Source organism: Lepisma saccharinum, chromosome 2, assembly GCF_977018435.1.
Source record: "Lepisma saccharinum chromosome 2, izLepSacc3.1, whole genome shotgun sequence".
Classification (NCBI taxonomy): domain Eukaryota; kingdom Metazoa; phylum Arthropoda; class Insecta; order Zygentoma; family Lepismatidae; genus Lepisma; species Lepisma saccharinum.
This window is the reverse complement of record NC_139230.1, coordinates 5,527,670-5,816,027: the sequence shown is the minus strand read 5'-3', so window position 1 is coordinate 5,816,027 and position 288,358 is coordinate 5,527,670. Positions and strand designations below refer to the sequence as shown.

Genomic DNA, 288,358 nt, shown 5'->3' with positions numbered 1-288,358 from the left:
TTCTTCTCTGTGTTGCCTTTGCTGTGGTGTCAGGTTTTCATCAGGAACTTTAACACCTGAAATTATTAGCATAACCTATAAACATGAAAAACACACAGCCAGTGAATTATATTTAACACATAATTTCTACCAAAAATGAGAAGCCTATTATGAATAGGAATTGTAGCTTTCCTAACGATGTGATTCGAACAAGCGTTCTCGGGTTGGATGCTAACATCGAATTAACCTGGCTCACAACCTGAGAACTAGAGTGCTGCAATGAGCGTTCGAATGAGCAGAATACACTCGAAATCTTGAACCCTATTAGTATATGTATTTCTGTCATTTGTCTATGGTAGTGGGTCCTCAAATATGGATCGTGAAGTAAAAGACGAAGTGAAATTGAAAAATAAGTGACCATAGTCATCATCTCAACATTAAAATGCAGTGTTGTATATCTTAACAAGATATGTGAAAATGAAATAGATGATTGTGGACTGAAACTACCAAGGCTGACATTTTATTTTTCTACGATTATTGTGACAATAAAATGATGTTCGATTGAATGTTATAACTGCATTTTATTATTTCGCAGAATAAGATTATCCTTTTCGGTAAGTGAACAAAGATGTACACGTATTTGTTGCACCGTGATACAATATTTTAATTGCTTAGGCACGTCTGTCAGCATGTGTATCCATTTTATGTTTTGCTCTGTAGATATTGCATTCAAATTTTGCATTGTGCGAATTACTCACTTTTAGCAAATGTTAAAATATTTTTATATTAATAAAAATATAAAAAATATATAAAAATCTAAATTACTTACAACCAGTGAGCATCATCCGTCGAAAAATGCGTTGTTTTGGGTTTTTTCTGCCCCCTTCTTCAGGCTTTCCTTAGGCACAAATCACCACCATGAGAAGGATATGAAGGAGAGCTTATAAAATTTATAAAAGGGAAAAAAGGGGGATTTTCAAGAAGGGAGGAAGTGTTGAAAGGGAAGGTGGAGAAGATGAAGACCAAAGGAAATATAAATACACGGGGATCCCATATTTTAAAGATGTTTCAGAAAAAATCGAAAAAGTAGTACAAGAATATAATATTCAGTGTGGAATGAGGGCCCCACGCAACATTGAAAAAAATACATCACGAAATACAAAAGGGCAGGAATGGAAAGAGTTAAGGATGAAGAAGTGAAGGGAGTATATAGAATTAGGTGAGTCTGTGATAAGGAATACGTTGGACAAACGGGAAGAAGTATGAAGGTGAGGTGGAAAGAACATGATAAAGACATTAGTGAAGCAGTACCTAGAACTGGATTATCCGAGCATATCATAGAAAATCAACACGAAATTAAGAAAAGAGAGGTTATTAGAAGGGAAAATAAAACCATTAATAGAAATGTATATGCGGCCGCCAATATTTGCAAGGAAAGAAATAAGAAACTTAATAGGGAAGACGGGAATTTAGATTACATTTGGACTAGTGTGTTTAAAAGATGGGAAATTATGTAAAAATAAAAATAAAATAGGTTTTCAAGTCACACCGGAGGTTGTCTGCGCAGCCCAGGAAGTACGAGATTTTGATCCGGAAATGACGTAACGGAGAGGGGAGGGGAGCTAACCGAGAGGGAAAGAGTCTGTGGCAGGTTCCTGCATTCTATAAGGAAGTAACAGTTGTTGGCCACATGGCCGTGTTGGGGACTGGAATTTTATAGTTTTAACTGCTTTTATACGTTTTAGTGGGGATTTTTTAAAGTAAGATGGTAAGGGATAAGGTCAATATATTTGAGGGAAGACAAGTTTTATCAAAATTTGCTTTACTACTTCAACCTGCACCTTTTCCCTTGTTTGATACAACTTGATGCGGCATGGTGGTGTATGCATGTATGACAACTGGTACGTAACTTCTCTCCCAGCATTTTCTGCAAGATGTGCCAGTGGTTAGGAGTACTTAATGGATAACTGCTACTCACAAGCAGACAATGTAGCTGTTGAAGGAATTATAGGTTCCCTTGGAATGGAGGGCAAAGTTACTCACACTGGTGTGGAAGGTGAAAATCTTGCATCTCAACAAGTTGCATTTACAGGTGTAAGGGAGTGAGCATTTGTACCAATATATTTCTACTAGGGCTGAGCCGATATTGATGCCGATGTATCAGTATCAGTTGGAATTTATTTACCGATACCAGCCGATACTTTTCTGGCATTTTGATCTTTCACGGGGTGCACCAAAATGCTGCATGACACTTTTGCAGAGCCTAATTCTCCTGGAAGTTATGCAAAATTTGAACTTACTTTTTATTCTGCACCAATTTTGTGATTACATAACACGTATTAATATTCTGATGTAATTCTTGAATATTTTAAAGCAAAATTCTTGGTAAACTGCTGAATACAATGGAGTAGAATGCTTACACTCCAATATTGATTGATCAATATTTTAAACAGCTTTAAATTATTTCAATTTTCAAGTATCGGTATCGGTGGGTATCCGTAAGAGTATTGGTTCAAAGTGGTATTGGCTCAGCCCTAACTTCTATGGTTGGAATGGTAATGGAAAACAACCCTAACTTGCCCAGAATGACATTCCTAGTATTGGGATCATTATACCATTGTGAGCCAAATGGTATTGGGTAACCAGCATAAGAGGATTGGTGTTTGGTTTTTTTGTGGGAATGTAAGAAGCATGTCTTGTGTTTTGTTTGTTTACAAGAGTGGTGTAGCCTTAGGCTATAGTTTGCTAGGATGGAGTGGTGTTGAGGCTCTGTCCTCTAACAGTGAGGAATAATTGTGTCCAACAACCACCACTCCTCTACCAAAAATTCAGATATCACTACTGATACCTAGAGGCACATATTTTTGGTAAATAAAAAAGCATAATTTCGGTACAAAAACTGAGTCAATTTCGGGTTCAAAAGTGGTAAATAAAATGAAATATCGGTGTTATAGCGGTGAAAAATTGGATGAAAAGTGGTATATAAAAAGACATTTTGGTTTTAAAATTGTGAATATAATCCTAAATGTGATTTAAAAACTACACTTATTCCACAGAATTAACATTTCACTTCTAATAGCACATTTATCTAGTTATAAGAGTATTAAGCTTATTTCTGTGTAAAGGAGTCCATTTTTGCTTCTCCAATATTAACAGCAGAATTAATCAATTTTCCGGGAATTGCATAACTCACAGGATACTTCAGACTTCAGAAAGTGTCGCGTCGGTATATAAATGGTAAATTTCGTGTTTAAGAGTTAATTTCGCTTTTTGCAGTTCATTTCGCATTATTTCGTGACAAAACATGGTCACAAAATGCATCTCACACCTTTCAAAAACATGAAATTTTTTTTCGTGAAAAACTAAATATGCATGCCCCTACTGATACCTGAACCAACAACAAAACCATATTCAATAACTGCTTCCAGGTAGTGGCTAGCCTATCAACATGCACCTTCTGCAGGAAGTGCTGAGAGAGTACACACACACAAATGAGTCATGCACATAAAGTCCTATCCTAAACTTAACCTAGCTATCCAATAATCTTACCTACCCTATTACCTCTTTCCCTCTCCTGCTACCACCTACCATATACTTCACATTTCCAACCAGACTTCTCTCAAAGAAAAGAGCTGGTGTAAGACACTCTCAGCCAATGCCTCTCTCTACCAATACTCCAATATTTTAATGTATTTGTACAGACTGATAGCTTTTTTAATAGAGCTTCTGGTACTAGCCAACATTTTGCAAGAGTACAAATATGCTTCCACTTATAACAACAAATGCACAATTTTCATTAATTCAGGCAAACATTTTGTGACAAAAGCTGAAATCTTGATTCTAACACACTATCTTGTAAGTGAATACAATAATGTTATCAAGCAAAACTGGAATATGGATATATGGCATAGTGCTAAACTGGCATATGGATATATGGCATAGTGCTAAAAAGCAATATTTATATTGTAATAATTATGCTACTCTTAACATCTTTAAATTGCCCAAAATATTACCCTCATTACATATCTCCATTTTTTAGATTATTTTTGTCTTTGCTTGTCAAGCATACGTGGGGGGACACAAAAGAAACCAGAATTTTGTAATAAAAAATTGTGTATTTATTTTTAGGTGTTACAAATTTAATCTGCTTCAAAGTACTATTCATTTGATGCAATGCACTGGTCTAAACATGTTTTCCACTTTTTGAAGCAGTCCTGAAACTCTTGCAAAGTGATGCATTTTAATGCCTCAGTCATTTTTTCTTCACCTCTTCCACATTCGCAAAACGTTTTCCTTTGAGGACTTTTTTCATTCGGAGGAATAAAAAGAAGTTGCACAGAGCAAGATTGGGTGAATATGGTGGGTGGATAAGCTGGGGCATGCTACTTTTAGTTAAAAATTGTTTCACATTCAAGGCTTTGTGCACTGGCACGTTGTCATGGTGAAGCTGCCACTCCCAGAGCAGTTTCCTTGAAAGCTGTTTCAAGCATTAGAACTGTTTCCCCTGCCATTTTCCCCTAACACAAAACAGAATTTTACAGCTGCTCATTGTTCAAACTTTTCAGCCATCACAAAAATTGATGAACAAGCGAAACCGCTTAACAAAGAAAAATACTATGTGGCACAACAACTTCACTCTATGATGCCGGTCAGCAGACTGATGCAGAATGGTCCCCGCAAAAGGCATCTAGTGGCAGAAGCATGTACTACAATGAGCCTGTACACCAAACAATGATTCTGGTTTCTTTCAGGTCTCCCCATGTAAGTGTAAGTACCAAATTGAGCAGCAACTGGTAAGAATATCAGCATAATTTAAAAGTGGTACGTACTGGTTTGGCCCCAATATGCAAATAAAAATTCTAAAATTGACACATCAATACAATTCATATTTATAATCTAAATTTATTACACTATAAATAAACAATAAACTTATGTAATATTTTGACATCCTACCATGATGATGATCATCTGGGAGACAAAAGGATGCATGGGGAGAAAGAAAAACAGAATAAGTACTCATCCCTGAATGCTACAACAGACAACTGTAAACTGTCATACTATTCCTGCCTTAGCAAGTGAAATAAAGCCAGCATGTGGCAATAAAATATTATTTAAAGCTAAACTAAATAGCAAGAAAAAGCCTATAATTGGCTGGTTTTGAATACTGCTTAGTGTATACGTATTTCATACCTGTTAGGGATGGTTGTTGCACATTTACCATCTGACTGGATGAATTTACAGGGTTTATTCCAGGGCTTTCCACGTCTGATGCTCCTGGCATCATGGAATTAGTCACTGGAGGCAATGTTGGGCTTGGCCCTGGAAGTACAGTAGTATTGCTTGATCCTGATACCATATTTGGACCACCACTGTTGGGAGAGTCAACCATCATGCCTGGACCCTGCATCAATGGGCTTTCCATTCCACTTGATTTGATTGGACCTCCAGGCATAATTGAGTTTCCTTGCATTATGGGACTGCTAACGGGACAACCAGACATCACATTATTTGGACAAGATTGCATCACAGGATTTCCACCAGAACCTGATGGGCTCATATTTGCTACTGATGTCATGGTATTGTTGCTCTTCAAAAAGAAAGAAAAAAGAACATTATCAATATATTTATGTACAAAAATGTTCTAACAACAGCAAAGAACATAACAATTACAGTTGTACCATCATTCAACAAATTACAAAACCTCAAATATTATGTAAAGATTATTAAAAATAACTGAGGTCATATCTGTCTCGGTTATTGTAAATTATTGGCCTACAAATTATCCTTTCCATCAATTGTTTCTTGTAAGAACAAATGCCAAATTGACACACCAATAGATGTGTTAATCAGGTGACACCCAGTGTAATAAGGCAGCATATATTACATAGGGTGAATTTATGCTAGGTATGTACCAGGGGCATATACGAGGTATGGCAATAAAGTTTCTGGATTGATTTTCTTTTTCATTTCAGGTCACGTTGATAACAAAGAGCTGGGTAGGATACTGACCTGTGGACTACCCTCTGCCTGTGCACAAACTTTTACGTACATGCATGGAGCAGTCTGGATGTAGCATTTGAAGGTCTTGAACGTCTCTTAACCACACGTAATTTTTCTATGTTATTATTTTTTGTTGTTTTATGTTACTATTTTTGTCCTTACATTCTATAAATTTGCTCCAATGGAAAATGGCTAACACTGTATTTGGAATCTTCTATTAAATAAATAAATTTGTTAGAAGCAGACTGTGCATCTGAGCTCTGTCGGAATCATGTTAAGTTCGAAAGTGGAACAACAAGTTAATGTCACAATACTTGGGAAATCCGCCATGGAAACTTACAATTAGTTGAATGAAATTTGTGGGGATCAGTGATTATTTCGCACATAAGTTTTCAAGTAGTTTAAGAAGTTTAAAGAGGGTAGAGCAGCCATCGGGGACGATCCACGATCAGACCGCTCTTGCTCTTCGAAATCTCAAGTCAGTATCGAGAAGGTCGCTAAAATTGGTCGTTGATAGGGTGGCTGAAGGTCAGACTGTCAATCAGTTGTATTTTAAAAATATTTTGGGGACCCTTCGTGAACGGGTGAGAAGGAGATCAGACATGTGGAAGAATGGCTTATGGATTCTTCATCAGGGGACCATGGCAATTCACAACGCGCTTTCTGTGAAGAAGTTTTTGGTAAAACACAACATTCCAGTGTTGTAATATCCACCATACTCACCGGACCTAGCCCTGTGCAACTTTTTTTTTCTCTTCACAAAAGTCAAGTCCACACTAAAAGGAACCCGGTTAGAGTCTGTGGATGAGGTGAAAGCCAAAGCGACGCAACTCTTGAACAGCATATCAGAAAATGACCTGAAACACTGCTTCTAACAGTGGAATTCCACATGGAGGGGAGTAGGGATCGAGGAGGAAACTACATTGAAGGGTAAAACATTTTGATTGTCTGATTTTTTCAATAAAAGAATTATAACATGAGTCTGGAAACCTTATTGGCACACCTTGTATTCTAGGCTTTCTGCAAAGCACATTTGTGGATGTGATGTGATCAGCACCATACTCTGGCTGCCATTAACCCCTCCCCTCCCCAGAATTGGCCCCAGGTGTGCATTTATTAGAGGCTGAGTGAACCCCTAAGTTGCTTCATGCAGCATGAAAAATTCTCACCAAAAATCACCCACCTCAGGAATTGAACCTGGACCTCCAGCATAACAGTCAAGACACCCATGACTGGATTATCCTCATTCTACATAAAAGGTAAAGGTAAAGTGTTCCCCTGTGCATAGCACCACGCCATGAAGGCGTATAGGGGGTGTGGGGGTAACGCCCCACACTTTCTTGATCCGGTCGTGAGTGGGGGTGATGTGATCAGCATCACGCCCCTGACCGCCTTTACCCCCCAGGGTTTCCCCCAGGTACCCATGTTATTCGACGCTGGGTGGGCGCCGGGGCCGCTTTCACCGTTAGAAAAGTTCCCGGATTTGAACCGGCCGGGGATCGAACCCGGGACCTTGAGCATGGTAGTCAGACGCGTTACCGACTGAGCCACCGCGGCCATCCTCATTCTACATATTAATCAATATGCTGAACAACATTTATTACAGAAAATACATCCTTCAACATATGATATTTGCAAATCAAGTGGAACCCCAATATTACATTAGTGGATTTTACATTTTCCCGCATTATACATTCATGGTCCCAATAAAGCTACATGTAAAAATTTCCCTGATTTTACATTTATCTACATTTTAAAATTTCTTCCCCTTTATCCTCTGAAATGTGTACAACTGAGGTTTCAATGTACATTCATTACAAGTCCAAACAACATCTTTTAACATTGCCTGATACTTCCAGGTTTTTAGCCAGTTTTGGAAACATTCCACAGCTTCTCCAGGTTTTACCAGGTCAGTGGAAAACCCAAACTACCTTGTATATTAACAAAATTCTTGCAACCTCCCGCTAGACTTCTAAGTCCCCCCAACAACAACATACACAACATCAAGCTCTACCACAACTTTCCTCGGAAAGCTGCTTTTTTTAACCTTACTTATTTTAAGTTTTAAGCCATTGTTAATGCAGCGATATGTAAATTATTTTAATAAAATGACTAGGGCATGACTATACAAAGGACTAATAATTAAAACGTCAATTCGAAGATGCGCACAGCTAAGTATTGAGCTAATCAATTTGTACAAGGAAAATGTTCCTTCAAAGTACAATAACCAATTTCTCACTTATCTCTAGTTAAGAAACAGCATTAGCACTCAATAAAATGCCATTTACACTACAAGCATTTACTGTATTGAAGTGGTTTTAAAAAATCTGGTTAAATTTTATCTTCCTCAGCAGCATACTGTAACAAAGCAGCAAATTTACTAATAATTTTTTGGCCAGATTCCAATGCAGAAATTTAACAATTCCAATATCCACTATTATTTAACAGAAAAATACTGTAAAAATATTTTTGTATTGTACATATCCTCAGATATTTTACATGGCACAGAAACAATTTTCTCATATTTATGAGAAACACTGTACTGCATTAAACCTGACAGAATAATATCAAAATGTCTTCTATGATCACAATTTTAAATGCAATAAATTGTATATTGGAATCTGTTTAGATATCAGAATTTTACCAATCCAGGTAAGTGACCAAAATTCTGTTTTTGACTTATATTCAGAGAAAAATAGATTTATCACAACCTTACTTAACAGGAATTTTCAAGGTCCCTATGACAAAATTAGAGACAGTATTACAATAGCCCAGATTACTCCTGTTGTAGGACCCTACATCCTTTCTCCTCCTTACCTTACCAATACCAGAATGAGACAAATTATATTTTGGCAGTGTTTCTGTATTTACTAAACTTCTTTCTTTTTAAAATGCTGCAACACTACAACTACTATCAAGAAAAAAATGACTCAAAATACCATTCATGACTGCCTTTAAACAAGTATAATTAAAATACACACATTGAATAAGTATCCAAAAGCACACACACACCATGCACATTTCCAGATGTAAGCAAATTCAAAAACATTAATTAGCATAACCTCCTAACATTTCTCAAACAAGCAAAGTACACAGACATATAAAGAGCATGCAGAATGAACAAATTTACCACAGCAAAAAGACAGATTCCCATGGAATCTTTTCTCCAATACCAAATACAGCATAAAAACTTAAAATCTGATAGAATTTACAAGATTCACAGTTATTGCAGACAGGTTCATTTATCCCAGTTAGCAACATTCCAACTGCATACCAGGACAGAAAGAGGAAAGCAACATGAATTCTTGAACAAATAAAAACAATTTCCATCTCCATTTTTTAAATCAGAGAACCTGAAGATATAGATGCCTTTAAAATTGAGACAATGGAATCTCACATTAGCAGCAAGCCTTCCCATGATTATGTCCATGTACTGAAGCTTTGCACAGATATAAATATTTAATTCCCGATTATTTATGCGAGTGTTATTTTTTTTCAATAGCAAGGAGATATGGCACCATCTTGTGTGGCACTTTACTGCAAATGGGTTGGCCATTATCTATGAGAACTCTATTCCACACATATGATTATTATCAATATATTTATATAATAGTGACTGTAACATCAACTATTATATTAACTACCGACTTGTCAAATTTTCACCACGAAAAGCTACAATGATAAGGCATGACACTCAGCTGAATTGACAGTATGACAAAATTGAGTCAATATTGGAAGAGTTTAACTTTCCCAAACTTGTTTGTTTAGAAACACTGCTTCAATCAGCACAGACATATAAACAAGCAGACACAGAAACTATGAGAAAGCATCTCCCATTGTGCTCTTGCTTCTTGACCAAAGTCACTGTATTGGCACTAACAGCACAATCATTATATGGTTAACCGATGACAGAACTAGCACAGGTAATGGGTGGTTGACTGGTCAATTCAACAGAAAAGGGGTATAAATGAAAATAAAGTGATGCCTTTTTAAGATAATTACTGTTTTTTTATGTTAAAAAAAGTAGTAATGCCTTCTCCAGCACAATTACTGATACAGAATCATCTCTCCACAATACTGGACCAACTAAACTTCTTCCAACATTTCTGAACTCACCTGATTCCACGTTCCCATTGGGCCTGAACCTGAAACAGGACCCATTTCACCCAACATATTGTTGGAGCCCTGAAAACCACTAGGGGGGCCTAAAGAATTTAATCCTCTCATAGCACCAGGACCTCCTTTCTGTTTCATCTGAGCAAGGCTATTGAGCCACTGTGCTGGGTTCTGACGGTTGAACTGATTCATTTTCAGAGGATGTTTCTATGGGAATAAATAAAATTTGTAAGTTATGCTTGAAATTGTCACACACATTCCTTAATTCATTTCAGGATACTTCTACTATAGCTGCCAGAACTCTTAATATACAATTCCTATGTATGCATATTTGTGCACGAGAGTGATTCTTACATGGAATAAATCCAGTTCCTTATATCAACATCATTTCTACACTGTACTGTGCATTTCCCATTCACATATTCAAATATATTTAAACAAACGAAGTCAAGTGTTATTTGTTTCCCTGTTGGAAGACAATGAGGAATAGCATAAATCATGAATACTTACTGCTGGCATCTTTAAGGGTACTAAAGTAAATATGGTGGAAACTTAATTATACATTTTTCACGGGCGTGTATGCACTTTTACACAAAAAATAAAATTCAGCAAAATGTTATAGCATGGTGCCTTGCTGGGATCAGGAAACAATATAATGAATGAAGGAAAGAAAAATCACTGATTGGGGTTTCATTATACACATGTAAGTTATGGCTCCTGACATTTTGAGGAAAAGTGTGTAAATTCCATTATGTCCAAGTAATATCTAAACTTATTCAAACAAGAAATATGTCACATCAAATCCTAGGCCAACATGAAGGTTTTGTAGGGAAAGAGGGCAAGATGAATGATCTCAGGTTTCTCATCTCTAAACATGACAAGCCTTCATAGCAACAGCTCTGATTCTGCCATCTGCTGAAGCATAGAGATCACAACACAGAGTGTAGCATTGCAAAACTCATCATTCTACAAATCTTTATATATTAACGTTCTGAGAGTGAAAGTGCATTTCTGAAATGTTTCACTTGTGCTGTGATTGAGGTGGTGTGCGTCAGGCACATATCCAAGGGGGGCTTAGGGGCAAGCACCCCCCCTCCTCGAACATTTTTGGTTTACACTAGATAAAATTAGATTTTGGGTTTCTTGTGGTGTGAAATAAAATAATGTGACAATAATTTAAGGAGAGAAATAATTATCGAGGCAAGATGGAGAATGTTCTGTAACCCTGTTATTAATAATAGCACATATCCAAAGTGGGGTACAGGGGGGCTCAACTTCACCCTCCAGGAAATTTTTCAGTTTACACTAGATAAAATTAGGTTTTGGCTTCTTGAAAAGTGTGACAATAACAAAAATTTAAGGAGAGAATAATTATTGAGACAAGATGGAGAATGTTCTATAACCCTATTATTGTTAATAGCTAGGGGCATGCATATTTCGTTTTTGATGAAAAAACAAAATATCAAAACACACATTGTAGTGTTAATTTTTCATGTTTTTGAAAGGTGCGAGATGCATTTTGCTACCATGTTTTGTCACGAAATAATGTGAAATGAACTGCAAAATGCGAAATAAACTCTTAGACATGAAATTTAGGGTTTATTTACCGATGCGACACCTTCTGAGGTCTGAATTATCCTGTGAGTTATGCAATTCACGGAAAATTGATTAATTCCGCTGTTAATATTGGAGAAGCAAAAATGGGCTCCTTTACACAGAAATAAACTTAATACAGTCAACTCTCAATTCTATGACCCTGGGTATAACGACCCTCTCGAAGTAACGACCATGAAAAGTTTAGGAAAAAGTTGAAAAATTTGGAAAAAAAAGTTGAAAAATTGAAGGAAATCGGCCAAAAAATAAGTTTTTTTTCTCATTCCCTTCACGAGCACTCTACCGCTCACAATTGGGTCTGAACTAAAAATAGACACCACCACACCATGCTTGAGTGATATCCAATAGCACTTGACCTCTGCCCTCCCCTCCCTCAAGTGCACCAATGTTACACTGCACCCGATGGCAGCTACCCAACATGCCAGGGTTGTTATTCGATATGCAAGAAGAGAAGATCGAATGTGCTTGGATGTTATTTTAAATCTACCTCGATTTGTTTCCATCCTAAGAGCTGCTGAAAACTCACGGGGGAGGGGGGGATGGAGCAGCCCGAAATAACTGCTGAACTTGCAGTTTTTGCCAATGTGTATGGCAGGTCAAGCTTTTTCATCGATTAATACACCACCTTGAGAGATAAGATCGCAGGAATGTTCCAAAATACAGACGCGTGGCGCCTGGAAGTCTTGCCCATCTGTCCAGCTCTGACCTAGATTTCAACAGGTTCCCGTGAGTGAGCAACTCTTCTTCTGGTAACCGCTTTCATTCAAAACATGTTCTTTGTTCCCTGTAACACTTTAGAGATAATCAAAACCACGTAGGCCAACTAAAGATCGTCAACGTGCTTAATGCGTTGTCATCCAGGTTTCCACAAAAGTTTACTTCGATCTTACGTGCATCATAACTCCAGTTTCCCATTTCATATGATTTCCTAATTGTGTTGGTCATAATATTTGCCAAAAAAGTGTTCCATTGGCTGATTGACTTCTCCCTCTTTTCCTGTCAGCAAACGTGGGGGGAGGGGCGATGCTGATTGTTTCAGCCATGATTTTCTTGTGTGTGCACACGGGCTGATTACAGCGAGGGTGAAGTGGACCCACCCCTCTTCCTTTCCTTTGACGTTTAAAATGGGGCAACCAGTTCTGGATATATTGAAAAACAAACAAAAAACATAGAACAAGTAAAAAAAAAAAGTGACCCTCCCCCTACCCTTTCCCCAGCACATTCTCCGCCACTGGTGTGCACGGCAATGTTGATAATTGCAGAATTCAGGTCCTATTTTTTTTTTATGCTGTCGTCTGCACAGGAAATATTGCCCGTATTATTGTCTGTTGCATGGTAAAACGTAAAGCAAGGGTCATTTGTTTCTTCTTTACACTGCTGTTGAAAGTTCCGGTGTTATCTTTAAAATGCCGGGATTTTTCTCTTCCGCCACCTGTTGCTCGAACTTCCAGCCGGTCTCCTTGTTTTTATGCTGCAACTGGTGCCAGTGTTTTGTCTAGCATCTGCAAAGCTGTTGCTTGCCAATAACAGCAATGACTCATCCAGCGTAAAAGTTATTGTTTTGAATCTGGCAAAGCTGTTTTGATTTGACGATAACCAAATTCGATCTCCAGAAAGGAAAACAAGAGCTAAAACAACTTCATGTTCTGGGCCTTCTGATATCAAAACTGTAAATTTAATTAACATTAAATGGTCGATTAATGTGAGAGTAAATAACGATCTACCATGAGCAGGTTTCATAAAGCTTGTTTTGAATTTATTTTATGCTGATGGGCTAATCGGGACTAAATATACAGTTTAAAGTGAAATCTAATTCTAAACCTGCTGTTTAATGTGTCCTAGAATATGCATTGGGTGCAAAACGATCGCTCGTGTGTTTCCTTTTTTAGGCTGGATTACAAAGCAAGTAGGGAAAGAGTTTAGACTGCTCCCTGGAATGGGGGAGGGGGATGAATATGAAGTTGGTTGAAAGAAAGAAAACGTGACTTTTTTTATGATGTATTTTACACAGCCGAACCAGAACGTAATTTACAGCCCCGTGGTTTTTTTTCTGGTGCCTAGAAAGGTTGTGTTGTGTGTCCCGACAGATCTTATCTTACAAGTTAATCTTGTAACAGACAATGCTCTAGTAGACCCGTTAAAATCGAATATTCATTCTGCCCGATTATCTCCAGACTTTTGCTGGTGCCAGTGTGTGGTGTCAAGATTCTTGCAATAAACGAGAGATTGTTTTCCTTTCTGTATGTCTCAGTGCAAACGGGGTTTCTCATGAACTAGAATTGTAAGAATTTCGTGGAAGAGCAACAGCTGTGCACAATTAAAAGAAAATAACATTATTTTAAATCCTTTTTTGTGAAAACGTTTTCATGTTCTATTTTCCTTCTCACAACATGCATTCTGTGCATAACTGGTTGTACAACTACCAGGATAAATGATGTCCGTTTCAGCTCCGTTTAAGCTGATAATTGGTGCAAATTCCAATTACGACTCCTTCGAAATAACGACCCTTTTCTCGGGAATTGTGAAAGGTCGTTGTATCGAGAGTTGATTCTACCCTGATAACTACATAAATGTACTATTAGAAGTGAAATGTTAATTTTGTGTAATAAGTGTAGTTTTTAAATCAAATTTAAGATTATATTCACAATTTTAACCCTTAGTATGCCGCGCGGTCTGAAGAAAGAAAGCCCAGTGTCGCCGAGGCTTTGAGCGCGAAATTTGAATTTGTATACATAATGGAGAAAAATCGTAACAACTATGGCACTATGGGACCAATCTACTTCGGATAACTTTTGTTTTGCAGGTAGAACATCAGTGCATGCAACCATGTAAAATTTGGGCAGGGGCTGCATCCCCCAAATTTCAATGAAAAAACATAAAAATATGGAGTTTGCCCCCTCTTCTCCAGCTACTTTGGGGAGAAAACCGGAACTTTTGCTTCCCCCCCCCCCCCAAAGAATGGACCTTCCGCAACAGAATGAAACTTGATTCATGTTTGTGGGTGCAATACAATTTAAATAATAAGGCAAAATGTAAAACACTGTTTTTTTACTCAAAACAGCGAATGAGCACAAAATTTGAATTCGTATACAAAATGGAGAAAAATCGTAATAACTCTGACAGTATGGGACTAATCTATTTCTGATAACTTTTGTTTTGCACGTAGAACATCAGTGCATGCCACCATGTAAAATTTGGATGCCCCAACCATGGAGGGGGGTACGGGCAGGGGCTGCATCCCCCCGAATTTCAATGAAAAAAACATAAAAATGTGGAGTTTGCCCCCTCTTCTCCAGCTACTTTGGGGAGAAAACCGGAACTTTTGCTTTTTTTTTCTTCTTCAAAGAGTGGACCTTCCGCAACAGAATGAAACTTGATTCATGTTTGTGGGTGCAATACAATTTAAATAATAAGGCAAAACGTAAAACTGTTTTTTTACTCAAAACATTAAATTTTAGCCAATTTGTAACGGGTGTCCCCCTAGCTTTCGAACCCGAAAAAAACGTTATAAGTTATAATTTCCGAACAAGCATACATAGGAAAATGAAATTCACAATACACGTACCTTGTTTCATGCTGAACACGAGACAGGGTTGAACATAAACGCACGCGTGAAAACAAAGATGGTAGGTGGTGCCAGGGGAAGTGGTGCGTGTGGGTTAGTGTGATGCGTGCGTCCCTGCATCGTGAGAATGGATCGGTACACCATACCAGAACGAGTGTTCATTGTAAAGAAATGTTGGATATCGGGATCGTATAGACCGTTCAATGTGAATTTGGATGCCGTAAAGGACCATTGAAGGTGGGGGTTTGGTGTGCAATTGCCCGACAGCGTATCATTGGACCCATCTTCTTTGAAGATACAGTAAACACACAAGTTTACTTACACATCTTCAATGCATTTGTGAATCAGCTGGATGATGAATAACTGCGTCCCGGTTATTTCCAACAAGACAGAACGACATTCCATACTTCCAACGTGTCCATGGCAGAAATTGAGTCCTTTTTTGGTGACAGAATCATCTCCAAAGGATTTTGGCCGCCAAGATCCCCAGATTTGCCACCTCCGGATTTCTTTTATGGGGTTTCCTTAAAGGTTGTGTCTACAGAAACAAACCACGATCACTGCAAGAGTTGCAAAACAACATTGAAAATGCGATTCAGGAGATCACACCGGAGACTCTACATCGGACTTTTCACACTATGGAATGCCGTGTATAAACATGTCTGGACGTCCAGGGAAGACACTTGCAGCACCTGCTGTAACGATCATGTATTCAGCATGAAACTAGATACGTGTATTGTGAATTTAATTTTCCAATGTATTTTTATTCGGAACTTATAATGTTTTTTTCGGGTTCGAAAGCTAGTGGGACACCCTGTATATTATTCATAAAATTGTTATAACTCTGACAGTATGGGACTAATCTATTTCTGATAACTTTTGTTTTGCAGGTAGAACATCAGTGCATGCCACCATGTAAAATTTGGATGCCCCAACCATGGAGGGGGGTACGGGCGGGGCTGCATCCCCCGAATTTCAATGAAAAAACATAAAAATGTGGAGCTTGCCCCCTCTTCTCCAGCTACTTTGAGGAGAAAACCGGAACTTTTGCTTTTTTTCTTCTTCTTCAAAGAATGGACCTTCCGCAACAGAATGAAACTTGATTCATGTTTGTGGGTGCAATACAATTTGAATAATAAGGCAAAACGTAAAACTCTGTTTTTTTTTTACTCAAAACAGCGAATTTTAGCCAATTTGCATATTATTCATAAAATTGTTATAACTCTTGACACTATGGGACCAATCTACTTCGGATAACTTTTGTTTTGCAGGTAGAACATCAGTGCTTGCAACCATGTAAAATTTGGATGCCCCAACTGTGGGGGGTTACGGGAGGGGTCTGCATCCCCCGAATTTCAATGAAAAAAAAACAAACAAGTGGAGTCTGCCCCCTCTTCTCCAGCTACCTTGGGGAGAAAACCCGAACTTTTGCTTTTTTTTCGTTCGAACTTGCATCTTGTGTAGCTACTGTGAATCTATTTCTTCCCTGTTGACTTGGCTCTTTGTGGAAATATGTCCGGAAGGAAACGATTGTGCGTTAGGGAGATCAATGAGCTGTTTTATGATATGGTCTTTCACAGCCATTCCTCAGAACCGATTATGGCGAGACCTTTCCTAACAGAGGAGGGGAGGGAGCCTTTGCAATAGTTTGTTTTGTCTATACTTCTGGCCTCTGGCTATCATCAACCTTCATTGCATTTCTAACATAGAGGCGACAGAAAGCTGACACCGCCAAACCTCATCCAATCCCCCCTCTCCTTGACCCCCCCACCTCCACTTCAGCTCGATCACCAGGTCCAAACACAAAGAAGAATGTGTGCCTTATCAGTGCTAAATCACAGCGTTGGAAGCTTGGAGGAAAACAGCATCATAAATACCAAGCATTTATTGTGTCTTGTCAACTGAGGAGCCGAAACACGTGACATATTCCGAGAAATGGTGGGGGGGGGGGGGGTTGGAATTTTTGTAATCACGATTGCAAAACATGTTCCCCAATGAACTGTCAGTGTTTCTACCTCAATATACAAATATAAGTGTGGCAAACCCTCGATAATTGTATCTAAAGCTGTTTGTTGCACATCTGCAACGGCGGCAACAATGGACATATTTTTTTTGTTGCATATCTGCAACAGCGGCAGACCAAGGGTTAAAACCAAAATGTCTTTTTATATGCCACTATTTTTCAACGCTATAACACCGAAATTTTATTTTATTCCCGGCTTTTGAACCCGAAATTGACTGTTTTTGTACCGAAATTTTCTTTTTTATTTACCAAAATTATGTGCCTCTATTAATAGTGCATATCCAAGGTAGGGCTCAGGGGGCTCGAGCAATTTTGAGTGCTTAGGTCTGAATATGAAAAATTTGGTGGGTTTCGGCTTTTATAAGAGCTGCAAACATGGGAGGACAAGACACGTTAGTGGTGTTCAGGCTCGAATCAGAGCAAAATATTTGAGAACTGTCTGCATCCAGTTCGCAGCCCACAGTTTGTATCTCGTGTTGACCAGTGGATTGTCCATCCCGTGCATGTGTAACAGCTTTGTAAAAGCACTCAAGGACACAATAGATGTTTTGATGCCTGATGAGAAGAAATGTAGAAAAACACATACTCAGATGGTTCCGGCACACAATGTTAATGCATGGAAACAGAGGCTAGTGTGGTAAAAAATGTTGAGATTTCTCATTCTGATTAAAATGACAGCATTAAACAGTTGCGACGATTTAGAGGATAGTTGCTTCCCATTATTTTGCCTCCACACTATCACCTCGTAATGCTAAGCCTTGTTTACCAAGAGAAAATAAATTTTCCTTGTAACACCTCCCCCCCCCTATTTTGGAACCCAATTGCCACCACTGGCCTTTAACATACAATTGCAAAGTTCTATCTACACCCCTTAAAAAGATGGTGTTCAGCCCCCTTGAAAGGAATTCCTGGATACGTGCATGGTGTATGTTTTCCTTAATTTGTATCATTCTTGTTACATTTCTGTTGTTCTTATATTTGTTAATTTATTCCTTACTGTCATGAGTATGCACTGCAGCAAGTGAGGATGGAAAACAACATGTTGTATTTCTTCAGAATATTGTTAAGTCCCAACATAAAAGAGGTCAACCTTTGTCCTCGAGCAAACAGAGATTGTATTAATTTTTATAGGTTGGGATTTGAACACAGGACCCTTGGCATCATAGCACTAAGCCACGAGGAATGAGATTTGTCCAATCTGGGCTGAACAAGCCTGTAAGAAGTGACTACATTTTCTTACATTTCTTCCAAACAAGAAACCCAAAAGCATGAAAGATATCTTCATCCTGTACTACTGTGAACTTGATCCAATTTCTACAATTCACAGATGCCACAGTGACATATGATACAAGGATATTTATTTCAGTTAGTATCACCTTTTGCCTGCGACTTGAGCTGAGAGTATACGTATCTCATAGCCAAAACACATTAACCACATCTTCTATAACAAGATAGTAGTTAGGGATGGGATCGATTAATCGGTACTCTTATCGGTATCGGCTGATATAGGCATATCGATTTATCAATAAAATTACCGATTATTTTACCAATCCGATATATTGATAAATATCTGATAATTTAGTGCAAAATACTGCCATTTTGTTGTAATTTTTATGATTCGTCTTCATGCCCTACTTAATAAAAAAGTAAATGTCTAAATATGCAATTTCTATTGCACTGCAGTCACCTTGAAACACACATTTATTAAGGAGGTCAGTGAACCTTTTGTTCTTCGAGGACCATTTCTAAAGAATATCAGTTATCTGTACATTTTATATTAGAACTTTATTGGTATTGGCCAAAATTTCATATCGGCCCATTCCTAATAGTAGTCAGTCACTCGAGTGATGGGATGTTAGTGTTTGACCTGCACCTTCCCTTCCCTTTGGGCTCAATTTAGCTTATAAAAAAGTCATATGCAAGAAGATTGTAAAACATGTACCTCCCTCGCACTACAGATTTACTTTTCTTTACTAGTCAAACAGCACACACTAACCAATAAAACATAATAGATCTGTCCCATTATAAAATTCCTGGACAAATGCCTCTTCACCTTCTGATAAATAAGAAGGTGGATTATAGTGGGTATTGTGTACTGAGTACAAACTATGATGGTAGACTCCACACAATTTCTGTAATCATTAAAGCACATATTTGCTCCGTTTTTGTTCTATTCTGTTTTTTCTTATTAGGGACAAATAGTTACTGTCATGGTTGCATACATTAATAATGGAGGCGAAACAACATTTATTCATGAAATATTTTTCATCTTATATGAGATTGGTACACTATTGGTTTCCAGTGTTTGTAAATTTAATGTCAGTTCTCTTGTCAGAATCACTACAAATTTTAAATTGGCACAGTCCTATGCAAGTACACAGTTCTCCTCTGAAAGTGTGTTGAAGATGCAATGTCATCATATTTGCTTTGTATGATGCCACTATAATCCCATTACGCACTTAGTAAACAAACATCCACTGAACACTGCAACACGTGCACAATCATGCACAAAGAACAACAAACAATACAAATATGCTTAACAAATTACATGCATTATATGTATACACAGAAAATGCTTGTTCTTTAACAGTCATATAAACTGGCTGTAAGAGAAAAATCACTACCACTTTTAAAATGAAGTTTCTGGGGTCAAGTGTATGCAGTAGAAAACACTGTGCATAAATAAAGCAATCGACTTACCTCTAAAAATTTCTTCGTTCCTGGATCAGCACAGTGATATGCAATTATGGATGTAAATTGTCCCTGCAATACAGCTTCAGCAGCCTTGTTTGCACGAGTTGTAGAAAAAACAAAAATCTGGCTTTGCTGCTGCATATATTGAGCTTCCATTGTTCCTGGCTGTTTATTGATGACGTTGCTCGGCAATGGCTGCACTCCATCTGAAGCAGCGCAGGCAGAGCTCTGCAGGCCCATGCCAATACTTGTCACATTTTGGCATGGATCTGAAATAATTAGAAAATTAATATATTTCAAAGGGAAGAAAATGGAACTTGTTACATTTCATCAAGCAAAGCAGAAACACTATTCTATGCACAGTCTGGAACAGAATATAACAAAGAATTAGAAAATACCCGGTAGTTGGTAGGGCATCCATCACCTCCAAAATGGGCGAGATCAAGAATGTGTGGGCTCTACCTCCACATCCCCTAAATGTGCCTTCATGGCATGGTGCTGTATGCACGAGGAACTTTACCTTTACCTATTAGGGCCTCCCCCATGGTGCAGTGGTAGCATCATTGCCTTGTAATCAAGGGGTCCCGGGTTTGATACCCGGTGGAGGCACAAGTGGTTCGGATCCCACTTTAAACTGTAGGTCCAGTCCCGATTAGCCTTACTGTGCATAAAGTTGACTTAAAACAGCAAACCAAACCTTTACCTATTAGAAAATACCTGCCATTCCTCCTGGCCTCTTCCGACTAAGGAACATGGAATGTACTTTGGTGCTACCTCTGTGCCTCAGCAATAGAATAAAGTATGGAATAAAACAAAAACAGTTGGAATACTTTGTGCTGAATCAATGTATAGTACATACCCTTCAACAATACGTAGTCAACTTTCAATGAAAGTAAACCCACCTGCACTAAATTCCTGGCTACTGTTGCTTGTTGATGTCTCTTCCGTTTTCACTGCACTGCATGCTGGTAAATTTTCTGCTAAACTACTTTCTGTGGTTCCAGGTTTGGCTAGATAAAAAGAAAAGTTTAAATATTTCTATTCATATATTTAGACATTACAACTTACAATATAAAGAAATAAAACTGGATTGTATACACCACTCTCTCTCTCACACCAATGCTACTCCCTGCTTGCCGTGCTACGATGTTAGTTCATATTTGCCGATTGTGAGCAGAAATACAGAAAATGCAGTCAAATAAATGCATCTGCATTTACATTGTAAAACAGTGATGATGTTCGCCATTCTTGTTTATGTAAGCATGTACACTGTGTTATAATTCCTGGTATTGAAGATGACTTGCGTATTAAGTAAAATGGAACATGCAAATCTGTAGCAGGTGAAACATGAAATATTCTGTTGTAAGTAAAAGCTTTGCTCAAATTATACTTACAACATGTCCCCGAGTTCACACTGTACTCTTTACTGGGTACTGCCAATAAAACAAAAAACAGAAAAGGTTAAGTTCCAGCATGGATGGTGGCAGAAGCCACTAAAATTAATATCTCTCTTGAACATGTAGACATGTGAAAAATGTCAGCAATGTTACACTTTTATAAATTACTAAAGTAGTTTTGTGTTGGACAGTAAATTGAAAAAGCTTTCCGGAAATGTATTTATCTTGAGGAAACATAAAACATACAGGGTGTCCACAAAGTCCTGCTACCGTTACAATGAAACTTATCTTCTAAACTATATGAGATAAATACATGCAGTTATTTGCAACGTGTTCTACAGCTCTCAAAGTTTCATTTACAATTACAACACTTCCAGATGCGCCCCGTTAGTTGCCTTCAGGATGTCGAGACAATATTCGACCTCCATCCATACACCCTGCAGCATAGCAGCATCAACCTGTTTGGATAGACATTTCCCTGGGAGATGGATTGGCTGCGATGGACCAATCTCCTGGCCACTGAGCTACCCTGATATCACTCCTTTGGATTTTTTTTCCTTTGGGGGTATGTCAAGGATCATGTCTACGAAACCCCTGTTCCAGATCTTGTCACACTTCATACATGGATTGCAGTAGTTCTCAAACAGGTTGAAGTATTTTAATTGTAAATAAAACTTTGAGAGCTGTAGAACACGTTGCAAAAAACTGCATGTATTTATCTCATATAGTTTAGAAGTTAAGTTTCATTGTAACGGTAGCAGGACTTTGTGGACACACTGTATATTATGGCCAGTAATTTTAAATTAATGAAATGAACAGGTATCAAAATTGCCTGCAATAAGTAACTGGAATTGGTATGAAACATACAAGACAAGAATGCTTTCCTGACTGCAATGGTAAAAAGTTATATCCGAATGAATAAGAAGTGTAGTACTATGCTTATGTGGTAGTCATAAAGTAAAATTTGGAAATGGGCCTGGATATTATCTCACTTTCTAATTACATTTGAAGTTAGCTTCAGTTACTCTCTCTGTGAGCACTGTAATAACTAAAGGAAGAAATAATCTCTTCTGCACTTGTACCCCCATCCCTGCCTCATTAAAAATAGGACAAAAACAATTCAAGTATACAAAAACTTCTATCATAACTCAGTACAATATTAGTTCAACATTACCTTCTTGGGAGTTTTGTAACATGCAATTTTCACTGCCTGAAACACCACCACTGCAAGCACTAACTGAAGTACTTGTTTTTGTTCCACTGTTTATAGCACCACCATTTGAAACATTAGTCCCACCCATATTTTGTTGCACTTCACCACTGCCACTTGTGCTATTAGTACTACATGGTGGATGACCACCACTATTTATTGTACTTCCACCTTGGGATGAGGCCGAACAATTGTTTCCACTACTCATACCATTATTCACTCCACTTCCATTTCCACTACCGTTGCTTCCTAAGCCACTATTTCCACTTCCAATGTTAGTGTTCATAGGTACATCACACCCTGTTCCCCCATCTTCACCATTAAGTACATTTTCCTCTTTCAGTGTCGTGTCAGGCAGAGCCTGGGGCTCTACCTTCACGTTCACTGTGTTGCCATTCTTCTTTTCTCTCTTCTCCTTATTCTCCTTAATCATGGCTGCCAGATCCTCCTGCTCTCTCTGCAGCAGGTCTTTATTGTTTGGCAGGTTCTCTTTCACACTTTGCTCAGTAATATCCTATAACGAAAAAGATAACAAGAAATCAGTTTTATAGATATGAAGACTTTTTCCTTGTAAATTATAAAAATAAAAGGTTGGGATGGACAAAGATGAAAATTTTGTCAATACTGACATAAAATTGCAAAATGTTCTATGAAGAACCTGGACCGCTCATTTTGCTTTGAAAAAAAAACTGTGTATTTAAATATTTTCTGCACAAAAAGCAGACTATATAATTTATACAAGGTTCGCCCATAAAAAAAAGGAAAGAAAACAAGTAATTACCTTCAAATAACTATTACCTTCAAAATAATCACCAGAGGAGGCAATACACTTTCACCAGCATTTGTACAGGTCTTGGAAACACTGTTCATAGTCATTGACAGTAAGTTTTCGCAAAATACGCATAACATTTAATTTAATGTCCACAACGTCGTCAAATCTTCATCCTGTCATAGTCATCTTAAGTTTGGGAAAAATGAAAAAATCAGCACGTGATAAATCTGGAGAATATGGAGGGTGATTGACCACTGTCACTGAATGCTTAGCAAGGTATTGTTGTACAGACAATGCGGTATGAGGCTGAGCATTATCGTGCAACAGAAACCATTGGCCAGAATCACAAAGGTCCTTCCTAACACGCTTCATCCAGTTTCTGAGTCGACCAAGCAATTCCTTGTAATACCACTGATTGATTGTTGCTGCGTGGTTAAACGTCTATCACCTCTCAACAGTGCATGAACTTTCTCCACATTGTCGTCATTCCTTGACCTTGAAGGGCGTCGTGATCATGGTTCATCCTCGACACTTTCACGTCCACATTTGAAATGATTGTACCAGTCATACACTGGAGTTCTTGATAATTCTGCATCTCCATACACTGCACATGTTATCTGTAATGTTTCGGTAAACGATTTACCAAATTTGTAACAAAACTTTATGCTGTAACATTGTTCCATCTTGGTGCATGTATTTTGTACGCTGGCTGCACACGACCTGCATCTGACGCACAGTTGCCTTGATACCGACTGCCTGCAACAGGTTGAAACAATCACTGACGGGATGTTTAGATATAGCTCTTTGCAGTGTTACCAGAATACAGTACCTTTCTATTTGGTTCTCTTCTTTTTTGACAGTTTGGTTTCTTTATGGGTGGACCTTGTACATTTATGTTTACAAACAAAACAGAATTTGGCACTCATTTATAATTTTTTTTACAGAAATATCACATTGGCAAAACTGATGAAAATGTGACTATTTTGGTTAATACTGAAAGAGTACAGATTAGTCTGTCCCATTTCTAATTCAAGAACAAAATTATACTACATTAGAACGTATTTTTTTTAGCCCATCATAAAATAACACATATTGAAGGGTGCAAGTTAATACCTACCACACCTGCAAATATTGATTGATTGATTTGCTTTATTTTACTTTGCTTTTTTGCCACTTTTGGCTAATTGCAGAGATGGGGATGAGTGATGAAATTGATGAATGGACACTCGCAAACATCCATGCCCAGGCTGGGATTCGAACCTGGGACCCCTGGCATCATAATGCAATGTGCTACCCACTCCGCCACAGGGGGCGGCTCTGCCAAGATTGAAAACGACAGCAAGGTAGTGTTGACTTGTACGAAAAAATTAGAAGGTGTACTTGAAAACGAAATATTACGGAGACAGGATGTTCTCATCGGTTTGGAATGCAGACCTTACAAATTCCATTACTTGCCTCATCCCTGGAAAGGTGCCAGCCTGCCAGCCGGATCTGAATCAACAGGTATTGAAATTTGTATAGCAAAGCAACCAAACTGATCTCAGAAAATCGGAAGGCAATTTCGAGATCAGTTTTGGATTTGGTTTGAGTGAGTCAACATTGTGGAAGAAAGAGCGCAGGTATGTACCTGGAGGACGGAGGCGTTACTCCGAACTTATAAAGGTCTGAGCCTATTTACACAACCTCTAGCTAGCCCCCTTTTCTTCACCCTATACTTAGATCCGGTAATTAAAATAACAAATAAAGGAAGGAGGAAACAGCAGAGTACAAAGCCTGTGGTGACATACATATAAATGATGTGCAATCTGTTACCTCATGATGTTCAATCTGTTTATTACATGTTAAATAGTTAGTAAATTTGCTGTCACATTAACCACACTGACAGGCATGAAAGGATCAGGATAGCCAATGGTCTCTTTATGCATGTGATCACATACTGGCATCTGCACCACAATGATATGGTAAAGTCATTCAGCGATAAACTACAAAGTACATAAGTTAGCATATATACGTGATAATACCATTCCAACAAAATAGAAATAGTTATAGAGATCTGCAAAATTTAAACAACTGCAAAACAACTCCAAGTTCTGATTCTTGATAGATTGCATCACTTATATGAGGGAAAGTCATTAAATAACAGAAACTCTAAGATGTATGGAAAAGTATGCACAATGAAAAATCTTATTTTGGGTCACAAAACGGAACCTTAGCATAAACCCTATATGGGAGGTTGTGATAATTGAACGGTATGAACTAGCACCTATCAACAACATGGCCGCTATATTGTAGACTTGCACTGTGGAAGTGCAACAAAGAGCTATTATTTTTTTTGATCAGTGTGTGTGTAACCTTCTGAAATGTACAGAAGAATGAAAGTCCAGTATGGAGACAGTTGTTTGAGCCATTTGCACAAATGGATGGAAAGATTTAAAAACTGATGACAAAATGCTAGTGAAGAACATCAAAGTGGGAGAGCAGTTAGTGTGCCAACTGAGACAGTGAACTGCAGATCGAGCAGTGAATCTATGACTGCAGGAGTCGCTATTGCACAAGAGATGAGCTGTCAGAAGCACGGACCATTATGCTCATGAAGGAGATGTTTTTCTCAATCGAATTGTGACTGGAAACAAGTCCTAGGTGCAATATTATAAACAAGAGAATACGAGACAATTGATGCAGTAGAAGCATCGGTTTTCAGCCACAAAAAAATTCAAGATGCAGACCTCCACTGGGAAAGTCTTGCTGACCATCTCTTGAGTTGTCAATGGCCCTACATTGGTGAACTTCCATGAAAAGGGTGGAACTGTGACCAGTGCTCGATACGGTGACATGCTAGTGAACAAGTTCAAGCCTGCCAATATGATTGAAATGCCGAGAACTGCCCACAAAAGGAGTACTGTTGCTTCAGCAGCCCCCACCCCTTTCATACAGCTGTCCACGCAGTGGATATGATAACCTATGCACTATGAAATTTGAGGTGCTGAAACATCCACCATACAGTCGGGACTTGGTGCCATTGGATTTTCACTTGTTTGGACCTTTGAAAGAACATTTGTGGGGTCGGAAATTTGCAGAAGACAACAAAGTAATGAAAGCGGTTTACAGTTGGTTAACCTTGGGTTAGGCAGGTGGGTGACCAGTGTCACCCATTGATATTCATTGCGAGATTGCAAAACTGTGAACTATACTGCACATGTGTGCTTTTGTGTAGCACAACATTCTTTCCTTGTCTTTCTTCTAAGCTTAGCTGCATTGTTCTGTTGCACTTCTAAGTGATGCAATATTACAAAGTTGACACATATTGCATGCTTGGGTGACAGTTGTCAAACATGTTCCTCCTAAATACTTAAAGCATCAATAGACTGAGCACACAGGTGGATTAATGAAGAGGAGGAGAACACGGAGGTGTGTGAAAGAGATAAAAGTGAACATGAAGTGACCACATGACCAAAAGTGAACATGACACTGCTTCAGTTGATGTATTTAGGTACGTGGTAGATGTCATTGATGTTTACTTTATATTATTAAGTTGCTTAGAAGTGTAGTAGAACTACACAGCTGAGCTTAGAACAAGGGCAAAGAAAGAATCTCCAACACACATGTGCAGTATAGTTCAGTGTATTCCATACTTTAAAGACAGTTAAAGGACTGCATGACAGGTGTCGCCCACATGACCAAGTATGTTTGAAAAAAAAAATACATTCCTAATGCAGGGTTGAAGGCAATACTAAAAAGCTCTTATCTAGAAGGCATCCACAACTTTGTGGACAGATGGACCAAGTGTGTTGCGAAGCAGGGCAACTATGTCAAAATAATAAGACAAAAATTCCTGTTATTTAATGACTTTCCCTACTATATGCTATGATCAATTTGTACTACAGTATATCATTGACTTACACGTAACTGGCTTTCAATTATTGGAAACAGCTCAACGTTGAGGTAATGGTAAAGTTCTCGTTCCTGTGGATTGGTAGTTTTCCGGAACTGTTTAAGAAAACACACCCAATCTTGGAGAGTCACACAAACACATTCCCAGTCCTTTCTGTTTGCTTTCTTCACGTTGTTCTCACGATACAAACGCAAGTCTGTGGGTTGAAAATTACAGATCTTATTAGTTAAATATGTTATTACTAAGAAATATTTGCATATGATAGAAGCTAAGTACCACAGCTTAAATAACAGCCATACAATAAAAAGTATATTCACTTTAAAATGTATATTTTTGGCATGCCCAAAATTCTGACTTTACATAAAAGATTGGTTAAAACTTACAGAATAATATAGAATTAATCACAATTTATTTTAAAAAGTTTAACAAAAACAATATTGCACTTTTCATTATTTTCCAATTTCATGTCTCAACCTCAGTTTGCCACAAGTGTCTTTATCAATAGTGTTAAGCTCATTATGATATTACAAGAAATTGTCATAAGATGGAAATATTATATTTTGAATCTAAACTGTTATGGTAAAAAAGTAACAGACAAGTAGAAAAAAATATTTATAAAATCATTGTCTTTGCATTATAATTACATGACAATGTTTGTTATGAAGGATGACTGTGAAACAATTTAATCAGTTTAAGATCAAGACATACAAATATGTAACTAAAAGAAAAAAAATGTAACTTTTTATTGGAAGATTGTGTCCTTCACAAGTATTTTTCCTTCACCCAGACACAAATGAAATAATTTCAATTTTGTAGTTCTGTAATCAAATTTCTCTGCCAAGTCTACATGTTTTCTGGGTTATGATGTTAGGCTAGGAAGAGTCCTGATGCTGTCCAAGATCAAACCTAGTATTTACTGTTTCCTTGTGGCTATAAGAAGCTTCTGTAGCAAACTTCATTATTGGAGCTTCAAGGACAAATATCTTTGCTGATGGAAATGTTCTGTGCATGTACTGGCAAACTGTAGAAATTTAAGTGCCAATAACATCAAACGTTATGGGTAAAACTGAAGTAATAAGCAAAAAAAGTAAATTTTCAGCTCTGGGGCAAGTTGTAGATTTGACCATGATGGGACAATTAAATAAACAAACAAGTACACTTGCCTCACTTAGCACTGAAGCATTTTCTTTCCTTGTATAGCATATTTGCAATAGATTCACTTCATTCTACAAAATAGCATTTTAAAGTTCTATTTCCTATCATAAAATCCATATTCCTTTAATGAACATGAAAACTTTTCTAATCATGTTTACAAAGGACACTGTACACAGTGGGTATGTAAGTAACAACATTATTAAATTTGAGGAGCCATAGTGGTCCAGTTCATAGCCATCCGATTGCCATGTAGGAGCCCCAGGTTGAAATCCTGGAGTGGAAGATCTAATGAGGGAATTTTTCTAACAGGGTGAATGATCTCAGGTGAGAATTTTTCTAACAATGTCACTGCATAGAGTGTCTCTGGGAGTTATCCAGTTTTTAATCAATGGAGGAAACCCTAGAGCATGATACTGATCACATCACCTCCAGTATGGTCATGATCAAGAACGTGACAGGCCCTCCTCCACACTGCTATATGCCTCCCATCAGTAACACACAAAGTGAATGAATATATGCACCCCATTCCAGTTTTGATGTGTTTCTATTCAATCCTTTCTTTCTTCAATTATGTCAACCAGAAAACTGTTACTGTGGCTACAGCAAGCATGTGAAGCTTCTTTCATTCTGTCCATATATATGTAACACAAGTGTGTGTGCTCTCAGAATGCACTCAACTCAAAGAGATAAATAACTCAATAAATAAGAGAAACCAATAAATGTTCCCACATTACGGTGTAATAAACAATATGTTTGCTAAAAATACAGAAAACATTGCTTAGATCTAGCCAAGGCAGAGTATTTTCTGAAGATTTTGAATTCTTAAATTGTAACATTTTATTTATTGGTGACAAACAAACTCAAACCATCCTTTAGTAGTATTTTTTATATATAAATTATATTTGTTAAGAAGCACAGGAAGCATGTAGTCATACTGCACATGCCTGAAGCAACAACTGACTGAAGTCACAATACACAAAGTATTGTGTCAGTGAAAAGCACAGAAAGCAAATATTACATCAGAGCTAATTGTTATACTTATTTAGGTTAGAATAATCACATATAAATGTGAACATATTTAAACAGCAATTTTATACTCTTTATTTTCTCAATTTTTGTGAACATGAAATAATAAGGTAGCACAACAAAGCAAAAAGTTGCTCTCTTGGATATATGCCAAGTACACATGCATGAAGCGAACAACAGCAAACTTAAATTTAAATGAATGCAAGAAAAAGCAATATGAATTTAAAATACAAGCTGTAATAGAACATAGCAAAATTTTACAATAACTAATTGCAACTCTATAAGTGTGCTATGCAGAATCATTTATGGGAACTAAATGACTATGAATATGTGAATTTGGTTGCAGTAGTAGAGAAGGAAATATGGTATTTCATTTCAAAATTCTGTTACCTATGCTTTTTTTTTTTTAAAAAAAAAAAAGTTCCTTGCATAAATGTTCCTACCTTCAATATAATTTCCTTATTTATTATGTGTAGGAAAACTGACCTTTGTTATATATGCAATTCCCCCTTGTGCTGATAGCACTTGATGCTTAACTATGAATGTTACCTGTCCATGTACACCTTAAAAGTTCTCTTCATTTCTTCTCCACCATTTTACCCTCTTTTGTCACTTTGATCTCTCTCTCTATCTATCTATCATACAGCGATAAAACAACTCGAAAGTTACAATTATACATTTTTATTGTGCACTAGAGAGCCGCGGTTCGATTCCCAGGGTGGGTGATCTAAGGTCCAAATTTGTCTGGCTTTGTACCCAGCACAAAGTGACTCTGGGGCTCACCCAGCCTCAAATCAATTGGTACCGGGGGAGGGGGTAAAATGGCCAAGATCAAGAATGTGTGAAATTTACCATTTATATACCGACGTGATACTTTCTGAAGTCTGAAGTATCCTGTGAGTAATGCAATTCACGGAAAATTGATTAATTCTGCTGTAAATATTTGAGAAGCAAAAATGGACCGCTTTACACAGGAATGAACTCAATACTCTTGTAACTACATAAATGTGCTATTGTAAGGGGTAAGTTTATTTTGTGTAATAAGTGCAGTTTTTAAATCAAATTTAGGATTATATTCACAATTTTAAAACCAAAATGTAATTTTATATAGCACATTTGATGTGATTATTCACCGCTAAAACATCGAAATTTTATTTTATTTGCCACTTTTGAACCTGCTATCGACTCTGTTTTTGTACCGAAATTTTGCTTTTTTATTTACCAAAAATATGTGCTTCTAGGCATGTACCATGGCGATAAATGTTTGCAAAATGCAACATTGTCTGAATTTCTGGCTTGAAACTACATATAAATTTCAGCCTTGCAAATAACTTGGTGAAAGTAAGTACTATTTTCTTTTCCAATAGAATATTAAACAATGCTTTTGAAGTTTCTATGGTGAATGAATAGCTCTACACACAAATGGCTCAAAATCATGTGTCTCCCCATGCTGGAAAGAGTGGAGAAAATTGTGAGTGATCCTGCTTCTGCTACGTGAAGACTAAGCAAGAGACTCATATTCACTCCAAACTAAATATCAGAAGAGAAATATGAGACTATCAAACAAAACTTTAATAATTTGCTCCAAAGAGAATAACAACAATAATGAAACATGTATTAATACAAATGAAACAATATCCCAAACATATTAAATAAACTGAGTGAGATGGAATTCAATAGCAGCCATATCCAAATCATGGGCTTTGCAACTAGTCGGTATGTGCTTCTATCATGGTTGTGATCCTATTCATCAAACTGCCACTTCATCCCATACATATAGTACATTTGTGCAAGAGAAGCACATACCAGCCACTATAGGAAGCATGCTTTAAGAAAATTCAGTTCTCGTGAAACCTCCCACTGTGGCAAAGAACATTCTTGCCTAATGTTAGGAAGGAAGGATTTATGAGATTTTTCTGTAAAATTATAACTCAAGTGTTCAAGGCCACCCAATATTTTTCAAAAGTTGGTGCCCCTGTCTGTACAGGAGGTACCCCAGATTGCAAGCCTGCCATGAACATGCAGAATAAAACTCTGTCACATACTATTGCAAATACTTCCATTATAAACAAATGCAATGTGCAAATCAGCTAACACAGAATGTAATGCTATCTCCTGTCTGAATGCACTCATCTGAAATAATAAACCTAGAGTTGACAAGAAACTGAGTTGCACAAATCCTGACCAATTTTAATTCTCAAACAATATGCTTGTAGAAATCCTGTATTATCTTCCCAAGACACAATCAAATGCTGCATATGACCAGTGGTGGCTGATGAGGGGGGTTTATATATAAGCCTAAATATAAATTATATTTTGTTGCAATTAGTGCAAAAATTAAATATTTATACTTCCACTATTTAATTTTTGCACTAATGGCAACAAAATATAATTTGTTTGGAGGGGGGCGGGCTGCCACAGCATATGACACACAATTTTAGGTGTGTGCAATACTAGAAACACCAAATGCACTATTTTGTGAAAATACGCACCTTTCTAAATTTATACTTTTCCCCTAAGGTAAATTTGAATTATTTTGAAAGCATAATCAGGCAAACATTACACTTTAAAATTCATATTAGGTAAATAAAAATATAACACCTAACCAATTCACCGTGCATCAAACTTGAAACTACAGTCAGGAGTCCAGTCCAAAAGAAGGCCATTCAAGTTTTTATACCCACAAAGTTTCCTCACATTAAGCTTGGGAATTATATTCGAATGTGAAGTAACATGTAAAAGCTATTTTATCCAAAAATAAGGCATTTACAAATGTCTTTATAACGTATTTGTTTCTTCTTTCAAGTATTGTTTCATTTCCCTCAAACATTGACATTCATCTAACACCTTAATGAATGTAAATGAAAAGATTGTTGCATTTTAGATTTCTTTTTGCTTTTTGAAGTAGAGGAACTTCAACCATATGTAACTACATACATTCTTCATTCTCAATGAAGGTCATGGTATACGATATCTTAATTCCAAACAAAACAATGAGTTAAAATAATAAAAATGAATAGTGGCTCATGAGCATTAATCCAACTGTAGCCAAGCATGTACTCAAGGGTGTGTGTTTCATTTGCACACAAATAAAGTTGTACCTCGCATAGTTTACAATCTAGTGGCTTCTCATAGATATATCAACTTTTGAATGATCTGGTGACATACCAGCATGCTCATGCCCTGGTGTGCGCTCAGTTTCTGAGAATGTACTGTCTTTCATTCATCAAAATGTGAGTACATGTTCCAAAATCTTGAAGTACTTATTAGTAGGTGCTCAGTTTTATTTGCATGACCCAATATCTTTACTGATGAGATAAGTGTAACATAAGTAACAAAGCCACAATACTTAAGTACAGAAGGTACCTAATGTACATTTATAGTAAATGTACATTTTTTAAAGCACTTTTTCAACTATAAATAAAAGTCAGCAAGTGTAATTTCTTTAAGTTCCATTTCTAGAGAACTCAAAGTGGAATATTTAAATGTATACATGAGTATGTATTTTGCAAATACTAAGTACATCCACATGCACACTTTAACTCCTTATCATGCCTAGAATTCTTAACGCTTGTGAACAATATAGCATACTTACACTCTGGCACATGGATATCCTTTGAAATAGCTTCATCTTGCATCACTATGCAAGTTGACATGTTCAGACTTGCACTACTAATTGTTCCGATATCTCCTGTGTGATGATTCTGCAGGTAGTTTAGGTGTGGCAATGGACAAGCAAAGAGTGAACATCAAGTTTGTGTAAAGCTTAGGAAAAGTGCCATTGTGTCATAATAAAGTATAGTGTGTGACCCAGCATTATCACATGTGTTTCAATAGCATACCGATTTTTGTGAAGAACAAAGACAGTGGACAACCATCATGCATGCTCATGAGAAGATTGTATCTAAGACTTTTTTTCTGACTGTGAAAGTGAAGTGCACAAGAATTCTCTATTTATAAAACACTTCGAGTATATGGCAATATTTATACCAGAGCATTTATCATTGCCACACTGAATTATCTTCACCATCCATTCTAAGTCAGAATAATCTATCAAATCAATATCGTCACATGCCATTTTCTCCATGTTTGTCAACTTTTGACTTCCCTTTAACTCCCATCACAATAATGAGCATTAAAGACCATTCAGTCAGCCATAAGAACAGCTCAGGAGCATTCTGCAAAATACTTTCCAATGCGGTTTCGTAAACTTTCAGAAATGTTGAAAGTAGTGAATTGATGAAGGAAACTATTTCAAAGGGCATCTTTAGCACCAACGTGTGAATACAACACAATACCATCAGTGTGAATTTTCCCCCATCATATTTTTTTGAAATTTTTAGTATTTACACATAAATAAGGCTGAGAGATTAGTAGTAAGCAACATTATTTAACCTGCACATATTTGAAAGAAATTAAAATGGAGAATATTTTTTACACTTCCAAGTACAGAAAATTTACAGTAGTTCCAGTGTTAATGTTACATACAACAACTAGGTTAACTGTGATGGATAATACAACAGAATGGAAATCAGAAGAATAAATTTTGTGCAATAAAATGAAAGTTGTTCTCTTGGCCTATGTTGAAGGTATCCTAGCATTCACTGAACCTAAATAGAAAAAAACATGGAAAAGCCTGTTACAAAGAATGACCAGAGTCTGGGCCCAAATGCTTTATCATACTTTGTGGATAAAAACGTTATTCCAAAAATGTATAAAACACACAGTTTTACAGCACATTATTCTTTTTTCTGGTACTATTAATTCCAGTAGCAATTACTTGAATCTATGTAAAATGCTCACATAAAAGTAGGTACATTTTAAGAATGCTTCACAGCATTTGGTGGTGTCAAATTATAATTATAAAAACACAAGTAATATTTCAAGTATAATACTGTATTCAATACATTATTTATCAAAATTGCAACATGTTCTTCTCACACATATGCAAACTCTTAACTGAAAGAAGTTTCTATTACAGTTAATTCCAACTTGCAGACAAGTTGGTTGCTTAATTAATTTTAAGTTACCTAAATATACTGTAAAGAAATACTCACTGATCCACAAAACTGTTTTTTCAGTATTCTATTAATTTTGGTGGCCACTGCCACCATCCGCCCTCTTGGGAACTTGAGTGCAACCAGTTTTGCAGATAAGCGAGTGCTTCTTTATGGTATATTTATTTGATACCCCATTTTTCAGTTCCTGAAACATGAATTAATGTTACCTATCTGTATCAGTGGGTAACCTGTAAGCGAAGAGAGAGAACTGTATTAAGACAGAAACAAGGTAACCTTCATTAAAGGTACCGATGTATATTTGACTGGAATAATTGAGGTAACCCATGTAAAAAGAGCCTTACGCATGATGGCCAGCTACATGATACATACACAAATTACTGAATGAACCCTTCTCTAGAAGTGAGTAAATTCCCATGAAAACTTAGTTCACTCCAACTGCATATTACTTCATTTCTACTCCATCAGCCTTGCTGGGACTAAAAGATTTAAAAAAAAAGGGGAAGACAAAGAGGGACTCAAGCGTTGACGAATATGACACCACACTGAATAAAGAAAGAAAAATACTTCCAACAACTCAACAGCAAAGCAATGCATCATCAAAAAATGATGAAACAAGGGGAAAAGAGTGTGTTTTACTACCCGAGTTGTACTAATTGTAGTTGTATTCTAGATATATTACACTGCTATATTTCCTTCAGTTTCATTGCTGTGGTGTGATTCAATGATGAACTAAAAAATATACAATAATGGCGCAAGCAATATTCAATTTTAAGGCATTTCTATTTTCTTCTCAATTGTGTGTGTGTGCACTAATGAAGAAGAATATCTGAATGTGTTACAAACAGTTATGCCTGTAGACGGACAAGAGGTAGAACAGAATGAATGAAAAAAGAACCATTTATTCTGTATGTTATAGCACATTGTTAAAAGAAGGGTTTTCTTCTAGGGAATCTATTCAACTTTTCTTCTTGTAAACTGTTGCATACATGGTTACAGTGTTACCAAACCAAATTCTCAGACTTTTCCAGGTCTTTTCAAATTAACTTCAAAACCATTTCGACTAACTTTAACCTTGTTAACAGCACACATTTTGAGTAAAAAGAAGGAAATGACTCTAGTTGCAAGAAACACCATATGGGTTACAACTATGTGAAAATCATGTTTACTGTAACCATATTGAGTATTCTCACACTTTTCAAGCCACACAATTTCCTCAATTTTTTAAAGTTTTCCAGGTCAGTGGGAATTTTGCATTAATAAATAAGCATGTATTTACCCCACCTCTACCTCTAAACATGTTCTTCAGATTCATTCAGCAGACAATATAAAGATATGGAAGAGGATGGTGTATATGTGCAATTTCAAGCCACAATGGAAGTATGAAATCTACACAACTTATGTAATATTTTTAATCTACAATAGATTTTCTGAAAATATTTTCAAACTGGAATATTTCCTTTCTATAATTAAGATCTGAGCAATAAACTTCTTATAGAAGTCTTGTAGAAGTTGCTATTCTTCTAGTTCATTCAATCAAGTTGTAATCCATATTGTTGCTTTTTAAAGTACTGGATCTCTCTCTCTCTCTATAGTTTCAAAGAATGTACAGGCAGTACAATTTTCCCCAGTATAAACTTAAAATGGTACAAATATAATCACATTCATATTATGGAATTTGAGCTTAACTGGAATAATAAAATAAAAGTCTGTATGTCGACATTTGCCTCCCCCCCTTTCTTTGTTTTAACATACAGGAAATATATTTTTAAAGTATAATCAATTCACTATGGCACAGTAACTGTGCAATTAGGAAAAAAAAAAAGTTTGCTGATAGCATAGTTATTTAGCTGAATCTAGAAAAAAAAGCAAAAATTTTTCACACTTATTCAGCAGTAAGTATGGTTCATTTCTCCAGCATATGTTGGGAGTATTCAACAAGTCTGACTACAACCAGAAGGCACTGAAAAAAATTTGCATTTCAATTTTGCTCTTACTGAAAAACATTTAACATTATTTTTAGATTCAAATAGATTTGTTTTGTTAAAATTTCCTTTATTTCCTCAAGTTTCAAAAACTTCTGTGTATTTACCACCACCAATTTATGCACTGCATCTTCAGATGTACAAAAAAATAATCTTCACAAATGATGTTATGCATAATAAAGTCGACAAATATGTTATTCATGGACAGTATTTTGAAAGCCCACACTCTAACACCACCTATAAAAATGTAGGATGCCACAAGATCCAGCAAAAAAGCCATTATTAAAAGGTAAAACCAAAAAGAAAAATGTGCATTAATTTTAATCAGCATTAGATGATACCCAATCATCAAATCTGCAAATAATAATCATGCACAGTATGAGCATACCATTCCTTACTCATGCACCATCATCAACTAGGAAATCACTACCCATTATAACTACAATCATGCTTCAAACTAGTTGAAATTGGACCATTTCAACTGTTCTATTCATCATAACAAAACAAAAAAAGAGCGCATTAAACAAAACCCATGCACTAACACTACCTAGGAAATTTACTACACCGAAGCAGGACTTTGAACGGTAAAGGCTGCTGGGACTCACCATCCAAATACCAGTACACGTTATTGAAGGCATCCTGCCCAGCACATAGTCCACGCTGAAATAGAACACCACAGACAATTGTATACAACCAAGCCAGAAACTCCACGATTGATGAAAACAAAGAACTCTCCTTTAATAAATAAACAAGTGCTGCTGATAATACAGATAGGTCTACATGGTTGGCTGCAAACTGTAGTTACAGAAGGCAAAAGAGAAAAGATAATGACAGCACCAAGTGCAATATCATAAGAAATAAAGTATAAAAATGCAGTGACAGACAGCTTGCAGAAGAACTTAAAACTTGCTTGTCTCTAATGTACTATTTTCATATTCTACCTATAAAAGCAGTCAAACTTGACTGCTTGCGGTGCCAATGCACTACAGTGCTGCTACATTCTATGTATAGAATACAACTTCCGAACTAAATTACAACAATTTGCATTCAATAACTGTTTTAATGAGCACACACTAGTGTGGCAAGACAATAAATGATAATCATAATGACAATAGAAAAATTAAAAATAAGACATGCTGAAGAAATAATGCTTTATCCAATTTATTCAATGTAACTAAATACATAATGCTTTATCCAATTTATTCAATGTAACTAAATACACCAGTACATTTTTAAAAAAATATACCAGTTTCTAAAAATAATTGTTTGTGTTACCAATTTTATGGCAACCTATAACATTCAAAAACACTTCTCTCCCTTTTCATCCACTTAAAGAAGACAAATGGACATGGATGTCCTACAAGACACCTCATGATACATAATTGTATAAAATTTTTACTCTCGACAAAGAAGGTAAATGTTTCATCTTAAAGCTAACATTTTATACCTACATATAAAAATGGAAGAACATTCAGTTAACTTCAGTCTTTAGAAAAATCGCTATAGTTTGTTATTTAGTTATTCAACTTCAGTCACACTAAGTGCACACATGCAGCACTTCAATCATGCAAAATAAGCAATTCTTCCTGACCTTACCATGTCATCAGGACGCCACGTTCCGTCCAGATGTTCTTTTAACTCCTCACCCCTTTCTTCCAATACATAGTCGGCCAACCACTTCAATATCACAACCTAAGAAATAAAAATCAACATATTTCCTTGGTAAAACATGTAGTACACTAAATAGTTGAATATGTGTACATGGTATGGCACTACGGAAATGCTAATACAATTTCTATAACTTGAAGCTTGGAACTCCACATTTAAAGAGAAAAATACTGTGGATGGTGAGAAATACTAACAATGAAGAAGAAGAAATTCAAATTCATGTGCAGTTAGAATGGGGGGATAAAAAGGATATAAATATTTATCACATGACAGTTCCTGCTTGACATGAACAGTATAATCTTACTTAAATCTAATATAATCAAAATTTCACATTCAAATTCATAACATTACTTCATTAACCCTTCAAGCCAGGAGTTAAATACCCATCAGCAGCTGCGAGAGGCGGCAATTTTAAATCACCAAAACAGCAATTTTCGCATAATGTCACAAAATTGAACATATCTTAAAATCCATTTGCTCAATTACAATGAAATTTTCAGGACTTGTAAACGAAACTTCACACTACACAAAAATGTATAAATAATGACAAACAAATCCACTTAAAATAAATTACTAAACTATTCAATGCTAGGAATTGTAGCTTTCCTGGCAACGGGATTCAAACAGGTGTTCTCGGGTTACCAGCCAGGTTAAATCAGCGTTAGCTTCCAATGTTTTGAGTGCATACATTGCTCCCATCTTCAGGAAATGTAAAAATGATGTTGGAAAATGTGTGTCTGTATCAGAGATTGATTGAACAACAATTTTCAAAGATATCACTAAAATTTTCAAACATACCTTATCCTCTGGAACAAGGGCGTTCCACGCTTGATTTCCCAGGAGGACACCAACCTGTGGGGCTTTCCCTGCTTCTTCTACAGCTGTTTTCAGATGTTGTTCAAAGTTATTTATTCTGAAATATTATAAAAAATTACTCTATCTAAAAATAGAAATGGAAAAATGGAAACAGTTTTACCAATTGTATAAAAATCCATATTCTATTCTAAGGATAAAAATGGAAAAAATGACAACAGCACTACCAATTGTTGTACCTGTTCAACATACTCCAGGTTAGTAAAAAAAATCACATTATGAGAAATATATTTTACATATAAAGCACATTGCACTAATGTCAGATTACCAGTATTAAGACTCAACTTTGTCCATTGTCATGAAAGTGTGTAAGGGTTACCAAGGTAAGCTGTATTGGCAAAGTAAGTTCTATGTTATGTACATGTTTTGCAGAAATAACTGGCAATTCAGTTATGTAAAAATACATACAAATAAATTATATTTGTTTAAAATCTATGAAAAAAATAACAATTGCCATTCAATCAAATCTTGAATATATACTGCTTTTTGGTTATTTAATAATTCTAATACAGGGTGGTCACTCTAGGGCCATGATAAAAGTCAAGTATAATTCCTGGTTTTCAAGGCGATCTTTCCAAAAATTCAAGGATACAAGATGTTTTCTGTATTTCAACCTCACGTATTACCGCCATATTTAATTTAAGGTGTGGAGTTTACATTTGTCATTTCACATACTCAGACTAGAAATGCATCTACAAACACAAGCCACAAATTGAAGAGGTTTTCTCAGGCAATCAACCAGGTGATTTCTGCAAAGGCTTCCGAGCTTTCGAGAGCTAGCGTCACTCTCATCTTCAGGGAATTCCTTCATTCCCTGAAGATGAAAGTGGCGTTAGCTTTTGAAAGCTCTGAAGTCTTTCCGGAAATAACCTGGGTGATTGCCCAAGAAAACCTCTTCAATATTCGCTGCCAGCAAAGATTCAAGAATTATTACAAGCCACAAATGTTATGAGATATAGTAATTTACGAAAAATTGTTAATTTTATAACAATTTCAAATTTACCTAATCAACTTCAAGATATCTTGCAATAATCTTCCGTATGTCAGACAGATTTTTCTCTCCAAAGGACACTAACAAAGCAAACAGATTGAGAGCATTTTATTTTATTTTTGATGCAGCCTTCTATTTCTTCTCCTTTCTCAATAAAAATAAAAGCTAAACTGTGATAAACTTGCCTCAGGGTATTAATAAATATGTAAAAATTGAATGGGATTTGGATTAAAATTTGCAATTTTTCAAGTCTACGGATAAAAATTCAAGCAGAATCCACACATAATTCCCAGAATTCAAGGAATTCCCGGTGAGTAGCCAGCCAGTATTAACATATATTTTACCTTGCATTTCATTGCATTTTACAAACCAGAAGTGAAAAACTAAATATGCTGACCAAGGCAGTAATTTATTTTATTAAAAACATAAACTAAACGTAACGTTTCAACCTTCTAGCAAGGTCTTCTTCAGACTCTGTATCAAGTACAAAAGTAACAGGATACAAAAACAGGGCATTATATATACACAAACATTACTCCCTCCAGACTATTTAGAAAGTTGTTTGGAACTTTTTAGCAGGTGACTTTCACTTGCCAACTTTACTTTCACCTAAAAGGCTAAACACAATTACTTCCATATAGAATGTGGTTGGACTTTTAATCTCACGCTCTTTTCCCTTAATTTTTCTTCCTTCTCCTCTCCTCTTTCTCTCTTGCCCTTTCCATTCTTTCTAACATCTTCTTCCATTCTTTGTTTAACTTCAGTCCCCCCATTCCAGTTCATTGTGTCTTCTTCACCTTTCTTCTCTATTTCCTTGGCTTCCTTCCATTTTCTCACTAGCATTCTCTTCTCCCTTCCTATCTGCTTAGTCTCATCCCACTCTATGTCATGTCCTGTTTCTCTCGTGTGTTTACATATTGCATTTCTCTCTCTCTTAAGTCGTACATCATCCCTATGTTGTTTCAACCTGTCTTTCAGCCTTTTTTTTCCTTTATTACTGCCTTGGTCAGCATATTTAGTTTTTCATAATCATGGAAACAAGGCTTAATGGTGTTATAAAACCAGAAGTATGAAAAATCAGACCATTTAACATCCTTAGAACTAGAACTACTAGATCGATGGAGTAGTTATTTTGACTACAAGATTGTACATAAATTATAATTGAATAAACATGTTTAGTCCTCCTTGGTGCCACAAAATTCTTGGTCCTAGAGTTATACAAACCTTAAAATCTTAATAGCATTATTACATATAACTAGGAATATGTTGCTCAAACTGTCAAGTCAAGTTGATTACAAAAAGTTTATGATTGATTGATTTGCTTTATTTTACTTTGCTTTTTGTGCCACTTTTGGCTAATTTATGAAGATGGGAAGGAGTGATGATGTGATGAAATGGGCACTTTCAAACTTCCATTCCCAGGTTGGGATTCGACCCCGGGACCCCTGGCATTGCAGCACGATGTGCTAACCACTACACCACGAGGGCCGGCACAAAAAGTTTATAATTCTTTCATTTTGTTTAGGATGGGAATAGTTGGCAATACTACCTTTTAGGTATTGCATAATACTTTTTCATTATTTTTAAGATAAAACTACATAATGCACATATTGTTATGTACCTACAACTATGCTTAGTTCAAAATTCAGACAAAGACTAGTAATATGTGTCCCATTGATAGAAACAATGCTTTTGTGTGTGGGGGAGTGGGGCAAAGGGCCAAAGTTCAACATTTTCTGTAATTTTGCAAAATTTCCGAATCCCGTAATTTCAGGGTTTTTTTTCTTCAAAGAAGTGGCATATGCATTACATATCCTCATAAAGTGGTCTTTTGCTGTGCTTCCCTCCAAATTTGGTCCATCTAGCATCGATAGGACTAATACTAGAAGCAAAATTCCGGACATTGTCCTGAAACTGGCAACACTGCCACTTTATATAATGTTATTATTTTTTACTCAAGAAGTATCAGTCTGATTTCATCGAAATTTTGCATGGTTGTAGGAATGTACCACCACTACATACTACATTTTCTTCTTGTTGCAGTACTTTGCTGTAAAACAAGCACAAGAAATTGTTAAAAGTAGATGCAGTGGTAATATGTTCCATTTTGATAAAGCAGTTGCTAATATAAAAACTCCAGTATACAGGGTGTTTCAAAAAGAATCACCCAATTTCAAAAGGCTATATATTTCTTTTATTTATCAAACCAGGAACTCTGAATTGCTTTTAAAATACACAGCTATACATACATTTTTACATAAAAAATGTTCATAAGTGCTCAATGTGACCCCCTTTGGACACTCAGCATATGTCCATACAGTAGAAGAATTCATCCATACAGATGCGAGCATGTGTGGAGTAACTGCTGCCACTGCTGTTGTGATCCGATTTCGCAGTTCATCCACAGTAGTCAGAAGTGGAGGCACTTAAACAGTGTCTTTAATGTACCCTCCCTCCTCCAAAAAAAAAATTGCCGAAATTCACGCTGCACTGTTGTAACAGATTCACACACTTCAAAGTGCAGTGCACAGAAAGCTTTTTCTTGCGACATCGCCATCTTGCTTGAATCTGATGCGAGCACATGGGGGGGGGGGGGGGGCATGCTACTGCTACCTGCCAGCAACCATGAGAAACTTACAAATATCCTCTTCCTAACAGTATGTTATTCAATGTGTTTTAGCGAATGGTTACTGAATTGAATGACTTTGAAATCGGATGATTCTTTTTGAAACACTGTGTACATGAAACATGGCAATGACTCTCACTTTGTACTTGTTCATTGAATGCCAGTCAACTGTACTTGGAGCCATAGCAAAATGGATAAAAGAGTGGGCAATGAGAAAAAGAAAACTGCTTTAACAGAAAATAGTTCCAACTATTGACAACTGTGGCACCAGATCTGAAAGGGTAAACAAGAGTTGAATAGCCTTTCTTTCCATCCAAGAAACCATATCCACGATTACTACACACATTGAAGAAATTACTCCTAATTTTCATTCATGGGAATTCCAAGATGATTATATTTCCAAAAATACATAATATGGTAGTTCTAAACCAAGTAATACAGTGTGTCCCAAAATAGTGTTTACACTCTTTGAACGTGAATAACAGGAACACTAATAACAGCAAGCACAAACTTTTTTTGGTGCCACATACCTTCAAAATTACAATGTTCAAAATGGAAGAAGTTTATGTCAGGAATACATTATGTGTTATCTAAACAGATTGATAAACAGCAGATACGTTTTGGTGGGAATCGAAGAGTAGGTTGTCTCAATTGCATGTCCCAAGTCAGTCACTGTCTGACTTTGTGGTGTGTGGTGTACACAGCATTCATCACAGTTCACCACAGGTAGTAATTTAACTGTTAAATCAGGAGATCTGGATGGATATTTGACTCTTCTTAAGTTTCTCAAAAGAAAAATTTCTCACCTCTCCCATTTTGTGTACATGAAAGAGTACCGCTTAGTAGGCTGTGACGGGACTAAAAACAAAAGAAGGTCAATATGCTCTCACACATGCTCAACATAGACATTGCAGCTTCAAATGCAAAAGTCCAGTCATCTTTAATAGTTTCTCTGTTATTAAAGTTTGAAGAGTGTAAACATAATTTTGGGACACACTGTACGTATATTCATTCTTGGTTTTTGGACTTTTAACCACTGTGTTATGGTTATTTTTTTAAAAAAATTACAAATGTTTTGGAAGCAGAATCTGCCTCAGTCTTCAGGGTAGCGTGTAGTCTGTTAAATCATATGGTGTCTAGAAATGGTTGCCCTGGAGGATTATCAGTGGCCAGGCTCCACTTCGTCAGGTGGCCACGGCAAGACCTATTTTTGTATGTAGGTTGCCAGGGAGGATTATGTTGCGGTGCCCCAGGCTCCACCTTGTCAAAGGATTGATGCTGTAGGATATCAACCCTAAAAAAATGAAAAAAACTCCTTCAGTGTCGCTTATGTGCTACTATCAGACCCTGAATGGTTGTGGACATACAGTTCTTCCAGTGTGTGTGCTACACTGATCATCGTTTGTATGCTGACTGGCCAAAGCAGGGTTGGAGATGTATCTGTAAAGGATGTAAAGGGGGTTGGTGTGCAATGTATATGAATAATCTATAGAGACTGTGTGCAAGATCTCACGTGAGATCACGTGGTCCATACTTTGCCATCTACCTGTTGAACTATCATCCAAAATTCACATTTAATTAATTTCTGGTCAGTAATTACTACGCAACTGTCATGTGAATAAATTTTTATCTGTGAGATACACTACACGATAAAAACTGAAGACAAAATATAAAACTGTCAAAAACAAAATGTTCATTTTTAAACACTAATCTACTTCAACAGGTAGGAAATCAAATCTTGCAAAATTAAATTAAATACTTACATAATGTCTGTACTTCCAGTAAGAAACCTTAAGAGTCTAGCACACGTGTCAGCCAAAAGCACACTCCTACCATCAATCAAAGCTGCTTCTAGTTCCTGTAAATAAAGAAAGAAATAAGTACATTCTTTATTCTGGAATTCTTACATAAGCATTCATCAAGTGTAAACAAAAAAAATATATATTTGGCCCCTTCCAACTGCTCTATATTCATAACTAGAGCCCGGAAGTTTGGCAAAATGCCTCTTTTTATCTACTGCATATATTGATAAAATTTTTCCGGATATACGTTTTTTATGTTGTTTCAAATGTTTTAGAAGCCTTTTCATTTTGCCTATTTTGCCTATTTGGGATCCCACTGCCTATTTTTAATTATAATGCCTTTTTTTTTTGCCTTTTTTCAATGAAATTTGAACATTTTTTTAAAAAAATGTGTATATAAATTATTTTTTCTCCCAAAAAACGTTGTTGGCATTTATTTTTCTTCCGTTTATTATGTGAATAATTTTCGCCTTATTTAAGTAATATTGAACTCACGTATGTTTCAACATTGATGAAGGAGAAAAGTGTGTTTAAAAAAAAATAGTATTTCATGCTGAGTTAAGATATTGCCTTTCCGTTAACATGTCCTTGTGAATGATTGACTGCTGAAAACCTGTTGCAGAACACCTGCACAATTACGTCATCACGTCCAGCGTCCTTGTCAGGAGGTTATTGACAAGAAACAGCACTAATGCCCAAGGGCCTTTGCATGGATTCCAAAATCAAGTTCTCTATCTTTAGTTTAGTTCTGCACTTTGGAAGGAAAGGATCATGTAGTTGTCATCATGCCAAAATTTAGTGTGCTATTAAGTGGTAAGTTACATGGTTACGTGCATGAATTTGGTGAAAGCACATTTTTGACAGATGGTACTATTCTTCTCTGCAAGATATGTGAAAAAACATTCAACCATGAGAAAAAATACTTTATATCTCAGCATGTGTCAACAGCAAAACATAAATCTGCAGTTGCCAAAAAGGTTGGACAGAAGAAGATATCCCTAATTTCAACAGTGGGCACTTCATCCAACAGGCAATCTCAGTTTTCTCTTGAACTGTGCAAAGCTTTCATGGAAGCAGGGATACCTTTCTGGAAAGTGGAAAACAAGTCACTGAGGAAATTCCTGGAGAAATACACTAAAGAAACGGTGCCGTCGGAATCTACGCTGCGGAAAACATATTTAAGCATCTGCTACGAAGAAACTCTGCAAAGAATTCGTGCTGAAGTTGGTGGAAAGAAGGTTTGGATTTAAACAGATGAAAGTACTGATGCTATGGGACGCTGAATAGCCAACGTCATCATATGAACTATGGAACCAACATGCGGAGAATCCTAGTCATTTCTTTTCGCATCAGAACAACTAGAGAGAGCCAATGGTTCGTCAATAGCTCAGTTATTCTCAAGTTCCCTACTTCTGCTCTCGCCAGATGGTGTACATCATGATGACATGTTACTTTTTATCAGTGATGCAGCTCCCTATATAAAGAAGGCTGCCATAGCATTGAAAATTCTCTTCCCGAACATGCTTCATATCACATGTGTAGCCCACGCAATGCACAGAATCGCCGAAAAAGTTAGAGTGTTGCACCCAGAAGTGGACAGGTTGATTTCGAACACAAAGAAGATATTTCTGAAATCTCCCTCTCGAACCCGAACATTTCAGGAAGTTGCACCTGAGCTTAGTTTACCTCCGCAACCAGTCTTGACGAGATGGGGAACCTGGATATCAGCAGCTATATATTATGCTAACCACCTTGAGGTGATCGATGCTCTTCCAGAAAATGAAGCGGCTTCAATTCGTGAAGTGAAAAAAACTGCTGTGCTATTCAGAACTGAAGAATGAACTGTCGTTTATTTTTGCACATTATGGTGCATTGCCAGAGACAATTACAAAGCTAGAAAAAAGAGGTGAGACTCTTGTAGCATCCATGAAAATCTTCGAGGAATCTATGCAGCAGATGATGGAAGTGTCAGGAGAAAAGGGGTCAGCTGTTGTGGAAAAGTGCAAATGGGTAGTGAGTGCAAATGATGACTTGAAACAATTGAAAACAATTTGTGATATTCTAAAAGGTGAAAATGCTGTTATCGAAACGAGTCCAGCTACATTTGCTTGTTTTATGTATGCTTCATTAACATTTTGCCAGAAATTATAGATAAAAGTAAGTGACTTTCAAATGTGCCTTTTTCAGTTTATTTTGCCTTTTTTCCCATTTTTAGTGCCTATTTTCCACATTATAAATGCCTTTTTCCCTGCCTATTTTAACGAAAATAAATGCCTGAACTTCCGGGCTCTATTCATAACTCATCTCATTTGTTAACAGAAATACTAGGCCTTCTACAAATATTTTACCCTCATCAAACACATTTTTTTCTGTCACAGGGGCTAAAAAATTAATTATCATATCACCAGAACATGCCAATAAATAAATGAGAAATAGTAAAAATATATTTTTAAATTTTCTTCTCTCTTAATTGATTGATTGATTAATTTAGTTTATTTTACTTCGCATTTTGTGCATCTTGGCTAATTTGCGAAGATGGGGATGAGTGATGAAATGGATGAATGGACATTCACAAACAACCAAGCCCGAGCGGGATTCGAACCCAGGACCCTTGGCATCGCAGCATGATGTGCTAACCACTCGGCCACAGGGTCTGGCTTTCTTCTCTCTTAAGTTTTCCTATTAATATCCCTTAATTCTCCCCTTGTGGAGATTAATTTTATGTATGTATGAAAAAAATAATTTTGAAATCAAATTAAATATGCATCTGTTCATAGTGTATAAGCACAAGTTCATCCTGCCAAGCATGTTGTGTGGTTGAGTCCTACCTAGCCTGAACATGGCTGTTCCTTAGTGAGTGTCCATCAATTTCATATCATCATTCATTATCATCATCACTATTTTAAAAGAATAAAAGTAACATTTAATACGAAAAATACACATAAGTTTATCCTTCTGCTCAATTAGAAGTAAAACATTTCATATAAAAAAGTTTAAGTTTGTCAAAAATGACAAGACCCATCCACACAGGACTACTAGAGGGATGTCAATCTCAACCCTTTTGAAAGGTACTTAAGTATCAATGCCTCTTCCACATACAGTGAGGCAATTTGAAATCGACACTGATTTTTTTCTCGGTAGGTGGCACCACTCTGCAAGCAAGCAAGTGGTGAGAACAAGTGATGGTGTTGAACGTGGGCATGTGTCATGAAAGTGCATCGTGGTTCCAACGTGGAAGAAAAACAAAATAATCACGTCTTGTGTACACCTGGGTAAAATTACTATGGATACACTTCACCTGTTGTAGAAATTTTATGGGGACAATTGTTTATCCCGTATGCATGTAATTGAATGGCACAAATGTTTCAGTGAAAGACGGGAACCAATTGAAGACTATGAGCATCCGGGTGCAACAAGGACAGTCAGAACACTGGAATTGGTTGAGAAAGTGAGGAAAATCATCACTGAAGACAGAAATTACAGACAGACTGTTACCGCTGCATTTTATCTTGGGGTTCTGAAACGTTTGATGCAAAGAATAAAAAGTGTGAGGCCCAAGTATCGGGATGATGGCAGCTTATGTCTGCTTCATGACAATGCCCCAAGTCACAAGGCTGTGCTTGTGAATGACTTTTGGATAGAAAGGGAATCTGTATGTTGTCATACTCTGCCTATTCATCGGACTTGGCTCCATGTGATTGTTTTTTATTTCCTAAACTGAAAGCTGCACTTAAAGGTTCCTACTTTGATGATGTATCAACAATCAAGAAGGCTTTAAGAAGAAGATTTTAAACAGCATTACATAAAACAAATTCCAGCAATCACTCCATACATTCGTAGGCAGGGCAAAATGATGAGTGGATGCAGAAGGGTCTTACTTTGAATGATCCCAAGTAAGTAACTTTCTTTGAACACTTGTTTCCTTTTTACAGCACCAGTCCCGATTTCAAATTGCAGCACTGTGTAGTGCACCGTGGTCTGCATTTTGCAGACTGACTAGGCTCTAGCATCTGAACTTCTCTGAGGTTCATGTTGTGTTCTGTTCAGCTGTGATTGTTCTTCATCCATTCCATCTTGTCAGTTTTCATCCTCATCTTTGCAATTAGCCAAAAGTGGCAGAAATGCAAAGTAAAATAAAACAAATCAAGGACTGCTAGAGTTAGTGTGGTACTGGGCATTGAACACATGCTTTTGGAAGACAAATTGAGCAGAAGAAACCATCATCCTTGATTCTATGGGACATTAGAACTACCTTAAGGGCAGGAGGAACAGTTTGTGTCCAGCCAGAAATAAAGACCCTAAACTGCTTGTAAACATTGTTGTGTGTATAATTCCTTATCTATACTTACACAAGACATACAAAACAAATTATAATAACATAACTTTAGCCTGGAAGCCATTCACGTACATTTAACACATGGTTACCATGACAACTAATAAATAACATGATATAAATACAAATTCTTCTTCTTCTTCCTGTCATGTGTCTATCATCTCCTCCTGGAGTCTTCTTTTTTTGTTTTAAGTGCTGGTCTGCACTTGGATGGTTTTCGCTTTCCCTTCCTTCTGCATCCACAGGCTGCTTGCTGGTGTTGATTAAGGTTTGGATCAGGTAGATCTGTTGATGCGAGGTTTGGTCCACATTCACATTTTCTTAGCCACCTGACGTGTACCGTTCATGTTGATCCATCCAACAATTGCACTTTATATATATTAAGCTATTGCCAACTCTAGACAATACCATTCCCGGTACATGCTTCGGTGAATTTACCTTTGGAGTCTGCACCCAGACTGGATCATTCGGAACATATGTAGTTTTGTCAAGTCTCTTACTCTCTACTCAGCCCCATCGTGATCCAAGAAATGGTGGGCGATCCACTCACCTTTCCCGCTCAGTCGTATCTGTTACCATCCACCAGTGTCTCGGTTGAAATATCTTTCGGCCATTCAGTTACTCAGGCTATGGTACGGAGGTATGGTTAAATGCCTTATTCCGTATTGTGAACAGAAATTCTGGAAAGTTGGGCTGCTGAACACAGGACCATTATTTGACTCAATATTGTCTGAAAGAGCTAAGTAAGAACAAGACTGTAATATGCAACGTATGGTTTCGGCTGAATCCAGTGATTGAACAGGCTATACATTTACCAATTACTGAATGCATCGACTACAATTAGAAATTTCTTTCCTCTGAAGAAAAAGTAATCTATGTTTACTCTCTCCACCACGCATGAAGCATCTGGCCACTCATTCACAGGATCTTTTCTTACTTTCCTCCTTTCCGATTGACAAATATTACAATTATCACCTTTAAACGGTGTGATGGGTTTTGATAGATCACCATCAAAAACTTTAGCATATTTGCTCGATAATAAATTAGCTGCTCTCAAACCTTCACTTTCCGGTATTTTAGTATTAGTATCTGCGTTATTATTCCCTCCAGACCCCAAGTTTGTCAACACAGTGTTACATTGTGTTAACAATTTTCTCCAACCTGGATGAATACTGTCGAGCCATGAACGTCCAATCAACAGATGACGCACTTCTTCTTCACACAGTATAACTGGTAATTTATACAATACATCATTCAATGATAAATCCACTAAGGCTTGACCATCCAACTTTAACGTATCATTATTCACACCTCGTAACGTTAGTGAAGTGAATCGTGTTCACCAATGAGGAAACAATTGTTTCAAACACTTATCATTGAACAGAGTAACTGTGGATCCAGTATCTAATTCACATTGTACAATTTGTTTATCAATACACACATCAACTATGCATGGTTCTGCTGACACAAGAACATTAGTGCCATTTACAGCTTGTGATTTTGGCTTGAAACTAACTCTCCTTGCTTTTGAATGAGTGAGTGTTGCATCTTGAACTTGTGTATTTTCTCTGTTCGATGAAATAGTGCAAGGGCTATCTTGTGGCAGATGAGAACCACTAACTTGAACTTGTAATAAAGACAAACCATAAAATTCGTTATGTATGATTTGTTCACCAACAATAGCGTATAAAGGTTTAATATTCGACGTATATATTTGATCAGTTGTAATTGTCTTACACGCAACTCCACCCTTCTTTTCCCTTCAACTTGCATTTTACATGCCAATGAACTTTCATTTTGCAAAATAAACATATTGAGTATCTTGCTGGACACTGTCCACGATCATGTCTTCTGGGACATCTATCGCATTCATTGGCACTTCTACAACTTCTATCATGAGAATTAATGAAGTTCATTTTCTGTGCTTGCGAGGACTGGAAACCTGGTTTAAGTTTCTTGGTCGCAGCAAATGCAACTATGTTAGGACTACATTTTTTTTTCACAATGTGAGAACATTTGTGTTTCCCATTCAATTAATTCCATCTGAAGCACAATATCTTGGCATTTTGATGGAGTCAATGTATGTTCAGAGGGTAATTTCTTCTTTTTGGCATCAGACCGAACACCAATAGTACTTGCTCTACAATGGCTTCCTGCAAGTACTGTCCAAAACTACATTTAAGTGCTTGTTGCGAGTAGATTATTCTCGAGTGTCAAATATGTATGCCGTTCAACTGGTTCAGGTGTAAGGATATTTTTCAGTACTTTGAAAGTTTCAGCTCCCATAACTGAAAAAGTATGGATATTTTTCTGGCTTCATTAACATTATAAGCCAAACAAGATTGTTCAAACCTCGTTAAGTAGTCTTCAATTTCTTCAGAGTCTGGCCAGAACTTTGAGAATAAATTCAAACCGAACATATTCATAATTGTGGACAACTTAATATCACAAAATCGTAGACACAATCCGTATCATACTGATTTAAACTTTGCCCTTGTACAATTATTGTAAATGATACACAAACAGTGTAATCTTGGTTTCTTACCCTAGAAATTGATCAAGCCGACACAATTTCTGCATGCATAAACCTATGCTTGAATGATGATCATTGCATACTCTTCGTGCCCTCTTTATCCATACTTCTTCTCACGAAGGATCAAGAAGAATAAATAACATACTATAAATACAAATTATTATTCTTTTTCCTGTCATGTGTCTATTACTGCTCCTCCTTCATCAACCTTTCGAGCTGAGGATGGTCATAGGAGGAGAAAACTTAGTATTATGCTTACTTTACTTGTTCTCTTCAGAATGCCAAACATCCGAGAGTAGAAAAGCATATAGACAGAAACAGAACAGGTTCATGATTTCATTTGCAGTTGAAAAGTCGAAATGTTCATTTGATTAGACATAACTTCAAGTTGAAGTATCCTCTCCACATAGAATCCCGTAAATACTTATCACACTTTTATCAGATTGTATCTGGTTTAATAATAAACTTTAAAAAAAAAATGCTTTCTCTTCCAAAATGGAGAGAGATTCATGCTGTCTTTTGCCTGTGGTTCCTTTCAGTAGCAGTTCACATTTCAATGTTGTTGAAATGAATGTCCACCTGTTGCAAAACTGACCCTCATAGCCTTAAAGGAAGAATGGGAGAACATTCCACTAGAACTACTAGAACTCCTGAACAACCTCATGGAGCGCATGAGGTTGGATCTCCTGATTCCTTATTCTATCCCTCCTAGTCTTCCCCAATATGCTCCTTAGAAATTTCATCTCCATTGCCTGCATCTTTTCTTTTGTCTCTGTCTGTCATTGTCCAAGTCTCTGGTCCATACATAATTAATGTTACATAGTGTGTGTTATATATTACTTTCTTGCATTTTATAGGGACATCCCTGTTCCATATTAATATTTGAATGCTTTGATAAGAGTCCACCACCCATTTATCCTCTTCTCTTTACCTCCTCATCTATTCTTTCACTTCACTGGATTATGCTTCCTAGATATTTGAAACTCTCCAATACCCTCAACTCTTCCATGTCCACCTTTATTCTTGGTACATGTCTGGCTCTGTTTCTTGTCATTAGCACCTCACTCAAGTATTCATTTAAAATAATTTTTGTACTGGAAGTGTATCAGTTTCACATTATTAGCTCATTTTTTCTTAGCAATATACCAGATGTTTCAAAAATAATTGAGGGGTTACAAAAATTCATCACAAGTAAACTATTGAACTTACATTAACAGGGTGGCTACAAACAAACAGAAATGAAATTCCCTGACTTTTCCAGGTTTTCCAGGACAAAATTTACATTTTTCCCTGACAATTACAAACTAAACTAAATCGAAGTTTTTGCTAATGGAAATAATAAACTCATACAGATCCAGGTATGGATTTGTTAAGTACCAATATTATCTTCTATGAAATTGATTTCATTTATCTATTCTCTATGATTTGAATTCAAACTGCAAAATAGTGAATTTGGAAAATTATTACAATTCACAAGCTAGGGAAGGATTACAGAATTTTATCATATGCAGTAAGTTTAAAATAGAATACTTGATTATTTTTAAAGTTACGACTAAATGAGATTAGAGTGAAGAGTGATTGATTAAGAAATACATTTTGTAATTTATCAGTCTTCTTTTCCATTCTCGGTATTATATGTTGATATTTCCACTGAGGTTTGGAATCCTCTGCTTGCAAGAACCTTGAGTGCAGTCTCATTTTTCGATGCATAAAGCTACTTCTCTCTTCTATGTAAAGCAAACAACTTAACACGTGAATATAAGTGAAACAATTGAATTGTACAAAATAAAGTGTGATATTTCCTTACATTATCAATAGGATTTCTGCTTCAGTACAGTATATCCAAGTGAAATACTGTGAAACTGACAACATGCAGTTATACCATTATTGCTGACAAAAAGGGTATGTAGGTATTAGAAATTTAACGCAAGAATTGCATTGTATAGGTACCTGATTTAGCTAACCAAACATTAAAACAGGAACACACTGTTAATAACAGCTTCTGAAAGTTCATATACGAGGGGCATCCTGAAAAAAGTTCCAATGGTGCCTGCACGCATCACTAGTGGCCAGAGAGCGACGCACACATGCGGGCAGGAAGAAGTGGCATGTAGCTGTAATCTGGTACAGTCGTAATGCAGCCATTTTAGGAAAGTTCTAGGTTAAAGATTGCAGCTCTCATACAGTATCCCACAGACTGCAATGTAGCCTACATGTAGTAATCAGATTTTTGCATGCTCAGAATTTGGCACAGAGCCACCAGCAATCGTGTGAGGTGTGCAGGCTGGATGTCGTGAGTGATAGTATGGTCAGACGATGGTGCAGACAATTCACAGAAGGCCAATCGAATGTGCACAACCCCCTATGGCTGAGTACACGCGGGCCCTTTGCATCAATTCAGGTGAGATCTTGGACCACTCCCTATACAGCCCTAGCCTTGATGTACAGACTTTCATCTCTTTGTTTAACTGAAGATGTTTCTGGCAGAACAAGGATTTGACAGCTACCCTGCAGTAGAGATAGTTCCAGCCTTTGCTGTCAGACACATATGCCATGGGCATATAAAATTTAGTGACATGCTACGACAAATGTCAGAACAACGGTGGTGATTATGTCGAAAATTAGGTTAGGACTCACTGTTACTAATGCAATAAATTACTACTGATATTCTTGTTTTATTTATGCCTAATCGGTAAGAACCTTGATGTTTTTTTTTCAAATTGGTGTATTTTTTAATTTTTTTACTATTCGGTGTTATTTTTCACACAATTCACATTTTCATTAGCGCATTTTCTGGCAAATATCTGAAATTATACCTTCACGGTGTTTTTAAACTACTGTTTCAAATTGTAAGTCACATGGTCTACGCCTCTTCCCAAGAGTTTGATATCTTGGAAGTTATTTTGGGAAAGTTATTTTACATACCCCCTTTTTAATTTTAAGGTAAGAGTTTTAGATAATGGAATTTTCCCCTTATATACTGAAGGATGCATAATGACCATAAGTATCGACACACCCAAAAATTTTAAATCAATCAATCTCACGTGACAGATACCGATATATTATGGGACCAAAAATTGGCATTATCTTTCTTGACTTGTTAGTGTTACGTTTCTCAAAATTCGCGTTTTCATTTTAGAACATTTTTCTGCAAAATATACCAAAACTTAATACTTCCATTGTGCTTTTAAACTATTATTTTAAATTGTAGGTCACAATATGCTCTACATATTTTCGTGACAGTTTGATATGTTGGAACAGATTTTTCAGAAAGTAAAAGTAAAGTGCTCCCCTGTGTTTAGCACCAAGCCATGAAGACAACTCGGGGGTGTGGAGTTAGGGTCCCACACTTTCTTGATCACGGTGGTGGGATGGGACCATGCACTTGCCAAATTTTTACAACGTTCACCAATGCAGATTTAGTTTCACTTTTTCATGATACTATTCAATATATGTATATCCCATTTTGTTGGTTTGTCTTGATATCTACGAATAGTGTAATGTCATTGTAAACATGTTAACTTGTGTGAAACCAAAAATATTACGTCAGGATGATGAAAGAAAACCTTCGTAAGCACTGATACATTAAATGAGGTGAAGTGAGCCAGAAGAGTAATAAATTCCAGCAGCATAATTGCAGTCTAATACATGCAATTTTTGTTGGATGTTGCAGTCCAAAGACACCAAAATCAATTCCATAAGAGTGCCATGTATGCAATTTCTGTCGAATGTTGTAGTGAGATACTTTGTCATGTGGCGATATTTGACAAAAATCGTATGTATCAATGGAGCCTATTTGTTTCCATGTTCCTTCAGTTTGTCCAAAAAAATGCCTTACTACGATGTCCAACAACTATTGGACGGCACCACCCGCTCCCATCCCCTCCATCTGTTGACAGTTCTGTCCCCTTACAACTCCCATACAGACAAGAAAAAATTAAATTCAATGCATTTTCCACGTAATATTTAAAGGCTTAACACATTTTTCTGCCTCTCCGGAAAAATATCTCTCTCTCTCTCTCTGCTCCTGTCATCACTGGTTTCTGGCGCCATGGTTGTGTTGTGCATAAAAGGGGCCTAAAAGTTGAGGCCGAAACTTAGCAACAAGATTTCCTGTTCCCGTCCAGAGTTCCATAACAATATCTTAATAATAATAATAATAAAAAAAAGTCAATCAAGACAAAATTCCCTGACATTTCCCTGACTTCTTTTGACACCTCAAATTCCCCAACTTTTCCTGGTTTTCCAGGTCTGTCACCACCCTGATTAATGAAACCAGTCCAGAATGAATAAGGAATGCAAATAGTTTGTGCGTGTATGTTTTGTTAAGCTGAGAGTTCACATTTCTTCTGCTAGGCAACACTCACACATCACTCACAGTGTTTTGGAACCCAAGATCACTGAAATTTACACCATGTGACTTCCTTTCGTGGGGTTTCATCAAAGACAGGGTATTTGCCCACCGATGCCATGTGATATCACAGATCTAAGGGAGTGTATCATCGCAGTGATAGACCCTATAGACAGGCCCACTTTGATGCGAGTGTGGCAACAAGTAGATTATCGTGTCAATGTGTGCTATGTTATCCATGGTGCACACATTTGTAGGTGTCAAAAAAAGTTTGCATTTTTTCATACATTCTGAACTGGTTTCATTAATGTAAGTTCAATACTTTACTTGCAATACATTATTTTAACCCATCAATTATTTCTGAAATGTCTGGCATTTATGTATACACTGGAAATGTGATCATGTCCCACATTTTGGGACAGTGTGCCCTACTTTTTGTTTGTAATATATGGTAGCCCTAAGGATATAAGGAAATTTTCACAGCATCAAGTTAAAAATTGCAAGACAATGCATAGTGAGTTGTTTGAGTACAATTTCTGAAAATAATGCTTAGGAGAGCCAAGTAATAGTAAAACATTAAATGACAGAGTCAGAACAAGATAATTAAAGATAATTTTGTAGACATGCAATGCTGTTGTACCCATTTTTGGGATTCAAAGCATTCTTTAGAACAAAAATAACATGAAGAAATAATCAAGCACCTTACAGAAATAGGAAGTAACCATATTAAAAATGAAAATATGCACAAGTCCTTTCATGAACAATTTCTAAAAACTGACAAATCCTCAATGGTATTATTATTAATTTACATTTTTTCTTTCTTTGATTGGTTTACCCATGCACTTTTCCTTCTTGTAACACCACCCTGATCGTAGTTGTCAACAGATATATTCTTTGCAATATTAAGCAACATTAGCCAGTAATGAATTGAGAAACAGCTCAATGACAGGCACTAGGAAGGTGAGAACAGGTATGGAATATGTTCAGTTTTGAAATATGATTATAATTTAATATTAAGTTGCTCACTAGATTACAGTGAGCTGCTGTGTGAAGGATTGCTCGTATGTATGTACGTATGTATGAGGACTGGATTCATTGTCTGTGTGAGTGACAAGAGAGTGCAGCTCAGCCACAAGTCAGGATGTTTTGTCTTAAAAATTGTTCTCTTTGGCGTAATACCAGTGTTATTTAAATAAGTTTTTGAAACCATAATCTGTGTGAGATTTCATTTGTTCACCCAAACACAGGATCAACACTCTCCTGGACTTGCGGAAGTTATGCCAAGTGTTTAAATGGTGTAACGCCTTTGTTCACAATAGAATAAAGGATATTCTTCCTAATGATTATAAACAGGGTCTGGAAGATTTTCAACACCACATTTACCAGACCATCACATTTGTCTAATGGTCACCACAAACTCCTGCATCAGTGTTACTACCTTTGGATGAAAATGGTGTCAGTAGCAGCTGAACAAGGAGTGCACCTTTTGGAGTTAATTCTTAAGTGCTTTGGAACACCTTAGTCCATGGAAAAAAATGTGGCTTCACAGACATCCAAAAAGTTCAATATTGGAATGCCTTCAAAAAGAAATCAAGGAGCTTAAAGACCAAAGATGGGAGCTACGATCAGACATGGACAGTTTCTCCAATAGGAATCTCTCAGGAGGAAGCAATAGACAGCAACAAGCACTGCAGCAGAATAAGAAACTGCCTACTTCTCCATGGCATCCCAGAAACACCAATCAAGGATGCAATGAAGATTGTTGCATCAAGAGAGTCTGAATGCCTCTGATGTGGATTGCCTGCATACATTAGGTCCGAAACATACTTGGAACATCTGTGAACATTGTGCATTGGTCACCAATCTACTTGGGAACTTGAATGGAGAACCAAGAAGTTAAAGGGAAGCAGCCTCTTGATAATGGATTCCTGATGGCTATGAGACTGCAACTTCTATGCCACTCCAAGGAAATGTTCAAAGTACAGTACAGAACCTCTGATAGTGGGATCATCATTCAGGGCAACAGCAGCAGGAAGACAACCATAAACACAACTTCAAAGTTCGAATCTCACCTAGAACACAATATTAATTGATTGAGTTGGTGTTTAAGTCCACTTTGTGCACAGTAAGGCTAACTGGGACTGGACTTACAGTTTAAAGTGAGATCCAAATCACTATGTGGCTTCACCGGGTATCAAACCTGGGACTCCTTGATTACTAGGTGACAATGCTACCACTGTGCCATCAGGGAGGCCCAGAACACCAATATATCAATACATATATGTATTAATAAATCAATCTGTTTGCAATCCAGTAATGATATGTGCGTGCATGTCAATTTTTTCCATATGTTTCCCCACACTTGTGCCTTACGATGAGCCAGTTTCTAGTAGTAAGTCCTATAACGTATGTAGTTAAATATTTTTATTCTATGAATTAAATACAGTGCACTCTCTTTAATTTGAACTTGGATAATTCGAGCAAAAGCACATTCTCCTTGAAACCCTTATCTAAAACAATGTTAAAAATGACTACTTAATTTGAATTTTGAAGGTTAAATTTGGATAATTTTAAGTCAGGTTTCCAATAATTTAACATAAATCTTTCCAAGACCAAAGTGGTTGCTACATAAGAAATTCCAACAGATGATTCATCCCCTTTTCTTCTTGAAAACGTTGTTTTTATGGTTTACATATGTGCTGACGGCAGATAAGAGAGGGCAGCGGGAATCCCCAGAGCTTTTGTTTGTAGGAATGCGACCTTCACCTTCTCAGAAACAAGTTGAGAGGGGAGGGGATAACCGGACAGAAGGGGTCATTTGTCTGTGTGTTTTAGAGGAGTCACAATGTCGAAACATGGTGCGTACAGTAGCTTAACATTCCATAAGAAAGTTGGTGCTTAGAGAGGTAGAAAGAGGAATGAAAAACAATCACGTGATGCGAATATTCCAATAAGTGTACTGTTCCTGGATGGAGATATGGATAAAACATAGCAGTTGTAAGAGAAGGTGTACTGTTTGCAAATTAATGCAGTTTTATGTTTAATACAGTGTGTTATTTCATTGGTGTGTTTTCTTTTTTTATATTCTGGTTAATTCGATTTTTTTTCGTAGCCCCTTGGAGTTCCAATTAAAAGGAGTCCACTGTATTTTCATTCTATGAAGTAAGATTTGAAGCTTTCCTGGCGATAAAAAGATTCTCTCGGGCTATCCACCAGGTGAGTTGTGGAAAAGATTCCAAGCTTTCGAGAGCTAACATCCCTAAAGATGAGAGTGACGTTAGCTCTCGAAAGCTTGGAATCTTTTCCACAACTCACCTGGTTGATAGCCCAAAAGAATATTTTCATTTTCATTCTATATTGTGTTCTCATTGATCTTTACATACCCATATTTATGTGTATAATGTGTGTGCCAATGTGTACATTGGTTTCTAATGGGGAAAAGAGAGAAACAATTATACAATGATATAAAACATGATAGGGTTCCGTAAACATGAAAAATCAACGCAAGTGTCCCAAAATCATGAAATGACCCTGTACGGTTTCATGTTGGCTGTCGGAATTATTTCATGCATAATACGCACCACAGTTTTTGGGAGCAAAAATTTTGGAAAAAAGTGCACATTATACATGGCTAGCTTGCAATATGCTTCTGGAACTAAATGTTAATCACCCTAATCACCAGAGAATTCTCCCCCCCCCCCCCCCGGTAGAAAACTTATTTTCAATAAAAAAAACGCTGAAACTTTTCTAGTCTGGCTTTAATAAAAAAAATGTTCATGGTTACCCATAACCTGTGGGGACATTATCACACATTGTTGCTCTCCACATATATAAATGGCACGTGTACAACCTGTATGAAGATGATGTCCACTGTTTCCCCAAAGCAAGAATCATTGCCACCATCTAACTCACTCACTCTCTAGCCTTCTTAAACCTGAAGGTTTATGGCTGCAGCAACACAGGCCTTCCATCTGTCCCTATCCTGAGCAAGATATATCCACTATTTTTCATCCCTATCAATTTCCTTTAGATCCATCTCAATGTTTTCTCTCCATCTTAGTCTTGGCCATCACAGCATTAACTCTGAAACTGCGAACATCTACCATTGGTCCGAGGAAAAATCGAATATGCATAAATGCAGAGAAAACTAAATGTATTATTCTCAGTGCATAACAGCTTATCTCCACAATAGACATAGCTTCCATTCCTAACATTCTAGCCAACAGAAAACTTATCCTTTTGTATCACATCAGTCTCTCAAATAACTGTGAGTTGCTAAAGATCAAAACACAAATTTTAAACATCACATGAATGCCATACGAAAAAAAAAATTAAAAAAATATTGCTGCTTTATACTCCTTGTATCATTTAAGAAATATACAACCACACATGATTAATTATGCATTGTCACATCACTGTTTCTGTAACTTAGTGTACATATCAAACTTGGCAAAACTTCCACAGTGGGTACAAAATGCATGTGTATGATTTACCTACAGTATCAAATATTTCAACCAGCTAACTCCTATTTCCAAGGATCTCAACTGGTTTAACCTCCCTTCGCTTCATTGCTTCCACATTCTCGTGGCACTACATAAAGTAGTCAAGTTGCCAGAACCTCCTGCTTCTGCTGTTTTGCTGCCCCTTCCTCAGAGAATTGATTGATTGAATGAATCACAGAAAGGCTAATTGGGACAGGGTCTACAGTTTAAAGTGGGATCCGAACTAGTATGTGCCCCACCAGGTATCGAACCCAGGACCTTAAGGTGATGATGCTACCACTGCACCATCGGGGAGGCACTTTCCTGAGAGAATAACTCTACCAAATATTCCTTCCCACAAAATACAATTTTACAGAAATTAATTTACACTTTCTACATCCAGAGTGCAGAATGACCTCCCCAAGAAGCCAGGAACTCTTCATTTGTCAACAGCTTCAAACTCCAAAGGAAGAAAACCTCTTAGAATTAACTTAAAAGTACACACAAAAAAAGTATAGAAGAGACATGAATTTACGCTAATTTTATCTGACGAGAAAGAAAAGGCACATGCCTTAACTGTGTCATTAAAATTAATAAATAAATAAATTTTGTGTTTGTTCCTTCATCAATTTAAAGATGGCCTAAAATAAATTATCCTTTCTGTAATCTAGAAATATGAAGTGAAATCCTACGTTTCTTTCCCCTCATAAGAAACCATCTGAAAAGAGAGTCAAGGCTGTATTTGACACAACTGACTATTTGAAAGTTAGGTTGTCCTTCACCCAGCATATGTGGTAATGGTGAATAGAAGATATAAAGATTTATCATGATTTTTCAACATAAAAAAAGTAACTACCCTAAAGGAATGAAATTAATTTCAAACTACATACCTGAGTTGTCACACATGAAAAGTTAAATTTGTACTGAAAAAGCTTAAGGAACTGGGCCAAACTGGCTGCCTCCCACCGACCCCGAATCCCGTCATATGGACTGCAGTCTGTAAAGGGGAAAAGGACATTAGTGCATTTCTACATGCACTTAGTACACACATGTTCAGAAAAAAAACTGCAAAGTATTTTCTATATGCAATTACTACATGCAGGTAAGCACTAATTAATACATACACATATAGTACACAAGAATTGTAAAACTGTCATTACACTTTGGTACTGATAGGCTGATAACATCTATACAGACTATCAACTTCTTATTACAAACATAATAAAACACAAAATACTAACTTATCTGAAAAAATATAGACCACATTACACTAGAATCTACAACATAATTTGTTATAAAAAGTAGCTAGAGAAACCACAAGCAAAGGTACCAAATGGACATATGAGAAAAAAATGTTGCCTCTTTTTATTGTTGTTTTTTGTTATTTTCACCCATATCGGTCCACTGTCAACACAAAAGTTGGTATTTTCTTTTTGCTTATGTGCCTGGAGGGATCTATACACTGTGATAATTTAGGCATGTGACTTGATAAAATATTACAATGATTGCAGCAATGTTACCTTAAGTGCTTTCTTGTATTATCCATATTTTCTTCCATGTAATCCTTCAAAATTGTGTCGGGAGCATGAAGAGCTAAAATGTTTTATTCTGGTCTGTTACAATAGTTTTTGCACAACTTTCTCTTAGTGATTCTAGAACAGATTGCAGCCATATTAGTGGACACTGGTGAATTCTTAAATGTAATCGTCTTTACTGAGCTGCCCAAGAATGCTGTTCTGAGTGATGACAACAGTGATGATTCCAGTGGAGATACAAACAAACTTTCTTCATAGAGATGCAATGTTAATAAAGTTAAAACTTTGGGCCAAAGAAAAGAGCTTCAAGTTCATTGGTGGGGCAAAAATTGACACAGAAAATAAATCTTCGCAATTGAGTTCACACATCCTGGTTTTCTTCAGAATGATATTACACCAGTTGAATGATTCAAAATTATTTTTTGATTATGAAGTCCTTGAATTTTGTTCAATCCACAATTAAGCATGCTGTACAGATAGAAAAAAACTGCATTTACACTATTCACAGAGGAACTCAAACCTTAAAATATTACTCTTTTCTGGATAGACCCAGAATGTACTGGGAACTACCAGAAGATGTGCATCACTCAGGTCTCTAAAAAACAATGTCAAGGAATCACTTCGAAGAAATTCTCCAAAACAAACATTTCTGTGATAATTCAAAGTTTAAGAGAATTGTTCATTTTGGAAAAATACCATTTTGGTTGATGGGTAATTCCATGTCAAATCAACCAAGAAAAAATAAATTTTGGAATTTGATGTCATGGATAAAAAAAAAGGTAAAGTCCTCCCCTGTGCTTAGCACCATGCTATGAAGGCGTATAGGGGGTGTGGGGGGTAACGCCCCACACTTTCTTGATCCGGTTGTGAGTGAGGGTGATGTGATCAGCATCACGCCCCTGACTGCCTTTACCCCCCAGGTACCCATGTCATTCGACGTTGGGTAGGCAACCGGGGGCCGCTTCCAATGTTAGAAAAGTTCCCGGATTTGAACAGGCCAGGGGATCGAACCCGGGAATTTAAGCATGGTAGTCAGACGCGTTACCGACTGTAATTTTTGGTATACACGTTTCTTATCATCTGAAATATAGAAAATATATTTTTTTTTATTTCTCATGTTGCGGGTTTTTGAGTTATTCAATTTTGAAAATTGCTCAAAAACCTTTCACCACTGAAACTTTAAATACAATTTGCAACAGACCTGTTTCAACTACTGGGCTGGGCATGGTCTCATTTTAAAGCTTATGAAGAGGGCTTTCATTTGATATACAACATGCTTGGTTTTTGCGAAAAACAAATTTTGGAAGCTTTTTTTCAAAATTTTATTTTACAATTTCCAGAAAACTAAATTTTCAAAAATTTTACACATATTGGTACACATCTACTGAAGGTTCAGTCAAAATTTGAAGGTGGTATCTGTTTGGTATCATATGAAATGTGACTTCCTTTCAAGACCATGTGATGATTTAACATATTTTACCTAACCACATTATAAAAACAGAAGCATACATAAAAACTCAGGGCGCCGACTTGTCAAAATTATTGGTGGGGGGGGGGCTCTGATCACTAAAATAAATGAATGAATGACTCACTCCCTCCCTTTTTTAAAAATAAAAATTACGTCTTCGTATAGGAGTTTCTAAGCAGCTATTATGTATATTCCTCATGCAAATGAAATGTAACATGAAAAACGTTTAGAAAATGATTCAAAGTCTCTCTGTCTTTTGTGTCTGCTCATTTGTTTTTTTTTTTTTTAGATAATTAACATTTTTATTGAAAAGTATGTATTTACATTACTAGGCCAACCTAACAGTTTTATGCCAGCCTCGGTAGCAGAGCGTGTTGGGTGGTCGACTCAACTCGCTTTGATCCAGAGGTCTCGGGTTTGAGTCCCGGCAAGGGCATGGATGTGTTTTAATGTCCACAACAGACATGTGACAAGTTGAAATTAACCTTAGTGTTGACGTACCCATAAAAAACGAATATTTACAATATTTAACAGTTTTATTTAACTATTTACATAAATGCTAACACAAATCGCGGGAAAATAGATTTACTTTTTTGTTCTTGCTACAATATTTTACTTTTTTAAATTGAATTTTGCAATAATAAAAACAAATAGCATGTACACTAAGATATAAAGTGACATACACAACAAAAACATATGAACATGATTGAAAAATAAAGCAAAATTTGCTCTACGCACAGAGTTATTTTATATGAACTCATTAACGAGCGGTCTCAGGTCTAAATTATCAACCACAATTTGATGTATGTCGACTACCGCTAAGCTGCTTAGTCTCTTCAGCCCCATTGTAGATCTCAAATATGTCTTTAGTCGGCGAATAGCACTGAATGACTCATCACTGACACAGTGTGGAGGACCATCATGAATTTTGGCAACTTCAGGCAGAAGGTCCTGGAGGGTGCTGTCTTCCAAATGAAACTTCCTTATGTCACGCTTGGTAGTTAGAACCACTTTTTTCTTTTTAGCGATATCACCAAGCATGGACTTGTGTAAGGAGAACATATCAGCATCCAAATCTTGGCGAAAGAATTCTCGCATTTGCTGAAAGTTTGTTGTGCAACTGTTCACAGCTAAGATGCATCCTCTCTCTACGGCTGTTACTTTTTGTAGTCCTGTAGATTCATGTCCTTGTTTAACACATGATTTTGCTGTGTCACAGTGTATATTGATTTATAATGCTATTTTGGAGTGTAGAATTTGTGAGTTTTGGTAGCATCAGGATTTTCAAGTCTCTTCTTCAATTCCGTAATTTAAAGAAATCCTCCAAGCTGCCTCATTTCTCAGATCTTTTCTACACCAGTGTCCCTTTTTCTTCAAAGGATTACAACAGTAAATGGACCACTTCTTGCAATCCATATCAAGATTTTGTTAGGGGATGACTCAAACTTGAGCTTTAACTGTCTCTCACTCATGATACCAAAGAGATACCACCTTGAAATTTTGACAACCTTCAGTAGATGTGTACCAATATGTGTAAATTTTTTATTTACTTTTTTTTAAAATTGTAAAACAAAATTTTGAAAAAACCTTTCCTTTTCGCAAAAAAACCAAGCATGTTGTATATCAAATGAAAGCCCTCTTCATAAACTTTAAAATGAGACCATGCCCAACCCTGTAGTTGAAACTGGTCTCTTGCAAATTGTATTTAAAGTTTCAGCGGTGAGAGGTTTTTGGGAAATTTTGTCAATTTTCAAATTTCAATAACTCTCAAACCTGCAACATGAAAAATAAAAATATTTTCTATATTTCAGATCATAAGAAACGTGTATACCAAAAGTGTCCATGACATCAAAGATTTATGCACTGGTTGATTTGACATGGAATTACCCATATGCTACACGAGTGCCAGCTCCAGTTTTCTCCAAGTGATACATATTTTTCGACTGAAGAGTCAATGGTGACATATTTGGGGAGACATGGTCCAAGCAGCATATCCATGGAAAACCTATTTCTTTTGGGTACAAAGTATGGGCATTCTCGATGAGTTTGGGATATCATGTTAAAGGAGGGCCATGTCAGGGTGCATTGAGTGGAAATACAATAGCAGAACCGGGAGTAGCTGGCTCTGTAGTTATGGAATTGATTGAACTTTTGGCTCAGTTTATTTTTTGATGACTATTTTTCTTCGCTTCATCTCTTGGTAAATTTATAAGCACATGGTCATGATGGAATGGGTATGGTTCATCCAAATCATGTAGTAATGCTCCATTTTCAGAGAAACGAGCAAGAGCAAGCAACCAACTAAGCGACAAAAAGTACTGGCATAACACTTGTAGGCTACAATGATATTATCACAGTAGCTTCAACTGTATCATGTGTGTTGCCTCTGGGATGGCAAGGTGATGGAGTAATGTGGATCACACACACATAGCAGTCGCACAACCACCATGGGTTGTTCTATGTACATATATGAGTGGTATTGACGGCATGGATCAAAATATTGCTTCATACAGAATTAATATCAGAAGAATTGGTGTTCACTCATGATCGATCTACTAAATGTCTCCATGAGAAATGTATTGCAGCTTTACTGCCAATCTATAAAATATAGATTGGATTTACTTTCCTTTACAAGATTCATTGTTTGAAACTATATGCCAGTGCTCAGAGGCAATTCACACAGAAAAATTGAGTGGTTGTTCCTAGACAAAATTTGAATTTTTATTCTTTTGTTGGTATTTGTGGCTTTGTTGTTTATATTGCTAAAAATAAACAATAATATAGAATGCAAATCCTAAGAAGTTATCCAATAGTGTGTTAGATTGTGCTACAATAAATTAAATATATTATTGTAAATTCTTGAAGTATGCTTATAATACAATCTCAATGTAAAACTGATTAAAAATCGAAAATATATTGCATTTACATTGCAACTCCTGCCAAATATCTAGGTACTTAGAAATATTTTATAATAAATAATGTAATAAAATATTAATGGTGTCTTTCCTGCCCACTGTCAAACATGAAAGACTACTGGTTGGAAAAATAATTTGATAAATTACATATAAATTACAAAAATATTCAAAGCATATAAGAAATTTCAAGTGAAAAGAAATGTGTTAAGATACTTTTCTACCACTTTAGGACAATTTTGGTTAAGGGAGCAAAGGGTGAATTGTTGAAAATATGACAAAACATGCCTACATTTGAAATTAGGACCCATGGTTTCTGAACACACTATGTGGACTACTCTGTCACATTTGCAATGTATAATGTATTTAATCAATATTCCACATATAGATAAGTTTATAAATGTTATTTGTATATGTTTGAGTTGGTGTTTTAAGTCCACTATGGTTTAAAGTGGGATCCGAACCTCTGTGCCATGTGCCTCCACCGTGTATCGAACCCGGGACCCCTTGATTACAAGGTGACGGCATTATTTGTATATGTGTGTGTTTCCTTCAACAAAATTCATATGCTTTCAAACAATTTAATAATTAAACTTAATTTGAAATACTGGTGAAATTTTGTAGTACATAAACTGTATATTTCATATGTTGGTGCATATTTTAGTGTAGCAAGCATACAGTTGCACTTGTGTTAAAGTAACATTGCCTAACCATGGACATTAGTTGAGTCCATACATTCCAGAAACTCAAATCTCAAAAGTGATGCATGTGTTCTTGTGCAGACACTGAGCAAACCACACACTCACCAATTGGCAACATCTACAAAAAAAAACAAAAAAAAACCTCACATTTCCAGGTGGCATGAAATGGAGAGGATCACAGAGAACAAAAGAATTAACTGTGATATTTTGCCACACTGGAAATATTTCAAATACTATACTGGTCTGTGTGTCACAGAAGTAACAAGAAGCCAGAAATTTGTAATACTGAAGGAGGGAAGAGTGCACTCCTTCAACAGTAAATGTAATGTAGTGATGTGATGCCTAAGTCTGTGAAATTTTGGAGGGGTCTGTCAAACTGTTTCTTCTGGTATTTCTGAAGAATGATGCACACTCTTGCCACCATGCAATACCCTCTCTGACCATTATCTTCCCTCCCTGCCCTAGGCCTGGTGGTTGAGGAGAGGTCAGTCCCTTAGAAGAGCCATTTAATGAGTCTTCAAAAACAAGTTACTATTGTACTTAAGAGAAGTCTGGTAAAAAAAGGGGGAGGGGGATTCTGTAATTTCTCCAGACTTCCTGCAATGATCTCCCCATTAATTCTTGCAATGGCTGAGCATAGTCAAATTTCAGTTATATTAGTGAACCCAGATGAAGGAAACCACTTAACCCAGATGAAGGAAACCACTTTGAAGATCACACTTCTTTGTCAAGTTCATTACATCTCACTTCGCTGAGAAAGTCCAAAAGAACTAATAACCAAACCATTGTCACTAACATGTAAGAGATTCAATGTTTAAAATCATCATGAAACAACGAAGGAGTCACCACTGCACGTACATTAAGAACCAAAAGAAATGTCCAACATGCACACAACACATGTAAAGAAAAAAAAGAAGAAAAAAAACCTGACACCTGAGGCACAACTAGTTACAGGAAAAAATCCCATCAAGTCAGTTGATAAATCATCAAGAGTTGAAGGCTAACTAACCCAAGTGAGGGGCAAGAGAACTTATATGAGAAAACTGATAACTCTAAACAAGAAATACTCCAATATAGTAATGGTAAATGTTCACTTTGATTTGATTGATTGAATTGGATATTTGAAGTCGCTCTTCTGCTACTTTTGGCTAATTGTTATATAGTAATCTTGATTTTGGTGACCTTTGTCACTACGCATGTTCCTGTCTGGATGGTGGCAGTGACCACCAATAAAAATAAAATTAATGCTTGTCTTTTAGTAAATTAATGCATTTAACTGTATGCTACACATAAATGCACAAAATTTCAATCGTTTCATTGCCACAATTATGTGGAAACACATGATTGTTTATTACACAGAAAAAAAAATTCTGCACAGATGTCAGCAGCATCTTATACTGGCTGCTAACTACACCCAATTGACTGATGAGAAAATCCACTTGCAAGAGACTGAGAAATACAATGCTAATGGGAGCATTTCTTCAAAACAAATTCTACAAAATTTGTAATATTTCAACAAACTGTAAATAATTAAATCAAAAAATCCTACATCATCCTACGTACCTACACCAATGAAAAAGTAATACAATATGCACTCACACAGCAAGACAATATGTTATGCATCTTGCATACAAGTGGAAAAAAAATATGAACACCTAATAAAGTAGAAATAAGTTACAACTCTCTTTAAAATTAAGTTAGTAAAAATAAAATATACCCATAGAAAATGTGGCAGCTAAAATGTATTCCAAATCAGAGAGACAAGATATTAATATCACTTCTATTACCATATGGTACTGATTATATTAATAAAAATAACATATTGCAATCCGAATTACTCAGCTAAACCTTTGCTAATTCCCAATGTAGTAACTTGTAATCTAACTTAATGATCAACAGTGAACAAATTTTAGTGTGTGTAGATATTTCACCATGCTTCCTTTCCATTTTATGTGACAAAATCTATGTATATAATTGCAGATGCTTCTAAAAAATAATAATAGTACACCCACTTCAATGGCTTGAATCAAAATCACACCACCTGAAGGTTCCATGCTCAAGTCCCAACCTGGAACTCTGCATTCCATTATCATCATTCTTGCATTAACTTACACCAATCATCAATCATTTGCATCAACACAATTAACCAAAAGAGATAGTAAAAGTGAAGTTAAATAACAAAATACAAAGAAAATCAGTAAACAGAGAAAAGAAGACTAGTGTAACACCAAGGTGTAAACATCCCTTTTTCCAACATTGCAATCAAGTACGTAGATAAGAATTGAGTTAGGTATGTCAGCACTGCTACTTTAGTTATCTCAAAAGTCCTAACTAAAACATAGGAAATAATGAACTAGGAAATGTGGCTGATGCTTCACTCCCACATAATGACCGTGTAAAAATCATATAAGTCTATAGGCATCTTTACTTTAAACTTCACGATTTCCTTGAAAGTAGCATTGCATGTAGAAGTAACAATAATATAATTCAATGTATTATATATGTATATAAAGGGTGTCATTTTAATGTCGCCCACAGACTAAAGGGTGTCATTTTAATGTCGCCCACAGACCAGAGATTCGTATAGAGGACATCAAAACAAACAACTTTTCTCAGTAACATATTTCTCGTTAGTGCGTCAATTCGACAATTCAGCCGTTCAAAAGAGACTGTTTTGCTGCCTGGATGATGGCAACCCAACACAACATTTGATCGTATCTGTGATGTCATTTCCTGTGGCGAAACAGTGCATGGAACACACAAATTTTGTGAAAAATGATAAACTACCAACCACATTATTAGCTGTAAAACGAAGCGAAAAACGTGTCCAGTAAACCGAACATCATAGTTTACCAGACAGAAGATCAGCAGTCATCTCAGGGAAAGGGTGAAGTGAACCAACGATATGAGAAATGGTAAAAAACATATTCAAATGAAGGGTCAATATCAGATTTTGTCTCAGCCTACATGTCAAATATCAACAACAATACATTTTATTGGACTTACAACTTACATGTGGCTGTTTACATCCAGCTACATGTCAATTATATTTGTAAATCTCATTGCAAGGTTGATCTACAGGTTTGTGTCCAGATGCCTTGTGGTACTTTTGTGCTAATAACGGAAGCATCTGAGGTTCACGTTGTTACATGACGGCTAAAACACACACAACCACAGTAACAATCTAATGATGAATCAGTGGCGAATATATTGCCCTGTTCGTAGTTGCAAACTATTACATGTGTATCCCGTGCATAGATAAACACAGTCGTCTGAGAGTTTATTTTATTACTATTTATATCCCTTTATTTTCAACCACTTTTGTCACTTGCCTCATAATGCCCTGCATATACATTATATTATGTGTTGCTTACCTTTGGAATTTTGAGTTCTTTCATTTCTATTTTGTCATTTATTCAGTGTATCACAGACAACTAGTATCAGAAGGATGAAGTGGATAGACCAAATTGTAGATACCAACTTGGTGGTAACTAGACTTGAAAATATTTGACATGTAAGCTATAGATCGACCACAAGGAAAAAAACTTGGGACGGAAAGTCCCCGCACAGCTTTCCCTTCTTCCCTCCACCTCGGGCCATAAGGAAGCATGGTCCACTCTCCCCCTCCCTTACTCGCGGGGGTAAGGTGCACAGGAGTCGCGGGTCTGCGCAGGTTGTTTTGCTCGTGGTTCCACTATAAGACAAAATTCGATATGACCACTTCCACTTGAATTCTATTTTCTTTCTACCATTTTCGTATAGTTTGTTTACTTCCTGTTAGGTTACAAAACGTGTTTTCTAGTTTTGTTTTACGGTACATAATGTGGCTGATTTCATGTCATTTTTCACAGAATATGTGTGTTCCTGGCAACCCTGGAATGCATCGCTTCACGATGGGATATGATGTCACAAATGCAATCAAATGTTGTGTGTGGTTGCCAGCATTCAGGCGGCAAAACTGGCTTTTCTGAATGACTGTAGCACCGAAATGATGCACCAACGAGAAAAATGTTACTGAGAAAAGTTGTTTGTTTTGGTGTCCTCTATAAGTTTCTGTGGTCCGTGGGCGCCATTAAAATGAAACCCTGCATATTTAAAAGTGTTGCTAAGACATTGTTGTGTAAACAATTCAAGCAATAATCTTGTTAATGTATGTAATTTCTTTGATCTTTAGTCACCAAGATTAAGATGGTTGATTGAATTAGTCCTGTATGCAAATAATATATTCCAAACAGTAACACAAATTTATGTAACTTACAAATTTAAGGTCTGGGAATTAATATATTACTCTTCTTTACCAATGTATCTGGAAAAACATAGTTAAGTTGTAGTTACAATTTGAAAAAGTAGAGTTGTTATACTAGTTCCTCATACCACTCAAAATTCATAGTAAATTAAGTTATGGATATTGCTTTTCAACCCACATACAATGGTGTGAAGTACAAATGATACTCCAGAAAAGAGTGATAAATGTGTGTTGAATGATTTTTCACAACAAAAGATGTACACACACAAAAGAAGAGAGAACATGTGGAACACTAATACAACTAGACCTAAATTGCATACCTGCATTCAAGAAATATGTGCTGAAGCATGTTTAACTTCATAACGCATATCACATATGCACATACATTCCCCATGAAAAACAAAAGGAAAAGAGGTAAAGACCAATGCATATCCCACAGGCAACTAAAACAGCATAGTCCCGTTCTGTGCAACATGCATGCAAAAATATATGGAATGTCAAATCGCTCTGTACCAAGATGCAGTGATCATTTCCCAATACACACCACAATTAACATATGGGCACAAGGATCTCCCAGAATGCTTGTAACCCTGAGATCATTATAAAAAAAAATTTCGTGAAGAAAATTTCGTTGGCCATTGTTCCTATGTACCCTTTCATAAAAAAAATTATAGCACCCGATATAAATGATAAGGCAAAATACTTGTAAGGCATTAATAACTGAAGCTGTTTTATGTAGTTAGAAAATCAGAACTTAACTATAACCCTACTGCACATACGTATTACAAAATTAATCAGGGTGGCTACAAACAAGCAGAAATGAAATTCCCTGACTTTTCCAGGTTTTCCAGGACAAAATTTACATTTTTCCCTGACAATTACAAACTAAACTAAATCGATGTTTTTGCAAATGGAAATAATAAACTCATACAGATCCACGTATGGTTTTGCTAAATACCAATATTATCTTCTATTAAATTGACTTAATTTCTCTATTCTCTATGATTTGAATTCAAACTGCAAAATAGTGAATTTGGAAAATTAGTACAATTCAGAGCTAGGGAAGGATTACAGAATTTTATCATACGCAGCAAGTTTAAAATAAAATACTTGATTGTTTTTAAAGTTACAACTAAATGAGATACGAGTGAAGAGTGATTGATTAAGAAATACAATGTGTAATTTATCAGTCTCCTTATACATTTTCGGTATTATATGTTGATATTTCCACAGGTTTGGAACCCTCTGCTTGCAAAAACTATGAGTGCGGACTCATTTTTCGATGCATAAAGCTACTTCTCTCTTCTCTGTAACGCAAACAACTCTTGCATATAAGTGAAACAACTGAATCGAACAAAAGAAAGTGTCATATTTCCTTACATTATCGATGGGATTTCTGCTTCAGTATAGTATATCCAAGTGAAGTACTGTGAAACTGACAACATGCAGTTATACTATTAATGCTATCGAAAAGGGTATGTAAGTATTTGAAATTTAACGCAAGGGATTTATAGAATTGCATTGTATAGATACCTGATTTAGCTAACCACACATTAAAACAGGAACTCTCTAATAATAAAAACTTCTGAAAGTTCATATACGAGGGGCATCCTGAAAAAAGCTCCAATTGTGCCTGTATGCAACACTAGTGGTCGGAGAGCGACACACACACAGGCAGGAAGAAGTGGCATGTAGCTGTAATTTGGTACAGTTGCAATACAGCCGGTTTAGGACAGTTCTAGGTTAAAGATTGCGGCTCTCATAAAGTCTCCCACCGACTGCGATGTAGCCTACATTGCACGCTCAGAATTTGGCACAGAGCCACCAGCAATCATGTGAGTTGTGCAGACCGGACGTCGTGAGTGATAGTATTAGACGATGGTGCAAACAATTCATGATTGCAAATTGCAAACAATTCAATGTACACAACCCCATACAGCTGAGTACATGCGGGCCCTTTGCATCACTTCAGGTGAGAGATCTTGGACCACTCCCCGTACAGCCCTGGCCTTGAATGTACCGACTTTCATCTCTTTGTTTAACTGAAGAGGTTTCTGGCAGGACAAGGATTTGACAGCTACCCTGCGGTAGAGATAGTTCCAGTCTTTGCTGTCAGACACATATGCCATGGGCATACAAAATTTAGTGCCATGCTACGACACATGCCAGAACAACGGTGGTTATTATGCCGAAAATTAGGTTAGGACTCACTGTTACTAATGCAATAAATTACAACTGATATTCTTGTTTTATTTATGCCTAATCGGTAGGGACCTTGATATATTTTTTTTAAAAATTGGTGTATTTTCTTATTTTTTATTTTTTACTATACGGTGTTATTTTTCCCAAAATTCACATTTTCATTTTGGTGCATTTTCTGGCAAATATATGAAATTATACCTTCATGGTGTATTTAAACTACTGTTTCAAATTGTAAGTCACATGGCTTACGCGTCTTCGCGAGAGTTCGATATCTTGAAAGTTATTTTGGGAAAGTTATTTTCCATACCCCTTTATTAATTTTAATGTAAGGATTTTAGATAATGGAATTTTGGCGTGGAGTTAGGGCCCCACACATTCTTGTTAACGGCTGAAGGTGGGGGTGATGTGATCAGCACCACACTCCTGGCTACCTTTATCCCTCAAAGTTTTCTCAAGGTACCAGCTTCATATGATGCTGGGTGGGCGCCGGAGCAGTTTGAATAGGTGGAAAACATCCCAGTTCTCCCCCGCAGGGGATCGACCCCGGGTCTCTCGCATAGTAGTCAGATGCCCTAACGACTGAGCTCCATTATTACTAGCCAATAGTGCGCACTTAGATTGGTAATTCAAAACATATCTCAAATACTGAAGATGTGACTCCCGTGTGACGGTAGATATGCACTCGATGTCCTGCTAGAACCCTGCCACTTTTCTCTGTGATGCAAATGGTTTTGATAGAAGTTGAAAAAATTAGGGGAAATAAATAATTTAATGTGGTTGTCGGATTTTCCACGTACGTATAACTCTATAGTTTACTCTTGAGTAAAATGTTGGAAAACTTGCATGTTCTATGTACACAAACAAGGCCTAGAAAAGACAAGGATGTTGGATTTCATGGAATTTTTCGTTGTTTTAGGACATTTCTTAAAAAAAAACCACTAAAAACGCCAACAATTCGCATTTTTTGCCAAATTCGTATTATTTCGATATTTAGAACCGGCGAAAAATTTGTCCAGAGATCACTGCACATTCCTAAACATAATTTCGCAGGAATTATAATTTTTCATGGTTTTGGCGCTTGCGAAAAATTGGAAATTACTTTCTGGCCACCCTCGTATAAATCAGTAGATGGAAAGTGAAAATTTAGCAGGGCTGGCAAAGAAAAGTCAATTCCTGAAGGAACTGATTTGCTGTTATAAATGAATGATTCGAGTAAATATGATATTAAAATATTTACGTATTTATTATTAGTATTTTATTTCATAATATTGGACATTAACTTCACTCAGTGAGAGATTTAAGACTTACGTATTTATTATTAGTATTTTATTTCATAATATTGGACATTAACTTCACTCAGTGAGAGATTTAAGACTATCTCTCACGAGATGAAACAGACAGGACAGAGAGTGGCGTTAATTTCATTGCAATACTAGTGTTGCAGTAAATTTGAGGTTGGGAGCATGCACTTGCCAATTTTTATAACGTTCACCAATGCAGTTTTTTTTGTACTTTATCGTGATAGTATTCAATATATATCCCGTATGGTTGGATTCTTCTTGATATCTAAGAATATTGCAATGTCATTGTAAACGTATGTTAACTTGTGCGAAACCAGTAATACGTCAGGATGATGAAAGAAAACCTTCGTAAGCACTGCTACATTCAATAAGGTGAAGTGAGCCAGAAGAGTAATAAAATTCCAGCAGCATATTTGCAGTCTAAAGCTCTTCTTGTTTATGCATGCGATTTTTGTTGGATGTTGCAGTCCATGCAATTTCTGTCGCATGTTGTAGTGAGATACTTTGTCGTGGTAATATTCGACAAAAATCATATGTATCAATGGAACCTATTTGTTTCCATGTTCCTTCAGTTTGCCCAACAAAATGCCTTACTACGACGTCCGACAACTATCGGATGGCGCCACCTGCTCTTATCCCCTCCATCTGTTGACAAGTCCCCTTACTACTCCCATACGGACAAGAGAAAAATGATAATTCAATGCATTTTCCACGTAATATTTAGAGGCTTAACCTTTACTCCTCCGATGATACCAACCATATGGTATCATCAGAGTAAGGTCCATATGGTATCATGGTGCTGATTACGAAATGAATGTGCTTTTTGGACCTTCATACTCTTATGTTTGGGTGGAAACTCTGACACAGGTCTGGAGCAAGCCTGGGAAATTCATATTGATGACCAACCTTCCCCCTCTACCCCCTCTCCGCAATATATCCATGACACATTTCCGAACAGAGTTTCACATTTTGGCTCATTATTCAACTTGTATGACACCCAGGAACATGAAACATGTTTCAATCTCTTTGGAAACGTCCATTCTTTGAAGAGAATACTAAGGTTTGCGCCTTCTCCCCAAAACAGCGGGAGAAGAGAAGGTAAACTCCAGATTTTTATGTTGTTTTTTTTTCATTGAAATTCGGTAGTCGCTCACCCAAACCCCCTTTCCTCGGTTCGGCGTTCTGAATTGTACACGGTTGCATGCTCTGATGTTTTAGCTGCAAAACAAAACTTATCCGAAGTAGATTGCTCCCATAGTGCCCAAGTTATAACAATTTTCCTCCAAAAATGCAAATTACCTATTTTTCGTAAAAAACAGTTTCACATTTTGGCTTATTATTCAACTTGTATTGCACCCAAGAACATGAAACATGTTTCATTCTCTTGAGAAGTGTCCATTCTTTGAAAACAATGTAGCAAACTCCAGATTTTTGTTATTTCCACTGAAATTCGGGGGTCGCACCCCCCCCCCCCAAAAAAAACCCTTCCTCGGTTCGGCGTTCTGAATTGTACACGGTTGCATGCTATGATGTTTTATCTACAAAACATATCCGAAGTAGATTGCTTCCTTAGTGCCCGAGTTATAACAATTTTCCTCCAAAAATGCAAATTACCTATTTTTCCTATTTTTCGTAAAAAAAAATCACATTTTGTCTTATTATTCAACTTGTATGGCACCCAAGAACATAAAACATGTTTCATTCTCTTGAGAAATGTCCATTCTTGGAAAAGAATACTAAAGTTCGCACCTTCTCCACAAAATAGTGGGAGAAGAGGGGGCAAACTCCAGATTTTTGTTTTTTCCATTGAAATTCGGGGGACGTGCCCCCAAGCCCTCCTTTTTCGATCCGGTGTTCTAAATTGTACACCGTTGCATGCGCTGATGTTCTAGCTGCAAAACAAAAGTTATCCGAAGTAGATTGCTCCCATAGTGCCAGAGTTATAACAATTTTCGTCAAAAGAGTGTTCGAAGTCAATGAAGACAAAATTCCCTGACATTTCCCTGACATTTTTTGACACCTCAAATTCCCTGACTTTTCCCGGTTTTCCAGGTCTGTCGCCACCCTGTTAATGTTTAGTAAACACCATTCATACAAATTACAGTCACGGACATTGCCACATCGTAACGATTCAATTGAAAGTCTATGTATTCATTACAACCCGGCAGTGTACATGACTGTACAATAAATAGCATCCAAAATACTGGGAATAGCAGCACTAAGTTTCTAGTGTTGTTGTGTAATTCAAAGCTAATATAGCTTTTAGAAAAATTAAAGGAGGGGGGGGGGGGTTCAACAACACCCTTTGTCTAACTTTTAGTCTGCTTGGGTTGGCACGCAAGTTAGTCATCTCAATCTTCTACCAACTTACTTCCATTTGAAATATTATTTTATCACAAAAAAAAATACGAACATACTTTAAAAATAGTAAAAACATGTAATCTATGAGCTCATCAAAATAATCAATCACTACACATACACTATGAATGGCAGAGCATGTGTGGTAGATGCCAAAAAATGCAAATTTTATTTCCATAATAAACACTAAATAAAAAAAAAATCTTGTCAACACAGTTCCTTACCATCTACCAGGGGTAGAAAAATAAGAGGGCACCCAGTCACCAAAGTGTCTAAAAATTTTCAAATTCAGCTCAATTCTTTTTAATATTCTTAGTTTGCTTCTGGATTTCTTTTTAAAATAGTGATTACAGTAGTGTTTCTTAATTTTTGTGTGTTTTCTGCATCACACATATCATTAAATCAGAAGAATAAACATGACGTTATAATTTATTATAAATTATTGCACTGTTGCTAGTAGAATTTTAAAATCTGCAGTGTTATGGTAGAGTTGGCCATGCATTAAAATGTATTGCATAGTTATTCATGTGATTATCAGTAAAGTCATCTACATAAGAGTTCTGTAGGAAGACACAAGAATGAATTATTTTTAATCCAACATTGTATTAATTAATAAATCAGATGCTTTACTCTCACATATCAAAATGTGTAAGTCTATCTTAATTGGATTCATGGCTTTCTAAAACTGTATTTGAAAAATAAAATGGTAAATTTCTCGTATCGGACAACGGATTTCTTCAAATTTACAGGAGAAATTACTTACCGAATGCAGTTTCTTTAGACTTGTGGAAGTTCGGGGAAGTGTTTTCTCGCATCGTTCATTGAATTTTGCCGGTAAATCATCTATTTTTCGATATAAATGTGTGACCGATGCACGAAAGCTCTTGCATCCATTTACTTCCAGGTGGATGTAGCCTGTGTGTGATGACCTAATCCCGGTCAGTGTTTCCAAACAAGTGTTTTTGTAACTGAAGAAGGTACGTTTCCGCATATGGTTTGTGGGGTTGTGTGTCAATGGTTCGTGGGGCTGTGTCAATGGTTCATGGGGTTATGTGTCAATGGTTAGTGGGGCTATGCATCAATGGTTCGTGGGGCTATGCGAGAATGGTGTGTGGGGCTACGCATATTTTTTTTCTAAACCAATTTTTAACTATTGTAACCTATAGTGACCCTACCTAACCTTACCGGAAATGGTTCGTGGGGCTATGCGTCAATGGTTTGTGAGGCTACGTAGGTATTTTTGGGTGCAGTGGGGTGGAAACACTGCATGCCGAGTACGATAGTGAAACTGTGACTGCCATTTTGCATGTTACCGAAGGCAAAAAGAAACGAAGAAAACTTACTCGATATTTTGCAAATAGAGCTTATTTCCATGAAATAAGCGAAATGCCACCTTCAGCAATGTTTCTCAATGTAGAATACGTAAGTACGAATATTCAAATTAAATGAACTAGCAAATTTCAGTCGTTTGTCTGATACACAAGAAATTTACCAAATAAAATATATATATTTTTTAAAAATGCTGGGTCCTGAAAAAAGAGGCTGGCATCTGATATCTTTTTAGTTTGTCTACCGCTGTCATATATTACTTTCATTTTTCAATTGAAGAATAAATATGTTAGGGCAAAGTGAAATTTTATGTCAACCGATTTTCTGCTACAGTCTTAGCATGGATGTATGTTTTGTTCTTTCATCACAATTACTCAATCTCATGAACACAGTCACTTTGCACTTATCTACATGGCTCAGGCTCTGATGGTAAAATTCTGACTTCATCATGAATCAATGTTTACACATGCCTTTTAGGATACACTGAACATGTTTTCTGATTACTTACTGTACAAAAGCAGCAGAAAGATTCCTCTGTTGCACTGTCTACTGAAGACTGATTTTAAAATTATTTTAAGGTTTGATAGTTCAAATTCTGTTCACTGTGCTTGATGAAATTTAACTGAAAGAATGCTTCTAAAGTGCTCCAAGTGCAATAAAGGTGTGTGTGTGGAGAAAACAAGCACCAAAATCAGACACATATGACACAGAGTAAGACAAGTGCTTTTCTCTTAGAACTTTCAAGCATCAAAATGGACTTGTAACTTTATGTTTAAAGGACTACATAGATTGCATCTAAAGTAGTCCGGAGCAAGTGTGGACAGAAAAACACATATTTGTGTTTTAAAGATATTAACTTTATAGAGTATTTTTACATTGAACGTAAAAGTTACCACCCTGTAAAATGTCATACTACATACAGGAAAGTATATTAACCTTCAACTACAGTTGTGACATCTCACGGACCAGAGTGTTCCTTTTGCTTGTTACCCTGCCAGTAGTTTTGACCTTGAGGCTACCTCTCTTTCAGTACCTTCCTCAACTTCAGTGTGCTGTGAAAGGTTGCATTATCTGCTTCTGTGGTGTTCTATTTATATACTGCGGTCCCGCGGACTGTGTTTGAGGGGTTAAAATCATCGATGATTTATTACGATCAATAGACAAAAGAATTGCAGATTTTTTATTTGTGGCATATACTGAATAGAGAGAATGAATGTTAAACAATAACTAAGGACTAAATTCACGTTGATTAGCTGTGTGTAAATACTCAGTTAAGAGATTTTTGGATTGGTGTATTTGTTTTGCTTAACACTAGAAGCGCCAAGCCGGTCATTTTGGCCGTTTTTCAAATTGCAGTTTCTGCTTTGTACAAAAACCTTTTTCTTCGTGCGTTGAAATTTTTTGAATTTTCCTAAAATTTGCAGTACATTATTACTGCTACGCGTTATTTACAAACAAAATAATACCAATGGAAATATTTGTGTTTCTACCTAGAAGCGCCGTTGCCGGTCATTTTGACCGCTAATGTATTTCAATGGAAAACCACATCTCGATTGGAACGTTGCACTTACAGTTTCCATCCCTATTCTTCCTTCATCTTTTGGACTCGCCCATATATGTTGGCGTATTGTCGAAGTTGATAAGAAGGAGAATGTGAAGACTCAGTTTCGTTTGAACACTGCAGTTTGTAAGCATGTTATCTGGACAATGTGTCCAGCTGAAAATCTGACAAGTTGACGAACAATTGCTTCCTTCGAAAGTGAGGTGTAGATTTACAGAGTACATGCCAAACAAACCAGAAACATTTTGTATAAAATTTTGGATGCCACATACATGTGCAATGCCTTTCCATAAACTTGGGAAAGATGAATCAAGGAATGATAATGTTACTGTACCTGAAAATGTTGTATTGAGAATTACTTCACCTTATCTAAATGCGGGTAGAAATGTAAATACTGACAATTATTTCACATCGCTAAAACTCGCTGAGAAGCTAAAGGAGAAGAAGACAAGCCTAATTGCACTATGAAGAAAAATAGAAAGGGGATTCCTAATTAAATTGTGAACATTAGAACACAAGTGTATGAAACATGTTTGCTAAAAAAGGGGGACATTACATTGTGTGCATACCAAGCTAAACCAAACAAAAATGTTCTACTCCTAAGCTCCGTGCATTCAGATGTAGAAGTAGATTTGCAAAGCCAGAAGAAACTACCAGAACCAATCAAGTATTACAACAAAACTAAATGTGGTGTTGATGTTGTTGATCAAATGGCACGCAAATATTCAGTCCGTGCTCCATCACGTAGATGGCCGGTACATGTGTTTTACAATATCTTAGATCTGGCAGCAATAAATGCATGGGTAGTTTACAAGGAGTCACGGGGAGAAACTTTACGAGACATAACTTTTTGATAGAATTAGCTGAGGAACTGAGAGAAGGACATTTGAATGCAAAGCCCAATAAAATATTGTCAACATCAATATCACATGCATGGAATGTAAGTGGGTCTGTTTCCAAAAAGAGGTACCAATGCCAGGTGGCATTGTGCAATGAAAACAAAACAAGTGACATTTGTTCAATGTGCAACAAATACGTTTATGGAAAATGTTTCTGGTGTAGAAAAGGTACTGAAATGCAAAAAATGTAATATGTGAAATTTCATGACTAACTTATTTCCTTTAAGAGAATATATATATATATCTATTGTTGTAATTAGTGCATGGACAATAAAAATCGCCGGGTTTCATGATATTTTTGTATTTTTTCCAAAATATTTTGTTTTATTAGTAATAAGATGATTATTGGCAATATCCATTTTGAGAAATGGTCAATTTTTAAATACCGGTCATTTTGACCGGAGGTGGCACTTCTAGGTAGTAAAAAATCCTGGCGCTTCTAGTGTTAAACTCACAATATAAACAAAATATTTTTTTGAGGGAAGTTAAAAAATAATGTTTCGCTCTCAAAACTACGTAATTGTTTTCAGTGAATAACAAAGCATGACATCATTTAAAATATGTCTTGATATATTTATATTCCTTTTTTCCATAGAGGTCCTGTGGACTGCACGACTGTGTTAGTGCCCAAAATGTTCACGACTGTGGTTAAAGGTTAATATCTATTCTCAGCATCTTTCAAGTAATAGAATTAACTCTATGACTGATCCAGCACTACCCTGGTATTTGACATAATTGTGGCATCACATGTAGGCAGGAATGAGAGAATCTGTTCAGCACTGCCAACTGGAATTACATCAAGGTTGAGGAAATTTTAGTAGAATGGAATTTCGTATCCAAAATTATTCATGTAAATACTAGTTTTAAAATGTTATTACAAATTACATTCAATATACAAATTGTTCTGTGTGTGATATACGGACTTCCAGTAGGCTAACACCAATAGCATCCCATATAAAATTTCATTGTTTTTTGCACCTCAAAAAATCAACTTTTCTTTCTTTCCATCATGTATGAAGTACAAATACAAAATAACATGCTTCTTATCATCATACTGAAATACATGTTCTTGTTTAGGTTTAGTTTTTAGAACTTTTGTAATGTATTTTGCTTAGGTTTTGTTTTTAGAACTTTTGTAATGTATTTTGCTAAGTACTTTGGGGTTGAACGATACATTCACCCCATGGCAGTTATGGGGTTAAGGACAGTGGCCTAGTTCTATTCAATCACACTATGAATGCAAGCATGATTCTAACAAAATAATCCTTCTATAGACTGAACTTGATTAAATTAGTGCATGCATCAAGCTGTCTAATGCTATTTAATCTTAAGTTTTGTTTACTTTGATTGCAAACTTCACCCCTAAAATTTTGATATAAACATGTTTATTTGAACTACCACAAGATTTTATAGTTAGTATCCCTGTAAATGAACACCTGGGACACTATACGGTGGCATCAATGTGGAAAAACAAAGACACCAACACACACACTGTGCATACAACAGAGAAATGTCTCTGAAGCATGCTGCAGCTGATAATGCAAAGTTTCTTATCCATCCTGTCATATATTAAAATACCACAGATATATATGCGTGCGACCACATAAACGCCAGTAATACGTGGTACGAGTAAAAGAGATGCTGTCACAAAATATGGACAGATAAACAATTTTATAGTGTACCAAAACAACTCTTCATAATACAATGTTAACACATGACCATTATTTACAAAAGACCAAAGTCGCAGCAGTACTATTATTCTGTCCCTTGTGAATTATGTACAGAATGGGCTGTTTTGCTTTGGATTAATTTATTTCATATCGAAAATCTTGACTAATGAATATAGACGTTTAGCTCGTATTAGCTGTTGGGAGACTCCGAAGAGGGGAATGTCCGTAAAGATCTTGCAAACATTTTCTTACCTTGTCTGCCGCTTCTTTTATTTATATAGCACTTAATGAAAACCTGTAATTGTATAGGGCACTGTGCGCCAGCATTAATTAACACAACTTCATCTTTAAAATATATATTTGGTGTGATTGAATGTATCTTGTTGACTTTTTTGTGTACTGCACATGGCGTGCCTACCAACAAGACATCACAAAATTCACTATTCTGAACTCTGTATTATCACGTCCAGTAAGTTGAAGAACGTAGTAAAGATACAGGGCTTTGAACCAAGGACACATACCTTGGGGTTTACCCTTTCTTGGCATCTTCTTGAAAATATCATCAGGATATTTTCAGCTTTCTTCGCGGGGCACTGTCAGCAGCCTCCATCTTGAAATTACTTATTATTAGCCCATGTGACAACCATCTAAAATCTGATTGGTCCGTACAGCCATGGTGGTTTATAGCGGACTATTGAGGTAAAAAGATCACACGTAATTTTGGATCATACTCAGTTTTAAATATTAATCAAGGTTATCATTAAGACCTTGAATGTATAAACCTATAACTGAATACGTTCGTTATGGTGGCTCTTCTTAAACTGCAAGCAACATTTGCGAAGAGCAGACTGGTGTCTGGAACTACTAATAACAAATCACAGTGATTGTAATCCGTGAAATGATTGGTGGCAAATCGTAAGATATTAAAAGGACCGGAAAACACGACCAATAAAATCCAATCTTTTAATCCATGATAGATACTTTTTGCATTCAACAACTACTGCCTTGAAGATATCCAAACAAATTGCTTGTAAACAAATAAAGAGAGGCGCGAGCAATGGTCGTGTGTTGTGACGCATGAGTTCAACGTATCAGCTGAGTATCACTGAAACGTCTGTACAATCCGTGTACGAGAACAAGTGGAATTCTTATGCTTTCGAACTATGTCAGAAAAATCGTTCAAAGAAAAAAGGACTTTTGGTAAGAACTCTAAGCGATAGGATGTAAGAATAAGTTAATAAAATAGAAGAACTAGTTCAATGTGTGTGTCATAGTAAACTTTGAAAGTTTCATTGGTGACTTCGCAATTGCGCATGAAAGTGTAATGGTTTGTAATAAAGAAATAAAAGAACAGCAAAAAGAGAGTCCAATAATACGTATGTTTTTCTTTACAAAATGATGTTAGTGGTCATTTAAAAGTCTCTAACGTATTATAAAAATACATATCTCTTAAGGATTCTTCTTTGAATAGGAAAAATGAAATTAAAGAATCATCACAGAGTTGAAATTGCAATATGTATACCTAAAAGTTTGAATGGAAAAATAAGCATAATCTTTTAGATATGTGATAATCAAGGTGTATTGTTGTGTATAGCGAATGTGTTGTGGAATGCAATGTAAAAAAATATATAAAAATCTTAAATAACCACAACGCCATAATTGGGCGCATATTTTCCATATATTGAAAATTCATGAAGTTAGTCAGCAATTGTGGAAATATCTTTCGGTTTGTAGGTACCGTGATTAAATTGTGTTAATTATAGAAAAGAACCAATGGCTATTGTTTCGTATGTTATATGCATTCTGTAACTAGACAATGTAATGTGCCATTATGTTTCATGTATCTTCCTATGTTGAGTAACTTTTTCCCATCATGAAAAAGAAAAAAGGCCCAACTTTGACATTATGCATACCCCTCTTCTACATCACATGAATTTGCTACATGCACATGCTTTAGAGATATAATGAATACTTACTGCATGTTTCTTCCAGAATGATGTTTCTCTCCCCTATATTTTTGTATACCTGTTTTACAATGAGCTGTCATTCATCAACTGTTGCCTAGGTAATGAGCTGGTGCTGCCATCTTCAAAACATTTAGTGTTTTGCATTTTCTGTGTGTGTGTCAATAGTATAAATTTGTTTGCTTAATGTATTCCTCCTATTTTGTGTACTTGTCCCATGTGAAAATGCTTTATGTATGCATAATGACAATTAATCTTAGGTGGGTAGGTTAGGCAAGTTCAGTTTGATTACCTCTTACTTCTTATTTACATATATCAAGCATGTTTTAATTTGAAAGTGCAACTAGAGGAGATGGAATATGAGAATGATAACTTTCACAATTTTCTTTTCAGTATGAGAATTGTGCACAATTACAATAAGATAAGCAGAAAATTGCAGTAAGAATGTACAAATTAGCAAGAAAACACATCTGCTCATGTTTTGTAGGCATCCACAGTTGTCTACATACATTATGAGACCCTGTGTTTCCAGTGAATGGAGCAGGTTACAAGGCACCCGATAGAGGACAATGTCCCCTATATATTGTGTAATTGTTAGCATTTTTGTTTGATATGTGTATGGTTGGGATTTGTATTCACAGGATTTTTGTGTAAAGTACTATTTCTATGCTTATGTGATTTATTCCTCCCTTCATAGCTCAAAGAGTTCAGGATGTTGAACAGATACGTGCCAAGCATCCGAATAAGATACCAGTGATCATTGAAAGATTCCGTGGAGAGAAACAGTTACCATTGATAGACAGATGTAAGTTTTTAGTTCCCGACCATCTCACAGTAATGGAGTTGGTAAAAATCATCAGGTAAGTTTTAATTATTATTAGCTTCATATTTTATTATTATTATTACTGTTGATATTATTACTATTCACTTAAAATTATTTTCCTATGCAACATGCTGGGTAGAGCTGTTACTTGTTGTTGTCCAGAGTAAAAAAGAAAATACAGAGCAAAATAAAGCTCTATGTTTTGCAAGCTTCTCATATGAATTTTCAATGAAGAAAATGAGGAGGCTGGTGGATTTTCTTTTCTTATCATGTATTACTGATAGTTAGGGATGTGAAGTTTTTATTTTAACGATAACACCGAAGAGTTGAGGAAAGCATAATAAAGTGTTTAAAAGTATTTGGGTAGTTGAAGGATGCAAGTTTTCAGTGTATCAGAATCATGAAATAATGTGAATTGTGACATTTTTCAGAATAACCCCGAATTTTGCACTTTAACTCGAAAAAAACTGTGAATTATGCAATATAAACTAGCAATAACACTTCTTCTGTTCAAATTAGAGGTACCTGAAGTGCTATGAGTTCTGTCATTTCTAGTCTAGTTGATAAAAGTTCAATTGAAAACAGATTGTCACGCTTCATTTATTGCAGTTTGGCATAGACATGACTAACAGTGTTTTGACCTCGTCCTGAAATAAAATCTACTGCGGGGATCTTCCCAGAAAAGAGGCTTAGGAACGGAAAATTGTTCATTGAGAAATACCTCTTGTGTTGCGGGGGAGGTGATTAGAGGTGTGGATGTCTCCAGAAAGCGGTATTTTGAGGTCAGAGGGGGATTTGGGTTTGGCATTGTAGGAAAATTTCAGTCTGAATCTCTGAGGCTGCGTGGTTTGTGCATTGTCATGCATTTATTTTGGTACCAGTTGTATAAGCTGGAGACACATTAAACTCGTTTATTTTCAAATAAAAATCATTTCTACTTACCTCATATGCATTCCGGAACATTTTTCAAGCTGGGGATCACTTTTTTTCCATGACAAAAGCGTTATTTTTAACATTATAATCATTTATTGGTCGTTGCTAATTCGGCGGGCAAATCTTGACTCACGTTGTCTATCGTTAGCTGATATGCAGTATCGTCACGATAGCCCCACTATCCATTCACGGGGTCGAGGTATGCCTACGAGGTTGGGTTAGGCCTGTTAGGTTAGGTTCCATTAGCACTCATTACACCCCTAAATATGTGCTTCATCATCTAAAAAATTCCTCAGTACGTTCAATTATGCATATCCGGACAACATCGGTTTTTCTCAATTTACTCCTTCAGGAAATTTTTCCTCGCCTTGGGATCTATCGTACAACGTAGATGCATGAATGACGAAAAATACCTTACTTACAGGCCAAATAAGTTGCACGATTCGAAGAAAAAAAATCCCCAGCTTCAGAAGGTCCTCAAGAATGCAATTCCGTAAGTACTTTCTTGTCTTTTCTCCTGTAAATTTGAAGAATTCCGTCTCCGACTTATACAATCGTTACCTTTATTTTGCCTTCTGTTGCTGTATTTAGCAGCATGCCAAAGTCAGCAGTAAATGCATTGGTTTCTTCAGAAGAACTTTATGCTTCAGATAGAAGTACATTATTTTGTAAATACTGCAATTGCAAAATAGCATAGCAGTGAAAGGTTCCGTGGTTAATCCTAATGGAAATGAGAGGCAGAAAGAGAAGAAAAGTAAAGCGAGTGAAACAAAGTGGCAACTTTCTGTCATGAAGGCTCCGAGAAGTCTAAATGAAGGAAAGAAGACAAGGAGTAAATGGCACTTCAAAATGTGGAAGCCTTTGTTAAAGCAATCATTCCATTATTTGGGGTGAGTAAAAAAAAACTGCTTTCTGTTTAGATGTGTGTCTTGTACAGAAAGTGTTGTGAGTAAGTACTATGAATATTTACTACATGTGGAAAACTATCAATGTTATTGTAGACTGAAAAGTTGGATTGTTGTTTTAAGTCCAGCTTATGCACAGATAGGCTAATTGGGACTGGATCTACAGTTTAAAGTGGGATCCAAAACACTGCAATGTGCCTCCAGCTCCACCTGGTATCGAACACAGGACCCCTTGATTAAAAGGCGATGGCGTAAACTAAATAATGATTTTAAGAAAACAATTTCTGAAACTTTTATTCTGTGAGAGTGAAAATTCGAAATATGATTGTGTTCAAAAATTTGGGTGGTATCCATCAATAAATATTCCATATTTAGTGCCCAATGAGATGAAATAGTTTTCCAAAGCCAAGATGAAATAGTTTTCCAAAGCCAAGAAATTTGGTTATTTCTCACAAAGCTAAGTCTTAAATTTATCTATTTTGTCATTAAAATTAAAATTTGTCTCAATTTTCCAGAACTAAAGCAATGTGAATGTCTTAAGCATAGAAGTAACAGTAAAATCGCATGTAAAAATAACACTAATTATAAATTAATAACACCGAATTTTGCACTAAACCGCAAAAAAACAACAACACCAAATTGCAGTAAAATATAACATCGAAATTTAGGGGAAAATAAAACTTAAACATTACATACCTATGCTTACATAGGGCTCTGTAATATTTCAGTATGTTGCTATCAAGTTGATATTCAAAAATTGTGAAGGATCAGTGATGTTGATAATATCATTGGTATGCCCATGAAAGGGGGGGGGGGCATAACTACCCGGTCCTCTTTTGGCCCAGCATTTCTTTAAGGTCGTACTAAAGGCAATTTTGTGGTAATTTTCGATAACAGATGGCAGCACCGTTTGCAATGGCAACCGAGGGCCATGTTGCCAGATCTCCGCGTAATCAAAGCAGATATATACAGGTTGGTCGATAAGGGTACTCAATGTGAGATGAAGCCATATTGGTTAGAGGTGAGTTAGTGGATTAAAAAGAAATAGTAGTAAATCAGGGAAATTGATATAATCATGAGATTTTAGTTATACCGTGCGTTCATTTCGATCTGCAGACGAGAGATCGGGAGAAGCGTGGCGGGCGGCGCTGACGGAGATGCCGACATTTGCGGCCTGTAATCCCCGCTTATTTTTATAGACATATGCAGATATTTATATAAATATTGCAAAACGATCACTAACCTGTGTTATAACATGCAAAAGTTCTTCTGTAATTCATCCAAGTTCTGCTCTTATATACACAAATAAATACGCTATAGAAACGATGTTAAGAGCCACAGATAATAAAACATTTTAATCATAGTTTTGACCAGTAACGTCCTGTTTAAGTTTATATCCTTGAAAGAGTTTTGTGGCCATGGGAATCGTTTGGAGGTTTCGAATGTGCAACACTGTATCAGGATTACACTGAAGACGAAACTGATAAAAGTGAATGGTTTTCGTGAGCTTCCTTGCAATCCGAAATATCCGAGCTCGAGTTTTTTGTTCCTTCGCGACTAGATGAAGACAGAGTTGTAAATATAGTGGCGAGCAATGTAAACCAAGAGCGTGTTAATTTCGTACTGTGCGCAAGAGTGTTATTCTTGGTTACTTGCAGTTACTTGTTTGTGTTATTGTAGTGTGTATGTGTGACGTGTCAGTGAGACGATTGGAATGCCAGCCGCAAGATTCACGTTAGAACAAAGATTTTTTTATGTATGACACGTACCTACGTGAAAACAAACTCGTGTCGAGACGTGTGTAGGTAATTTGTACAGAAATTCCCATGCGTTTCAACTCCACACAGAGATACGGTTAGACATCTTGTCCTTAAATTACGAGAAACTGTATCGTTAAATTTTAAAACACCTAAGCAAAAACGACGGATTCTAACCGAAGCAAAACTCGATGATATTGGTGCAGCATTAGAACGTTCTCCAAACAAACCTCTACGCCGTGTTTCACAAGAGGTGGGCGTGTCAAAATCATCGGCACATACATTCACTAAGCTACTAAAATTAAAACCATACTCTTATAACACAGGTTAGTGCTCGTTTTGCAATATTTATATAAATGTCTGCATATGTCCATAAAAATAAGCGGGCATTTCAGGCCGCAAATGTCGGCATCTCCGTCAGTGCCGCCCGCCACGCTTCTCCCGATCTCTCGGCTGCAGATCGAAATGGACGCACGGTATGTTCTTATTAGAGAAATAAGCAATATATCATCAGTGGAAGGTAGTAATAGTCGAAATATTAATATAAAATCCGTTGTTTTATATTAAGTATTTTTTAATATTTAGAACGCAGAGAAGAAAATGCAATAATAAGTGTAGTTAAATATTAATATAAAATCCGTTGTATTATATTCAGTATTTATCTTAATATATAGAAGGCAGAGAAGAAAATACAATTATAAGTGTAGCTAATTCAAACATGAAACTGGCCAAGTGAGGACAGTAATTGAAATAATTGAAAACATTTTGTGAATTCGTTTGAAACAAATGCTGCGTTGACTCAGGCACATATCCAAGGGGGGCCTCGAGCCCCCCCGAAAGTTTTCGGTTTACACTAGATAAAATGGGTCTTTTTGGTTTCTTGTGTGTGTGAAATAAAATAATGTGACGAAAATTTAAGAAGAGAAATAATTATCGAGCAAGGTAAATTTTCTATAACCCTGTAATTGATAATAACTGGACTGATGTGCTCACGGAGGAAAATTTAAATACAAAACTAAATCTATTCACAAAGACAATAAAATATCATTTTGAAGTAGCATTTCCATACAAAACATACAAACAACCCCTTAATCAAACCAATTCAACTTCCTGGATAACTGAAGGCATAAAAAAATCATGTGAAACAAAAAGAAAATTATATAAAGAAATCCAGGAAAACAAGAATCCCATACTTAAAGACCACTACAAAAGATATGTAAATATCCTCAGGAAGGTAATAAACAATGCGAAGAAATTAGCCATTGCAGATAAATTAAACAAATCTGCAAATAAATCAAAGAAAGTATGGGAAATTGTTAATGATGAAACTGGCAAGAAAAAAAAAGAACGTGAGTGAAAAAATAGAAATAATGTCCGATGGAGAGAAAATATGCAATCCCCATGATGTAACACAAATTTTTAATACATATTTTGTGAACGTTCCCAATACCGTAAATAAAAATGCAGTAATCTCTACACCTACATTACGAACATATTTAAGCAGTCCCCGAAACATAAGCACTATGTTTCTCACGCCAGTAACTCAGGGAGAAGTCGAGAAAGTAATTATAAATTTAAAAAGTAAGTATTCATCAGGGCCAGATGAATTTCCAAGTTCTCTACTCAGAAAATGTACGAATAGTATTTTATAATCACTAGTAAGTATTTGCAACACATCTTTAGAAACAGGTATTTTTCCTAGTGAGTACAAAATGGCAAAAGTGAGACCATTATTCAAGAAAGGCAACAAAGAGCAATACTCAAACTATAGGCCAATCTCTCTTTTGTTGGTTTTCTCTAAAGTAATAGAGAAAATTATGCTAAATAGATTAGTAACTTTCTTAGAAAAATACAAAATTTTATCCAAACATCAATTTGGATACCAAAAAAGTAAATCAATATCAGAAGCTATTTTCGAATTTACAAATAACATACTAAAATCGACAGACAAAAAATGCATGTGTATGGATTATTTTTAGATTTTACTAGATAAAGTGGACCATTATGGAATCGGGGGTTTAGCAAAAAAAGGTTTACTTTTTATTTAAAAGACAGATGTCAGTATGTAGATATTAACAAAATCAAATCAGACAAATTGTTCCTCAAGACGGGTGTACCGCAAGGATCAATTCTAGGACCAGTTTTATTTTTACTTTACATAAATAATCTTCCAGAAACTTTATCAGAGTCTCAAACAATACTTTTTGCAGATGATACAAATATCATAGTAAAAAGCCTGGAACATGAGCAACTTCAAAAGAATTCCGTTTTAACAACGACACAACTAAACACATGACTAAACAACAACAAGCTTTCCCTGAATGTTAATAAAACAGTTCTAATAAATTTTAATCCAGTAAAACAAACAAAAAACTTAAATGTAATTATTAACAATGAAGTCATCAAAGAAAGTAATGCAATAAAATTCTTAGGAGTATGGATAGACACAAACCTGCCTTGGGACATGCAAATTACTATTTTAACTCAAAAGTTAAGGAGGCTCTGCTACATGATGAGAATTCTAAGAAATGTCTTATCTGTAAATGATTTAAGGACACATGGGGAGACTGGGGCATAGCAATCCCCTAGGGCAAAGTAATCCCTCGAAGAAAATGCACGCACTTTATGGTGCTGCTTCCAAGCGGGAAACACGTCAACTGCAGAGCAGCCATCGTGAGTGTGTTGTAGCAGATGAGTGTTGTGGAACGTGGGCTGTGAACAAAAAGTGGTGAAAAAAAAAAATGTTTTTTGGCATGTCTGAACTAAGGTAAGCAGTTTACAATATCGTGTATTGTTAACTGCGTTATTGACTGAGTCTGCTGGTTGAAGCTTGTTGTGAGAGGGCAAAATATGAACGCTATACACATATGAATTCTTCTGTTCTCGGAGTGCTCTTTGATGGTGAGAATGACCGCTGGTATCAACCCTGGTGTGGGGCAAAGCGATCCTTGAAAACGAAGGATGGATCAAGTGCATTGGATGCAAACAATGGACACACGAAAAATGTGCTGCTGTGGAGTGATAGTGCTTATACTTGTGACTTTTGCCTTGAAAATTAGGCTAAGTACACTTATAAATTACCAACTTGTATTTCGTTAAAACAAATATTTCTTTGTTTTTATTTTTTTTCATATAAACCTGCTTCATATTTTCTTCTCTGAATGACACTTGTTTTCTTCAACATGTTTGTAAGTTACTTACTTTTAATACATTTACTTTTTATTAATAAAATTAATTAATTCTATACTTAAAATCGTATTTGATAACAACATTTTGAAAAGGGATCACTTTGCCCCGAACCCAGGGCAAAGTGATCCTTTTGCATCACCTTACTTTTGGCCAAATCACTTCTTAAATACACAATGAAATCACTTCAAACATATATTAATGTAAAAACAAATGTTGTGGTATCAACTGTGTTAAGTTTCAATGTATTCATCGCCATACAGTGTTCTGTAGGAAGGGTCAAAGCTTAGGGGGATCACGCTGCCCCGGTCTCCCCTATATTTTGGACAGATTCAACCTGTACTTATATATGGTATCTCTTTCTGGGACAATTCACCCAAAATGCAGAAAATTTTTATTTAGCAAAAACGGATATTAAAAATTATGAAAAATGTATCCCTCTAAAGCCCAACGAAACAAATTTTCAATGAATTTCAAATATTACCTCTTCCATGTTTGTACATATTAGAAACCTTGTACTTTATTCATACAAATTCTGAAATCTTCTCAAGAAATCTGGACATACACAAATACAGCACTCATAAGCATAACTCCCTCGACCTTTCTACTGTACGCACATCCAAAACACATAATGGTCTAGGATTTCAAGGTGTAAAACTTATAACAAATTGCCAGAGGAATTCAAGAATCATAATCCAACTAAATGTAAAATGACAGTAAAGAGCTTGCTAATGAAGTATTTGTTTTGTAGCCCAAGATCATATTTTTCATTAATAAACATAACCTTGATTTTTCTTCTCATCAATAGACATAACCTTGATTTTTCTTCTATTTTTTATGTTATTTTATACTCTTTTTATACTTTTTAATATGCATAAATATGTACTTTGTACTCAAAATTATACATGTAATTGACCTATCCCATATCATAGTGCTATTTGTACTTATATTATCAAGTGAATGGAAATAAATAAATCTAAATTAAATAAAAGATGTTGCAAAATTTCTGTGAGCGACCATGTGTCTTCTATTTCCTCATTTTGTGGGATTTGAACTTAACAATTTTATTGTTAATCAACAGAATCGCAAAGTATGGTATGAATGTCAAATATTGCCCTTTTATTATATTTAAAGGTGTGGATGATGGGGCTCCCACATAGCTAAATGGTGTAAGCGATCCTGGGTTTGGTTCCTGGTAGGAGCCCCAAAAATGATGGCGTTGACCCAGCATCATAACAATTGGGGAGCTACTTGAAAAGAAGAGGTGGTGGGCTCTGGTTTTGAAAGCCTGAAAACAGCAGTGATGGGACTTGATGCACTGACCATGCATCACCCAATGAGAAAGCTGCTTGGCAGTCAGAGTATTGTCGTGCGATGACATCTTTCAAGGTGTGAATGATAATGTACATCAGTGGCGTATGCTGGGTTCAAAACCTGGGCTATATCTTCATACCATAAATGTTCAAATGCGAGGCTCATTTTTGTTCAATTTCTTGGATTTTGAAGTGATGCAAGTGCGGATCCACAGGGGGAGGTGATAGGGTCGATCGCCCCTCCCAACTACCAGGCTTTTGGATATATTATGCCTAATATTTTTGAAGACTCAAATATTCTGTCTTTTATCACCAAGTTTAACAGGCTAGATAATATTTTTTAAAATTTGATTTAAATCAGCTTTGTGTTCAAGCCACGCTAATCGGAACTGCACTTAGAGTTTAAAGTCATATTTCATTAGAATATTATTACACATGCATAGTACAGAGCATTCCCTGACATTCGCTACGAGATTTGGCGGCAAGCGGTCCAGCATGAGCGCTTGTCTTTCCCGGCGAACGGGGTCCGCGACATTCACACTCTACAGTCTCCTTCTTTTCGCTCTCTTTCCCTTTCTGTTGACGTTGAAGACTGACACTGGTATAATCCTCCCTTGGAATTTGTGTTGTGTCATGTCCGTGTGTTGAAGATTGTGGCTTAATATGGCACCACAAAAGTTTACATTACAACATAGGATTTATCTTGTTGAATATTATTTCGGAAAGAGGAATTGTGGAGAAGTGTGACGACGTTTTGCAATGAAATTTCCTGGTGTTCCCGTTCCACATAGGACACTATATTAAACCTCGTAAAAAGGTTTAGAGTAACAGGGTCAGTTCTGAATAAAAGTGGAAAGAAAAACCCATGTGTACTTACTAAGGAAAAACTCGATGAGATAGGACAAAGGTTAGAACAGTCTCCTCGGAAATCTATCCGCCGCCTCTCACAAGAAACGGGTGTTTCAAAAACCCTCTAGGTCCCCTGATTCGTCAGCCTGTGATTTTTATTTATGGGGAAATCTAAAAAATAAAGTATACAAAGACAATCTGCACACCATCCGTGAGTTAAAAGAGAGTATTGTACGAGAAATCGGGAGAATTACAGTAGACGAACTTGCACGTGTAAATGCCAATTTCCTTTGGAGATGCCAGGAATGTGTTGCAGCAGAGCGACATAATTTTCAACACCTTCTGTAGTCAAGGTTATGAATATGAAAACTGTAATTTTAATAGCTGACTACCGACTGTTGCGGACCCCGTTCACCGGGAAAGACGAGCGCTGACGCCGGGCTGCTTGCCGCCAAGTCTCGTAGCGAATGTCAGGGAATGCTCTGTACAGTGCTGTTATTTTGAAAATCCTGTGAAAATATTCAAGTCTGTTTAAATGTTGATTGCAATTTTGCTAATCGATGCATTTTGTTTATTTTTCAATTTCCCATGTCAGTTTATTTTAGCCACATACTCTTTACTCATATTTTAGGAGAAGATTACAGCTACATCCCAATCAAGCATTTTTTCTTCTTGTGAACCAGCGCAGCATGGCAAGTGTGTCCATGACTATGTTAGATGTATATCAGCGAGAAAATGATGAAGATGGTTTCCTATACATGGTTTATGCATCACAAGAAGTCTTTGGCAAATGATGTTCTGCATAATGGCACTTTTTTTTTATGAGAAATATTTTGATGTATGGAGGTAATTATTTTTGTGTCCAGCATAATGGATGGTAAGCCAACTAGAGAAAATTATACTGTAAGATGAAAGCTAATTTTATATTAAATTGCTCAGCTAGTGTAGTACATTGAACTGAAGATATTTGCAAACGAATTTTTGCACAAAATAGTGAGTAAACAACAAATCTAATAGTGTTGTTGTTGTTAATATATTGTGAATACAGTTTTTTAAGCTTCAGTGTTTTGCAAACATGTTGTGTAATCTATTAGAGTATGTTGTTGAAATGATTCCAATTACCTTGGATATACTGTTGTAAAGTACCGTGATTTTACATGGTGATCTATGTGAACAAATTAGTTATGTGTAACTTGTGCTCTAGAAGTTTCTAACAACTTATATGTACCATAACCAATATCTGTATGGTGTGTGTTTTTGTTATATTTTTCAGTAGTGTTGTTTAGCTTCTACAGCAAATCCAGCACAGTGAAATTGTTGTGTTTAAATGCTTGAATATGAAGTGAAGTAAATTAAGGTGTGATTAAATAAATGCCTGCTGAAGCAGCACATTTACAAAAAGTGACCTTAATTCATACTCCATAAAGAAAAAAGACTGGTAAGGCATAAGCCTTTATTGCTCCCTGCTCTATAATATGTAAGTACACATTTTTTTGTACTGGAACAAAATGTTTTGTTTTTTATGTTTCAAGAACTAAATTTTCTTGTTTACGGAAAGGGAGTTTTATTAGCACATTAATAAAAGTTTCTCAATCAACACAATTTCTTTTACTGCAGTATCCCCCTCCCCAAAAGAAAAGATACACTTAAGTGAATTACTAGCTTTAATTCCGGTGGCAAAAAGTTTGGAAAAAGTTAGTAATTTGCTTGTGTGCATTTATTATACTACCTCATCTTTTATTCTGCAAGCAAGGAAGTTAGTCTAGTTTTGCAAAATTGCATTTGGCACTAAAATGGCACTATGGGTACAAATATTGTACTGCTGGTGGCAAATATAATGCAGCAGGTAAATTATCTATCGCCATTTTCATTATCTTTTCTTTCATGTCCAGTGTTCTTCTTACAAGATGAAATTTTATTGTAGCAGGAACCAAAGTTCCTGCTTCAGTGACACTTTTTCACTTCTTGAAACTAAAATTCTGTGAAGCAAAAAGAATGAAAATGTCTATGGAAATGTGCCTACTATTGTCTTTGCAAGCTTATTTATGGTGTCACACTTGAGAGTACCTGATGTACTTAATGAATTGAAGTCTGGAATGTTTGGTCACTAATTTAGACAATGGAGCAACAGTCATTTAATTATGCTTGCTTTATTTAGAGTTGAAAACTAATATAACAAATACACTACTTGTACGTACATAGTGGTGGCCTCCCCGATGGCGCAGTGGTAGCGTCGTCGCCTTGTAATTAAGGGGTCCCGGGTTCGATACCCGGTGGAGGCACAAGTGGTTCGGATCCCACTTTAAACTGTAGGTCCAGCCCCGATTAGCCTTACTGTGCATAAAGTGGACTTAAAACAACAAATCAATCAATCAATCAACGTACATAGTGTTTTCATGAATGATGCTGGGAGATACTGAACATTTGTGAGTGATTTCAGTAATATGTATCATGTATTTAATCTGTAAAAAATACACCTGGTGAGGAATGGACAACAATTATATTGGCAATGCTTTCCACTTACGCAACAGTAAGAGGTAAGAACTGTCCCCCACCATGGTCATGCGGTCTAAGGTGTCATGCTTTGGTCTCCAGCTGTGGGATTCACGCAATCTCCTGGATAGAAGTGTAACAACTTTTTTCCTGAAATTTCTTTATGTGCATGAGATCAGTAATCAGCCACCATCACAAGGAAATTGGGGAGCTACAAATCAGTAGCGTAACCCGGTCATGGAAACCTACGAGTGGGGATTCGTCGTGTTGACCACCCGTTCCCCTGTAACTGATTGGATAATCTCCCACCTCGGCAGGTGGGAGTGAGACCGGCAGTTGGTAGGTAGTCCTTGGCCCTCACAGGGTGTTGCACCGTGGGTAAAGAGATAAGTGCTAAATAATTTGTAATTATTTTACGAGCAGGTGAGATGTGTTCAGAAAATAATAGTTGATAATATATCAAGGGACAGAAAAAATGGGGTTAGAGGCAATGAATTTATAAAAAAATCCAAAAGCAGATAAATTTGGAAAGAAATCACTTGAGTATTTTTTGGGTTACGAAGGTTGGAAACACTGCATCAACAAAACACAAGCATGACACGTGATGATCTGCGAAGGTGTACACGCCATACTGTTTCTTATGGAAATGAAACAATGCAAATAAAGAAGTACTTGTAATGTGAAAAATTGACATTACTTTCATCAAAAAAACGTGAATACACCTTCAAGAATGTTCTGCGAAGCAGATAGGTAAGTACGAATGTGAAAAGTGACTAGACAAAGAAGTTACATGTGTTTGTGGAATAGTAAATTATTGTTACAAGAACGATAAGACACACACTTTCTGGAATTACAATTATTTTCGTTATAATATTTTTTTCACAAATTTTAAAATTACAATACTTTTAGAACACTCGGGTTTACGCATCAGTTTCTTCAATATACTTTATGATATTGTAAAAAGTACGTAGGAGTTATTGACTTTCCTGCAGAAATGACAATTTTCTTTAGTTAATATACAGTTACCAAATTTATGTATTTTTCCTACTTTGACGTTGCTTTTCTGTAACTTTTTCTAATCATGAAAATGAGGATGAATGGTTTATTTAGTAAATATCTTATCTATAGTCACTTTCTACCACTTTTGGTTAATTGAGAGAATGAGGAAGAATGATGATGAGCAGTGTGGGGAATGGAGGAACAGGAGGATCCCATCCTCCCAACTTAACATCTTTCCTAGTTTTTGTTTTGAGTCCACTTTATGCAGATAAGTTAATTGAGAGTGGATTTGAACCACCGGGTATCGAAACTGGGGACCCTTGATTACAAGGTGACAAATTTCTACTGTGTCTTCAGGGAAGCATTCCCAACAAGAAAGCTTATGTAAAGCATCGCTCCACCTGTTTCTTATTTATATCATAGAAGCATGCCCCAGCTATCCACAAGGTTCAAGCAAACAACCCCCCTCCCCCTCAAGTAACATTCCATTTTAGGGCTAAGAAGATAAAATTGATAATTATCACATTTTTTGGTGTTATTCCCTCTTTGCACAACAAGTTATAGTTAATTTCGATACATATGATAAATTCCAATTAATTTTTAAAAAGTAGTCAGTGAGAGAAATATTTTTGATGTGACTTATTAAGAACATGCACACGTGTAAGACTTCATTTAATTAATCTTTCACGTCGGCAGCAGGAATATTTAATAACAAAAATGATCATTTCAAATCATAGGTTACCCTCCAATTATTGGTCCTTCTTCCATTGTTTCATTATTTAAATCTGCACAGATGGTAAAGCTGTCCCACATGATGTTTCTCCATTGCCATAATAAAATTGACTCTCGAAGAGCCGAATGGACAGAAATGCGAGAACACATAGAGGTCGTATTTCTATCATGTAGTTTTAAAATTGTGCATAAACTTTTAGTGGAAATATTAGTTATGGAAGATTATTTTATCTTAATGATAAATATCAGTCAAAATTATCTAGATATTCAGAAAATCTGGTTATCCATCAGGTTCACGACAATTATCATCCACGAAAGAGTCCGCGAGATATATTTTTCATTCAAGATCAAGATACTGCCTTCATATCAGTCGATTAAAAAATAAATATTTATTTTCAAGAAAAATATGTTGAAATACAAAACATAAATAATCCTACCAAATTTTATTTGTGTACAGTTGTAATCATTAATTTGTGTAACACCGTAATTGCAACTCATATATCAAATTTGAATTGATATGCCACTTACAAATGTACGTTATTCTCAAGCACTATAGCAAAATAAGTAACTGAAGTAACACTGCTTTCAAAATTATCGAATGACGAGAATCATGATAATAAATTAACGATCTATTTTCCAGTAAAGGTAAAAAGGTAAAGTGTTCCCCTGTGCTTAGCACCACGCCATGAAGGCGTATAGGGGGTGTGGGGGTAACGCCCCACACTTTCTTGATCCGGTCGTGAGTAGGGGTGATGTGATCAGCATCACGCCCCTGACCGCCTTTACCCCCCAGGGTTTCCCCCAGGTACCCATGTTATTCGACGCTGGGTAGGCGCCGGGGCCGCTTCCACCGTTAGAAAAGTTCCCGGACTTGAACCGGCCGGGGATCGAACCCGGGACCTTTAGCATGGTAGTCAGACGCGTTACCGACTGAGCCACCGCGGCCACTTATTTTCCAGTAAACACAACTATTTACTTCTTTTGAATATCTATAGGGTTATTTCAATTATTTTATGCAGAACTAGTGGAGAAGTAGTGAAAAAGCAAGTAGCGCACAGGAGTAGCATAGTGAGCTACTTTTTGGTAAATGTAACTGTAGCAAAGCTACATTTTGAAAGAGTAGCTGTAGCTGTAGCGAAGCTACTTTTGAAATATAGCATTCTGATCACTGGTATTCAGCATTGGTGTAGTAGCATTTTTCAACAGATCATTTAAGTAACTGTCATTTATTGTTTTGAAGATAACTAAAAATGTTGAGACTCTCTTGAAAGTGAATGAAGTCTCTTTTGCTATCGACCAGGCCAGTTCTGGAACAGTTGTTTGAGTTTTAAGTCCACTTTTATGTAACAGTTGGGCTGAAAAGTTCGTAGGCTAACATAATAAAAAATATTTTTTTGACAAAATTCGATTTTATTATTCAATATAGTTTCCTTCGAGGGCGATACAACGATTATAGCGGTCATACAATTTTTCGATGCCATTTTTATAGTATGATTTCTCTTTAGCCTCAAAATAGGCCTCAGTTTTGGCGATTACCTCTTCATCAGTGCTAAATTTCTTTCCAGCGAGCATTCTTTTAAGGTCTGCAAACAGGAAAAAGTCACTGGGGGCCAGATCTGGAGAATATGGTGGATGGGGAAGCAATTCGTAGTCTAATTCATATAATTTTGCCATCGTTTTCATTGATTTGTGACACGGTGCATTGTCTTGATGAAACAGCACTTTTTTCTTCTTCAAATGGGGCCGTTTTTTCGTGATTTCATCCTTTAAACGCTCCAACAACGCTATGTAATAATCGCTGTTGATGGTCTGGCCCTTTTTGAGGTAATCGATGAATATAATTCCATGCGCATCCCAGAATACTGATGCCATAACCTTTCCAGCCACGCTTTGGATTCGGTTCATCACGTGCAGTCCACTCGGCTGACTGTCGATTGGACTCTGGAGTGTAGTTATGGAGCCATGTTTCATCCATTGTAATATATCGACGGAAAAATTCGTGTTTATTACGGTTGAATATCGCTAAACATTGCTCCGAATCATCAAAACGTTGTTGCTTTTGATCAATTGTGAGCACGCGCGGCACCCATTTTGCACACAGCTTTCCCATGTTCAAATATTCATGCACAATATGTCCAACACGTTCCTTTGATATTTTTAAAGTCTCAGCTATCTCGATCAACTACACTTTACGATTATTTAAAATTATTTTGTGGACTTTTTTGATGTTTTCGTCGGTAACAGCCTCTTTGGGGCATCCACTGCGTGCATCGTCTTCGATGCTCATTTCGCCTTGTTTAAATTTAGCAAACCACTTCTCAACGGTTGATTTTCCTGGTGCAGAGTCCGAATAATGTTTATCAAGCCAAGCCTTGGCTTCAACAGTATTTTTTTCGCCAAAAAGCAATGCTTTATTAACACACGAAATTCTTTTTTATCCATTTTTTCACAATAACTAAAGCTGCTTCACTCACAATGCTATATCTCACGAACTAATTATCCGGCAGCTGTGAAATTTATACACGTATCTTTTGAAGGTTAGTACTAAGTAAAAATCACATGGATTTAATTCTAGTAATGCCATCTATGAGTCAGCCTACGAACTTTTCAGCCCAACTGTTACATGAAGGCTAATCGGGACTGGATCTACAGTTTAAAGTGGGTTCCGAACCACTTGTGCCTCCACCGGGTATCGAACCTGGGACCCCTTGATTACAAGACGGTGACATTACCATTATGCCATCGGAGAGGCCCAATTCTGGAATAGTATCTGAGATTTTAAGAGCTAATGTCACTCTCATCTTCATGGTAGAAGTGAAGTGCTGAACTGTGTCTGCTGGTTCCCCACTGCTGGCTGTCTATCGCAAGACTGGCTGGATCCAGTTCAAGCCCTGTGTCATGATTCAGATTCTCCTTTTCCCCATGGATGGCTATTGCTTGTTTGAATATTTAGTGATGATTTCTGTGTTGCTGAAATCTATTATATGACCCTCGTTGATTGAATTTTGGCTAGTCCTGACTTCTCCAGATGGAAATTCTTGATGTAACTCTGATGTTCTCTGCAGCATTGTTCAATTGTCCTGCCCATTGTCCAATGTCTGCTTTACTGCAATTGCAAGCTATCATTAAACTCCAGGTGTTTTGAGTCCTAAATTGTCCTTGGGGTTGTGTTGTAGGCAGGCACGTATCCAGAGGGGGGGCTTGAGCCCCCTCTGAAATTTTTCGATTTATACTAGATAAAATGAGGTTTTTGGCTTGTGTGTGTGAAATAAAATATTGTGATTATAATTTAAAGAGAGATATAATTATCGAGGAAAAGCGGAGAATGTTGTAGAACCTGAGGGATAACCCTGTTATATTAATATTGTATGTAAACTTTTCTTGCTCTTTCAGTGTTGTCGCAACGAACTTCAGCATTATTTAAAGATTTGTCAGCATTTGGAAGTTGCACAACAAAGCACTGTTGAAGGCAGCGCCATGAGTCGGGCGATTCTTTGGATTACTAATTCTCTGAAAAGCTCGAGAGGGAACGTTCTTGAATAGGAGGTGGAGTCGAACTACAAAACATTTTATGTGCGGAACATTCCAGAATATAATATGGATATAAATACGCGGATTCAATTTCACGGTTGGTCTGTACAACAGAATCATTCAATAAGACTTCAGGAGTAAGTATGACAGTCGATTAGTGATCCGTTAGTGTCCATTGACAGTTTTATAAGATGTAGAGATTGGGGGGGGGGGGGAGAACTAGTGACACATTTTGATGGAAAGTGCTGAAGTCGACCACTATTACAGGTTCGGGTCCAAAGCTGAAGACATTGCCGACAGTGTAGTGCTAGTTTCGGGTCATGAGCCGAAGAGATCGAAGGTCTCTAAAGTAAATATTTCAGCAGTAACGGGCATTGGAGCATCATGTAAAAAAAAAGGAAATAAGCTGCACAGATCGACTGAAAATCTAAGTTTTGAGTGACGATTTATTAGTGGCCGGACCAAGTTTCCTGTATGCAGTCCAAGAGTTTCGTGGGTTAAAAAAGGACTTTTAAGTCAACTGTTTTGGAAAAACACTCAAACACTAACTACCACAAAGGGGCAGCCATGAAGGCTGAAAATTTTATGAATGTCGAGAAGAGAGAGCAAGAAGATGTTGCATATGTAGAAATTTTAGCGGAAAAAGCAAGCTGGACCATGACTTCAAAACCAGGGTCTCTGGCATATACCGTGCCATCCTTTGTTCTACCAAGTGAGCTACCGAATCACCCTTGGCTTCGCTTGATCTTTTGCTGGCGCTGTAGAGCAATGGCACGGTATGCCTGGTGGAGTCTGCATTTTCCGCTAAAATTTCTGCATGGCACATCTCTTGTGTATGCCCAACCGTAAGATGTTGCCAGTTTAATTAACAAGCACAGAAAAAGGAGATAGAATAAAACTAAGGGACATTCCCACCGGTTGACAAGATATTTTTCTTCTGTGGTCAACACGAGCTGTCGTTTGAAGGTGACCATGAGATTGACCCACCACGTTTCACACCGAAGCTACAAGCTATACGTGTCGCTTGAGGATTTCATGAATCGAACACAGGCTTTTGCAGCCTGTCGTGCCACTACGGTATGAAAAGTTTCTGTTGATTGGGTCACTCATTGCAAATGATGTGTGTGTGCCTTCAGACTGAATTCTTCCTAAATCTTGAAGATCCAAGTCACAAGGATGAAAAATTAGGATTTTTGTCAAGGTTACGTTTCGAAGGCAGGCGACAACACCATAAAGGATCATATTCAAACCTGGAAGACACATTCGAATGGGCCCCTGTGGCTGAGTGGTTAGCACATCGCGCTGCGACGCCAAGGGTCCCGGGTTCGAATCCCGCTCGGGCATGGTTGTTTGTGAATGTCCATTCATCAATTTCATCACTCATCCCCATCTTCGCAAATTAACCAAGAGGCACAAAACGCGAAGTAAAATAAAATAAATCAAATCAAAACAAAACATTCGAATGGATTGTCCATTGTATAACAGCTTCGTGAAACGAACACATACATTTACTGAGATCTTTTCGGCACAAACACAACGTTCGTACATTGCAACAGAGGAGTCGAGTGATAAAAAATGTCCCGATATCACGTTCTGAAAGAAAAAAAACAGCAGCTTAAACAGTGGCATATTTAGGAGACAGTTGCTCTCCATTTTTGGCCCCGCACTATGGCTTTTTAATGCTAACCTTTGTCTACCAAGAGAAAGTAAACTTTTCTTGCCCCCCCCCCCCCCGTTTTAGAACTGAATCGCCCCCATCGACCTTAAACCTTACGATGTTCTATCTATACCCCTGTAAAAAATATATGTTTAGCCCCCCCCCCCCCGAAAAGAATTTCTGGATACGTGCCTGGTGGTAGGCTCCTGATTTTCAGTGGTGGTTTGTGGATGTTTTTTTATATTAAGTTTTCTAAGAATACGGTTTATAATTCCAGAGAGGTTTCCAATGTATGTCAGGATAGCTAGCTATCTTCTGGTCCTCTGTTTTGCTAGGATTTCCTAATGTGTCCAAATTTCCCCACTGTGTCTAGATTTACCTGATGTGGTGGTCTTCTTGGACAGTACTTGGTTTAATGTTCTGAGTATCCATTCAGTCTGAAAGCCATGCGAAGATGCTGTATTTCTTCTGGTAGATGCTCTGCTTCACTGATGGAGATGGCCCAGTGGAACAAGATTGGAAAGTACTGTGGTTCATTTAGGCAGGTGGTAAGAACTATTGGCATTGAGATATAGATTAGTGAGAGTCGGTTTTCAGTACACACTGTGTCCCAAAGTTCCATCTGGCTCTCATTTGATGATGATATCCAAGAACGAAAGGTCGTTATTCTTCTCTGTCTCCATGGTAAGCTTGATATTTGGGTGCTGGTTGTTTAGGTGATCAAGGAATGACTGAAGAGTTTCTCTACTGTGTGGCCAGGTGATGAAGGTGTTGTCGATGTAGAAGATAGCAGGCTTCAATAGAGCTGTGCATAGCGCTTCATGCTCAAAGTTTTCCATGAAAAAATTTAGCTATGGCAGGCGAGAATTGGGAGCCCATAGCCACTCCATAAGTTTGTTAATAGTACTGGTCCCCGTAGCTCAAATAGGTCAACATTAGTGCATGCTTGAATAGTATGATGATTTTCAGTGTGAAGTGATGCTTCATTAACTCCAGTGAAACTTGAAGTGTTACTTTGGTAAAGAGCAGGGACCTATAACGTAACACAACTTGTAATGCTGTCAAGTTATGAACGGAACTATTGATATGCGTTACAATAGCATTGGCGTTCCAGACAGTACTGGACAGATTGGACCTACCAACAACCTGGGTAAATTAGGTAAATTACTCAATGACCCATTCGCTTCAGGTACTGATTGGAATGGGTACGATCGTACCCGTACATACTGTACCGGAACGGTGGCTTCTGGGTATGAAATGGAACCACAGGTTGGTAACCGGTACTAAAGCACTATGACCAGCGCTTGTTATTAAAATACCAGCACGTGGATAGAAATGGATGAAGCTGGTAACATTTGTAACAGGAAGTTACAGTACGTAACACACACTGAGAATATCCAAATTAAGTTTACTGTCAATCAAAATTCCATAGCAGCAAATGGAATACCGATAAAATTACACTTCTTTGTTTAAAAACTAATTATAATAACTTTAGAAAAAAGTAATTCGCGATCTTTCTGGATAATTATTTATCAGAAAAATATGTATAAATACTATCTAGTTTAACTTCTATTAATTTGCTAATAATGGTCAGCTATGCAAAAATAGAAACAACTAGTTTTAACAATCTCATGTATAATATACTAATTACAATGACCTGTGTAGAAGGTCGATATTCGTCCTTCAGGTAACCTGCATGCGCAATAGGCACCATTAGGTTTAAAATAGAGAAGTGAAATTCAGTTCGACGGTAGATCAGAGGCGTGGCGTGCATGTAGCAGGTGTTACCGCAGGCAACAGCAAAATGTAAAGAATCAAAAAGTTGTTTCAATAAAATGACAACATTGTTAAATTCGTTAATGAACACCGTTGCCGTCGAGTAGATATTGCCTAGGACATTTTTTCTGCAGCCGACAGAAGCGAAGAGGGAGGCCGTTCCGCTACCCTGAAGAGGCAACAAGGGAGAAGAGGGCGCCAATGCAAGGAAAGAGCGGGGAAGGACTTTGGGGCATAGTGTGCTATGGGGTTACTCATATGCCTGTTAAGGGGCCCTGTTGCCGTTCATACCTACCGGATCAGCCAGTGTTGTCACATCGGATTGGCAGAAAAGAGCTAAATCCCACCTAAAATAGCAATACCATTTCTGTGAAGCAACTAGAGGCAGACTGCAGAGCAAAGGCTGGATTCAACTACAACTGAGACCAGTTAGGTAATAGACGAAAATATAGTTCCTTGGTGTGATTCGTGATTTGGACAAACCTTGCTCCAAAATACTAAGTTGGCAACAGTAGTACGTACAGCTGGGCTTCCCTTCCACAAAGTAGCGGAGTTCTGTCGTTTGCTCTGTGCTCACCACACAAACGTCAAACTGACCCGAGAAATTTTCTTCTTCCCCTTCGCACCTCATTGCAAAGAAACAGACACAGATGAAGAATTGACAATGGCCTACCACTATTCATTGGATTTTCGTGGTAATTGTCTCATGAGTGGCAGTTCTTTCTAGGAGTGTTTGTGGCTAAATCACTGTGCTGATTGCAAAACAAGAACGAAAGGATCAAATATCTAGCTCAAAGACATGTTTTCTTAACCGGGGGAGGGGGAGTGATAACGTCTAGCAGGCGTACTGATAGCCGGTAACACTTTTGAAAAAGTCACGCCACGCCACTGCGGTAGATTATGCTAATTAGAGCATGGCAAATCAACATGAGTGTGGAAAACCGGAAGCTGATGGACGCCATATTGAAAAATACTACTTAAAGATAGAGAAGTGGAATTTGATTTAATGGTAGCCAATGCTAATTAGAGCATGGCAAATCAACATGATTGTGGAAAACCTGAAGTTGTGGGACGCCATATTGAAAAATGTTACTTCTTAAGATAGAGAAGTGAAATCTGGGCCGTGTCCGGATTGGCAAGCGCTCCGTCCAGTTCTCTCCCGTTGCTCTCGCGTGCCGTCGAAGTCACGTCCAAGTCGTCCGAATCTGCATGTCCCCTTGTAGTACGGTTATCACTTTTCCCGCCAGGTGTCAGCTCGAACTTCACCCACCGCGCTCTGGGGCGCAGGCGCATCGCACGGAAGCAGAAGGCAGACGCCAAACAAACATGACAATGATTTCCAGCTATTTACTACTCATATTAAAAATGTAACACGCTATTTCATCATCTACAATTTTTCTGCATTCAGTATTATCGATAAAATGTTAAAGTATAACTGAGTTTTACATCCTCTAATCAGTAAATGTTGTCTGTACAAAGTGAAAGTTAGAATATGGCTGCCAAGCGCAGCGTCACAGCGAGTTCAAGCGTGCATCTGTCGCTCCTCTCTGCTCTCCCCTCCGACTCCACGTCTGCCGCGAATTCGGACAACGGAGGTTGGCTGAGTCCCCGGATGGAACGGTGCTCTAGGTGACATCTGCTGCCGATTCGGACGCGGCCTTGGTTTCAAGATAGCAGTAGCGAAGCGTGGTCTTAAGAGGAAGGAAAGCAATGCAGTACTCCGAAAAATGGGGGGGGGGTATATAAATTATACAGTCCATTGCCCCAGTTTTTCTAGGAAAGAAAGGACATTTTAAATAATAATAATATATCCATGAACTCCTCTCTCAACGGCCATACTGCTAAGTTCAAAATTCTTGTCACGTTATTGATAATAAAATACTTGCTATTACTTACAGCTTCCCGTACGAAATTTGAAATATTCATGTTTGTTTCACAAAAGAGAACACTCACTTCAACAACTCGTTCTTCCCACATAAATGGAAAATATTCCGAAAAGCTCAGAAGCTAACAGAAAAGTGATGTCAACCTCGTTGTAAAAATTAATGTTCACGGGGGAATAATAGAACTGACTTGAAGCTTAAAATTAATTAAGCTTTCGAATAATAGGCCATTACAATAGGAAGAACATGCGCTGTTTCTTCTTTTTAATAATGTATTATATTAATAAAAATAATATTTCGAGTTGGATAGCATTTATGACTTAACGTTTTTGCTATTTGCAGGTCTCAGAAGAGAGTTTCATTGCTTTTTTTTTACATACTGTATGATAATCATGTGTTATTTTCATTGGAAATGTCACATCAAGAACACAGCGCTTAGCGCGCATAGCAACATGCATTTGTTTTCTTTATACGCATGCCAGTAAGAACGTTGCGCCAGTCAGGCGAGAGCGCGCGAACAGTGTGCCTGTTCGGACGTTTTATGCAAAAGCAGCTCCGGTGTGCATTGCGATATATACCATAATATATTTGTTATTTGTAGTACTCGTGGTAGTGAATAAAACATCAAAAACACAAACATATGGTCCTCCGTCGAGCCGCATAGTGATACGAATCAGTGCGCAAACATTATCACGCGTACTACAAGTTGATTGTGCAACGATCATTCAGCAGACTTCAGTGGCTTCAGCGATTACGCAGTTTCATCCAGCAGCGTTGCCGCATCGACCACAAGCGACACCCGGAAAGCATCGCTTCACACAGCATCGCAGAGCGCCGCAGAAAACACTTCAGCGACTTGGCAACAAGCAGGTCAGTTGGATGCTCATTTTTATGTCTGGCTTTTTTTACGTCAATTTCAATTCCTTGTTTTCCTTGTATCCCGTAATAAACACGCACAACAATGGAAGAATTACAAACGTTAGTAAAGCAAAGGGGAACTCAAAAGGGACAGATGACAAGAATGCAAACATTTATACGTGCCTTTGACATTGAACATGGTAACATAGAGGAAATATGCACCCGTTTACAGCACTTAGAAACAATATGGAATAAGATTCAAGACGTGCAGCAAGAGATAGACATCTTGTCTACTGATTCTTGTCAGGAAGAGGTATGGGCGGAAATAGAACAGCTGTATTTTTCGCTTAAGTCAACAATGAGAACAATCATTAAAGATCACGAACTCGATAACACAGCAAAGCTTCAAAACAATGTAACGTCGGTTTCGAGTTCACACTTGAAACTTCCAACCGTGCATTTACCTACATTTGAGGGGGATTATAAGCATTGGCTGGCGTATGAAGACACGTTTCGTTCGCTCATTCATGACAACAAAGACATTCCGCAAATACAGAAATTTCAGTATCTGCGCACTTCGCTCAAGGGGGAAGCGTTGCGTCTCATTGAAAATCTACAGATCAGCGAAGCAAATTACAAGGTTGCATGGGAGCTGTTATTAGAAAGATATTCGAACAAAAAGTTGATTGCAGCTTCGTATATTGATGAAATCCTTCACATTAAACCCGTACATAAAGAAAATGCAACAGAACTCAGGGAATTCGTCAACACAGCAACGAGTAATCTAAATGCACTTCGAGCGATACAAACAGACGCGTCGTTAGAAGACATGATTCTTACGCAACATTTCGTTTCGCAAGTAGACGTTGCAACAAGAAAGGCATGGGAATTACAATGCACAGAATCTTCGTTTCCCACTTTGAAGGACTTTTTGTCATTTTTAGAAAAAAGATGCCAAGCGTTAGAATCCATCAAAAATACGGTCAATTGAACTTCTGATAACAAACAAGCGTAGCCTCCCCGATGGCGCAGTGGTAGCGTCGTCGCCTTGTAATCAAGGGGTCCCGGGTTCGATACCCGGTGGAGGCACAAGTGGTTCGGATCCCACTTTAAACTGTAGGTCCAGTCCCGATTAGCCTTACTGTGCATAAAGTGGACTTAAAACAACATATCCATATCCGATAACAAACAAGCAGGCAAAAAATCGTACGTTAATGCAAAGCAAGACAAATTCACAAGAGCATACGTCACTACGTCGTCTCCAACGTGTCCATTTTGTAAACTGTCACATGCTATTTACAAATGTAAAGACTTCATTAATGCAGATCAAGTGCAGAAATATCAATGTTTGCGAGACAACAATATCTGCACTAATTGTTTAAAGAAAGGACATTTTTCAAGCGTATGTAAATCAAGCTCATGTAGAAAATGCCGAAAGAACCACAACACCTTATTGCACGTAGATCGCGCAACAGAAGCGTCAAGAAGATCGCAACAATCAGATTCTCGTTCTGATAACTCAGAGCCTTCTAACACAACTCAGTACAGTCAGAATGAATTTTCTTCACCGCAAGCTTCGTATTGCACAATAAATGGAAAACCTCAGTCACAAGTTTTGCTAGCAACTGTGTTAGTTAAACTAAAAGATCGAACAGGAAGATGGATAAAATGTAGAGGGTTATTAGACAGTGCCTCTCAATCGAATTTCGTAACTTCAGATATGGTTCAACAACTAGGGCTCGCGAAACAAAGAAGGGTCGTTCCAATAAGAGGAATAAATGGTGTCACATCAGAAACCAGATCAAGTGTTGAAGTATGTTTGCAATCCACAATAAACGATTTTTCTACAACCATAGAATGTGCAGTGTTGCCAACCATCACGGGCAATTTACCTACAGAAAAGGTTCCGTATGAAGAATGGAACATTCCAAAAAATATCGCATTAGCAGATCCTACATTTGCTATTCCAGGCAAAATACAGTTATTGTTAGGTGCAGATGTTTTCTTTCAAATATTGAAGCCAGAACGCATGACTCACCCAAAGAACTTCCCAGTACTTCAAGACACGCAATTGGGCTTCATTCTATCAGGACGCATCCCACAACAATGTAACGCCAACACATCGATTACTTCATGTTTCACAATGACAGATGACAATCTAAATAGACAGATACGAGCTTTTTGGGAGCTTGAAGAATTAGGAACATCGGTGACAACAAGAGAAGAAATTGCATGCGAACAGCACTTTGTAAACCACACCACTCGTGACCATACAGGGCGTTTCACGGTACATTTGCCATTCAAGGAAGCTAAAGAAACATTAGGACAATCATACAATCTAGCTTCAATCAGGTTTCATCAACTTGAAACGAAATTGCAACGTGAAACAGAATTACGTCAAGGTTACGTAAAATTTATGCATGAATATGAAGAACTTGGACACATGAAACAAGTTGAAGAGGAACGTAACACCTCAGAAGGAGTCACGTATTACATGCCTCATCACGCTGTAGTAAAACCTAGCAATTCTACATCAAGGGTACGTGTCGTATTCAACGCGTCCGCCAAGACAGACAACGGAAAATCATTGAATGTTATTCTCATGATTGGACCCACCATTCAACCCGATTTGATGTCTATAATCTTAAGATTCAGAACATATCCAATCGCTTTCACGGCAGACATCGAAAAAATGTATCGAATGATACAAGTACATGAAGATGATACTCCGTTACAGAGAATCTTATGGAGGGACACGCCAAATGAAGAAATAAAAATATTTGAATTACAGACTCTCACGTATGGGACAGCACCAGCATCATTTTTAGCAACACGCTGTAGGCAGCAGCTAGCACAAGAAGAAAGTTTTAATTATCCTCAAGCAACGAACATTTTAGCAGAGAGATTTTATGTTGACAATTTAGCTAGTGGATCTCAAAACGTACAACAAGCGGCACAATTGCAAGCCGAACTCATCGAGTTACTAGCTAAAGGAGGATTTGTATTACGCAAATGGTGTTGTAATAACGCTGAGTTATTAAGATCAATTCCACCAGAATACAGAGAAAATAACTTTCCAGTCCAATTACATTCGCAAAAAGGAGTAAATACACTAGGAATTTCTTGGAATCCTGTAGAAGACAAATTCATCGTTAGCAGTAAATTTACCTCTAGTTCTACAACTGTTAGCATTTCCACTAAGCATCAAATAACAGGCGTTATTTCATCCATTTTCGATCCATTAGGGCTTGTTAGTCCAATAGTCATCAAATACAAAATGTTTCTTCAACGTCTTTGGCAGAAAGAAGTTGATTGGGATCAACAGCTGTCACCAGAATTAATTACTGAATGGCAGAAACTACAAGTGCAACTTCCACTTATCAATGAAATAAACGTCGAAAGATTTGTACTTCAAGAAGGTAACGTGACACAAATACAATTGCATGGCTTTTCAGATGCAAGTGAAAAAGCATATGGTGCATGCTTATATATTCGTTCCATCAATCAGCAAGGTCAAGTTTCAGTAAAACTTCAATGTTCAAAGTCACGCGTAGCTCCAATAAAGAAAGTAACATTACCCAGACTAGAACTTGTGCAGCATTACTTTTAGCAGAACTCATGCATAAGGCAATGCCAGCATTGCATTTGCAAATTGAAAGCACACATTTATGGACAGATTCTCAAATTGTTCTGTCCTGGATATCAGCATCACCTGCAAAATGGAAAACATTTGTAGGAAACAGAGTTTCTAGAATTCAGGATTTAACAGAAATCAGTAACTGGAGACATGTACCTTCAAACGATAATCCAGCTGATTTAATATCAAGAGGTATTGATGCAAGCATCATGAAACAGTGTCCATTATGGTGCCAAGGACCCGAATGGTTGAAAGAGAATTCAAATTGGTGGCCTCATTCATCAATAAAGCTTGAAAATGAAGCGCCAGAAATGAGACGAATATCAACATTATCATTGTTCATACAGAGCAAAGAGACTCACATCATTGACAAATTTTCAAAATTGTCTAAATTATTAAGAGTTGTGGCATATTGCCAACGGTTTATTTACAATCTCAAGAACTCTCATGAGAGAATGATTGGGCATCTCAAACCCAATGAAGTGCAACGTGCATTACACACATGTATAAAAATAGCACAACAAGCGTTTTATTCAAAGGAAATCGAAGAACTCAACTCGAACCACGAACTTTCAAATAAAAGTTCTTTGAAAACATTGTATCCATTCTTAGACAAAGATCAGATGCTAAGAGTTGGAGGACGTCTGGATAACAGTCAATTATCATCATTTGACAGCAAGCATCAGATGATATTACCACCAAAAGGTAACCTTACAAAATTGATTGTCGATGCAGAGCACAAAAGACTTCTACATGCAGGACCACAGCTATTATTAAGCTCTTTAAGAGACAAATATTGGATTACACGTGGGAAGCAAGTAGTTAAGAAAATACTACATAAATGCATAATCTGTTTTGAGCTAAAAAGCACAACTTCGTCGCAATTGATGGGACAATTACCTGCAGCTCGCGTTCAACAATCAAGACCATTTACCAATGTGGCTGTAGATTACGCTGGTCCAATACATGTCAAAACAGGAACCGTAAGAAGCAAAACAGTTACCAAATGCTACGTCGCTGTATTCATTTGTTTATCAACAAGAGCGATACATTTAGAAGCAGTCAGCAATCTTACCTCCGAGGCTTTTATTGCTACACTTAGACGTTTCACATCACGAAGAGGGAAGAGTAGTAATATATACAGTGACAATGGAACGAACTTTGTTGGCGCGAACAAAGAGTTACAAGAACTTTTACGATTATTTCAATCAGAAGCATTTAATGAGAAATTACAGGACTACTTATCACTAGAAGGTCTACAATGGCACTTTATGCCACCTGGATCACCGCATTTTTCAGGACTCACTGAGGCAGCAGTCAAATCAATGAAACATCATTTGGTAAGAATAGTAGGCAAGTCATCGATAACATTCGAAGAATTGACAACATTATTGTGCCAGATAGAAGCGTGTTTAAATTCAAGACCCATTTCTGTAATCTCACAAGATCCAACAGATCCAACCCCACTTACACCTGGTCATTTCCTCATAGGTCATCCTTTATCCTCGTTACCCGAGCCAGACATCTCCGAATTACCAGTCAACAGACTGACAAGATGGCAGAGAATTCAGCAGTTTCACCAACAATTGTGGCATCGTTGGTCGACAGAATATTTACATGGATTACAACAGAGATCCAAGTGGACTCGTCAGCAGAAGATTCAAGCAGGTACCGTTGTGATACTGAAGGATGAAAGACTTCCTCCCCTTGTTTGGAATCTCGGCATCATTGAAGCAGTATATCCTGGTAAGGATGGACTTGTTCGAGTCGTCGACGTCAAGACTAAAGGAGGTGTATACAGAAGACCAGTCGTCAAGATTGTACCACTTCCCATCGAAGATGATTTTGAACAATAGTTTAGTGTTTAGTGCAGTGTAGTGTCATTATAACAATTTGCAGTTATAAAGTGATCAAGTTCAATCACGTCACAGAGAAGTACAGTATAATATTATTTTGGTCTATTGTACGACCAAGAGGGGGGAGAATGTATGATAATCATGTGTTATTTTCATTGGAAATGTCACATCAAGAACACAGCGCTTAGCGCGCATAGCAACATGCATTTGTTTTCTTTATACGCACGCCAGTAAGAACGTTGCGCCAGTCAGGCGAGAGCGCGCGAACAGTGTGGCTGTTCGGACGTTTTATGCAAAAGCAGCTCCGGTGTGCATTGCGATATATACCATAATATATTTGTTATTTGTAGTACTCGTGGTAGTGAATAAAACATCAAAAACACAAACACATACGTTTTATCGAAAAAAAACATCAGTTCATTGTTTGTATGAAAACTTACGATAAATATAGTGTAAATTATTTGGTAGTTGTCAACACTGGCGTGCGTTGTAATTTGAGACAAGAGAAGTGTGAAGCGGACAACAGCCAGCTGTTCTGCAGATTCCAGCGCTCCCCAGTGCCGGAACACCATGTTTGTCTTAATCCCTGAACGTCGACATTATTGACACGTTTTACAAATCTTGAAACTCAAAGTAATGCTTTAAAGTTTATCTACATGGAATTTGGAACAGTTATATTAATTTATTTCAATAATTCTGTGTTTATAATAAAGCAAATATACATCTTCGAGATCATGTTAACACTTATATGTTTTCTGATAGTAGTGTCTGCTTTCTGCTTGGCTCGGGTGTTTTCGAGAAGCCGAAAAGCTCCGAAAAGCAGAGCTTTTATTAGTGGTTTGGGGACCGTACCTTCACCAGCATCTACCCTTCGCCATATGATACTTGAGAAGCGTTGGTTTCCCGCACAGTGGCTGCAAGCAGAGAGGTTGCTGCTTGCCAACGGGCTGCGGAGAGAATTTGCGGCCGTAAAATTTCGCGAAATCGAGTGCGATAGAAAATAAATAATGCACTCAACGTTAAGTACATTAAATAATATTTTAATTGTGCAAGCAGTGCTTGCATTGCTTGTACTATATCTTCGCCACTGCAAGATAGCTTATGCTAATTAGAGCATGGCAAATCAACATGATTGTGGAAAACCGGAAGTTGATGGACGCCATATTGAAAAATGTTACTTCTTAAGATAGAGAAGTGAAATTTGGTTTCAAGATAGCTTATGCTAATTAGAGCATGGCAAATCAACATGATTGTGGAAAACCGGAAGCTGATGGATGCCATATTGAAGAATGTTACTTTTTAAGATAGAGAAGTGAAATTCGGTTTTAAGGTAACTTATGCTAATTAGAGCATGGCAAAACAACATGATTGTGGAAAACCGGAAGCTGATGGACGCCATATTTAAAAATGTTACTTCTTAAGATAGAGAAGTGAAATTTGGTTTGAAGGTAGCTTATGCTAATTAGAGCATGGCGAATCAACATGTTTGTGGAAAATCGGAAGTTGGTGGACGCCATATTGAAAAATGTTACTTCTTAAGATAGAGAAGTGAAATTTGGTTTCAATGTAGCTTATGCTAATTAGAGCATGGCGAATCAACATATTTGTGGAAAATCGGAAGTTGGTAGACGCCATATTGAAAAATTTTACTTCTTAAGATAGAGAAGTGGAATTTGGTTTAATGGTAGCCAATGCTAATTAGAGCATGGCAAATCAACATGATCGTGAAAAATCGGAAGTTTATGGAAGCCATATTGAAAAATGTTACTTCTTAAGATAGAGAAGTGAAATTCGGTTTGATGGTAGCTAATGCTAATTAGAGCATGGCAAATTAACATGATTGTGGAAAATCGGAAGTTGATGGACGCCATATTGAAGAATGTTACTTTTTAAGATAGAGAAGTGAAATTCGGTTACATGATAAATTATGCTAATTAGATGATGGCAAATCAACGTGATTGTGGAAAACCGGAAGTTAATGGACGCCATATTGGAAAAAAAGATTTGAATTTGAATTTAAAAATTTGGGTGCGTCAGCACTTAGGCTATTTTGCACTCCTCACTTTATACGGGGTCCAGCCCCTTACCATAACTTAAATAACAACTGTAATGTCGTGTCGTAACTAAAATACTAAAATTTTCTGACCGGTTACTTCTTAAGATAGAGAAGTGAAATTCGGTTTCGTGGTAACTTATGCTAATTAGAACATGACAAATCAACTAAGCTGTGGAAAACAGGACGTAGATGGACGCCATATTAAAGAATGTTGCATCTTAAGATAGAGAAGTGAAATTCGGTTTGGTGGTAGCTTCTGATAATTACGTAGAGATCTACAAACTAGATTCATTGCCCGCCCGGCCTAATGGTAAACCGTACCCGCCCACTCCCGCCCTGCGCAGCTGTTGTCTTGAGTCAGTCCGACCGAACTGCAACGAAGAGATAGTTTACGCGCCCGTCAGTACCCAGCCTTGTTCAAGAACGGGCGGGCTTCCGATGACTCAATACAATTCTTTACGAGAGCTGCGATTAGAGGAAAGAAAGTGTTTATGATGACGCTATTGATTAGTTTCTTTAGTCTTATCGCCTGTGAATGATCCGAGAGATAGCTGCCGCGAAAGGGAATGCGAGGGTGTTGGGGAGGGTCCGTAAGATTGACAATGGGTTTGAAATATAGAACCTACAAAATTCAACAGGTAGTGTTGAATATAAGAACATTTTGAATTGAGATGTGTTATTATTTATAGTAAGGTTACACGTAAGGAGTACGTTTAAAAATAATTATTAGTGTAGAAGTCCGTTACTACGTTTAATTCGTCTGTGTTCTGGGGAGAAGAAGCTGACTAGGATGTGTGTACCCCCTTCCTCATATAGTGACGTTGCAGCTTATTTACATTACTGTAATCCAGTGTTTGGAAAGTTAGTTTTATTTTTAAATTATTGACTTACACATATTGCGCTAAACAGTAATTAAATTATATTTACAGTTACTCATATGAGAAAGTAACTCACCGCTGCCATTACTTCAAAAATTACCAAAATACTTTGCAGTTAATTTATTTCTACAAATTCATATACAGGGTGTTTCGTAAGTTCGTTTACAAAGCTTGGGAGGTGATTGTACGAGTGAAAATAAGGTGGAAAATTCATGTAACTAAATTCCGGAAACTGCTTTGTTGCCGAGTTATTGACGTTTGAAAACGTGGGAAAATGATTTTCCGAAGTGAATAATGGCAAAACGGGTGGAGAGAAGTCGTCGGTGTTGGGCGGTCCACTAAGAAATTGGGTACGCTCTTGTGAAAAAATCACGCGGCAATGTTGTGTAATGTCGGCGCAAGGGATTCTCCAAAGGACGCGAACGAAGATGTTGACGGGAGTGGGGTGCGTGTGCGTTCTGCGTGAGCTGGTATTGACGAAAATTGGCATGTGTTGAATGGCACCAAAAAACAAAGAAAATTTCCTGAGCGAAGGGCACTATGACGTAAAAACGAAAAAAATGAACTGTCATAGGTTGCATACCCTGAAGGGCACACAGTATGCTTAATGGAGATGTGAAGGGAACCTCATCACAAACTGTTTTCAAAGTGTCCACCATGTACTTCTAAGCAGAGGCGACAACGGCGAATCAAGGATTGTCTAGTTAGACCCAACATCCCCCGTTTCTGCTATCGATGCTGCAGCTACATTGATACAGGCAACGAGGTCCTCGATTGACACGACAGGTGTTTCGTAAACGAGGCGTTTCATCTCTCCCCAGAGGAAGAAATCCAGGGGCGTAACATCAGGCGATCGAGGTAGCCATGGCACAGGCCCTCCCCTGCCAATGCACTTGTCGTGGAATACGGTATTGAGGAAATGGCGCACATTCCGATCGAAATGTGGGGGTGCACCATTATGTTGAAACCACAGTCTTTGTCTGTCTCAATGTCAAGGGCAAGTTCTCTAGTAGTTCAGGCAAAACCTCACTGAGAAATGCTTGATAAGTGGGTCCACATAGGCGAACAGGGAGAATATACGGGCCAATCAAATGGTCATGCAGTATCCCGCACCACACATTCACTCCAAATCTGTGCTGATGATGTGCCACTAGCAGGGCATGTGGATTTTCATGTTCCCACACAGGACTGTTTTTACTATTGAACACACCAGTTTTCGTGAAGATAGTCTCATCAGTCCATAGTACCGTATTCTGAAAATTGGGGATAGTTTCAATTTGATGAACAAACCATTGGCAAAAGTCCTCACGTGGGCCAAAGTCCCGAGGTAAAAGATCTTGCACTTTCTTCAATTTGTACGGGTGCATCCCCTCTTCTGCCAGGACTCGCCACACATTCAAATGAGAGGTGTTTCGTTCGTGGGCTAGTGCGCGCGTACTGGTGCCTGGATGATCCATCACTGCAGTTATCACATCTTCCACAAACCGTCGTGTTCGCACACTTCACGGTCGTCCAACTTCTCGATGAGGTGGTAACACCCTATTTGGAAAACGTGCCCCATACAGACGCCTTGCAGCACGGCTATTACCTCCAACCTCCCCATAAATCAGATGCATGTCCGCCAGCTCTTGGGACTTGTATGCAGCCATCCCTTACACCGGGCTACAAGTGTTTATGGCCGTTAACACTAGTACACTTCACAGAACACGATGGGCTGTGGCTAAGAATTAACACGTAACACTGCTAGGTCAAATGTTTGCCCAACACTACTGTCCAAGAACCTCACGTCTTTCCGTTCAACCGTGAATGTTTAACAACCTGCTGCTGGCACAGCACCTGAAGCACGAATGGCACAGACACGTGCGCTCCTTCATGAGGAAACCTACCCATCTGCCCTTCAGGGTATGCAACCTATGACAGTTCATTTTTTTCATTTTTACGTCATAGTGCCCTTCGCTCAGGAAATTTTCTTTGTTTTTTGGTGCCATTCAACACATGCCAATTTTCGTCGATACCAGCTCACGCAGAACGCACACCCACCCCACTCCCGTCAACATCTTCGTTCGCGTCCTTTGGAGAATCCCTTGCGCCGACATTACACAACATTGCCGCGTGATTTTTTGACAAGAGCGTACCCAATTTCTTAGTGGACCGCCCTACACCGACGACTTCTCTCCACCCGTTTTGCCATTATTCACTTCGGAAAATCATTTTCCCACGTTTTCAAACAGTGGCCGCGGTGGCTCAGTCGGTAACGCGTCTGACTACCATGCTAAAGGTCCCGGGTTCGATCCCCGGCCGGTTCAAATCCGGGAACTTTTCTAAGGATGGAAGCGGCCCCGGCGCCCACCCAGCGTCGAATAACATGGGTACCTGCAGGAAACCCTGGGGGGTAAAGGCGGTCAGGGGCGTGATGCTGATCACATAACCCCCACTCACGACCGGATCAAGAAAGTGTGGGGCGTTACCCCCACACCCCTTATACGCCTTCATGGCGTGGTACTATGCACAGGGGAGCACTTTACCTTTTCTTTACCTATCACGTTTTCAAACGTCAATAACTCGGCAACAAAGCCGTTTCCGGAATTTCGTTACATGAACTTTCCACGTTATTTTCACTCGTTCAATCACCTCCCAAGCGTTGTAAACGAACTTACGAAATACCTTGTATATCACGTTTTATTCATTAATTGCACTAAGAAGGACTATTAATATTTGAATAATTTTTATTAAATTACAATTAAATTGTTATTTTTTAAACATAATATATAGAGGTAATAAAATTCAAATTATCCTCCAAATATTAAAAATTAAGGTTAACATTTTAAAATTATATTTTCTCTCTCTGCGCACGAAGATTGCCGGAGTTTATATGATGTTCTGTCGTGTTCTAAAATGAGCACATCCGCTGATTTTTGGGCAATAAAAATATAACATATAATTGTTTTATATGTTAATAATATAACATAATTGTCACATATAAGTAAATAAATATATGTGTGGGGGAGGTGTAAAATATAATTGTCACAGTTTTAATAATCACGAAGTTATCCATTCATTCAGGCGAACATTTACTGAAAGATATTACAAAAATATGAGTGACAATATCGTAAAGAAAATCAACATCAATTTCGTTTTTCTTTGCTTGAAAAGGGTTATTCAGTTACCGTTAGAAATTTCAAATCGTAACTAGTTGTTGTTAACATTACCTGAAAAGATAGAAACTGCATGCTATTGTTTTCCCAAAGGGCCATGAATGATGTAAATCATTGGAAGTAATTAGGTTAATGCCGATTGGTTTAATAGAATGAAGAAGTGGAACTGAGTAAGATACTAATAAAAAATTTCACTCTCACGTATCATATATACCGTTTATTCAAAATGTTAGGGGAATATGTTGATCCAGGCCGCGCATAGAAGGGGAGAAAGAAAGTGGGCGGAGCAAAGCAGTGTGTTCTGCTTCAAATAGCTGATAACTGCAGCCGCGTTTTGCCCTTGCACTCGCGCCTCCTTAGTATCGTATCAATCCCTAAGATTGTATATTTATTTTTATTAAAGTCTCTCTGAACGCTTCACGTTGACCAGGGCATTCACTTGTTTTTCTCAGCTTGTCTCACCTCTATATTACTAGGCCATCGAGCTCCTCCTCTATACCGAAACGTGTTATTTAATTGCTACCATGCAAACTGCTGACTCTATAACCAGAAGTATTACCTGTTTCCTGAATGCTCAGGAGGTTTGCATGGCACAACACAATGCATTGTAAACATGCCTCAGAGGTTGAGACAACTGAGAAAAACAAGTGAATGCCCTGGTCAACGTGAAGCGTTCAGAGAGACTTTAATAAAAATAAATATACAATCTTAGGGATTGATACGGTATTGTACATTTAGACCTAAATTTGGCTCGAAACGGAAATAATTATTAGAAAGCTAATTCCTTCTGAAATGCGTTCTTCAGGCCCCCCTGTACTTCCCCAGAAAAATCCCAAGAAATCCTGCATGGGAAACACCCTTAAATTTTGAATAAAAGGCCGCCATCTTGGACTTTTTTTAAAAAAATTCGATAACTCAATAATGGACAATCATAGGGGGTTGAGTTGCCGTGGTCCACCGCCTACATGGCAATGGTGACGTTTGAGAGGGCGTGGAAGATGCTCGCGTTGCTTACAAACTAACTACATAAGAAACAAAAATGCATGTTACTTATGTTTGGAGAAAGGCTCAGCAGCTGGATAGTTTGGAGAATTTCCGAGATGATTTTGCTGTCTTCGAGGCACTTAATTCCTTTCTTATCTCCTTGGTGCGGAAGAAAAATCGACATTTCAGATAGTGAAATACGAATTTAGGTAGCGTACGCAGCACATGATCTTCACAGCATCCTAATTGCGAAGTTTTTACAGCAATTATATTTAAATTGTCCAAACACTCAAAAAATATATCACCCCATAAACTATTAGCACATGATATTTTTTCTGCAACAAATTTTTCCACTCGTAAACACTTTTCGATGCATAGGTAAGGTATTTACAGCCGTCGCCCGACCCATAGTCTTGGATTAACGTAAGTGAGGCAGGTACATTAGTTGGTTCCCCGTGAAGAAAAGTTGTACACAGTTTACAATCCGTCACTTTGGAAATATACCACACTATGTATCCTTCCAAATGATATACACCAAGCATTCTTTACCAACACTTTTTCCATTTAAGTTCGGTATGTTGTTTTCCCAGTCCGGTATTTGAATTTCATCTTCAACAATGGAAATTTTTTCCCTTATTTTATTTTCAGCTTGCATCTTCACCGCATTTGATTAACAAAAGACGTCAGAGGAGATTCAGTCCTGTATTCACAGTTTCCACCCGAAAATAAAGCAAGTTTTGCTGGTACGTAAATTGAGTGCAGCATATGTAAGTGCAGAAAATCCACAGTGGAGGGATGATCATCACAAGTGAACGACCGCAATATACCAAAATGGCGTTTTAGGGGATCTTGATTAAATTTTCCTGTCAAAATGTACTTGTAATTGTTCTTCCACAAATATTCAGACACTTCTAAAGTACTTTCTAAAGTCACTCTTAAGGACTCTAGAGTTTTTTCTGAAGCGACGGAATTTCGATTATCTCTAAGGACAGCATTCCATTTTATTAAAGTTGTATGTGCTTCTGATCCTTTATATAGTGCCTGTGCAGGAGTGAATGAATTTAATGCATCAACCAGGCAGTTTAGGTCCCTTATGAAATATTCCGTTGTTTCACTGCCTTCTAACCCCTCTGCATTAATACTCCGATAAAATTTTATTCCATTAGCCACAGATCTGCTGAACAGCTGCATTGCGAGACTTACATTCATTCGTTGGAATGAATTAGGATCCAAATGAGCGGAGGTCACTTTGTAGCAAGCTTTCATACCGGAAAGTTCAGTAGATGAATTATGTTCATACACTTTTCTGTAAAATGAATAATCAACACCATTATAGTACACCTGCACTTTATCATGGAAGTTATTCCTTATGCATTTAAATATATGTGGTGCGTCTGAAAATGCCCAAAGCTTTCTACTAGAGTCAGCTGGATTGGATATAGAGCACTTAAGATTGTTTCTGTTTCCGGAAATTCCTAAGCATTTCCATAACTTTTTGTTAGATTGGCTACCGTCAGATGTAAAACCAATAACTCTGACCCCTGCTTTTTCCAAATGTATGATTATCTGGATAAGTATTTTTGTGTTTCAATGTCACCAGGGGTGGCATTCCTGCTAGCATATACTGCTCTGGGTTGAATCCAATTATACAGAAAGGGAACAAACATAAAAACTAGAGCATAATTTGCTAATTGATTCTTGCTTTCGTCTGGAGTAAGATTTCCCAAATCAACAAAGCCGTCTATTTTTAAGGAATTCGAGCTAAACTGAATTGCTTCCCTAAGTTTAACTTCATCAAAAATCAGCATTCCGCTACGCTCATTCTCATTCTTTTCACTAAAAAAAAAAGTGTTATAGCGTCGATGGCATGGGAATTTACGCCGTAAGGACATTTAAGACCCTTCACCAATTTTCTCAAGTGAGCTTCAGAAGGCAAAGGTAGCAAATCGTGATGTAAACAGTGTCTATACCCCTTGGGGGACTTAATTTTTAATAGAAGAGAATCCATTATAAACTCAGAACTGTATCTCATGCCTGTCTTACTTTTCAGTTGGCATTTCTTTAAGATTGTCAATTACAATTTTTTGATTTTTGCTAAGAGACGCGAACTGTTTTGACTGTGTGACCGTTGTCTTTAATTTAGCATCTTTAATGCCTTTTTCAAGCAAATTTATTTTAGCCTGTGCGACCTATAGTTTATTCTGCGTTTTAATTAAATTGCGTTTCTGATTCTTAAGTTTTTTCTTTAGCAATGCTATTGTTTTGCTAGCATCCGCAGTGTGAAGCAAATCGTCCTCTACTGATAAGCTTAATGATACATTGCGACGAGTACTTACTTATTATCATCTGTCCGCAAGGATTGCCTTTTCATGGGAGATTTTCGCTTCTTAACTGTCTTAGAGAGAGGTATTTTGGCAGATTACGAAATATATGAGGAACTGCTTCTGGTTTTAATTTCCACCTTTGTCGTGGAATTTCTACTGTATCGCCATCCACTATGAACGAATCCACTTTCACTAAAAGGTCAGTGGAAAAATGAATATCACACACATAGCAATTATGACTTAGTTTTTTATCTTTTCTAGGGATGGCACTCTCCCATTTTGAGAGACCATTATTGTCTTTAGGTGGCCTAAAAAAAATTCTACTGCCTGAAGAACAGCGGTCATATCCAGATTTACAGCCGGGCACGAAACACGTAGGCATCTTGTAGTTTTCGCTCGCTGCTGTCTCAAACACAATAATAATGTGTTGAACACAACACAAACTAGTCACAACGGATCAATCACAAATCTAACGACACTAAACTCAATAACGTAACAACGTTGTCATTAATAAAAGTACACAATGTTATTCTAGCACAACAAAACACAACGCTCTACGTAAAGCGTGGCCGCACTGCAAGCAGAAGACGCTCACAAGCGAAGGTGCTGCCAGTACCTGCTGTCTGACCTTATGGAGATGCTCTTAAAGTTCAGTACCGACAGTGACAAGTTAAACAGTGAAAAGCGTCTGCGGGAGCTTTTATCAGCACGCTACGGAAATACTGTTCTTATGTCATCTAGCAAGAAATGTTTCGGGACTGTTGTTTCTTTTAGGCACGTTGCATCGAGGATTTTAATGAACAAGTGGTACAGCGACAGAAAAAAAAGACGCTGTGGAAGAAAAGAAGAGTATTATAGACGCGGCTATTACCATCCTCCAAGAAGAGATAAGATATAAAGTTTATGATTACTCGACATATCCAACCTACGAAGAAATATCGATAGGTTGCTCTGTTTCCTACAGTGAAATCTGTAAGTATGAAACTTCCGTGACAATGAACACTTCAAGTGAAGTTCAGAAACATGGATTTGTGCAGTTTGTCTTCGATAATGCTGATCATAACACTCGAACTGTGGATGGACATGGAACCTTTCATGCGATGGGAGGAGTGCAGTGCGTGATGCCTTCTGCAGCTGTTCAGACTAGTTCTCGTGTTCCACGACCGAAGATTATACCAACGGCAACTGTTGTTGGAAAGTTTGGCTTCATCCCAATCGACACTCACGATCGGTCCAAGAACCATGGATTGAATCGCCTGGTTATGGAAGACGTCCTCTCCCTGGAATTGCGGTCGATGGATACAGAAATCGGAATACCAATGGATTTGGATGGCGGATCCCAAGTGAGCTGAAGAACCTCATACGGGATGGAGTGGTTTCATGGAGATTAAAAAAGGTAAAGTGCTCCCCTGTGCTTAGCACCACGCCATAAAGGCGTATAGGGGGTGTGGGGGTAACGCCACAGGAAAAAGATCCTACGAAAAGTCAGCAGTGATACCCTTGCCCTTCGTCAATCTTCAACCTTCTAACCCCGCCTCAATTAACACCTGTCTTCGTTGCGCGGTAGAAAAATGCAGGAAGAGGCAACAAAGGTGTATTGTGACATTTGATCAGCCACTTTTCATTAAAGCCATGGATATAGTCTATCAGGCAGACGAAACTGATGAGCTGCCCAAGGCAATCGTGAGATTAGGTGGATTTCATCTGCTTATGAGTTACATGGGTGCGGTGGGCAAAATCATGGGTGGCAGTGGCATGGAAGAAATGTGGGGTGAGGTATTTGCCAAGAACGCTGTTGTACACATGGCTAATGGGCATGCTTATGTAAGAGCATTACGAGCTCATTCGCGGTCTCAGGCAGATATCGCTCATTTGATTTTGGAGTGTTGTGAGGAAGGCGGACTTTGATCAGCTCTGACGTCCAAACTCTCTCAGGAGAATTCACATTGAGGTGTTAAACTTGTCCTCCTCCGCAGAATCTTTCCTATCCAAAGTCAAACCTTTACTGAGTGCTGTATCCAGTGCGATGAAGACACTTGAAGAAAGAAGTCACACTGCTAAATTATGGCTGCAGTATTTCAAGCAAGTTTCTATAATGCATGACTTCGTGAGAGCGGAAAGAACAGGCGACTGGAACCTACAGCTCTTCTCCGTTCAACGCATGTTAGTTCACCTCCATGCAGCTGGCCATATTCATTACGCTAAATCAGCCCACCTCTACCTCCAGAATATGTCTAAACTTAATACTACTTTGTCGGATCAAGAGTTTGAACGTTGTGTCAATCAGGGTTATTTTACAGTTCGGCGTTCGGATAAGTTTTGGTGCGGCGCTTGGACGGACATGACCATAGAGCGATCTATGAAGGTTAGCGGTGGCTTGACACAAGGCCGAAATATGTCTGATAGCGTTATAGGGCATTGGATTTGCACCATGCCAGGAAGTATCCAGGTGATGGAAGCAGTGGAAGCTTTCGCAGGAGTGACAGGTGAATCGTCCGAGCAGCACTTTTCTTTATCAAGATCGTGGCAGACTCGAGATACCAGTGATTTAAGGACATTTTTAGTTTGGCTGAATCAACATTCGCCTTTCAACAAATCCGAAGAGCTCATTTCTCTGTCTTCAGGAATTATTGCCAATGATAGAGTTAATTGTGACTCAGCCGAGGAGCTAGGCGAAAATGCTGTGAAAGGAATTGTGGGGAAAATATTTGCAAATGTGACTTTGAAGAGGAAGGGGCGAGTGTTCACACTGGCTGCTATGGGAAAGACTATAACAATTGATAAGGATCCTGTAGTTGTCAACCCTAACTAACTGTTCCACCGCATCGCGTGCGTTGTAAGAAGTGCGGACGACCTTGAAGACTGTCTACAGTATGAATTGTCACCTTACCCCCAGTCTTTGTTCGACGACGTTGGTCTTCGCGCGGGAACAAAATCGAGCATTATTTAAGTCCTCGACAAGATGTGCACGATTAGCAATGAATTGCCGGAAAACCCAAGCTATGTTCTCGACGGTGGGGATCTTTTGCACAGAGAACATTGGCCCCGTCCAGCAACGTATGGTAATGTGTGCAATGCCTACTTAGATTACGTCAACCGAAATTACGGAACAAATGGCATCGTAGTATTTGACGGATATGAACCAAGTACGAAGGATGCAGTGCATATGCGACGAGCTGTAGGGAAATCAGCTGCAAGGGTTGATGTAACTCCATCCAACCCCGTGACAATTGCACAAGAGAATTTCTTGTCAAACGTTGAGAATAAAAGAAGTTTTTTTATGAATCTCCTTAACACAGAATTCCAGAAAGCAAAGTTCCCAGTTTTCCAGGCCCCTAGTGACGCGGATGTTTTGGTTGTTAAAACGACGAAAAAAGAAGCGGTGTTAGGCCGATCAGCTGTTGTAGTTGGCGCGGACTCAGATCTACTTGTACTTATTGCTGCCTTGACTCAACCCCAAGGTGCCATGTACATGTTAGTTCCGGGAAATTCTACAACCGCTAGAAAAGTTTACTGCAGCAGAGAATTACACGAAGGCCTTGGTAACATGACGAAACACCTACTTTTCCTACACGCTTTTATAGGATGCGACACCACCTCTGCTTTGTACAGAAGAGGTCGAATTTCAAGCTTCAACAAGCTTAAAAATAACCCTGAACTACAGAAAGTTGTGGAAATATTTAACAACCCAAACGCGTCGCAGGATTGTGTTGAAGCTGCAGGAGAGCAATTCTTCGTCCATTTGTACGGAGGTAAACGTTCAGAGGGACTTGACAAAACCAGATACAAGAAATATGTCCAGACCATTGGTAAAAAACCTCCAAACTACGTTATGGATCTTGCGAGCCTTCCTCCTACTTCATCTGCCGCCCGCCAGCATAGTCTGAGAGTATATAACCAAGTCCAGGCGTGGAAAGGTAACGTCTTTTCAGCTAAAGATTGGGACTGGACCATCGAACAGGGACACCATAAGTCTGTCACATCCACTTTACCCCCGGCGCCAGACAACCTGCTGCATCTCGTGCGTTGTGGGTGCAAAGGAGACTGCTCCCGAAATTGTGAGTGCAAGCGAAGTGGGCTGTCATGCACCACTATGTGCAGCGAATGAGTCCTGCTTCAAGCGGAATATTCTGGATTCCGAGGATGAAGACGATATCGAAGGCAACTTCGATACCAAGGTTCATGTCGAAGCCAAACGTACCAGCGCCTAGAGAGCTGGGTCCCGAGACGAGCCACGGCGATTGAACGGATGCCCGCCCACGGAGATCTCTAATAATTAGAGCATGGCAAATCAACTTGATTCTAAAAAAAGAAAACGGAATTTGATATTTATTACATATATTTTGCACAGGAAAAGAACAAGCATGGATTAGATTTATGCATTTAAAAATCAAGTACACAATTATGTCTATATCATGTACGTACACCACCTCTCTTTACCACACGCAAACCGCACAAGTACGGACGGAAGGACGTACACACACACACACACACGCACACATCTACACATCCGAAGAGTGTTATACATTCGCATGTATATCCCTGATAAGCCTAGTATGTACGAGTTGCGGCTCTTGGTAGTGAATGAATCTTTCCAAGGATATCAAAACATGTGTCACTTTTCGAATAATATACTGGAGACCTCTGGATATGGACGCAGGATATTCAGTGAATGCCTTGCGAATATCTAGAACCGGATAAATATGTCCCAATATACCATGTTGTAAGTGCGAATACAAATTCGTAAATATAATCTCGTTAATCCATATTAAAGTGGTCCAGGTAGTCCTCGAAGTGGTCGGTTCTAGTCCAAAGCCTGGGTTTGGCTGTTCCTTGTGAGTATCACTTAAATCATACCATAACTCCGAATCTAAAAATGACAACAACAAAAAAAAGATTTAAGCCCGAATCACACGGAACCGGGTATCCAGTAGGAATGCTCTAGTTGACGCTGGACTGGCTACCCATTTGCTAGTTTTCGCCTCACACGGTACTTGTTACACCGTACTTGTCGATAGTCTTTCGTTCCTATAATGGCAGCAGCGCGAGATGTAAACAACGTATCACTTCAGACTTTTAGTCATTCGGGGTGAAGTCGGTAGTGGGGCGAAGTCGGTAACGCGAAGCGTATGAAGAACTGGCAACATCGCAGTGAATTGAGGAACTGAACGAACTCTTGTTTTGGCACCAGTTAGTCATACTCTGTCAGCCAGGGAGGAAACTAGGAAAGAAGAACGCACAGCAAGCAAACCACGAGGCATTGTTGTTTTGAAGGTGAGTCATTCGAGCTCTTTGTCATCTCGCTTATAAATTTCCAACTCGATAACCTAAGGCGTAGAATGTGTTTCGTTAACTATTTTGGTTTGCGTATTATTACAAATGGTAAGGTAAGGTTTGTGTGTATAGTGTAGAAAGTAAGTACCTTGTTGCTTGCTAAACTGATAGTAAGTTAGTACAAAACGAAGAACTACACTATATGGGGTGAAGCCGGCACTATTGTTTGGAGTGAAGTCGATACTTTCTTGTCGCACATGGAAAATATAGAGTTGCAATGAAACTTTAATTTAATGTTTATTGGAGCTGTATTTGGAACTAACTTATCCTGAAGACGAAACTGCATAATGAAGCATAGTGGCGTGGCCAGTAGAGAGACCAGGGAGCACCAGACCTCTTCTATCTGAATTGTTAAAATAATAAAATTAATCATGGTTTAATAAATTAGTATTCATGTTGGGTCCGTAACATTTGGCCCTGAATTTCTATATTTATTTCTATATTTTAAAAACACAAAACTGTAGTAACAATAGTCACTGAAACATTCAATTAGCTTAGGTTGAGAATATTAGCGTAGACCTATTCGTCTCTGTGACGACTTTCTATTCTTTCTTTCAGATGCCACGAACTTACAAGAAGAAGACCAACTCTAAGAGACCTATCATGAAATGGAAGGTGGAAACCATGCAAGCAGCAGTGGAGGCAGTGAAATCTGGATACTCAGTTTTGAGGGCCAGTGAGACTTTTGGAGTTCCCCGCGAAACACTGCGGAACACGTAATCCGAATTAAGGCAGGGTCTACAGCTAACATTGATATTGGTGGACAGCCCGTGTTCAGTGTTGATCAAGAGAACGCTATCACCTACCGGTTACAAACATTGGCACAGAGGGGATTCCCGCTAACACCACGTGACGTTCGTAGGACAGCATTTCGTTATGCAGAATGGCTGGAAATAGAGCACCCGTTTAACAAAGAGCGCCTTGAAGCAGGATATGATTGGTTCCAAAGTTTTATGCGTCGACACCCAGAGCTTTCCGTAAGGACACCTGTTGGAATATCGCGAGCTCGTGTTTCTGGTTTAACACGGGAGACTCTGGAAGTATTTTACAATATGGTGGAAAGTGTAATAGTTGATCTTAATCTGCAAGATGAGGGTGAAAGAATCTTCAATGTTGATGAAACTGGATTGCCTCTAAACAACGAGCCTCCAGGCGCAGTCGTCGCTAGAAAGGGACAATGTGATGTAGTGTCAATTACCTGCAAAGAAAGGGGGGAAACGTGACAGCCATTGCCTGCTGTAGTGCCACGGGTATGTTTATTCCACCGTTTGTGCTTTTTAAAGGGAAACGATTAAAGAATGAATTTCGTGATGGCTTACCACCAGGCTCACAGGTTCTAATGACTGATTCTGGTTACGTCAACGACGTTGCATTTGTAGAGTGGTTGAAACACTTCGCCAAGCACAAGCCACAGGGATCTTGCTTACTTTTAATGGATGGCCATGCAGTGCACACGAAGTCACTTGAAGTACTTGAATATTGCATTCAACACGAAATCACAGCCATGTGCCTTCCGAGTCACACGACTCATGCTTTGCAGCCATTAGACAAAGCTTTCTTCCGTCCTCTTAGTTTATTCTTCAAACAAGCTTGCAACCAGTGGATATTCTCACATCCAGGAAGACCACTAACAAAGGTACAGTTCGGTCACTTACTGAATCAGGCATGGGGAAAAGCTGCCACGGTTGAAAATGGTGTTGCCGGCTTTGCAGCTACTGGTATATTTCCACTGAACAGGCTGGCCATAAGCGATAACAAAATTATTGACGTCTCTTTAACTGACGCGCGTAAATGAAGAAACAAGGAGAACGGACTGTGAACAGCCAAGACAGGATTCGGATGTCACGACTGGAGTGAGGGAGATTCTACCTTCACCCGCAAAGAGAGCGTCCCAGCAGAAAGTAACAAGAACCAGACAGGGAACTGAAATACTGACCTCTCCCGATCACATTTCCAAGCTGTCAGGGCGAAGAGGCAGGTCTAAGCCTACACCTACAGCTACGTCTCTTCAGTGTGCATCGGCAAGTACTGACGACAGGTCGGCAAACACTGTAGATTCAGCTGATAAAGGAAATATTTGCGGTTTTTGTGGACGGTCATACAGCAACGAGACGTGCAGCAAATTCTTGGAGTGGATACAATGTCAACGTTGTGCAACATGGTATCATGAATACTGTGTCGGTGCTTTTCATAAATTGCAGTTTGTGTGCCGAAAATGTTGAACAGAAAATGTGTTGTGAAAATATTGTGCAGTTATGACGTAGCTGATGCATATGATGATGTGATGATAGAGATGCATAATGATAATGTAGGCCTAGTGATAGGGTCAATAGTAGTTTTTAAATATGTGGTGATAGGATCTATACAGGGTAGAATATAGTATGACTATTAATAAAAGTGCACTTGGTTCACCCATGTACTTTGTGTGTGGAAAATGTTGAGAAGTTATGATGGAATGACTTGTGATGATGTGGTGATGATCGTGTGATGATGTGGTGGTGATGATATATTAGATGCCTGATGATGTTGTGATGGTGTTGCCTGAAGAATATGTGATGGTACACATATGATTATTGATAAACATGTACTAGGTTCAACCCATGTACCTACCGACTTCACCCCGTCTACCTACCGGCTTCACCCCGTTTGCTGGGGTGAAACCGGTAATGCATCTACTTTTTTATATATTTTTAGTCCCATTTTATTATTTTACACATACACATAAATTTATATTGAGTTTGCTGCAGAAGGTTCAAATTTTGTACCATGCATTTTCATTTTCAAATAATTATCTATATAAGCAAATACTACTGCATTTTGTCCTTAATATGCCGACTTCACCCCCAATAACTCTAAAAGTGGTCCAGATAGTCCTCGAAGTTGTCGGTTCTAGTCCAAAGCCTGGGTTTGGCTGTTCCTTGTGAGTATCACTTAAATCATACCATAACTCCACATCTAAAAATGACAAAAAAAACCAAAAAAACAAGATTTAAGCCTGAATCACACGGAACTGGATATCCAGTAGGAATGCTCTAGTTGACACTGGACTGGCTACCCATTTGCTAGTTTTCGCCTCACACGGTACTTGTTACACCGTACTTGTCGATAGTCTTTCGTTCCTATAATGGCAGCAGCGCGAGATGTAAACAACGTATCACTTCAGACTTTTAAAATACGATAACTATTCAACCGAGAGGAATATCGTTTCGTATTAAATGGTTTTAGGTAGAGAAGAACGGCGCTGATAAAATACATACTTTACAACGTTTACTATACACGTATGGAAGAATATTTTAGCTTTTTCAATTGTAAACATGCCTTTCGTGCTGTATGCACTCGGAAACCACAGACAAAAAACGCTACTTTGTAAACTCACAGATTTTCTTCACATGCCCAAACTTTGCTGTGATTGGCTGTTCCAGAGAATCTAGTCGAAAAAAGTTAGTAGCATTAGAACATATCCTATTCCTTCAAACCAGTCAAGCAGTCAGCCAGGCGGCCATCATAGGCGCCGACTCCATGGGGCTTAGGGGGGCTCGAGCCCCCCAATGTTAATGATGTGGGAGCAGAGCCCCCCAAATAATTTTGCTTAAGAGGATCTAATGTATTATTTTTCTTCTCTTGTAAAGTTTACTCTGAATTGTTCCACATGAACGTAACTTTAAATACACATTTGAAATGTTCTAGACCATCAACTTTGGGGGGCTGAGACCGCTAAACCATCAACTTTGGGGGGGGGGGGGCTATGACCGGAGACAGCAAAACCCATTACTTATTACTATATACTAAGTATATAATTATTATTTACTATTATACATATATTAATCAGAGACATAATGAATTTAGCCGATGACTTGTTAAAGACTGTTTGGTAATCCCTTAAAAGAATGCAAATATTTAGGAATATTATTGATGTGAATGAAAAGGCTGGCCATACTGGACTGCGACCACTTTGCCCTCGTCGGTGGACGTTGAGAGCCTCCAGTATGCAACAGATCTTAACGAACTATGAAAACCTTCTCAATTTTCTTGAGAAATTTTCTGAAGAAGATGCTACTGACGCAGCATCAAAATGTGCTGGATACCTGGAGACAATGATTCACTTCAAGACATTTTTCTCTCCCTCTATTGCCATGTGATGGGTAAACTAGAAGAGGTAAACTGTAAGATTCAGTCTCCACGCATTGGTGCTGCAGAAGTGGAATCAAAACTAAAATACTTGACTGATATCTTTCAAGAAAAGCGAATGTGTTTTGAGCAGTTCTGGCTGAAATGCACAGAGGGCAAACCGAGCCTCGTTGATGAGCCAGAATTGTCCCGGCAACATCACGTCCCTAAGAGACTTGAAAATCAGATGCTGCCAAACATCACAAGTTATATACTCCAAAATAGTATTATAAATCAATATGCACTGACGTGTGTGACACAGCAAAATCATGTGTTAAACAAGGACATCAATCTACAGGACTACAAAAAGTAACAGCCGGAGAGAAAGAGTGCATCTCAGCTGTGAACAGTTGCACAACAAACTTTGATCAAACGCGAGAATTCTTTCGCCAAGATTTGGATGCCGATAGGCTCTCCTTACACATGTCCATGCTTGGTGATATCACCAAACAGAAGAAAGTGGTTCTAACTACCATGCGTGACATAAGGAAGTTTCTTTTGGAAGACAGCACCCTCCAGGAGCCAAATTCATGATGGTCCTCCGCACTGTGCCACTGACGACAGCCACAGTCGAAAGGTCATTCAGTGCTATTAGTCAACTAAAGACATATTTGAGATCTACAATGAGGCAGAAGAGACTAAGCAGCTTAGCGGTACTCCACATACATCAAACTGGGCTTGATAATTTGGACCTGAGACCCATCGTTAATGAGTTCATAAGAAAATAACTCTGTGCGTAGAGCAACTTTTGCTTTATTTTTAAATCATGTTCATATGTTTTTGTTGTGTATGTCACTTTATATCTTAGTGTACATGCTATTTTTTTATTATTGCAAAATTAAATTTAAAAAGTAAATTATTGTAGCAAGAACAAAAAGTAAAATTATTTTTCTGCGATTTGTGTTAGCATTTATGTAAATAATTAAATAAAACTGTTAAATATTCGTTATTTTATGGGTTATTTGCAACCCATCACATGTCTGTTGCGGACATTAAAACACACCCATGCCCTCGCCGGGACTCGAACCCGATACCTCTGGATCAAAGCAAGTTGAGTCGACCACCCAACACGCTCGGCTACCGAGGCCGGCATAAAACTGTTAGATTGATTGGTCTCTTAATGTAAATGCATAATTTTCAATAAAAATGTTAATTGTTATCTAGAAAACAAATGAGCTGACACAAAAGACATAAAGAGACTTTGAAACATTTTCTAAACGTTTTTCATGTTACATTTCATTTGCATGAGGAATATAATAGCTGCTTAAAAACTGCTATACGAAGACGTAATTTTTATTCTTAAAAAGGGAGGGAGTGAATCATTCATTCACATATTTCAGTGATCAGAGCCCCCCACAATAATTTTAATAAGTCTGCGCCCCTAGCGGCCATGATTGCTACCTAGAAAGTTAGTTCAGCGCCAACTAGGGCATTCCTACTAGAAATCCAGTTCCGTGTGATAGGGGCTTAATATATAAAAAAGTACCCTTCAAAACGAACATTTTTCACTTTGGCGCCCCAACTTCCGGTTTTCCAAAATCATATTCACATATCATGCTCTAATTATCATATGCTATAAACAAGACGAATTTTACATTTGTATTTTATGGAGTATCATTTTGTCAATATGGAGTCCATCCATTCGCAACATGTTAATTTGTCATGCTTAAACTAGCACAAGCTACCATCAAACCGAATGTCATTTCTCTATCTTAAAAAGAAACATTTTTCACTATGGCGCCCATTAAATTCCGGTTCTCCACAATCAAGGTGATTTGTCATGCTCTAATTGCCATAAGTTACCATCAAACCGAATTTCACTTCTCTATCTCAAAAAGTAGTATTTTTCAAAATGCGTCCATCAGCTTCCGGTTTTCTACAATCATGTTGATTTGCCATGCTTTAATTAGCATAATATACCGTCAAAATAAATTTCACTTCTCTATCTCAAAAAGAGAAACCGGCATTCAGAAAAGGAATAAGTTCCTTTCTGGAACGGGTATAATAACGTTCCACTCTGTGTACCCAAAGCTGTCGTCCCCGAAGCTCTCTCGGGTAGGATCGGAACGGTACAGCAGAAGCGTTACTGTTCGCCTTACCAAGTGGTTATGGTATTTTCCTTGGAACGGTACACGGCACTTGGGTCGGTACGCGGTACCCGGTACGGAAATTACGTGGAACGGTGACAAATACCAATGAATTCCGTTACGTTACAGGTCCCTGGTAAAGAGTGACACTATGACGAAGCTGATTAAAATGTCACTTGGCTATGTTCTAATGTGCTGCAGTGTCTTGATGAGGTCTCTGGAGTTTTTAACGTGGTGTTCACATCCCCTGTCAGTGGTAGTTCTTGGGCCATTAGAAACTTGGCGAGTCTGTATATGGGGCATCCAATGGCACTGACGATCGGTCGTAATGGCACTGCAGTCTTGCAGTGGCGTGCGGTGACATTTAAACTAGGGTACGCAACATGGGCCATCCGAAATGGATTATGGGGGCCAGAACCCCCCCCCCCCCTGGCCATCATGTTATTCAGAAAATAACTTCTTTCTACAATTTTATAATGGAAAATTTCTCGTCCTTGTATCAATATCCAAATGTAACGAGGTAAAATATATGTATGATATTTTATATTCGCAAATATATTCTGATAGTAGCTACGTAGAGTCCAACAATTCAACTTCGATTATTTCCTGCATGCAGTGCGATGAACATTGAACGGAAAGAAATGGCACAATCATTTTCCGTCCTTTCAAATTTCATGTAATAAATTTGATAAATCTCAGTATCCTCTACAATTTCACAATACCTTTCGCAGAGGAAACCAGCGAATAAGGCCAACAATAAAGTTTCACTGTTTTTCTACTGTCAATCACTCTGTAGAGATATTTTTTTCTTCTTCTCAAAAATCAAAATGCCTAATATACTACTTACCATCCTTCACAACTCCTGCCTGAAACAATTCTTCCAACTCAGGAACAGACCTTCCATTTCGGATTGTTTACACTTTTTTCGTAAATTCCGAAAATCCCTTCTCCAGAACGTCATCAATAACTCCCGGTCCCCCTATTTTATCACTTCACAGCACCGACAAACAATAGAGATCCTGTAATGTAAATAATATGAACGAAACACTCGCTGCAAATTTCACACGACAGAAGAAAGCAAAAGTCAACCTCCCACGGTATGTTGTGTCCGGTCCCGCTATGCCCGAAAACCACGCGTTCTTGTGGACGAATGAATCGGAGTTGCCAGTCGACAAAGTATTTTGTAGAAGGGAGATAATTAAGGACAAGTAGAAAATACGTCAGCATAGATCCCAGAACACTTCAAAAGCTAAACTACCGTACATCACTTTGCAATGTCTGGCGGGAGGGGGGGGGGGCTCATTCAAATCCCATTGTAAGTGTTGTGTTTTATTATGTTTTTCTTTTATCATTCATTCATATCGTCGGGTCACCAATCAACACCCATGCTATGGAACTCAAAGGAAATGTTGATCCCGAAAGGAGATAAACAGATACTTTCATACACTGAGAATTGTGCGAAACTTGAAAATTGTTCACATATTTTCCCCTCGACACAGTTACAGTCCAGTCTGGTCCTCACCTCCCTATACGAAAAAAAAACTTGCTAGTGTAACTTTACCCTCACATAAATATTTTATATGTGATAGTTTACGCGTATATTAAATATGATCTTCCACCACTACATATTCTTGCCCTCCTCTCTGATTCCTGTATCACTTTTTATAATGTATTTTTATTGCAACCCAACACAGTGATCTATCTACGCGTGGCTGCTAAATGTTAGTAAGCTAAGCATTCCAGAAAAAAAATATATGTTGACTACTGTCAACACTGCATACGCTGTCAAAATCTTGGGTACCCTCGCCGCTTAGAACCGGGAAAAAAGTGGGAGAGAGGGTAAGCGCGGGCAGACCCAAACACGTGGTCGGGGCTGATATGAGCCAATGTGGCTACCTTCCGAATTTCTAGGGTACCAAGCAAAAGAAACAGCGTCTTTCTGCGGAAATCGGCAACGCGGATCGGGTGGGTGCCGAAGTCACAATCGGGATCATTCGGGACTGCCTTCAGGAAGGCAGCAGCGTGTTCTTGCGGAAATCGGAATTTCTTGCAGTGGAACTGCTTTCGGAGCGATAACTGTTGAATGTTCATGTTCGGGGAAGACGAAAAAATGTTCATTTTTTCTTACTTCGTTGTGGGTACGCAGAGCGTACCTTGCGTATCCCGAATGCACGCCGCTGCAGTCTTGTGTATTTGGGAAGTCCGTACAGTCGTGGTAGTATTGTTCCGTCCGGTGTCAGTTTGTCCTGAATTTGTTCAGGAGTGCTCTGGTCATTATTTCAACTGCTGCTGTGGGATCTCAGGGGAGTTTCCAGTATGTGATGCACATATAATGCTGCAGTCTTCAACATGTAAGTACTTGAGTTTCAAAAATTATTCCTGAAGAAACTAAGTGAACTTGGAGAAATATAGCATAACAACTTTATAGCATGCCAAGGAGTGCATTTTATATGATGATGGCATATGGTATGAGCCAAGTTTTAATTTTAATGTTTTGTTATAGTTAGTTTAAACAATAACACACTGAATTTATCACTCTAAAATGTGAATATGCATTTACCATTTACACCTGAATATAGGCTCTGTCCAAAAGGTACGAAGTACGTACTTGAAGCATGGTTTTGGCGGAAGTGACGTCACCTAGTACAGTTCGAAAGCCCCAAGTACAGGAGTACGCAAGTGCATATCTCGCAGTGCAGATGGAAGCTGACTCGGTCACGTGATTTCCACACTCGTTGTTCGTTTGTTTAAAATCGCGGAGGTAGAAAGCCAGCAACACAGGTTAAATATACGTTATGGGTCAGCAAGTTGTTGGTTAAAGTGCTTCTAATGTGTGGAAGTGTATGTGTACGAACATTTGAAAATGCAACGTGATTTCTATGGTGAAAAACAAGTGTTTATAGACTGGGGAAAACAACGAGTACTCAGCTTTATCTACTGATCGTATTTGGCGCTGCAGTAGAAGTGCAATTCGAAAGACTTTCACTTCCAGTCCACGACTTCAAGACCGCACTCCAAGACCATACTCGGAGGATGCTCGCTTCAAGTACGGTCTTGCACCTTTGGGACACGGCCATAGAGTCTCCACAGAATAGAGACACATTCCCAGTATTATTGAACTGTGGGAAGGAATCGAGGGCTTCTCTGTAGCCAAATGGTTAGCCCCCTCGCCTTTGGTGCCAGTGGTCCTGGGTTCGATTTGGAGCTCCCAATTTTTCGGCTTTGACCTAGCATCACGAGGTTAATTGGGGAGCTCCCGATCCCGACTTCGGGAAATTACTTTTCGGGATCCCGAGCAGTCGGGAAATACCGAATGGTCATTTTTAAAAGTCGTTAATGGACATTTCCACTACTTTTTTGAAAGATCATTTTTAAAATCTACACCATCGACAAATAACACCTGCAATTTCCCTCGTTCGTGTGCGTTCATTTTTAGGTAAAAAATCGAGTTTCTAATTTGCGAGCCGAGCGTTGCGCGCAAATAACATCTTCGCCATGTTGTGACGTCGTCGTTCGGCTATTCTGTCGTCTGCACTTCGCGTTGGCTGCATTTGGTTACAGCGCTTAGAATAACGTAGTGTGGAAAACGGCATGGTTCTGCCCTCTCTCGCTGGTTCCACTCGAAAATGATCCGCTAGAGGCGCTGGTGTTGACCCCGGTGCTTGGTGTTCGACTGCTTATAATGGAAGTAAATGGGGTTTTTGCTGCAACGTCTGATTCTTTTCCTTGTAACATTTCTTTGTATCAGAAAATTGTTATGATATTTGGTACAGCAGTCGCGAAAATATTAAAGAATATTATGAACCGTCGATCATGACCTGTCCTTGAGTTTTTTTATTAACAATACGGAAGAAAACATAGGTATGGATTGTAACACGTAACATGACAATTGCTGCGAGAATTAGTATTGTGTATGCATTATCCTGAAAGGTTTATTAATATTGTCATTGTCACAAATATTATTTTTATGGAAATTCACACAGACAATTCTCGTTTATTTTTCAAAGATTGTTTTACATCCACTCGCGTGTTGTCCAACTTACCGCCCAAAAACTCGCAAGCGTGAAATATGACACTTTTCGTTTCCCGCTTACTGGAAAAATGTAAACAACGCGTTCGTTGAGTTATATTTTCACCATGTCTGGAAACTGTCGCCACTGTTTTGTGCCTGGTTGTTCTAGTGGATATCGTTCAAATAAAGAAAAGGGTATTTCTGTATATAGTGTTCCCAAACAAAAAGATAAATTAGCCGAGTGGAATCTTGCAATTCCCAGAGCTGACAAGGAACTCTATGACACAGCTGGTGTTTGTGAATTGCATTTCGATGAACAATACATTATCAGAGATTATGTTCACGTAATAAATGGTAAGGAGGTAAGGTTGCCAAGGGGGAGGATCAACAAAGGATGCAGTGCCTACGAAGTTTCCAAATCTGCCAAATTATTTCACAAAAACTGTTCCTGGAAAGAGAAAATGCAGAGAAATGTGTGGATCAAGTGCAAAAAAGCCAAAGAACAGTTTGACATGTAATGAAAGTTTGTCCATTCCCTCGGTTAAAGAAAACCTCGCGGTACCCACGGAATTTTGGGGAAGGCATGTATGTAATCGGCTATTTGAACTCCATGGAATATGAAATTAAATTCTTTCGAATATCTGCATTTCGGGAAAATGACTTCATAATATGTACGCCACGAAACATTTTTTCTCCTTCATGACACTATTTCAATTTTATTAGTATACAAAAATAAACTTGTGTACACAATCCAACGTTTGACGTCCAGCCTCACATGCGATATGTTGATGCTCGCGTTGCGTTGCACATAAAACGTATTTATGTTACTTTTCTGTGTAAATTAATGCCATTTCGTGACTGCAAATCACTCCACAAATATAACTGTTTCCATCAATTCACTTACCGCCTTTCTAGAGAAACAAATCTACACAATATATTCCAAAAACTAACTAAGCCGCATTACTTTCATAACAAAATTTGCAATTGGGTCGATCGCACTGCCATCTACTTGTCATCGTCTCGGGGAACCAGTTTCTTGGGTCGTTTTCCACACTACGTTATTCAAGGCGCTGTAATTTGGTGTTAGGACGTGTCTGTGATTGCTATGAGATAATGAATTGGAAAAGATACTTAACTACTAGAACAGGAAATGGTCGTTACCACTAAGCAAGCACTAAGTCAGTGCTTTACCACAGTTTTCTCTGCTGAGTTTATATAACAAATAAGATTGTTTGTTGCCTTGTGCCGAAAGAAGTTTGCATCTTGTGAGTTACAAGAGCAGAGCAGTCCGAATTGTATAGCTGGTCAGTGGCCAGTGTTGTGGATATCGCAGTGGAAAATAAAGATTTCACCATTATGCACAAATACGAGTACCATGCTTTAATATGATATTTCTCAATGTACCCACGAATGAAAGAAAAAAGAACAGACGACTTGTTTGTATGCGATTTACATGGCGAGGCCACATGAATGATAAGCTACAAGAACAATCAAATTGGTCTGTGAAAGTTATGTAAAAGTGCAAGTTACTAAAAATACTGTTCTATTTGATTACATTGTAGTGCATTACCATGGGCGTAGCCAGAAATTTTTGTACGGAGGAGTGGGTTCAGTCTATGATAAAAGTTAAAACATTAAAAATAATAATAATGGTTATGATTGTTATTGCACAACAATAACTATTATAAACTAATACAATAAAAGTTTTTATTTCTATAATAATTTTATTACATCCTTCCTTGGGCAGGCTGTTCTATTCGGTCCACCAGATGAGCGAATATACAGCGCAACTATTTTTTTTTCCTTTTACATTTCAAATACAGTTAGAGTACTGAAGTGCAAAGTACTATATTTTGTTATTTACATTCACACGCCTTGTTCAAGAAAAAAAATTAAGTTAGGAGTAAATTTTAGTTATATAGTGCCACTTCCCATCTAAGAAATCTGATTTTTGGAATTTTGAAAACTTGAACCACCTATTCCTTGGATTAAATAACAAAAATATGGATCCTGTATTTGGTAAAAATGTCATAGCCGGGAAATGGATTTCTTCAAATTTACAGGAGAAAGTACTTACGGAATTGAGTTTCTGTGTAATTTCGGAAGGTCGTAGAAGTGTTTTCTCGTATTTTTCAATGTATTTGGCCGCTAAATCATTTATTTTTCTATAATAATGTCCGTCCGATGCATGAAAGCTGTTGCTTGCATTTCCATCCATGTACTTGAACCGGATGTTGCGAGCATCTGATGACGTAATCCCCGGTAAGTGTTTCCAAACACACAGTTTTTTGATTATATTGCCCAACCTAAAGCAACCTAACTTAATCTTACCGTGATGGTGCGTGGGGCTATCGTGAATGGGTTTTGAGGCTATTCGTGGATGGTTATACGATCCAGAATGGTTTTTGCGGCTATTTGTGGATGGTCATTGGTCATACTATTCCGAATGTTTTTTGGGGTTATGCGTGAATTGTTTTTGGGGCTATGCGGGAATGGTTTTCGGGGCTATGCGGGAATGTTTCTGTTAAGAAGGTTGAAACACTGCTTTGCCGTTTGAAACACAACGCTAGTCAAGATTTGTCCGCTATTTTGCGTGTTCAGGAAGCTAGAAAAGAACGAACAATAATTACAATAGATACTAATTTCGTTAAAAAGAAAAAAAGCGAAATCCCTTGTTAAACAATCTTTCGTAATGCAGAATAGGTAAGTACGAATGTCAACAATTACAGAATAAACGAGTTACACACATTTCCCGGCTTTGATAGTTTTACCCTGTATTTTACACTCAACTTTTCGATCTCGCGCATTTTGTTACTTTGATTATTCTGTTGGAATAATGGGCGTCGAAAGGAGGGGAGTCGGACGCCTTTGGAAATTGGCATCGTTCATTTAAAGTAAAAAAAAAATAAGAAAGCTTGATATTTTTATTGTTAATAGGAGAAATAAAGATCATTCAGTTAGTATTTGAACAGAATATATAAAATAAAGGAAAATATAGGAACCAAGTTGTATCTCCATGTTCTACCATTTAATCCAAGAAATAAATGGTTCCACAGTTTTCAATATTCCAAAAAATATAGTTTTATGAGAGAGGTCAGAACATAAACCTTATGAGTAAAATTTTCCCCTACCTTTTACAGCCTTTTCGCGAATGATGTATGCAAAAGTTAATAACAAATACAATAACTATGAATTTTAGTACACTGAGTGAAATGTGAACAAAAAATGTATGAAATAACTTCGTACTAGATATTCACTCATCTGTTTATTTTTATTAGTATATAATATTTATCATAGTAAAATAACAATCTTATTATTATCAATTTATATTTATTGTTATTATTTCTACTATTCAAGTTTTATAATTTCCTCCAGCCCCAGCAAAAAATTCTGGCAACGCCTATGGTTGGAATAATATCTAACTGAAATTTATATCTGTTATTATTATTATATACAATAAAAATAATATACTTTCTGTTTTTTGTAACTTGAAATGAACGATGCCAACTTCTAGGAGCTGGTCAACGGACCGGTTCGAACCCCCGCCCTTCCCGACGCTCATTTGCATTACATATATTTATTTTCAGCTACGCAAGAAAAAAACGCTGGTTTATACCGTCGTGCAAAAAGACACTGACATTTTTCTCCAGGTAAACTTATTGCACTGCAGTAGGCCAATACCAGCACTACTAATAATAACTGAAAAATAGGAATGATTGCTACTGCGAAAGATCTTTCAACAGAATAATATTAAATGGTCTTGAATAAGCTGTCGATGAAAGTAAACACCATGTCAAATTTCCCTTGCAAAACTTAACTCGCTGCTTTCGCTCCTTTTATCTCTGCTCCAATATCAGTTGTGCAAAATATAGAGCTACCGTGAATGCATCTGCACATGTTAGATTGCCGGAATTGGCTTTCGTACATCTCTCACATGTCATAATCGAAACGTTAATTTTGAAAATCCTCTTCAATATTCAGCGTTACACAGGGCCGTAGCCAGGAATTCTTAGAAGGGGGGGGGGGCAAAGTCAATCCTAGAGGGGGCAAATTTTTAATATATTGTGTTGCATTGACAGATATAGCAAGGTAGAGAGAGGCACTTGCCCCCCCCCCCTCCTCCAAAAGTAATAAGTAACAGGAAAGGGATGTTATCTTGAAACTCCAACAAACAATAAAAGTTCGAGCAACATCAAATAACAATATTTCGATAATAACCTTTCGGACTACCAAAGAATACAAAGATAAAGTGTAACATAAATAGGCTAATCGGGACTGTATCTACTTTATATTTACAGGTCAATAATGTTAATAGACGATTAATATGTACCAACAGCTTCGGGCTTCTCCGCAGAACTGATTAAGGAAGTCATTTATAAATCGTGCTTCATGTGTTTCCCTCTATAGTTTCCAGTATGCAAGATTTTTACGCAAAAAGGAATCTAACGAGAATCCAACAACACCATTGTGTTTTGTTATGCAAGAAAAATCGAATTAATTAAATAATAATGGTTACATATTATCTAGACTTTGATGAATTGTGTAAAAATGTGTAATACATTTGTTGTAGGCCTACTTGCTAAAACATTGAAACATGGGTCTCTTACTCCACCACGGATTCTACTTGCTTCAAATGAAAGACTCTTGCATCACTACAGACAATGTTTGCCTACTGGTTACGTTAACCATTTTGCAAAATACTTATTGTGTTGTTGAAATACATGTGTTTGACACCCGACAATCAAATAGGAATCCCTTGATTGATCAATGACTTCTTGGATTACAGTGTCATCATTAATATTTCATATCAAGTTTTATAGAGGGAAATGTTGTATCCTCTTTACATTATGAAAAATACCTTCCTTAATGACTATGGTACGAAACCGAACGATATAAGGGGCCTCCTTCGCCTTACCCCATTTCCGCGGCACGAGGTCTCTGAGCCTCTTATTGCCACCACTTTTTGAGCAGAAGCGTGCAAACCCCAAACATCAGTTTTTTTTAAATGCTGATACTGATTTCTGCCAGTCACAGAATGGCTTAAGATAGAATGAGTAAAATTAGGAGAATCCACTCCTTAGCAGAAGAGTTGACGTAATAATTTGTCAAAAAATTAGGTTGTGCCTGAGGTACTTTAACAGATAACGTCTACAACAGACACAATGTAAATACGAGGGTCACTATTTATATTTTGAGCCTTGGCAACACTGATTGAAGTTAGGCGCGATTTGACTTTTTCACAGAATCGTCTGGCATTATTGACCATAACGTACTTCAAATGTTTTGTCAATAGCTTCATTTGTGTTGTTTATGTTGCCTTGGAGATTGCGCGACAACAATAAAATGGAATTAACTCGTGAACATTTTCGTGCGATGATTTTTTTACGATTTTCGACGTGGATTATCAAGACAAGAGTGCATCGATCAACTTACTTCCACATTTGGCGATGAAGCCCCATCTTTTGCCACTGTGAAACGCTGGTATAACGAATTTAATCGTGGCCGCCATTCGCTCACCGACGAGATTCGCTAAGGTCGTCCAAAATCAGTTGTTGTTCAAGAAAACATTGATGCTGTGCAAAACCTAATACTGCAAGATCAGTGGCGCAGGAACGGGGGGTACAGGGGTACATTGTACCCCCCTAAATCCGTAAATCGAGTTGTACCCCCTGTACCCCCCTTGGTAATTTGACAGCAGACGCAAGATGCTACTGTTAAAAGAACCTATTTTCAGTTCGCCCAATAGAAAAGTGTATATTGTTTATAACTTATAAACATCATCTTCCTTTTCCTTACCACAGAAACTCAAACCATTCTAAACTTTTTCTACTACATTGTGGTTGGTACTATTGTCGGGACGCGCTAGCAAGCGGCGTGGGACCACCCACTCTGGTAGCGACGCGCTGTTGCCGGATTTACCTACTTCAGGATTCTCGCGAGCCCACAGAAACATGAGGAAGGCTGAACTACTGCAGCTCCTTATGTTACACAAACCCCAGTTCCCTATATATCGAATAGACAAGCTTGCAGAAGAAGCGGGACATACGGTGGTCCGTCTCCGCCTTATCGTTGTATGTACAATGCAATCGAACGTATTTGGGCACAGGTCTAAGGGCTGGTAGCACAGAGGAACACTTTACCACCTTTTACACCGTCTAAAATTTTGCAATTGACAGAACAGGCTATCGGGGATGTGACCGCAGATAGGTGGCGTTCGGCTATAGAACACACAAGGAAGATTATTTCCGAAGAATGGGAAAAGGAGGGAGTTGAAGAGCAGCAAATGGAGGATTTTGTAATTTCACTTGGGCGGGAAGACAACAGTGACAGTAGTAGCTCAGATGAAGATGTTCCTTTACCAACCAACAATGAAGATAATCTTGGGATAGCGCCACTACAACGGTAGCCGGTAAGCAAAAATAACTGATTCTTTAACCACTACTTCTGTTCTTTCATTAATTTTTTTATGTTTTTACATACAGGTAGCTCAAAGCATTAATAACACATGTACCAAATGTATCATTAATGTTAAGGAAATCGAGCAATTGCCAAGCGTTTCGTTGTAATTTATTGAACTCTGTATTGCCAGAGCCTGTATTCTCATATAGCTCCCAAATTATCTCACTTCACACACCCACATGTGCCTCCCGATGGCACAGTGGTAGGGTAAGTGTTGTCGCCTTGTAATCAAGTACCCTGTCGAGGCACATAGTGGTTCGGATCCCACTTCCAACTGTAGGTCCATTCCAGATTAGCCGTAGTGTGCATAAAGTGGACTTTAAATCACCAACTCAATCAATCAATTCACACACAATTGATTTGTTCTTGATAAATTCTTCTCCGTAATACAGTAACTCAGTTCTGTAAAATTCTGTTTTGGAGGTGAATTTTTGTAGGTTCCTCAAAATATAATTTAAAAACGTGTTAACGAAACGAAGTTGTACGTAATTTGCCCTGATTTTCAAGAAATACATTTCATTTGTACATTCTGAAGTTTCAACAATTGCGGCGTGATAAAGAAGGCAAAGAGAGGCGGCATGAAATCAAAGGAGAACGATTTGCCACAGTGTTGTTCATAACACAAGACGCATTTTCTTTTGTTGGTAATTGTGATACGATACAACATAAGTAAAAAGATGCCGGTAGCTGATGCTTGCAATGCACCATAATAAAAACACAACAAAGGTTCTTTCAGTGAAGGTTTTCGGTTGCTGTGTAGAGCAGGAAGATAAAATGTTTCATGCTTGCCAGAATGCCCGAGCTTGCGAACAGCTGACTAGCCTGTCCGTGTGTTTGTGCGAACGTGGCAACGTAGAAATCCCCCAGCCACATGGCAGCCAACGAGGAGACAGAATTTGGTCACGTTCTGCCTTTCTGCGTTCTGATTGCACGCCGCTTCTTATCGCGTCCGTACAGTAGTTAGTTAGTTCATTGACCTAAGTTCTTGGAAACCTCTTTAAGGAGATGAAAATTGTTTGAAATGTGTGTGGAACGATGGAATCAGATTTGCTGTCAGAAAATCACGTTGCAGACGAATGCTCCTTTGCATAAGGGGTGTGTGGGTGGGGGGCTGGGGGTACACTTTTCTAAAGAAATGGTCGCGTCGATTCGAAGATAAGATACAAATCTTCATCAGAAGAGTATATGACTGATCCCATTTCCTTTTGAATATTTAAAATGGAATTTTCCAAAACGAAATACTTACACGAACGAGACGAGACACTACAGACCAACTTGGTTGGGGGTACAATGTACTGCTGTACCTCACCCATATTTTTCATAACTTTGTTCGGAAAACCATACTTAAACCTATATATTAAGAGATGTTGAAAATAGAGTCCCGATTAGCCTATCTGAGCATGAAGTGAATCTAGAATAAGTTTTAATAACTTCTGAGTAGAAACCGAAACAAAAATAAACACAAACAAGAACGAGACTGACCTCGCCACACTGGAGACGAGATGAGGCTGTGACAATTTTCGACTCATCGCATCGCATCGCGATATCATTCCTAGGTGAAATGAAATTTTTTCTAGACATTTAAACACGGTGCAATTTGCGATATTATCAGAGGAGGGGGGAATTATTTTCACCTATGTATTAGGTATACTTATAATTGGACATTAATGGCTTAAAATCTAATTTTGGTATCGAATGCAACACAAACAACGCCATTTTAAGTTAAACCCTAAAGTCAATCTGTAAGAAAATTACATTAGTCAGATGAATGCACCAGTTAAATGAAACTCACTGCAGGTTCTATTGGTAGATTTTGGATTGGATTCACAAGGTCTTTGAGTGAGATGGGAATGTTTGATTGATTTATTTGGTTTATTTTACTTCGCATTTCTGCCACTTTTGGCTAATCGCAAAGATGAGGATGGGTGATGATATCATGAAATTGATGATCACTCACATGCCCAACCTGGGACCTCTGGCGTCAAAGCCAGTGCCGGATCTACAAATCTTAGGCTCCCCGCAAAATATTGCCAGAGGGGTCCCCTCTACCTACCTACCTTTACACATACACACATACGCTGTGTGTGTGTGTGTGTGTGTGGGGGGGTGCGTGTGTGTGTGTGTGTGTGTGTGTGTGTGTGTGTATATATATATATATATATATATATATATATATATATATATATATATGCGATTGCCGAGAGGTGTCACCTGTAGTCATTTCACATCGCTATCGTGCTATCGAGATTGCTTAGATTACAAAGCTAACCGCCTATGAACAAATGGATTGCGGCGGTTTTAAGAATTCACTGGAATTTTTTCACGGTTAGTCTTTTAAATTACATACTTACTTTTCTAGAATGTAGTATATGTAATTTGTATAAGCAAGCGTAACAGAGGACTTCTTAAAGTACTCGATGTTAGAAAACAATGTGATTATATACTCGGTACACAACCCTTCAAGTAATTCTGCCGGAGGCCATGCTTATGGGCCCCATGAAGTGTAATAGCCTTAAAGGTGGGTCCCAGACAGAAAAAGGTTGAGAACCACTGGCTTGGGGTAAACCACATTGGTGTGTTCCAAGTAGACGCTCACCATTTGAATTTAACTCATTTTTTAAAAAAATGGAAAGGGAGGTGAGGTGATGTGGTATATACGAGTATTTGACACAGTTTTCTCAGACCTGGGAAATGATACATTTGTTACAATCATGCAGTCGTAAGTTGTTCCTGATTCAAGATAGTTTGAAGAAACCTTCACCTCTGCATTGCTAGTGAAATTCTATCCTCATTTGATTTTGTCTGACTGCCACACGGGAAACCCGGGTCGGTGTCTTAAGATCGAAATTTTTCCGGCCTTGTCCCAGCATAAAGCGACTCTAGGGCTCACCCAGCCTTAAATCAAATGGTACCCGGGGGATAAACGCAGCCGCAGCGTAGTGCTGATCACATCACCTCCAAGATGGCCGACAACGAAAATATGTGGAACCCTACCCCGTGCCTTCATGTCACGGTGCTACGGAGATGCACAGCACAGGGAACTTCACCTTTACTTGTATATACTTGTATATATTGTATTCATTTCTGTACCCCTGAGTAACTGAGTTTATTTTTTACATACTTTTTACATACGCATATACGAACCCTATACTATGTCAATGGCTTAGGGCCCCCTAAATACTTACTTGTATCCGCCCCCCCCCCCCCGCACTGCGGGGTTTTGCGGCTTGTAGATCGAGCACTGGTCAAAGCGCTATGCTAACCTCTCCGCCACGGAGGCCGGCGAGGTGGGAATGTGTTTTGGATTTTCTTTGTAGATGCGAAAATCTTTAACTGTGACGCACACATGCTTTTGCTTACATTAAAGTTTACGAAAAATTGACATATCACCCTAAAACACACGCATGTATCTGCATTTAATACTACTACATACGAAAAGAAACCTTGGGCGGTTCTTCATATTGTCCACCACAGATTGAAACGAAAAAAAAAAACTTTTCGAGCGTATGTCTTTCCTTGCTTCCTCTGACATCTGAATGATTTCGGTTTTGTATATGTAATGACTAATGAGAGTACTTTCAGTGCTTGAAGAGTGTCATTAGGTACAGCTTTGTCAAATGTTTCACAAATATTTCAAAGTTAGACTTCTTACGAGTTGATCGAGAACCATCTCAACTCAGTTTTTTTTTTTTTTTTTTTTTTTTAATACAACGCCCTACAGATGTCCGAGTAAATACCAAATACATGGCTTCTAAAAGACACTGGATGTGGTAGTCTACACATCTGCCATAAATTGTTTAAAGATATTTTTATGCGTAGCTATGGGAATTTAAAATTAGAATGAAGTGAACTGAAGTGGAACTCTATAAGTATGGTATATTCAATAATGTGGTTTATATATCCAGTGGGTGGGAGATGATTATTCCTGGTTGGGGTGGCTCAAGATCCTCCTCACCCCCTTTAATCTCAACCTGCATTAAAATGAATAGATGTATCTTTCTTCGCAATTTTCACATTTCGAACTCCTGATTTTCCGTTCCGTTAAATTCAAATAAGCCCAGAACGAATTCCAGAGCGTTATATGTTTCAGAATTGTTATCTGGTTTTAAAGACTGTTTTAAAAAACATAAATTCTAAGAAAAACATAGAAAAAAATAGTTATGCAAATTTTGCATTAAATAACAGGACATTCGTGTGTGCTGTTCTAAAATAGAACATTTCCCATGCCTTCACATTATACTTAGTATCAAGGACGTATTTAGGAGGGTGTCCGGACACTCCCCCGAAAGACTTACCAAGAAGTAAAAGTAAATAATCAAAATGTAATTGTTTAGCATTTGTTATATAATCGATGGTAATTTCCGCTGAACTTATTGGAAGGCAAGGAATTTGGCTCATACGGCTTTGAAGGGCTCCAAAAGATTTACGCACGCAACTAATCATAATATCCATAAAATATTAATCAGAAACTTTACTCTTCGTTAATTGGATCTAACTCCTTGTTTGGTAATCAATAAATATTGAATTATTTTCTATTTGACATTAAATTCCTTGCCAGGGCAGTTGTTTTTATGCAAATCTTGGCGATCATAACTAGACGTAAGCTAGATAACTTACATATTTAATTAATATTTTAATTTAATTAAATATAATTATTATAATTATAATTATTTATTATTATTGTTATTATTATTGTAACACTTGGTTGGACCCCCGAAATTTATTTCTAGGTGCAGTAGTATGTGTGTTTATATATATGGGAGGCTGAATTTTGTACCGCCCCAAATGAAAAACGTTCCTGCGCCACTGTGCAAGATCGTCATGTGACATACTGTGAGATTGAGGCAACCATAGGCATTAGTTCCACCAGCATATATAAAATATTACATGATCATTTAGCTGTGAGAAAGGTATGTTCTCGTTGGATCCCACACAATTTGACAAAAAACTCAAAAAGACGCTCGCGTCAATTGGTGCAAACATATGCTCAATAAATACAATCGTGGTGCTTCAAAAGACGTATATAAGATTGTAACAGGTGACGAATCATGGATATATGCATATGAGCCGGAACGTAAACAGCAGTCGACTGTATGGGTGTTTCAAGATGAACCCAATCCAACAAAAGTTGTTCGCGCTCGAAGCACATCGAAACAAATGGTCGCCTGTTTTTTTACACAACAATTTGTTTGCCAGAGGTCTTCGGTCAAATACGGAAAACAAACAAACGCCGTCGGATCATTCTTCATCAAGACAATGCCAGCTGTTACACATCTCGTCTAACAACCGACTTTATGAACAGTCAAAAAATCGAATTGATGGGTCATCCACCGTACAGTCCTGATTTGGCACCCAATGACTTCTTCTTGTTCCCGAATGTCAAGAATAAATTGCGTGGACAACGATTTTCGTCGGCGGAAGACGCCGTTGATGCGTTCAAAAACCATATTATGGAGGTGTCTCAAGAAGATTGGAAAAACTGCTTTGACAAATGGTTCGAACGAATGCAGAAGTGTATTGACCATAAAGAAGAATACTTCGATAAACAATAAAGCAGTTTTCAATGCCAAATTCCTGTTTTTTCATTGTTAGGCTCAAAATATAAATACTGACCCTCGTAGATTATAATTTGAGAGATTTTCAATCGCATTTAGGGTCTCTCCGATGGCGCAGTGGTAGCGTCGTTGCCTTGTAATCAAGGGGTCCCGGGTTCGATACCCGGTGGAGGAACATAGTGGTTCAGATCTCACTTTAAAACTGTAGGTCCAGCCCCGATTAGCCTTACTGTGCATAAAGTGACTTAAAACACCAATTCAATCGTATTTATTTCACTGCAGCTTTTTCTTGAACCTATATTCATAGGGTGCCGCCTAATAACACAGTGTGTACAGGACATAAAGGCAAGCAACTCTTCTCAGTCACTATTTACTTGTCTAATTCTACTTTCGATGTTAGAAGCAATCGAAATATGGCATCTTCTGTCCTTAATGTATGCAATCCCATTGATAGCATCGCAGTTGCAAATGGTATTAATTTTTACTGTCGTTTAAAATTCTGAGAGCAATATATAACATGCTATGGAAACGATATCATGCTAACAGTAAGGGTTAAAACTTAACTTTTTCTTTATAAAATGGATATCATAACACAACTTTTCTAACGTTGGAAGCGGCCCCGGCGCCCACCCAGCGTCGAATAACATGGGTACCTGGGGGAAACCCTGGGGAGTAAAGGCGGTCAGGGGCGTGATGCTGATCACATCACCCTCACTCACGACCGGATCAAGAAAGTGTGGGGCGTTACCCCCACACCCCCTATACGCCTTCATGGCGTGGTGCTATGCACAGGGGAGCACTCGACATTTTTTTATGTTGCTTATCACATTTGATGCGTTTGCATACAGAAATGATTCATGAGATTTGAAATTGATATTTACACTCCATAAGATGCTTAGAGTAACCCGTATCAAACTACAAATTTTATCGCTTTCTAACCGAAATAATAAATGTGAAACACTATCACATTTTCATCGTGTTTGATAATAATTTGAGACAGTAAGCTGCGTCCTACATCTTTCACTAGCCGAACTGCATATTGGGATGGTTACAAAACACACTTCGAAGCCAGGGGTTTCAGGTTCAAGCCTGGGCATGAGTGTTCTTTGTGGGCAGAGGCGAAACCACAAATTTTTATCTGGAGTCAAGTACCAGGACAAACGTGCGAATAATAATAATAGTACTATAGTGGTGATAGTGGTAGTGGTAGTAATAATAGTAGCATTTAAATACGTTATTATCGTCGTAAATCATGCAAAAAGGGGTAGAAGTCGGTGCTAAAGCATTTGTGTTTGAACAATGGTTTGAAATATTTTTCCAACACGTTCAATTTCGTATTAGCTACTAGTAATGGAAAACAAGCATATAAACTGTATTTTTGAAAGACAGAATATGCATGACGAACATTATTCTTTTTGTACATATGACACATCTAACTTCCATGTACAACATATATTTTACGCATATGCAACATAGAGCAACATAAGTAGTGACATCAACCCGCTTCTGCGCCTTCAAGTGGGTCTCAGTGTTGCCAACTCACCCCAAGAAAATTTCACCATGTGATATTTTACAGGCGAAGCGAACCTACAAATAGGAGTTGGCAACACTGACTAGTCGCTTCACAAACCTTTTGTTTTTTAAACATTTTTGCTATATGATATTTCACAGGCGAAGCTAACCTACAAATAGGAGTTGACAGCGTAGCCTTCTAAGATGATAAGTATGCAGTAAAATGAAGAAGAGTTGGTGACGCTAACTGGTGGTGCAGTGTTAATGCTCCCCCCTCTTCCCCCCTCTCCCTCTTCTTCTTCTCCCTTCCCCCCTCTTCTTCTTCTTCTCTGTATTTTCTAGCATACTGATCTATTGCATGCTAACCAAACCTCTTAAGCAATATTGGGAGGCAGGGGCTGTTGTAACGCCACGGGTCCTCCACATGTATGTATATATGTAATGCGATTTGGGGGGAAGGGGGGGCAAATTTTGAACTTACGGCTGGAAATGTTTCTATAACATGTTTTCGTTCGAAACAAATTAATATATAGATATTGTTAATAAATATTAATATTTTGCTATTAATTGTAAATATATACTTATTGTATTGTAGCAATTAGTTTTTTGGTATCGAAAAGCGACTGTTATCGTATTTGAAAATTATTTTTCCGTGGACATCTAGAAACTACAATTTCGTGCTAACAATGTTGACCGAATACAGAATGGACAATAGGTAGGCCTTGGGACGGCGGAAGTTATACTTCCTGGGGTTTTTCAGTAGCTGAACAATAAATATTGAATTCCTCACTGGCCAATTTAACCTTACAGCTAGAAAATGTTTCTATAAAAATCACAATGCCTATGAATCTTTTTGGCTTCAGGAAGCAAGCTATGGAAGTGCCCGTCCAGCCTACGTCGTCGTCGAGCTTCAACGAACTCCTGCCTTCCATGCTATCTAGACTTAACGGTCTGTTAATTATACACTTGAATAGCATTTTGACCCAGTACGACGAGGATGTGGGCAAAACTTTCTATGTATTCAACAACAACTTGAATTATTACCGGTTCCCCATCTCCGGCAAACTTAAGTTCAACATGAATCCCGAGAACAAAGGGGAGGTCAAGGTTTCCTCTGGCAAGAACATCTATCGCATCAAGCATGATAGGATGGATGCGACTACAACGTACGATGTGTCTGCTGGCGATCGCCTGTACGTGGAGCTCTTGGACGACTACGACAAACTCATCCCTCTTTTTGTGGAGATGCGAATCACCTACCCTATAATAAATAACCATAGCAACAATGCCTAACGATATTTTTGGTCACACGAAACCGCGACGACCACAGCGACGAGCTTCTCATGCTCGACGTCAGGGTCAAAAAGTTGCGAAGCGACCTGCAGGCCCTGCAGTCCACGCTCAACTCCAGCCTCCAGTCAGAGATAGCCAGCCTGCAGTCTCAGTGCCTGGACCCCGTAATCAAAATTGACGCCGAGCTTAAATCGCTGCTACAAAAGTACACCGACCTCGCGTCAATAGACAACTTCCACAACTTGGCGCTGAGCATAGGCAAGCTGCAGAACGAATTTTTGAAGCTGCAGCAAGCGCAGACATCCGATGTGGAACAGCTGAAGCGACACTTGCAGGACCAAACGAGCACCATCCAGACTGAACTGCAAAACATTATCCAGAGTATAAAAACTCAAGATGACTACGATCGCGTGAATGCCAGTATTGCCAAATTGCACGAACAGTTTCAATCGTTCGAAATTCCTACGTTGGAAAGCATCAAGGCTGAGCTTCAAACAGACTCTTTGCATGCAGCCATCAACGAAATCAAAACTAAACTCCAAACGCTAGAGGACATCATCGACAATCTACCTTCGTCCAGCGAGCTGAATGCTATTGCCCGTAGCGTGGCCAACATCAAACTCCAACTTGAGACCTACGAGGATTTCGGGAAGCTGCAAGGTACCATAGCCCATATTGAGGATGCTCTTGCTGTCATCAAAAATGATCTGGTAAACGTATACGAAGCACTGGAATCCAAACTGCCTGGCATCAGGGATACTCTGGCCAGCGTCCAACAGCAGATCACCAAGTTGGAAAATCTAAACACCGAATCAGAGTTGTCGCACTTTCATCACTTGATCGACGACATACAGGCTAAGTTGGAAACTTTGCAACAATCCACCCCCACCCAGGACGACATAACACAATTACAAGAAGGCATACGCGCTGCTGCAGCTGCCTCAGAGTTGGACGCGATGAAAAAAGCTTTGGAGTCGCTCCAAAACACGGTGGCCACCCTGCCTACCTCGCAGGAACTGAAAAGCGTGAAGAGGGCTCTCAACCGAATACTCAAATCCGACGACATCAAAAACATCCAAACCGAAATTGAATTGCTTCGGGAGTCTGTTGCAACCTTACCCACCAACCAGAACATCAGCGAGCTACATGGCTTGTTTGCGGGCATGGCTTGTTTGCGGAAATTAGAACCCAGGTCCACGACCTCACAACCCAGAGCTCCAAGTTGACACTCGTGGAAAGTCTACAGCAGATTATCGCCAATGTGAAAGAGCAAATTGGCAGCATCGAGGCGAGCCAGGAATCGGCCATAACCAATGTCAGTACCCAACTACATGAGTTAAACGAAAAATTCAAGAGGCTAATTGTCGATGTGAAGATCAAGCCCGATTACGACACTGTTGTCCGTGCTATCGAGGAACCTGTGTAGTGGAAGCATTCAAAACTATTTTCGATGAAAGTGGCAGGCGACCTCGATTTCTTCAAACGGATAACGGAAAAGAATTCTACAACTCTGTGTTTCGGCAATTTATTCAAAAACAAAATATTCAACATTACTCCACCTTTAGTCACATCAAAGCCAGCATAGTGGAACGTTTCAACCGAACTCTCAAAACACGCATGTGGAAACAATTCACGCTTCAGGGGAATTACAAGTGGCTCGACATGCTTCCGGAACGTGTTAACAGCTATAATCACAGTTTGCATCGCACGATAAACATGAAACCAGCTGACGTCAACAAATCTTACGAGCGACGTTTAATTTCTACGGTTTATTGCCCAAAGTACAAATTTACAAGCAAGAAACCGAAATACAAAATTGGAGATCAGGTGAGAATCAGTAAATTTAAGCGTGCGTTTGAAAAAGGCTTCACTAAAAATTGGAGTACGGAACTTTTCACCGTAGTTCGAGTCTTACCCGGAAACCGTCACACGTATATAATAAAAGATAATAGCGACGAAATTCTGAAAGGAAGATTTTGCGAAGAGGAACTTTCTAAAACAAAATACCCCGACACGTATCTTATTGAAAAAATATTACGTAGAAAAGGTGACAAACTGTTGGTGAAATGGCTGGGACTCGAGGAAAAAAGTTGGATAGACGCAAACGAGGTGATTGTGTAACGAGTGCTTGGGATGTGGTACGGCGACTGCCAGATTTTCCATCGGAACGTCAGGATAGGAAAAATGGTGAGCTTCTACCCGACAACATTCGCTGCCTCATTGTTGGACCTTCTGGATGTGGAAAAACAACATTACTTATTGATAATTTTCTTCTTGCACCCAACTGGTTAAACTGGAATATCAGGCACCTGTATGTTTTCTCCAAAAGTTTGGAGCAACCGAAGTATCGCCAGCTGCCGAAACTGTACGAGGGACTAGGCATAGCTATATTTGCTTCTGAAGTGATACCACTAGACTGCTGTCTCGAGAATTTGGTTTGTGGTTTTTGACGATGTGATCCTGGAGAACCAGAACGAAATTCGTAATTTTTTTACTCAGGGTCGACACAGAGGCATAGACTGCTTCTATCTTGCTCAGACTTTTTCCAAAATCCCCAAGCAGCTACTCCGAGACAATGCTAATTTTATTTGTTTGTTTCGTCAAGACTACACCAATTTAAAACACGCTTACGATGATTATGTAGGTGGAAACATAAACTACAATCAGTTTTCCAAATTTTGCTCTTCATGCTGGAACCAAGATGATTTCGGATTTGTCACAATAGACATGACGAGGAAACCCAATAACGGAAAATACAGAAACAAAATTAATAATTTTCTAAACGTTGCAACGTTACAAGAAACGTGTTGCCAACTCCTATTTGTAGGTTAGCTTCGCCTGTAAAATATCACATGGTGAATTTTCTTGGGGTGAGTTGGCAACACTGAGACCCACTTGAAGGCGCAGAAGCGGGTTGATATCACTACTAACGTAAAATAAGAACATACATATGCAACATGTTAATGCTAAATTGTGTACGTATTGATTGATTGATTGATTGATTTAATTTATTTTACTTCGCGTTTTGTGCCTCTTGGCTAATTTGAGACGATGGGGATGAGTGATGAAATGATGAAATTGATGAATGGACATTCACAAACAACCAAGCTTGACCGGGATTCGAACCCGGGACCCTTGGCGTCGCAGCGCGATGTGTAACCACTTGGGATTTTTGGGACAATCATAAGGGAATCTTCAGTCTATATTCCTTGTGACGCAGGAGCAACACTGGAAAGATGACAACAGAAGTGATAATGGTGGGGTCGCGGGTGGGCTACGATTCTGAGAATAAATCCTGTTTCACTCAAGTTTCAGAATTTCAAATGTATGAAAATTCTAGCTCGATCGTTTCAACATTGTCTCCTGCCTGTGTGTTCACGTGTATTAGTGCCAAACCACCTGTCTTCTCTGATAACGTGACCTCATTTATTGCCACCCGGAAAATTGTATCGTGCCACAAAAAGCAGCCAACAGCTTTGTTGACCTTGGCTAAGTGCTGTGTTTTGAAGGGCAGGATTTTTGCTACATACCAAAGTTTAGAGAGAGCAAAAACGTTGATAAATCTTACTCGTGTTTTTAAACTCAGAGAGCGCATCTTGTTCACTCTGAGGACGTAGATTGCCCTCTCGCACGTGAGATTACTATTGGCTTCGATCGTTTCATCGATATTTGCATAGAAGTTTATACCTAAAACTTTTATTTTCTTGTCTACAGGGATCTCCGTATTGTTTGTGAAAGGATTCTCCTTGCCAAGGGGCATTAGGAATGACTTTCGATTGTTTAGTTTTGCTCCTGATGTGAGCTCAAAAGTATGTATTTGGCTTTTAACACTGTACAGATCTCTTTCATCCTTGAGAAAAATCGTGACGTCGTCCATGAAACTGCCAACTTGTATTGTGGTGGAAGCCATAGAAATGCCCTGTAAATGATGCTGGATACTAAACAAAAAGGGGGCTATTGTGAGGACGTACAATGTGCTACTCAAGGGACTACCTTGTAGTACACATCGTCGCATTTTAAAACTTGTTGTCAAGAAACCATTTATTTTGAGTTTTAGCAGCATATGATTATATAATGTTTTTATCCAATTAAGAAAAGTGTCTCCGAAGCCATATGCTTCTAAGACTTTGTACAGATATTCGTGGCTCACTCTGTCATATGCTTGAGAAAAATCTAAAGATAGAATTGCCTCTGATGCATTCTTATTTTGTTTGGTAATAATTACGTCTCTTATCGTTTGTAGCAAGTGATGTATACTTTGGGACGTATTACAAGCGAACTGTAAATTGCCAATAAGTTTAACCATATATTTTTTTTAAACGCTGATTTATGCACCTACTTATAAGTTTGATGTCACTGCTGAATATGGAAATTGGCCTAAAATCTGTGACGAACTTTGGATTTGCCTTTTTGGGAACTAACACTATAACTCCCGTGCTACTGGTCTTCCCTATGGTCCCTGTTGTCAACACTTCGTTGACCCATTCCGTTAATTCGTCTCCTATTAGATCCCAGAAACATTGATAGAATTCTGATGGTAATCCATCTTCGGCTGTAGTTTTATTCCTCGGAGCTTTGAATACTGCATCATGAACCTCCTTTTTACTAAACGGTTGTGTGAGCTCAGTTCTTTCATTTTCTGTCAGTGACGCAGGGAGGTAGTTCAAAAAATTGCATTGCGTTTCTGTTGGATTAAAGGCTTGACCAAGAAGATTTTTATAGTATTGCAAAAACCTGTCGTGTATACTATGAGGACTGGTGACAACTTCACCGGAATCTAAAGTTAATTTATGAATAACGTGACTCCTGGCGTGTTTATGTTCTTGAAGAATGTGACTTAGTGTGGCTTGCTCGTCTGGGTCTATAGGAAGAATCTTGCTCTTTATTATTGCTGCAGATTTTCGTTTCCTATGTATAGCAAGTAATTGCGCTTTTATTTCATTTGCATAAGGACGATCGAAATTACCTTGCAATGCTAAACGATGGAGATCATTCAAGACTGCATACAAAAAATTATATTTGTTTCTTTGATCTCTACTAACCTCTGCACTGAAGAATTTACTGACCTGACGAAATTTAGGCTTAACTCGAGTTTCCCACCACTCGATTAGGGTCTTGTGCACTGGCCGAGAGGCCTTGAGTTCGTTCCACGTTTCCCTGATTAGCTGGACATAACTACCATTGCGTAATAATGTGCTATTTAAAAGCCAGTATCCGCTACCTTGTCGGGGTTTGATCAAATCTAAATTTATTTTGAGAATTGGGACACTATGATCACTAAAGCATACTGGAAAATTTTGAACACTAATGATATATTCCTGAAATCTTGGTGCGACATAAAACCTATCGATCCTTGACGCACTATTGGAGGTGATATGTGTGTAACCTTGACTTTCGCCATTGGTGCGTATCCAAGCGTCACGCAGTTGTAACCCCTGCGTTAATTCATAGAGCGCACGTGAGAAGTTGTATCCTGGATTTTGATCTTGTGAACGAATTACGCAGTTAAAATCTCCCACTAGTATAGTGTCTAGTGTGTGGGATGTCAACTCGGGCCCTACAACTGTTGAAAAAAAATCTTCTCTTTCCCGTCTGTTTTGGCTTCCTGACGGAGCATACACATTACAGAGAAACACTGAGCCTAATTTGGCACTTATTTGTCTGCCCGTGGGATGGGGCACTACATTACGTAAATCCAAGTGTCGCCTACATGCTATGGCAGTCCCTTGTGCAAAGGGAGTAAAATTGTTGTAAACTTTAAACATGTTCAGTACAGAAAAATCGTCTATGGCTACCTCATGTAAGAGGGCCACATCAATAGACGATTTAATGAGAAAGTCATTGAGAGCAATTATTTTGGTCTTACTTTGCATTTGATTCAAATTTATAGATGCCAAGTTAAATGTTTGCATGATTAGAACTGTCCACAAAAGAAAACTAAACTTACTTACATTCTTCAACATTACTAAACTCTAATTTCTGCCTAGAATGCATTAACTATGCTTTCCACTAAATAAATCTAGGGTAAGTTTGTTACTCGTCGAAGGTTTCTCTTTAATTACATTTCCTGAATGACTTGTTAAACTACCCTTTGAAACATCTTGTTTTGGGGTACCAGGTTCTACTCTAAATTCGTTATGAACTATTGTGGAACTTACGCATTCATTATTTTTCTTCTTCTTTCTACGTAGCACCATGGACTCTTCCGCCACTGACCGTAACCTTGATACAGATCTTGACCGTGATTTCCTAGGAGAGGTAACTACGGGGAATTCTGCCTCCGCGAACAAAGCACTTGGGGGTGGGGGCGGGGGTATATGATGCATCTCCTCTGAAGTGGTCAATGTTGGCTGCTCCATCTCTTCCCTTCCTGTTGGTGCATTCTTCTCACTAACTTCCTGTCTGGTACCTGTCTCCTCGTCGGTGATTCTGGGGCTATCCGTGTTCCCTCCATTGCTATCTCCTGACGCTGGGACTTCTGCAACTAACGGAGCTGAATCTCTTGGTTTAGTCCGTACGGGTAGCACAGTTGGTTCATATACCATCGGTACATTGTCAGCGGGTATATTAACCGGACCCCTGCGGGGCTGGTTCCCTGAGGATCGACGCTTAGGGCACTGAGCAACTACATGATCCTCCCCCGAACACGCGAGGCACGTACGAACCTGCCCAGGGTATGTTACCCAATAAGAGTCTCCATTCATTGTTACATATGAGGGTATGGGTTTACGTAGTATCATTTTAATCAAGACACGTCCAGTTCGAGTAGGGTAAATGTGATCTGCAGAGTATGTCTCGTCTTCAATTTTTAACACTTCCCCATAAGACCTCATGACACGACTTATCACTTCTGCACTTAATTCAATTGGGACTACATGGATTCTGACGATTACATGCCGCTGGTGGGCCCATTCTACTTCAACTTTATGATCACCATCTACGTCACTGTAGATTACCTCAGCACCAAAATCATTTAGTAACCTTTCTCCTACCACTTTTGTCGCAAATTTCACGTACAAACACTTACGAAAGTAATCTATTTCAAAACTGAGCACTTGGTTCGTAGGCACTTGGTAGACATCATGAAACCATCGATGAAAATCCAATGACGTAGGTCGCGTTTTGACCTCACGGAAAACAAATTTCAAGGTGTTTTCTCTTTGTGTATTCATCGTGAACTATTTCATCGTATCTTCACTGGCTCACGGTAATTGTAGTCAAAACCTCGCTTGCACTCCAAAGGAAAAAAGAACTAACACAACACTAGCAAACCGTATACGGCCCTAGCTAACTCGGACAGTTCGATCACTAAGCCTTCTCACGCGAAGAGCGGAGCTCGGTACGAACTGATACCTGCATGAGCTGCAGGCAGACTGAACCACTCGGCCACAGAGTCGGGCTTGTGTACGTATTCAAAGTTTCTTTAATATATATATATATTCCTCCGCCAAATTGTCTCTCAAATGTGGGCGCTCCTTTTTCTCAAAACAATTGTTCATGAATTTAAGCAGCAACAATCTGAAGTATATACCTAGGTACTATCTGGCCTTCCTTCTCTCTCAGGTAATTTAGAATGCATTACAGAAAAGAATCATCTCAGGATCGAATCGAGCAGGAAAATCGTTAGATCCAAATATTTGCAAACTTAAAACAATATTTATTTAATAGGGTGCAAATAATATCACGAACGCTATGGCATTCTCTTTAACATTTTTTTTTTTTCATTTAGATCGTTTTGGCTCCCAAGGCTGACTTCCGCCGCCCCCTATCTATGGGTCTGAACTTGGACTATACGAATAGCAGATATTTTGCTTGCGAGCAAAAATTTTTACGAAATGCACTTTTATTTGTATAAAATTTGAAATCGAAGATGCAATTGCCCCTCCGTGCCCCCTGCAAGTGCCCTTAGCCGTCTGGAAGAAAAGTGCAAGAAACACTTGAAACTAATGCCATCTTGAGTATCCATTTGTCCTGCTATTCTTAGATTCTGCTACTCATGTTTCTTTACTTCAATGTTTGCCCCCTCCCCCCTACATTGGACCTCCGTCCAAGATTGGGGGACAATGTCCCTGCCCCCTGTGGTTGCAACACTGTTTGTGAGTGTCTCTTCATCAATTTCACGTCATCACTCATTGTCACGATTAGCTTGATGTGGAAAAAAAGCAACGCTAAGTAACAAAAATCAAATATCCACTCTCTTTCTCTATCACATGAATCGCTTTTACCAAAAGGTAGACTTTGGAAATAAAGAAGTTATGCAGTTCAAACTTCATCTCAACACATCCAAAAAAACAAACAAAAAAAAAACAACATCCGAACACATTAGGCACGCTTAATACAAGGCTACTCAAAATGTCACAACTGTTCTAGATAATGAAAATTGCGAAATCATTTCCCGAAGACTGAAACTGGAAGGGAATTCTTTCCCCCCAATTCTGATACGACATTATACCATAGAATTCTATGATTATACGGAATCCACCTTCATAAATCACAAAATCAATAAATGTCTTTGTTATGTTGCTAGAGTAATACAGAATATAATTGTAAAGATTAGTGAGAATTACAGGTAGGAATATGTTCTGTATTTTTCACAAGGGGCAAGGCAGGCTCTCAGGGGCAGTTGGCCCCCTGCCCCCCTCTAGCTACGGGCCTGGAGTTACAAACACGAGGAGCGACGAACCATGGATTTCTAGCAAGGAATATAGAAGGATTTCTAGAACGCTAAGCAGATGACCGAGTTCGCTGCTGAAGGTGAACATCATAACTGGAATATCCAATCAGAGGCCGTTCGGTGTTCGTGACGTGGAAATGTCCATCCTCAAGGTTTTCTGCATTTGTAAATGTCTGTATCAGAAATGCACAAAACAATCACTTAAGGAGAAAATGACGTGTAGAACTCGAGATTTCAAGAGCTTCGGGAAATTAACAATTTTTCCCGTCCGGAATGTCGGGATTAAAAAATTTCCCGTCCCGACCCAAAAAATTATGTCTCGCACACCCCTAATGTTCACACGTGATTTGATTTGATTGATCGATTGCCTAAGGCCGTCCGTTTGGAAATTACAAATTTCATCAAATCTACCAGTCAGCATATGTAGTATATAATCTATTAATATGAACCTGCGAAAAAAAAAATAGGAAGTGTTTCGAGTTTCGTCTGGTGTGGGATGAATTTGCCTTGAACTCTTTCTTGTAAAGCCGACAGGTCATTCATTTCCAGTACAGAATTTGCATATCTGTAAAGATTGATGAAACACGAATAAATTTGAAATATGCAAATTAATATTAGTTTGAGGATTGAGTCCATTCGATATTTTTCATGTCTATTCTGCTTTAATCGTAACACTCCCTTCATTTGTTGTCTTACGTCATTGACATTCTTAGAAATTCTCGTAACCCCCTCTGTATCCCTGTAGTAGGGAATTGAGGTGTGGTCGATTGGGTGTAAGGATATTAGAATTATTTTGGGTGTAACACAAATAAAGTGCCAGGTAATATATATCCTTGAATATTTGTCTTCCTATTGGACAATATTACAGACATATTAGTTTTTGTATGTGTCTCATTGCACATGGTAAATTTATTTTGACAGGAAAAGAAGCCGCGCCGGGCTTTTTACGACTTCCGGTTACCTCCGATTAGTGTGAAAACTCCAGTTTCCGATTATGCTGACGAGTTTCGTATCGTAAGGAAATAACGTGGTACACTTAAAAAATACTAGTATTTCACGGCAAAACATCTTTAACCACTAAACCACAGTGAACCATAGGTAAGGTTGACATAACAACCTGTATGATAATGTTAATGTGTGTGTGTACATTGAAGTAGTGGCACGCTCAACTTAAACTTTCAGGATCTTTTCGTTAATGATGCTTTGATGAAACCATTGAAATTTAATTGCCAATAACTGTAATAATGCATAAATATATATTGGTAGTGTCCTAGTTGTTTAAGTTAACATTTAATGTGTCATGAACTAGGATACCACCGTGTGGCAACATGCTTCGAAGGATTACCGTGTGCAAACGAAATTAATTCCGAATTAATCATGGTATACACACATTTCTTACATGAAACTATATCTGTTTGTCTACTGACACACACATTTGATTGGTTTCTTCGTTACTAACTGCGTATTCTGGAGAATTATTTTTCATTTCCATATCCTCCCGTGTGCATATTTGATTCGGCCCAAGTTCCTTTTGTTTTAGGGGACTCCCTTATCGCACAACACTAGAGCAACGTTGCGTTCTAATGTCAGATGACGATTGCATACGTTGTTAGGTTTGGTTACTATTAGCATAATAAATACATTGAAAATTTATTATTTATGCTAAGAGAACTAAAGCTACCTAGCCTAACCTAACAAATTACGCACTTAGCCTAACAATACAATTATTTACGGTGACATCAGAGTGCAAAAATGCTTAGTGTTGTGCGATAAGGGAGGCCCTTGTGGTATGCTAGATATCCAATTTTTACATGGTTCAATTTTGATTTACGTCTTAAAACATACTGCGGAGTTTTAGCAATTACTTATTGTGTGTTTCCTTGATGCTGTTTTTCAAGGCTGGTTTACATTGGTCGAGGAAATGGGAGACAGTAGCCTGTCTGCTCAACTCGACCCTTCTATGGCAAGTTTGCTGTTTACACACTTTCTACTCTACTCTATCAAAGTGGGATAGTGGGTACAGCTGTGCAACATTCTCTTTTGACAGAATGAACCCATTGACGTCATTGGCAATTTTAAGAAAAGCTCTCAAATGGTTTAAACACTTTTTTTTATGAGAAATGAAAACAATAATAAACGAGGACATGTCTAGAAAGAGAACTGACTTCCTTGATTTTTCTATTTTCAAGTCCCATATCCTGCACTTATGGCATCATACACCCATAGTTTCTTTTGTTCGTTCCTATAATCAACACAAATATGGACAATGGTACAGTTGTACAAACTTTGTTGTCAGACTTGTTTGATAAAAAAAAAATACAAGCCAACGCTCAACCACAACAGACTGTACTCTCCTCAGAAAGCATTTAGATTGACCAAGTGGCCTTTGGAGTTTATGCGCAAGTGAAATAAATTTATGGTTGAGGAAGCAACTCGGTCCAGTCACTGTCCTGGACAGCCACTCGACTGCCCTGACTACTGGAGTGAGTTCTGGCTCCAGTACTCTCCCCACTTGTTTACACGAGGAGAGTAGTCCGCTTTACCTTACTCGCTTCAGCTGCTCAACCATAGTAAACCAAGCTTCACTTCCATTTAATTCTATACTTGCCAGCAGCCATTCATTTACTATCGCCTTGGTTACCAACGAATGCTTTCATGGTTAGGTTAGGTGTGTCAGTTTAAGTTCGTAGCATTAAGATAATATCCCTAAATGCTTTCCAAAAAAGGGTTCTAGGTACCAATTTGGTATGGGGAAAACACCTTTCACTCGTTCATTTCATCTTGTTTGACTTTGGTACTTACCTATTATGCATTGCCAAACATTCTTTAAGGTGGGGATTTTGCTTTTCTCATGAAAATAATTTCAATTTGTCACATTACAAGTATTTATTGTTCCTCCTTTTTTCGCTTTCATAAGGCACAATATGGCGGGCACAGCTTGACGCATCGTGGATCATCAGTGGGTATGCAGTGTTTCCAACCTTTCTAACCGGAAAAAAACAACTGAATAGCCCCACGAACCATTTCTGGCAAGGTTATGTTCGGTAAGGTTAGACAAGCATAGTTAAAATTTTGTTCATAAAACAATGCGATACAGCTTTAAAAAAAATCACCTTCTTGCAAAACAACGGAGTGGTTGGAAACACTGACAGGTGGTTACGTCATCAAACGTACTGATCATCTGGTCCACGTAGAGGAAGAACGGCAATTGTGCGTCGGAGATATATTTCTCTTCAAAAATACATGAATTCCTGGTACTATAGATTCAACAATGAAAGAAAATACCTCCATGAATTTTCAAAGTGCCTCAGAAACTCATTTCCGTAAATAGTTTCTCCTGTAGAATTGAAGAAATGTGTTTTCCCTATATCAAACTGTTACCAGTTTCTAAATTACTTCTACATTCATTCCCACAAGTTTACGATAGTTACTGTTGCTTCTATCAATGGAGAATACTTTGTCCATGGGGAGTGCTCGTAAAAAAAAAAAAAAAAAGTGTTCCCCTGTGCATAACACCACACCATGAAGGCGTATAGGGGGTGTGGGGGTAATGCCCCACACTTTCTTGATCCGGTCGTGAGTGGGGGTGATGTGATCAGCATCACGCCCCTGACCGCCTTTACCCCCCAGGGTTTCCCCCAGGTACCCATGTTATTCGACGCTGGGTGGGCGCCAGGGCCGCTTCCAACGTTAGAAAAGTTCCCGGATTTGAACCAGCCGGGGATCGAACCCGGGACCTTTAGTATGGTAGTCAGACGCGTTACGGACTGAGCCACGAGTCCTCGTGTTTTTTAGTTGTTTTTTTCAACAAAAACTTTTTTCGAAATTCAAATAGTGCTCATTACTTTAAGGAAGGGTCAAGTTTCGTGTGACTATGATTGCTACAATTCTATGATAATTAGTCTTTCTGCTAGGAGAATTTGAAAAAATCATAAAACAATCTTTGTTTGCTAGCAGCCATTGGTTTCCTGTCATCTTGGATACAGACTGCTGATCCTGCTAATGTCATATGGTGTGAGGTCGGAAGTGGTAGTACATCCCTAAATGCTTTCGTTGTTATGTTAGGTGGATCAAGTTTATGGCTCTTATCATTAATAAACTTTCTTAAATGCTTTTGTTCTTAGGTTAGGCAGGTCAGCTTTAGGGCTGTTAGCTTTAGAATAACATCCCTAAATGCTTCCAACAGCTCATCATGTAATATCTGGTCTCGAGCCTTGTGAAAAATTTGCCAGTCCTCAGTGTCTGAGACTGCAGAAAACCTAGAACAACTGCTTGATGGGAAGCACGTATGCTCATGTAAGCTACTTTTCAAATCATAATTTATGTCATATAGTACTTGGTGAAACTTTTTACTGTACTAATTAGTTACTTCAAGCTTCAAAGACTTGCTTCCACTATTTTTCCAGTATTTGTAGCACTTCCTAATACTCCTATAAATCTTGTAAAAATCATGAAACATTCACAATTATTACCTTCTTATGATATTTTTCATACAGTTGCTTTTATTATGCATTATATTAAGTTATTGTTTTCTGATATGCACCTGTGCATAATGTGCGCTATTTGTTTTTTGTGCATAGAATGGTACAGAATGAACTACAATTCCTGTATTTCTGGTCCTTTTGACCACTAAAAAGTGAATTTGTGTTTAAGTTGGATACATGTTTTTTAATAACTTTTGCTTCATTTTATGAATTTGTAATGGTTTCGATTGATTTATTCAAAATTTCCTAGCGTAAAGACTAATTATCATAGAATGTTGCGCAAGCATGTGCGCTCCTGATGGACAAGTAATTTTTAGTTTAAAAGAGCCACGGAAAGTAGTGGGAATAAATGTGAAAGTAATTTAGAACCTTACTGAAAGTTATCATCTCAGTTTTTCTTTCAAAGAAGTCCAAAGTATGGGTAAAATAAGATGTTAGAACTACCTTGCACAAAAATCCCAGTTTCGCAAATGTTGTGCATTACACTGACTACTACCAGTAGCTGTTTCCCTCTTCCTGGATGTTCGCAGGAGGCTCGAAGGGGTTTCGTGTTCGAGAGCAGCAGTAATAATTTAGGGATGTTATTTTTTTTAATGCTAATACAACTGAACGTAACCATCCTACCCTAACTACAAAAGCATATTTCAATGTATGAAAAAAAAAATATTGAAGAAAGTTCTTTACGGTGTGGACAAGCACAAGAATTTTCAAAACATCACTGAAAAGCTGTCTCCTTGTTAGATAAAGTTTCATGCAACCTGTATTGGTTCCATACATCTCTGAAATCTTGAAACATTTTGGTAGCAGGAAGAAAGTACATGTCCGAACAACACATGGTAATAGACTAGAATCTGTGACCCTATAATGGACACCCCTTCATACCTCATGCGTGTGAAGAAGAAGAAGACCTAGGTAGGAGGGGCAGTCTGTAACCAAAACGATAGTAAACAAATAGTTGTTGGCAAGTGCAGAATTACATAGCAGTATATGGAAGTGAAAAACCAGTGTCAAGAAAACATGCAGTAAGTAATCACTAAAACTCCTCAGTATGTTTTAACAGACGTAAATCGAAATCAAAATATGTAAAAATTGCATACATAGCATGATGAAATCACAATAAAACAAAAGGAACTTAGGTGTTTTTGCATTCCCTTTACACAGTAGAAATGGATACAATATGATGGAATAATGTATTCAGAATATGTATGCTTTCATCTTCTGATTGCTGGATGTTCTAAAGAGAGAGAGAGAAATTATGAATTTGGAGATGGAACAGTAACAGTTCCGAATTTTTAATGATTTTTCTCAAGTTTTATGGGAGTATCAAGAAGTGCTTTTGAATACTGGAAATGATTGTGTGAGCAAGTTCCAATGTTGGAAAAACTAATTAGCAAAGTGAAAAATTCATTAAGCATTAGTTACCGGGGAAATTATGATTTCAAATCTAGCTTGCGTGTGCAGGCATCCCTTGTTCCTGACACAAGTTTTTGCAGATTTTCATGTGAGGCTTGAAGGGATGTTGTGTGCTCTAGAGCAGATATTATGTTATGTGTTTAAAACAGTTAGAGACATTACTTTCATGCTAATAGCTCTAAACCTAACCCACCTAACCTAACAATGATGTCATTTAGGGATGAAATACCCCTTCGCACCCCATATATATGAAGTACCTAGGTACATACCGCTACGCTATCGATGAGGTCCGAACTTACTGTATTTATGAATATCTGAATATGTGTTGATTAGGTTACAATGACATACTAAGGAGCAATTCGTAACTGATAAGATAAATTTGGTTAACTTGTGCCCCCTCCCCAATCCCCTCAGCCTGTGAAGTCTAGCTTTGGGTCTAGCGAGAATTGTTAAATATTAAAACTTCAATGCGCCTCCCCTTGTGCCTCAGGAAAGACTGATTATAGTAAACAACCCACCTAACCTAACAATGATGTCATTTAGGGATGAAATACCCCTTCGCACCCCATATATATGAAGTACCTAGGTACATACCGCTACGCTATCGATGAGGTCCGAACTTACTGTATTTATGAATATCTGAATATGTGTTGATTAGGTTACAATGACATACTAAGGAGCAATTCGTAACTGATAAGATAAATTTGGTTAACTTGTGCCCCCTCCCCAATCCCCTCAGCCTGTGAAGTCTAGCTTTGGGTCTAGCGAGAATTGTTAAATATTAAAACTTCAATGCGCCTCCCCTTGTGCCTCAGGAAAGACTGATTATAGTAAACAACAACCAAAAAATCTGTTTAGCCTTCATGTACACAAATTCTTTGCATTTTTCTAGCTATGTGTTCAAGCCATTAGAATGAGTTATAAAGTTCAAGTCCACCAAACACAGATTTGTTTAATTATTTTTAAGGAATCAGTCATCTTTCCTTTTCTATAATGTGTATTTCAGAGTATGCAAATTAACTTAATGTGTATGCGTGTGCTGGGAAGATGATTACCTCAGACTGAACGTTGAAGAGTTTTTGAGTAGCCATAATTTGAACATATTTTACCAGTTTGAATAATATCTGGTTCCTTCTATTCAACACGCTGTGCAGATTGAAATAAAAAGTCACCAAAGCAAGAAGAAGAAATTTCAGATATCTTTACTACTGTGCTAATAAAATGCACACATCTCAAAATTGAAATGAATAAGGCAAGAAGAATTCAAACTGAGAAATTAAATCACCATTATTCTATGTATGCATGTATAGAGTAAGATGGGCAATTTTTTTTTTAAATGTTACTAACTTCACCATTGCCATGCTTTTTTCCTACCCCTTTTCAGATTCTTTTTATAACTTAAGTAGTCAATACACATTATTTTCTAAAAAAATGTATAGCATTTCGAACTCAAGGTTACGAGAAGACTGACACCTATTTCAATGACATTCCTTTAGTCTTAATCAGAAATGAACTCTAAAACTCCCTAAATGCAGTATGGATCGGCACATTATTTTATATGATAGTTACTATGCTTATATCCCCTTGCCAAAATGTGAAATCCATCTTGAATATCTTTTCATTTCTTTATCGCAACCTTTGCAGTTGGGGCTTGTGAGCTCCACGTACTGCGATGCCCATTATGATGCAACAGACAGCAGAAGCACCTGACTCTGCTCGTCCCCAGCGACAGTCTCACAGCTGTCTGCAAGAAGCTTCGCTCACCATCATCCAGCAATTAGAATGCCTCCCACTGTACACCTCATACATCAGCACTTCAAAAGTCTGAAATGCTGATCCAATCAACGCAACACTTGACTGTCCTCTCACTTGCTTCTCTCAAAACTGCCCTCTAAATATGCTGATCCATGATCCACAACTTCAGTCATTCATAATAACTGATCATATATTATTTTTATTTTTTTGTTAGTCTTTCACAGCATAAATGTTGATGCTCTTTCTGTAGGTGCAAGTTGTATTACATGTTTCGTTATTATTTAATAAGATATTTTTCTGGAAAAATATCATAGTCCAGAAATTGTTCAAATGTCAAAGTCCAGAAATTGTTTCAATCGTAGTCACAATTCTTGTCAGCTTCGAATTATGTATGAGAGCTCGAAGCTTATTTTTTACTGGTATATATTATTGTAGCCTGTGTCGTGAAGACCTATAATTATGTTGTCATCTAGGCATTGTAAATCAGTCATGTTTATGGAAGTTAAGCACAGTCGTCCTCTCCAATAATTACAATGCACCATGACAATAGATTACATTAAAATACAGGAGACTTCATACAATTTAGTAATTAAAATATACAATTCAAAGTTGAGTAATTTTAAGTGCGTAAATGTTTACATGCATTTGCAATCCAGAAAATCTCCATGGTAAACCTTTCTTTTATTTTCATGATGTGAGATTTAAAAACCATGTTAGTCACAAGGCTCTGAATAGAAACTGTGCTAGTTCATAAATTATACAATTTTTGTAGATTTATACTATTGAAAGGTAATTTTACTGTCTGACGTCAATGCTTACTATACGGCGTACGCTTTTAGAAGGAACACGAGTTCAGCCAATACGAAGCCAGCACTGTTGCGATGCTTCCAAACCAAATGCTAGCAGAAGGGGAACACAGAGAATTTGTTGTGTCGAATATTCAACATTTTATACAAAATGCATGCACGTGATATTTGAGTACAATGAAATATATAGTGAAGAATTCTACACGGGATTATATCATATCACTGCAGCATATAAGAGAAACTCGTACCTGAAAGAAGTTTGAAGGTATTTATTATAGAGGAACTGCAAGGTCATCATCATCATCATCGCTCGTTTCTGTTTTCTGGCATGTTTCCCAGGAGATTTGAATAAGGGTTCACCTATTTCTGTGGTAGATACTTTACTCTCTTTTATAATACGCAACACAGTATGCACCCATACACCACACGCTTTAGCCGTAAGTTCTCGACTATGAGAAAACATTGATTCAGCATGCACTTCTTCAGACTCCAATTCCGTGAAGTAAGAATACACTTTAAAACTAAAATATCTGTCTTGTGAAGGGAATATTTTACCCTTGGTGCCTGTACCACTGGTACAAGCTTTGGAGAGCGACATTACCTGTATTAATTACATTTGATTTGTTTTACTTTGCTTTTCTGTCACTTTTGGCTAATTGCGAAGATGGGAATGAGTGATATAATGAAATTGATGGACATTCATAAACATCCAGGCCGGGACTCGAACCCAGGACCCCTGGGGTCCGGCACAACATTATTTAATAATACTTACGGAACTCACACTATTGCACAATTATCGAACATAAGGGCTGTATTGCACAACGTGCTACGACACCAGGGTTCTCAGGTTCGAATCCCGGCCTGGGCATAGGTGTTTGTAAGTGTCCAGTCATCAATATCATCATATCATCACCCATCCTCATCTTCACGATTAGCCGAAAGTGGCAGAAAGCGAAGTAAAATAAATCAATCAATCAATAAGGGCTGTATTGATTCCTCTCACAACTGTTCTTCATGGCATACGAGTATAATTATCTTAAATCTTAACACTGTCCTTGTTACGAAAACGCTGAACTCAAACTGACTTAAATAACTCGCAATGTTCGTGAACGCCCACGACAATCAAGGGTCATTGTGTATATTCAGCCAAATTTGACACCCATAGCTTTACCAAGACACAACAACTCAGCGGGGTCAACACAGCAACGAAAAAACAGACTGAAGCAAAATGAAAGGGTTATTGTGTGTGTGTGTGTGTGTGTGTTGAGACATACTGTTTCCCATGTTTCTTCAAGAAACTATAACTCCGGCTGTAGGCAATGGAAATTCATGGGACTTGGACAGTCAGGTTCAAAATGTTGTGCCCCATCTTATAGTGAACTTTAAAATGGTGAGTTTCATGTAAACTTCTTGCGTGCAAGAAAAAATACAGAACACTGCGTTTAACTTGCACGCTGCAGTTTCCTAACTGTACAACGTTGCACTCCTGCCATTGGCTGGTTGCTAAGGACATGCTCTCAGTAGCTCCGCCGGATATTGCTTCTAAAAACGTGTGTCGTATAGGGTTGTAGAAATGAACTTGCTCTGAATTTTGCTTTAATATATGACTTACATCTTATTTCACTTTACAGAATAAATGGCGGCTGTCAGGAAGAAATTAGTAATTGTTGGTGATGGTGCATGTGGTAAGACATGCTTGTTGATTGTATTCAGCAAAGATCAGTTCCCTGAAGTTTATGTGCCTACAGTTTTTGAAAATTATGTAGCAGACATAGAGGTGGATTGCAAACAGGTGAGTTAAGTGTTTTTGTTTCCTTTTAGATGTGCCGTTGCTAGCCGAAAGTCTGGTGGGAAATGAATATTCTAAATGATGTTACTTTTCTGTCAAAAAAGAAGAAAGTAGCATTATGCTTTAATGCCCAGTTAAATTAATTTTTAAGTTCTATGTACAAATGAGAATCATATTCCTCACTACTCAGCACTGTTATATCACTATGTGTGGTAGCAGCAATTAGCAGCAGTATCATCAGCATAGATAGCTGTTTTATAAGGTAGGCAATTAGGTAGGTCATTCATATAAACTAAGAACAATCTTGAACCATTAAATGCACAGCTGGTTCATTTTTGTACCAAAGTGTGTCATCATGTTGTATGAGACTTTTGAAAATTACTGTCACTTGGATAATATTTTCATTTCTTCATTAGTAAGTAAGTGAATAGTAATTTGATTCTTGCTATATATCGTATAAAGTCCCAGTGGTTTCAATTAAGGGATCGTAGATAGGCTATGTGAAGCCTGATATTCAAAGTTATTTGGCTGCGAGAGGTGTATCGTAAGAGAGGGTATTGCTCTGAAGAGCTACATCTACACTTAACCAAGCAAGGGGGCTAGCCCCGTGAAATAAGAACTACACTCACGATTAACTTTAAACACTACAATTGACTGGTCTGGCAGGGGTGTGAGAGAATGAAAGACAAGGATAGAGGAACGTTCGTTACCTGTAGATCTCGAAGTGGCGATAGACTTGCTGGTTCGTTGATGAAACTCGGATGAACTCTCCTGAAATAAAACTCCTTTCCGATATTGTACTACTCCTCGCTGTAACTCCTTTTGTAACATTCGGTAACAACTATTCACACCATAACTTTCTTAGTTCAACAACTTGTATAATTCCAAGGCACTAACTGTGCACGCGATAGATTTCAAACACCGACTGGGGGTGAGAAATATTCTCTCAAGCTATTTAAATGAAATTCGAACTTCGGCCATTGAGAGACCGAGTCTCTCAATAACGGTGCTTTCAGCGTAAGGCTGTGTTTGCAGTATCTTTCCTGCGATTCCGGAAGAATTCGTATCAGCGGATTTTTACATCCGCTGAAGATCGCAGGTGGCATTTGCTTGAAAGAAGCTCTTTCCAGCTTCTTTCATACTCGGGCCCTCTTTATGAAATAATTAGACTATCGGACTATGGTGCCCGGGGTCCCGGATTGGAGTCATGCCTTTGGCATGATACGATATTTTGGAGGGGGCGAGTGTCCTAAATTTTATGCATGTCTTTTTTTTTGTGTTTTTTACAGGATTTTCAGATCATCCCTCCTGTTCTTCAATTCTATTGGCTAAACATGGGTTTTGCAAAGGTAATGTGATCTGGTACTGTATCCAGAGAAATACAGTCAGTTTCCATTTCAAAGAAGACAAGTGCTAATGGAATGAGAGAGGATTCATGTTTCTAGCCATTAATATAGACTATTCAACAGTGTAATATGTTTTCACAACCACTTCTTTTGAGCACAGCAGACAGCCAAATAACTAATGAAAACTGGGAAGGAGTAAACATTATTGTGTTGATTCATTGTTGACAATAAGGGAGCAGAGTCTTGGCTCAAATAATATGCAACATGCGTGTCAAGCCAGGTGTTGGACATTGCGCAAGCGAGCTTCCCTGAACAAAAATCCACTGTCCTCTATGCCTGCCAGGTTTTTCTCTTTACCGGGGTACTATGAAGTCACATGAAATCCAACAGACGTACTTGCTTCACCCCAACATGAGCATCACTGTCAGTGTTGTCAATGCCCATTAAATTTCACTATACATGGAGATATTTCAATTTACATTAGTTGCAGGGGCCTTGAAGTTGTATAACTTAGATTTTGTAATTTCTCAAATTAATATTTTTCAAAAATAATGTTTCATTATTATGTCAAACCGATGACCACATATTCTCCAAATTTGCTTTGAGGGTCTTGAAATATAGATTTGTGTGTTATGTTCATTTTATATCACTTTTTCGATCTTGAAATATCAAATTTTCTCGGTTTCATTTTTATGTCGTTTGTTTTGTTAAAATGTGTGGGCCAACACTGCCGGCTATTTGCACCCATCTCAAGATACTAACAAACAATTATTTTACATTGTTACTATCATTGCAGTCTGTAGAACTAGATAACTCGCAACAACGTGGGATAACGATGATTTGTTGAAATAGGTGACAATGTGCAGAAACCATTTGTAATATAAATACTGATTTTGTGATATATTTTATGCCTTAGTGTTCAGCATCATATTATGTCACAAATGTAATGGTTGAATAAGTAATACATTGCACCTAAATTGATGATAAAATTCCCTTCAGAATGAAATTTACGAAAGCAAAACCGATCTCTGTGCCCTGGAGAGGATAATAATACTAAGCAAGTCAGGAATATTGAATTTGCAAAATTGCACCAGAGAGAAAACTTGTAGCAATATTTTTAAAAGTTCTTCGAAAAATAGTTTAATGTAGAACAACCACCAGCCACACAATGTTCCAAAAATATATTTACGATGACACTTTTGTGTACTCCATTACTGGTGTAATACAAATGTTTTCTACCATGGAAGAAATCTCGGTAATTTCAAATTTATTAAACGTGATTAACATTTTAGGTGCTCTTTGAACAGTATAAAATCTAAAAGTTTGCAACAGTGACTGCATGACTCATGTATCGAGCCGTAATGAGAGTTCAGCAAGGTGGATCTTTGGGAGCATGCAAGGCCTGCCAGTTACCCATGGGCTTTTGATGCTTGAACCTTCAAAACCCAAGCAGGCAGTTCTTACTTGCTGACTTGCCAGGTGGGAGGAGTAGGAAAACTCTGCTTGGCAACTAGGCAGGCTTAGTAAGCAAAACTGGCTGATGTGCATGGCTCTGTAAGGGAGTGCCCATACACATCACTATTGTGTTTTGTTTGAGATCACAAAGCAAAAAGTTGTTGCTGCATAGTTTCTTCTGCAGAGTGAAAAATACTGAAGATTGATTTTCTCTAAGTTCATAAGTTTTGCAGCAAGAGTGGCATACACATAAAGTAATATGTAGGTATCATTTTCAACCCTCATATCTTGGCATTACCTCCATGTGGGATGGCTGAATTTGAAGTTTATTTAAAATATAAGTTTTATCAAGTTTTTTCATTCTTTTCCAACCCCATGATGAAGCAAAATTGTTTCTTATGACAATAGGCTTATAGCCTAATCTATATACTGAACTGTGAAAATTGGCATATATATCTGATCTTGTATGCCACTAGAAAAGCAGTTAACTTGGATGAATGCACTTTTATATCTAGATAAAATAGGCAATTCAAAACTCTTTACAGTTTTGTCGAGAAATTGTCACTTTAGTATTTAGTTACTTTATTCGGAATTTATAAATTTAATGTATCATATTTTTTCCCCTTTTTTCCATATGTTTACATTGTGACTTCTACTTTCTCTGTGATTAATAATAGCAGGTGCCATGATAGCTAAATTCTCTTATGCCTTTAATGTCATAAATTAGACATACATGAGTAATTTTAATACAAATCTTTATCCTAATTGAGGCCAGAAATATTTAATCATGAAGTTGTCTCATACTTTAGTATTAAGAAAACTTATCATTAAAGAAAAATAGAAATTCTTACAATGACCATGTTGTTGAAGAAATCTTATTGTTTTAATATTGTTGGTTTTTTTCAAGTGGATAGTTGTTTATAGGAAATTAATTTATTTGGTTTAGGGGGTTTAATTTTGTAATGGTAATTTTGGGTACCACCAGTAGATTCAAGTATTTCAAGATATGAATAAAATTTTCTGAAGCTTGAAACGTTTCCTGGTCATCAGAAACAAGTTCTTCTGCAGTAAATACATTTCTGAATGCACCTAAAAAATTAATCTCTTATATGTTGAGACAATGGAGTGATCTTCTGAAACAACATTCTCTCTTGCATGCACCATAAAGCAGTGATGAGAAAACTTGTCATGAAATAACACATGTATGTATTATACGCTATTCTGAGCTTTACCAGTGTGCATACCATACTCGCACTATTTTCACTATATTATATATACAGGGTGTTTCTAAAGGTCGTTTACAACGCTTGGGAGGTGATTCCTCACATGAAAACAAGCAAAAAGTCTAAGTTCCATTTTTACGACAGAGGCTTCGTTTCCGAGATAGGAGCCTCGCAAAAGGTGACAAAGTGAACGTCACATTTAACTGGGACGAATACTATCACAGATAGAGAGGCGGTTCCAAGGGAATCATAAAGGAATCGTATGTGCTCAGTCCGGAAGTCACTATGAAAAGTTCACTGCACGCATGCGCAATGGAGTCCTCAAAGGAATTGGGGATTTCCAGCAACAACAATGCATGGAAAAGGTATGTAACGCAGCAAGAAGGACCGTGACAATGAGAAATGCGTTCAAGACAACACATCCCGACCTCAAACATCAAAACATGACCACCGAACACAAAATCCGAAAAGTTGAGCACGGTTGCATACCCCAGTTACACGCGAGGAATGAACGAATCATGTCATGTGGCATACGAGAGACAGGAGGAGGGAAAGAAAAACACAATATCAGATGATTGCGACAACGTGTATTTTTACACGCGACAACTACGTAATATCCCCCCCCACACACACACACAACAAGCAACAAATGCTACAATATCTTACGCACAGACAGTCCGTGTCACTGTACACCAACTGAAGATGTCACTTTCACCACACAAAGGGGGTGGGGAGCAATACCAAAAGTGTTCGCACGCGATCATTGTGACGTAAAAGAGACCAGTTTTGGAAGCGCTGCACAGGCAAGTCTGGCTCTCGTAGTCTACGTTTGACCTTCATGACTGCTGTTCCAGCGAGAGGAGCTCGAAGGGTTGGTTCTCTCCGGCAGTCGTCCCAATCGTGTTGCAGGTGCTGGGATATGATCAGCAGTTCGCTCTAGGTTGTCATACGCATTGAAGAGTACTAGTATGTTGCATTGAAAGAAGTTGACGTGGTGGAGTGGGCAAGTCAAGTATCGCAACAATTGGTCTGTGGTGTTCGTACGGTGATACGGCCAATTTGTGCAGTGTGCCAGTGTTAAACAAAAACAATACTTTGCAGTTCCAGCTCCCTATTACACAGATGGCTGCGTATACGACCCAGCAGCTAGCAGACATGCATCTCATGTATGGGGAGGCACGTGGTAATAGCCGTGAGGCAAGGCGTCTTTATGGAGAACGCTTTCCACATAGACGTTTACTGTCTCACACCTTCTTTCAGGTAGTGGACAGTCGACTGCGTGAAACAGGGTCAGTGTTACCACCGCGACAAGAAGTTGGAAGACCCCGAAGTGTACGCACACATCAGTTTGCAGAAGATGTGTTAACAGCGGTCGCAGAACATCCTGGCACCAGTACGCGAGTGCTCGCTCGGGCACGAAACACGTCTCATGTGAATGTTTGGCGAGTGTTGTCAGATGAAGGAATGCACCCTTTTAAACTGCAGAAAGTACAAGAACTGTTACCTCGTGACTTTCGCCCTCGTATGGAGTTTTGCCAATGGTTGTTGCATCAGCTGGACACAAACCCTCACTTCGGGGCAAACGTATTGTGGACAGATGAAGCCATTTTCACCAGGATGGATGTCTTCAATAGTAGAAACAGTCATGTATGGGACTTTGACAACCCACATGCACTTTTTGTGGCCCATCACCAGCACAGGTTTTCAGTGAATGTGTGGTGCGGGATAGTACATGATCATTTAATTGGACCATACATTCTCCCTGTTCGCCTGAATGGTCGCACGTATCATGCATTTCTTAGTGAGGTTCTGCCTGAACTGTTGGAGACCGTACCTTTGGCACTGCGGCAAGAAATGTGGTACCAACACGATGGTGCACCAGCTCATTTCGATCGTAATGTAAGACATTTCCTGCATGACGTGTTTCGCAATAGGTTCATTGGTAGGGATGAGCCTGTGCCTTGGCCACCGAGGTTGCCAGATCTCAACCCTCTCGATTTTTTCTTCTGGGGAGAAATGAAAACCCTCGTATACGACACACCTGTCACATCAGATGAGGACCTCGTTGCTCGCATCAACGTCGCCGCCGCGACGGTAGCAGATACACCTGGCTTGTTTGCTCGTACTCGACAATCTTGATTCGTCGCTGTCATCTCTGCGTAGAAGTAAACGGCAGACATTTTGAAAACCGTCTGTGATTATTGCCCTCGGCAAATACCAGTGAGAACACTTTTGGTATTTGCTCCCCACCCCTTTGTGTGGTGAAAAGTGACATCTTCAGTTGGTGTACAGTGACACGGACTGTCTGTGCGTAAGATATTGTAGCATTTGTTGTTTGTTGTGTGTGTGTGGAGGGGGGGATATTACGTAGTTGTCGCGTGTAAAAATACACGTTGTCGCAATCATCTGATATTGTGTTTTTCTTTCCCTCCTCCTGTCTCTCGTATGCCACATGACATGATTCGTTCATTCCTCGCGTGTAACTGGGGTATGCAACCGTGCTCAACTTTTCGGATTTTGTGTTCGGTGGTCATGTTTTGATGTTTGAGGTCGGGATGTGTTGTCTTGAACGCATTTCTCATTGTCACGGTCCTTCTTGCTGCGTTACATACCTTTTCCATGCATTGTTGTTGCTGGAAATCCCCAATTCCTTTGAGGACTCCATTGCGCATGCGTGCAGTGAACTTTTCATAGTGACTTCCGGACTGAGCACATACGATTCCTTTATGATTCCCTTGGAACCGCCTCTCTATCTGTGATAGTATTCGTCCCAGTTAAGTGTAACGTTCACTTTGTCACCTTTTGCGAGGCTCCTATCTCGGAAACGAAGCCTCTGTCGTAAAAATGGAACTTAGACTTTTTGCTTGTTTTCGTGTGAGGAATCACCTCCCAAGCGTTGTAAACGACCTTTAGAAACACCCTGTATATATTTTTTTTCATGATACGCATTTGCAACAAAAGTACATTTTCATAATATCTTTTTTCATTGTGAAAATTACATTAAAGTTAGGATCAGAAGCTGGAACTCTGGTGTCTCATGATAATATTGCAATAATTCATAGATGGAGGCATGATAAAGTGTGACAATTAGTTTTAAAAAGTTCTAGACTTACACATTAGACAGGGTGGAGGCGGACCTGGAAAACCGGGAAAAGTCAGGGAATACCAGATTGAGTTTGGAGTTTTTAAGTCCACTTAATGCACAGAAAGGCTAATTGGGGCTGGATATATAGTTTAAGTGGGATCCACACCACTATATTCCTCCACTGGGATTCGAACCTGGCACCTTGGGTGGAACTCCGATCAGACCTGGTAATAGAACAAGTACTAATGCATTCCCGGCAAAGCAAAGGAGGACTGACAAGAGGAAGTGGATTTGTAGAATTCCAGAAGGAAACATGGCTGTTTTTCCATACACTTACAACTTAGTAATGCAAGAATATCTAAGAGTTTTGTTAAGAGTAGTGAACAACACAATGAAATGCGATATAGTAGACAAACGGGGAGTGTAATGATATTTAAGAAGCAATCGAATAAATGGAATCCACATCCTAATTCCATTCTGACTGTAGTTTCTGCAAAACTAGTGCAGGAGTCACATCTGATCCACGAGTTAATTTTGATGAATTGCATTACATTGGTACGGACATCATCTTCAAAATGATTGAGAAAGACGTGTTCAAATATTCTGCCAAAAGGTTGACAAAGTGAAAAATAGGATTTTCTGCTGCTGCTGCTATTAAGAGCCCTGTGGGATACGATATGCAAGTAGATGCAGCACTCGTATCAGAGAATGACGACTTTTGCCGCTGGCAGTGCCACTGGAAGATGTCATGTCTTATGAGCTTCGTGCATATCCTCTTGCATTACTCGAATTATAAAGTGTGTTGAGGAGAGCCGACAAGTCTCAGTTAGGTCATACAATACTCAAATACACCAAGAATTTTCGAATGGAAGTTGAAGAAATCCAGTGTATAAGTCGGTGTGTTTTGGATGATGGATCTCTCTAACATTCCGTTCCATGGCGTAACAATGAAACACACAAGACCATTGCAATCTCTTATGTAGATTTAACTCTGAAAACATATGGAAGGGTTATTGTTGTTTTTGTTTGCTACAGAGTGGCTTTCCTACGATCAAGGGCATAACCCTCAGAATATTCTGCATAAAGACCGGTAGGAATGTTAGTTCAGTGCCGGCAAGAAACAACACTCCCTAGATAATGAAGACAACAGCCAAGCAATTATTTCCCTTATTGGTGAGACCTTGAAAAAGCACCCACCGATGTGCTATGTACAACGCAGGTTAGGATGCTCAATATGGTCATCGTTCATGCTGCAGTCTCCTCATCACAAAATGCAAGTATTTGTACAACAGTGATAGAGGGAAGAAGTCGACTTGCTTCAGTACCATGGTTTCAAGTCGTACTATCGCAGTGATATAAGGTGGAGACCATCTCTCAATACTGTGTATGATATCCTCAGAATTTAATCATTGTTGGGTCGTGACATCTGCAAGTTGCTCACATTTCTGTATGTTTTCACTGACTGTAACACCACACCTAGAATTCTTCTGGCCTCTCCGATGGCGTAGTGATAACGCCCATCGCCTTGTATTCAATGGGCTCGGGGTTAGATACCTGGTGGAGGCACGTAGCGATTAGGATCCCACATTAAACTGAATGTCCAGTCCTGATTAGCATGTCTGTGAATAAAGTGAACCTAAAACAGAAATTTGAAACCACATCCAGAATTTGTTCGATTTGGAAATCCTCAGCATTAGACAAACTGATGAAGGTAACTGAACTCCATTCAGCAGCAAATTAATTTTGTTTTCATTTCTGCCAACATTCAGATATTGTAGCCGTTGGAAGAAAATAAATGCTTCTGTTGTATGACTGAGATTGTCGTTGGAATCCACAAATGAACTATGTCATCGAATGTTAATTGAAAACATAGCTGCATTTACATCGTTTTTTACACCCGAGTGTTTGTCACTTACCGATTCGTCACACAAAGTACCATAACTTTCGCACAGCCTTTCAAATTAGGATCTGGAAGTACAGAGAAGAGATGATCGAGGTACAAGTGGGGTTGCAAGTAATTCCTGCTATGCTGTACACCCAATAAATCCAGATTTCGTCCTTAAGATGATTTGCTGTTCCAGCATGTCGAACCTTGATACTTCACGATGTGGATCAAGCATAATTGTCCTCTTCATCAGCTCGTGGCGAGTGATTGCAATAATAATATGATGGCAGTCGCTAGCGTACGCAGGATTCATTTGTGGGGGGGTGTTGGAATTGTAAAAGCTGGCACTACCTACTTCCTACTAGGGGGGATACACAATAAAATATTTCATATATTTGGAACTTTCACTCAAAATTGAAATCTAAGGATTAATTTAAGAGGGATTTGCGTTTAGCACATTAGTTTTCCCAAGTTCTTTGCTGTTTTCAATTAAAAATTTTGATTTTCCTCAAAATTTTGGGAGGGACTGTAACCCCATTCCCCGCACCAGTGTTTTCAGTGATGAAGACGATTAAGTAAACCTTGTCCATGCTTAGAAGTTGACTTTATAATCATGAGAACTTAAAAAATAATTTTATTTGAAGTAATTGTTATTTTCTCAATTTCTAACTTCTATAAATAACTTTTAATATCAACATTATACAAGAAATGGTATATTGTTGAAAGAAAGTTTTAGTTTAAATATTATTAAATGTAAATAAAGTCATTACCTCTTTCTAAAATGTGTAAATTACTTTATTTTTGCCTTTAGTAGAAAATAGCCAGTCCGCCATTTTGAAATCCGTTTTTGGTGGTTTTCACCTGGTCTGATTTTGGATATGTTATTCAGCAATGATTTCTGTGCTAGAAAATGTTAAAAAACCTTCGGAAGAAATTTTGCTCAGGTCAAAGTATAAATTGCCTGGACTAATCCGACTAATGTCGAATTGCAACAAAATGTTGCTCCACAACATCCGATGAAGAAACACATTGAGCAAACTGAGCCTTATGTATCCGATTTTCTGTTAGATGTTTTATTAAGTTTCGTCAGACAAACTATCAAGCTCTGTCTATGCATATAATTTTTGTCGGACATAGCAGTTCGACATTTGTCATTCTGCAACATCTGACAAAACTCGCACTCTTAGGAATTCAATGTTTGTTTTGTGTGCCAACATGACAATTTTTGTCATTTATGACATTTACATCTGACAAAGATCACACACATTAGGACAGTGGTTCCCAACCTTTTTGACTTGCAGAGCTCTTTTTAGAATCAATTTCTATGGCAGAGTCCCTTAGGCCTGCCGTACCCTATGTCTTACAAGTTAATGGTGTTTAGAAGTAATGTTACAGAGCAGAGGAGGAGAGGGTAGATAGTAAGGGAATGTAAAGAGATATCTAAACAATGTCCATGCAATGAAATTAATTTTAAAAACTTTGAAATTTACCATAATACTAAATTTATTCTCAACTACCACCAATACATTGTCAAAACGTGGCCATACATAAAAGTTCTTCCAAAGTTCAATAAATGAATCCATTTGCATTACAATAGATTTTACATTGTTGGTGAGAGCAACGATAAGATCCATAAAATAACGTATAAACATTTAATGAGACACTTGTGGTTGCATTTTTTTTTTTTTTTTTTTTTTTTTTTTTTTTTTTTTTTTCAGGTTTAATTGATGATAATTGCAGCCTAATATCTGGTTCTGCATTTAAGCGGCTTCTGTATGGGAGAATTCACACTGAAGAGACACGCAACATGCGACACACGACACAGGAGTTTCACACCAAAGTGACAAGATGCACGTGGCAAGCGACACTGGTTTCTTTGCTCAGTTTGCATGATTGTACCGATATAATTGCATTAATCAGTTTATTAGTCACCGGAGAAAAACGTAGCAAGTGACATTGTTACATGTAAATTGCGTTGTAAAATTTGTGCAAGTTATTGAAACTTGGGAGAGGCATGTTGTGAATGAGAAAACAGAAATAATATGCACTGACCTCAAACTGTATACACTAGACTTTCCAGCCTGAATAAAGCAAATACCTAAACACTAGATAAATGGTTGGTTCTCAACCTTCGTGAAACCATGTCACGGTATTTTTTTTAGCTGAAGAATTTTCCTCGTAAATCTTTACAGTATTTAAGATTGTATGCATGAATTAACATGTACCTATGAAATTAGATATTGATAAATAAATTCTAGCATAATCATAAAGAGAAATAATAGTTTGATTATGTGTAGGATTGTTGACAAATATAAAAATATGGAAGACAAAGTGGTAACGTCGTATCCTTGTAATTAAGTATCCCGTGTTCGATAACCGGTGGAGGCACCAAGCAGATCCTTTCTGATTAGTCTATTTGTGCATAAAATGGACTTAAAAATGAAAACTCACAACTCAAATATGATATTGGGATTATGGATGGTTGTCAACCACTTTCAGCAGAACCTTTCGCTGCTCAGTATAGTTGATACGAGGGCATGGTATTGGGTCATGGCCCGGCGGTTGAGAAATAATGGACTAGAGTACTTTACCATGTTGACTAATCTATTTTGGACTAAAGCACCTCCATATGCTGGCTTTTTCAAATAAAAGCAGTCAGGTAAATGACCAAAACACGGCCTCTTTACATGATGTTGAAGGCAAATTACAGCCGATAACTGCATCAAAAAACTTGATAAAGCAAAAAGAACATTGTGTTTAAATCTTAAAACATTGTTAAAGCATTGTGCATATCAATACTTTATTATATCATCAAATTAGAGGTTCAAATATGATCCCAGCTGGGCTATCTTCCAGAGTCTAAATATAGCTCATTGCAATGAGGCATTCGCTGCGCATACGCAAAAAACAAACTGAAGTGACATGCTGCACGGTATTGAGAAAACGGCACAATCAGAGAGAGACGTAAGCGACATACGACACGTGCATCTTGCTGTGTGTCTTCAGTTTGAAAGGTTGCATTGATTACTGAGTGTTGGCTTCCAAGTGACTCGTGTCTCGTGTTGCATGTCTCTTCGGTGTGAATTCTCCCTTTTTTGTTTTGGTAGCTGTATTAGCAGAGAATCCCACTTCATAGAGATATGTAGTTGAAAAAGGCAGCAATAGTAATTTTGCTTTCTCAGACAATATTTTGAATGCATCTTGTAAATGCAGCCAAAGCTCCGGTAGACTTTGGTTTTGAAACGCAATTTTTAGTTCGCTGTGAGATGTCAAATCTATGAGGACCTCTTATTCCATCGAATTTAAGCTGGGTGGTTTTTTGTTCATGCTGAACACATTCAGTACCCATTTAAAGTCATCAAGCACCCCTTGAGCTGTTGGAAAATAATGTTCAAACGAGTCTTTCACAGCTTCGAGATGCACCTTAATATTTTTCTGTATTTTTTAAATCTTGATGTTATTTTCATTCCAGAAGCTTTTTGAAAAAGGGGAAGTAATCAATATGTTCCTTTTCCACACACTCCAACCAATAAGTTTCCTCTTAAAAGAAGACACTGTGACGTTTCCATCCAAAACTGTGGCAATTTTTCCTTGCAATGATAGATTCATTATTTTTTATGGCATCATTCAACACTATCATAGCTCAGAAGACATTTTTCTCGATGCTAGCACTTGTTTATGAAGAATGCAATGGCTGCTGCTACAGTTCTTTGCCTTATCTTTAATTGTGGCAATGGCTTCAGCATTGTGACCCATCATTGCCTTTGCACCATTAGTGCATATATCTGCAGTTTTACCATGGTATTTCATTTGCTGAGAAGAATTCATCCAAATTATTAAATATTTCACCCCCTGATGTGTTGGTTGGTAGTGGTCTACAAAAGAAGGCCCTCCTGATAGCTTTGTAAGTACAGTCGCCGCAATGGAGATCTTTACATTTGAATGCAATTGAAACCTTTACATGGTTATCACGTGCGCCAACTGTGCCAGTGTTATACTCCGAAATAAACAAAGTGAGAGGGGTCTATAATCTCGTGATTGTTCAGTGAACAACAGCCGACAGTGTTGTGGTTATGCTTTGACTAACAGTCTTTACAAGGGAACCAGAGAAGTGTGCAGTTTCGTCATATCATTGTTTCTGCCCCAGAAGACAATGGGGGGGGGGGGGGGAAGAAGTTGACAATGGAAGAGAAGACTCGTGCCTTGACTTTGCTTCAACAAGGTATGTCTGTAATTCGTGTTGCAGCTGATTTGCAAGTTTCAAGACAGGCTATATATGGTAACACAGAGAAATTTTTTTGCACTAGATACCACTACCGAGACTCATTTTTCTCTGGTTCCCTTGTAAAAACTGTTAGCCAAAGCATAACCACAACACTGTCAGTTGTTGCTCACTGAACAATCAGAAGATTGTTTATTTCGGAGTATAACAATGGCACAGTTGGCTCGTGCGATAACCATGTAAAGATTTCAATAACATATTGTGGCTGGGTGCGTATTACTCACTATATAATATAAACAATACTAAAAATAGTATAAAATTAGTTTAAAAAACTACTTACGTAAGTGAGGTTTTTTTAAATTGAAATATGTCAAGAACATTTTTCAAGTTTTTTTTTATTCCAACCCCCTATCTAATCCTCGTATTACACTTTACAACGCAGCATTATGTTTTAGTGCTTAGAAAGAATTGTGAACCTGATGAAGGGGGCAGTTGTACCCTGAAACGTCGTTCTTTAACAATAGCTTACCTACTTACGTAAGTAGTTTTTTAAACTAATTTTATACTATTTTTAGTATTGTTTATTTTAAAGATCTCAACTGAGTTCAAATCTAGAGATTTCCATAGCGGCAACTGTAAACATAATGAACAGATACCATTAAAACCACCAACCCGGTGACATCAATAGTTTCATCCATTTGTAGTGCGAATTTGGTACACCTGATGTGACTGATAACTGTCTCTTTCATGTCACCAGCCATATCGCTGATTCATCTAACAATGGTGTTATTTGCCAAAGGAATGTTGGAGACTAACTTAAAAGCTTTTTCATCACGCAAACACTTGAAAATATCGATTGTACAAGGTTTAATAAAGAGTCTCTGCAATGGTATGAGCTTCACCAGCTCGAGCTACACTGTAACTCATTAGATAGGAAGCTTCTAGTACTTTTACATTATTTGTTTTAGCAAGTGTTGTCATAGTTTTCTGTGAAGCAAAAATTTCGTTGCACTTGCTCTTGAAAAAATCAGATTGTTTATCTTTCAACTCGGGATGGTTTCCCTCAAAATGACGCCGCAATTTAGCAGGAAACATGGAACTGTTGGTCAACACATTTCCGCAAATCACATGGAGAGGACAACCATCATTTGTGTCTGTGAATCCCATACTCAAGTAACTTTCTTCATATCTTCATTTTTAATGGGAGGTATTCCCCCCCCCCCCCCCCACTGTCCCACTTCTGTCATGTTTTGCAAATAATGATTGAGGTGGCGCCGCAGATTCAGAAATGGTTTCTTTAGCGGAAAGCTCTTCTGACAAACAAATGCTGGAGTGCATTGCTTGGTTATCATCTTGTTTTGTTGTTGGCTCATCTGGTGAAATAATTGTGTGAGCTGCTGGTTTGTCCTCCCTTTTTTTCTTCAAATTACATGTTTGAAGCATGCCTACATGCCTAAAAGAAAATCACACAGGAATATGATAAATTCAACTTGGCAAATTTTTGTTGAGAATGTAATTTCTAGTTTTCTTATTTTGATTCTACTTTTTGTTTCTTAATTAATTTCCTTCAATTTTTATTTTCCTGGAGTGGCTGCAGAGCCCCTGGGAAGTGCACGCAGAGCCATTAGGGCTCCGCAGAGCACAGGTTGGAAACTGCTGCTTAAAGGGGAAGAGTGTCAGTTTCACTCCAGTTGTGTATTTATTTCAATATCATTGGAATGGGCAATGCTACTAAAAACAAAAACAACAATTGGACAAGAGAGCATGAATCTCTCCATTTTATTATCACAGATTGCAATCATTCTGCCTTGAAAATAACACCCAAGTAGATGATCACCATTACAGTGAATGCATTGCTCCAAGTGCCAAATTAAAGCATACATCACACAAATTTGCATGTCCAAAGGGATTTCCTGAATGGCACACAAAGAATTGGGAGTGTTGAAATTTGGTGACTGTGCTGGCCATCTCTGGTGAAAAGCAGGCTGCAAGACAGCCATGTACTGGCATGCCTTATGAGTTATTGCACCATTGTGCTGGAACCATAACTGGTGTAGGTTGTGGTTGGACAGCTCTGGAAGGCTAAATACATTTATATTGTTCATGTAGCATCGCTATTCATTGTAAGGACCTATGATGTCAAATGAGGCAACTGTACCACACTGTCTCACGCCCACAAACCTATACATTTCAGAGTGCACCTAAAACAATTAATCACTCCTTACACGTTGAGACTGTTGAATTATCTTTTGAAGTAACATCCTTGCATGCACTAGAAAGCAATGATGATAAAACTGTCATGAAAGTATCGCATGTATGTATTATACGCTATTCTGAGCTTGACTAGTGTGCATAAAATTGTATGCAATACGTTATTCAGACTTTTTCTGTCACTAGCATGAAATTTAGCTGGTAGTAATGTGGATGCTGTTTTTCAGGTTGAATTGGCATTATGGGATACAGCAGGCCAGGAAGACTATGATAGGTTAAGACCCTTGTCGTATCCAGACACAGATGTTATACTAATGTGCTTTTCAATCGACTCGCCAGATTCATTAGAAAATATCCCTGAGAAATGGACACCTGAAGTAAAGCATTTTTGTCCAAATGTTCCTATTATCCTTGTAGGAAATAAGAAGGTAGGCACAAATTGATTTTTGATATATGAAATGTGTAACAAATAATCTCTAAATCTATTTGGACATGTGAAAATGCACTTGTATTGATTTGATATAATAAGATTGTATTTTTTTAAGATTTGTACTATTTGTCCATGGTGGCAAGGCAATTCATTTTTTTATTTACTTTTTACAAGGTACAAGAAATGTGCACATAACTGAAGTGCATGTTGCTAAAATTTTAAGTGTGAATATTTTTTTGTTTAAAAAATAATACTGATGATTTTTCAGAATGTATTTGAAATGTTTATGGGTGGGTTGGTATATATGTCTGTTTACAGCATATTTCCTAATAAACAAACAGCATTGCCCAACTTTCTATACATAATAGAGATTTGTGGATTTAGGTGTATTCGATCTGTAACTGTATGGAAATAATTTTGTTCAAGTAAACATTAAAAATGGCCATAACGTAACCACATTGTTGACAAACAAAGATAAGAATAAATCTCTGCACTGAACTGGAAGACTCAACTTATAATAATATCCTGTGGCACAACAGCCCATTAAGGGCCTGGGCCTACCTACCGACTGCCGGTCTCATTCCCACCTGATCCTACTCACTAACTCACCCGAGGTGGGAGATCATCTAACTAGTTACGGGGTGATGTGTGGTCAGCACAACTGGGTTACGCTACTCATTCGTAGCTGCCCAATTTTCTCACAATGGCATTGGTCTCATACGCAGGCTGAAATCTCAGCAGAAAAGTTGTTACGCTTCCCCTAGGAGACACGAATCTGCACGTGTCTAGCCGGAACCCAAAGCATAATGCCTTAGACTGCACAGCCACAGTGCGGGACAAGACTCAACTTGGTTAGTTAGGGCCTCCCCGATGGTGCAATGGTTGCGTTGTTGCCTTGTAATCAAGGGGTCCCAGGTTCGATACCCGGTGGAGGCACATCATGCACAGTGGTTCAGATCCCACTTTAAACTGTAGGTCCAGTCCTGATTTGCCTTACTGTGCATAAAGTGGACTTAAAACAACAATTCAATGAACTTGGTTAGATGAAATTAATTCCATCCAATTCAGTGACTGATTCCCCACTTTCCACACCCCTTCAGGGTGCCTTCAGCACAAAGGATTGCAACAATCCCTTGTTTTTCAAGAACAGTTCTATTATGCGTATTATCCTCCATTCAGCTGTGTTACTGTCATCTCGTAAAGTGTATGAAAACTCAAGTTTCAAGTATTTTTAATGGCCTTCTGCAACAGTGTTGGTGTAACTGTAACATTAACAGACTAGTGTATCAGCAAAATGGAGGTAGGTTTCCCACGTTCACGATCTCTGCCATCATTGAGGCAATGCACTGACTACCTTGATACCCTTCCTCCAGGATTGACCCCAGGTACCCATTTTATGAGAGGCTGGGCAAACTCCAGAGCCACCTTTTCTGGTCTGAAAAGTTTCCACTTGAGAATCACATGAGGCTCTCCCACATACAAGTCAGGTGCCCTACCTACTAAACCAGGGTGGTTCCATCTTATACATGTGCATGAATTGGATTTAATTACTGCATGTCATTGGGCTGGTGGACAGTGAGTTGTAATGTTATGATAATAATGAGAGTTACGCATTGTTCTTACCATTGATAATACTGTAGTGGTTCACTTAGTTATGTGTAATTAAAGGGTTAACTGGAAGAATGTAGTAACGTGAGTTATGCAATTTATCCAGGTGTGTGCGTACCAACTACCAAAATAATATGTTACTCGCAGCATGTGCGAGGAGAGAAGTATTCTTGTGTTGCATCAGTTTTCCATCTCAGTGTTGTCAATAACAGGATGGGTGTGATCAGTTACAAAGTGAGAGTGGGACAAATGTCACTGGTTTCAGCGCACTGTGTGGCAATGTCAACCAGACTGCATGTCCTAATTCGGATATCAGACCAACTTCTCTCTAGGGCACTTTTGTGTCATCCCTGACCTTTCAACCAAATGCTGTCAGTTTGTATCATATGAATTACAAGGACCAACTCTACAATGAGATCTTTCATTCTCTTAAACCTCCAAACACATGGGGTTGTGTTTCCAAGTGGCAACAGCGTGAACTACTGCCACCCACCTAATTTCATGACTGTGCATTTAGTTTCAATTTTGTAATAGCAATCTAGTAAAAATTCATATTTCTTGTAAAACATTGTAATAATTCTCATCATTGTAGAGTAAGTTTGTATCTAGCCTTCCCTATGGAATATATTATAAATATAGAAGTTTCACAGCATTATTGAAATAAATTTCTTTTTCGACCATATTCTGTGGAATAATGGCATACTTCAAAATTTTGAGATGCTCCATGTTCGATATTGGAACATTAACTATGAATCTCACCATAATCACAAGAGGTAGTGTTTCCTTTACGTGGTTATTGCCATATTGCAGCAAGAGATGAGGGTGCAGATAGTTTTTGTGATCATCTTCAACTGTGTTTTCCGAGTTATGCCCTACTTCCAGCTAACCCTTCAATTTTTACTTAACCAGGAAATGTAAGGTCATAATGAAATATAGTGCAAGAATTTACTAATCACTATGTACAATATGTGCTGTTCTGAGCCAAATTATGAAGAAACTTTTTCTTCACGTTCTGGAGGAGATGAAAGTTTCTAATTGCTGTGGTTTCTTTTCAGGATCTTAGAAATGATCCAAACACAATAAAGGAATTGGGGAAAATGAAACAAGAACCTGTCAAGCCAGAAGAAGGAAGAACAATGGCTGAGAAAATCAGTGCATTTGCTTATTTGGAGTGTTCTGCCAAGAGTAAAGAAGGAGTACGTGAAGTTTTTGAAACTGCGACTCGTGCTGCACTTCAGGTAATGCTTTCAGTTTATACAGTATTTCCCACGAAAACAAGCTCAACTGACAAATTGCGACCTCCATTGTGGAGTGGTTAGCACAGTGCACTACGATGCTAGAGGTCACGGGTTGAAATCCCGGTCAGGGCATAGGTGTTCTTTGAGAGTGTTCATTCATCGGGGCCATTGTATCATCAGTCAACCTCATCATTGCGAATAGCCAAAAGTGGCACAAAATTGACACTAAATAACAAAATTCAAGTAAATTGACAAATTCACATCAAATTTTGGTGGACTCTTGTTGGCTTATGGGAAGTAAACCTGAATAATTTACATTAACATTAATATTATCTGCTTACCATTGCCATATTTAAGGTACTCACATTTTCCGCGAAGATGTTTTACATTATTTTCTATTAATTTCGGTAGACACTGCCACCATCCTCGTTGGAATTCGTTGGGTTGTTGCTTGGCACATTTCTGTTGTTTTTTCCTAAATCGCTGCTAGGTTTGCTGCTGTCACCTGTATGTCTGCGTATATGTCGTCTGCTGTTCACCAGTGTTAATTGCTACAGTAATGGAAGCCAGGCGTGATGTGTCGGACCATGATCTATGTTCAGTTCATGGTTGTAGTGCATGATGGCGTGCATTTTTGATTTTTGTGTCTGCGAGAGTGTGTGCTTTGTATTTGACATGTACTTTCTCAATTTTATAGTTGTGGAATTTGATATGCTTGGCAAGTCTGGTGGTGGGTTGGGCAGTTTTTGCATTTGATAGGTGCTGCTGAATTCTCTCACTGATGGATCTGCCGATGTAATGAGCCTTGCACTCTCATTCAGCACCATAGATGCCTGGATTGTTGAGGGGGGAGAGGAAGTACAGTTTATGTTTGTTTTGTTGGTCAGCTATTTTGGAGGTTGGTTTGTGTGTGTGCTATATGGATGTTGTAGGGGCGGAGGGCTTTGGTAAGGCGGTTGGATGTGGTAGGATGGTAGGGAAAGGCAAACCACTTGGTTTTGCTATCGGGATCTGGTTGTGATGGTGGAGCAGGTTGTGTTGATGGTGCAGGTTGTCTGACTGGGATTTCAGCTTTGCTGCATCATGTGGAGAGTTGACATTCAGTATATCCATGTTTTAGTGCCAGTTCCGTCCGTGATGGTTGCTATCTCGTCCCTCAGGTCTGTTCTCTGGAACAGTAGAAGGCTCTTCGGAAGAAGTTTAGCCATATGTTGGCCATTTGCTTGGGTGGATGGTTGGATAGTGCATGAATATATTGGTTGCCTGCATCTGGTTTTCTGAAAACTGTGGTTGTGAATTTGTTTCCCCACGGCTGATGGTGAGGTCCAAGAAATTGATTTTGCCCTGCTTTTCATGTTGTATGGTGAATTTTAGTCTGGGGTGGATGCTATCTAGTTTTTCCAACAGATTGATCTCTTCTGGTTTTTTGTATATGACTATGGTGTCATCATCGTATCGTCCATATCTGATGAATTTGAGTTCCGGAGTTTGGAGTATGCTTTTTTCAGCCAAATGCATTACTATGTTTGCTATGGGAGCTGATAGTGGCCCCAAGTGTTTGATGTTAATAAAAATATAAAAATGCATTAGTCAGCAGCTTTCTTCTTGTTCTACAGCTTTAATTTATATCTCTAATGTAATAAGATCCTCAATTTTAAATTTAAAATAAGCTTTCAACATTGAGTTCATAGCTAGACATAAGCAGTAGTTGCAAAAGGCTGGTTTTTTTTGAATGGACATTTTTCAGTGTGTTCTCTTCATGTTTCAGTAGACTTATTAATATGTGTACATAGTATGTACACATTCACATAGCTACAACAGTTTTGTATATTTTTGTAAATATAATCTAATAGCATAATATAATTTTCAGCATTTGAATTTGACATATGAACATGCAGATAAAGCAAATAAGAAGAAAGAAAATATTACACATCATTTAACACACTTATGAAATGTACTTTCAATTATGATATTCTTTCTTGAACTGCACTATGTAGCCAAAAGTTGCTGGAGATCCATGGCAGAATTTGTTTCCTCTCTCCCTATTCACATAGTTGCAATGGTCAGAAGTAGCACACTACTTGTAGCATCTCTACTGTAGCAAGCTTCAAATTTTGTAGCTGTAGCTATGCTACATTTTGGAAATTGTAGTTGTAGCGGTAGCAAAGCTACAAAATTCCTGTAGTTGTAGCGAAATTTTCGCTACAGCTACATTTTTTCTCAGCATTTTGAGGTGAATTTTGAATGTGGCAACAGCGTAAAAAAAAATCAACATTAAGCTTTAATTTTGCAGGAGGTCCATAAAGACAGTCTATTTCATGGAGATACAGATTATCTAGATTGTAGATTATAGATATCTGCGTAATTTATTTAATTAGTATCTGAATAATTCAGATATCCAGATAACTAACTGACATATATGAATGTATTCCAGCTAACAGCTACGTTTTATTGAGCTGCATCGCTATTTTGGGGAGAAACATGCCTCGTTTGCTGCACTGCTGGAAAAAAGTGCTTCGTTTGCGTCACCCCCAGAACAAATCCTGTGGATATCCATGGTGTAAGACACACCAAAATGTCATTAATTGCTCTGTAAAACACAACGTGCAGTGCAAAAACAAGGGATGGATTTTCCACTGCACTGAGAAGTGAATAGTGCCAGCAATAAATGGATCAGTACGTTAACAGCATTGATCATTGTCAGTATATAGGATCTCACCAACAAGAAATTATTATTATTATTATTATTATTATGATAAGAGTGTCTGGAATTACAATTATTTTTGCGATAATATTTGCTCACAAATTTTAAAATTACAATACCTTTAGAACACTCAGGTTTACACCATAGTTCCCTCAATATATTTTATCATATTGTAAAAAGTACGTACAAGTTATTGACTTTCCTGCAGAAATGACAATTTTCTTTAGTTAATATATATAGTTTTCAAATTTATGTATTTTTCCTACTTTTGCGTCTCTTTTCTGTAACTTTTGCTAATCATGACATCATCATCATCATCCTTCGCAGTTTCCTGCCTCTGGCTGGATCATCATAGAAGTCAGGCTTCTCCATTTTTTTCTGGTCTTCCACCACTCCTCTCCTTCCACCGTGTTCCAATCTTGTCCTCTTCTCCTAACACTCTCCACTATCTGCTCTTTCCACCGACATCTTGGTCTCCCCCTTGGTCTTATTCCCACTCCTTGTGCATTGTAAGCTCTTACTGGTAGTCTTTCTGCATCCATCCTCTTCATGTGTTTGAACCACATCTGTGCATGATCTATCCTTTCCTGAAGCTTCACCACACCCACTGTCTGTCAGATGTCCTCATTCCTTATTCTATCCCTTCTAGACTTCCTCAAAAGACTCCTTAAAGATTTATCTCCACTGCCTGCATCTTTTTTCTTTTTCTCTCTCTATGTCATTGTTCAAGTCTCTGGTCCATACGTAATTATTGGCACATAATATGTGTTATATATTACCTTCTTGCATTTCATAGGTTCATCCTGTTCCATATTAATCTTTGAACACTTTGATATATTCCACCACCCATTTATCCTCATCTATTCTTCCACTTCTCTCAATCATGACAATGAAGATGAATGGTTTATTTAATTATTCTCTTATCTATAGTCGCTTTCTGCCACTTTCGGCTAATTGTGAGAACGAGGAAGAATGATGAATGATGAGCAGTGTGGGAAATGGAGGAGCAGGAGGATCTCATCTCCTCAACTTGGCGTCTTTCCTAGTTTTTGTTTTGAGTCCATTTTATGCATTGATAAGCTGATGGAGACTGGATCCAAACCACTATGTGCCTCCGCTGGGTATCGAATCAAAGTTCCCCAGTTACTTTACATTCAAAATGCTGCCTTCATATCAGTCTATTAAAAAATGAAATATTTATTCTCAAGAAAAATATGTTGATGTGAACATAAATATGTAATTCTACCAAATTTTATTTGTGTATAGTCGTAATCATTAATTTGGGGAACACCCTAATTGCAATATTCATATATCAAATTTGAATTCATATGCCACTTGCATAGATATGGTATTCTAAGAAACTATAGTAAAAATAAGTAACTGAAGTAACACTGCTATCAAAATTATCGAGTGACAGGAATCATGATAATAAATAACATAATCTATTTAGTAGTAGTAGGGGATTTTTTTAATATCCATGTGGTTATTTTTAAATTTTTTTGTGCAGAAGTAATGCAAAAGTAGCGAGCAGTGAACAGGAGTAGCGTAGCGAGCTACTTTCTTCGCTACATTTTGGAAGATTAGCTGTAGCGAAGCTACTTTTAAAATGTAGCATTGTGATCCCTGAATAGTTGACATGTGGTTTTTTGCTGAGTGGGTCTGACCAGTAGTGGCTTCTGCCTAATTCACATGTGTACACTAAAATAAGTCTCCTAATGGAAATTATTATTATTATACTTCTTCATTGAACACCATCTCCATCAAACCTCAAATGTTCCCCCACCACTCCACCTGCCATTTGCTTTGCTTCAGTAGCATTTGCCCCGGTCTCACATGTAGGCTATGGGCAGCTGGCAATTAACACATTTTGTTATGTGGTACCTCTGTTGCTGTTTGCAGCACATGGATAGAACAAACTTGTTTGCCTCTTGTGGTTTGTATTGATAAGGTCTTGATTTGCACAGCCAGAACGTGTGTTAACAGCATCAGATATGTGCTGGAATGTAGTGTGACTGAGTCGAGGCAACCCACACATCCTTGAAATTGAGGGACTTTCCTTTTAGAAGGGGGAAATTTCAATGGTATTGTTGCAGTCTTGCCCTGTTCCGAGCTCCAAGCATGACATGGGCAAGAAAGGGAAAGGGGCAACTGAAAGCAAAATCAGTATTTCAAACAATGTCACAACTTGTTGCTTTTATCCCTCCCCTGCAGCCTGTCAACTACTCTTCTTGTCTTCCTCCCCTCCCTCCTGGTGGCACTGACCTTCACTCTTTTTAGCAAGTTAAAATCTTCCGTTTTTGTGCTGAAAATGAAGGATGGCTCTGGGAACTTAACCAAAAGTGATGGTCAGTGCCATCAGGAGGATGAGGGAAGGGGAAGAGATGGGTTAGGGACAGTTCTTCACTGGACATTTCCGTGCAAGTTAGAAGTATCGACCTTTGTGTGCAGGGATGGGAAAGAAGGTTTTTCCTCTCACCTTCCTAGGTAGGCTTTCAGTCACAGACACTTACGTGCCGGGTGTCCCTTTGCTATCATTTTGCAAGAGTTTTTCTAAAGTGTATTTTAATTCTGTCGTCAAGCTTAATTGTGCTCATTTGTCATTTCTGTCCTTTCACATTTAGTGTTGTTCTGTCAACAAAAGCCGTGGAATTCAGCATCTTCCTTCAGTACATTACTGAGAGTATATACATTGGAATGTGCTCTATTGACAGTAATACCAATATTTAGTCTTCTATTCTGTTTCAACCCTCGACAAGCCGACCTCCATGGCAGAGTGGTTAGTACAGAACTGTACATCACCAGGTGACCCGTGTTTGAATCCTGGCCTGGGCATGCATGTTCTTTTCATAATTTCATCAATTTCATAATATCATCACTCATTCATAATTAGCTAAATCCTCATGATGCTAAATAACAAGATTCAAATCAACCCTCAACAATGTTGTTGGTCCTAGGCTGCTGGCTGTAGCACTTTCACTGATCAACAACATAATCAAAGAACCGTATAAGTTTTTCATTGTCAGGAGAATCCTTCTTGAATACATGACCAACGCATCATCAACTTCGTTGAGTGACAGGTGAGCTAACGCAGCACACATTGAATCTGATGTCTTACATCTTCCCTTTCGTTTATTAGTCCTTATGGCTCAAGAACATTCCTTGCAAGTGTAGAGTGACTAGTCATGTAAAGTTGTGTGTGTGGGTTATCTTGGCTTGAGAAATTTCTGCGAGAGTATAGGACACTTACTTGCATGGACCTTTTCACGCACAGACTTCTTCATGCAATTTTTGTAATGTTTGGGGAGGGGGAAATCTAGATAATACAGTTCCACATGCACTGATATTTGCAGGCAGCAAGAAGTAATAAACTAGAGGAAAGATGTAAAGACTTCATGTTCGAATGTGTGCCACGTTAGCTCACCTGCCACTTGACAGAGTTGATGTTGGCTGTGCATTCAAGATTATGCTTTTTGACTATGAAAAACTTATATGTTTTTTTGATTATGTTGTTAATCAGTGACTTGATAAGGGATGTGGAAATGCTACAGCAAGCAGCATGGGACCAACAACATTGCTGAGGGCTGGAATAGAATAGAAGACTAAATATTGCTGTCTATAGAGTGCATTCAAACATATATACTCTCATTCATAGGCGTAACTTGGTGTAGGCAAACCAACCCAACCCCCTTCCCAACTTCCAAATGTGAAAGTTTATAAAAATTTGCAAGTTAATGTTGCTTTGTTAACCTCCTCAGACCTGGGAAGCAAAGTTATTAGTAATTTTTATGATTTCACAATTTTAACAGTTATTTAGCAAAATAGTTCTGGATGTTATTTTTATGGGATAGAAAACTGTAAGCCCGAAGTACGATTCATACCCACAAAAGTTACATCCCAAGTTATGCCCTCACTCTCATTAATGTACTGAAGGAAGATGCTGAATTCCTTTGCTTTTATTTTGACAGAACAACACTAAACGTGAAAGGAAAGAAACTAAAAATGAGCACAATTAAGCTTAATGACAGAATAAAATATGCATTAGGAAAACTCGGGGAAAATGCAAATTTAAAGAAGTGTCGGAGGCATTTGGCTTATATTCAGAAATTACAATTTTGGAATACTGACAATTGTATTTCAAAAGTAAAAAGAAATATGTATATATATATATGATGGTAGTAAACTTGTAGAAAATGCAAAGAAGTGAAAGAAAAGAGAAAGAAATACAAAAAATAAGTTTTGGAAACTAAAAACAGACCACCTCCCTGTGATGTTACCTGGGCTAAGGGTCTCTTGCAATATGATAATTTGCCCTGCATGCAAATGTCCGCGACTGATAACCTCCCTCCCACACCTTCATTTCCATCCCTGCCCACAAACATATGTATTTTGAACTTGCGCGGAACTGTACCGAACCTGTTCTGGGATACCAGTATGAAACATCACATGAAAAATAAAAGGCACTTGAAATAACAATATATTATTTTGCCTGTAGAAAAAGTGGTGATGCGAACTTTTAAGAACCTAGATATGCATAATTTGACTTAATGGTTACTAAACCTGGTGACAGAGCAAGTGGTAATGTATTGTGACCACCTAGTGCAGTGAAATTTTCAAAATCTTGTAATGGGTGAGGGGAAACTTGTATTTTTTTATGAAAGAGTGAAATAGCATTATAATTTTTAAATCTTCTCTTGCAGGTGAAGAAGAGAAAGAAAGGAAGATGTAAATTGTTTTAATCATTGTCTGAAATTTTCTTATAAAGCTTTGTGATGTGCAAAAACAAACTGGGCAATTGGAGAAATTTTACATTTTTCAAGATCTGGTGACTTTCAACTGTCTTGCCTGATATCAGTGTTAGCTGTGTGTGTTCATGATGAATTGAAAGTTGGAAGAGTAATGAAGAGGCCATATATTTCTTACATCTGCTGATTGAGTACTTTTCTTACAATAAAAATGTAGCAGTCCTACTGGGGTTTATACATCTTGTCAGCGTGAATGGCTATATTCATTTAAGCTTTTTTATAAACCTAAAAAGTGTAAGTTGAATGTTGCAGGTGTAACATGAATCAGCTTTAAAGACTGTAGTAGTGAATGGACTCTTCATAAATTTTGCTAAAAGTAGTGTGCGTTTCTGGTGTTTTCTGTGGGCTTCCTGTTTGAGCAGTTTCAGTGGTAGGGTTTTTGCTTTGGTTTGTATATCTGTATGTGTAAAAGAAAACAGCCTTTGGTCATACGTAGTTTCAGATGGAAACAAGTGATAACATTGTCATTCTAGTTTTTGTAAAAAGTGAAGTCTGAAATTCGTGGCCTACAGGAATAATAATGAATAGGGTGGGTTTTTCTGTTTTGTTTTTGTTAGAGTGAGAGAGAGAGAGAGAAAGAAAGAAAGAAAGAGTGAGTTGAAAATATTTCTATGACTGTCAGTCATTCTCAGATAAACTTTCAGAATATTCTAAACATTGAAAAAGCTTCCTTCATACATAAGCATTAAATGCTACTAGTAACTTGTACTTCTTTCTGATTGTTCAGAATATTATCTTGTGCAAGTTTCTTCAAGAGATATGCTAATGATAGTTAATTATGATGCAGTTTCATTTTTTAAAAGAAAACTCTTGTGCTATTTTTGTATGCAGTAAATTTCAATAAACATGTTCTTGTAATGCTGCTAATTTTCTGTGTGCTTACCTGTAAACTGTTATCATTTAAGTGAGTGGACAGTTCACACACATTTCCGGTTTTTACAAATGCACATGTGTTCACATGCATGTACTAAAATTTGTAGTGTCATGTTCTGTTAGAAACCATTTAGGATATGTAATGTATTTTTCATCTGTTACAGTTGGGATGGTATGTACTTTATTTTGTGGGATATGTAATTTCTACTTGTGTTCATATTCAAAATCTCTGATCCTAATGAATTGAAAGAGTTGTTATATGAAACACATTAGCTTCAGCATTACCGGTAGATAGAGGACACATAACAGGCACCTCAAAGTTTCCATTTTTCCAAATTGCTGATGTATAATTTTTTAAGAGTTTGGTGTGAATCTGTTGTTTCTGTCTTTTTTTATTTCACTTGGTAAAGCACCTGACTAATCAGATTCCATGTTTGTTACAAAGAAATTTGTGAGGTAGACTGATATGTGACATGCATTTATATATAGATATATTCTGTAATGCTTTTTTCTAAAAGAAAATATGCAATAATTACTAGAATTTTCAAGTAAAGAAAAGAGCCTATGGTAGTAAATTAATAAGGAGCTCTTTCTTGAATCTGTGATGCTATTATTCTGCTGGTATATGCACTTGGCTGAATCTGGATGTAGATCTCCATTGTCAAACTAATAAACTCTGCACTTTTCCCTCCTGCATTATGCAAGCATTTGAATTGCAAGAGTTTCACTACAATATATCACCTGATACTGGAACTATTAGGTGATACCTTTTGATATATTTTACCATGGTTCTGGAGGAAGTTCCTGTAGATATATTTTCTGTGCTCAGCAGTATCTGGAATATGTCTTTTCACGTTTTTGATTGCCCTTCAGAGAGCACTAAAATAGAGAAACGTTAGAAAAAAAGAGCAAAACAGAAATAAAAAGGAAAAATAATATATCAAGATATGCTCATGTTAGCAGTTGTATATTTAATAGATGATAATCCAGGTTCAGCTGATTTTTCTTAAAATAGGAAGGAATGTAAATAATTCAAGTTCTGAAAATATAATAATGAATGGTGCTGGTCCAAGAGTATGATTAAGTTTTATTGAAATTATAGCAGTGTATATAATGTGCAACAGAGCATCAAGAATAAGAAGAGGCAATTCTGTAACTAAATAAACCAATGTTTAGCATTTACAGAGTAGAGTGATAATCATAACTGTACTCTAGTTCCTGTGAAGGCCTTATTAAAATAAGATTGAATATTTCATTCTCTGCTCATTATGTATAGAATAATAAAATTGTTGAATTTTCTCATTGCAAATTCCAAAAAGAGGAAAGCCAGACTGTTAGTAAATACTAGTCCAGTAGATTTATTCATGTAAAGCCGTATGCATCCTTAGATTTATTTTTCAGTATTCTAATATGCTGTGTATTTTCATTCAAATGTTGAGTGTGTTTGTTATGTTGTGTACTATTTTATGTCTTATCAATGTGATGCTTCTTAAAATATTCAATCCTTTTATTTTCAATATTGTAATGAGTAATTTGAATATTAGCTGAGATTTGGATAGGAAAGTACATGAGGAGAAAGGTGTTAAATGAAATACAGACTGTTACTCTCAGGTAGAATGTAAATTGTTACATCCAACAAATGCACCTAAGTTAAGGGAAAGAGTGAATTTTGATCTCTGCTCACTTTTGCACAGGATCAGTAAGAAAAAAAATAAATGTTTGTTAACATTTATATGCTCACTCCCAGATTCTTCCTTAATTATTTTTTTTTTAGCTCAATACACATTTCACGAGACATCGAAGTTTTCTCTTTATTTATTTTTCTTATTTATTGTACTCAGAAATGCTCTTTGTAAGGTATTATGAAGTTTTCAGAATGAACAATATTGTTGCTGTATTCGAGAGATCAGTATATAAAATTTGCGTTGTATGTGTTAATTTTCATTAAATGTTGGCTTTCAATGGAACAGTTCAGTCTCAACTTGATGGAAAAAAATTGGTTCATCAGTGAAGAACATAATTTTTTAAATTTTATTTAAAGATTTTTCTGCCACCAAAATATTCTATGCTATTAGCACATATGTGTTGTGCCATACTATGTATGTATTTGTTATAATTTAGAACTGCATAGTTTATTCATTTCCTATGACATCCATTTTCAATGAAAATTACATTTTGATAATTTTTTTTTTGTGAAAATTACATTACATGAAATTACATTTAGAAAGTTAGGACCCAAGCCTGGAGCCCTGATATTTTATGGTAATTTTTTTAAAATTCAGTTGCAGAGGTGTGAGAATTTGTAAAAAATGTTTGACATACACATTAAAAAATAGAATCCCATTTATATCAGTTTATCAGTAAAAGTTTATATTAAACTCTTAACACTTACTTCCTCAATAAAGTCTCCATTGAAATCACATTTTTCATTATAATGAAAATGTGTTTTCACGGGGCAGGTGTTTTGATGTCAAGGGATAAGATCAGCATCAGATGTGCCAATTTTTCACTCAAATGCATAACCTGTTTGAGTAATGCTTTTACTGCACAGTCTTTCTTTGTGAAAGTGCTCACCTTCTTTCTTTTTTTCACTCTAGCTTCAGGTGTTTCTTTCCAATCTGGATTCTAATCAGATATTTCATCCTCAAAATATTCTTCCTCTTCATACCTTTTGTCATCTTTGTTTTGATATTTTAGGCAACTATTTATTTTCAATATGCACTTTTACTCATTGTAAGCAGAACTTCCAAGTGAATGTGCCACTGTAATTTCTTTTCAAAAGTTTCAGACATGCAACTTTTAAAAATTGTGATTTTTATAAATTTTAATGTTAAACCACTAAATTAAGCATAATATTTTATTCTTTAATTGATTAATTTAAGAAAATCCTAATATTAGGGAGAACAAAAGTCCCTATTTATTAAAATTTACCAAAATTGGTTCTCAAGCAATATATTGACACTTTGTATTCTGTTAGTCACATTGGTGAGCATTGTTTCACAAATCTGTAGGTGATTCTAGGTACATTTTCATTTTGGATATAGTTCATCACATGTACATTAGCTTGAGTGGTAATGGATCATGTGAAATTGGTCTCCTCCATCCTCTAGTTGTTGGTAGATGCTCTGCTTTTGTTGCTTTTCTTTCAGTCAAGGTTTTTTCTGCTTGATTTACAAATTAGTATCACAAGTATGTAGATACCATGATCACATATATAATATGTGTATCATCTAAAGCCACCATTTGATATAGGTTCCAACTTATATTGAAATCTTAATGATCATTTATTTGTTGCGTTAAATTCACCAGTTTCTTCTGTGCATTGGAGTGAGAACATTGGGTGGCAAATAATTTTTTTGGGACATGCCATGTTGTTGCAATCTTATGTGTATATCAATAAATATCACACATACAAGAAAAATTTGCAATTTAGAAGCTACATATCAAACATCATCCTGAACCTGGTTCTCTCTGTCTTCCACCTCTGTCCATGGACATTCTCTGTTACATCTGGAATTCATACAGTTCTCCCATTTGTGTACATTGCTTTTCATCTGAGTTCTTGATTTAATTAACTCTGATAATGGAGGATCATTGTAGTTGCAGGCAGTATCTCTTCATAATTTTTCTCTGTTAGGTAATGTAAATTTTGAATGATAGATACCAAACTACAAATGCTTAAAAAGTAATGGATTTTGAATTATTTTGTGGATTGTAATTCTGGCAAATTAATTTGTTTTGTCAAGATGAGATTGAACTTCTAACATGTTTATATTTAGTTGCTAATTTATGTTTAACTCAAAATGCATCTTTTTCAGTGTTGAGTATAATATGTAGTAGCTTTTTGTTATCATAATGCCTTGAAACTAATCAAAAGTTAGTAAGTGTTCATGTTTGAAAGAAAGTTTGCATTTGTCTTGTAATGCTGTGATAATGTAGTCACAGTACAAATCAGTACCCTATTTTGTAGAGCTATTCATTACTATATAAATATTTTTAAATAGTACAATTGTATCTATCCTTTTGCAAAGGGAAATAATTACAGATGCCATGATTTAACAAGGCCTTTTTCTGTTTTCAAAACTTTTGCATAACACCTACATAATGAAAGTACCAAGACTACACATTGAATGTTTAACCTTTTGGCGCCCAAGGCCATTTTCACATGTAAGCCTCTCAGTACAGAGCCGATTTTGAGCAAAATGCAGAGTTTCAATTAAATTAGTGTAGATCGGAGACTAATTGCCCTAGAGAGATGAGTGATATACCGTTGTACACGGAATGAACCAGAGATTCAGACTATATGAAATTTATGCAAATTCGGTGTATATGTGGCGGGGGGGAGGGGGCTAACTCTCAAAATTCCAAAATTTCGGATAAAAAAATTTGGTTCCCCCACCCTCCCCCCAAGAAAAAAGTACATGACAGTGTTGACATGCACATGGAAATGATTGCTGACATGTAAGGAACACAAAAATTTTTGCATTATTATCATATGACCTATGTAACTTGAGTTGTACCCCCAAAAGGAATGGTCGGCACGCCACTGATTCAAGCTTCAAAATGCAGCGGTACCTTGAAATAGCTCGAAGACTATTTGCCCTGGAGATATGAACGATATACCGTTGTATGCAGAATGAATCACAGATTCAGACGATATATGTAATTTATGCACATTCGGCGTATATATGGAGGGGGAAAGGGGGGAAATCCCCTCAAAAATACTTTTCTTAAAAAAAATGGTGCCCCCCCCCGAAAAAATGTCAAAATGCACAAAATGCAAAATTTATGCAAATTTGGCGTATATATGGAGGGGGAAGGGAGAAAACCCCCAAAAATTATTTTAAATTGTCACTTCACCCAAAAAATGTCCTCGCACTTGGGCACAAAATGACACCTACGCACAACATTCACGGACGAAAAGCTAGAAGGCAGTGAAAAATGAGCAGCGATTCTTGCAGCTGCTTGAAATTCTATTTTTAGACAATGCAGGGTAACCCCTGTTGCAACTTGTGGACACTTGTGCTAAAAAAAAAAAAAAGGGTTTCCTTCAGCGTGCTTCGAAATTCCATTCTCACAATGCAGATTCAACAACCAGTCTTCCCCCTCCCCCACCCCGCACCCCCTGCATGCACCTTCACGGAAAACTTTCATTTTGACATCGGATACTGATAAACAAGCACCTTCCTTCCTTCGAATGCAGTTAACAGACAGGAGTGAAAAGCATTGCTTTAGAACAACAAAGCCCGTCTTCCTTTATCGTCAAAAATTTGACGTTGAAAAGAGCCGCAAAAGAGAAGTACCTTTTCCCGCCTTTTCCCCTCCATTTTCATGAAGACAAAAAAGTGCAAAAAACCATTTCTGTTAAATACATGTGTTAGGAACAATATAAAAAAATAAAATCGAAATTCTAGCCAAAAATAGAAAAGTTATAACGTAAAAACTACGACCTTGACACAGCGTCTCGATCGAGATGCTTGGGACAGTGAGGGTTACATTTGGGTATCTCGTTCGAGACGCTTGGGCGGCAAAAGTTTAATCCATTTTTATGTGCCTCATGCTTGGTTTTTAATTTTTATTCCACTGTCTACCACATGGAATAAAAATCACTTATTTGAAAAAGTGAAGAATTTCCAACATTTCAAATTCGATTAATATTCATTGTTATTGGCTTCTACCTAACTTGGCCAAGTTTATTGCAGTGAGTAAAAATGGACTAGAAAACAGTGTAGTATGGTAAACATGCATGCACACAGTTAAATCTTTAGATCTGAAATGTATATGCAGACTGTTTATTTGGACTCCATATTTCAAAGCCTTTTCTTGGCTCAGTTCATCTAATCAAATCACAATTTACACATATTTCAGTTTATAGATGTGATTTCATTACCTGAAAACAAACTTTTTGATATCTTGGAAGCTTCTAGAGCCGCAATAGCAAAATGTAGTAGAGTGTGAGACCTCAAATAACAACCTACTGCAACATAGATTATCTGTTTGCCCATCAGAAGCAATAATTGACATTGTGTAACCTCTTGATATAGAAGGGTCATTCAAATTAAACATAAACTGGGGTGTAGAAGCTAACACTGTTTATATGGAAGAAAATACATAATATCACAAAGATAGCGTACTGGTATTACTTCAACAGGCTACAGATAAGCACCCCAACCATTCAAGCAACTGTCCAATGCTGAACAAGTTTCTATATACCGTCCGTAAAGAAGGACGCCGGTTGCGTGTACAACATCTTGAACCACTTGATTGGAGACTAAACTCTTACCCTTCAGAGCCTTCTTCAGCAGACCAAAGATGTGAAAGTCACAAAGGGAAAGATCTGGGATGTATGGTGGGTTTTCCATAACATCTCGCCAAAAATTGCGCAGAATGTCCATCTTTGCATTGGGAGTATGTGGGCATGTGTTATCGTGGACCATGCTCACGCCTCGTGACAGTTTTCCTGACAGTTTGTTTTTGATGGTCCTTCGGAGTTTTTCTAATGTGCCAATAATAATGTTCATAAACACTGTGCTTCTTTTGAAACATGCATCCCCGCACATGGCTTGCAATCACCGAAAGATTTCACTCGCAGATATGAATTCACTTTGCACATGAATTGAATGACGCCCCCGTTGTACATGCTTGGATTTATACATTACACACTGCTTGTGCTTTTACTTCCTCCTCTACTCAGCAGATGCATGCAATAGACTGCACACATTATATTCTGTCGTAATAATCCTCAAATATTGGAAATATATTAATTACAACAGCTCCAAATCTCAGACAGTATCTATCATTTTCCAGACAGGAATTTGACAATCAGGAATGCAGTGTCAAACATTACCTAAGCTCTTCCTGGTCACCAACGGCATAAACATGTAAACAGGTGAAACCAGGTAGAGCTTAGGTAATGTTTGACACTGCATTCCTGATTGTCAAGCTCCTGTCTGGAAAATGATAGCTACTGTCTGAGATTTGGAGCCGTTTTAATTAATATATTTCCAATATTTGAAGATTATTACGCTGTTACTATGAACCATCAAGCCCTACAGTGCTGCCATCATCTAGCCTCCCTGTAAAATACTTGCAGTGTTGCCAGCTCTGCCTTGTTTTACTTGAACGACCCTTATATATAGGAAACCAGTCAAGGTTCAATCTAATATTTACTGGGTCTCCCTGATTGTAATCGTGGGTTTCCGGGGTCATTACCTGGTGAAGGCACATAGTGATTCTGATCCCATTTTAAAATGTGGGCCTCCCATTTGCCGCAATGGTAGAGTTGTTACATTGTAATCAAGGGGTCCTGGGTTTGATACCCGGTGGAGGCACATAGTGGTTCGGATCCCACTTTAAACTGTAGGTCCAGTCCCAATTAGCCTTACTGTGCATAAAGTGGACTTAAAACTCCAACTCAATCAATCAAACCATTTTAAAAAGTAGATCCAGCCCCAATTAAGCTACCTACACAAAGTCAACTTAAAATGAGGGCAAAGGGACAATTTCCCCTAGGTTCTTCTCTCTTCGGCAGCTGCTGAGCACTGTTGCCAGCTTTGCTCTTTTCAAGCCAGATGTGGATCTTTTGTGCACTCGTTTGGCTGTGAACTGTGGCACCTGCCTCACTATGATGCTATCACTGGCTCTGGCCCACATAGACCAACTTTTGCAATGAGTATATATATTTTGCACATGTGATATTGTTATATTGGCTGCATCGCCCCACCCCCTGTTACCACCTCAACTGCTTTTTTATAGGGCCATAGCTCATGTGAAGATGACATAATATTGTTATTCGGGATTAATTTATTTCCAATTTCATGCAACCATTGGTGGATTATTAAGTTGGGTGATGCCACCAGATCTAGACTGTGAAAACTAAGAACGAATTGTCATCACTTTAAAGTTAAGGTAATAGCCCCTCTGACAACTAAAATTATAATAGGAGGTACTTTATGCAGCCTTCGTTAATCTATCTCCTTGAAAGTCAGCTTTAGCTCTATTTAAGAAGACATTTAGCTCTTTTATGTACACCAGGTTTGGCAACACTGCCAGGATTGCCATAAGAGGCAAGGAAAAATCCATTACGCTTATGGGAACATGATGTTTTTCGTTCTCTTCGGAATATCAAACTTCCAATGACGTAGAATACTACATGGATGGAAAAAGGACACGTTGAACTGTCTTAGTCATAGGAAAAGTCGAAACTCCCATTTTATTATCCCTAACTTGTAGTTGAAGTTGATTTCCCATATGGAAAATATAGGATTCTGTAAATACTTATTGATCATATTTTTCAAATATCATGTCTAGCTTAATAAATACCTTTAAAAAAACTGCTTCCACATGCAACATGGAGAGAAATTCATACTCTCTTGTATGGTGAAGCTTTTTTTTAGTAGTAGTGTCCATTCCGATGATATTGAAATAAATGCACAACTGATGCGTAATTGTCACTCTTCCCCTTAAACTAAAATTTACTGGAATTGAATACATTCAAAAATAGTAATTCTGCTCTAATGCCAACTTGACTTGGCATCAATTATATGAGCAAACATTGCCTTATCAAGACAACAATTGAAACTGACTTTTTTGAGAAAATTTCAGATACACCACAAATGGCCATTTTACACTGACACCATCAACAATGAAATAAAATAACACAGAACACTTACAAAAATAAGTCAAGGTGGCACTATTTTATTTTTTTGGCAGTATTTGTTCTGATAGAAGACCAAAGGGCATACTCCGAGGAAAATATATAAATACTTTATGGGGGGGGGGGGGTGTCTGTAGAAGAGGGATCTGTTTTGAATTTCCAGTCTAGGCTTTTCGGTGTAAAATAGATTTCTGTTACAACACCATTAAGCCTTGTTTCCATTATTATGCAAAAATATAAATATGCTGACCAAGGCAGTAATTTATTTTATTAAAAACATAAACTAAACGTAACGTTTCAACCTTCTAGCAAGGTCTTCATCAGACTCTGTATCAAGTACTTGAAGGTTGAAACGTTATGTTTAGTTTATGTTTTTAATAAAATAAATTACTGCCTTGGTCAGCATATTTATATTTTTTCATAATTTCTGTTACGTGTTGTGCACAGAGGTACTTGAAAGTGGAATTCGTGAACGAGTGTATTGTAGCTGATTTTGCCATTGACAATTCTATGTAGATAATTGAAATCATTCGAGAAATGGCGCTGATTCAGAGTCTGTAAGTTTAGAAAGGACAGGAGATATGGCTTTGAAAAATTGTGTAATGAGGGAACCCTATAACTTACTATAGCTAGAAAAAAGTGGACAGAATCTTTTCTAGAGAACTGAGTAGGACATGCTATGGACCAGACAGGAGATCACTATTCTATTAGTGGGGAAATTAATTACTTGAAGTATAATGTGAGGTCTGAGATATCACTAATTTCAGTGAAACGATACAGTAAACCTAAGAGCTGTTGAAGTTGAGGGTGTGAGTTAAATTTGGCAACTCTAGTTTTCAACTATGCATCTTCTCTCGATGCCAAGGTGAAAGAATTTTCATGGGATCACCTAAGGCAAGGAAGCTAGTCTTCATTGCATGCTGAATTTAGAATATCCACACTTGATTGCAATTAGTTATTTCTAATTGTGCTTGAAGATTTCAGTATTTTGTGTGGATCGAGGCATTCATTAGGAATGTCATAGTCAAGTTTAATAGGAGAAAGTGTGCAAGGCATATGCATAGAGAATCGATGCTCAATGTGGAAATTTCTGAATGGGGAGATCCTTGGTCAAGTTTGGGGAAAGGTGGATGAAAATGGAGATAATGCAGTAGGTGGGAAGATGCTTATGCAAATTATCCTGAGGGGAATATTTATGAAAATGCCCCAAGCAGTTGAGCGAGTCCAATAAAATGATCATTTGTAAGCACAGTTCTTTGTTTTGTTATTATTTCTTGTAAAATTTAAAAATAATTCTTGAAGCTTTCCTGGCAGAGAATGATGAGGTTACGAACCAGGTGATTTCTGGATAGGCTTCCGAAAGCTAGCATCACACTCATCTTCAGGGATTGAAGTGCAGAGATGTGGGAGGGGTCTGGTGTAGGTCGTGGGCCAATCAAGTGCCATCTCTCAGATATCTGCACTCCCAGTCGACTATCGCTAACCAGGCTGGGTCCAGTTCAAGTCCCGTGTCCCTGTGGATGGATATTGCTTCTTTGATGATTCGGTCCCAATAATGGGATGATCTTGATAGTTGTGAAGTCAATTCTATGGATCTTGTGGATGGAATGTTCTGCTAACCCTGATTTTTCGGGATGAAAATTCTTGATGTAGCTGGCATGTTCTTCGCAAAGTAGTTCGTTTGTCCTCCCCGTTGGTTCAATGTAGAATTTACCACAGGAACAGATGATAAGGTAAACTCTGGGTGTTTTCTGTCTTAGGTCGTCATCTAGGATTTCAAAGTCTGTTTCTGATTTTGGTGGTGGCTTGTGGAGAGTTTTAATGTTGTGCTTTGAAAGAATGGGGCTGATGACTGCAGAGAGGTTTCCAGTGTATAGGATGATGACTATCTTCTTCTCTTGGTTGTTGGGAAGGGGGGGGGGGTGTCCAGGTTTGTTTGTTTTTGTTGTGCATTACTCACTCTAGTGTCTTGTTGATGATGCCTTCAATGTTTCCATTCTGTCTAAAAGCTATGCGCAGATGTCTTATTTCATTTTGAAGGTGCTCTGTGTCTCTGATGGAAATGGCCCGGTGAAACAATGTAGAGTACGGTTGACTGCTGCGCTGAATGGTGAAAGCTCTTGGCATTGAGGTATAGGTCTGTGTGAGTAGGTTTCCTATATACACTGTGTTCTGAGGTCCCATCAAGTTTGCATGTGATGAGGATATCCAGGAATGGAAGGCTGCCATTGGTCTCTTGTCTTCATGGTTAATTTGATGGTCGGGTGCTGGCAGTGGCAGCGATTGGGTTCCTGGGAGCAAAGACAGTATAATTCCCTTTGTAGATAAGGTTTAGCATAGTGGGGGGGGGCAACTGCCCCCCCCCTAATTGCCGGCTGTGGGTGCTGGTTGTTGAGGTGATCCAGGAATGTTTGTACACATGCATACACGTGAAGTATAAGCACCAGTGAGTTAAAAAAGGTAAAGTGTTCCCCTGTGCATAGCACCACGCCATGAAGGCATATAGGGGGTGTGGGGGTAACGCCCCACACTTTCTTGATCCGGTCGTGAGTGGGGGTGATGTGATCAGCATCATGCCCCTGACCGCCTTTACCCCCCAGGGTTTCCCCCAGTGAAACTTTTTTTAAATTAGTAACTGCAAACACAGTTTTTGAAGCAAGTAACTATAACTCAGTTACTCTTTGTACAAAGTAACTGTAATTTGATTCTTTTTAAAAAGTAACTTTTCTGAACACTGTGGCACACCTGCGTCAGTCTCCTACAATAGTGTGTAATTGACATTCAGTTTTCAAGCAGGGATCAATGCCCTCTCATTGCCTCTTGTGGATGCTCATAGTTATTTCGATTGATGTAAAATTTAACACATTTCAAATGTACACTTTCTTCCATTGGAGCATAAATCCTTGTTTATATCACGTACTAACAACAATGTAAATATATATAAAGAAACATTTTGACTTGAAGATGTGTCCCACCAAAGCCTGAAGTGTAAAATGTTAACTGAAGGGATATTTGGTCGAGCCTTGGGGTTAGCTGGGAGGATGCTACTATGGTTTAACTCTGGGACAGGCTCAACTGGGCGTTGCTTTGCAAGAATTTTTGCTAGTTGGTAAGATACTATTCCCCGCACCCCCACCTCATTTTGAGCACTGCGGTCCACCATGGTGCGAAATCATTGAAGATTGGTGGGGGGTAGGGAAATCTTAATCTACACACACGCCTATATATACACAAATATATAATTTTTATACATATAATACATATTTATAATAATATACAAGTAATTTAAGATTTAATATACATTATTATTATAATAATTATTAAGTATATACATATACTTTTAAATATATCAGATATTTAAAAAGTAGCAAACTAATTTCTATACTGACTGGTTAAGGATATCAATAAATGACAAAATAGTTTAAATATTTTTATTATCTTTTAGTTTTTGCTTTCTATTAGTATAAATCAATTAATTTCAGTTATATTTGTCTTGCATTGTTCTTTTACCTTTGTTATGAATATATTATATCAATATAACATTTGCTATTGGTGTAAGATCTGTAAATAGTCTCTTGAATAAGAGAGAAAAAGTATGCAACACATTACTTTGTGTGTGTTTTCGATACTATCCTTAGTAAAGGATATTTGAAGTAAAAAATAATTGCTCGCCCCTTTTGTTTTATAACAAACACCGCTCCCCGAGAATTTTTGAAGCCAAGACTGTTGGTGGGGAGGGGAAATCCCCTTATACCCACCCAGGATTTCGCACCTTGCGGTCCACCCAAATAGTCTCCGTATCCAGTGGCCTTTCCAAGTAAGAAGGTTTGGCGACGCCACTGTTCTGCAGGCGGCATTGCACACACTTGTTCACCTTCTAAGTAGAGACATCTAGTGCGTGTTGTAATTTAAAATTAAAATAAATAGCTTTTGTGCGTTTATATATTGTTCCATAATAATTATAACAGTTTAAATAAATTATTTTACTTTTGATCAAATTTCGTTGTGATGTTAGTGATGAACAATTTGCTTTACGCTTTGAAACTATGATGATTTCACGACCGTGACCCTGCATGGGTCTTCTTTATCGCACAACGCAAGACCAACGTCGTGTTCTGACGTCAGATATGCAATTCCTAAGTTGTTCTGTTAGGTTTGGTTCTCTTAGCATAAATACACGGCAAATGTATTACTTATGCCAAGAGAACTAAACCTAAGAACGTAGGCATTTGAAGTAACAATGAAAAAAATATTGCATAGTGACGTCAGAAAGCAAAGGCAGCTCTGGCGTTGTGCGATAAGGGATACCCGGCCACACATTGCCATTGGCTGAGCAGAAAGCAGGCGTGTAGGGAGGGAGTCGTATACTTCAAGATGGCGGCTGATGGTGATGAACCGATTTCAGATCAAGAAAAGGTAAACATTATCTTTTGACATGCGAATGACAAGTGTATAATAAACTCAGTTAAATATGACTTTGGTCGTTTTCTGGAAAACAGTGCAACAGGTTAATTATTAGTAGGAAATATCAATGACACTTATCTAAAGGCCTGTTTTCCTGGCCGACGAGAGAAGGTGGATATTCATAGAATTACATATGTTTAGGAGTGATTTTCTGTTTAATCTTGCTGAGTGAATGTTTGTGCTGTTCTAAAACAAGTATTCAATCGATGTGATATTATGCAAGATAAAAAGCAGAATAGATAAGTTAGTGCAGGGTTGGTTGTTTGCGAACGTGACACGTTTAAGGGGTATGCTTGATACACAGTACACATCTACTGAGGTGAATGGGTTATTCACTTTAAAAATATTAATATATTTTGCAAAATCTTACACGCATATAACTTGTTTACAAATTGTTTTACGGTGACGAAGTGAATTCCATATCCTGTTACTTCAGGCTCTAATAATACCTCCCTCTTGTCAAGTTTTGGTTTATGTATGCAAATTGTTTTACAATTCCTCAATCGGTCCTATGAAATTACATTACAATGTGACAATACCCGACTTTCCTCCCATCCTTGAAAATGAAAATATGTGAGGAATGGGAGTGGTCTTTTTTTAGTTTCCGAGACTAACCAGATAAGAATTTACTCTTACTCTATGCTTCTCTTAGACAGTAATTTCTGGTGAAAGAAAATACAAAGGAATATAGGAATAAATCTCGTATGTCTGTTTCAATTTCATTAAATTACCTTTGGATAGATGTGTGTGTTTCGTCATTAGTTGCTTTTAATATTTGTGATTGTACTAATACTAGGAATTGCTCTCCAGTCAATAAGTGCATAGTGATGAAATTGGAATTAGGACAATGTGAACTTGGCCTATGTTTTTTAAAAGTATGTAACTTCCGGTTGCTCGATAATATTCCCACTGAAAATCCAATGTTAAGTAATCTTCCAATATTCAAGAATGTAATTCCAGCATTTCTAAAACTGTAAAACAATTTGAGTAATTTTCTCTTGTAAATAAGTTCTGAAGCATGTGTTGGAAATTTGTATGAGGCTAAATAGTAGTCTGCACATTTGAAAGGTGAAGAAAATGCTTGCTTGTGAGAAATTAGATTAGGACTATGAGTAATTGCTGTATGAAGCATTTTTTCATTTGAAAAACATTTGCACATGCAGGAGATTAGTAGCTAACAAATCTAACCTATTACACATGCGTAAATAATAACACTATTAATGTAACGTACATATCTTAGTAACAGAAGCATATGAAATAGGAATTGGGATTGGAAGTATTTTTTTTCCATGGAAATAAAATTGCATGGTTTGATAATAGCAGGAGTAGTTTATATACCAGACAGCAGTCCATACTGAGAAATATGTACATGGAGGTATATGGAAAGGAAGACTTTTTCTGGGCAAGGCATACTTCTACACAGTAAAGTTCATCAGGTGACGTAAAGAAAAAGTTTCATGCCCAAACCTGTGTGCCTAGTGCCGATGCGTGATTTACATAATTAGAATTTGACCATAAGAAGTGTGTCAGCCTCCTCCTCCACCAAAAATTTGTGATTTCTCATGAAAGTGTACTTCAAAATTAAATTCAAGTAGATTCAGTGCATGTGTAAAAATATGCAAGGAACGGAAGAATAAATGTGTTGCAATTTGTATCTGTATGTAATTGAAAACTATTATAAATGCCACTATTTATAACACATGTTGATTGTTGCACCAGTGTGAGTACTTTTCTTCGCAGTTGGAATCAGCCAAGTGAAGGTGCATAGTTTACAATCAAAGAAAATCATGACTCTGTTTAAAATACATTGTAGATGTAATTTGGCTAAAAAAATTTTTTAATGTAAAGCTGACCACGTGCAAGGAACTTTTGATATTTCCTCCATGTAGTTTGCTACACTTTTTGACACCAGGTGTGGTGCAGGTGCATTGCATTTAACCAAGTAGATGCTGTATGCAAGAAGATTCAACAAATACCTGTCTGCTGCTTTAAAAATGTACATTTCAATGGTTAGCATGCACCACACTGTATGCTGCTCCTGAACGTAGTGCAAATGGTACAGATACCAAATTGATGAAGTAGAAAGGTCGGTGTTGCACTTTGTAACCAACTAGATGTGAGAGTGCAGAGAGAGTCAAAAGGTGCAGTAATGGTTCAGATTGTTTTATGATTTTCTCCAAATTCTCCTAGCATAAAGACTAGTTATTGTATAATTTTAGCAGTCATTGTCACATGTAATTTGAACCTTCCTTACAGTAATGACCACTATTTGGATTTTGGAAAAAGTTATTTATGTTGAAATGAAATATGAAAAAAAAAATGTTATAAAATGCGTGCATGCACATTCCCCATGTACAAAGCATTATCCGTTGATAGATGTGACAACAAGTATGGTAGAATAGTGGGAATGAATGAAGAAGTAATTTTGAACTTTCTGAAACTAATCAGCAGAGTTCTCATTTTCGAAAAAGTCCAATTTATTGGTAAAATAAGATGTTAGAGATACCTTTCTCAAAACTCTCCATTTTGCATTCTACGCATTACACAGACTATCATGTAACCTAACTACGAAAGCATTTAGTGATATTATTTTAATGCTAAGAGAACTAAACCTGAGCTGCCTTAGCTAACCATGAAAGCATTTAGGGTTATTATTAAAATTCTAATTGAACTAAATCTAGCCCTCCGAACCTAACTAGGAAAGCATGTATTGGACAAAATCTTCGAACATTTTGGCAGCAAGAATTATACGGGTGTCCCATGCAACTTGACAAATCAAAATGTCGCAAGAAATATGCATCAAACGAAAAAATGTTCCATATGAAAGTATAATAGTATTGTGGGGGCAAGTCACCTAAGCTACAATAAACCCACTCTCTTGGGGGGGGGGGGGGAACGTTAAAAGGGAACTCCTAATTTTTAGTGCAGATTCGAATTTGACGTCCGAAAATACGTAGGTTTTGTCCGACACATTTTGTTCCAATTGTGATAGATGGCACTGTAAGCAAAACGTTAGATAGATGGCGCTGTAAGCTCAATGTGTTGGTTGTGTCTCGAAAATGAAGTGGCTGGCAAGTGTGTGAGGAGGGATACTGTGGCCTAGAAGCATTGTGCTCACGCTCTCAATAGTCAGTGATTGTATTGTCAGTGCAGTATGACCGCACAGAGTCAAACGATACAATTATGTGCGGTATTCAACATAATGGATTATTTATCCGTAGAAGAAAAAAATTGAAATAATCCTTGTTTATGGTGAACTCAGAAGGACCATCAATGATGCTGTGACCCTTGATGCGGAACGTTTATCTGACAGGCTACGATTGCATTCTTAGTTTGTTCGAGTTGTCAAACAGTTTTGTGCTGAAGGAAGTGTACAACCTAAGAAAAGGGTTCTTAGAGCAACTGACACTGGAGATCAGTCCTAGCCGTGGTGGCTCATAATCCCCAGGTGAGTACGCGAGTAATATCATCGCAGTCAGCAATTGCTTGCAATAGTATTTGGAGAATATTGAAATGTCACAAATTTCATTCCTATTACGTGTCCATGCATCAGAAACTTCATGGCGACGATTTTCACAATCAAGTGGTGTTTTGTGAATGGGCACACAAACAAATACTAGTCGACCAGCAGTTCTTTCGTAGAATACTTTTCTCCGACGAGTCAACATTCACAAACCATGATCAGGTTAATCGTCACAGTATGCATTATTGGAGTGTGGGAAACCCACATTGGTTGCGTGAAGTTTAACGTCAACGTCCTTGGTTGGTTAACGTGTGGTGTGGAATCATAGGCGACAAACTGGTTGGTCCCTATGGTATTGACGGTACTTTGGACGGGCACAAATATCAAATGTTTTTGCATGAGGAATTACCAACATTGCTTGACGACTTAAACCTTGCACTGCAACAGCACATGTGGTTCCAACACACAATGCAATAGTAGCATGGGAGGAATTAAACTGCATGTACAGTGGTTATTGGATTGGTAGAGGCGGTCCAGTGCATTGGCCTGCCGGATTTCTTTTTGTGGGGGTATCTGAATGAATGTGTTTATCAAGATGTGCCAACAACCCACACACACGTTGATGCAGATACACTTCTACATTGTGTTCAGTCATTTGAACAACAGATCAACAAATGCATTGAAGTTCGAAGACACCATTGTGAGCATTGCATGGAATAATTGCATCTAGCACACTGGTGGTGAGAGGCGAGGGGACTGACCAAAAACAAAATGTATTTTTAATTGCCAGCCAAATTTTAAAAATCTGCATCGATACGGTAGGGTGGGCTGACCATTAGAATGTATTGCATAGTTATTCATGCTGTTACCAGTTGAACCTTCTTTAGGAAGGCACCACTGATTCAAGGATTAATTACTTTAAATCCAATGTTGTGTTAATTATTAAGATCACATTTCATAGCTTATCTTAGTTAGATTCATTGCTTTTGTAGCTCGTATTTTTTTTAAAAAAAGCTGGCTCTTCAGAAAAAGTGTCACTGTATTGGTTTGTAATAGGTTAAGTATTTGAGAAGATACAGGGAGGTTATTTCAGTTGTTAGATGTCAGAGCATCGGCCGCTGAGCGACCCCTTCATGCAACAGGTCCCGGCAAATTGACTTACAGGAAGTCCGTAACAGAAACCGCTTGTTTTGTAATGTTTCCACTTTTCACAATTACAGTTACAATTACAATTGTTGAAATAAGCACGTACCTTGTCGCAAGGATGCTGGAAAAGGTGTCCTCCCAAATACAAATATTTCTGGCACCTTATTTATGACATCTAATCTTAGATTAGACATTGCTACTTTATCCTCAGTTGTCGCACGAGCGCCGGCAGCTTATTGGGGGTTGGGGGAGTTGTCAGCCACGAGAGGGCGCTTCATACTGAATGAATGTGACACCTGTACCGTACCCTCATGCTCACTTCTGTTTGCGTTTATCAGTATGCGTGTTTTTTATACTGTGTTATTGAGTTAGTGCTATTCAGTGCTTTATTGTGTGTTAATTGTTATTCATTCATTAGTTATGCCGCTAAACAAATATAGTCTTGAACAAGTAGTTTTTATGTACGATAATTACGTGAAAACTAACTCTTGCAAAAAAGTGGTCAGGCAATTACGAGAGACTTGATCTCTTGAACCTAAGAAATGTGTTGTATTGCTGTTGAAGGTCATTTTCAACATCTCTTATAACACAGGAGGTTAGTATTCATCATTATTATTACTTTTAAATATCATTTTATGCTTTTGGTTTGCTTTATGTGCCGGGATGCTGTCTTCCCTTTCTGTCAACTGAGGATAAAGTAGCGATGTCTAATCTAAGATTAGATGTCCGAAATAAGGTGCCAGAAGAAGGTGGGAAGAAACCTTTTCCAGCATCCTTGCGACAAGGTACATGCCTATTTCAGTTGTAATTGTGAAAAGTGGAAACATTACAAAACAAGCAATTTCTGTTATGGACTTCCTGTAAGTCAATTTGCCGGGACCTGTTGCATGAAGGGGGCGCTCGGCAGCCGACACACTGATGGTAAAGGACTGATATAACCTCCCTGTAGAATAATACACAAGGAACACAAATTTTCATCATCAAACATTTTCATTTTACCACTAATGTGGTTCACATGCTGAACAAATTATTGTAGCTGTTTTTTTTTTTTCCCTGAAGTCAAAATTGATGTGAAGCGTAATGCTGCAAGTGATATGTGTCCACAGTTAGGTTCTGTCATAAATTGCATGCATCATTCCACTTAGTACAGCAGAGTGTAAATTTGGTTTTAGCCACTTCAAACAAAGTGTACAATTATAAGATCTCTAAGGTTAGATGAACCAATTGTTGGTCTTTGATTGCTTTACTGCCACACACATACACTCAGATTGAGATTCTTTTTTACTATGTTAGTTATTATTACACACATGTTTCTGTCCACCAAATTTTATAGAAGTATTAGGAAGAAATTTAGAATATTGGAAATATTGTGGAAGTAAGTCCAAAGCGTGGAGAAATTAATTAACACAGTTAAAAGCTTCATTAGGCTTTATTTACTGGATAAATTATAATTTGAAAAGTAGCTCAATTATTAGTTTCTGAGATAAGATAATATTTAGTGTAGTGCATAATTTTAAATTTTTACTGGAAACAGATTCGGCATTATGACTAATACTGCAGAAAACAACTTGGTTGTGAATGGTTTGTGATCAGTAGGGCTAAGATTTTCATGGCAGCATTTTTTTTTTGGTAACGGTGATGTGACCCATAAATATATAGAAATTCATATTGTGAAGAAACTAATAGAATTAAGGTGCTTTTTAAGGACATAATTTGGCATATTTGGCCATTTCTACATGATAGAGCATATTTGGTGGATTTTCGGTCATATTCAGCATATTTTCGCTTTTTCAATAAATATGCAGTTCCTGTCTACATATATCAGTGTTACGGTAACCTCACCAGTTTTAACAATTTTTAATTGTAATTGAACATACATGTTCCTGTCAACATGGAGCTGTGATAGAGTAACATTACGGGTTTTACCAGTTTTTATAGCAGTTTTAACAGTTTTATCATGCTTTAGTCATTAGTTATCCTAACATTCAACCTGTCCATACATATACCTTGATCCTTTCTAAATGACGAAGCTTTACGTAGCCATGTAATAGCAGACTTCATGACCTGAAGAAGGGGGCAGTTGCCACCGAAACGTCATCTACGACAACTTTATACTCACTTTACGTAAGTAAATTAACTAATTTCGATTTTATGCTTATATATGATAGTGAGTGAGTCGCACGGAAACCAAAAAATGAATTCAGAAAATGACCTGTACATTGGGAGCGCACATGCTTACATAAGATATTTTTTTATTTTTTTTTAACATTATTAGCTACTTTTTTTAAATCCAAACATTGTTCATTACTTCAAGGAAGGTTCAAATTTCATGAGACATTCATTGGCTGCCAACATTCTATGATAAATCAGTCTTTTTGCTAGGAAATTTTGAAAAAATCATAAAATAATCTGAACCATTACCAAATTTGTTATTTTGCAGGAAAAAAAAATAATCCTGTAGGTTGTAGTTTTAACCAGCTACGTATTATAAACTGCTTACTTTAGTATAAATAATATATAGTCCACAAAAATTAATGTACTGAACTGAAACTATTGAATTTGATATCTACACAAGAGAATATGGTAATCCAGTTCATTTATTCTAATTCAAAAAAAAACAAAAAACCTTGCATTCAAGCTTGTGTAGTTCTAATCTAAGAAGCTTACCATTGCAGTGGAGTTGTTTGTGTAGTGAGCATAACACTATTGGAAATGTACATCAAAGGTTTAAGCCAAATCAAATTTTTTAATGTTGGTTTTGTGTGTTTCTTCTAGGTCCGAATTGTGTCAGATTTTATCTTACATTCTCCACCTGGGGAATTCAATGAAGTCTTCAATGGTAAGATATGTTTATAATTTCATTTATTTGTCATTGCTTGTCTACTCTCTTATTAAAGCCAGTTTTTCAATGTGTGATTAAGGTTCAAATTAGTAGAGTGAGATTGCTTCCGTAACATCTCTGGCTGTTTTGCATTGGCAGCTTTGGAGCGAGTCATAAGTCCCGGGGCAGCCAATCAACAAACGAGCTGCTGGCGTCATCTCTACCCAGCACCTATCGCTATCCCTGTTGCTCGCGCTCTGGAATGTTGGTAGGCTCACTAACTGGACTCGCACGGTCAGCTGGAGTTATGAAAATAATGACTCTACCTAACTTGAAATTTGTGATATTTCTGTTATTTCTCGTAACTGGAAGTTGCAAAGCAGCAGATTCCTTAACTTTGATCGCTGGTGAAGTTGGTAACACTGTCAAGTCATCTGTCAGAACTTGCATTTAAGTTTTAAATGGAAATTTTCAACTGCTGAGCTGTGTTCTCAACATTACTCCCTCTGTCCCATAATTATTGTCCGGTACACCTTTGTTTGTTGTCTCATAATACTTGCTTGATATTCAAACTGTGACATTGGTGTATACAGATGAAGAACATGAAACACGGGAATGAGTCATACAACTTTATTACTCAAGGATCAGTACAAATTGTGCTTCCCATCTGCCTCTTCATCTGTCATTCCTGTAATACCATTTTGGCACACCGGACTATAATTATGGGACAGAGGGAGTATTTTATTTTGCTAAACATTAAGGCATTTACAAGCAAATAAATAAGAAACATGGACACAACAGCAAAATGTACCCATTCCTTATAACAGATCAAGATTTCAAATGCTTTTCAATTTGGAATCTCACTATATTGATATCTTTATTCATTATTTCATGATGTAAGAGGCACAGTATGTTGTGACCAATCAGTGCCAACAGTTTGGAGTAAATTGCCTTTTTTGGGTACTTGATTGGAAAACACCCTGAATTTACCATAACTTATATGCCATCCTGAAAACCAACAATGTATCATGTATTGCCTTTCATTATTTTACCAGTGTCTGGCTTATGTGTCAAAATGAAATGTAAGTTATATGAATTTTAGGACATGTTTTAATAATTCCATAACAACAGTAATGTTCTCCCTCGTTTAAGTAATGATTTTTATCCTTTATCTAGATTTATTTCCCTTCAAATTCTCAAAATTCTGCAATTCTTTTCACACATTTACTGTATATACAAAAGTCTTGCTTATTTTCTTTGAAAAAAATTGTATTTAATGTTCTTTAATTTCGAAACCTTTCCGCTAATTAAATTCTTTGAAACCACACCATATCTTGTAAAATATTCTTCTGCTGTTTACGAGGGGTAGTCATAAAGTTTTAATTATCACCTCGAAAAAATCAAGCTTCGACCATGAAACTTGGTGATGGTGTTAGTCCTCTACATATTCACCCTTGAATGAGACGCATTTTTCCCAATGATGGATGACTTGGTGGAGACCTTTGTTGCAGAAGTGTGCATTTTGGCTGTTCAGGAAACGTTCCACCTCGAAAATCACCTCGTCTTCATTCTGGAAATGCCTGCCACGCAATGGTTTCTTCATCCGAAGAAAGAGGAAGAAGTCACTGGATGCCATGTCAGGAGAATATGGAGGGTGAGGCAAAATTTGATAGCCCAAAGAAGCAGCATGTGTGACTGTGTCCTGTGCAGAATGAGCTGGGGCGTTGTCGTGGAGCAAAAATACCCCCTTGGACATTTTCCTGCGATGCTTCGTCTTGACAGCCTCCCGTAACCTCGTCAGGAGATTTCGGTAGTATGCTCCTGTGATGGTTTGCCCCTTACGAGCATAATCTGTTAGCACCACACACCATGGCAGTCCCAAAAACACTCAGCATCACCTTGCCCGATGATGGTTGGGTCCACATGTTTCCATTGCTTGCTTTGCTCCTTTGTCTCAGGGTCATAGTGATACACCCAGCACTTGTCTATGGTGATTAGGCAGCTAAAGAAGTCATCTGGATTGGCCTGACACAGCTGCAACATTTCCGCTACTGCCTCGGTTCGGTGGACTTTTTGAATGGGTGTGCGCAGTCGCAGGACCCAGCGGGCAGCGACCTTTGTCATGTTCAAAATGTCGTGCAAGATGTTGAAAACTGATCCATGAATGATTTTCACTTTTTCCACTATCACCTCGATTGTGATATGCCAGTCTTTGAGCACCAGGGCCTCCCGGTTCTTCACAGAGAGATGGTCTGCCACTTTGTTCTTCTTCATTCAGACTTGTTTGACCACACTGGAAGCGTCTGCACCAGCTAACCGCTGTGATATGATGGTGCATTGCAGCCGTACACTTCCACCAACTCAGCATGGATTGTTGCAGCGTTGTTCCCCTTCAAATGCAGAAAACGAATTACCGCACGATACTCCACTTTATCATGGGGATTTCAATGTGTACCAGGACTGCAGACATGTATCTGCAAACACACAAAAAATTAATTACATAACTTTTTTTTTCGAGGTGATAATTAAAACTTTATGACTACCCCTCGTATATTGAACTAATGTAAACTTCTTTTTGTTTTTTGCTTCCCATGTAATTTATACATAACAGTTCGCTTTCCGGAACAGTCTTGTTCATTGCTAGGAGAGAGTGAAGTTGTTATATATGTATTAATATATGATACATCTAGATGTTTTAAAGCACTGTGTGTGTATTTATATTTAAAATATTGTTATATGTATGATGTAATGTAGATCTTTGATTATTTTAGATAAATTGTAAAAGTCATTTATTACAAATGTAAAGGTAATACTTTATTTCTTGCAGATGTGCGAGTATTGTTGAATAATGATACCTTGCTGAAAGAGGGTGCTTCATCGTAAGTTAAAAATGAATATTTTGTTTCTATGGATTCACATATTTATTATCAGTGGCAAAGTGTGGGGCTACTGAAAGGTTAGGCACAAGCAGCATCTTGTCAAATAGGGACGGATGGATGGGGTTGATTGTAATTTTGGCTTTTTTAATTTTTGTGCATGCTGCCTTCATGATCAGCTTGTAGACATAAATTGAATGAAAAATACATTACAAGATATTCTAAAATTTATTGCTTTTACTTTCAAATCTTAATGTTGTAATCATATTTTTGCTAACACATGATTCATACAAACAAGTGCATGATTCAACTTAAATATCTTCCTTTGATGTAGTTTTCATGACAACATTAAGGGGCACTACATTTCATTTGATTCCGTACACTAATAATGAATTCTTATGGCACATATGTTATTGTTTCTGCAGTGGTGGATGAATGCACTTTATTAGTGTGACGTCACCTTAAATTCAAACGAACCCATCATGGTGTTTCCCTATGTGGTGGAATTGAATTTGCCATCGCTAGGGGCAACTTTTAAAATTGTAACAGTAGTTATGAAAGAAAATTGTGATTTGTATGGTACATCAACGTAAAGATGAGATTTTGGAGAATATGTCTGTGTTTCACATACCTTACAGAGGATAAGAGATCAAGAACATGGACAAAGGAACATGGCACATTATCTTCTGAGAGCACTACGGTTTACTTTTGTCTTAGTGAGCCCAAAACTTATGAATGTTGAAAGAGGTCTGGGATAGAGTAAAGATTGCCTAATCCTTTTGATGGTGATATCTTTCAGTTCATAGTGTGTTGTCTCGAAGTAGAGGAAATGCAATGTTGTTTTCATGTTTAATGTAGATGTGACATTTTGTGATATGTTTGAAAAGTATCTATGAAGCAAATTTGCTAGTTTTAAAATAAAATTATCACTTTATTACTAAGGATGCAAGTTAGGGATAAACCGATAATGATGCCACTGTCTAGGAATAGAGATTGTCAGCTGGAATTTATTTACCAATACTGACTCATACCTTTCTGGCATTTTGCTCTTTCACAGAGTATACAAAATTGCCATGCAGTACTTATGCAGAGTTTAATTATCTTGGCAATTGTTCAATGTTTCCTTTTATTTTGCAATAGATTTGCGAGAGAAACTGAATTTTGTGATTACATAGTGTGAGTTAAATATTCTTGTGCAATTCTTGAATTTTTTAAAGTGAAACTCATGGTAAATAGATGCATGTACTTACACACTAATATTAAACAATATTTTGAACAACTCTTAATTGTTACAATTTTCAAGCATCGCTATAGGTTCAAAGAGGTAATAAAAGTAAGGAAAGTTACAATTGATAATAGACAGATCATGGTCCAACTACTGGTGGTTTTTCATTGTGGAATTTAATTTAGGGCCTCCCCAATGGTGTAATGGCTTACGCTCGTGCCTTTTATCAAAAGATGTTGTTTTCATGCCAGTATGGAGGCAAATTGCACTGTTTGTTTATATACCACTTTAAAATTTAGGTTCAGTGATGGTTAGCCTATCAGAGCATGAAGTGGAGTTAAAACAAACCTTTTCGTTGTAAAATTTATACTTTGTGATAATTTTTGAAAAAAATAATAGCTACTGTTTCTTTTTATACGTAGGGCATTTTCGCAGTACAACAAAAATCAGCTAACACCAGTGAAAATTGAAGGTTCTGACAGCTATGCACTAATCACAGACCACAATGATTTAGGTGGTAGCAGGTTCTATGATCCTAGGTCAAAGCAGAGCTTCAAGTATGATCACTTGAGGAAGGAAGCATCTGATTATCAGGTACATTGATTTTCTAGTGGCAATTTAGTTAAAAAAAAAATTACAAATATCTTACAGGTACCAAACCAACTAGATCAGTATCAATGTATACTTTTCACCTTGTGTTGGCAACAGGATAAATAAAATCTTCAAGGGAATAGGCATACATTTTCAACAATGCTTGTTATCTTCAGAAGTAGAATAACATACGTTAAAGTGAGGGTAATAACAAATCTCTTTAAAAAGGAGAAATGTAAGGAATACACATGATGTTTTCCATGAGACTGCCCACTGATAGGTTCAATTATTTGCAGAGTAAATTAGCACTCCATCCCAGGTGTAGTCATTGTTAAGAATTTACAATTGAACTTGAGTAATACTTATGTCAAGGTGAAGAGAAAATAATATGTATAACTGAGAATTACTTACAAATCAGATTTAGATACCATGTCATATCATAAAATACTGTAATTGTATCTATTTTGAGGAACAAGATATACGTAATACAGGTTATTTTTGTGATAAAATGATATATTAACTAATCTAAAAGTGTGATTCTTAAGTTTTATGTGGATTAGCATCCAATTCTTGTGTAGATTTAATTTCTGGTCAAGTGTGTAACTTTTCCTCTTTCTGTTCTCCATGGCCAACCAGCAACAACTGAAAACATTCACTGAAGGAACTGCTGTTCTGTTTTTATTATGGAACACTGCAAATGTCAGCTATCGGCAACTTTTTAACGTGTATAGTTTTGTATCACGGTTACTTACAAAAGAAAATGTGTCTCATGTTCTGATCAGCTGCGGCAAATCTTTCTCTTCTGATTTTATACCGTGCGCTGCCTCTCTTCCTTCTCTGTGACACCACCTCACAGCACTCATCTTTCTCGCAACCCGAGATCGACCACTTCCATGTGAGCCTACCCTGTTTTGTATTTGAAATTTGCCTTGTGTTTTTGTAATGACAAAAAAATGTATACTTCTGTGACATTGTTGTAGCTGGTTATGTACAAATCAACAGCATTTTATGAATGTTAGTACATATAACACCGAAGTATGTATGAATGCATTACGTACAAATAAGGTTTAGTTAACATCTTTTTAAATTATATTTTGCCGGGACCTACAGTAATTTGCATATAAAACAGAATTACGCAGAACTGAGTTATGTATGAAGCAGTCTCAACTGTATGTATTAAGGATGTGACTGAGCTAATTATGGAATATCAGTTTTATTTTAAAATCTTCTGTGTAATTTTTATAAATATTCTTTTTAAGGATGTAAAGAGAAGCTGGTAAATATGTAAATACATTTATAAGTGTTGTTTCTTGTAGCCTTATGAAAATGACCAGACTGCAGAGCCATGGAGAGCTGCACTGGAAGCAGAGTTCTCCAACTATACATCTAGCCACTACAAGAATGGAGTGTGCAGTGTCTTCGCTAGAAGCCAAGGGAATGCTATCACGTTAATAGCTTGTATAGAAGATCATCAGTTCCAACCACAAAATTACTGGTAAGATTAATGTTATTGTGAATGTATTTTTTGCTTATAATTTTTATTAGTTTTTTAAAGTTCAAAATAAATAAATATTGCAAAAAAAATTATAAGGATTACTGCCATTAAGATGATGATTTTATTTGACCTACCTACATACTGCCGACTGACCAGAGGTGGGAGGACATCCAACCAGTTATGAGGTGATGTGTAGTCAGTATAATGAACCCCTAGTCATTGTAGGTTTCCATGATGGGTTATGCTACTCATTTGTAGCTCCCCAATTTCATCACGATGGTAGGTGACCATACACAGGCCAAAATCTCAGGAGAAAAGTTGATACGCTTCCCCCACTTCCCCCAGCAGACTCAAACCTGCATGCATCCTGTAGCTGGAGTCTAAAGCATGACACCTTAGACCGCAGAGTCATGATGTGGAATAAAATAACATTTACAACCTGTTTCTATTCCAGCCTTTAATTTTCATTGTCCTTAGTTTGTGAATATAATCCATTCATATCGGTCATGGTCTTTTTGTATCACCTTTGATATATATTTTAACAAAAGAAAAAGATATAAGGTTCCTGGAGTGATACAGTAATCCCATCAAAGTAGCCTGGGAGTATTTTTGTGATAGTCCCTTGATCCGTTTGATCTCATCAGAATCAATAGTGGCAGATATGCAATGCTAAATAACAAAAATAATAAGAAAACATATAATCCATGGTGCAACAGCATCTGAGGTCATGCCTGCTGAGTGCCAGCCTCGATTCCACATCCCTCAGCAGAGGTGAGAGATCATACAACCAGTTACAGGCTGATGTGTGGTCAGCACAATGAACTAAAGTTGTCATAGGTTCCCATGACCAGGTTACACTACTCATTCATAGCTCCTCAATTTCCTCATGATGGTGGGTGGCCACTGGTCCCATACACAGGAAGAAGTCTCGGGAGAAAAGTTTTTAAGTTTCCCCCAGGAGACTCGAACCTGCACGCATCCTGTGGCCGGAGACCAAAGCATGATGTCTTAGTCTGTATGACCATGGTGTGGTAGAAAATAACAAAAATAGAAATACAAATTATTTAGACACTATTTTAAAACCCAAGTTAAAAAAGGTCACTCACAAGGAAATGCCCAGAACAGGACTCAAACCAGAACCTTCAGTGGAAAGATGGTTGGTAGATCACTTAACCACCAAGGCAGTAGGGATTTTAATTACTCCTGTTTTATCCAAGTGGTAGACAAATTATCTGAAGTAAACTGGGGTCCTAGAACAATATAATAAGCAGGTATACAGTGAGTGTAATGCTAAATTGATTTCTTGTTAACAGGAATGGTCGTTGGCGTTCCCTGTGGTCAGTGACTTTCACGTCAGGCTCAGCTGAATTGAGTGGGCTTCTAAAGGTTCAGGTTCACTATTATGAAGATGGTAATGTTCAACTAGTTAGTTCCAAAGATGTTAAAGAAGCTCTTATTATATCTGTAAGTATTTTTGTTCCTATTCCTACCTCATGTGTGTTTGACTTTTTGGTTCATGTACAAATTAAGAGTTATGATATGTTTAAAATAAGTTTCCTCTCTTCTACATATACTTCTACAATTACAATTTGTAATTCTTGCGATAAGATAAGATGTTTTAATTTTAAAAAAAACTGTGTTCAAGTGACAGACATATTGTTGAATATCCAGTATGTAATAAATTGACAATGAAAATGTTTATAAGTATCTCACTGGATGAGATTTGACAATGCAGAATATCCAGTGCAAATATTTCATACAATGTTGATGTTGTATGAGATCAGAGTTTGGGATATGAGACTTTTGAAACACGCTCTATATATCAGTACATATATTATTCTGAAGGTTTTGTAAATGACTTGATGATATAAATACTGTAGTTTGATTATTCAAATAATAAAATAGCTTGGGTGGAAAGTATTTTCTTTCATAGTGTTGCATTGTTACGTATGATGGGTCCATATTGTAATGGGTGAATGAGTATATATTTTTATTGCAGAGTGATGTACAGACGGCAAAAGAATTCATAAAACTGGTGGAAGATGCTGAAAATGAGTATCAGAAGGCAATTTCGGAGAATTACCAGACGATGTCTGACACAACATTCAAGGCATTACGTAGGCAATTGCCAGTTACGAGGACGAAGATAGACTGGAATAAAATCTTAACGTACAGCATTGGTAAAGAGCTGAAGAGCCAATGATGAACTGTTGGTTATAAGATTTGTAACAAAGGGTGAAGGAATTATCCATGACTTCACTGTTATATCTGGTTTCACATGTTTTGTAAATACTGAGTTGATGAAGGTTGAGTATCTTTTTTGTTGAATTGCTGATTGAATTTGTGAATATATGAATGATGTGTATCATGTGTAGATCTTAAGGGTGATGGAGGGAGATGTTGAGAATGGATTTGCGGCTCGGTAACTCTTGATAAATTCATCTATTCAGTAACGTGTGATATCTTGTCCTTCGTTGGACACCTCCCTGCTTGGTTCTTTACGTTCGTAGATACAACATAGAGGATTTGTTTTTGTTCTTGATTCCAGTTTGGTTTAGTTTGTGAGATTGTTTGTTTTATTAAGTCACCCATAACCATTATTATTTAATATTTTGTCTGCTAATATTAATAGCACACATGTATGGTTCCATCACAACATATTTCATTATACTGGATGAAGCTTCATCCTTTTTTGCGGAAAAAAAAAAGTTTTGCTTCTTTGTTTTTGCTTGTTTGCTCCTGCTACTTATGCTGAGCTTCTACATGATTTTGATTTTTTTGTTTTGTAAAATTCATGTATGAAAATTTATACTTTCTGTTGGTTCTGCACTGCCATTCTTTTTAAATTTATGCTAGATTCAGGATTAATTATGGTGCTGAAATTCAAAGCTTTTTATTATGGGTTCCTTTTTTTTAAATTAATTAAATTTTATGTTGTAGAACTGGATACCACTGTGTCTCTCTCTAATATTTGAATTAAATTTGCAAGACATTAATAATACTGATAATTTATAAACACACAAGATTATCACAATAAAGAAATAACTTTCAACAACTGTCTCTATACATATGGCCTGTCAACACTGTTGTGAAGAAGATACACATTGGTGTTAATAGATATATGGTATGATTAAATTGTTCTCAGGGTTGAATCATGTAGAAATGTTGTACTTTTCTGCATCTTGCAAGATATTCCTTTGGATTCAGATAAAATAGGATGTTTGAAACTTTGCTCATGGTACAACAACAGGATTCAAAAGTTGATCGTGGATTAAGACATGGTGTTGTGAAATGTTTTGAGAAGGCTGCAATATATATCAAAATTAAGAAAGCAAGTCTAGACTTCATATTGTAATAGGATTGCTGGCATGAATATTCATTCATTATAATATCAACGAGATCATTCCAAAATGTTCTATGAATTTAATTTTTTTTAAATTTTGCTCTTGTAATATTTTCATTGATTTTTATTTCTCATCGTACATACAAAATAAACTTTAGTTTATATAGAAATAAATAGGGGACATTTCCAACTCTGAGCACAAGCATGATTATGGGGGAATTCTACAAAATCGTGGGAGCTGTGTACAGTAAATTGGCATTTCGTTAATTAGTATTGAAGTTTATTGCTGTTACTTCTTTTCTATTATATATGATAAGTTTAGTCGTTAACAGTGTTCTAATGTTGAAGACAGTGTCACCTGTTGAGAATCCCCCATCATGCTTGATGCCATGTGTTGATTGATGTTCCCAAGAAAAGTCAGTGCAACATACTGAAACAGCAAGTGCCTTGCTTAATGTGCTGTTTATTTAGGTAAAAACATTATAAAATTCATGGTTTATGTTCATTAATATCTATAAAATTTTATTGCTTGTGTATTGAATTCAGTTATATTTTTTTAAAACAGTTCTTACATGTTTCTTAAGCATTTAAGTTAATTTCATTGTAATCCTTGAAGGACTATGTATCAATTGAAATTCCAATGTGACCTGTGCAATATGTGGATTTCTTTGTTAGTGGAACATGCTTGTTAACTATGAAGCATACATGTTTATGCACATAATGTAGTCACAGATATCTGTGTGTGTACACACACAGATGTTCACATATAGTACTTCCCGAAAGAAGTTTTACTCCTGAAGACCATGTGTTAAGCTGACCCATTCTCTTTTTGAAATTGTAAGCATGTCAGTTCCACTCCAAAATGGTTTATGATGACAAAAACAGCTTTGGCTCATCATTGTTGTATCCTTATTGTTAAAGTCAATAAAATCCAATGGTCCATCGTGGTCCTTCTTTATGAATATTCTGCAATCTTTACCTTTTTATTACATCCCTCAAAAGTTTTGCATTTTTATGCCATACAGTTTTGGGTAAATGAAATCAAAACCAATGTGTAAAATTGCTATTTTCCTATTCAAATCATTTTTCACATGTTTTAATGCTATTACTTCCTCTTTTGGTATACGACGAAAAGCACTACATTGAAATAGTATGTTATTTTTGTTGTTAGTGCTTAGCTGATACTCGCACTGATTACCGCTGATGCTTAAAAATTGTAATATTAAAACTTTTTCAAAATATTGATTAATATTAGTGTGTAACCTGTAGCGCAACACCCCTTGGAAGTCCAAGGTCTACTTACCAACTGCCAACCTCACTCCCACATGCCTTCACAGAGGTAAGTGATCATTCAACCAGTTACTGGGTGATGTGTGGTCAGCATCACAAACCCCCAGCCATTGTAGGTTTGCATGACCAGGTTATGCTACTCATTCGTAGCTCTCCAATTTCTTCATGATGGTGGGTGGCCACTAGGGATGGACGATATCGCGAAATATCAAGAAAATATTGTCGCAGACAATACGATATTTTTTCCATATCGTGCTATCACTGATATGTTGTCTCCACGATATATATTTCCAAATATCATGACAATATATTGATGACACAATATAAATTGCCAAATATCAAAGTATCATGACGATATACCACCAACATGATATATATCGCCAAAATATTAGGATGACATATTGCCAAGATATGACACACCACTGACATGATATATATTGCCAAAATATTGTGATGATATATATCGTCTAGTTGATATCACCTGGACAATGTTTTTTCAATATTGTGATATATCGCCGAACACTAGTGGCCACTGATCCTGTAAACTGGCTGAAAAGGAGAAAAGTTGTGATGCTTCCCTTGGAGACTTGAACCAGTGTGCATCTCGTAGCCAAAGCCCAGAGCCTTAACCACATGGCCATGGTGAGAGACATTAGTGTGTAGGTATTCCACTTTAATTACATGCATCAATTTTCCAAGATATTTGCTTTAAAATATTCAAAAATTAATAAGTATATTAAATTACATCCACCACAAAATTCAAAACGAGTAAAATAGAAAGAAACTTATAATTTTGAACACTTTCCAAGATAATTACACTCCATGAAAGTGTTGCATGGCATTTTCGCAGAGCCAGTGAGAGACCATAATACCGGGAAAGTATCTGTAAATGAATTCCAACCAATACTTTCCGATACAGATACATTGGTGTCAGCTCAGCTCTAGTTTATTGCTACTAATGCAAAAATTGAAATTCAGAAGGAAATGGAGTTTGTGTGAATACAATGAACAAATTAAATTTACAAGAATGGCATTGAAGAATTCAGTAGCACATAAGTTACTTATGTAGCTTGATACTAAAGAGTGAAGGCATTTAATTACTTGTGTACATGTTTTGAGATTATTGACGTGCATAAATAGTGATTTTCATTGTGGATATAAACAACTTGGAACATGCACATACAGCATTATGTGTGTGTTTGAGAATGTACAATGGTTAATAATTAAGGCAGAGCCAGTATTAGTATTTCCAATTGAAAGTATCATTCAAATTTAAGTACGGATTCTTTTCCAGATACCACATACACATTATTTCGATCCACAGTTGGCAGTCCAAATGTCTTCAAAATTATGCAACATTCATAACTTTTTATTAATTATATTTCAGTATTGTGTGGCAAAAGTGAAATTTGTGTTCCAAGTGTTGACGATTTCAATATAGTGGAACCTCGATTTTACATTTCCAACTACAAGAAAATTACATAACACGTTGCTTTATTGGGATCATAAAAATTGAATGTGTAACACTGGGGTTCCGCCATATTGTAATTTATCGTAAGTGAATTGAGGGATATTTTATTTAAAAAGGATAGAATAAGCTGCAATAAAATACTTGTACTGCCAGTAGAAAATTTCCACTGATGTTTTTTTTTTTTGTTTTGAAATGCATCCTACAGTAAGTATAATTCATGTTCCTTGGTGTCAGACAAGCCAGTTAATGGTAAAAATCAAGAGGCAATGCATGATGCAAAATTGTTTTCCAGAGTAGTGTAAGTTTTTGAAATTTCAGCATGTTTTTGAATATATCCTTAACAAAGGCAATTTTCTACTGACAGTACAGTAGCATTTGTGATTATTTGAAAGATTTTTTTTTCTCCCCCAATTTAGTTATGAATCCCTACTTCGTGTTTGTCGCAAATGCCAAGTTGGTGGTCAAGTATATTAAACCTTGTGATCTTGCCATTCAAGTTTCCAGGTTTGAGGCAATTGGGTTCCTTCATTAAGCCCATCTAATCATCATTCATGATCATCACAATTTGCCTAAAGAAGAAGAAATGAAATATAAAATAAGATACATATTTTATTAATACATCTACAAGGAGAAGGATTTGTGGTGGTGGTGAGTTATGCAAATACATACTGGTCATCTTTTACTAAAGTAAGAATCACGAACCTTCCGACCCTCTGTAAACAACAGTCTCACTTCGAGTAGCGTATCACTCCGTGCCAGCTGTTCATGAATGGTGCAGCCATCATATGCTGCTCACTCGGAACCTTTAATTTTACTTAACATGGAAAAACGTATTCTTATTTTAACTGATAATCTACACATTGAAGTATAATAAATTTTCTACAAGTGATTAAATACGGGTTCTTGTTCAAGAATGAACATATTTTTCTATGCCAAAAGTCCCATTTATCTGACACTGGGTTAACTGATCCCCCTTCCCCCCCCCCTCCTCTCTCAGTATGATGGCCAAAGTTATACAAGAGAGAGAGAGATTAGTTTCAGTAAATTCAAGCCTTTTGGTTTTATTGCTTCCTCTTCCACCAAATTATTGCCCAACATTGTTGACATGTAGAGTATTGTGTTCTCCTTTGTGCAACAAATATACCACCAGTTTTAGCAGAAGCTAAACAAAGATAAGCCGGGGAATAAAAATAGATTGTTTATCTTTCTCTCGGTTTCTCATGCACTAGAAAACAAGAAAACGATAATAAGCACATTATTTATGCATGTCTCATGCAAGTAATGTATTTTCTTACCTTGGTTCAGCAGTTCCTTTTTGAACTTGAGGTATATTCGGCACTAGACATCCTGTCAGAATACGGTCTGTCAACGTGGCACAAGACGCGATTTAACGTCAACTGCTAAAATTGGGGAGATCGTCATCAATCATCACTATCAATATCTTCCCCACAGTGGACAGGACGGCTCTTTGATTGAAAGAATACGAAAGCACCTCGCGTTGTATTGCACTTATCTCAAAATTGGTGTACTTGTTTATACGAGCAACAATGTTTTTTTGTTTTTTTTCGCGGGACTCGCAACTTGACTGGTTGCTTTCCTTTCTTTCACCACACCGAAAACACAGACGCAGACACACATTTACACTTGGACACCAACTTCACTGTTTGCTAAGGATAGCACCGACACAACATCACATAAACGTTAAGAACAACCTGCTTCTGGCCAATTTTAAAACGGCTGTATTTCCGAAAGACTACTCTGAAAACACGGGAGACCTTCCTGCATGCATGGAAGTCGCCATGTTCGAAACTGGCGCTATTTTCTTGCTGTTCACGTGATCGATTGTAATTTGTACAATAATCACGTATTATTATTATAAACAGAAACCTTTAATGAAAATATATTTTAAAATGTATAATCCAACGTAATTTACAAGTTTTTCTTCCATTAGCATACTTTCATAGAACGGACTGCATGATGCAGAAGAAATCCATTATTAGGCTGTTGCCAACCTCAATACTTCTCACTAAGTCAAGTACAGAAATGGAAGTGGTATGTCGAATGTCGGCATATGATAGTGAGATTTCACATTGTCAGTGACGATCCTCCGTGGATGGAGGAGGGGGTGGGATGCAGGAGTCGATCTATAATCCAGAGTAGGGATGGCCAAACGGATCCGGATCCAAAAGTTACAGATCTGGATCCGGATCCGGGTCTGAAAGTTTTGGATCTGAATCCGGGTCCGAAAGTTTTGGATCTGGATCCTGATCCGAGAGTTTCGTATCTCAATCCCATTATAATATTACCACACCTTAAAAGGTATTATGATCTTCGATTACAAAGAAATTTTTCATTAGTTAGTCCTACAAGAATTTTTTTTCAAGTGTTGTTCCTAAAATACTTTGCTACGCACCGACAATGAGAATGAGTGATCGTCAGATGAAATTGATGAAGGGACACTCACAAATAACACCCATGCCGGGATTCAAGCAAGGGAACTTCAGTGATGAGTGTGAAAGTCAGCCACCAGGCAAGATGTACATTTTTAAATTTATTTTTTTACATATATTCAATAACTTTCAACAGGTCATCAGTGATACACTGCTTATTCTGCATCTGTTCACAAATGGAATGTTTTTACTCCTTGTAGGCTATGTGGATTATTTTTTTCCATAAGTTTGCAACACTGTTAGGGTACACGTGCTTTTGTTACAGAAGGGCTTAAGTTCTATGATTCTCACTTTAGCTTATTTGGGTGTTTTTAAACTGAAAAGGTAACCCTTGACAAAACTGTTATTTTGTTTAAGTGCCGCTTTTCAAAAATATGTTGAAATAAACTACGACTGCCCAGCTGTTACCCAGTCATTGTTTTGAGAAGCAATAATAAAAAATAATCCCAAATTACACATGATGTAACATCAATATAGAGGAGGAAGTTACTTAATTACTGACATGTGACATGAATGATAATTTTGCACATAGGGCAAAGTCGTGCTGGTTTTAGAAAATCTTTCTGCCTAGCAAGTTTCCATCACTGCAATTTTGACAGTGCCATTTTGAACTATGACTGTGTAAACTTTTGTGAAGAATATTACTATCCACAGTTTCTTCAAATTCTACCTCTAGACAGTAGAAAAGTTATTGCTGTAGTTATGCATAATTTTTGAATAGATCAGTTTTTTAGTGTGTGTGTAATTCCCATGTACAATACTTGCAGTATTTTTTTTTCTTTCGGTAAATATTAGGGAATGGGGGGGGGGGAGAAATGAAACTTTGGCTGATACCGATAATGTACGAATATAAAATTGACCGATTTGATATAAAATTCCCATTGATTCTAGATGAACCTGACTAGTTCAATGACCTCCTTAATAAATGTTTGTTTCCAGGTGACTACATTGAAAAAGAAGTTGCTTTGTATTTAGACAACATTTCTTTTATAAAAAAATAAATTTGAGATTATCAATAAAAAATATAATGGAATGGCAGAATTTTGCACTAAATTACAAAACATTTATAGATATATCGGATCAGTAAAATAATTGGTAATTTTACCGATATGCCTATATCAGCTGATGCCAATAGAGTAGCGATTAATCTTTCTCATCCCTAGTAAATATATTTTTAGTCTCATGTGGTTGGGGCAGATTGTTTTATTATATTAAAAGGAATATATTAAACTAAATACTGAGGCTATTTCAGTGGTGTTTGCCTCAATGCCGGAGCTCTTTTCTGCACATAATTTGGAAATAAGTACTACCCTAAATAAAAGGAACTTATTATAGTATAATTCTGAATCATAATTCATTTGGTCATGCTCACAAAGGGCATACATTTAGTGATTAGAAGTAGAAGAATATCGAATAAACTTTTTGCACGTCAAATTAGCTTTGCTGCTGCTCATACACAAAGCAGACTTCAGTGCTGAAAATATAGAAATATTGGCTAGTACATGCTTCACTCTTGAACAGAACAAAGAATTACAAACTTGTAATTTTTACTTTCCAAGAATATGTATTCCTATGTAGTAGTACTTAATTTGAATACATGCCAAATGCCACCTCATATTTAAAAGCCTACCATCATGAATATCTCATATCAAATCCAGTTTACTATGTTGAGCCAGCATCTAAGCTTTAATATTTAGGATGATTCCATTTGCAAAGTTCATATTCATATGAAAACAACTCATAACATGAACAGTGATTTTTATTTAATTAGCTTTACATCTATGGGAAAGACAATGTACATGAACGATATGTAAATAAATAATAATGTGGGTGAGAACATGATGAAATATTTTTTTTTAGTAACAAGAGTGTACACATTACTTAGAATGTGCTGCTATGTTTTCTCATTCTTTGGAGGTTTCCGCGTACATTGTATAAGATTACAGTTTTCCTTCTTGATCATTGCGCGCCTGAATCCAAGAACTTGCTTGGCCAAGGTCGAGGGTAATATCATCTCAAGGGACCTGCAATAAACAGAGTTGAGAACATATTTAATATATATAATTGATTTATTTTCACTTCTACATTTCTAATTTAATGTCCATGCAAACATTGACATATTGAAATGATTCCTCTGTTCACTAACAAGAACATTTAAAGAATATATATACCATCTTCTATGAATAAAATTCAATTTAAAATTGCTGATAGTTCTATTACTATATACACTGTACAGACGGGATCGAATGAAATGTACTTCCCTTTTCCTACCAACTCAGAAGCGAGTTGGAAACTCTTCATTGCTCCTGTATAGATAAGAAAGTGGGGGAGGGCAGTAGCAGACAAGGCCAGCACGCAAACTTGTTTCCGGCAAGCTTTCTGTTGGAGTCTTGGCAGTTTGTGAAAGGATTTTGTGTTCCTACCCCCTCAACGATAAAGCTTTATTTGAAGATGGTAATAATAATAATAACCCATGGTGCAACAGTCCGTGAGGGCCAGGTCCTACCCACCGACTGCCGGCCTCACTTCCACCTGCCGAGGTGGGAATTATGGGGTGACGTGTGGTCAGCAAGACAAGTCTTCAGTCGTTGTAGGTTTCCGTGACCACGTCACGCTACTCGTTTGCAGCTCCCCAATTTCCTCACGACGGTGGATGTCCACCGGTTCCATACACAAGACCAGGTGTCCCGGGTTTGAATCCCGCCCTGGGCATGGATGTTTCTGAGTGTCCATTCATCAATTTCATTATATCATCACTCTTCTCCATCTTCGCAAATTAGCCAAAAGTGGCACAAAAAGCAAAGTGAAATAAAAGCAAATCAATCAATCAATTGTTAGGGCAGAACCATATATTACACAATACAGGTGAAATTGTTGTTGGTTGACGTGAATATTTAATATGCCTAAACTCTTAAAATACTCTAATATCAGGTTTTCTGTTGCAATTGTTATTTCAATTTTGAGGGCCTCCATGACTGAGTGCTTTGCATACTGCTCTATGAAACCGGAGACCCTCTGTTCTATTGATTGATTGATTTGCTTTATTTTAATTCGCTTCTGGTGCCACTTTTGGCTAAACGCGACGATGAGGATGGTCGATGAAATGATGAAATTAATGAAGCGACACTCACAATGAACATCGAATGAACACAATGCCAAGGCCGGTCATTAAGTAAGCTGTGCTAACCACTCTACCACGGAGGCCGGAATTCTTTTTAATGTATAGGAAAAATAGTTCTTTGACATCGAACTAAGAACAGTTAATATGCGTCACCTCGGAGTTGTTATATTTTAAATTTCGAACAATCAATTGAGATTTATTCTTAACCATTCTTTTGCCTACCTCAAAACTTCCACACAAAAAGATCAATTACACTAAGGACAACAGCGTTAGAGTCTATGCTTTAAGGAACGATTATTAAGCACACGATGATGACGGAAAATAATTCACATGATTATGGTGATGCATTACATCAGTGAAACAATTTTCGGTCATGGTGATAAATTGAAAAACGCAGGGACACAATAACCGATTTATTTATTTATTTCATTTCGCTTTTCTTCCACCTTTGGGTAATGAAAGGTGTGTTAAGATGAAAGTTGTGAAAGGACAACTACAAACGTAGATGGATAGGACGCAGTCCAAACCCCACAGACCATTATGCTGACCTTATGTCTAGACGCCAGATCCTTGTTAGTGTGCAAAATGCACTCAATGGTCACAATGACGTAAGCATTCGTAGAATTGATTTGTATATTTTTTATTTTTTTTTAAATTTATTTTTTTCGAAAAACGCGAGCCAAACATGTGATATGCTCATTACTTCTCAGGAACACTCGCGGCCTTCAGCCAGTTTTATCCTTAAACAAAATTGCGGGTTAGGATGTTAACACACTTCCAAGACAATATCCAAAGAATACTGTCACATAGGCGAAATGTAAAACATTTTTATTTTCTCGTTTCTATTACATCCCTGGGGAGTAAAAACGGCTGGAGCGTGATGCTGATCATTGACCTCCAAAATGGCCGAACTCGAGAATATGCGGCGCCCTACTGCCACATCCCCTAAATGTGCCTTCATGGCACGGTTCTATACGGACGACGAACTTTGCCTTATCTTTTCTACTACTAACTACTCATGCCATGAATTTTTGTATTTTTGATCCTTCATTATGTCTCCATTGCTAACCTGGTTCATACTCAGTCACAACAGCAATTAGTCAATGCAATAAAATACGTCAAACTTAAAATGAAACAGGTGTCGGCGCGCACGCACGCACATGCATACACACACAAACACCAGGAGGGAAAGAGAGAGAGAGGGCGGGGGGATAGGAACACAAAATCCTTCCACAAACTGCCAAGACTCCAACAGAAAGCTTGCTGGAAACAAGTTTGCGTGCTGGCCTTGTCTGCTACTGCCCTCCCCCACTTTCTTATCTATACAGGAGCAATGAAGAGTTTCCAACTGGCTTCTGAGTTGGTAGGAAAAGGGAAGTACATTTCATTCGATCCCGTCTGTACAGAGTGGTCACAAATTGGGTGTACCCCCTTTTATTTGCGACACCACAATGGTTATGGTTGAATGCTTGATATGGACACATACCTGATGGTTAAATAGAATGAAATATTGGTATGGAGACCATCATTTTCGTAGCACAGCCGAATTCTGTGCCATGTTCTGGCATACTTGGGGTTGCAAATGTGTCATTATCTGAATAAGACCTTCCTTGGGCAGTGGATTGGAAGGTTCTGAAGATTACCCAGCTCCCTTAGCCTGGCCTTCAAGAAGTCCTGACCTCACTTCTTGAGGTTCATCAATAAACAACCAGTATTGTACAATGCAAGAGTTACAAACAGCTGTGGGAGATGCCTTCATGTACATGACTCGAGATTATCTCTGCAAAACATCTGCCAAAACATGGGACTGAGCTCAGGTACAAAACCGGACTCAATACCAATGTTCTGGACTCTTAAACCATCAGGTATGTGTCCATATCAAGCATTCAAACATAACCATCGTAGTGTCAAAAATAAAGGGGGTACACCCACTCTGTATACTTGCATTCTACTGCAGGTAAACATTTGTCTGATTATGAATCCTGTAATTTTGTTGAACAGATTAAATTGTGGAAAATTTGTGTACTTATATGTTATATGTCAACTTGGTTTTATTAATTTTTTAATTGTTTTCTGTAAATTGGAGCTGCTTTTGCTACTAAGAAGTATTCCAAATACCGATAACAAATATAGCTATTAGTTCATTTGCTTTGAATACTCAAACACATTGAGAAACTGAAGCTGACTGTAATTTGTACTGATAAATTGAACTTCTTAACATTTGCATTCTGATAAAAATTAATGTAGTAAAACTGATTTAAAGGCAGGTTTTACAGTTGTCACCTCTCATGTAGTTTTCAGACTGAAACAACAAGCAACATAAGTAATTAGACATAAGGGAGTTTCTAATTTTTTTTCCATGAAACTTTCTTGTAGAGTGAGTTCCCAAGCAGATGGTGGCAGAGACCACCAAAATTAATAGAACTTCTACAAGTAAGTTTCGAAAAAAAAAAAAAAAAAATAGTAACTTGCATACGTCTAATTATTATCAACCGCAACTTTTATTCCCAAAACATGAAGATAAGTAACTTGGAAAAAATGCCACCTTTCATACCAAACTGACATGAGAAGCTTCACATGTCCCTTGTACCATGCACACCACTGGACTGTGGTGTTTTCTCAATATTGTGCATTCTGTGGCCTCGGCCTGTTGATAGCACATGTGCAGTGAATGCTTTTGTACAGATTAGATGGGGTCTTGTGTCACTTGTAATTTTGGTGTGAAATCTCCATATCGCTTGTCACCTGTTGCATGTCTGAAAGCACCCTTACACTGCACTCTAGATCAGTTTCTGAAAATATGTTGTCAAAACACCAATGTTATTCTTACTTGCCCAATTATTGGGATTATTGAATGTGCTTCAAAATGGAAGAAGCCAATGAATCCCAATAAAATGGTATAAATTATAAATCATTTAGCTGTTTAGAATGGTGAATTTATTTTAATTATTGGTGTATAATTAAAATGAATATGATCTAGTTACCAATTATGGTATTTGTATTTTTGTTATTTAGCAGCGCTTTGCTGCCACTTTTGACTAATTGCAACAATGAGGATGAGTGATAATATGCTGAAATTGATGAAGGGACACTCGCAAAGAACACTCCTTTTCAGGCTGGGATTCAAACCCAGGAGCCCTGACTTTGCAGTGCTTTATTCTAATTACTCTCCCACATAGGTCAAAACCAATTATGGTGATTCATTTATCACCAGTATTGCTACATGCTGAAAGAATAAAATCCTATTATTTTAGATTTATGGTGATAATTGTACTAATATAAAACTTATGTCATTATGGTTGTTCACTTTCCCTGAGATCTTCATTGTCACCCTTGGCAGTTTCATAAGAGTTGAGATCTATATTTTGTATTGCCTCATATATCATTTTTTTTTAAAAAAAAAGTACTGAAAAGATGAATGCTATAATGTAGAACTAACTTACTTTAAAAGGAATCAATAATATTCTTGTCATACTACTTGCTACTGCTGATATAGATAAATGATTTATCCAATCTTTGGCACCACAATGAAACAAAATGGCTAAAAAGTGATGTAAAAATAAGACATATATAATTTATTTTGAGATGTTTGCTGTTCTGAACTATTATGTTTGAGCTTGAAATACTTACTAAGAAGATAATCTCTCTGTGACGCTAATACTTTTGGAGCAATCACAAGCTCAAATATGGCACGTATCACAAAAGTAGTTTTCTCAGGCAATCAACCAGGTGAATTCCGGATAGGCTTCCGAGCTTTCGAGAACTAACGTCTCTCTCATCTTCAGGGATTGAAGTGCAGAGATATGTCAGGGTGAAGTTATACTATGTATTTGGTGTGGCCGGGAGGTGTCTGATGTAGGTGGCGGGCCAATCAGATGGTGTCTCTCTGATATTCGCTCTCCCAGTTGACTATCGCTAACCAGGCTGGGTCCAGTTTAAGTCCCATGTCCCTGTTGAGATTTTCCTTTCCCCGTGATGATTTATTGATGATCTTGGTGGTTGTGAAGTCAATTCTATGGCCCTCCTGGATGGAATGTTCTGCTAACCCAATTTTTTTGGAATGAAAATTCTTGATGTAGCTGGCTGGCGTGTTCTTTGCAAAATATAGTTGTCTTGATGTTGTGTTTGATCCACAAACTGCCATCGAAAGTCAGATGCTGCCTTCCAAATCCTAAAGACGACCTAGGACAGAAGACACCCGGGGTTTACCTTATCATCTGTTCCTGTGGTAAAGCCTACATTGGACAAATGGGGAGGACAATTGAACAATGTTGCAAAGAAATTTCATCCAGAAAAATCAGGGTTAGCAGAACATTCCATCCAGGAGAGCCATAGAATTGACTTCACAACCACCGAGATCATCAAATTACTGGGACCTTCTCATCAAAGAAGCAATTCGTGATTAAAATTATCCGTTATACCATCTGGTGGGATTTTCAGGAACCACTCCAAGTAGGACACTTCGCTGTGTTGAAGCCGTTCAAAGCACAGGGAAAATGCAAAAAAGTAAGGTCTACTGTTCACTTTTTCCTCTAAATCATTTTGTGGGTCAGGAGAAGTGAAAAGCTTACATGTATTTTCCACCCCGTGGAATCAACAAAATGAAATTTGTAAATAAATCAGCGAAAACAGAACTGATTGACAAGACTGGCATAACTGAAATGCGACAAGGAAATTATGAAGAACGCACGAGTCTGTTCACTTTATTTTCCGAAAGATGATTTTATTACCATAGAATAGAAGAAGAATAGAAATGGTCTTTATTTAAGCAGGCGTGTTTCGGCCTCATGGGCCGTTCTTACAACCAACCCTTGTCAAAGATACAATAAATGAATAAAAACAAAAAGAAAGAAAAAAAAACACAAAATGATCATGATAATACAATAAAGATAATATAAAGATTATACAATGATAAAATAATACATTGAATAGATTAGTATATATACTGTTGAGTAAAGATAAGTAATAAGTCTTCGGTAGTTCAATGTGTATGCGGGGGGGGGGGGGTAGGTTAGGTATGCATTATATGATATATAAGTGCAGGTGCAATTGTTAACATATGAAGGTTAATTAAGTTGTTGGGACAATAGTAAGTTCTTCAGATTTTTCTTAAAACTTCGATGGCAAATAATGTTAGTCAAAGGTGCAGGCAGTTTGTTCCATTCCCTGATCCCTGTAACAATGAATGACTTGTTATATGTGGCGGTTTTATGTTTGGGGATTTTTAGATTGTGCTTGTTGCAGATATTATGTTCGGCTGATGTTCTACGAGAACAGATCTTATCGGATAAGTATTTTGGGGAGCCACTCTTAAGTATTTTGTGCATCAAGGTGAGTGTTAAGTATTTTCTTCTATTGTTAATGTTTAGCCAAGAAAGTTTCTTTAAATAGGGGGATACATGTTCCTTTCTGTTTAGGTTAAACATGAAACGTATACAACAATTTTTGAATTTTTTGAAGTTTATAGTTTAAGCCCTGGGATATATTACTGTACACTGGAGCGCAATAGTCTAATGTGGATAGGACGAGTGATTGCATAAGACGATCTTTAACATTAGCGTCCAGAGCATGTTTTAAATGATACAGAGATTTAAGTTTCCCCATACAGTTTTTCACAATAAATTCGACTTGTGGCTCCCAATTTAAGTGTCTATCGAACACAATCCCCAAGTTTTTGCTTGTATCCACTTCGCTTAGCGGTATACTGCCAAGAGTTGGAGGAGAAGGTGCGTTTTTGTGAAGTTTCTTAAGGGTACCATGAGTTCCTATGGTCATGAAGCAAGATTTTGTTGGATTTAATTGAAGGGAGTTCCTCCGTGACCAATTTGTTATAGCATCAAGGTCGAATTGAAGTTTGGTCATCGCATTATCGTAGTTTTCTGTATTACACTGAATATAGATTTGCGAATCGTCAGCATACTGATGGTAGTGGCAATATTGGACAGCGCGGTCGAAATCAGCTACGTAAATCATGTATAGTAGTGGACCCAATATACTTCCTTGAGGGACGCCTAGTTGAACAACTAACCATTTAGAGTATGTGACTTCCGGTTCCCGATATTTCACACGTTGTTTCCTGTTGCCGAGATATGATCGAAACCAATTTAACGCGTTTCCGGTAACGCCATAGTGATACAGTTTGGCCAATAGCAATTCATGATTGATCGAGTCGAACGCTCTTGAATAATCCAACAAGACTAAAAGTGTAACTTCATTTTCATCTATTCCTTTACTTACATTGTCTACGATATCTACCAGCGCAGTGCAAGTACTATGCATTTTTCTGAAACCAGATTGAAAGTGTGGTAGGAAACCTTGAATATGTGAAAGTATTTGTTCATAAATTACTTTTTCAAGTATTTTGGACATTGTGGATAGAATGCTAATAGGTCGTAGATCTTTTATTTCTGTGGGGTTGGATTTTTTAGGTATAGGTGTTACTTCGCATTTTTTCCACTCTTGAGGGAACCAACCTTTGGAAAGGGAAAGATTAATAATGTGCGTAAGAGCTTTTAAGCAAAAGGGGATGCAATACTGTAAAACAGTTAGGTTTATGCCATCATAACCGCACGCTTTTGATTTCATTTTGTTAAAAATTTTACGTACTTGTTCGCTACTTACTGGGGTAAAAAAGAACGTGTCATTGTTGGGTTGCTCAAGATACGTGTTGGTTTCATCAATCACCGCTGCATTGTTATCTGAGGGTGCACTCGGCTTAACAAAGAACTCGTTTACCGCATTCGGCCGAAATGTGTCTGAGGAGAGCGCATTACTCTTTTTATTTGGTAAAAGTCCCTGGCTTCTGAGGTTAGACCATAAATTTTTAGCATTTTTTACATTCATATTTACCGTTTCGTTATAGTGCTTAAATTTTGCGTTTCTGACTGCTTTTTTGGCTCTGTTTCTGAAGTATTTGTACGATAGGAGAGCGTCTGGGTCTCCTGTATTTACATATCTCAGATGAAAGAAGTCGCGCAACTTCCAGAATTCCCTTACTTGATTTGAAATCCAGGGGGGAGGTTTGGTTACACGAATTTTTCGCTGGGGGGCGTGCTTATCTATTAATCTGATAATGTTATCATTCAAGGCCTCCACCGCTGCATCTACGTCCTCGTTTCTTTCGATTTTGCACCATTCCACATTTTCCGCGTCTTTACGAAACTTGTCCAAGTCCATGGTTTTGAAATTTCTAATTTTGATAATTTTTTTAGGTTGCTTTGGTGCGTACAGGTCAAATATGGAGTATGTTATATGGTGATCTGTGATTCCAGGTAACTCGCTCTGCCCAATTTGCTTTACAATTAAATCTTGTGAACAAACGATTAAATCAATTAATGACTTTGACATCGCTGTCACTCTGGTTGGCTTGGTAATTAATTGTTTCCCGTGAACTTCCTTGATTATACTCTGAAGGAGTCTAGTACTGCTTTCGTTTTTTCTTAACATGTTGATACTCAGTCGCCTAACGCAATGAAGTAATCGTAATTTAAGTATAGGTGTTGGAGGATATCTGCTACGTGACTGATGTGAGTATAGCTGACATTTGGGGGTTTATATGCTACCATAAGTCCAATTTTTTTCCTATCGATAGTTAATTCGATTACAAGGTACTCTACGCCGATATCATTATTAACGAACCCGTCTAAAAGTTTCCATTTAAGCGATTTAGAAATGTATAAGCACACACCACCTCTAGATTTGTTTAATCTATCTTGTCGAACTAATGTGTAATTTTCGATGTCTACTATATTATTACTAATATTCGGTTTTAACCAGCTTTCTGTAATGGCTATCAGGTCAAAGTTTAAGTTCGATATCATTTCTTTAAATTCATCTATGGAGTTGAGTAAACCTTGAATATTTAGATGACATAATTTAAAGCCATTTTCAGATCTATTTATTTCAGCTTCGAGCTGTTCCTTTATATTGTAATTGCTGTGGCGGATATTAATGGGCGACTCATCAAAGTAACTGGAGTGAATTCTGATTGGGAAAGTAAGTTTTAAATTGTTCTTTATGAATATAACATTTTTTCTTCGAAAACAATGCAGTATGTATGTAATTTGGAACAGGTGCAAGTCGATTAAGTGCGAAGATGAAAATAGTTTGAGAATTAATTAATGTCTGTAATCATAATGGTAAGTCAGAAAAAGGAAATTGACATGATAATGTTGCTGTTTCATTCAGTACATCAATTTTCAGTGAATACTGAAGATAGTCTCGATGAAATTGTTGCCATTGTTGTTGTTTGTTATTATTATTATTATTATTATTATTATCCTGTGTTGTTATTAAACCAGCTTGCCTCTTTGGGGAAAGAACTGCAACTGCATGTTTACATTTTTCTCCTCCCCAAGCTATGTAATACAGGTGAATTGCTTTATTTTCAAATCGTTTCTGAGAGCCCCAGTAACAACCGAAGTGCAGATGAAACAGCACTGCTTTGAAGAACCAATGCATATACATTAGTTTCGTCTGCGTTTTCCGTGTTATTTTTGCCTATCATAATTAAATGCTTTGCTCTCGGTACAGCTTCACCTTCGTTATAGTTCCTGGAATTCACATCGCATTCGCAATATTTAAAAATATCGTGTATTTTAAATGTCTCTTCCATACTAGCAATGACAACACTCTGCTATTATGTACTACTACTGAATGTAAACACAGATTTATCCTACATAGAGCGGCCATATTGGAAGTGACACTATTGCTCAGGTGGTAACTCTAATCGTGAATAGCCATTCACGAAGAAAAGGAAAACCTCAACAGGGACACGGGACTCGAACTGGACCCAGCCTGGTTAGCGATAGTCGACTGGGAGCACGGACATCAGAGAAACGCCACCTACATCGGACCCCTCCCACACCAAATACATATAACTTCACCCTGACATATCACTGAACTTCAATCCATGAAGATGAGAGTGACGTTAGCTCTCAAAATCTCGAAGCATGTTCGGAAATCACCTGGTTGATTGCTCGAGAAAAGCTCTTCAATATTTGCTGCCAGGAAAGCTTCAAGAATTATTTAGTTTTCAATTGACTTTAAAAAAAACAAAGGAAAAGTAATTGTCAAGTTATTTTATTTCAAATGGATTCTATATACCTTCTACTACTCTGCAGCGTAGTTTTTACTAGGGCTGAGCAGATACTGATACCAGCGGTATTTTTTCCTACCGATACCATAGATTTTCAGTGGCTAGATGTGGCCACGGTGGCTCAGTCGGTAACGCATCTGACTACCATGCTAAAGGTCCCGGGTTTGATCCCCAGCCGGTTCAAATCTGGGCACCCACCCAGCATCGAATAACATGGGTACCTGGGGAAACCTGGGGGGTAAAGGCGGTCAGGGGCGTGGTACTGATCACATCACCCCCACTTACGACCGGATCAAGAAAGTGTGGGGCGTTACCCCCACACCCCCTATACGCCTTCATGGCGTGGTGCTAAGCACAGGGGAACACTTTACTTTACTTTTTACTTTAGATGAGCAGGCAAAAGCAACAGCTCGTCTCAACATTTGTCCTCTTTAAAAGTTCGTTCACCCTTCCTTGTGACAGATTGGGAGGCCAGCACATAGATTTTCCTGGAAACATTGGATCACAAACTCTCACCCTCCTGGCAAGAAGCAGATGACAAGATCAAGGGCATGGGTAAGTGAAAGCTGAACCCAAATGTGACCATGAAAGCATGGAACTGCTTAGTTAATGCTGTGGAAATAAAATAAACCATTCATAGCCAATTCTTGCTTGAAAGCTCATGGGGGTAAGATAAGTGGATGATTTTAGTAAACCACACACCGTGCTATACTGCAGGAGGCCTTAGAAGGAGCGTTTCACGGGCTAACAGCAGACGTCGCTCGCACACTATTGCCAATACTCTCGTGTCGTCTGCTCCTCAGCCGAACAAACAGGCCAAGGTCACTCACCCTTCCAGAAGGGTGCAGAAAGCTAGCTGTGGCAACCGGGCTCGCTCATTCACAGACCCCCCCATATTGTCGCCTGCTGCAAGCCCGCGAAGCGATCTTTTTAAGGCCTCATGGAGTATAATGCCGGGTCAGATAGTTGTGGAGTTCTTGCTAAAGAGGAATGAAGGTCACTGTGAAATTAGCTTTGTTTTAGATATGTTCAAGTGGGAAATGGATTCAGCAATTTCTTCTTGTCCTCTTCCCTTCTATGACAGTCTTTTGTGTGACTGCTGGTATCGACAAATGAGGGTCATTTATTTTCCCCGAGATTAGATTGGGACCATGTGGCTTTGAATGACGGTACTAAAGAAGACTGAGTTTGAGTATGAGTTTCTGTTTCAAGCCCACTTTATGCACAGATAGGCTAATCGGGACTTCATCAACAGGTTAAAGTGGGATTCGAACCACTGTGTGCCTCCACCGAGTATCGAACCTGGGACCTATTTGTTACAAGGCAACAACATTACTAGTAAGCCATTGGGGAAGCCGTTCTAAAGATTTATGTAAACCTTATTTATAATAATAAGTAGCCGCGGTAGCTCAGTCGTTGGGGTGTCTGACTACCATGAGAGAGACCCTGGTTTGATCCCGGCAGGGGAGAACCCAGACTTTTTCAATCTGTTCAAGCAGCTCCGGTGCCCACCCAGCATCGTATAAAGTGGGTACCTGGAAGAAACTCTGGGGGTAAAGGTGGCCAGGGGGCATGGTGCTGATCACATAACCCCCAGTTCGGCCGAGATCAAGAAAGTGTGGGGCCCTAACCCCACACCCCCTATACGCCTTCATAGCATGGTGCAAAGCACAGAGGAGCACTTTACACTTACTTGCTTTTTACTCATAATAATGCAAATAAAATATTAATCAGGAACTTTACATTTCGTCAACTGGAAGTAACATAATTTTTTTGTTATTCATAAATATCCATTTTTTAAAACTTTTTTTTACATTCATTTCCTTGCTAGGACAGTTGTTTTTACACACATGTTTTATGTGTTTCTACACATAAGCTAGATAATGAATATGTGCTATTATATCTCTATGAAACATCTTTTTACCTATTCATGTAATAATAACAATAACAATTTTTTTAGTCAAGAAACAAAGAACAAAATAGGTATTAACGTTGTCTTTCATCCGTTTCTTAGTCTGTGGTTACATATACAACATTACTCCATATGCATCGCAGTAACTAAGGACAAATTAGTTTGAATAGACCTATGTATTATATTAACGTATTAAATAGAAACACTTTTATTATTATATTTCTGAGACACTTGGCTTGAACTGGCTCCCCAAATCATATTTCTATATTCATGCCTTGTGATGTGATAAGTTAGCATGACTCTGTAACTAGCCTTTGTTATTTTATACTGGAATTATACAAGTAATGGTATCAGTAGGAATCGGTTAGGGTATCGGTATCTGCAAATAGTGGTATCAGCTCAGCCCTAGTTTTGCCATTATTGGAACACATGGCACTGTGTGGCATTAGTTTCTGTATCCCTTATTTGTAGAATGTTGTATCTCTGTAGGCACAACCGTGTGCATGTATTCCATTATCCTTTGACAAGCTACAAATACCATTGTGAGACATGCAGCTCATGTTAATGCAATGTTCTACTGTGTGGCAAACCTCATCGCAAGATTTGGCTAAGAACAATTTGATCATCATCTGCACAGCCCAGACTTAACACCAAGTGTTCCTCAATCTGAAAATGTTCCTTCATGAAGTTTCTTGAGCAGGATGATCTCTCAGAAGGTGTGAACATGGTTCATCACAGGCGATACAAAACTTGGTGCACTTTTGTGAGAAGTATTCCAACAATGTCGAAAAATAGTTGTAGGTATGTAGAATCTATTGAAAATTATTTTCATTTGTTTTTATAGCCAGTCTGACCTTACTTTATAGATACATGTCATATAATTGTTTAAAGCATTATTTATGTTCTATTGTGTTATTATGTTACTAAATAATTGGTTGTGATTTGCTTGGCTAAGAGGTTACATATGTTTGTGAATACACGCAAGACAATAAATTATTTCTTACCTGACAGAATTGCTAGGAACCTTTAGTCTTCTTAGAGCTTTCCCTACTTCACATGTAACTCTACGACTACAGTCATTTCCCTCCACAGCTTGCATAACTAGCTTTGTTAGTGCTGCAAGTTCATCTGGAGCATGTTTTAAAACAATAAGTCCTCGTGACCTCAGAAGACCAAATTTTGGAAAAAAAAGCACTGCTAATAAGAATAAGCTTGACATTGCAATGAAACCAGCAATTGCCATAAATAATGGCTCAATGGATTTTTCATTCCCAGGAGGATGTAATCCATAATTTGCATGTGTTTGAGGAAAGAACTGCTGTGCAGTTTGAAGATTTCCATCATCTTCTGCCAGAGCTTGCTTGAAGCTCTTGATAGGGTAAAAATAATAGTAGTATCCAGCTAAGGTTCCTGTTTGTGGATCCCCAAGTGAAGAAAGAGATCCACCCAAATTTGCCAAGTGTGACAGATCAAGACTTGCACCTTTTTGTATGGCAGCTTGGTAAAGTGCTGCCAATTCATCTTTTGTTAATGGCGGAGCAGGAGCTACCTGTGGGTCAAGGCTTGATGCCTGAATTTCCAGGGTTTCAACAGGCTGATCCTGTTCGGATTCAAGAGACAAAGTTGGAGTCCTTTCATCTTGTAGTTTTTTGATAACAGATTGTAAGTATTCTGCTCCCTGTGTATCTGGTAAACATGGGCAACCATGTAACACACAAAAAAGTAGCACCACTCCTGGTTTCCACATTAGAACCTGAAACAATGAATAATACATCCAATAACTATTATATTTTGAATCAATACATATTACAATATATAATATTAAATTGTGTTACTCAGCTATTAGTACTGCTAGATATATCTCATCTGCAAAGATGGGAAAATATGCAATATTTTCAGAGTGGTTGTAATTTGCAAAAAAATATATGTATTGATTGATTCATTGATTTGATTTATTTTACTTCACTTTTATCATACTTTTGGCTAATTGCAAAGATGAGGATGAGTGATGATATGATGAAATTGATGAAGGGACACTCATGAAGAACACCCATGCTCAGGCCAGGATTCAAACCTGCGATCCCTGGTAATTTGCACAAAAAAGTAAAAATACTTCCTTATTAAAAATTGTATGTTCTCCCCTTGCGTAAAGGGGAGGGGCACTTATGGCTCAAGTTGAACTGATGGAGGGGAGGTGCACAGAGTATTTTAGCCGAAGGTACCTTTTCTTGTGATCGTTCTATAGAAAGTCAATGTGAAAAGCCATATTAGAAATACATTAGAAAATGAAGTCTTCAAATTGCAGGAGCTGAGTAGACAGGTCCGTAGCTAGAATTGATCTCCAGGGGGGGGGGGGCTCACGAGTTATCGGGGGGGAGGTTTGTAGACCAAATCCATTTTCGAAACTTTAACAGAATTTAATGAAGGTAAATTATGTGTGTGTGGGGGGGGGGCGGAGGGGATCATCAAGTTAATGTAAAACATAAAATTTAGAAATACCATGCAAATACTATATCTATATCTTCTAAAACATCTCTTGACGTGTTAATTGACTTCTACTGACATCATCCCGTACTACACACTCCATACTACTTTTGATGATAACTAACTAACTAACTAACTCTCTAGTCTTCTTAAACCCGAAGGTTCATGGCTGCAGCAACACAGGCCTTCCATCTTTCCCTATCTTGAGCAAGATCTACTATATACTTTTTTCAATCCCTACCGATTTCCTTTAGGTCCATCTCAATGTTGTCCCTCCATCTTCGTCTTGGCCTTCCTACAGGTCTCTTAGCATCAGGTTTCCCAACAAGTCCTGTAAACTCCTCTTTCCTCTCCCATTCATGCCACATTGCCTGCCCACCTAAGTCTTCTTGATTTACTTATTCTAATAATATCTGGACATGAATACAAATTATGTAGTTCTAAATTATGTAACCTTCTCCACTCACCTGTCTCCTCATCCCTTTTAGGTCCAAATATTTCCCTAAGGATCTTATTTTCAAATACTCTCAATTTAAGTTCCTCTTTCAATGTAAGGGACCAAGTTTCACACCCATATAATACTACAGGCAAAATTAATGTTTTGTATATTTTAACTTTTAGTTTCTTAGATATTAAACGAGAAGACAAAAGTTTATGAAGAGAGAAGTAACATGCATTTCCTGAATTAAGCCTACTTTTTATTTCCTCTTTAATATAATTTTCATTTGTTAATATTACTCCTAAGTATTTGAATTTGGAAACTGGTTCAAACGACTTGTTATCAATCATTAGATTTTGATTATTACCTAACACTTGGTTTCGGCCTGTAAGCATATATTTTAGGGATGGTCCGATATGAAATTTTGGCCGATACCGATAAAGTACCGATATAAAATTTACCGATACCGATAACCGATATTCTACCGATCCGATATAAAATTAGATATGGTACTTAAAGAACATGAAATGTTCCTTGATCTCCTTAACAAATGTGTGTTTCGAGGTGACTGCATTGCAAAAGAAGTTCAATATTTAGACAATTACTTTTTAGAAAGTAGAGCATCGAGATTGTCCATAAAAATTACAACAAGATGGCAGAATTTTGCACTAAATTATAAGATATTTATCGATATATCGGATCGGTATAATAATCGGTAATTTTACCGATACACCGATATGCCTATATCGGCCGATACCGATAGAGTACCTATTAATCGGTCCCATCCCTAAATATTTAGTTTTCTCTTTGTTAACTTCCAAACCTAAATCTTTAGCAGTTTTGAAAAATATTTTAGCATTATTCGTAATTGTATTTATATCATTCCCTAATAAGTCTACATCATCTGCATATGCTAACAACTAAGTCACAAAGTTTAATTTTAGTCCTTCTTTAGTTTCTTTTACCTTCCTAACAGCATATTCTAAGGCAAAATTAAAGAGCAATGGAGATAATGCATCTCCTTGTTTTAACCCATCATGAATTGTAAATTTGTCAGACACATTAATACCCACACGAATTTTACTTTCTGTTTCACTGGTGCATTCTTTTATCATACTAACAAGCTTCTTCGGTATTCCAAACTCGACTAATATATTATATAATTTATCTCTTTTTACCGAATCATATGCTTTTTTTAAATCAATGAATAGCTGATGGACATTTTGATTATATTCCCACTTTTTTTCAAGTGTCTGTCTGATGTGAGAAATTTCATATGTAGTTGATTTGTTACATTTAAATCCACATTGATAATCACTTATAATTTCATTAGCATATGGGGTTAGTCTTGTTAAAAGAATGTTAGATAATATTTTATATGTTGTTGAGAGTAGAGAAATTCCACTGTAATTATTGCAGTTCATTTTATCACATTTTTTTCAACACAGGAACAATTATGGATTCTTTCCACTGTTGAGGGATTTCTTCTTTATTCCATATTAAACAAATTAATTTATGAATTTGACATATTAACGAATTTCCACCATATTTAATTAACTCAACTGGTATTAAATCAATGCCAGGTGCTTTGTTATTCTTTAGCCTTTTAATAGCATCTTTAACTTCAGTCAAGTTAGGTTCTGGAACTAAAGGTTCTGCTGTGTGCACTTCATTTACTTCTGATTTATTTCCTACATGGACATTTAAAAGGTCATTAAAGTAGTTCTTCCATCTATTTAGAATATCGCTTGGGTCAGCTAGAAAATCACCGTCTTTATCTTTTATCAAGTTTACTTTAGGTTGCCACCCCTTTCTAAATTCATTTACACCTTTATATAAATCTCTGATATTTTTGTTTTTGCTGTTTGTTTCAATTTCGTTAATTTTGCTTTTCAAGTAATCTCTTTTTTTACTTCTAAACGTGCAGTTAACTTCTCTCTTTATTCTATTATAATTGTTTAGATTTGTATCATGAGAGTTATTTAACCACCTAAGTCTAGCCTGATTTCTTATTTCTATTAGATTATGACATTCATTATCAAACAATGGCTTACTTTTTCTTGGTTTATGGTATCCTATACTTTCTTTAGCTGCTGATTCTATTGCATTACGTATGTGCTCCCAATTCTTATTTACGTCTGTTTCATTTATATTTTCATTATCATTTAAATCCTGTAAAACATCGAATCTATTGGACAGTTTAATTTGGTAATCTTTCTTAATGCTTTCATCAGCAAATTTTCCTGTATTAAATTTTAGAACTTTTAGATTTTGTTGCTTATGATTTATCACTGCGAGTCTTTCTCTTAATTTAGTAATTACTAAATAATGGTCACTGGCACAGTCAGCACCTGTATGTGTACGAACGTCAATTATACTAGTATGCCTTCTCTTATCACTGAGAATATGATCTATCTGATTATGAGTTTTACCATCTGGAGAAGACCAGGTATATTTATGGATATCTTTATGTTTAAAAGTGGTACTTTTCACAATTAAATTCTTTGAGGTTGCAAAAGTAATCAATCTTATGCCATTATCATTACTTAATTCATGAAGACTTTCTTTACCAATCGTGGGTTTAAATGTATCTTCTTTGCCAATCTGTGCATTACAGTCACCTAACAGAATTTTCATATCTTACTGAGAAAATTTATCAAAGACCTGTTCTAACTCTGCATAAAAATCATCTTTAGTATTATCATCTTTATCTTCCGTTGTTGCATGTATGTTTATTAAAATAATTTTATACCACCTACCCTGTAAAACTGCACATGATATCCTATCATTAATAAATTTTACTGTTTTAAGAGCTGAGATAATTCTATTATTTATGAAAAGGCCTGTTCCAAAATTATGATTTTCAGTACCACCATAGAAAAAAAGTATAATTTTTAGTTTTACAATTCCCTTCTCCTGGCCACCTAACTTCCTGCACAGCTACTACATCTAATTTATATTTAGCTATATCATTAACTGTACACTGAAATGCCCCAGGCCGGTAAAGGCTCAGAACATTCCAGGTGCCTAATTTAATATCCTTATTCCTAATGTGGATCTTATCCTTAGTCCAGGGATCTCCCAAAGTAGTCCCCGCCCAGAGATCCTAATGGGGGACTATTTTACCTCCAGAATATTTTACCTTGGGAACATGGCCTCATATTGCTGTTTCTTGACATGTCTTTTTACAGTACAGAGTTGTCAGCTCTACGCCTAGCCCCCAATATGAATGGAGGACCGGGCCTCCCCAATCCTCGCCTTGTAATCAAGGTATCCCGGGTTCGATACCTGGTGGAGGCACATAGTGGTTCGGATCCCACTTTAAGCTGTAGGTCCAGTCCCAATTAGCCTTACTGTGCATAAAGTGGACTTAAAACACCAAATCAATCCAATCCAATGAATGGAGGACCTCACCTGTCAGTCAGCGAATCCCTCGGATCTAGCTGGGAGGATCACATTGTAGTCTACCAACCATACCCCACTTCTGCCGATTGTGCGACGCTACAGATATTTATATCATACAAGAAAAAATATGCAATATTCAATCGCCTACAGTACATTCCACCCCTGCCCGAAGCAATAAAACTCCCCTTTGTTCCCAAAAATTGGGAGCTGTTGACCTTTGATGCAAATGTGGAAGGGGCAGCGAAGGTACAGATAAAGAAGTTCCCTTAAAAAAGAACTTTCTAAAGTCTAGAGAGAATCTTCTACCTAGACTTCGGTTCATAAACAAGATGAATGAATGTAATAGCTGCTGTCTGCATTTTCACTGCAAAGAAATTATACAAAAAATAGTTCTACCTAATGACCTAATGTCAAGGGGGCTGATGGCAGTGTCAGCCTGTGCTACAGGCCTGCGAGTAGACGACTGCACACGAAGGGAATTCGGCTCATGCAGGTAGACAAATGAGAATGGAAAATACTTGAGAAGTAATTTGTTTCTCTAGCTCTCTCTTCTTTTCTGTATCTCATTATTACATTATGTTATTATTATTCACCACATAGCACAGCATTAATTAAGTCTGAAAATAAAGTATGGCCACCACTGCCGTTACTGAAAATGGAGAAAACCACAGAAAGTCAGAACGACGAGCAGAGTTTTGAAAGGTTACATTCTTAGAGTATGTTGACTACGTGTATTATAAAATATTTACTACTTGTGTTACTAGCCTTTTATCCTGAAATTCTAGCTTTCCATTTCTGTCACACTCAACTATACAATAGATTACAACAAGGTCTTTATAAACTAATGCAGGAGTGAGAATCTTTTTCAAAGAACTTCAAAAGTTGAAATTGATATCCCAAGGGAATGTGGACTGATTTTCTAAAGGATTGGGGGGAGGGGGGTTACGTGTACTTTTTTAGTAGTCAGCCCTCATTTTGCCATCTTTTATTGTCTTTGACGTTCTTTTTTCTATTTATAAATACTGGGCCAAAGGGGGGTTATGAGTGACCCTCATCAACAGCCTCTTGGGCACGCCACTGAGCTGTAACCACTTACCAGTCAATCAGGCCGAATTTTTGAGCTGATGTGCAGGGAGGGAAAGTCTCCTACTTTCTTCAACAGGGCGGGCAATGAAATTATTAGCCATACCTCTCATCCTTGCAAATTCAGGAATGGCGTTTTAAACTGTATGTAAAATTTACTGGAGAAATGTTTGCAATATTTGTCATCAAAGTATTTCCGGTAAAATACAGAACATTTTCTGGGGGCACGTGGACGTTTCAGGGTTGCGAAGGGTTCTTACATCTATTGCAAAGGGGAACACTGGTAATCCCTGCCCCGAAACGCGTATCGATTTACTGCAAATGTAACGGCAGGAACAGGTCTCTCTTTATCTAGCAGAGCTTGTGGTTGTTGACAATGTCTTTCAAGTTGTATGCACTGTGAGTTTTCCATTTGGAAGTACCATTTGCTCAGGGCATTCTGCCAGTAGTCAGAGGACAGTGGTGAAGATGCAAGAAAATGTGCAAACATCCGTACCTTTCACTAGATTCAAGAGCACGTGTTTTGGCTCCGAGGGGGCTGCACTTTATGTTCTTCGGAATCGAGGTCGGTGACGTAATGGATGCATTGCCATGGTCCGGAGATGTTGGACACAGCGAGACGACATCAATTCCTTGGCCATAAGTCAGTCAAGCCTCCTCGTGGGGTTTCTGGAATCAGTTTCTGTAACGTCTCCCGTCAACGGAATCTTGTGTTTCAAGATTCTCGGAAACTGTTCAAGGATCCGGACAACATAACATCAACAATAACCCGAATCCATGAAGAAATCCAAGCCGATGTATCTGGGTAACGGTTCCCCGATTCATGTATCCGGGTTCGTTTGGTCATCTCCAGTTTCGATTAGAAGTTGGGCTTCCAGCGCTCCGTGACAGGGAATTGTATAGAACACGAAATCTCATGATAATCGTGAACTTTATTTACAGCCATGGGCGTCGTTAGCGGGGAGGACAGAGGGGGACGCGTCAATAGATCAAAGGTAACGATGCTTATAAAAATAGCTATTGTAATATATAAATAGGACGAGTCAAGAGGGGGTGGGGAGTTGCAACCCTAGTAAATACCTTCGGAATGATAATGCTCATAATGCAGCAAAAATAAATTAAATATCAACTTTTTTCGTGCACGTATTTTATACAAATGCAGTGAAGCAGGAGCGTTTAAGATATCCGGTGCGTAGACCCCCCCCCCACACACACACACATATTAAGGATGAACCTATATGAACTTTTTGCCGATACTGATAAAGCTGATAAAGTACCGATGTGAAATTTACCAACCTATGCAGAAGGTAGATTGATTTTTTAACATTTTTAGTCCACTTTATGCACAGGAAGGCTAATCGGGACTGGACCTACAGTTTAAAGTGGGATACTAACCACTTGTGCCTCCACCGGGTATCGAACCCGAAACTCCTTGATTACTGCTGAGGATAGCATTTCGGCATTTGTTTTCAAGTGAAAATGGAGTAAACACGTAAATTTTCAGCCAAGTAGAGAGAAACATTGAAAAGTTCTGGGAATACATTTAACTTAGGCAGTGGCGCAGGAACGTTTTTCATTTGGGGGGGTACAAAATTCAGCCTCCCATATATATAAACACACATACTACTGCACCTACAAATACATTTCGGGGGTCCAACCAAGTGTTGCAATAATAATAACAATAATAATAATAAATAATTATAATTATAATAATTATATTTTATTAAATTAAAATATTAATTAAATATGTAAGTTAATTAATATTGTATTGTTGTTATTACATGAATAGGTAAAAGTAAAATAATAGAGATATAAAAGCATATATTCATTATCTAGCTTACGTGTAGTTAAGATCGCCAAGATTTGCATAAAAACAACTGCCCTGGCAAGGAATTTAATGTCAAATAGATTTTTTTTTATTGAATAACAAATAAGGAGTTAGATCCAATTAACGAAAAGTAAAGTTTCTGATTAATATTTTATGGATATCATCATTAGTTTTGTGCATAAATTTTTGGAACCCTTCAAAGCCGTATGAGCCAAATTCCTTGCCTTCCAATAAGTTCAGCGGAAATAAGCATCGATTATACAGAGCATTCCCTGACATTCGCTACGAGACTCGGTAGCAAGCGGCCCGGCATCAGCGCTTGTCTTTCCCGGTGAACGGGTCCGCGACAGTCGGTAGAGTCGGCTATTAAAATTATAGTTTTCATATTGTGTGCTAACCTTGACTACAGAAGGTGTTGAAAATGATGTCCCTCTGCTGCAACACATTCCTGGCATCTCCCAAGGAAATTGGCATTTACACGTGCAAGTTCGTCTACTGTAATTCTCCCGATTTCTCGTACAATACTCTCTTTTAACTCATGGATGGTGTGCGGATTGTCTTTGTATACTTTATTTTTTAGATTTCCCCATTTTTCTTTCCACTTTTATTCAGAACTGGCCCTATTACTCTAAACTTTTTTACGATGTTTAATATAGTGGTCCTATGTGGAACGGGAACACTAGGAAATTTCGTTGCAGAACGTCGTCGCACTTCTCCACAATTCCTCTTTCCGAAGTAACACTCGACAAGATAAATCCTTTGTTGTAATGTAAACTTTTGTGGTGCCATATTAAGCCACAATCTTCAACACACGGACACGACACAACATAACTTCCGAGGGAAGATTATACTGTCGTCAGTCTGCAACGTCAACAGAATGGGAAAGAGAGCGAAGGCAGGGAGAGCTAAAAAAACAGACTGTAGCGTGCGACTGTTGCGGACCCGTTCACCGGGAAAGACAAGCGCTGATGCCGGGCCGCTTTCCGCCAAGTCTCAGGGAATGCTCTATAATAAATGCTAAATAATTATATTTTGATTATTTACTTTTACTTCTTGGTAAGTCTTTCGGGGGAGTGTCCGCACCCCCTCCTAAATACGTCTTTGATACTTAGGTATAATGTTAAGCCATGGGAAATATTCTATTTTAGAACAGCACACACGAATGTCCTGTTATTTAATGCAAAATTTGCATAACTATTTTTTCTTTGTTTCTCTTAGAATTTATGTTTTTTAAACAGATTTTAAGACCAGATAACAATTCTGAAACATATAAAGCTCTGGACTTCGTTATGGCCTTCTTTGAATTTAACGGAACGGAAAATCAGGAGTTCGAAATGTGAAAATTGCGAACAAAGATACATCTATTCATTTTAATGCAGGTTGAGATTAAAGGGAGTGAGGAGGATCTTGAGCCACCCCAACCAGGAATAATCATCTCCCACCCACTGAATATAGAAACCACATTATGAATATATCATACTTATAGAGTTCCACTTCAGTTCACTTCATTCTAATTTTAAATTCCCATAGCTACGCATAAAAATATATTTAAACAATTTATGGCAGATGTGTACCACATCCAATGTCTTTTAGAAGATGTATTTGGTATTTACTCATACATCTGTAGGTAGTTGTATTAAAAAAAGGAAAAAAATGAGTTGAGATGGTTCCCGACCAACTGTAAGAAGTCTAATTTTGAAATATTTGTGAAACATTTGACAAATCATTTATTTGTTATATAATTAGTTGTACCTAATGACACTCTTCAAGCACTGAAAGTACTATGATTACATATGCAAAACCGAAACCCTTCAGATGTCAGAGGAAGCAAGGAAAGGCATACGCTCAAATTTTTTTTTTTTTCCGTTTCAATCTTTGGTGGACAATATGAAGAACCGCCCAAGGCCTCTTTTCGTATGTAGTGGTATTAAATGCAGATACATGCGTGTGTTTTAGGGTGACTTGTCAATTTCTCGTTTATGTGAAAAGGTAAACTTTAAGTAAGCATAAGCATGTGCGCGTCACAGTTAAAGATTTTCGCATCTACAAAGAAAATCCAAAACACATTCCCACCTCGCCAGCCTCCGTGGCGGAGGGGTTGGCATAACGCGCTTTGACGCTAGAGGTAGGGCATGTGAGTGTTCATCAATTTTATGATATCATCGCCCATCCTCATATTTGCGATTAGCCAAAAGTGGCAGAAATGCGAAGTAAAATAATCCAAATAAATCAATCAAACATTCTCATCTCACTCAAAGACCTTGCGAATCCAATCCAAAATCTTCCAATAGAACCTGCAGTGAATTTCATTTATCTCGTGCATTCATCTGACTAATGTAATTTTCTTACATATTGACTTTAGGGTTTAACTTAAAATGGCGTTGTGTTTGTGTTGCATTCGATACCAAAATTAGATTTTAAACAATTAATGTCCAATTATAAGTATATCTAATACATAGGTAAAAATAATCCCACCCCCCTTCTGATAATAACGCCAATTGCAACTTGTTTAAATGTCTAGGAAAAATTTCATTTCTCCTAGGAATGATATCGCGATGCGATGAGTCGAAAATTGTCACAGCCTTATTTCGTCTCTTGTGTGGCGAGGTCCTTCTCGTTCTTGTTTGTGTTAATTTTTGTTTCGGTTTCCACTCTGAAGTCATTAAAACTTATTCTAGATTCACTTCATGCTCAGATAGGCTAATCGGGACTCTATTTTCAAAATCTCTTAATATATAGGTTTAAGTATAGTTTTCCGAACACCCCCTTACAAAGTTATGAAAAATATGGGTGAGGTACAGCAGTACATTGTACCCCCCTAAGTTGGTCTGTAGTTTCTCGTCTCGTTCGTGTAAGTATTTCGTTTTGGAAAATTCCATTTTAAATATTCAAAAGAAAATGGGATCAGTCATATACCCTTCTGTTGAAGGTTTGTATCTTATCTTGGAATCGACGCGACCATTTCTTTAGAAAAGTGTACCCCCCCAGCCCCTTACGCAAAGGAGCATTCGTCTGCAGCGTGATTTTCTGAGAGCAAATCTGATTCCATCGTTTCACACACATTTTAAACAATTCCCATCTCCTTAAAGAGGTTTCCATTAGCTCAATGAACTAACTAGTAGCAACCACAATGTTTAGTGGAACCACAAGCAAAATAATCTGCGCACACCCGCGACTCCTGTGCACCGTACTCCCGCGAGGAGGGGAGGGGGAGAGTGAACCATGCTTCCTTATGGCCCGAGCTGAACGGAAGGGAAAGCTGCGCTGGGACTTTTCGTCCAAGGTTTTTTCCTTGTGGTCGCTCAATAGTAGAGTAAGTTTAGAATGGTTTGAATTTCTGTGGTAAGGAAAATAATGTTTATAAGTTATAAACAATATAGCTACACTTTTTTATTGGGCGAACTGAAAATAGGTTCTTTTAACAGTAGCACCTTGCGTCTGCTGTCAAATTACCAAGGGGGGGGGGGTAAAGGGGGTAGAGTCCAGCGCAGTTATTTCTGCCGTGCGATGCGCGAAACAACTAAAGAAGCAGTGTTGCCAATGGAGCAGATAGAAAAATCGCTGCAGTGCGCCGATGCACAGCTGTTGCGTACAACAATAAAATTAGAGAATTCAGGTCTATCTAACGTTGAGTTTTAAACGTCATGCATTATACCAGGACTAGGATTAATATGTACTAACAAGTGGCTTTGTATGTAGCTACATACATATGGACTAAAAATTCGCAAAATATGAACTAACACATAAGTAAAATTACCAAAAATGCTGCAAAGAAGACTTCTTCATACGGTTCCTTATTTGAGTGATTTCAAACAAAATAAAAATATATATATATATATTATTTTTCATTGCATTAATGCACTGGTGGCGTTCTAACTTTTCACTCCCAAAACCCGTATACACTGGTATGGAACTGCAACGGCAGATAATAACATGCCAACGTGTTAAACCGCTACAATTGCACCATAACACTCCTCCTCAAACAGTATTATTATTTCCTCTCTGACATCGGCGACAGTCTGTTGCCTTTGTTGTACATTTACAAAGGATGCCGGCTTCGACAACAATAACAAGTACATATACTGCCACTAGATGATAAGCTGCGCGGCTTTTTCTTTTGTTATGAACCAGGGCCGGCGCTAGTCATTTTGCCTCCCTGGGAGGTGGCGGCAGATGCCGCTCTATTTCGCCCCCCGCCCCCGGTCATTACGCAGCAACGGAAAATTGAAAATCAATATATTCCTAACTAAAACATCAAAATATAAAATAAATAATGAGACTTCTTATGCTATTTCAATACTATTCAGCGCAAAAGAATATCTCGCTCGATCACAGTTTTCAATAGGCTTATTTTTTTCTTCTCTTCAAATTTTGCCGCTCTGGGCGATAGCACGGTTCGCCCTCCCCTTCCGCCGGCCCTGCTATGAACTTGGTCACCCATCAAAGCATGGCAATTTTAACACAGAAAACAATATCTATCGCATTAAGCAGCAAAAATGACAACCTCCTCTATGCAATTTCTACAAGAACACCTGCCGGAGCCAGAGTTGAATTGCTTAGAATTTCCCGAGCTTGGCTATGCAAGGTTTTTGATTTCAACTTCGACAGAACTGGAGGCATTATGGAATTTAACGTTCATTAGCAAACACACACTTTTACATACACACACGCAATACACGCACACAACGTCAAACCGGTCAAATACTTAGTATAAAATAAAAATATGGTGCTTCCAATCCAACAAAACTCACCGCCACTTTACCTGCCTTTCCCCTTCCGTGACAGAAATAGTGCTTCATTATTACAGTTGGCAACACTAGTTACTAGCTAGCCAATGAACATGCACTGCATAAAACAAGCAACCACTATGCCGTGCTATATTGCCACATTACCGTCCCTGCCGAACGGTGGGAACCGCGAGCTGGAGCGCTATTCAATTGTTTTCAATGATGTTTGCGCGAGTGTGTCCAGGAATGGAATGACAATATGGCAACAATAGCGAAGGTTTTCGAGCAGGGTAGAACACGTGATGCTAAGAGAGAGGGAGACGAAACGAAAATTCGTTTCTACGCAACGGCAAATTTACGTGTGTGGCACTCTACAATTCGATTTACGGATTTAGGGGGTACAGTACCCCCCTTCAAAAATTTAGGGGGTACAATGTACCCCTGTACTCCCCCGTTCCTGCGCCACTGAACTTAGGTTTGGTTATATAGCAGTAGTGAACCGGAAGTTGCTTTGCTACAATTCCACAATCAATTGTGTGTGCCATTCGATATGTTTTTGTTTACTCGTGGATAGCCCCAACTACAACTACTTTCAAAAATTCGAATCAATAAAAGTCATTTCTAGAGAAAGTTTATCAATGATAAACCTTTCACAATAGTCGGTCAATGGCATTCAAAATATGCTCATGACCAGAGTTAGGATTTTTAGGGGAAAATTTCATTGGGAAAAAGGAAGGGAAAAGGTGCTAAAATAAGACCCAAAAAGGGGCAAAAAAGGTGCTGATAATTATACTACTTATTAAAACTTTCCCTCCTATTTTATTAGTCTAAGCTATTCACTCGAAGCTGTGTACACATCACACACATAGGTTGTGTTACAGTTATTCGCCAGAGTCGGGGAAAAACACAAAGCTGTTGTACCTTACAACATTAAGCATTTCTAAATGTTTAAAAGTGAGTTTGTTTCTTTTCGGAGATAAAATATCTTTATATAATCTGAAGCTTCTCTCCTACAACCACAGAAACAAGTGGGGTAAACTTAATATTCACTCGGAATGGCAACTCTGTGGAAGTGGCAAATTCCACAACGTCCGGATTCTTGTCAAGACTAGCCTCAAGTTTGTCTCTGGCAAAACCATCTAACTGCCCCCTCACAGTAGTAAAGATATCCCATTGCTTTTCCTTTTCGACGCTTTGTTCTTCTAAGCTTTTGATGTTTGTCGACAGGTACTTGTAGGAATGTACACAAAATAGTTATTTTTGCAAATCGTCTATCTTGTCTGGGAGGAGAAGTTGCTGTGTCTTGGAAATTGCACCTGCGTCGGTTGAATCCAGGGAAAGCACAAACTCCTTAATTTTTTCAAAATTTTCACACAGAAATGCAGCACACTCAATCCATGATCCCCAGCGAGCAAAAGATGCACACAAGTCAACATTAAATTCCTTCAAATTTTGGTTCTTGGAAGAACACTGCTCAAATGCATTGCGTAAGAGAGGCTGCCGAGATTTACTTCCTTGCAGATTCTTGTTCTTTTGATGCTTAGAGCTGGAAATATGTTGCTGGATGCGATCTCTCTGGTGTTTTTAATCTAATGTGATTCCCGTATCACAAACCGTGCATCGAATAACAGTTCCATCAGTTTCTATGAACTCGTGCTTAAATTCTTGAGCCAGACTGAGAAATCGGGATCTGGGCACTTTCGGCATGGTAAAGTACATGCACTAACAGGATCTAATAGTGAAAAAGCAGGTAAGGAACTTACATCCACAAACAATATCTGTCCACTGCGCACACATGAACCGTGAAACCCACCACTTCAGAAACACATTGTTGCTTCACTGCTTCCAATACCAAACTGCGTTTCCTTCTTCCTTCTATCTTAAAAAAAAAATAACGGCGATCTGGTGCATATCAGTAGCGGTCTTTCCATTGTTGATTTCAAATAGGAAACAATCAAGCACAGTTTAAATACATTTAATTTCAGTTAACAATGTGAAAACATCTTAAAGAGAAAAGTGTCGCGAAAAAATAAAATAAAAATTCAATGATTTGCTGAGGAAATATATTTAACAACACCAGTAAAAGGACACAAAAAGGGGAGGAAAAGCGATTAAGAACACGAAAAAGGGGGAAAATAGATAAATGTCCCAGAAAAGGGAGGGAAGGGGAAAGGTTATCAAAAAAGGGGAAAAAGGTGCTGTAAAAATAGCTCCATTCTCACGTTGAGGCAACATTTCACACACTGAGTCCTTCCAGAGCGGTTTCACTTTCACTACGAAAAAAAGGTGGCACCTAAAAATCCTAACTCTGCTCATGACAAAATATCCCAATAGCAAAGCAAAAGACTTATTATTTAATATCGTTAATATTAATAATATCTGTATCGACGATGCCGTTAATGTCATTGCCACTTCACTGACGTTTATACCTTTAAAGTATTTGTATATTTTAAAATTTATGGTTCTCGAGTAAGCTAGTGATTGGAGGTGCCAGTAGTCTTAAGGGGACACAAATATCGTTGCTGGCTCAACACCGTGAAGACAACCGGGCATTGACTTAAATTTTCTTGAACGCCATGGGATATCTGTGAAGTGGATAGGTCTTTGGTCAGTCGTCATCTAGTGAAAAGGCTGCTGTGCAGGTCCTGATTGATTGAGTTGGTGTCCATTTTATGCACAGTAAGGCTAATCGAGACTGGACCTACAGTTTAAAGTGGGATCCGAATCACTATGTGCCTCCACCGGGGATCGAACCCTGGACCCTTTCATTACAAGGCGTCGACGCTACCTCTGCGCCATCGGGTAGGCCCTATGCCCTGATTTAAAAAGGGAGCTACAGCTCTGAGCCTGAGCCTCGACTGGGGGTTCCTTTGAAAATGTTCACAAAATGATAAAACAGAGATATTTGAAACGTAAAACATAAATAATATGACTAACCATCTGTCTTAACTTGACCTAAAAGTTGTAAATGTAATTGTAGTTATATACAGGGCTTCACATATGTGAATCCGGGCCTGTTGCTGTACCAAGGAAATTTGATATGTATTGTTATGCTGAACTATTAAGTACTTTCCAGATAGTCTACTAGTTAAGTCTCTTGCCTTGTAATCAAGAAATGGGTTTGATTTTCGGTGAGGACACAACAATCATAAAATTCGTCTATATTTTTTTGGAATACCACTCCATAACAAGGAAAATTGTTGTTGCCAGTGTACTATGGTATTACTAACAGGGAATTAAAGGATTTATTTCAAAATAGTTCTAATAAGTACTAGACAAATAATTTTTGTCTCCTGAAAAACTTGTTTTATGTTGGTTCCAAAGTGTTATCAATTCAATTAATGATTGATTGATTTGGTGTTATAAGTCCAAAGTGTTATCAATTCAATTAATGATTGATTGATTTGGTGTTATAAGTCCACTTTGTGCACAGTAAGGCTAATCGGGACTGGACCTACAGTTTAAAGTGGGATCTGAACCACTATGTAACTCCACTGGGTATCGAACCCGGGACCTCCTGATTACAAGGCGACGACGCTACCACTGCGCCATCGAGGAGGCCCGATCAATTCAATTAAGGAGCGATTCTCGGTAGGTTTTCAAATATATTTTCATTTTGCATTCCATTAGTAACGTCGATTTTCCTACCGTCTTTTCCTTTTGCACCTTGAAAAACAATTTGATGTTTTGAGATAATAATTTCTTTCGTCTGGGCCAGTTTTCTCGCATATATTCCAATTCTCAGTGGGTCGATTTTATAAAATGCACCACCCCTAAATTGCTGCACCCTTAGTACTGTGTATATTGGGGTCGATTACAAGACGACAGTGTTAATCACTACTGTCCGATGATTACGTGATTCAGCTGGTCCCCATGACGGTGTGGTTAGCACAGCGCGCTACGACGCAATGAGTCCCTGGTTCGAATCCCAGCATGGGCATGGGTGTTTTTTGTGAGAGCCTCTTCATATCATCGCTCATCCTCAGCGGCGGCGGCGCCAGGATTAATCATCAAGGGGTGCTGAGGGGGTGCGGAAACAAATTTAGGGGGTGCGATGCTGAAAATAAGGAAAACCATGAAACACGCATGCAACCTTTCAAAACTGGGGAGCAAAGTACCAAAACGGTGGGGGGGGGGGGCAAGGACAGTTTAGCATAGTGCGGGGCAACTGCACTCCTAATCGCCGCCACTGATTAACAAAAATTACTGACTGAAATTAAATTGTATGTGTGAAATATAATAAATTTAGATTGACATTCATTTTCCAGGCAGGCTGTGCACCCACTTGCCTTCCCCCTGGACTTACATGATGATATGTATTAAGTCTTATACTCCAAGAAAGTGGTCGTACAGTGTAAACATTCAGATACACGTTGCAGTCTATTTAGTGAAATGTAGTGAAATAAAAAAAATAAAAAATGAAATTATCCTTGTCTTTAAAAACACAATTTTTGAACCTTTTCAGTGTAACCAATGGAAGTTCCAAATGCGTAGTACATTGTACATTCCGTCTGCCACTTCAGGACAAAACGCGAAGTGCACAGCCACTTCGTCTTCGTTAAAATCCCTTCTGCCGCACTATCCCCAACAACGAACTGTAAAATTTCTTCGTGAACATTGGGCCTCTTTCTAACGGGTTTCGAAAAAGCCTGAAATGGTATATACGTTTACTAGACATGCTACGTGGAACAAATACACATAACGTGTTAACAAGAAAACTACGCTTCACGTTACAACTCGCGTTAAATTATTTCCCGCGCACGACTTGGTCAGTGAGTGTGAGGAAGAACAAGTAGGCGGAAAATAAACCGTTTATCAACAATGCAAAAGAAAAATAAAGAAAAACGTAACTCAGATTAATCTGTAGGCAATTGTCGAAAACCACAAACAGACCACTTGAAGAAACAAAGGAAGAAAACATTTCTAACAATGCTGAGGAAAGAAAACAAAACGGCCGCTGATATTTATAGAGGTTGCCGCCAGTACAGGAAAGTATGTATATCGGCACCTCTTTCAGTGCTAGCCTGTTGCATACAATAATAACAGTCTTACTTCAGTACCTTACATTCGACGCTCGATATGACGACATGACATAATATGACACTCTAAGGGTTAGTGTTTTCAGTTGAACGTAGGGGGCGCTGAAGGGGGTGCGGAAGAAAATTAAGGGGTTCGCAAGTACCCCCTCGCACCTCATCCTCATCGTCGCGATTAGCCAAAAGTGGCAGAAAAGTGACGCAAAATAAGAAATTTGCAAAGATTATGTGATTCACTACATAAGTATACTCAAGGCTACTGGTTTATCTTAATATATTGACTTTTTAAGTTTTCTTTTCACTTTTTCACTATATTTATCCCCATGAAGCTGTGGAACTAACAAATATCGGATTCATAGTGCTGGTAAATCAAGACAGGGACCCATAACATAGATCATAAATTAATTGTTTTATTAAATAGGGCATAAAAGAAGTACAAGCCAGAAGAACACTTTAATTATAATTTAAAGAGAGGCATGTTAGATGCATTATATTAAATTAAACTATAATTAGAAATAGTTTCAAGAAAATTTCCTCAATATAACACACCTGATAAGTTTTAAATTGTTGTTTTAAATCTACTTTATGCACAGATAGGCTAATCGGGTCTGAACCTACAGTTTAAAGTGGAATCCGAACCACCATGCAATGTGATTCCACTGGGTATCGAACTCGGGACCCCTTGATTACAAGGGGACGACGTTACCACTACGCCATCGGGGAGTCACCACAGATCACTTTTGGTTGTAGGCTCTGCGCATATATTTGCCCCCACCCCCAACACACACTTACATACACCTGTAGGGCCGGCTCTGTTATTTAGTGTGAAAGACAATCCAATCCCCCAACCCAACCTACATCCCATTGGTTACACGTGTAAGCACTCAGACTCGACAATCGTTTAGATGACCCACTAAAGAGATGATGGCTTTATTATGCGGAATGTATTGCGTAAGATATTCACTCGCTCCACGTAACCGTGGAAAGTTTTAAAGCACACAAGTCGCATCCAGTCTGGAGCTACTCGTAAGAGAGATGCAGTGGACTAATTCGGTAAAACAACGACTGTTTACATTCTTGACCGAATATCTATTTCTAATTTTGGTTATTTTGCATCGCTTTTATACCTCTGCATGTGAAGAGGAGGATAAATGGCGATAGAAGAAATATATTATTGGCTTGAACAGACCGCAATGCAGTCATTCCGCCAGAGTCTGGTTCTAGTAGTGGCATGCACTAATATGCTCGTAAGGGGAGAGTAAAACTTCTTGTTTTCTTGTAATTAGTGATATATTTTACCATGTTTTCATGTATCTATTAATAATAATTAATAACCCGTGGCGTAACAGTCCGTGCCTACCTACCGGCTGCCGGCCTCACTCCCACCAGTTACGGGGTAACGCATGGTCAGCACGACGAACCGCCAGTCGTTGTAGGTTTTCTATGACCGGGTTACGCACTTATTCGTAGCTCCTTAATTTCCTCACGATGGTGGGTGGCCATCGGTCACATGCACAGGCCGAAATTCCAAGAGAAAAGTTGTTACGTTTCCCTCAGGAGACTCGACTCGAACCTTGGTGTGTCCCGTAGCCGAGTCCAAAACTTGACGCCTTGGACCATACGCCCACGGTGAGGGACTTTCATGTCTCTGGATTTTCTATTTTCGTGAAATAGGCGAAAGCTGGTACTTGATACACCATCTAACTATGTAAGAAAGTAATTATATATAATAATGTATATTATCCCAATGTGCGATCCAGTAATATAAACAATATCCGTCTATTCAACCTAAACCAGAAAATATACGGCTCAAAATGTCTATGTTCTTCGGTAAGTAAAGTTTGGAATCAGTTGTCAACAAACCACAGAAAGGGGAGAAGGTAGTTTGGATGTTGACACAAATACTAAAAAAAACCGCCTTATTTACCTCATTGACTCTCCTCGTTTGCTCATTATGTTATTGTGTATTTTTATTCTCCATTGTTGGCAATTTTCTGTATCTACTAAGTAGTGTCCTACTTCAAAAACACTAAATGAACATTAATTTTTCATATCTAAATTAACGTCCACACAAACATTAATTTATATTCTTGGAAGAAATGATTCCACTTTACTAAGGAAAACATTCAAATAATATATCAGGCACAGTCTTGTGTGAATAAAATTATGTTTCAAATCGCTGTTAATTTTGTTACTATAGGTAAATAGTGTATACTTTAATTCTACAGCAGCTAGACATTTTCTGATTATGAATCGTGAAATGTTATGAACAGATTAGATTGCGGAAAATGTTTGATTTGATTTGTTTTTTGCTATTTAGAGTCGTTTGTCTTCCCATTTTGGCTAATCGCGACGATGAGGATGAGTGATGTTATGATGAAATTAATGAAGGGAAATTCACAAAGAACATCCATGCCAAGGCCGGGATTCGAACCCGGAACCACTGGCGCCGCAGCGCGCTGTGATAACCACTTCCCCGCGGAGGTAAGTAATGAAAATGCTGATTCTATTATTTTATTTTTACGTTTTCTGTAAACTTGAGCTTCATTCACACGTAAGAACTATTCTGAATATTCTAACAGTGGGAAAATCCGAGATTCTCAATAAGACCGACAGATCTTTTAAAGTTTGGAAATGCCCCATGTTGCCTCCGTATTCCCGATCTTCACTGGCACTTATCCGCGGTCACATTGCATAATGTTCGAGTGCATTCAAGGATGCTTGGGCGTCCGTGAGTCAATGCTAGTTCTGTCAACAGCCTCGAAGTGGAGCAGAGGCGTGATAATGCCGTGAGGCTGTCCTTCTTCATCGTTTCTTTTCTTCTTCTTCTTTCCGATTCCTGTTGGTGGGGAAGTTTGGAAATTGCAGGTGATACTTAGCTCCGGCTCATCTTGTTGATTGGCTGGGGGATGTTGAACTAACGGTATCGGCCATCTTTCTTTCAGGTCACGGACGTTGTTGTAGCGACGTTGCCAGTAGGTCGGCAGGAATAAATATAGAGGCTCTGTGTGGTAGCGACCACGTTTGTTGTGTTTTCATGGACTTTAATTCTCCACGATCCGTCAAAAAGAGACTTTTGCTGGTATACTTGCCCCGAATCAGTGAAATACTTATGAATGCAACCTTATCGATGCAGGAATTGACTGTGACTTTCAATTTTAAACTGACATTCGTGTTCCGATTCCGAAATTTGGGTCATATTCATACGATGCAAGGGACACTTCATTTTCAAGTTGGGTTTGATAATTCTGATAGCATTTACATAGCGTATTAGGTATTTGATTCATCCTTGTAAGTTAGTCGCGACGATGTAGTATTCATGAAATATAAGAGGCGATAAACATCAATAAACATTTCTCAGTAGAGAATTTATTTCAGATCGTTTTCAAAATCTGTTATTTTGATCAGCAAATCTGTGTAACTTTTCGCGTTTTAAAGCAAAAAAAATTGTGTTGTTCGTAATTTGTAATTCTATTTTTTTCTTTCTAGGCATTCAACTTTTGACACTGAATAAAGTGTAAAATTTAGACAAGTCGTACATTTGATAAAAATAAAATTCTTAGGCGTACCTCTGGGAGAAATAAACAAATATATTTGATTCAGGTATGTAATTCATCACACAAAATATGATATAAGAACTGAATAATATTAAACAATTATATTTACACTTTTCACTTTTACAGAAAAAAATTTGCTGTTTTTTTGTAATTCACTTTTCATTTCCACAACGATAAGGTTGATAGTATTTTTCTTACATATCGTTGTTAATGTTTACTCACAGGCTTTTTCTTCGGAGAGAATTTGTCTTCTCACTATAACAGAAAATCTTTCTTGGTCTACGTTTAAGGGGGGCGGGGCGATTACTTCAAACAAATTTTCAAAATTGCTTTTAACACAACGATGGTGTCCCCGGATTATTTTTCGCGACGACATTTACTCTATATTGAGTAAAATTTAGTGTTATTCTGGCGAACCTCTCCCCAAATATATTGATATAAAGTTCACGTCTAATTATGAGTGATTAGCAGTAAGTTACGCTAACCTCTACATCTCTGAGGCGGGACCAATATAACCTAGATTTAACACTTGAACCGTTCACATAATGGCCTGTGAAATTTTTTGAAATTTGAAATTTGAATTTAAAATTTTGGGTGCGTCAGCACTAAGGTTATTTTGCACCCGTCACATTCTACGGGGTCCAGCCCCTTATCTTTACAAATAACAACTCTAACGTTGTAGAACTAAAATCATAAAATATTAAAATCTTCTGACTTTCGTTAAAAGCTGAGGCTGTAAAGGGGCACTCAGCACACATAAGGACAAAAGAACAGGACAATACAAACAAAATTATACTGGCCATGGGGCCAGTCGCCAGAGCCCCGTTAGTCTTCAGTCCAGGGTGTACTAACGTGGAAGTGAGGTTGACATTTGGGTGTACTACGTGAAAGGTCACCCCTTACACACCAATGGCCTGTGAAGTCTTGTGTTCGTGTCCGGGATATTGAAGTGGCGCTCATATTCAGCATTGATTATTGCTGACTCATTCAATCTCACTTTTCCCTATTACTCTGTTCTAGAGAGCGAGATTTAAGTAGGGATTGGATAGACCACCGGTTACTCGGCGGTCTTGTCCTTAAAGGAATGCGGTTTTTGAATTGCTTCACACAATTTACATGTTAACCACAAAGGCCACGGCGATTGGATGAAATAGAGAGAAACAGACAGGTATGTGATAGGAAACAGATCGCCAACTTATATGGACCTGTGGGGCTCGATCCCACCCAATGATTTGCCTGTTATATTTTATTTTAGAATAAAGTCAAGTCCAAACAAATGTTTCATCATCGTACATTTCTTACTGAGTTTTATTAAAATATTCCAATAAATTTATTACATCTCCAGTGTGATACTTTTCAGTGTTCTATATTATTTACACTATCCCGTGGTCACATCGTTATTGAGAAAGTTTAAAGGGGATATGAGATTATAACCAGGGTGAGGATAGATAGACACTAAAACCACAGATAGACAGGCGTATTATAATACTGTGCTGAAACTCTCAAAATAGACAGGCAAGAAGCACCGAAAAATACAAAATCGGTTATACAAGCGATGGACATCAACAGATTTTTCATCATTTTCCGGACTATTTAATAAAATTATGAAAAAAATCTCAGACATCAGCCCACCCAATGTTTTGCATCTAACTGTATTACAAGCATTTATCTTGGTTCTTTCTCCTAGTAGTGTCTACATTTCAAAACGCAGCCACGATATAATTTGTCAAGTTGTTTGTAAAATGTTGAAACCTGACTACATTCTTCTAAACGTCAAGTGTAAATTCAGTAAGTAATTTACACTCCTGTGATAGTGAAATGTACATACAACTATAAAATGTTAACATCTACATCCAAATGTAACTGATGATGGACTAAGTATTCCTTTCCACACATCAGAAACACCCAATATCTGCACTGACCTGTCAGTGCACAAACGACTTTTGTACTGTAGCCAGTGCAGAGATCAGAGAACTATCAATAAACCTGACACTTTTTAAATGAAAGCAAACAAGTCACTGTTAAATCAGTTATCTCCTACTACATTGTATAGGCATAAACGAAAAAGAATGACGTGCCCAATGGCGTATTTGTAAATGTATTTGTGAATGGCTAAGGGTTATTTTATTATTTTCTTTGTCGGCGGTGCCATATGTATTGGTTGAAGCAGTCCTCTCAAAACATTAACAATATAAATGCTCAATATTAACAAGTAAGAGCTTCAAAGTTTTAGGAAATTATATACAATCAAGAAATACATTTTGAGAAGTTCAAGTCCGATAACTCCTGCCTTAAACACACCACTGACTGTGCCATCAAAACGATGATCTTCGTGGTATAGACTTCATGCACGCTAGTTAACGCCGGCTTGTACTCCAAAGTTATCACCTTGAACTCAATTCATAAAGATACTGATTGGACCGTAGGATCACAACAGGGGACCTAGGTCATAGCATGATTGCCTATTCATTCTAATGTTGCTCTATTATGTTAGAGAACTACTTGTGCTTGTAATGATCCAAATTGCCTAACATCTATGTTTTCATAAATTAAAAAGACAGCATTTTCTAGGGAAAAATATTGTGATCTAAATTATAAAATTTGCCCCAGTAGAGAATAAAAAAACACGAATAGTTTCAGAAAATTCTAGCCTTCTCGAATTTGAGGGGGTATGGTAATTGTAATTTCTGTTTCTTAGAGATACGTATAAGCAGAGGCAAGGATTTATATGTGTGGAGGTCCAAGGCTAACAACATCACGGAGCCAAAAGATTTTTCTTCCCTGTGGAGGACCCAATGCAGATGGAGACCAGGGGCTCCCCCAAGCACCCCTTAAATCCAGGCCTAACTTAGCAAATAAGCCTCGCTTCGATCATTAGTCTTTTGGAATTAGGCGTGATTTGAATCCAGATTCTTTACCTCTGGAGGATAAAGACTTCTGTTATTTGCTGAATTAACGTTCTCATAGAAAAAAAAAATATTGTTACTCCATTTCATGATTCAACGTGCTTAATTAATATACATTTCTTGAACAAACAAGCCTCTACTCTTTATTCATGTGTAAAAAAGAGCAAAAATATGGTTACGCATCAACAGATGGCTGGCTGAAAATTTGTTTGTAAGCACATGTTCGGAAAGCGTTAAATTATGGCTATGTGATTTGGGTTGGGAAGTCGTGTGTGTCCAGCAGTTCCCAGGGTCTCTGTTCGCGGCATCGGTAGCAAGTGAGGCAAATAATACAAAATACTACTTTATTGTGTAACAATGCAGTATTTTTGCTTTTACATGAACCGGCACTCACAGGAATGCCGGTGGCTTGCCCAGAGAAGGGATTGAAAGTTAGGTCCTCTTATATATTCAGGCGTTCTAAGGAAGAGAACATTGTATGTGGAAAGATGAAACAAGTGAAATACCGACGAGCTGGAAGAAATATTATAGAATAATGAAATTTCTGCGTACTGTCTTACAACAGTGCGGTGCACATGAACTTTGCAACGTAATAGATTTTCCCGAGCGCGTCTTACGAGCTTGCATTCTGTAAAAACTCCTTTTTAGCCAATAATAACAAATGCTTCAAATATTGTTGAGTATTTGTTGATGGTAAGATCGGTACATCAGTTTTACAATAGCTAGTCAGATGTGTTGTCAGTGATTGACCTATCGATGTTTGAAAGCACGGAACGAGACTTGCTTCACGAACAAGTTTACAGAAGAAACTACAATATTTGTTATTGAGAGGGATAAATTCATCCCTGGCAGGGATGAAAGGATACCTCTCAATAGAGGAATACTTGTGACTTGTGAACGTGGCAAGAAAATCCCTGGCACTCTCCATAATGCGCACTCTGGTTAAAGGGACTGCAGAACTTATGACGAGAGGTGAAAATGTAGAAAACAAGTTCGATCTTCTCCCTCATTTTTCTTACGTACGCACATGCAAGTAAAAGAATTAATGACATGTATTTTTATTAAAGTTACTTTATGTACAAAGTGGACACACAACAATAAATTCGCTTCCATGTATTATTATTATTAGACTACGATTGGGTGTGCTCAACAGCCACTCCTTGGTGCCGCTTGTGGAATAAGTGAACAATATAAATTATTTTCGATGGCTGAGAGATCAACTCACGACCTCGTCACCGTAGGTTCCGGGTTCGAGTTCAGGCCTAGTCATGGGCTTATGAGTGTCTCTTCATCAATTTCATCATTCATCCTCATTGTCGCAATTAGGCTGAATACGCAGAAGACAAACGTAAAAAAATTAAAAACACAGAAATACAATATTTATAATTAAGTTTCAACATCCACGTGTGTCTAAGTAATCTGAAAAGTCTGCAATTTAAAATGTTCGTATAATTAAAGGATCTTCCCAGAAACGCACCACATATATTCTCATGTTAGCTTTTACTGTGCCTTGAGTTTTTTTAAACAAAAAAACTACTTTTCTACGGGAGGCAATGTGATTCAAGTTTGCAGTAATTTTTGGATGCTAACTACTGCAGACTTCAACAAACCTTCCATGTGCGTCCAAAAGTTCCGCAGCGAGAAAGATAAGAGCTAAGATTTCATAACTTTATGTTCGAGGATGGGATCGAATTCCTATGCAACACAATAAATCCGTCTCTGCTTAAAAATACTTTTATGTCCTTGTTTAATTCTCATTGTTTCAATCTACTTGCCGAGATGTTATCATTTTGAGGAGACCAATTAAATGGAGAAGGCACAGAAATATGATATGGAAGCAGTGGCGGATCAAGAAGATACAGTTGGAAGGGGCGAATTTCAGTCGGGTACCTCGCCTCACCGAGAATCAATTCTAACCTACATTTGCACTGATTTAGATAAAAAAAATATATTGTTCTGTTAGCAAAAACCAACTACGTCCTAAAGATTAGAGTTTTTTAAAAATCTTTTGCAACAAGGGTCCAGGGCTAGAAATTAATGGTTATTATTGTATGTTGTTATTATCATAATTCCATAGTCACGGTTAACTGAACTATCAGATATTAGGAATGAAATGAATAAACAAAGAAACAAAAACCCGTTCTCTACAGGGGTCTCGGGTTCGGTCCCGTTTTGAGGCATCTTGTACAGTGGAAAAATATTCTCGATCCTCTGTTAAACTTGGTGATAAAAGACAGAACAGTTGAATCTTGAAAAATATTAGGCATAATAACATAACCAAAAATCTGGCAGTTGGGAGGGGCGATCGCCCTCCCCGTGGATCCGCGCCTGTATGGAAAGAGCTGGTTGGATTTCAGTTGTGTAATATATTTTCTATTAAATATTCCTACGCAGGAGGGCGTGGGGCCTCGGATATAGAGTGCGCAGAGGACACGTATCTAATACCAAATATCAAATTCTTCCCCACAGTATTGAGCAAAGCAAGTTAAGTGTTTTCTATTTTTATATTAATCTGAACAACCTTAGTCTAACTGTTATCAAATTTTCCTATTACAGTATTCTTTCTTGTAACCTATTTTTCTACCTATCCAAGAATTCTTCATGTAACTATTGTAATTTCTAGTAATTGTAGGCTATGAATACTGTTAATGTACACAATAGACGAAATTACTGTTTTCTTTTCATTAACTTTACGTTTTTGTATTAAATAAAGTATTCAAACTTAAAACAGAAAAGTACTATATGTTGCTGGGATTTTTAGAAGTTTTAGGTTATCCGTTTGAATACATGCTCCATGAGAACTCTACAGTCACGACTTAAATACAAGCTCAAACATTACATCACGAAATGCTACTAAGGACAAAAGGCAAGTGAGCTTCCAGAATTGCACTGTATACATTTTCCAGTGTGTAGGTCATTTACCACGCAGAATTACAGGTTAGTCTGTGAGAGAAGGGAAGAGACAATAGGTATAAAGAAACGGGGGAGGAGAAGACCTTGAACTCAAAAGTGCTAACATCAAGAACAGGTGAAGGTCCTCGAAAGAATTCTAGAGAACCCTCCGAACGACTGGATCAGGAGGGAGGTAAAAAACGGGATTCCTCACCCCTGGACAAAAGAAGAACATGACAGATTGGAGCAGATTATTCCTTGAACCGTTAGGCTATTGTTGAGAATCCTTCCCACGTCTTCAACGACGCCGGAATAAGTCAAGGTAGGGGGGGAAGAGAAAAAGAGAACCGTGGAAGATTGTGAAGCAGGCACATTTCGTGGAAGAGATGCTACATAAGGCAATGAACAATGAAAGTAATAATATGTTCATTACATGAAATTATAATTTGGGTTCCATGCCCGTTGGAGGCACACAGTGGTTCGGATTCCACTTTAAACCGTAGGTCCAGTCCCGATCAGCCTTTCTGTGCATAAAGTGGACTTCAAAACAAATCAACATGAAACTATAAATAATTAAATGTTTCTATGCAAAATGTATCAATAGACAATAATAGACATTTGTATTTTAGTTATTCTATGTCGATTTTCTATGCGTCTAGCACAATCAGGTTGATCAGAGTGAGAACTCATGAAATAGATGGGAGAAAAATATAAACTAATATACATGCCTGAGATTCGAACCCAGGACTCCTTGTTTACAGTGTGATGATATATATGTATATTAATTTGGTTTATTTTACTTCGCTTTTATTCCACTTTTGGCTAATCGAGAAGATGACAATCAGTGACGATATGATGAAATTGATGAAGCGACACTCACAAAGAACACCCATGTCCAATCCCCTGGCTTTGCAGGGCGCTGTGCTAACCACTCCGCCACGGAGGCATATATATATATATATACATAAAATAGAAGCAAAGCAATACATAAACATACATACAAAAAACATTATATATATATTTTATTTTTAATACTACTTCATTCGTTTTCACTTTTTATTGGTCTACCTTTAGGCGTGGCTTGAACTGTAGAGTATTCCCGGAGTGAAATTGCAAATAAATGACAGAAAATTTTGGCTACCAAGAAAAACTACGTACTTCAATTTGTGCTATCCGATCCCAAGCGTGGTCTTCCGAAGGTCAAGTGGAGAGAGGTTGGGTTTTGTATGCCAACACGATATCAAGTAGAAGCGAAAACCTGTTTACAATGAGAGCATTTGGGAAGGAAGGAATCTGTCCTGAATAATCGCCAAGCAAAATCATCTTTGTGTGTAGCCAGTGGCGTAGCGCAGTCCCCTGGGGCCCCCTTCAACTAAACTATTGGGGGCCCCTTGGTAAAAAGAATATCGAAAATACTACTACGTATATATATATATATATATATATATATCATCGATGACGTCAGAGGGTAACAGACGTACAACAGTTAGCTACCCCCCTTTGAAGTGTTTAACAATTAAGATAAAATTGACCGACCTTGTCACACTATAGCTACAAATCGAAAATAATCTGTAAGACTTAACAGGTGGGTAATTTGTCTAAGTTCTTATTTGAATATGAAAAGACTTGGGCCCCCTTTGAAAATATTTGGTGGGAAGTTACATTTTAAATACCATACATAAAACAAATGTTAGTGATAATAGTTCATAAATTACCAAGTTTTCTTGTTTGTGTGGTAAAATAATAAAAAAAAAAAAAACAGATTGTCCGAGCAACTGAATCTTCCTACTGGATTCATAACTGCAGACAATTTATACTCTAAAAGATTCCGACAAACGGTATATCTATAAAGGTCTGAGATGAGAGATTGTTTTTTTTTAAATTTTTGGCGATCTTCAACATTTCTGAGGGTCCACAGGTTAAGTTGCCAGGGCCCCTTTGATTGAGCCAGTACGCCCCTGCATATTATCGTACACATTGTCTTATATGTTACTGGGAACCCACTCGACCAGTCGTGAAGTTATTTGTTGTGTAAATTACAGTAACTCTGTTCATACGTATTCTAAGTTCACCGATAGGACGTCTCTATTTAGTGCTCACCTCAGTGAATTTCGAGTTCAAATTTTGTCATTGTTGACCTACATTTTGTCTATTTTAAAAAAATAACGGACACTATGTGTTGAATTTCTGAAATTATATAAAATTTCAGGAGCGCAGAAAAAACATTGTGGGGCCCCTGCGCCTCGGGGCCCTCCCGCATTGCGGGGGTTGCGGGGGCTGTCGTTACGCTACTGTGTGTAGCATTTGTTATGCAGAAATACATGATCTTATACATTAGGAAAATCAAAGCTCGTTTCCTCCTTGTATTTGGATGGATTTATCTTTATTTCGCAACAGTAAAGATTCTCTTTATGCGCAAACGGACATCGTTACGTTTTGATTCAGTGCTATTCACAATTACTTTTTCGATAATGCCAGTAAAAAATAATTTCAGTTCATGTTACGTATTTGAATCTGCACCGTGGAATTACCTGCATAGTATTTGTGTATTTAAAACGTTAGGAAAATGCAAATATCTTATACTAAACATAAATAATGTAACCAGACGGTTACCGAGGCGCAAAGGAGGCGATTTCCTCAGTTTCGTAACCCCACAGGTTTCTGCAATTTCTCATGTAAATCTTTACACTGAGATAACGTACATAAAACATACATTTTTCTACTGTATATGTAGAATATAAATTTGTTGTTCAAATGACACCAATGATCAGAAAAGGACAAAAGTTGGTGGAAAAATCGGGGTTCACAGGGTGCAGACCACTGGAGGGATCCATCCACCAAAATTTCAAATGGCATTACTTATTTAATGGCAGACACGTTAATGACAAGTCAAACACAAAAAGAATAAAAGGAAACTAAGTTAAACTATCACTTCGAGGATTACTACGAGAATTGGGAATATTAAGTGTTATATATTTCCAGTGTGACTTAGAAACTAGTAATTTCGAGATGTCACATCTCTCAAATTACGATTTTTTCAAGAAAATCGGTTCCTTACAATTTGATGTATACCATTTATGTAAGAGATACTTATCATGATCAACACACATTACTACAGGATGCTCTGCCGACGATGTGGGTCAGGCCAGGATGTAGGAGTAGCCATGGATCTTGTCTGGGTGATTCTCAAAGACGCTTCTTAAAATAGGCGCTGCCCTTTACTTCTTTAGTATCACGTGGAGATTTAAGTTCGTAATGACGTTTAAAGATTAGAGGGAAGGTAGCCAAAGCAACGGCCTGCCCGGGTTAAAATGTGTCTTCCGCAGCCCATGATTACATCATTAAAGAATATGACAAACTGTACGAGCAAGAGAGAGAGATAGAAGAGGGAATGTTTCTATTGGCGCCATAAATTCTTCCATTTTTAATTCTGTGGCATGTATTTATACCAGCCAGTTAATCACGAGGATGTGATGGATGAAATATAGTGTTCACTTCTTATCGAAAATAGAACCCACGATACCTGGTTTAATAACACGCTAAGCTAATTGAAGGGCCACAGATGCCTGTAAAGATTGTTACAATGATGTTGTAGATACCTGAATGGACGAGCATACATACTGCCCCTTTGTTTATTTCCAATATTATTTGTACATACAGGTTTGTAATGAAAAAAATGGAATCGTAGAGTTTCTTCGTAAATACTGCTAAGGAAAAGCAGAATCTCGGAACATTACACTTATTTTGAAATCAGGCGGGAGATAGAGATGTAAAATAACTATTGACTTTCTCTCGCACATGTAACAGTTTCTTCGGTGCATTTTACATGTGGTGAAAGAAGTAGGCAACCTAACATCTTCGCAGTGCATTTCGGAGGAAACTGCTTGACTGTACACTAACAAGAGCCTGACGACAAGATAGATTAATTGATTTGGTTTATTTACATCGCATTTCTTCCGCTTTGACTAATCGCGAAGATGAGGATGAGTGATGATATGATGTAATTGATGAAGGGACACACAAAAAACACCCATGCCCAGGCCGGGATTCGAACCCAGGACCCCGAACGACAAGAACTACATCCAGGACATCGGCTGTGATAGTCCGTTGTTTCTTATTTAATCCCATGTCTTGTTTATTTGTGCTGGGTTCTCAAATATTATGCTACTAATGGTGAAGTGTTCTTCAAAATAAGTGGGCTTGGCGATTTCTTCAGTTTCAATATTTGCATGGAAGTAATTTTTGTATGTTAAATAAATGAAGTTACGGGGAAAGTCAGTTATGGGGCAGGTGCAGATAAGACCTGAACTATTTCTTCCATATAGTAAAAAAATTAAAACAATCATTTCCACAAGTTCGAGAACTCTCCCATAGACGAATTACCCATCTCTTATTGAAGGAATGGCGGTCCCGATTAGTTCTTATGTTATGAAACGCAATAAAGGAACAAAGAGTTCAACTAAAATAGTAGCCAAGAGAATATCCATTGCATGGAGAGACAACTGTCAGAATTAGTCTTGCGTTTCGGGAGATGTCGAGCTACTGTTTTAGAAATTCTTCACATTTTCACGTGCAGTAAAGTATTGTCTTGGTTAATGTACAAAAACAATTAAAGTTAAGGGATCATTGTTTCCAGCAATTCCCGGCGTCCGGATGACCCTCGTGGGAATAACAGAGGTCACGTGAAAGGTGGGAATTAGAAGCAACGAAACTGAGCTGGAAAATCACAAGGAAAGAGATCGGTGAGAACACAGTATCATAATTCTGGGGCCATTCTGTATGTTCTGCCACAATTAGACTCACTACTCAGTCAAAAGCTGCAGCTTGAAACCTCTGGGAATAAAGCATCGAATCATAACATGATATGCTCTGGTGAGCGCTTCCTTTTTTGCATCCTCTGATTCAATGGACTACATTTCTCGCCATCAACATGAAGGACAATTCTCCTCCCAGACCTTACGTAAGAACTCAGCAGCGGAGAGACCCACTATTTTCCATTGTACTCACTGCTAATTGAAGACTTGACCTCGAGATAAAATTATAGTTCCATATTTTACCTGCCTTCGTTACCCATTCATGCTACATGTTTGAGAACAGAGAGGCAATCAATGCACGTAATGTTTAAGTTCTGTTAACTTGATTTATAAAAGTTAGTAAAACGGAATGCTAACACACTTTATTCGAAATGCCAGATTCCGATCCTACGCTCAACTCTAGTTTCGGCCACGGTCACTCTCTGTGCATAAACTGTACCAAGTTGATGAATAACTTTACCACAGTTTTTATTGGGGAATTTTATACGGTGAGTTATACTTAGATTAACCACGATTTTGTTACGATATAACATCTAAGTAAATGCAAGAAAATCATTCACATCCCGTATTCGACTGATAGTTTCGCAGTGTGATACCACTATAGCACTAATGCCAGCAATTTCACAGAAAGGAAACATTTTTTTTAGTTTACTTTAGTTTAGTTATTTGCGTCCAAGGACAACCGATGTGTACAAATAACAGTACATGGTAATATAGGACATGTGAATACATTACAATACAATACTACACTAATAGATCTTACACATACAAATACAAAATGTATAGCCAAAAAATGTAAAAAAATTGGGCCTTACTCTGGTATTTTATCAAAATCACAAAAAACAAGCATAACATGAAAGATATAGAACACTACAGCCTACTTCTAGGTGACACTACTTATCCAAGTTCAGTTGACATTTAAATTTACAAGAAGAATATGTGATTATACTACGTTATATACATTTTGTCTTATGCAAAAGTCGCTTCCATGTATTCAGCTATAGAATAAAAAACATGCTTCATAAGCATCGCTTCTATCTTGTGCTTGGTTCTTTCCTCATACCTTGTGGTAGTTTATTGTAGAGATCTATGGAAGAGTTTAAGGGACCTTTCTTACATAAGTTAAGGCGGCAGTGTTTTATGTGAAGTTTGTCTTTATTTCTTGTGTTTAGGCCATGTATTTCCTCATTTGTGGCAAAGTTGGAAATATTTTGCTTAACATAAATTAAGCATTCATAAATGTATATGCAGGGGAGAGTTAACACATTAAATTTACGGAAAAGAGTTCTACATGAATAAGTTTTCTTTACTCCAGCTATGATTCTTATAGCTCTTTTGTTCATCGGTATAATCGTGACGTAGGGGTTAATGTTATCGCCTTGTAATCTGGTATTCCAGGCTGTATTCCTGATTGGAGTTCAATTGCTCGAATTACTTTCAAAGCTACAGGGCACCAAAGCGGACTCTGCAAACATCTATTGTGTGTATCGGGCAGTGGCGTGCCCAGGATTTTCGAAAGGGAGGGGTTATGTGCACATTTTTTAAGTAGTCTGTCCTCATTTTGCCATATTTTCCTGCCTTTGACGTTCTTTTATTAGAAATACTGGACCGAAAAAGGGGGTTATAACCCCCACCCCCCTTGGGCACGCCACTGGTATCGGGTTAACAACTCAAGGAGTCTTGAGTGCGCCGAAATAATTACATTATACAAGTAATGGAGAACCGAGATGGGAGCAACAAATATTCTTTGCAAAGCGTAAGAATTGTGACAATATTTGGGTGCGTTTTCTCAAGATTCTGAGAAGAAACCTGAGACGTATTTTCGGACTCAGTCTAAAAAGAACACCCAACAAACACATACAAGCATAATGGCTATCTGTTTGTGTAGTCCACGTGCAACAGAAGAGCTCAGAGAATAACGGTAAACGGAGACTCTATTGAAAGGACCGCATTGCTCGAGGGAATGGTTTACTTGTGCTTCGGAACAACCAACCTTCTGTTTTGCAGCATGCAAGTGGAGCTCGGCCATGCGCCTATGGCGTTGCGATATCCCGTTAATCCAATAGGAACGCAAAAACTAATACACAAATAATCGACAGGAGGGGAAAAAATTAAGCTAAATCGTGATTCTGTTTTCACAAGCAAAGAAAAAATTGTGCTGTCCTTGCTGGTTGATTATTGACAACGAAGCGACGATAAGTTTTTAATAATAAATTATTATTTAAAGTGTTATCGCTATCCAGCAGCTCACTTTGATGTTTCTCATTATCCTTTATTCATATTATGTAGAATTACTATTTGATTGCATAATTCTTGCTGTGCTGGTTAATCATAATAGTTGCTCAGACGTAAATAGGAATTTATAATGTAGAAGTTTATAACAAAACAGAATAACAATGTATTTCAGTATACTAACTGTACGAAATATAAAAAGAAAAAGAAAAACAGTTGTGCTGGACATTCACTCATCTGGTGGATCGAGTAGAGGAGTCTCCTCAAAGATATAATAATAATAATAATAATGGGATGACAATAAATAATAGTTTATTTATTATTTTTTAATAAAATTATAATTCCGTTTTTTTTTCTTTCAATTTTATATCAACAGCCTGACAAGCACACGTAACTGAAAAAAGAAATTCCATAAACTTCACGTGATGAGCTACATAGAAATGTGTACCTACCTTTCCCATTCCCAGCGATACCGGTCAGCCATGCCTTAGTTAACTGCGTAAATTATCCATTTATTCTATTGTCACTTTTATATTTAACTGGGGGATTTTAATAGCAGTTGCGATTGAGTTCTAATGAAGGGATCAAAAAAACATTTCGGGCAAGCGAAACTAATGCTTTGCAATTAAACGACCCCGTATTCTCTTTCATGAGAAACCAGTCTTCCTGGCAGAGTGGATAGCGTACTGCACTATTCAATCCAGGGATTCTATGTTGGAATCCTAAGGTATAGTCCATTGGGTTTGTTGCTTCATATATTCCACCGGTTCGTCAGTCATCATCCTTTCAGTCGCTATTAACCTAGAGAAGTGAAAAATGACTTCAAATAACCAAAAGCATTGAACCGATTGATTTGGTTTATTATTACTTCACTTTTCTATCACTTTTGGCTAATCATGAAGATGAGGATGAGTGATGATATGAAAAATCGATGAAGGGACACTCTCAAGGATTCGAATCCCTTGACGTTATACGGCGCTGTGCTAACCACTCCACCACGGACGTCGGCATAACAAAAAGTACTTTCATGGTTTCAATTACGCCTTGTTCCCTTTAATCCATCTCTTTACGCTCCTCGAATTTAAATTCAGCTGTCGTCTAATTGAACCTAAAGAATGGAAAAGACAGAAAAAAGGAGGGGGTGATTTGTCCAGAATTTCCCTCTCGGGGAAATTCTTTTTAAGGGGCATAAGGGCAAAGTTTGAGCCAAATGGCCATAAAGCGGTCCTATGTGGAAAATATAGGGAGGGTGTTAGTGGGATGTTGGGGTGTGAATACCTAACATAATACGAATATTTAACTAAGATAGTATAAAATAACTTGGAACAATCGCTATTGTATTTTTACATAACATGGCACAAAAGCCTGTGAGAGATAAAGCCTGGCAAGAAGCTAGCATTGGGTGACGCGTTGTCAGCGAATCGAGTCCATTCGCCACTTTTTTCTGGTTTTCTAGATTGGGGTAGCTTCCCAATTGCTCTCAAAATGCTGGGTTAACATTGAAACGTTGGAGATTCCGCCAAGGATCGAACCCTGGATCGCTCATCAAAGGCGAGAACGCTAGCCATTGGGCTACGCGGGAATACGTCTATGTATAGACACAAACTTTGATTTAACAAGAATCGGTCCTAACTCCTAATAGCTTTTAAGCTATTCGCCTATGCGATAGACAACCATGCACAGCATAGAGCAAAGTTGGGTTGGATAAGCAACAGGATAAAGTTTCTATCCGAGAAATATGCATTAAAAGTTGACGGTTAAGCATTTTTATTTTTTTTTCATTCCTCTGTCGTTGTCATCAACCGTCTCAGGTGACGTAGATATACAAACTAAAACTAACAAAACATGTAAACAGGGAATAATGCTGAGGCATTATTAATAATAAGGCAGTTAGATCTGAATCATGAACTTTGCGTGAAAATGGGCTACAAAAAGCACGTGGAAGAAAGAAGTTGTAAGTAGAACTTTCATATATAGCGCCCCCCCCCCCACCCACGCACAAATGTTAAAATCTCGCCACTGAACTTCCCTGGTTCGAGTTCCGGCCTGGGCTTGGGTTTTCCTCATGAGTGTCCCTTCATCAATTTCATCTAATCATAACTCATCCAGGTGCCTCCCCGATGGCGTAGTAGTAAAGTCATCGTCTTGTAATCAAAGGATCCCGGGTTCGATACCGGTGTAGACACATAGAGGTTCGTATTCCAATTAATCTGTAGGTCCAGTCCCGATTAGCCTTCTGTGCATAAAATAACTCAAACAAACAAACTCATAACTCTTTCTTATCGTTGCGATTAGCCAAAAGTGGGGTTACATAAAAAAGTAAGATAAAATTTGAGATTCCACTCTGCGTTAAATAAGCTACAACTTCCGGTTCTACTTTCTGTTGGTGTCACTCGAATCAAAGTAGATCACCATGCTTCTGGTCAAAGACTACATGGGCACCATATTGTTGACAGGATCTGCTTGCAGCGATGGAAACAGGTTTCAATCTCAGAAAATAAAAAGAGGAAAATATCCCGCGCGTCACAACATTAGCTGCGTAAACAAGCAAAGCACGAAACTGAAATACGTGACGTGTGACGAGCATCTTTACTTTAGTTGACAATCACGAATTCAGTTAACTCTAAGAATGGAGATGAAAAAACGAACAGATCGTAAAAAATTGGTGCATCCATGGTCTTTAGGATAACTTTGACGAAGTCCACTGACACTTCAATTCCAATGGCGATCCTTTGTTTTTTAAAAAAATATGTATACTTGTAGGGTTAATAATCAATATCCATCAATTGCACTGATGCACTGTTGCGTTTTGAGAAAATGGAAACAAGGAAATTGAAGCAAAATACAATGTGGTTAGGCTTCTGATGATTTGCATATGAGCTACCAAGTTTATGATTCATTCCTACACACGGTTGCTTCCTCAAATTAGCTTCCGAGTTCAGTCAGTCTTTCATGAATGAAATAAATAAGGCTCGTTCACCGTACTGATCACGTCATTTCTGTCTCTCTACGAAGATGAGTGAAGATACTGATGAAGAAACATTCACAAGGAACACCACGCCCATGCTGGGATTCGAACCAGTGACCCCTGACATCGTAGCGCGCTGTGTTAACCACTCCACCACGAAGGTCGGCATAACTAAAAGTACAAATTACAAATATTTCAAGGTGGACTCTCAGCTAAACAATTATTAGAAAATTAACTACGTAGTTACTTTTGCAAATTATTTATCTTAACCAATAAATTATAATACTATGCATATCTTTATTAGAAAATTGTAAGGAATGAAGATAGGGAATGAAATGGAAATCCTGTTTTTTTACCTTCCACGAGTTTGACTTTTTGTTTTGAGTCCACTTTGTGCACAGATAGACTAATCGGGACTGAATCTACAGTTTAAATTTGGATCCGAACGACTATGTGCCTCCACCGGGTACCAAACCGGAACCCCTTGATTACAAGGCGACGACGTTACCACTGCGCTTTCGGGTTGCCTTTCACGACACACACACACATTCTCGCACGTTAAAAAAATCACTTCCGTTAACAGAATCCCCAACTCCTGGCAACAAACAGCTTTAATAAATTGTCTTTTTACAGTTAGGTACTATGCCACCTGCCGCCATGGTCATCAGGGGATGAAAAATCTACCCGGAGATGGGGATTTCAAAAGAATTTTTTAAGGTCACTGAACTTTATCGCGTTCTTCAGATCCACCCCTTGCCCAGGGATGAAGAGAGAAAAAAATGGCTTTCACATTCCAACCCTCCCGTTCTCGAACGATCACTCTTCCCCCCAAAAGCACAGATGATGCACAGCTTACCTGGCTTAACACTCCTCGCACCACGAACCACTTTAGTAAATGGAGACGAGTCGGCTTGTAGCTTTATAGCGGGACGCCAACATCGCTTAAGGCACTTGCTCACCTTCCGGGTGAGCACTTGACCTGGAATGTGGCCAAACAGAAGAAAAACCCTGGCCTACCCCACTCCTCAGCTCAGTTCCCAACGATCATCCAGCTCGTGCAGAAGGAACACCTCCGGTCGGGTAAGTAACCTCTACCGGCGTTTCTTCCAATCTCCGCTTTGCTTCATCAAACGTTGTTTGTGCGTGTTGTGTTCTCTAGTTAAGACTTCAAAACTTGGAAGACACCCACTTATTTCTGGACGGCATCTACTATTATGTATTTACTTTTCCTATTTCTGAAAAAGAACGCGTGTTTATTTGTTTGTCAGCCAAGTAAAAGAATCGAATTCAAAGTTGCCTGAAATCGAGG

At 37.8% G+C, this 288,358-nt stretch overlaps 8 protein-coding genes and 2 non-coding genes across 12 annotated transcripts in view; 8 read left to right on the top strand and 2 right to left on the bottom strand.

Annotated features, from left to right (window-relative positions):
• Positions 1 to 83,109, bottom strand: part of lgs (BCL9 domain-containing protein legless) — a 106,020-nt gene extending 22,911 nt beyond the window's left edge. The window contains exons 1-13 of one of the 2 annotated variants that reach the window (XM_083116987.1): positions 82,808 to 83,109; positions 60,995 to 61,101; positions 44,368 to 44,462; positions 38,913 to 39,027; positions 38,043 to 38,138; positions 37,052 to 37,106; positions 27,271 to 27,458; positions 22,563 to 23,112; positions 20,894 to 21,001; positions 19,998 to 20,260; positions 10,096 to 10,302; positions 5,170 to 5,566; positions 1 to 56 (exon numbers count right to left, since the gene is read on the bottom strand). The exon at positions 1 to 56 is cut by the window's left edge and continues 958 nt beyond it. In XM_083116987.1, the coding sequence (XP_082973113.1) occupies positions 1 to 56; positions 5,170 to 5,566; positions 10,096 to 10,302; positions 19,998 to 20,260; positions 20,894 to 21,001; positions 22,563 to 23,112; positions 27,271 to 27,458; positions 37,052 to 37,106; positions 38,043 to 38,138; positions 38,913 to 39,027; positions 44,368 to 44,462; positions 60,995 to 61,101; positions 82,808 to 82,832 (2,262 nt within the window). In that variant the 5' untranslated portion in view covers positions 82,833 to 83,109. The remainder of the gene's footprint in view (positions 57 to 5,169; positions 5,567 to 10,095; positions 10,303 to 19,997; positions 20,261 to 20,893; positions 21,002 to 22,562; positions 23,113 to 27,270; positions 27,459 to 37,051; positions 37,107 to 38,042; positions 38,139 to 38,912; positions 39,028 to 44,367; positions 44,463 to 60,994; positions 61,102 to 82,807) is intronic. The other variant, XM_083116988.1, reaches the window with a different exon arrangement.
• Positions 83,110 to 83,140: 31 nt separating this feature from the next.
• Positions 83,141 to 95,607, top strand: LOC145983891 (microtubule-associated protein 1 light chain 3 alpha-like). Its single transcript, XM_083116989.1, has 3 exons — positions 83,141 to 83,486; positions 84,948 to 85,110; positions 94,648 to 95,607. The coding sequence occupies exons 1-3, from the start codon at positions 83,450 to 83,452 to the stop codon at positions 94,808 to 94,810; spliced, it is 363 nt and encodes a 120-aa protein (XP_082973115.1). The 5' UTR covers positions 83,141 to 83,449; the 3' UTR covers positions 94,811 to 95,607.
• Positions 95,608 to 109,665: 14,058 nt separating this feature from the next.
• Positions 109,666 to 111,555, top strand: LOC145984492 (uncharacterized). Its single transcript, XM_083118147.1, has one exon. It carries the CDS (start codon positions 109,666 to 109,668, stop codon positions 111,553 to 111,555), a length of 1,890 nt encoding a protein of 629 aa, XP_082974273.1.
• A 20-nt stretch (positions 111,556 to 111,575) lies between these two features.
• Positions 111,576 to 113,438, top strand: LOC145984487 (uncharacterized). The gene has a single exon (XM_083118144.1). It carries the CDS (start codon positions 111,576 to 111,578, stop codon positions 113,436 to 113,438), a length of 1,863 nt encoding a protein of 620 aa, XP_082974270.1.
• A 15,983-nt stretch (positions 113,439 to 129,421) lies between these two features.
• Positions 129,422 to 129,964, top strand: LOC145984472 (uncharacterized). Its single transcript, XM_083118130.1, has one exon. It carries the CDS (start codon positions 129,422 to 129,424, stop codon positions 129,962 to 129,964), a length of 543 nt encoding a protein of 180 aa, XP_082974256.1.
• Positions 129,965 to 162,638: 32,674 nt separating this feature from the next.
• Positions 162,639 to 203,335, top strand: LOC145983889 (ras-like GTP-binding protein Rho1). 2 transcript variants are annotated; one of them, XM_083116985.1, is made up of 5 exons: positions 162,639 to 162,748; positions 172,018 to 172,178; positions 187,830 to 188,030; positions 190,696 to 190,878; positions 198,280 to 203,335. In XM_083116985.1, the coding sequence occupies exons 2-5, from the start codon at positions 172,023 to 172,025 to the stop codon at positions 198,316 to 198,318; spliced, it is 579 nt and encodes a 192-aa protein (XP_082973111.1). In that variant the 5' UTR covers positions 162,639 to 162,748; positions 172,018 to 172,022; the 3' UTR covers positions 198,319 to 203,335. The 2 variants fall into 2 exon arrangements, with proteins under 2 accessions (XP_082973111.1, XP_082973112.1); XM_083116986.1 differs by lacking the exon at positions 162,639 to 162,748 and adding an exon at positions 162,895 to 163,026.
• Positions 176,142 to 176,208, top strand: LOC145984583 (small nucleolar RNA U54). The gene has a single exon (XR_014441370.1). It is a non-coding gene; the product is annotated as a small nucleolar RNA U54 (small nucleolar RNA).
• LOC145984582 (small nucleolar RNA U54) lies at positions 187,669 to 187,735 on the top strand. Its single transcript, XR_014441369.1, has one exon. It is a non-coding gene; the product is annotated as a small nucleolar RNA U54 (small nucleolar RNA).
• An 8,911-nt stretch (positions 203,336 to 212,246) lies between the features above and the next one.
• Positions 212,247 to 230,309, top strand: cpa (F-actin-capping protein subunit alpha). Its single transcript, XM_083116984.1, has 7 exons — positions 212,247 to 212,329; positions 219,762 to 219,825; positions 222,635 to 222,686; positions 224,331 to 224,502; positions 225,816 to 225,994; positions 227,308 to 227,458; positions 227,994 to 230,309. The coding sequence occupies exons 1-7, from the start codon at positions 212,288 to 212,290 to the stop codon at positions 228,195 to 228,197; spliced, it is 864 nt and encodes a 287-aa protein (XP_082973110.1). The 5' UTR covers positions 212,247 to 212,287; the 3' UTR covers positions 228,198 to 230,309.
• A 6,015-nt stretch (positions 230,310 to 236,324) lies between these two features.
• Positions 236,325 to 287,933, bottom strand: LOC145984351 (uncharacterized). The gene is made up of 3 exons (XM_083118008.1): positions 287,906 to 287,933; positions 249,683 to 250,431; positions 236,325 to 236,572 (listed from the first exon to the last, which is right to left on the bottom strand). Exons 2-3 carry the CDS (start codon positions 250,423 to 250,425, stop codon positions 236,443 to 236,445), a joined length of 873 nt encoding a protein of 290 aa, XP_082974134.1. The 5' UTR covers positions 250,426 to 250,431; positions 287,906 to 287,933; the 3' UTR covers positions 236,325 to 236,442.
• Between the last annotated feature and the right edge of the window lie 425 nt (positions 287,934 to 288,358).

Bases quoted from the DNA above. Each gene is read 5' to 3' on its own strand.
- LOC145983891 (XM_083116989.1), top strand. From the start codon at position 83,450: ATGTCAGAAAAATCGTTCAAAGAAAAAAGGACTTTTG. The intron at 83,487-84,947 runs GTAAGAACTCTA...CTCCCTTCATAG, and splicing joins CAAAGAAAAAAGGACTTTTG to CTCAAAGAGTTCAGGATGTT. The intron at 85,111-94,647 runs GTAAGTTTTAAT...CTCATATTTTAG, and splicing joins GAGTTGGTAAAAATCATCAG to GAGAAGATTACAGCTACATC.
- LOC145984492 (XM_083118147.1), top strand. From the start codon at position 109,666: ATGGTTCAACAACTAGGGCTCGCGAAACAAAGAAGGGTCGTTCCAATA.
- LOC145984487 (XM_083118144.1), top strand. From the start codon at position 111,576: ATGCCAGCATTGCATTTGCAAATTGAAAGCACACATTTATGGACAGAT.
- LOC145984472 (XM_083118130.1), top strand. From the start codon at position 129,422: ATGTTTATTCCACCGTTTGTGCTTTTTAAAGGGAAACGATTAAAGAAT.
- LOC145983889 (XM_083116985.1), top strand. From the start codon at position 172,023: ATGGCGGCTGTCAGGAAGAAATTAGTAATTGTTGGTGATGGTGCATGT. The intron at 188,031-190,695 runs GTAGGCACAAAT...GTTTCTTTTCAG, and splicing joins TCCTTGTAGGAAATAAGAAG to GATCTTAGAAATGATCCAAA. The intron at 190,879-198,279 runs GTAATGCTTTCA...CTTCTCTTGCAG, and splicing joins CGACTCGTGCTGCACTTCAG to GTGAAGAAGAGAAAGAAAGG.
- cpa (XM_083116984.1), top strand. From the start codon at position 212,288: ATGGCGGCTGATGGTGATGAACCGATTTCAGATCAAGAAAAG. The intron at 222,687-224,330 runs GTAAGTTAAAAA...TTTTATACGTAG, and splicing joins CTGAAAGAGGGTGCTTCATC to GGCATTTTCGCAGTACAACA. The intron at 227,459-227,993 runs GTAAGTATTTTT...TTTTTATTGCAG, and splicing joins AAGAAGCTCTTATTATATCT to AGTGATGTACAGACGGCAAA.
- LOC145984351 (XM_083118008.1), bottom strand. From the start codon at position 250,425: ATGTGGAAACCAGGAGTGGTGCTACTTTTTTGTGTGTTACATGGTTGC. The intron at 236,573-249,682 runs GTAAGAAATAAT...TGTTTATTGCAG, and splicing joins GTTCCTAGCAATTCTGTCAG to GTCCCTTGAGATGATATTAC.